At 41.3% G+C, this 279458-nt stretch overlaps 5 protein-coding genes and 2 long non-coding RNA genes across 19 annotated transcripts; 4 read left to right on the plus strand and 3 right to left on the minus strand.

Moving 5' to 3' along the window:
- Positions 1 to 21165: 21165 nt before the first annotated feature.
- Positions 21166 to 22937, minus strand: LOC130166636 (uncharacterized). Its single transcript, XR_008827179.1, has 2 exons — positions 22810 to 22937; positions 21166 to 22017 (listed from the first exon to the last, which is right to left on the minus strand). It is a non-coding gene; the product is annotated as an uncharacterized LOC130166636 (long non-coding RNA).
- A 12856-nt stretch (positions 22938 to 35793) lies between these two features.
- si:dkey-246e1.3 (uncharacterized) lies at positions 35794 to 38692 on the plus strand. Of its 2 annotated transcripts, none has more exons than XM_056371930.1 (3): positions 35794 to 36001; positions 36238 to 36334; positions 36783 to 38692. In XM_056371930.1, exons 1-3 carry the CDS (start codon positions 35869 to 35871, stop codon positions 37000 to 37002), a joined length of 450 nt encoding a protein of 149 aa, XP_056227905.1. In that variant the 5' UTR covers positions 35794 to 35868; the 3' UTR covers positions 37003 to 38692. The 2 variants fall into 2 exon arrangements, with proteins under 2 accessions (XP_056227905.1, XP_056227904.1); XM_056371929.1 differs by having other exon boundaries at positions 35822 to 36001; positions 36663 to 38692.
- Positions 38160 to 49030, minus strand: xpnpep1 (X-prolyl aminopeptidase (aminopeptidase P) 1, soluble). Of its 2 annotated transcripts, none has more exons than XM_056371928.1 (20): positions 48886 to 49030; positions 47582 to 47706; positions 47140 to 47203; positions 46430 to 46534; positions 45876 to 45968; positions 45295 to 45438; positions 44954 to 45049; positions 43939 to 44020; positions 42940 to 43150; positions 42241 to 42330; positions 42057 to 42107; positions 41578 to 41636; positions 41106 to 41183; positions 40937 to 41008; positions 40695 to 40755; positions 40464 to 40533; positions 39618 to 39791; positions 39118 to 39194; positions 38752 to 38850; positions 38160 to 38453 (listed from the first exon to the last, which is right to left on the minus strand). In XM_056371928.1, exons 2-20 carry the CDS (start codon positions 47696 to 47698, stop codon positions 38334 to 38336), a joined length of 1863 nt encoding a protein of 620 aa, XP_056227903.1. In that variant the 5' UTR covers positions 47699 to 47706; positions 48886 to 49030; the 3' UTR covers positions 38160 to 38333. The 2 variants fall into 2 exon arrangements, with proteins under 2 accessions (XP_056227903.1, XP_056227902.1); XM_056371927.1 differs by lacking the exon at positions 48886 to 49030 and adding an exon at positions 48020 to 48281.
- On the plus strand, positions 48940 to 50802 carry LOC130166367 (uncharacterized). Its single transcript, XR_008827137.1, has 3 exons — positions 48940 to 49072; positions 49278 to 49372; positions 50703 to 50802. It is a non-coding gene; the product is annotated as an uncharacterized LOC130166367 (long non-coding RNA).
- cusr (Copper-only SOD repeat protein) lies at positions 50416 to 62660 on the minus strand. The gene is made up of 10 exons (XM_056371925.1): positions 62441 to 62660; positions 58404 to 60483; positions 57759 to 57858; positions 56211 to 56288; positions 55384 to 55485; positions 54594 to 54723; positions 54306 to 54420; positions 52537 to 52661; positions 51502 to 51582; positions 50416 to 50866 (listed from the first exon to the last, which is right to left on the minus strand). Exons 1-10 carry the CDS (start codon positions 62478 to 62480, stop codon positions 50754 to 50756), a joined length of 2964 nt encoding a protein of 987 aa, XP_056227900.1. The 5' UTR covers positions 62481 to 62660; the 3' UTR covers positions 50416 to 50753.
- An 8075-nt stretch (positions 62661 to 70735) lies between these two features.
- add3a (adducin 3 (gamma) a) lies at positions 70736 to 179256 on the plus strand. Of its 10 annotated transcripts, XM_056370077.1 has the most exons (17): positions 70736 to 70842; positions 90996 to 91033; positions 139805 to 140057; positions 151534 to 151672; positions 152416 to 152567; positions 152842 to 152922; positions 158513 to 158662; positions 159174 to 159317; positions 160391 to 160489; positions 161865 to 162041; positions 163863 to 164120; positions 164871 to 164975; positions 165183 to 165269; positions 166980 to 167003; positions 167887 to 168010; positions 171072 to 171164; positions 173732 to 179256. In XM_056370077.1, the coding sequence occupies exons 3-17, from the start codon at positions 139863 to 139865 to the stop codon at positions 173980 to 173982; spliced, it is 2079 nt and encodes a 692-aa protein (XP_056226052.1). In that variant the 5' UTR covers positions 70736 to 70842; positions 90996 to 91033; positions 139805 to 139862; the 3' UTR covers positions 173983 to 179256. The 10 variants fall into 10 exon arrangements, with proteins under 10 accessions (XP_056226052.1, XP_056226025.1, XP_056226079.1 ...); XM_056370050.1 differs by lacking the exons at positions 70736 to 70842; positions 90996 to 91033 and adding an exon at positions 104261 to 104552; XM_056370090.1 differs by lacking the exons at positions 70736 to 70842; positions 90996 to 91033 and adding an exon at positions 104741 to 104757.
- A 25558-nt stretch (positions 179257 to 204814) lies between these two features.
- mxi1 (max interactor 1, dimerization protein) lies at positions 204815 to 236072 on the plus strand. Of its 2 annotated transcripts, none has more exons than XM_056371937.1 (6): positions 204815 to 205174; positions 207634 to 207736; positions 212270 to 212299; positions 229545 to 229659; positions 231186 to 231384; positions 231828 to 236072. In XM_056371937.1, the coding sequence occupies exons 1-6, from the start codon at positions 204946 to 204948 to the stop codon at positions 231989 to 231991; spliced, it is 840 nt and encodes a 279-aa protein (XP_056227912.1). In that variant the 5' UTR covers positions 204815 to 204945; the 3' UTR covers positions 231992 to 236072. The 2 variants fall into 2 exon arrangements, with proteins under 2 accessions (XP_056227912.1, XP_056227913.1); XM_056371938.1 differs by lacking the exon at positions 204815 to 205174 and adding an exon at positions 206897 to 207414.
- Positions 236073 to 279458: the final 43386 nt, after the last annotated feature.

Genomic DNA, 279458 nt, shown 5'->3' on the forward strand with positions numbered 1-279458 from the left:
GGAAGCTGCCATTGAGGGGGTAAGAAAAATCGCAAAGAGGGAGAGTTTTCATGTGTCTAAGTCCATGGTCAACCTTTGAGCGCTGGACTGTGAATGAACCTTTGGTGATGTTCAGGCTTTTGATGAATGTCATTAACATCATCTTGAGCTGCACCAAGGTCCAAAGGCCAGGGAAGACCACCTCTATTCAATCTTTAATGATAAAGCTTTTTGGTTGCCCTCCCCTTGTTTCTAGATCACCAACCTCCCTTTTTTGCACCTTAGAAATGCCAATTGGAATCAAAGTAACTCACCCGCACAGTCCGTCCATCTGCAAAACATGCTTTGGCTTTGGAGTAACACTCAAACAACTGTGTCTTCGACGCACAGATGTCATTTTGTGACTGCTTTCCCGTAAAAGGTAAACATGAAAGATTACGGTGCGCTTTGCGCTGCAGTAAAAATCCACAAAGTGTGGATTCTGTTAAGGAAATGAGCTCTGTAACACATCTGCTGCAGCGTTTTAGGACAGTCTCCTTCATACCTCTGGATCTGGGCAGCAAAGAGGCAAAGAGCATCTCAGTAAAAACCTTTAAGAGGCATGAAACACTGCTGTTTTTGAAAAGCAGAGGGATTTCACTGGGAGTATCTCTCCTTCTAGTCTTTCATTTACCTTGTGACTTTGGAAACCAGTATTTGGCTGGATTCATACTGAACCTGAGAGTTGATGCTTTTGCACTCCAGGCACATTACATTTATACACCGGGAATAGCTTGTGTTTGCCAAGCTAAAAAAAAAGAGAAAACTTTCAGCTAGTTTCCAATGAAATGAAAGCAGTCTGATATTTTAGCTGTGTTTTGTAGAGATTAAACAAACATGATAATAATGTGTTGATCAGTGAGCTTCAGAGGTGTTGGCAGATTTTATTTTACTTTTGGACAGAAACATGCTGGCTGTTAACCACTGTTTTTGGTGTTTACTCTAAGCTGAGCTAACTGGCTGCTAGCACTAGCTACATATACAGATATATAGGCTGCCAACATATTTCCCCAAATTCTCCAAGTTTTCTTTTTCCAATTAAGTTAACTAACTTGCTAATGTGGTTAGCTCTGCTGGTCAGGTGATTGACAGCAGCAGTTGCCAAGTGACAAGAAAAAGATGCGTCCAGTGTTTTTTTTTCCTGTTCAGACTTCTACAAATCACAGCAGAGCGGTGCATCACATGTCTTCAAGTCTGTAGTATGTCACAGGTAATCAGATACTTTCACAGAATGTAATGTTTAAAGACTGTGACTTACTAACATGGTCACTTTGGTTTGGGCAAATTAACCACAGATAGTTCTGTGTAGAGCTGCATCACTCAGCAGTCACAACAGGAAGTTTTCCATCAACATCTAATCACTATTGAGTCAAAGTCTTATGTACTGAGTTTGATTGTCTGAAGAAGAAGAAGAAATTATAGCATTATTTTTTTTACCTTTGTAAAAATATATAGACAATGAGACTAGACTGTCTGTTTATATCTTGAATTAGACTTAGAGCTGCAGCTGATTGCTCTGGTTTCGTTCTTGACTTGGTCTGACCCCCAGCCGTAAATGCATTGGACCCAAACTCACTGATGTAATTCAATACCGTCTTGTGAGAGAGATTTACAGATAGTTTAAAGAAACCATCACCTCAGCTCATCACCTCATGTACTTAACAGACCTCAACGGCTCCACAGCTTTGCTCTCATTTTCATAGACGTGTTTGTTTCACTCCCTCGTTCCCAGTCTGTCTTTCAATATCTTTTCATTCTCTCTTCCCAAACATATTATCGCTCCCCATCAGCTCTCCGTCATGTACAAGGATCCGTCTCACTCTCAGTTCAACAGCTCTGTCTTATCCTATCAGCAAGAGCATCTGAGTGCCGCCTCAGATCGCTGTTACATCGCTGACAGACTATGATTACCATTGCCTGCTTGGATCCCCTTTCATGTCTCTTTCCCTTCGTATGGTCCCTGAAGTTAAAATTGTACCAGAAAGGCATCTTAAGGATTGAAAATGTCTTCTCCAGTTGCAGTTGGATTTTTATTGATATTTGACACATATTAGAGATATTCCTTTTTTTTTTTTTAAAGATTAAAGCTTAATTATCATTAGAGAATGTCTCTCTTCTCTTGTTTTATTCCTGTCTCTATTCTCCCCTTCCCCCATCTTATCTGTTTTTTCTGTCTGACTTGCTTTGTCTCTCACTTTGTGTGACACTCGTCTCTTCTCATCACTGATCCACATGACTGAATGACAACCCTGATTGGTGTAGATAGCGATAGAGTTAACAGTGCTCCATCTCCCGACCCCCTACAGGCTGTAAACCAGACCAGATGACTTCTAGATGAGAGTTATCGTCCACTTAGAGGGAGCGAAGGGTCAGGCTCTGGGATACACACAAGCATTTAGGAAAGTGTTATTAGGGGCTTGGCATGTGTTTATCATGGATTTAGTTAATGGATGACTGGATTATGTTCTGACAGCTGAGGTGCTGTGGTACCAGAGGCAGCTGTGTCTCCAGATCACCACATGCAGGGTAAAAATGTTGTTATTTCATTAGCAGGGCGTATAGTATATGTATTATTTAAAATATATTTAATGTTGATAAAAAAAATTTAAAGATATTTAAATGTGTTGAAACATTTTAAGGTGCAGGCAGACTTTTCCAGTTCTACTCCTCCGAGATATGAATTTATAAGTCAGTTATTTTGTGAGCTTTCGTCATAAACGTGGGAATAAAAGTGTATAAAATACTATACTGGTGTCCTTTCAATACAATAAGTGAAAATGTTTTTAATGCATGGCTGGCATTGAGATAGCATAAAATACATAATGGTGGTGCTGAATGCTGATTTTACCCATGAAAAATAACAGATATGATTTGACACCAATAGGATGTATGTTCCTCCTGTTGTAATCTCAACTGTATTGATATGTTGATGTGCATTTTACTACTCAGTTTTCAGCATTTTTAAGACAAAGACACTTTGACACAAATGTGGCACAAAACAACATGGTTGAGAGGCGCTACATCATCCAAAAACCTTATGCTGCATTTTAGGGCTTTGCACAGAAAGTTGAATGAGGCGAGGCGGCCACCTTGGAGTTAGAGGTCATTTTTGATCATGACCTTCCTTGGCTTGGGAATTAAACCTGAGCCAAAAGTCTTTATGCTTTTGTAATGTAAAACTCACAGTAGGTGCATCTCCTTCACCTTTCTTTATTGGAGGGACGCTGTGTTGCTACTTTTTAATACACGGACATGAAGTAGTAAAGATATTTGTATGCAGACAGCATCTGGAAGTTTGGCTGCTGCACAGAGCTGGACATAATTCACTTCAATTCACTTTATGACTCACACAGGGACTGAGGGGTGGAACATCTTTGAGTCCCCCGGCATATTATCAGAGAGACAGTATGAAATACATGAGCAGGACGATACAAGCCTGTGCAGACAGTCAGAACCTTTGATGCTAACTTTACTTTGGATTTATTTGCACATGTGAGTTCATGTGAAACGAATCCAATCATTACTGCATGTCATAAATACACAATAAATAAAGACACAAGGTTGTTGCATAATTGTGTGCATGCCTCATGTCAACACACAGTGTGGGATCTCTCCACTTCCAAGATCATTCTCACCTCTGTTTCCAGGAGAGAATGAATATCATTTGAAAGAAACAGTCCCTCAGTGGAATCCAATACTTTGTTTTTACAGCTGTACAAAAGGGAAGAGTGAAGCAACTTCATTAAAACATTAAATCACTTCTCTGCTAAAAGCCCGGAACAAGATCTTTTGCTGTTCAGAGTAAGGAGAATGAACTTGCCCTGTAATACAAAGAAAAGAGGTGAAGGGACTTCCTGGGGGTTGTTCAGGCATTTCAGGCCTCACACAGACCCAGTGTACATTCTGTCATACTTGCATTTAGAGGTTTTGAGTCATGTTTCACCAGGACTGTGGGCAGCCCATTATCCTCACATTGTAATCCATTGGGACCATAAGCTCTTAATTAATAAATGTAATATTTACATCTCTCCTTTGATTGAAAAAAAAACATCTACAAGTCTGTTTAAAATCTTAAGATCACGACTTTCAAATGCCACTTTCGGATATTTGAATTTGTTTACATTAACAGAGGACAAAGCTTTTGAACCCTACCTTTTAGGCTTTAGCTCATTTTGGGCATTTTACTGCCTTATTTCCAGGATTTCATGATGCCTCTCCGCAGTTGAACATGCTTTAACAGAAAAACTGTCACTGCAACATTTAATTGTCTCATGAGACAAAATGTAAGTCAACAAAGTAGAAACTGTGATGAAAACAGCCACATGAAAGCACTAAGTATCAAACTTCATTTGAGAAGAAGACATGCTGCTAATAGGCATCCTGATATGATTCACCTGCATGGGAGTGGCTGTAAGTTACTTCAGGGTGCTAAACTGAACATTAAGTTAAAATACAACATTTGAGTTACACTGATTACACACACATATAATACATATAGGATCTTTTAAATATTTGGAACAGTTGTCAGATTTAGACACCTTTTGTTTTTACTGTGACTGAAAATGAGACAGAGACAAAATAGGATAAAAACTAAAGTAAAACAAAAACACATTTACAGACACACAACATGTTCAAGCAACCCGCTCCAAGAGAGATATAAAAGCCAACACAAAAATGCATGAGATGACAAATCCTCCCTGCCTTGATGTTGTATGTTGGAGACATGTTGATTTAGCTGTAACTCAACCATCTGTCATGTAAACCATCACCATCAATGTAAACCTGCGGCACTGACCCCAGCAGCTTGCTTTTATGGATGGCCCTGACCATGTTTAGCTGTCCCGGCTAAAACTGTCACCTCCAATTTGTGGGCGAGCAGGTAAGAAAACAGTGGAGTGTGCTTGCTTTGATGGACATTATGAGCGAGGAAAGGTCAACCACCATAAAGTTTGACCACCGAAAAACATAAAATAGACGGTGAAAATGCATAAAATACCATGTCGCCATGTGGGAAGATGCTGTTAGTGAATGTTTATGGAGGTTGTATGTTTAGAAAAGACAGAGAACGAGGGAAAGATAAAAAAAAAAAAAACCTGAAAGAGACAGAAAGCCTGAGAGAAAAAGTCAAATCCAATCAAATCCCTGAATCCCAAGCTGAACAACCTTCTTTTTTTGTTGAACAAACTTCACAAGGATTCAACAAGACTATGATGGATGTTCATTTGAGATTGAAGCATCAGTTTTAAATGACGTGCATTATCTCAGCTGTCTCTACTGGTTCGATACAACAGACAAGACATTGTTTAGATGTCAAGTGACGTTCGCACTGTGAATGTTTGGAGCTTCTGAGCTTCTCATCAGCCAAAACAACCATCTGATAAAACAGATCATCAGCTGTTGAAGTGAACTTCTGGGAATGGATTCTTTCTCACCATTCTTCCATTTTCGTATATCATATCAGTGAGAGCTCTGAGAGAAAAATAAACAGATAGAAATAGACACAGAGACAGAATATTAAGAGCAAAACAGATGTAAATAAGAGGGAATGGTTTCACATTTTTGGGAAATAAATGCATTTGCTTTCTTGCAGAGAGAGAAAATTATGATACAATGAATTTGAAGCTACAGCCAACAGCCGATTAGCTTAGCTTAGCTTAGCATGAAGACTGGAGGAAACTGCTAGTTTGGCTGCAGATAAATGACAGATAACAAAATCTGCCTACCAGCACAAAGTAGAAGTATGTTGTTTTTCTTTTTGGGCAAAATTTGTGCAAAAACTTTTTGAGAAAAAAAGTTTGAGTACTTTTTGCCTGGCATCCTCCATGGTGATGATAAGACTGAAGATAAGCTCCTGTAAAATAACAGTGTGGTCTTTACTTTTCTTTTCTTTGTTGTTGTTGTTGCACAGATACTGTGTCAAGTTGTGAGCTTCAGAGGTGCTAATTTAGTTACCCTTAGTCTGAACCAGGCTATCTGTATGGGCAGAGATATGTGTCACTAGAAACTGAATGTGAATCATTTATATTTGAGTTTCTATTGTATAACTTGAATAACTGTATTGAAAAACTGAACATGAATAACATAATTTAAAATTTTATCTATTGGTTTGGAACTGAATTCTAATAAACTTGAAACTGTGAATGAAAATTAGTTTCATTATTTCAAAATTAATTACCTCCTACTATGTTTTTTATATGGTATTTTTTTATTGCTTTACATCATGTCTTTAAATGTAACCTACTATTTATTATTATTATTTATTACTATTAATATTTCTGCAAATAGCTGCAGCTGTTTCACCCATTTTCTGGTGTTTATGCTACACTATGCTAACTGGCTGCAGGCTCCAGCTATATTTTTCCCAGACAGACATGAGAGTGGTCTCAATCTTCTCACCTAAATCTTGGTGAGAAAGTGAATGAGCATATTTTCCAAAATTAACTAAACTATTCCTTTAAAGACCCAATGTGATGAAATCAGGACTCATTAAAGTTCAGATGATTTAATCTGCAGTGTGTACCATGACAGCTTTGTGATGACAGAAAACATGGCCGTCGCTGAAAAACTGAAGCTGTCACGCTGTAAACTCTAACCTGGCCTTAGATAACATGGGAGATCAATGCAGGAGGCATATGTGGGAGTATTAAGGAGAGGGTGCTGAGTTTATTGGGGTAACCTCTTATCTTTGGAGAAGGAAGAGTGAACTGGGGGTTGAGTTTGAAGAGGGGAGATGAGTTAGGGAGCTTCCGAATCACAGCAGTGTTTTTATTGTGACTCGTAAACCTCTGATGATCCCTGGGCGCGCAGGTTAGCTATAAACCGCCATTTAAGAGCGTCCGGGAATGCTCCGAGCCTAGACTGAAGCTAGGTAGGTAAAGGGACACCGTCGGGTCCGACAGGTTTACGAGGCACCCCAACCCTCTTTTAAAACAGACAGGCTTTTAGCTGTCTCGGAGGACGGGGAGGATTCCTTTCCTGTTGATCTGAACAGGGAATTCCAGACATAAGTGAACCAGAACAAGTGGGATCAACGCTTTTTTTGCGTCGACCCAATGAGCTGGAGCCGAAGAGGTGAGGTGACAGAGGTGTCAGGATGGAGTCAGGAAGACAGAGGGGAAGAGGTTCTGTGTGTTTACCTCCACACATGGCTGCACGACATTGTCGGCTTGTCAGCTAGTGGAGAGGACGTCCTGCCAATTACACACAGCCCAGCTTTCCCATAGCGTGCTGTTTGTTTGTGTAAATAAACATGGCTAGAGAGATTTACATTGCTTTTTAATACAACAAAATTAATCTTTTCATTTTGATAGTAAATCATAAGTAAATGTAATCAGCCTGATGGGTCTCAGTGGACAAAGATTTAAAAATTCAGACTTGCTCTGACATTATTTTATTAGCTTTAAATCTACCCCTGAATGTTTGAGCATCTTCTGAGAAAATAAACTATATTCATCCCTTGTGTGTTTACATTTACTGGCCGTCATCCCCATCATCTCTCAGCACCCAGATGTCATGTCGACTGTTTTTCTCATGTTGCACTTGGACGCAGTGCACATTACGCTCCTCTCTTTACCACAACAATGACGGGAGGAAGTAATGTCATATCAAAGTGGCCTTAATGGACCTGTTATCTAGATGATCCACGTGTGATACTGTGTGTAGGCCATGACGAATGGTTTTTAAACATTCAACTCGGAGTCGTTTAGCGGACTAATCCACACAGAGCTCATTTATCAATCTCTCACTCAGGCCAAGGCCAAACGCACAGAAGATCCCAGGTTGCCCTTGGTGGGACAAACACTGAATCAGCAGCACCTGATTATATGAATCCTTCTCTGACGTTAGGTTATTAAATTATTATTATTATTTCCTGACAGTATGGTATACAGGTTAGCTGTCGTTTTGGTAATTGCCTGAATTAGTGTTAGATATTGGTGTTAGATTGTTGTTCTCTTCATGTGAGCGTAGCTAAGAAAAACTAACGCTGACATGGCATCAACACAGAAAAGCAACATTCACTTCATTATGAAAATTTCCCCCATGCAAAACCAAAGCTACCGCAGTGTTGGTGTGTGCAACAGGACAGTTTTGTTTTTCTTTCAGGCAAGGAAACCTGATCCACAAAATGAAACAAGCACTCTGGCCACAGCGCCTGCTGTTATTCAGAAACACTGCATTTATACCATTACATTCCTGTCTCATCGATAGGAATCAGAGGTCGCTCCTGAAAGTGGCTGAGTGCAGAACATTACAGGAAAAATGGAAACCAAATCTGGAAGCTCTCTGTACTGGACTATTTCCACACCCTGCTTTATTGAATGTTTAAAAAAAAAAAAAAAAAAAAGATCACAGTTTAGCTCTTGGGACTTAAAAGTTGGATTGGAGACATGTTGAACAAAGACAGAATTAAAAATGATCTTTAAGAAAAGAGACCAGAGGGCGTGTCCTGGTGTCCATAACCTTTTCTTTTTTTTAATGTTAGGAAAGTCATGCTCAGGTTGTTCATATGATGTGATGAGTGATGGAGGTTGACCAGGGAGGGTGACCTGTGTGTCAGACATATGTACTCATGTCAGCAAATGAGCATGTGTGTGTTTGCACGCACCCATATGTTTAAGTTTGGGGAGTAACAGATAAGATAATAGGATAACATGTTTCTACATACTAAAAAATGGCTAAAATAATCTGCTACTTTAATGTGTTACTGATCGTGGGGCCTGTTAACATTTTTCAAAAAATGGATGTGAATACTTTGAACCATGTTTCAGTTGAAGAAAGTGATTCATATTGTGAGAACATACGTGGTTATTAATCTGATTTTCATTACGTTCTCACCAAAGAGAACTTTTCTGAACCTACAGTGATCCTCCTGTTTCACATTTATTTAAACAGATACAGTGCGCAGTATTTACACCAAATGTACTGTGCACAGGTGTCTCCTATACTGGTAACAAATCAAATCCTTTTATCAAATCCAAAAGATAATAAAAGAATTCACATTGCAAATTGCTGAATTTCTGTTATTTACATCACTAATGAATTCCCTCACATAGAAACAGACCCCTGTCTGTCAAAGAACTGTCAAGAACTTTTACCATCTGTGTCATAATAAGGATTTACATCATTTAATGTTCTTCTGTTCTTTCTTGTATATAGTGATCAGAATATTTTATTGACCGCAGCAGGGAAATTCATTCCTTGCCGCCTCCAGGACTGACATGGAGCTGTGAGTGTGTCCTGCTCAGTAACAACCGAGCAGACCGGCTCCTTGCGGACATGAGACTTGATGCCATGCCCCCTCGGGCTGAAGGACATTGTCTCTAACACAAAGTTACCACCGCTAGGCTGCAAACTTGTAATAGGTTACAGCGCAATAGTAGGACGTTTTTATCACTTCTCATGTGGTGTTGATGAGAGATCACAGAGTGCTCTTTGGTGGAAATAGAGCCGCAGGCTGTTTATTGTTCTGTTAAATCCACATGAGCAAGTCAGCAGACGGCAGCGGGCTCCAGATGGAGCGCTGTGGAAACACACATCACAGCCTGCTCAAGGTGACTTGATCCCATTTTAGCTCATTCATGGAGATCGGACAGTTCTGTCAACACCAATAAAATACCTGGGTTGAATGTTCTAACAATGTGCATAAAAATAATATTATCTGAAACTGATTAGAGGATTACTTCTTCTTACAGAAAAAAAATATTGTTGTTTTATTGTTAAGAAAATGTGAAGTACAACATGCATACATGATCAGGTCTGGACTGGTCAGTGTAGCTAGTTTGTGTGTAAACCAGAAACATTTCTTATCATCTGTATAGTTATACAGTGAACATGTCAAAGAGATAGTTAGTTATTAAAGTAAAGAAAGAAAAAAAAAGGAAAAGCAATTTTATGGTGACATGTTTTGTACCTTGAATATCAGCATTTTATTTTTGTATGAGGTTACAATGAGGTTACACTCTCAGTTCCAGCTCTGTATGGTCATTGCTTCTCTGACAGGGTTTCTGCAAGTCTAACACTCATTCAAAAAAGTTAGAGATGAACATGTGGAAATCAAATAATCATCACGATACAAACAACCACCACAACTAATTAACATGGAAGCTAACAGCAACACTGACTTTTCTCTGGTGACGATGGTGATAATACCAGTGATAATGAAAATTACAATTGTGACAGAGGCCTTTCAAATTCACAACTCCACACGATCGGTCAGTTACACAACAAGCAGAGCACACACTGTGTGCAGTCCTTTAGGTCAGGGTCAATACCTCATATCCTCTTACTTCTGCTCCCCCTGACCCCCCACGGTTTGGCCATCACCCACAATTACTGACTGAGCTTTTAGCCCCACGGATAGTTGAGGCCAATGGGGATATTTGCATTTCCTATGAGGTCAAAGGTCAAGTTTAGTTCCCTTAATGGAAAGTTCTCCTGTGAGCTGCCGATCACAACTAAGTATGCCTGAGCCAAGTCTTTGTTTCCCCACTGGAACTCAAATTAATTTCAACCTAAAGTGCGTCTGGGAGCAGCGAGTGGAACAAAGCTGCTCTGGGTGATGATATAATGACTGAAGTGCTATCGCTGCGGAGAGAAGATGTACTCATGGGAATGTGTAGGATGTACTAGTGAGTTATTGCTGTAATGAAGACAAACCAGACAATGCACTTCAAGGTACATATTTGGTACACTAGCTCATATAAAGCGATCAAGGAGTGTTTAGCTTCTACATAAACCTGCATGTCTATATTGTTTTTTTATCCCATGTATTTACTATATGTTATATTAACATCACACTGTAGATTGAGCTGCAGACTCACTACATCCCTGTGTTGCCTCCACTTAAGCTTCTTATACAGAGAGCAATAAACATCTTATTGAAGCAATATTAAGTCTTTGTGGAAACTCAGAGGGGGGGGGTCTTCCTAAAAAAAGATTAGCCAACATGCATTCAGTGCCAGGCTAAAGCAAAGGATCAAGTTTCAATATAGTTAGAAACAACTGAACCAGCCAAATACCTGACACACTCCAGAGTATGAATCTGTGCGTCTGTGTTTTATAACACAGCAAATCTTTTGACTCGTTTTAAAAAGGAAAGCTGTCTATTATTCTCTGAGGATACAGATGGGAATTTATTAATTTCTTAGTTGATCAAGAAGCCTGCCAGAATATAACTCAATAAACTTCTTAGCCAAGTGTTTTTCCCCAAGCTGCAAGCTGCAGTGTGGATTCAATTTAAACATAGATGAGGAGAATGCCAAAAACTACTATTTTGAAGGTTAAAAAGTGAACGAATCATGGACATGTATCGCTCCCTTTTTCGATATTTGAATGAAATGAATAACACAATGAGAGATGTGAACAAAATGAGCACATGTCAGTTTCCCTTCAGACCGTACTGTGAGCTGATGAATGGAAAGCAGCTATATTTGATTCAAACAGAGACGCGGACAGTTTGATGAAGCACGTTTATCCAGTGACAAACGATCCATCATCTGACAAAATCAAACACCCCTAACATCTGAATACACACCACCAAGCATCCCTGTCTGCCATGTGTGTGGCTTTTACATGAAGGTGTGTGTGTGTGTGTGTGTGTGTGTGTGTGTGTGTGTGTGTGTGTGTGTGTGTGTGTGTGTGTGTGTGTGTGTGTGTGAGGGTGTATTCGGCCATGGTTTCGTTTAGACTGAAGCAAATGTGTAGTACGTTGGGCACCTATTCATGAATACACATCTTATGTGTGTGTGTGTGTGTGTGTGTGCGCACGTTACATATCTCATATGGAAGCAATTGAGCCAGGAGAACCTGTTTCTCTTTAGGAGGCAACAATTCCGTTCATCATGATTTATAGCCTCTGATGGATGTCAGATACCATTTCTTGGGTCTTTTCAAAGTGTAAAGTGTAAAAAACTAAGAGATTTGTAGTGGATATAATGGTAGAGATGAGATTAAAGTCTTTGAAAGTAAGTATAGTGCTGCCTGTAAATAATTCAGAGCTCAGATTATCCAAAAGGTTTAATTGGCTGCAATTTTCTAAAAGAATTGAAACACAATAAAAACAATTTATATTATTATAAATCTTTTGCCATTGCCCTTGACTGCAACATATGATATAATCAGGAGGTTATAAAATCCTTAAAAATGGACTCCATTGCATTTTTAAAGGTCCCATATTATATACAGTGATATTTCCATGTCTTTTTTCTTATTATAGAGCAGGTCTAGGTTTTATATTAATAATGTAAAAGTATCAGTCTACAAAGAAACACACACAGCCTGTATTCAGAAACTGGGCCTTAAAATAAGCCATGCCCAAAACCCATCTAGGGGCAGGCCCAGGATTTGGTTTCTCTATGTGTTTATTTGAAATCTATTATAATTTCATTCGACCAACCAAAACTGTCAGCCAATCAGGAGAGAGGCGCACCGACCTGTTGTTACTGGAGCTCCAGAGTGAAGCCTGAGAGAGGACATGCAAAACTACATTGAAATAGTTTTTGGTACTTAAAACAACATACTGTATATATGTTCTTATGGATCAACACTTCAACTAAAACACAGGCGAAAGTGTAAAATATGGGACGTTTAAAGAATCTGTCCCAATGAAATGAATCACATTTTGATCACAATGAGGAACTGAGGAAATGTTTTCTATTCAGTTCCTCAGGCTACATTGACTCACAAAACAGAGACACGTCATCATCGCCTCCAGCACAAAAATGCACTTCCTGAAGTGCAGGGCACTTAGAATAGTCCCTGCTCTTTGATAGAAAGGACAAATTGATGAATGATCTGTGGGATAGATACACATGAACCATTCACCAACATAAGATTGCAATCTGTGAGTTTCACATTAGCTGAAGCTGTGACTGTAAACCAAATAATTCAGAGCATTAAAAACCCACTCTGAAGTTCAGATTTGTCTATTTATTCTTGAGCAGATGGAGAGCTCCGCCTCGGCCGGTCTACGTCTGTTTTGTCTGATTTATGATTTAGATCTGATCTTGTCTGCCCAAGAGTTATGTGTTGTGGTGAAGTCTGCTCTGCTCTGTGATGCTTGTGGTCGACTGTTTATGGTTTTTGGCACTGAACTCTCTCATTCAACTGCAGATTTGATTCTGTTTGATTGGTCACAGTCAAGATGTTTTTGTCATTTTTGCTGTAAAGCAGGTGCAGACGCTGTCTGTAGTGCTAGATCAAACTTTTCAAACTTTTTATAACTTCCAATACTTGTTGTGTCCTTAACTGAGATTTAAGCAAATTAGGCCTGTGGTTGTATATTGTAATAATAGGAGCCTTACCCACTCAGGATGATGCTGTGAACAACCTTAAAAGACACCAATGATGGTCTTAACAGAGCATTAAAGTGACTGTGACCAGTTGTTCACTCTGTGCTCTTTTGAGACCATCATATTTTGTTTTCACACAATTTGATTAATGGTTAAAAAATAAAAGAATATGGAGGTTCAGGACAAATAAAAATGAAGAGAAACTTTCCACAGGAGTCACAGATGGGAAGCAACAGTTGGAAACCATTTGTATTTAAAAGAATCTGAACACAGACGACGAGCAGCACTATAGTGCCAGTTTCAGTCTGTAAGAGTCAGCATATGTTTGGATGCTGGAACAGAATTACAAAGGGAGTAATTCAGAGGGGGATGTCACTTGTGATATCACCATAAACCACAAATACAGACTGAGAGTGTGGAGGGCCGTCGTTTTCCCTCTTTCATCACTGCTCCTCTCTGCACCGCTACCAATGTTTCTGTATTTGGAAGGAAAGGGGACGAAGGAACTGTCCCTTCACAGAATGAAGTCTGGAATTTCATTTGAAAGCAAAGGGAAGAAATGGCACTCAAAGAGACTGGGGCACAGAGGAAAATAAGGTTGAGGGAAAGTGGGTGTGCAAAAAAAAAAAAAAAACACATCAAATCTCAACTAACTGTTCACATCTAAATGTTTAAACACACTTCCAGAGATGGTGGCTTTATTTTTCAACTTCTCTCGTTTCAAAATGAAGGCAGTGTTCTCTAACAGTCACACAAACGATCAGACTCAGCAAAGATTTTTCTGGTATCTTGTAACTGGTTCTGGTTCTTGTCTGGATGTTTATTGAGACATTATTTGTGAACAAGCAAAGATTTCTGCCAAACCTCTTTTTAGGAATGTAGAAGGGCTGAGCTGCTGAGATGAGAAGTATGCACATATTGATCATACTTTGGCCATAATTAATCTAAAGAAATTACATACAGGGGGCTCTCAGTAAAGCAGAGTTGTTGATAGCAAGCAGCCGAGCATTTGGGAGGTAATGGAGAGGACAGACTGCAGAGAAGGAACCTGCGCCAGACAGTCATTTATCAAAAGGCCAGGAACATCATGACACCATATCCCGTGGTTGAAGAGGAGGTTTCTGGGATATGTTGAACTTACAGAAGGACTGGTATTTGAAAGGAGCAACAGGAGAAAACTAAACCACCAACAAAAATGAATCTTTGCTCAGTAGGAGTTGGAAAATGTGGTAAATGTACATTGCATCCTGAAAAAGAGTGAGATGTAAACCAACTGGCCCTAAAGAGCAACCGTCCCCCCAAAGACGGGTCCTCTGGGTCCTCATTCAGAACCAAAAAATTGTTTATCAACTCAATCAAATTAATACCTCTGGACCGCTGTGATTCGCTGGATGTTTTATTTCGTTAGTGCAGTCATGCAGGCTCCTCTGGGCGTGTTTGCATTGGAATGTATGAGGGTCTGGGTTAGGATGTATGTGTATATGTTGATGTAAGTGACCCTGTGTGAGTTTGTGTGTTGGCATGATTGGATTTGTGTGTGTGCGTGTATGTGGCTGCGTGTTCGGTTGTGTGTGGCCTGTTTTCAGTAGAATGAGGTAGGCAGGACAAACACTGGGTCTAGTTTATCTAGTGTAGTTCACACTGCAGGAAATGTAACCCCGGCAATAAGAGAAGCCAAGTGGCTTATTTCAACGTCTCAACCAATTTTCTCACTTTTAACCTGGCATTATTTTTTATAATGTGTAATTCTGTGACGCAAATTAGAAAAGACAAAAAATATGTCATTGCAACTTTATATGTGAGCGTTAAATTTGAATGAGCTTAATTTAAGAAAATAAAAAACAAGAAGATAAAGAGAGAGATAGGGTGCAGAGCAAAACGATCTCCCATCTAAAGCCCCGCCCTGACCCCTTTACAGGCATCCTCAGAGGCCACCTAAATTTCCCATGGGGTCCTCCTTCTATCAATGCGTTCATTGTCTGTCTGTACTGGTATGACTGTTTTGCCATGCTAATGATCTACACACTGATATTAGTTAAATGGAAACTGATCTACCCTCACACCCTCATACTCCTGTCCCGCAGACTGCATGTCCAACCGATCTGCATCTTAGTGCTTGGACATTAGCCGTCTACACGCCTGTCAGTTTATTGTCAGATTTGTTATGCTGGTTCTGTAAGGTCAGCCTTTTTTCACTGCCAGCATGAAGTCTGTGTTTGATTTATCTCAGAGTTTTTGGTTGTATACATCATGATTCCCAAACATGGGCACTTGTGCCCGAGACGGTACATCTGCAATTATCAGGGCATATGTGGAAAGACTGTGGAGTAGCTCTGCTTGAAAGAGATATTTTAAAATCATCTGTGTCCAAATATTTGAGTTAAAGATGTGGAAAGTAAACAACCAAATAGGATTATAAACTGTTGTGATGCTGATCTTTAGTAAATTTAGTGTCACAGTGACCAAGAAGCTGCCAGACATCCAGCCAGTAACATGCTGGCACTGAGAGCGCATGAAACCTGGTAAGCAAGCAAGTAATATTAATTGACACAGTTAAAAAAAGTAATGGATAAATAGTTGCATTAGTTAGCAAATAATTTGTAAGTAAAATGGTTGAAATGTCTGCTATGACAGTAGTTTAAATGCAAACTGACCTTATCCATTGAATTTCAATATGAGAAAAAAAGACAAAATCTACTTTTAGACTATTATTAAATAACATCCACCTTGAAATGAATTTAGATTAACACATTTAGAACATGTCAGATGTTGAGCTTGATATCACCTGGTGCATCAGATGAAAAAGGTTGTGAATGACTGGTGTAAACCCTAATATTTAAATTCATCTGGAGCATCACCTCATTCACACATTTGAACATTTTGATGGCCCTTCAAGAAAGAACCTTGTCCTTATAAAAGGGAATTACGATTCTCTTGAGCTAACTCAACCCAGGCTTCAGGGTTGGAACCAGGTACCAGAACCGGCTGCTTGTTTAACTGTCTCCAAGAGCTCATTAACCAACAGTCAGGATGAGTTGCATTTTAATTAGCCCAAGTATTTATTCAGAGGCTAAAAAATTTTCTTGTGGTCTCATCAGTGAAATTTCAGCCTTATTCCCATCTTCTATCAAGGCCTCGGCTCCATTAATTGTTTTCTCTGAGGACTCACAGATCACAGTCACACCTCTCCAATAATCACTGCTGCTCAATTTATTAGCCGCACAAAAAGTTTATGTAAGCTTTAAAGTGCCAACTGTGCAGGGTGCTCAGCTGGTTTCCATTTTTCTGTCATCATGGTTTTGTGTTTAAATACAAAAAGGCTGTAGAGCGTGGCGAAATCAATACCTCACAACCAAATACCGTGATAATTAATGGTCGTGTTGCTTTCCTCCAGTGGTAAGTGCAAAATGTTAAAGGCCTTACGGGGACTGGGATATTGCACTTCTGGAGGGCTTCAAGATGTTCTCCACTTCCACAACATGTTGGAGATGATTTTTGATGTTGTGATTGTTACTATGGAGACAACATGTTTCTAAAGCAGCCCACCTAGTGGATGTATATTCCCAAACGAGAACTCGATAATAGCTTACCAAGCCAAGTGTCCCTCTAATGCCATCCTCAATTACTCTGATAAGGAAATAATTAATGAGCCTCTTTGCCTTCCCCTGAATTGAATACATTTTCGTATTTAGGTGAGGAGCTAAAAACGGGTCCTTTGGAGGATCAGGTTAAGCTCTAATTGAGTAGAAATAATAAACTCTCCCCAGGTTCATGACTTTGCCTGAGGGGGAGGTGTGGTAAAGATAACACAGCCTGGGGTCTCCACACTGACAAGCTGAGAGCAGCATTTAGCACGACACTGAAAAAATGTTTGGGGTAACACTTTGCATTTCTGAGGTGCACCGTGACCGGACTCTCAGAGAGTCCTTGTTTTTCCAGAGCGAGCGGGCTTTGAGCGGTGGGCTTGTGTCTGAAAGATGTGGTGGGAGTGAGGCCCTCAAACGCAGAGGGTCACTTCTGTTTTATGTTCACCCAAACCTGCTTGTGTAGGCCTCATTGTATTCAGGAGAGGTGAGGATCCATGTGATCGCTCACTTGTCCAGAATTAATCATGTTTCGTCATCCCTTGCTTCCATCCAGTGCCATGTGTGTGTAGCTGACACATTTTACAGATGCTCTCATCTCCTTTGACAATACAGTGACATGGATTCATGCATGATCTTGATTTTGAGATATGACGTTTGGCCATTCAGCTGTGAACTCATGGTGGAATTTAGCCTTTACAACCCGATGTTTGACCTTGTCTTTTCAAAACAAACCCCCTAAGTGGAGATAGTCATCCCGTGGGTCTGTGGCAGCTCTGCACTTGTTGTTTCAGTGAAGTGTGAGAGGAGAGTATATGGCCAAACCAAACCACTGCAACTGAGGCTGAAAATTTATGATTGCATCAACCTCTTATAAATCAGTTTAATGTGCAGAAACCATTTAGTAAAAACATAGGTCAAGTGGCCTTACATACTGTATACGGAGTATTTCTCCCACTTAAAGAGTGACAGTCATAAAGCATTTCTGTAGCTATGTTAAGCATGTTGTTTAACGCCTTGGCAAAATAAACTGGTTATAATCTTTGACTTCCACCAGTTTCCTCTCGGTGTCGGCATAAACACTGTTTACAATTGACAATTATGTGCAGAACTTTAACGTGGCTGTAGGCCAGATGGAGGACACAGTAGGAACCCGCACAGCTGGGTATATACCGTTGCTCCCAAGCCAGGGGCTATAAAAGTTCAGCTTTTCTTTTGTTGCTCAGACATGAAAAAGTACATTTGTCTAAGTGCTATCTTGAGGTACTTAAGTATTTTATGTGAATTCATACTTAACTTACTAGTTTAATAAACAAACGAACATATATAATGAACTCCACATTGACTGACTAAGTCATTAAAACGCTGCTTACAGTACATATTAACACATCAGTAATAAATGTCCAATAATAGGGGTGTTGTGAAGTAACGCTATTTATGATTTCGGTGATATTTGAGAAATTAAATACTGATATTGTGTTAATAATACACATGTGATAATATCATGATGGCAGATGTTTCAGTCTTGTGGATCTTTTGTTTACCAGTACCTCTGGTTGCCTTTTCACTCTCAATTGAGTATAATTGTTCTTTTGTACAGTCAAAGTTACAAACTCTTTCAATCTCCCATCACTCGTATTTGTGTCTAATTCATTCAAAAAGAGACAAAACACGCAATAAACAAATTAAAGATGAATTTGTCTAACAGCATTATTTTTTTCTTCAAATTCTCTATAGATATCGCGATAATATCGTTATTGTGAATTCTTTTTGCCATGATAATTGTGTAGTGAAAATCTGTTATAGTGACAGCCATAATAGGACATTTGATATAACAATGACAGCACAGTTTGCTGGTAATACTTCTGTACTTTTACTTGATGACTTAATGGAGTATTATTCCACTGAGATATCACTATAGTATTTTTACTTAAAATCAGGACCTGAGTACTTCTTCCACCACTGCTGCTGCTACATCACATATTTAGCAGTATCTCTTAAATCATCTGATGAGTCCGACCGTTTTTAAATATACATTCTCATACACACGTGATAATAGTAATGCTAGATGAGATGCCCAATAGATGTTTTTTGTACTACAGTATGAAAGCAATTATAATACCAGTGTTCTGCAAACACTGATTCATGTTTCAGCAACCATCATTATTCAGATTGATGTTAAATTCTCCATGAAGACAAATATGTACTCAGGCTGCAGTAATCCATCATCACTGATTGTGATCAGATGAAGCACTTAAAAAGCAGTATGATAACAATGGCATTAATTTAAAGGTGGGGATTTAAAGTGTTTACCATAGGTACCTTGTTAGAGCTCTGCCACAATTATAAACGTTCAGAATTAATGTCTCATTAAAGCTTTAGCCACCTTGCTAAAAGCCCGTAATGATGGAGAACAATACATAATAACTGAGTGAATGATTGTATATGGTTGTAACAGTGAAGCTGTTGAAGTGATATTTAGGTTCTCTGTGATCTATTTGTCTTGGAGAAAAATATCTATAAATCAATAAGAAATGATATGACTTCTTCACGTATACCTGTTGACAGTGTAATTCATCACCACTGGCAAAAATGTCACACACTGCGTCAATCTGGTCCTAAAGGAAGGATAATATGATTGTGCATTGTAACAAGTTAAATGTGGATAATTCAACTATGACCTACGCCAATGCTGTAATAATGGACACAACAATAGTCTAAGGCTGAGAATGAAAATACAGTACATACTAATACATAGGCCTAATATGATTTACATTTAATTATCTGTGGTTGTGAAAAGCAAAACATGAGAATTTGCTAATTACTTACAATGTTAACTCCGCTCCTTGCCAAAAATCAAAAGCGTTCTAGCATGTCACAGCTTTCACATGGGAAGTTTGATGGTTTGCTTCCACCAGTCTGTTTTTTCTAGACTTGCATGTGGCAGCTGCATGTTCAAGACATTTTTCTGTATATCAATTCTAAAAAATATTTAACATAAAACCGATTAGGAAAGGTATTTATAAGTATTGCCTGACTCATTTCAAGTGGTCTATTGGCAGCTTTCATAACACAGAACAAAAGCTGCGTGTTAGAGTACAACACCCATGATGTGATGACAATGGGACATATGAGATGCGACTTTCAACACAATACAAATGACAAAAACACATGGTTAATGAGGTCCAATTTACCTAATGTATTCAGTTGAGATGGTGCAAAAATATATACACAGAGTGCATCATAATATAATAATATATAATAGAATTATACAATATGGTACAACATATTGTTTTACTTAATCTGGCTCAATTTCTGTCTCAAAGGTGCTTGTGGTGGATATGTAATTTTTGAATTAGACTGATTAAATTACTAAATGAATATATTCAATCCTTTCAGTGAAAACTCATTTGAAAGCGGCTCCGCAGTGCTTCACTCATCAGCGGGGCCTGTGGAGCGGACGATCACCATCACACGGGCCCGTACAGCTGGTGGAGGCCTTACAAGCCTAGCGCCTCCGGTGTGTCTGATCTCTGGGGAAGAGAACCTAATACCTCCCTCCCTCCTCTTCCCTCCACGCTCGGACGAGTGCGCTCACTGTACCATGAGCCACAGAGTATGTGATTTCACTGTTTGGGTTGGCAGCCCTGACCGAAACTGTCCGCGTCTTTAAGAGCAGCCTGCTGGACTGTGAGGGAAAAGACAGGCGGCATAGAGGAGCTATTTGAAAAATGCCCTGTTTAGTAAGACGGAGCTGTGCATTGTATTCTGGTACAATAGATGCATAGTTCATGACAATCACTTCTGTGCAGAAGCATTTCAGTGGTGTTGTGTCATGTGTTGCTTATGTTTTTGATGTTCACAGCTGAATTCAGTCACTGAGGTCATATCTGTAAATGGGGATCAGAGACAGTCTTTGTTTATGAGATGTTTAGGTCAAACTCTCAGCAGTTATTGGTTTTTACCCGCTGACTACAAGTATACTTGACACTAATCCTGAACTTGGACAATTCATTTGTAGAGATATGAACACCATGACATAGCTTCTCTATTGTCACAAGTTATGTTTTCTTGTCTATATTTAGTTTTTATTTATGTATTGTATTGTAATACATGCACTTACTTACTTTAATGCAGTTTATCAAAGTCACCTGCCAAAAAAGAAAAAATACAGCGATCTTTTGATTCATAAACAGCCAAAATCACATCTTATTTCCTTTGTTTAATTATTTTGTAATACTTTATGCTTGTAATACTCCTTGAACAGGCACACCTTGATTGATCAATTTATTTTGGGAAACAGAGTTTTGTCAGTTTTATTATTATTTTATCATCCAGGGATGAGGCCTGAAGAAAATTCCCGAAATTTACAAAACTTATAATATGTATGATGAGATTGAATGTTGCTGGTGTTTCAGGAGGATCTTTGCCTTTTTCCTGTGTCAATCCTGTGAAAACAAGTCGATGGGGGGGCGCTGCATTCCTCTAACCATCTCCAAACAAGAGGTCTGTATCTATTTTTGGAACAGCTCCTGTGTCCCACACATGCATGATTCCCCTGGAGTGTCTGGTGACATCTTTTTCCCAGAGATCTATGTATACACGCGTCCTGGGTCATCTTTATTTGTCATGCAGGCACTCCCAGATCAAGTGTGTGGTTCCCAGGGACAAGGATTGCCTTGTGGAAGTGGGCAAGACGGTGAGAAAACCAACAGAGATATAGTAATGTTCTCAAATGCCAATATAAATCAGTAGAATTTTGCATCTGGCATCAAGAATTGGCCAGTTTCCTCACTCACAGATTAGAAATATATGGCATATTGAAACTATAATATGGCATATCCAAAAGATTTACGGTTTTAATTACTACACCAGAATCAGATCTTTAATTGTGGAAAAACATCAAATTCTCAGCTCGTTTTAAGTTTCCACCGTAGTTCCAAATAAACATGTCATGTTGAATCATGTAGCTTCATCAGACGGTTGGTCACTGTGCATCCTCTCCAGAGGACGCTGGTGGAAAGTCTCCCAGAGTGCAATAAGGTCTGGATCTTCTCTGACAAAATGTTCTGTTGCTTTCCAAACACACTGACAAAGTGTCAGATGCAGTAACTCCATGGTCTCTGCTGCAAAGTGAGAAGTATCAGTGATGTCCAAAGTTTATGAACAGTTCAATTTTTTGTTTTTTTTTGTTTTTTTGTTTTTGTGCATGTTTAGCATCAGTTGTTAGCACTGTATTTTCATACTTGTTGTAAGTCATCCAGATAGTTTCAGTTTAAGATCTGTGTTTCTGCAGAGATTCTGCTGCAGAGTCAGTGCAGTGATGGTGAATGGAATTTATTTTGTGAAGAGAAAAGAAAAGAAACGACCTTTGAAATTCGAGTTTGTCAGCCAAATCAGGAAACTATGCAATTCATCAACACAAAAGACACAGTTGTTCAAAAATTAATGTGATCTGAATATTTTTAGCCACAGTAGTATGTAACTGTAGGTCACTCTTTGGTCTAGACTGAAATATATCTCAAATAATTATTGGATGATTTGTCATCAAATTTGGTTTATAGCCACATACCTACAAAACATGCCCATCAGCCTCAGCTGTATGTTTTATTTAGTGTTAATTAGCAAATGTTTGCATGCCAACGCGCTAAACTCATGGTGAAAATGGTAAGCATCTTATCTGTTCAACATCAGCTTATAACACTATCAGCCTGTGTGAGTATGATGTGAGCATGTTAGCATGCTGATGTTAGCATTTTGCTCAAAGCACGCTGTGCCAAAGTACTGTTTGGGTGTAGACTCTTGGTCTTGTTAACAGTTGAGAAGTCGCTTTGAGTTGATCCTGACATATTGTTTTAGGAGTATTGCATACCAGTACAGATACAAAATCTGATTAAAAAAAAAAGAGCAATGCTTACATTTAACTTGGGCTTCGAGCCACCGTTATACTATGCCATCAAATACAAGACGAGATGAAGCTCCCTGCAGTGCTGAGAATAGCCATCCGACTTCTCCTGTGACAGTTGATGTTTTCATCTTCCTTGGTACTGCTGCCAAAATCTATTTTCTTGGCTGAATAAGAGAGGACATAACTCCATTTTAAGAGCTCTTAAAATAGACATGCACTCCTCCTTCTGCAGATGTAGAGATAACTAAACTATTGGACAGAATAAGTGAGTGACCCACATAAACAGTCTGAGACTTACCAAACAGACTGTCCACTTGCTTCCATTAAAATATAGGGTTACAGGTTAATGCTCACGACTGATTCTACGTTATCTCCGGTGCTTGGTTGACAGATTTCAGCATTATTTTCAACTTGGATGTTTCTGAGCCTGTCAGTGAGTCAGCAGTCATTTTCTTATCTGTATCTAAGCTCTTGGATGCTGAATTTAGTCTTCAGTCAAAGGAACTTGATGCCAACTTCCAGTAAGAAAAGAGAAGATTTTTGTCATGCTTTTCATGGTCAATTGGGAAAAAAAAGATCATGAATAAGATGTTCATTCAGTTCAGATAGGCATCAGTCACAGATGAATGTTTTTACTGAAAAATGAATTAGAGACCTACCAAAATTTAAAGAAACACATCTTTGTTGATAGATTAACGGTTTCTAGCACTATAGTTAACCTGCTGTCAGGTTTGATGATTCTCTGGCAGGGTTTTCCCTGCAGGGATGATTGATTGGGAATATGAGAAATAGTTTTCAGATGAGTAAGATGTTGCACAGGGAGGAATAATGACTCCACTGTGTAAAACAGAGACACAATCAGCTGAGTAAAATACGGCTTTAGCTTGCTTGTACACGCCCAGTCATTTATCAGCAAGATGTCAACAGTCAGGACAGGAAAGTCACTTTCTGATCCAAAAAACAATCAATCAGTTTGACCATTTACTGTAATAATATGATAATTTATATGTGTAATTGAATTGCAAAAACTCTTAGCAAGAGATATCGAGCTGAAGTGGCTGGTAGGGAAGACGGCTTGATGAAAAAAGAAAAATACATGCTGCTACATCTGTTTTTCTCGTCCTGATCATAGTTATCTAATAAGAAGCAGGAGGTGAGTGTGTGTAAACTACGTTACTCCCTGACGTCATTCACAAACCTTTAATCCTTCCATGCCATTAAATCTGATTGTAATAGCTTCTTTAGACAGTTTGAGTCTTTCTAGCCCTGACGAGGTTGGAGGTCCTGATCTTGAATCCTTGCAGCACTGAATGAGGCAAAATGGAAACGATTCGATTTGAGTAAATGATCCAGTTTCCCTTAATAGGTTATTTCACAGAGCTTTCTTTCCCTTGATCACTGCAGTCTTCACTAGCAGTACACTGAACCCAGAGGGTCCCTGTCTGGTCTGCTGTTTGCAGTGCCATGGTAGAGTGAGCAATTTAAACACAGCAGCTACAATGGAGGTTTGGTGCCAGTAGCAGTGAATTTTAAATCATCCGTTTCTTTCTCTTGATGGCACCCACACGGAGCTACGAAATCCACATTTGGTCTGCAAGTTGGAGCCCGAATGGAGCTTAGGTGGGTCAAGAGGAGTTGACCTCTGCAGAGTGCTGAATCTTGACAGACCTGTAGGTAAACACAAAGCTCAGACTCTGATGCACATTGTGAGACAATGGTCTCAAAGCGATCACACACCTGGTCTAACACTTGAGTTAACCTTATTCATATGTGCGTACAGATTTTTTTTGTTTTATTTTAATTTCCTCTTTGGTCTCAAAAAGCATTCAGTAATGTGGGAGTTTACCAAATGAAAGAAGAAGTTGGTTGAAGGTTGTATATCAACCCTGAATCATGACATAAGTCCTATAATGCACTGAACACTGCAGACCAAAGAATACTTTAGTAGTGAGTATAACGGTGAATTTTTACTAAAAGTCAAACTTAACAAAGGTGGTCTGGACAACAGTCCTGCCACTATTTCACTATGTATAACCCTGAACATAGCACAATGACAAACTACACATTATGTGCCTTACATCAATCATTTAAAAAGTACACAAATCCTTAAGCACCTTGATGAAATTTTATTATTATTGTAAGTAAGTAAAAGTAATTTTATCCATCTTATGCCTGCATTTGATACGCTGTTAACTTAAGAACAAAGCTATATTCTACCATTCGGTAAGATGGTGTAACTGTCATCTAATCTAAACTGAGGTAAAATAACTTGATAACTACATTATAGAAGGTAAAGGTGAAATTGAACTTCTATGAGGTTAAATTCTATTTAACTTAATGAGGCCACTTTTTCTTCCTTAGACATTTAACAGGTTGCTGAAAGGTCAACAGTAAAATTCAGCTAACAACATATTTCCTCACAAAGTGCACTACTCATTTATCTTTCTTCAGATTCATGATAAATGACTCGTTAATCTAAATACAATCTACCCTAATGTTATTTGGATTGTTACTTCATCGAGTGACACCATCACTGTACACTTTCCAGCACTGCTTTTCCAGAAGTTCCTTATCTCATCTGGGAGCTGTTAAAAAATGGATAACCTGGTTTGACTTGATGGACTGCAGATAGTAGTTGCGTTTGGATGTGGATGACAGAGGCTGCCCCAGCCTGGGCAGACTTGATTAACACACTGCTGCCAAATGCAATAGATGTGTAGCCTACTGTAGAGATGATAGGGTGAAGTGTAGAGATAAAAGACGAGAAAAAAGTAAAAAGTAAAGAGAGAACCATCCCAATCAGGAAATGTCGCTGTCCTTTGTCACACATACCACATCTATTTTTCTACATAATCAACATCTAAAAAATCTTACCGACATGAGCGTATCTCCAGTAGTTAAATATTTTCTTAATGTTGTCTTTTACTCCTCTCGTCTCCAGAGAAAGGCTCTTTGGCCTCAGTTCCCCTCTGCAGCCACTTCAGACATCTTCTGGCCAACAGCAGCTTTAGCAGGAGGAGATTGTTTTGAAGAAACTGTTTAACTAAGACTCCCCAGTCTGTTTTGACACACAAACTAAGATAAATAGATGTCTGATGGGTTTTGTTCAGATAACAGAATTGACTCATTGGGACCCTGCAAGGTCTACACACACACACACACACACACACACACACACACACACACACAAGTGTGTACAAGCGTTCAATACTAAACATGTGGACAAGTGCATCCACATAGTACATGCACATATTCAACATAGTGCTGGAGTATTTTCTTTTTTCTTTGAAATGACAGTTTACTGAGAACTTCAAACTTCTGCTTGTGTTTGTGTGTGTTGCAAAAGACCACACAAACACTTTGTCTGGATAAACGCATTAAACTGTCACCTCTTTCAGTTCAAAGCCTTGCCAATGTTTTGAAAATATGATGAATACAACATATTTTTTGACATTCATGACCTTTTCACTTTATAAACCAAGATTCTTTTCTCAGTTCACTTTTAAAGAACTGAATAATAAAAAAGCAAAAAACGTTTCTAATACCCTGATGAAGGATACAGGTAGCAGCATCTTCTCATGTGTATGGTATTACTGCAGACACAGCAGTGGTTGTGTCATAAATACATTTTAGTCAGACCAAACAGACCCCCCCCCCAACAATTACAATCATCAGTCACCTTAACACCTTTAACCCCAGTCTATTAGACTGACAGGATATTTATATTGTAATGTTGTTTTTGAGGCTGAAGTGAAGCAATGTTGCAATCCCCCCTCCCCCTCCCCTCGCTGTGTAGAGGAGAGACAGTAGGTCTGTGTTTATGGGAACTTTCTATGTTTTTACTAATTTTAACCTTGTGCAAATTAAAGCAAGTGGCATGATGTGATGAATGATGACCTTGCCAATTGATAAAATAATCTTCCAATAAACTCCTCCCTGCTCTCTTAGATTTGAACAGGCTGTTATTAAACCTCCCTCAGTAATTTGAAGTGGTGGATCATTGTTGACCTTTCGAAGAGCAGTTTCAGTCCTGTTTGAACCCGTTACTGTCAGGTCGTGTAGCCTTTTAACAACATTATGAATTAAGAAACCTGTATTACTCAGTGGTGACTTCTGTTGAGAACTTATTAGAGTGTGACCTTGAATCAAATTCTCCAGGGGTTTCAGATGCATGCACCCATGGGGAAATTATTTTGGGTGAAATCTATTTAACTGTCACCTCTAATGACTTTCTGAGAAAAGAATTTTGACAAACCTAGCGTTTTAGTGAAACAGTAGGAATTCTTTTTTGTCTGCTACTGCATGAAGGAGAAACATAAGTCGTTGTTATTGTCTTTCAGCTGCTCCTGTGAGGGGTCACCACAGCAGACCACCATCCACATATTTGATTTGGCATAGGTTTTACACCGGAAGCCACATCCGACACAACCAAGGATCGAGCCAAGGATCAAACTGCCAACCCAGGGATCAGCAGCCACCCTGCTCGACCACCTGAGCCATGGCCCCCTGAAGACTAAATATACACAAGCACAAGTTTATTGAATGACCTACAGTGTGCAAAATGAATCTGCTGCACAAGATTTTATGTTTTTTACTGCAAAAGGCAATTTCTGACCATTTTGAAAAAGATGTGTAGTCCCTTACGATTTTTTTTGACAGGTTATAGACAGGAGTCCACTGTGAGTCCACACAGATGAGGGTCCATGGACAGTTACAGTATTGCACCAGGATATCACTTTTGAGATCTCCAGTTTCGACTTATCTCAGTGAAAATGTCTCCAATTCCATCTCAGCTGTTATTGTTTTAGCTCACAGCAACAGTGCTCTGCAAATATTTGCTGACCTTTCCTTCCCCTTCAATTCACTTAAATTCATTCACTCCAAAAACAACTAATTGAGTGATGTCTCGTCATGGTTAGACCCTGAATTTCCTCCTTTTCCCGACAGTAACCCCTTGCAGATGACTGTCCCAGCCTAAAATAAACCCCAGACACAGAATCTGTGTGGAGATGTCAAAAACCTCCAGCAAGTGCGTTGCAGTTCCCACACACAACTTTCAAGGCCCATTTGCCAAACTGTATTTACTACTGGCAAGCGGAAGACTAGGCCTGGATATGCTCAGGGGTGCAGCAAGCTCTTGGTGTCCAGCCAACGGTGAACAGAGCCCGGCTGAAGCTGCGCAAGGAGCTGTGGGGGAAGAACCATCCTGCTCCTTAGCGTTAAGTTATAACAGCGTGGTTTGTTATGGTTCCTGATTTGAGTGACAGATGTGAAATTACAGGTGGTAGTTTAAGAAGATAAGACACTCCTGTGGGATTATAAGGATTTTTTTAAGGTATTGTTGCCAGCAAAGAAAATTATGTCAGCTTACTCTAGCTCACTAGATCATATTTACACACAAGATAAACAGAGTTCAGCGTTTTTTTTTTTTTTTTTAATTATTTAAAATTATGCTTGTTTGCTTCTCATACAGTCATCTCTGTGCATGTAGTACAGATCTGGGAAAGGCTATGAGGATGCAGCTAACGTGTCCTTCAACAGAAATATAGAAACATGACAGTTTTAATAGTTGCCACATTAAGGCTGTTTCTCAATTAACAATAGCTGGACACAGTGACTGCAAACAAAGTGAGCTTGACAGGTTTGTTGGAATTCTGCTATGAACAAAAAACAGGTGACTGTTGTGGAATCGGTGGCTACTGTATCTATTAAGATATAATGTGTCGATATGTTGATATGTTTAGCTAATAGCTAACTTTTTTTGACTTAAGTAGTTAGGCAGGTAGTATGCTGTGGGTTTATCAGAGCTTGTTTGGTTTTGATAGTAAAGAGAAAGACCCATACACAAGTCTGTATAAAACTAAAACAGTCAGTGACCAACACTACACACAGGTGTTTTCACTTATCTGCCTGATTAGAGCTCTTCATGTGTGTTCGGACAGAAAGTGAAGCAAATTAAAATTTTGCCATTCACGTGAATTTGACCGCTTCACCAAAAACAGCCAATGTACCAACTGTACAGATGTTAGCTTTAAGCAAGCTAGCATCAGACGCACTGAGTGTAGTGTAGCGTAGTGTGTTTGTGTTCAGCTCAGCCTCTGACTGAACTAAGAACTCACCAGAAACCCTGGTTCTTTCTGGTATTTCCCTCCCGTCTCTTTCATTGTCGCTCTCGTCTCTGTACATTTATGAAGCAGATTCATAAAGCCCCTGGGATTCATGCAAACTTGAAACTTTTTTCAAGTTGCGACCTCTAAAACTTACTTTGTTACACACACAGTTACACCTTATATCATTCTGTTGGAGCATTAACTGTGGTGACCTAATGTCCAGCATAGCAATGCCCAGCAGAGATCTAATCAGTCAGGGGTAATTGAAAACACCTGTGTGTGTGCGTGTGCCGTTACAGTAATATCAAAATTATTGATTAACACAGGTTTAAGACCTTCGAGAGAAACTAAAACCTGTTGTACAATTAAAACGTATTTTCAAACCACTGATAAATGTAATTTTCTTGATTGTTTTAATAATTCAGATTTTTAAAAAGCACATTTTTACATAATGAAAAACATATAGAAACATACAGTACTTTGTCATATCTGCCAGCAGGCCTTTGCTCATTCTCCCACTCACACTGACACAAGCTAAAGCCGAGCCGGAGGAGTTACTACATCTTTAGCAAACCTTTGGCTGCACCAGGAGCCATACAGGCTCAGGAGCAGTGAACCCCCGATTTGAAACAGAGATTTTTAAAACCCTTTAAATGATATTGTTAGTTTTTAAGGGATTACAGATGGGCTATACTGTTGATGATAAAAAAAGGAGAAAATACATGCTGGAGAGTAAATCTCTGCTGTAAATCTTCAGGTCAGTATGGGGAGACCATATAAGCTTAAATAGCGATGCTTTCTGCTACAGTACACACAAGACACATTTACACCAGGACATACACACACAGACACAGACTCTGGCCCAGTAATGTTTTTCTTCATGGTGTTGTTGCTTCTTGCCGTGAATTGTGTTTGTTAGCAGCGATTTTTAAATAAACCGAACTTAATCTGGCTCCGAGCACATTTCCTGTGTAGTACAGTATGGGGGTCCAGGGTCAGACAGAGAGGAGGAAGTAGCACATTAGCATGTTTTATGGGTCACACACCATGTACAAGCTTCTTTATGATGCTTCTTGGTAAAGTTTCACAGCTGTCCACTGAGGGCCACACTACCCTGTGTTCGAGTCTAATTGGACAGAGCGGTGATGACAGCAGGAATTGTTAGATCACACACATTTACGCGACGTCTGACTTCTCACAGCTTCTTGATGTCTCCTGTCTCTGACGCTATAACTCAACACACGTCGTTCTCTCTTCTCCTCATTGCCAAGATATCTTTTACCTTCAAGCTGCCAAGAGAGCAGATCATTCCAACATCCGTCAGGACGAATAATTTTCTCTCACATTCAGCCTTTTCACAGACTTCTGTAATTTCTCGTTTCAGGAATTTTCACCAGTGCATTTGATCAAGAGACTGTGAAGGCTACTGTGTGATATGTTGTGATTTGTCCTTTTATTGTTTTTATTTAATATATGTACCCAGGGTTCCCTGGAAAAGAGTATTCATACGGGATTATCTGGGTGAAATACAGGAAATAGAATGGAAATTGATACAGGTTGATGAACTGATGTGATGTGATGGTGTATTTCAAGACAAGTTATTCAAACTAGACGATATGGGCCCTTACAATAACAATCTTGCATTTTCCTGTATGTATTTGTCATATCTCCTATGTACTGTACTGTATGTATGAAACATCAACAGAGAGTATTTCATTGTGTACAGAAGTCACTCACTCAGTGGCAAAAACCGATCCATAAAATCAGAGAGAGACAAAAACAGAACCAACATACGGTACCCACTCTTTGTGTCTTAAAATGTACCTCCAGAAGTTTAACTGACAAGTGTAATAAATCAAGACTGAACCTTCCCGCTGAACCACATCAGAACAAATGGATCACGCCAGAACACTAATTCCCCACCAGCCTCTGTATAAACATAAAGAGGGGGAGGCAGAGGAGTAGAGTGGACCAGAGGGTGAGGCCGGGCGATGAGGGATGGTCTGGAATTCACTGGCCAGTCGGAGAGAGTGGGGAGGGTTTGGGGAAGATTATAGGAGAGTTGATTGATTCAGTTTACTGCATTTCTATGAGTCAAAGTAAATATGAAATAAAGGAATCTTTTGAAAAGCCCACAGCATAAAATGTTACCCTTGGTGGATCCTCTCTGTAAAAGCACTTATATGGTCGACCAAGGCCTTGTGAGACCATTACAGGAAGCCAAAATAGTGGGCGATGCCAACTTTTTTCAATAAATATCACATTTGCAACCAACAGAGGATAAGACAGAGGCCAAAACAGGGGAGAGGAAAGAGGAAGAGGGTGAGGAAATGAGTGAAGGAAATAATGACTTATCGTGAGTATGTTGGGAACTAGCCAAAGTGTCTAATAACTATTCACTGAGTAAGACATTACAATCTCACCTGCTTAGTCACTGTAAGCTGCTGTGGATAGAAAAACGATGAAATACGTAAAACCTAAATGTAAAACACAAAATGCCGATTCCGCCTGATAAGGGATCTTATGGGTGCATATGGGAGAGACTTAGTAAAAGTCATGAGACATCATATTAAGAGCGTGTTTCAGTGATGCATGAGGTGCCAGCTGTGGATAGGCTGTGAAAATGTGAGTAAGCATTAACACTGACATTAAATATTTTATTCACTGTGTTTCCTAAAGCTGACACACTCACAGATACACTTTTATTTAACGCGGCAGCACATCATGAAGGTTCACGTTATATAAACAGTATGAATGCTTTCCCGCCTCAATACTTAATTTCTGTCCGCCCCCCTAAATGCAAGCATTGCATTAGCAGCTGCTGGATGTGGCAAGGGCTAAGATTGTGCAAGGTAGCATCCTAACATAATATACAGCGGCCTACTCAAATGAAATAATACAAGGAATATGTTTCATTGCACAAACTGGAGACGAGTCGATCGAGTCAATGGTTGATTTTTTGGAATATAGGACATATTATTATCATCAGTGTCATCTGTTTGAGGATTTTGTTTATAATTTTATATATTTAATTTAAGGATTCTGTTTTATTAATATAATCCTTGTTAAGATATATTTTTTGCATTATGCTGTTTTTTGCCCCAATGATTAACTGTGCTTGCTTAAAAAAAAAAAAAAAAAAAAAAAGTTTAATAGCGTAAAACAAGCATTAAAATTATATCATCAGTTAGTATGGGGGTATTATTAGAAAATAATTGTTAAATCTTAACCAGTATCAAAACTGTAATATATAACAATAATGGTTCAAATTACTCTTGGTGAGTATGTTCAATAAAAACCTGAGTAAAAGGGAAAGTAAAGAAAAAAAAAACAAGATAAGGAGAAAATGCAATTATTATTGTTTCTCCCACCATAGCAACTGATTAACCATCATGATAAAAGCTGTAATTTTCTACACAGGGTTAATATTTTAGTTCTGGGTAAACCTGAAAAACACTCAGCTGGGAATATTCCCTGTCTCATTCCCATGATAGCGACCACAGACAGAGTCAGTTTATGCATACTAGTCTGCTCAAATAAACCATACCAACTTAATGCCACCCACATGCCCCTTAAATCAAAACAGCTTAACTCTGCAGAGATGCAGGGTGGATGTGAAAGTTAAACAGACTTTGAAGACATTCAGGAGGTTAATAAACAGATATTTCAGCCTTTGTGTCATGGCTTATTTCCTAATCAGTCAATCTCAGTGAAGGAGTCGTCCTTGACTGGGTCATGTTGATGAGAGACTGAGGTACAGTCACGCGGGTGAGGTCTGACACCTAGTGGAGGATATAGTTGTTGCAGACCAGACTTTTTCTGTTGAATAGCTGTTATAATGTATGAAAGGTGGAGGCAGCTTGGGACTGATTGTTCATTCAGTCATGGAAATAGCTAAAGAGCATCAACGGGAGCTGTTTAAAGTCTATATTTTCATTATTTTTCAATATTTTGTATAATTATGCAAGAAGTTTGTTTGTTTGCTGTCAAATAAAGAAAAGATATAATTTCTAGTTTTGTCTAATTTGATACAAAATACGGCTCGTTAGTGTACCTTAAAGTGTGAGACCACTTGCATACACCAGCTAACTATTCTCTAATCACATTGAATAGTACGGTGGCCCTGAAAGCTCAACTCACTGCAACTTAAAAAAAACACATGCAAATAAATAAACGCGCTGCAAATTCAGAAAACATCTTCATCAATTTGACAACACGCATGACATGACATCTCAGTAACACCTTGCAGGAAATTCTTTAAAGTTGGCACAAATGTCGACTTTGACTCAAGGGTGAACCGATTAGATATTGGTCAAAGGTCAAAGGTCAAGGTGACTTCACAAAACACGGTTTTGACCTTGTGAACACAATATCTCTGTAGTGGCTTGAGGGAATTTCTTCAAATTTGGTGAAAACTTTCACATGGACAAACCGATTCGATTTTGGTGGTCAAAGGTCAAGATCAGCAAAAATTTCACACAAATGGTTAATACTCTGTATGACTCCAGATAAACAGATGTAAATTGAAACTAGTCTGAGTGGTGGATGAGGACAAACGCAAGGCAGTAATTCTAGTTAATTTTTAGTATGGTTTTTATTTAAAGATCCCCTCCAGTAAAATCAAGTTTTTCTCTCGTCTTGTGTTCGGAGATGACAGAATCAGAAAGACATTTCTCAATTGAAACAGAGGGAATTTGATATATATGCTCTGCTGTGATTCATGTTGCTCCGGTGTTGACTCAGAGCATTCATATGAGTCAGATTGTATTTTTTTGGCCAGGCACTGGGATTTCATGTAGCATGAAAAACCATGTGTGTACAACATGAGCTGAAGAGGATATTAAAGCAGGTGAAGGAGGACTACAAAAGGAAAGCAGAGAGGAAGCTGCAGCACAACAACACCAGAGAGGTGTGGAAGGGGATGAGGACCATCACTGGCTATAAAGAGAAGAACAGCCAGGCAACATCAGGCGATGTGGACAAGGCCAATGAATTCAACCTGTTCTACAACAGGTTTGACACAGCCTCACATGTTCTCGCTCCCTGTTCTCTTTAAATACAACTCTGAGTCCTGCCACATTCAGAAATACTCGGATGACACAGCTACTGTGGCGCGTATCAGCAACGGGCAGGAAGAGGAGTACAGGGATCTGAGGATGGCCTTCAGTGAATGGAGAACTGCCTCCTTCTGAACACCTTCAAGACCAAGGTGATGGTCATGGACTTTCTGAGGTCTTAATATTATCAACAATGAGCTAATAGACACATGGATTTCCCCTAGGGGATAAATAAATAAAATATCTATCTATCTATCTATCTATCTATCTATCTATCTATCTATCTATCTATCTATCTATCTATCTATCTATCTATCTATCTATCTATCTATCTATCTATCTATCTGTGTTTGTAGCAGGTGCCAAATAAGAATGATAAAAACGTACTTTAATAGCTTGGTTTAGGAGGCCATCATGTTTGATGACCAGAAAACTCAACCAATTAACCTGCAGCTTACTCCAACAGCAATGTAAATAAGTACTGGAGAATGTACACTACATTGGTTCAAGTTAAACTGAATAAATAATTGAAAGTAGAAGATCACATGCATTGCATTGAAAAGCAGTACACTAAGTGGATTTATATACTCTCCTTGTGATAGGCTACCTATGGCTTACAGCACGCATTGTGAATCATGTGGGCTAACTCCAGCCAAAGGAAGGTCACTCTCTACTGCAGCCTCGACTTTTCAAACAGAAAAACAAAACCCCTTTAATTAGATGCTCAACTAATTGCATAATAACTCCCATGGTGCTGTGAGTGAAGTGAGGCATAAGGAGAAAGGAGAATGCTGTCTTTGTTGCCTTTTTGCTGGCTTTAGATCTGGTAGCTCTTTGGAAATATTGGCCAGTGGATCTGGTTCTGGCTTCCTGATTTGGGGCATTTGGTTCACTTTACTCCTGTCTTCAAATCACATAAAAACAAATATAAAACTAAATAAATAAATAATAAACTTAAAGACGACAGGTGTAAAAATACAGCAGCATGACCAGAAATTTGTGGCACATGATGTGATTGTTATTTGGATAAATTAAATTAGTGATTAATTAAATTAGTGCTTCCATTTATTTTCTGATGTTTTTTTTCTAATCTTGGCTATTTTCTATGATATTCTGGATAGTTAGATAGAAGATACTTCTAAAAACTACACATCTGAATATCTTTGGTTGAGCTGTTTGCAATGCAGATACAGTATATGCAAGAGGTCCCCAGTGGACATGCTTCCTTTTAAAGGTCATGACCACAAAGGTTGGGATGCTGGCTACAAAACAATGAAGAGTCTCACTGAAACTAAGTCTCTCTAAGTTTAGGCTTTGCAGTCCCAAGTCCTTGGTTAAGGATTTAAGGATTTACTCATTTACTATATTTTGTGAGATTTGATTTTCACTTCCATACATTACACAACAGTGATAACTAAAGGCAACAAACCTTCAGAAATGATCTTTCATCTGTCTCACAGAAAGCATCTGATGTAAGAGGATCGCATTTTACATCGCTTTAAGAGCAAATAGTTATGAAAACACTGTACAGTAACCCTAAAACTATTCCCATTTGTTTCCTCTCACACATTTTCACTGGTGGTCTTAGCAAGCTGAGAGCCTGCAAACTCTCTGTTTTGGGTCACCACTTAGAGTATAAAAGGCCCAACAACTCCTTCCCCTCAATGCCCTCCCCTCCCACCCCCCACAAAAAAAAGCTGCACAGAATAATGAGCAGTAAACAAGGGGAGTAGCAGAGGGGGGCAAGGGTTGGGGGGGGGGGGGGGTGTACTCGAACTGAGGGGTGACAAAAGAGCAAAAGAGGGGGTGTCTCCACAGCAACTGAGTCAAGCTGTTTGAGTCACATGGCCCCAGTTTCTTTTGAAACCAGTGAGAAGAGGCTTGAAGCTCAGCCTTCCGTCCATGTTTTTGGATGCCGATGGCAGCAACATGAGTGGAGCCCAAGAGGAGAGAGCAATGACAGCAGACAGCCTCCATCTGAACAGGACCGCAGCTTTAGGTCTGCATGACGAGGAGATGAACACAGCTCTGTTTGGTGCGTTATGTCAGTTAAGTTTCTTTCATTTCACAGAGACACTGCAATCAAAGGAGATGTTTCTTGTAAACTCAAGTCTTCATGCCAAACTGCTGAACTGTTGTTTTCTACTTAAGAGCAGCTCTTTGCTCACTAACTTTCATCATTGTTTAGCGTGTCATCATCCAATTTATCTGAATGAATGACGCTTCATTGGTTCTTCTAAGTGAAACATTTGTATTTTTTCTTCGACTCAGAGTTCAAGGTGTTCAACATTGTCATCATTGCTCTGGCTTTGTGTATCCTCACCATCACCGGCCTCTACTGCATCACCGTCTGCTACAACCGCACCAGGTGAAGATCAGATACCAGTTTCCTTGTTTTGATACTTAAAAGAATTAGTGCCGTAAATTCTCGTGTATGACCTGCTTTTCTCGCCTTTGTTAGGATCCATGGATGTATGTTTGTTTCTGTGTAGGTGAAGATTCTGGTTCAATATCATATGAGATAGCTTCATCATACCCTGTGTAATGATTTATATAACATTCAGAGAAAAACCTTTACTTTATCAATGTGTGATTGAGCTGCTGAGTCTTAAAAGCTACTGTGAATTCAGAAAGAGTGCAGCAATGTGAAATGACATTGAATTCATTAGTGCAATTAGTACCATCTTCTTCATCAGGCAGTCAAAGCGAGCCCATGTGTATGAGAGTGCAGTGACCCGAGGGGAGCCGACGGACCCTGTCGCAGTTAAAGCAGTGAAGAGGTCGACCAGCTTCATCAACCCTCTTGCCTTCTTCAGGAAACCGGAGGCAGCAAAGGACAACTCCAGGATCTATTACATCTACAGCAACCCGCTGCCTGTAGGGGTGAAGGAGGAGGAGGAGGAGGGGAGGATTAAAGTCCCACAGAGACCAGAGGAGCAAACTGCACTGTCGCTGCCCCTGTCGTTTCAAGAGTACGCCAGTGATCCAAACAGTGGCGTCATCCTGGACCCTCCGATATTTTACATGCAGCTTTAGAGGGAGTTGAAGAGTTAGGCTGTAGGGGTGGGAGGGGTGTAGCGCCACTTGTTTTCAGTCTGAATGTCTGAGGTTTAAACCCTGCAGCTGTTTCTATCAAAAAGTTAAACTACGTCACCATGTGTAGGGCCATTACAGGGGCGCTCCAGCGATTTTACACATCAAGTTCAGTTCACACGTCATTGGGAGTACGCCTAGTCGTATAATTTCTCTGGAGGAGCTTGTGAAGCCCAATAAGTTATGCCACAGCAATGCCATTAGGGTTACCAAGGCAGAGGGTTGGAGACTACAAATCTGTAACAGAAAGTCATGATGAAGTTTGAAAGATGTGGGAGTTTATCAGGCAAGGAGGTCAATATTGCAGTCAGGTTGCATGATAAGGAATGCAGAATCCACTGCTTTACAAGTATGACCCATACTAGGGACTAAAATTCAAGATATTTTGGCCATGACTCCGTTTCAATCAATCAGTGAGAGTAAAATCTTAAATCACTGGTGTACCCCTTTAAAACCCCGAAGTGCACTATATAACAAGGAAGTCCAGAGTTTCTCAGCATTTCTACTCCAGAGTAGTTTGAATAAAGTGTAAACAGTTTGAAGTTGCTGCTTTGATTCTGTTTCTGAGGACGAAAAAATGTGGGTGGGATCAAAAGCAAACAAGGATGTGTATCCGATAGAGGACGGTCCAGTGGAATTTGACGCTGTAAGGAAAATACCTGTCTTGATGTCACTGGACTAAGGTGCAGCACAGCTCTCAGGCCCAGCGCAGCATTTCACAACATTTTCAGGCAACAGAGGTGCATGCAGGACTTCATTTGAAAGATGCTAAAATCAAGCACAGGATTAATACTGTTGATTACAAAAGCCTGATAACTTAGTGTGTTTGGCAACATATTAGGAAAGTCACTTTTAGCCATCTCTTTCAATGCATAGTAGGATAGTATTTAAATACATACTTTTTTTGTCATATGCAAACTTCATAATTCCAATTTAATTTTGTTACTTCATATAAAAAGGACTTTGTACTTTTCACAGCATTTTAGTTTACAAAACCTCACAGGATAACCTCAGAAATGCAGGATTTACACACTGACATGAGAGTGTCATATGAAACTTTTCATTATTTTGAGACACAAAACATTAAAGCCATGCAAGTGTTTCTTGATTTTCATTGATCTTTAATAAAACTGCTGATACGATGTGCTTTACAAAAAGAAGCCGAGTGTGAGACACAGAGAAAGATGAGGAAAATACAAACGATTTTCACTGCAGAGCAATCGATCGTAAAGTACTCCTTTGAAAACATGATTGGACTGCAAAAGAGTCAGTCCTCAGACGATTGGCTGGCTCTCTCTGACCAGCCACTCCAGTGCCTCCTTCCTGCCCTGCCTCTCCAGCTCTGCTCCAACCACCTCCCGGCACTGCCTGTGGTACTCGTTCACCCAGTCACGCTGCAGGACAGTGAAGTGAGGGTCAAATCGTGAAAAGACTGTGTTTAAGTAGCAAATAATGTACTAGGAATATATGGAAATATCATCAAATATTCAGATGCATCGTTATGACTTTAATTTAGGTCATCTTAAGCTAAATGGTTCCTATTGTATGAACAGAATGTAAAGTAGGCTGCATTCAAGTGTTGTTGTATTTCAAGTGTTTATCACATTACCAATAAAAAATCTTTTGAGATGAATTTTAAATTTCATAAGAGTGAATTTTTCTTTGATTAATATCTTGGTGGATATTCCTCACCTCCTTCTGAGTGAGCAGCTCTGTGTTCATCATCTTGACTTGGATAGGGACCAGAGTGAGGGGCTCAAATGTCAGACTCCCTCTGTTTCTGTAGTTGTACTGCGCACACGCGCGCACACGCGCGCACACACACACACACACACACACACACACACACACACACACACACACACACACACACACACACACACACACACACACACACACACACACACACACACACACACACACACACACACGTTTCCTTATGTTGATTGTGAGTAAAATGTGTTATTTTTACAACTTGAGAAGCAGAGTAATCAAATTCTATAGCTTTACAGTGTGAGCACTCCTTCTGTCTAATTCCCCTCTGATTTAAAGACCTACTTTGGGCTTAGCTGGTACAACAAGGACCACATTTTCCAGGCGAATGCCGAAAGATCCATCTTCATAGTACCCAGGTTCTAGAAAAAAAAAAAAAAAAGACAAGAAATTAGATGAAGATTTAGAACTTGCACTAAGACTACCGCTTCCTGTCTTGGAGAGCTCCATCCACACTCACAAATGTCTAGTGCTCTGGTTCCAACATAACAGAAAACTGAAATGCTTAAGGGTTGCGTGTGACTTGGACAAAGGAAGGACAGTATCTTTAGCTGCCTCAACGTGTCTTATCTATGGGTTTGGCTGTTACATACTGAAGAAGAAAATCAACAGAAGCAGTTTGTTGTTCATTCCTGCACTGCAGCCAGAAGCCAATATGTGACACTACTGAGACATCTCTAAGGTATTTAATTACAACCTGCTTTTATGTCACTAACGCATTACTTTCACTGACCTGACTTTATTTTAAATTGCCGTTTATCAACCCCCGCCAAACCCTGTCGTACCATCACTGACGATCATGCCGGCCTCCAGAGGTTCATCGGCGAAGGTCTTGTAGCTGATGCCGCAGGGCCCCTCGTGGACGTTGAGGAAGCAGCCCACGCCGTGGCCTGTACCATGAAGGTAGTCCAGCCCCGACTCCCACAGGGCTGCACGGGCAAATGAATCCAACAGGTGGCCTAGGGAGAGCATGGGAGTTTAGAGCTAGCAATCACAATACAATACACAATAAAAACACAAGTCTGTGCCTAAATGTAAAACTGAGTTTTTGTATTTAGTATTTATCCAAGTTGTGAAAATGAATGCATGAATGTATAAATAAGTCATCTTTTGTTCACCATGCGATCAAGTGGGAGAGCTATGATTTACCCCGTTTCCCTCCATCAGATGTAATGCACAGAAACCATATCACAATTCTACTGAAACTTTCTGACATGCCGTATCTTGATGCTGCATTTCCAGTCTGACTGACCTCATGTAAAGGCCACAATTAAAATGTCAAGTTCACTGTAGGTGGAATTATATTTGCTTGAAGTTTAAAAATAGCCCACTGTGTCTCTCCAATTTCAGCAGAAATTCTCCAGTCCTCCTTGGGCGTGACAGCAAATTTCTGACTACACATGACTAAGTACTGATTCACCAAAATGAAGGCTTCATTAATCTTGAACAACATGTTTACGGATGAGTAGTTTTTTTTTTTGTCTGAGAGTGACAATAAAAGATTTATTGTCAACACAATATGGAAGGAAATACTCAAGAAACACATACACACAAACATATTGGGTGCATTGAACTGGTATGGTACGTGCAGTGTAAGATCACCCTTATGTCAAAGTAGAGGGGGGGGGCACCTTTTGTTCCATTGGGGAAAACAGCAGCACTGACAGCTATGTGGCCCTTCAGTACATAGGTAAAGCATTCCTAGAGCAAGAAACAGAGAGCAAACGATGTGATAAACTAAAGAAAATCAATGTTTGGGATGGATTCAGTCAATGTTTAATGACACTGCAGTGGTTCTAAGGTTTAGTTTGTACATGTTGACAATAAGAATAATTCAAACTCAGATTAAAATTAAAATGTACCTTCTCAAAAGCAGATGGTGTCCCAAAGTGCATGGTGCGTGTGACGTCTGTGGTTCCATCACTGCCAAAGACAGAATACAGATGCAGATGTATTTCTTTGTGCTGTGCAAAAGAACACAACCATTCCTATGTTGTCTGCGTTCTTGATGACTGTCTGAATTAAGACATATAAGTCTTACTAATACTAGACAGCACTGGTTGATCTACATGCATTTGCTGTGTATTAGAATGATCTTGTTTACACAAATTGAGCTCCAGAGTCGATCAGGTAAACTTCATTCATGGTGAGGGTTCTGTTGGTTTCAGGCAGTGGTCTAAAGGAAACAGAAAAAAGACATTATTAACTATTTTTAAAGAACAACAACAAAAAAAAAATACAGTTACATAAATTTGTTTCTTTCGCCAGCTGACCTGTAATGTATGATTGCTCCATTTGGACCAACGCTGGAGATTGTGGGGAAACTGAGGCCCACAAAATCTTTCTGTTGACTGAAAAAGAAACGAGATCCATAAGAAAAGCAGCACTCTCACACAGGATGTCTTAAAAAATAAATGTTAACATGTGAGGGAATTGTTAAAGATAAAAAATAAATAAATATTACACTTTAGAAGGATCGAAGGATACTCTAAAGGCAGCACACTGAGAGAATAATCTTAATTTTACGGCCTTCAGTAGACATTTTGTGTCACTTCCGTGTCCAGCAGGGGGAGCTAATACTCCAGAGTAGTCACTATGAAAGCATACAAACAGCATCTTCCAAACTCAACATGTCAAGCATGAAAGCTGACGCGAAGTAAAACTGGAAATGCTCGTCAGCCAAATGAGGACGACCAACGTGGTCTGTTCCACAGAAAAAAAAGAGAATAAGAAAGATAAACACACCTGCGTAGTTCTTCAGCCTTATCAGCAGCAGAGATCTCTGTCACAGTGCCTTTTGGAATCTATAAAACAACAACAACAATAACCGCAGCACCAAGTTGCACAAAGAGGGTTATAGTTCAAACTCAAGCCGAGCGACATTCGTCTGAAATCACGATTCCAGCACTGATTAAAGTTTTAGTGCATTCCAGTAACTGTTCAAATCAGACTTTTGACTAGTACTGTACATTCCTATAATATAAGAACAGAAAACTGAATTGGTCAATGATTAAAATAATATGGTGAATGAAAGTTATGATCAATTAATCATTTATGTAGGAAAATAGTCCATTGCTCTTACAATACAAATATCCACTTTCTCAAAGACTTGTTTAATTTTCCATTCAAACCCCTGTGAACACAGACTAAAAGAATCTGTTCTTTTCTCTAATGAACCTAATGTTTGGCCTCAGAAAAATAAATAAATAAGTAAAACAAAATACCTCCTTTTCCAACCAAGCAAAGAGTTCACACAGGGCAACCGCATCCTTGATCTGTTGGTAAACAGAAGAAGAAAGTGAATATTATTTATTTATTTTTTTTATGAGGTTAACAAGACAGTTTACAACAATGTCATAAACTGAATAAAAGCTAAGCACTGCAAATATCAGGCTCAAAGGTTCTTACGTGGGCCATTTTCATGCCTTGAATCTCAGTGGCATTCTTCACAGCCTTGGCGAGGCAGAGTGGAGTGTAGGGAATTGGAGTCCTGTGGGCCTGAAATCGATCAAGCGGAAACATTTGCAATCGTAGTTGATGTTACCTTGATATAAATTTGACAGTGAAATATGTTTACCATGACTTACTATTACTATGACAAATATTTGGTGCATTGTGCTTACTGTCAAAGCCAAGAGAATGAATACTGATCATCCAAATGTTTAAGAAATGCTGATAATTCAATGGTTCAGTAAATTAACTGGTGATTATTTTCATATGAGGAAAAATCAATATTCAACTGGATATCAAAATACAACAGAATGTGTCTGGTTCGAGGATGCATTTCATGTTTCTGTTTATGAAAAGGGGCATTCACACTATTATAAGGTTGTACAAAATATTATCCATAACACTGAGATGAAAATATCTGAAATTTTAAATCCTGCAAAACAGGTTTTTAGTGAGAACGTACGTAATTTGGGAAAGATACGGATAATGAGTTCTGATATGTAGCAGTTTTTCATACTTGGAGAGCACAGTCAAATTTATAAATGAGGAAAAACACAATCGAGACACAATAAAGCTATTTTTATGTCCACTGTCGTGACCACCATAAACAATTAACTGTCTTCTAAATGCTACTGCTTGGTGTGTCTGCTCTCTCACCTTGGGGATGACCTGTGTGAGAGCACAGCTGGCTTTGTCACAGATCCACACTTTGTCCTTGGGGCCGAGTGCAGCGCAGATGGCCTGGAGCTCAGTGTAGACCGACTCGTACGGGAAGGTCTGGATGCTCAGCTCAGGCTTGCTGGGAGAGTCCAGCTGCAGATGGTCTCTCAAAGCGGGATCAGAAAGGCGCTTTAGGTCCACAAAAAGCCTGCAGGGAGGAAGGAGCTGGTCAGTGAGGAGTGGCTTTAATGTATTACTAGGATTATATCTGCCTCAATGGATTTTGTAAACAATATCCTACTTAAAAATGTATGACTGCAAATTTGGTTTTTGCTTTATTTGTGCGAAGTTCATGTTTTGAAGATTAATATCAAATAACGATAACACGTGAATTATCGTGTAAACAGAGGTCATGGTATAGTAATGAATTTAAAAGGTGATCATGTAAACAAAATGCTCTTGAAAGTTCATAAACAGCTAGTGAAAATATAAATTTAATTTAAAACTATACTAATACTTTACTATATAGTTTTCATCCCTGCTATCTTCTTCTGCCTTTGTCAAATCTTTGCTCATTGATATCTGTGGTCTGTAATCAACTACTTCACATGACTGTTAGAAGCCTGTGATCAAGAGGTTTGGTGGTGTCTACAAATTTTGATAAATTCGATGTTTAAATGTTCTAAGGTCTCTTCAGTGTCATTAAGGATAAAATTAAATTTAAGAGTTTTAATTAACCCCTAAAACTAAATGTAAAAAAACCTCAAAAAGAATAATGTAAATATTACACTTTAGAGTTATAAGTATGTTACTTTTGGTCAAAAAGCAGCACACTTTTATTACTATTTTACTAGTAATTTCTACACTGTTATATTGTATTTACTGGACTGTGTGTATGACATTTAGAGCTGTGTTTGTGCCAAAACACTTTCTTGCATATTGAGATAAGATATTGAATAGCTTACTGATCAACTGTGTTGTGTTATATTCCATTACCTTAATGTGTTCATTCCCACAATGGTATACGCAAAGAAAACTGGGTTGTACTCGATGTCGGCACCGCGAAGGTTAAAAAGCCCTGAGAAAAAGGAAATAATAGAACATTACATTTTAATAACAGGTAATGATAATAAAGAAAAACAACTGTTTCATTCATGACAGTGACAACGTCAGCAGCCACTTCATCTGTCCTATTTTGAGCCATTTCAACATGATTTGACATTTCGAATAGTGTATTTCTGATCTCAAACCTCCGTGCATGTTGTTTGGTGTTAAATATCAGTGTTATTATTAGACTGTCACTCATCCTCTGTAGATGCCTCAGCAAATCCCCTTCAGTTTAATGCCCATTGAAACTCTCTCGTCTAAATGCTACTTGATGACAATCAAAATCAGCATTCCTCTAATTAACACAAGCTCTCAGACCAAACAATCAGAAACAAGAGCTCATTAGGCACGGTGAACAAGGTGCTCAAACAGGCATCTAGAGGGACACCCGTGTATCCCTGGGTCCTTGGATCGTGATCATGTATCGAAACGGACTTACGTAACAGAAGTGACGGAGGGTATGTCTGCTGCTTGTTTTACACTAATAACTAAAAACTGCTAAAACCTAATGCGGCAAACTCTAGCTACAATATTTGGCCCTCAGTTTATAACTCCACTCCACAGTCATAGTCCTGGGCTCAATAAACTGCACTCTTATCACAAGGTTAAGATTTCTCTTTTGGTTATAAAAAACAGATCAGAACAAAAACAATATCAAGTTTGTTGTCCAGTTCAATTAAAAAGATATGTCAGAGATTTTAAAGGGTGAATTGTTGAAAATTCATTTGGAAAGTGACAAAGTTAATTTACTGAAGTACTGCAGTTAGGTACAATTCTGAAGTTCCTAGTAAATGTACCTGACTTAAAAAATATTATCATTATATTATTATATCATTACTGTCTTCATTTGTAGAGTAAATAAATAAATAAATAAATAATAATTGATGATGAAAATGAACCGTACATGCAATCTCGTCCAATGCTGTGGCAACAAACCAGCTGATCTTCCTCTCGGTCATCTTGGCTCGCAATGTGGTGACCTTGTCCTGCCAGGACATACCTACAGGCAGACAGCACCAACATGTCATGACAGTGAATTCACACTCCTCAAAAAACGGTTTTTGAACTACAGAAAACAAAAGGTAAAGGAAAGCACTTCTCCTCACAATAAGATAATTCAAAAAAATAAGAATAAAATAATGGTGTTAATGTTCACATGGGATGATTTTAACATCTCTGTATCTCTCAAACAAACCCCTAATTAGCATGTATGTAATAATGCTGTCAGGGCAGTGGAGCACTGACCAGTGTAGTCTAATCCCAGGGTGCGGAGCTGTGTGCTGGGTCTTTTTGGGCGGTCTGTCCAAACCGCATCGATCAGGTTATCCTGCACCGCCACCAGAGAGTGGCCTGCACTGATCAGCGCCTTGGACATGTTCTTCCACTGATCTGAAACAAAACATCAGAGGATTGTATTAAGATGCACAAGCACTGGTTAAAAACACAAACATTATGTTGACAACAAGAGAACCGATGCGTCTGATGAGGAGATGCAACATCCAGCACCACACCATGAGAGCACTTGAGACAGCTTATGAATTTTACAGAATTTGCTCTATAGTCAGACTAGGTAGAAATGCACTGGAGCCATGTTGTATGCTATGTCCTCTTTTCATTTTTAATTAAATTTTTTCATTTTTTTTTTTATTTTACAATTTATATTTTCATACTGCACATTTTAAACTAACAAAATGTACTGAGCAAATTTCCTGCTGTATACTAGGGGCACAGTGTTCATGCTGCTCTTACTGTACTGTCACTGTGTGTGCTGCCTTTCTAATGATGCTGATCCACTGTGCTGAGAGGGAAATGTTACTGTAACCTACCGGCAGCGATGATCCAAGGATCGACTCCCACTTTAGAGTTCTCTGGCAGGACGCTGATCAGCCAGTCCTCCTGAGAGGGTGTCTCTTTCAGTCCTAAATATGATGATAAAAAACATGTTTATCACACAGAGATGTACTTTAAGCCTGACTCATACCACTGTGGAAAATACAGCACTAACAGTTCTTTTTGTCTTCAGGCAGCGTAGACATAAAAAGGTTAACCTTGCTTGACAAAACAAAACATTTGATTTTCCCTCTCAAATCACATCAAGAGTCTAGCTGTGATTCACGCCTCATATTCAGTAATCTGACAACAGTTTGATGCTGAGAGTACTTAACATTTGTGTTATCTATAAAGAGTGACTTCAATACAAAAGTGTGTAGTGTAAATCTGTGATAATATGAGCAAGCACTCAAAAGTATTACCAAAAATAACCACAACTTTTAAAAATGAAAAAAGGGGAGCTTAACAATACAATCAGCTTACACAACATTTCCGAGAGGCAGGTAGCACATTCATCTTGTACTAAAAGAGACAACAAGTAGGACATTACCCATCTTCATGAGGGTCCAGTTGTTGTCCATCTGCTGGCTGGCCTGGAGGAAGTATCGCCCGTCGGTCCACATTGCAGCATACTGCTCTGTGACGATGGCTGTACCTACACATCACAACACACAAAGCAAATTTGACATTTCCATTCACAGATGCTTTGCTGGATCCAGTTTGTACAATGGTAGATCATGAAAGCATGCAGGAAATTTGCATTGATCCTGGGAAGGTGATACACTAGTCTATTACTGCCTGTTAACTGTCTGATGTGTCAGCTGTGTTTGTACAGTAAAACAGTGCGTTCAAAGTTATTTATTTAGTTCTAAGAAGAAACATACTCAGTGTTATGCTTCTGAAATTACAGCATTGAATGGTCTGAGATTGAGTAAGATCCGCTTCTCTTAAACTGATGTTAGGGGTGTCAGTTTTCCCAGGGTTTTTTATTACAAAAGTAGGCCATCTCTGCAATAGAAACTATTGAGTAAGAGTTAAATTGAATCTGAGACGAGATGCGTCAGTATCTCGGTGGCTTGAATAGGACACAATAGAATAAAAGTTTGATTATCTCTGCAAGTTTGTTTATCACATTGTTGCAGGTTTTTTCCACAATGGAAATTAGATCTTGGCTTCTAGTCTGCCCAACTAAGATTTGAACCCGAGATGACTCATTTAACTTTAAAATATCATTTCCACTCACACACAAGCAAAACATACCTGCTGAGCCATTAAATCCACAGATAAATTCACGTCTGCAGTCACATGGCGCAATGTATTCGCTCTGAGAGACAAAGAGACGGAGAAAGAGAGACAGAGAGAAAGGCAGAGATCGGCCTCATTAACAATCAGTGTAAAGTGGCCATCAACTAGTCAGCCATTTTGAATGCCACCTTTGTTGCTCTTCTCACATCACGTCTTGTGCATGGAGAGGGAAAAGGGAGGAGCAGTGGGTAGAGGGCTACAATTAATTGTGAAGGTCAGACGAGGACCATCAGAAGTGAATCAACACACACGAAGTAAGACAGACAGGAGCAGCAAATCCGACACGTCGTATGCATGCATGCATGTCTTTGTTTACCGTTCAGTTTGTTTAATCATAGAAACATGTATTAATACAGGAAATGTATGTTATGTTTTTTTTTTGTCTGGTCTAACTTACCTGGTGGGCATCTCCAGAGGGGACGATGTAGGCCTGTATAGGCTCAGAGAAGTATTTGCAATTCCTCATCGCCTGGCGAAGCTGCCTGAGCAGCTCTCCAGTGATCTTTGGAGACATGGCTGTGTCTGAATCAGGACAAAGAATGATGACATAATTTAAAATTACCATAAAATTCAAGTAGGCTGATGTTATTTGATACCACGCTTTTTCTAATGCAATAAGATGCAAGATGTTGAATCTCAGAAGTTAATATAAAGGATGCTGAGCTAGAACAAGTGCAGACAGTGTTACAGACATTTTATGATATGAAAAGAATCTGTTTAATCTGCAAAAGCGGCAACGGCAATTAAAGGCAACCCAACCATTTAAGCAAAAAGCACCAAGACATTCCCACAGTCATTAATAGTTTCAAACCCACACTAATTATCCAGAGATTACCTGACTTTTGAGAAGCCATGTAGACTTCAGGTGCCTGGAGTTGGAAAGAGCCTGACTATCAACGTGGAGCTCAAAGTCACAGTGCACACCTGGATGTGTAACCTGCTGTAACATGCTGATTAAGCAACTGTCACAGGAGCCAGGGTTAAATATTAAAAGAATAATGCAATTGACCTATTTCAAATGCAATAACTTGACAAAGCTGAGACAACATCGCGCAGCGGTGAATTCACTGTCACTGTCCACAGCGTCTGAATGGCGTAAAATCGCCACATCAGCCACAAACCGACCAATCACATTGCAGTCTTCCTCATCGATGAGCTCTCCTATTGGCTAAACGCTCTGCATGCGATTGTTGTTTACAAGTTGTTCTTTAGAGCAATCGGGGGTATTTAAGGTTTGAGTAACTCGCTAGCTAAGTAGCGACAAAGAAATGTAACACTTGCTTCTGGTTTCTCTAAAAAAACAAACAAACTATAATACCACACAGCTTGTTGTTTCAATGGACGGGCTTTTTTATAAATCACAGATCATTGTTATCAACAGGCCAACCATTACACACAATAACTAATTGATTCAACGTGTGGCGTTGAATTTAGTAGTGGGTGTGGTAACACGACGGTGGGATGTTTGTAAAGTTGCTAGCCCTTTCCGCCAGTTTTACAGCTCTATGTAAACGCTTTTTGTCAGCTTTGTTAACGAACAACAGAGACAGGCATGGGGAGACCAGCCGTTTCCCCTCGGCTGAAAACAGTCAACATCCCTCTGTGTCGCTCCGTGCAGCCAGGAGACGTTAGCTCCCCAAACCGCCGATAGCTAACGTTCAAGTCCCCCCACATGCAGCCTGCGAAATGCTGAATACACACCCGGTGGTTTCGCCTTGGAAATGTGACTCTTGGGGTTAAAGAGAGAAAACGAAGCGCTCCTTTACCAGCTTGGACCTTGTGTTAATTTACAAAACAGGAGGCTGCCATTTCGTTGTTGACGTTTGCGGTCACGTGACTGCAGTTTCTTCCAGTAGACGCAGAGGGATCCAGACTCGCCTCTTTTTCTGTGAGTAATCATACACAAAGAAAACAATCTTACATAAAAGATAATCACTGCTACCGTATACAAAGAAAACAATCATACATAAAGATACATCACAATTTTAATGTCCCAGTGTATACAAAGAATAATTATACATAAACTGCATATCACTGCTTTTAATGTTCGACTTTATACAAAGAATAATCACACAAACTATTTAATATTCCAGGTGAAAAATCACAACACTGTCCTGTGTGCAGCAGCCCAACATTACTGTTAGGATATGGCCCCTTGAAACTGAGAAGAGGGTTTAAAAGGTATCAGGTAAGTCAAAAATATAACTGAATACACCAATAAATAATACAATTAGTTAAATAATTATAATGGAATGTAAAAGCAATTAACTTAACACTTTTGGCCATCAATCAGCCAACAACCCCAACAATCAGTTGACAAAAGTAATAAAAATTTGAATATTTTCGTCCTCTATTTGTCTTTTACCAGGCCGTTTCATTATTATTATTTAACTCATCGGTTTGCCTGTTTTTGAATATTCATTTATTTATGTCTTGGTTCACATTTAAGCATTAGTTTTTGTTTCCTACAATGTATGGACCATTAATATTTCCTGCACTTGCAATATAAAGCTTTACATGTATTTTTACACACCATTTTAAATATTTATCTGTTTTGTTTATTGACCAATTACATTTAACCAATTTGAGAACCTTTTACAGTCTTTCATTAGTTTTAGGGCTCCATAAGAACATTTAGTGGTGTCAGTGAGTTGATTTTTCTCTACCTAAATGTATCACTTTTCATTATAAAGGTTTATATGTTTTAATGAATAGTTTTATTAATATTAATATATATATATATGTAGATTAAGCCCTAAGTAGGATTAGGGTTTTCACAATAATTGTGTTATTTGTTACAAATCATAATAAATTGTAAATAAATGGGTTTTGGTCCAGCTGCTCTGTAGCACTTTTCCAAAACGTCAAAGGTCAATCAATTGGAGCCGCCTACCTAATAAACTAAGAGCTCAAGAGACCAAGTAAGGGTTCTGGAAGAGGATGAAAAACAGTAAACAAGATTTTGGCAGCCGAAAATGTAAGGGCTCACAACTGGCCTACACAGCATTAGAAAATGTTTTAAGAACCTTTAATAAAGTCATTAGTTACTACTTGCAAACCCTTTTTTAAAGAATGTCATATTAGATGTACAAAGTTTGATATGAATGTTCACAGTATTACTGTTCTGCTAAACCACTGTATACACTGTGTACACACATTTACTCATGTGCTGAGATGTTTTCACGGATTTAAACAGAAAGAAAAAAAATCACAGTGATTGTTGGCACGTCATACAAACATTATTGTCTTTTATTCACAGTTTTCCATATATTTACACAAAATTTGACATTGATTTATAGATAGTGCATACATGAATATTAAAAGTCTGGGAATCTGAAAAATGTAACACATTAACCCCCCTCTACCTTTTAACAGTCCAAATGAATAAAACATGAGCAGTATTTGTTGTGGGAAAAAAATGAAGCGATACAGTCATTATTTGTTTGCTAATTTATCAGATGACCATTGTACCACATGGTGCGCTTGATTTCATAAACATATTCACAATTTTACAACAGGAGGCTCCATGTATCCCTTCTGATGATGCATGGCACGGCTGAACCTCTGAGCTATAAGTAAGTTGTAGAAGGCAGCAGGCAGGCGGCAGCGAACATCAAGCCAAGAAGAAAACTTCCTGGCATCAGTGGCGAAACTGCACTTGGTGGAGGTGAAGGCGTCACATCTGAAAGGTGTCCACAGGTTATTCAAGCAGGGCCCGAGATATTAAAAGAGGCTGTAACTCAAGTGTATGTTATTCTTGTACTCTGACGTTGTGTTATTAAAAGCATATACACACCTCTCCTGAAGCAATTCAACAATAATAAAAAAATTTTTTTTAAATAGTTTACAATGAATGTTTCAGTTGGATTTAGTATTTTATCAGTGCTTGGCATGGCTTTCATGTTCTCCGGTTATGAAATATATGTTATTATTTTATTTTATATTTTACTTGTTATTGTTACATTCACTCTAGTTCAACTGTGCCATGTGTTTACTGGAATTTATTTTTATTTTTTTTTTATAAATCTGAAAGAATAATCTGGAGTATGTTAACTGGATCATCTTGGTATGTGGGAAATTGTTAAAAAAGAGATAGAGCTCTTGCACAGGATGGATGGATATTGTGCCCTATTTCCATCAAATATTTGTTGAACAGGAAATATTAGTTTCAGAGAGCTGGTTGTGTTCATAAATACAAGTTAAACTATCCAATAGTTCTGTTGTTTTTCTTAGAGTACATTAACAAATTCTCGTTCTCATCATGGAGATAAAGTGCGGTTTAAGCGACTGTGTGATTACATTATGGAGCAATCTTACCTGTACATGAATCAGACTCTCTGAACATGCCCATCAGCTCACTGGTTTTGACAGACCTCAGAAGTTCTGTGCTGACACTCCCTATAAGATACAGAAAATGCTGGGTCACACTTACACTAAGGCAGTCCAAGACACTTGGGCACTTGCAGTTCTTACACTTGATAGTAACTGTAGTTGAGACCAAAAGCAGTTATGGGCTTGTTTTTTCGCATCATTAAGTCAGATGATGAATGAATTGTGCAGTGCGTGTCAAATGCGCCAGAAAGAACAAATAGTTGCTCTTACGCCACATAGAAAGCTTTGTTTTCATTTCAATTGGTTGTCAAGTGCTGAATGTATGAGTGCTTATCAGGTACTTTTGCGACAAATCATTCCCTTAAAACAATGCAGTGCTGGAGCTGTTAATTGTTTTAGTTTTCTAGTCTGTGACGCAAATAAAACTCTTATTCTCATCAAACTCTCAGCTATATGCTCTCTGAAAACGTTTGTCTGTGCATCTTTCTGCTGTATTACTATCATAAACATAGTCACAGTAGAGGAGGCCTTCTCAGGAGTTATTACAGTAGTAAACTCTTCACCTTGTGGGAGATTTCTGAGGGCATAAATACCTGTCCTGTGCTATACTGTGTGAAACCTCTGTACAGATACTTCTCTGTTCCCCTCACTGGGACAGAGGAAGGGACAGAAAATGAGACAGACAGACACTCAACACCAGCATCAGGTTACTGAGAAATGTTTCAGGTTTTCTAAAGATTTTCAATGCCCATAATAGTTCATTGTCCTGATGAACACAGCCATTCTGGACACACCGCTTGCCCAGATAACTCCTGGAGGCCTGAAGTATCTAAAGCGTTGTCATGACATACATGTTGTACATTCAGTCCGATAGATTCATGTTATAACAGATAAAATGAATAGATCCTGTTTTAAGAGCTATGTTATTCAAAAAGGTCATACCATTGCCTCTTCAATGCAAATTAGACACGTTGTGTTGATAGGGGAACATCCTTTTTTTTTAGGGGGTTCCTGCCTTACCAGACACCATGAAGTTGACTTGCTGGCACCTTCCACCTGCTGCAGGGAGGGGAGAGCTGGGGAGGATGGTGACTCTTGCCATTTCCAACTGCAGGACATTTGCAACCCTCCTACGGAAGTCATATCTGGGCAAAAAGAAATGAAACAATAACTTTGTAGTTACATAATGCAACGCTTACCAGGGGATACCAGGAAATACATTGTTTTCATTGCATTCACTCTAATCAGATCCAGGCGCGCTCAACCTGGGGTATTCAGAGCACTGCAGGAATGATAATAACATCTTAGCAGCATGCAAGATGCAAGATGCATTTTTACGATATGAATTACTAACACGTGAGTCATGTTTTAAATCAAAGCTAGAGTAAGCGATCTTAATCTAATAAAAATTCAGCTAATATCTCCTTATGGTCTACTAGCTGTCTGCTATGTGTTTGTGCTGAAAACAAATCTGGTGTTCCTACACAGCCCTGGTTCAGTAAATGCGAAATCAACAATTGGCTTGCACAGAGCCGTTTCAGCCAATCAGAAACGGGGTGTTTGTGCTCCTGCACAGGACAAGGGAAAGAAACAGATGCCCTCCTCAGACCTGGCATTAACGTGTGTCTCAGGTGATCAGATCACAAGTGGACAGATCTAAGTAAGTCAGTTAACACCTGGCATTAATGTGTCTTGAGTGACCACTTGTGATCGGATCTCACATCCCAACCCTGTATGCAAATAACCACGTATGTGTTGTTGTTTTTAGCCAATCCGACAGTGACAGATGGGTCTGTTGTCAATTTGTTTGTGTGATAGAGAGAGCAAGAGAGAGAGAGACAGGGGTAAGGTGGGGCTTAGCAAATAAAAGCGCTGCACAGAGCTCTACTGTGAAATACAGTTTTAGCCATTTGAAATGGTAAAATATTTTTGGTTCATTCATAAACTGCAGGGGGACTAATCATTTGATGGCAGGGAGTGGTGTGTCCTGGGCCACACATTCACATTTCATGAGAAGCCTTGATGGAAAAATGTCTTGATTGCCATGTCCTTAAATGACCTTGTCTGACCTTCTCTTGTGCTTACCAAACTTCTCTATTGTATTTCTAGAGAAATACAATAGATCTCTCTATTTCCATTTTATTTCTTCAGAAATACAATAGAGAAGTTCTATTATTAAACACTCACCAAGCACTTCTGAAGATTTGTGGTTTACAGAACTCAAAATAAACTGCACAATGTGGTACAAACACATATTTGCACTGTATATTTAAACATAAACTTATGTTTTAAGGTTCTGTAATACACTTATTAGGGATACGTTGTGTTAAGCTACATGGTGTTACACTGATCATTTTATTCTGTATGCAATAAGGATTAATTGCCCAACATTTGAAAAAATGCTGTCCTGATTGCATTTTTCCTACTTCTTTATTCATAAGTAACATTTGTACACAGTGCCAAAGTGTTGTTCACCTAAAAATGAACACATATAGAAGTTACTTTACGCCATTCAGTGTAGGAGTCACTGCGGTAGGTACAGTATGATTCATGCCAGTAGAAACCACCGTACATGTCTACAAACTACTGTAGAGACCCACCCACTAATTTATGAAGTCAAAAATAGTCACACAGTATTTACAGGAACAAGAATCTGTAATTAAATAAATACTCTGATTACAAACATACAAGACAAATAAAGCATGTTCTGCTCAGGGAAACATGGAAAGTCTCCAAAGAGATTAAAGATCAATTATTAATCACACAGTATGACTTTTTATTACACGCACCTGCTGAAGTTAGTCACTCTGAGAAAGGTCTGCTCTGCTGAAGGGGATTCTGGGAGGATGTCGGCACATGCGATGATTCTGCTTCCGTTCTTCAGCACCAGAGACCTGTGGACCACTAAAAACACAAAGAAACATGAACCACATTTCTTCTTTGCACATTATGATATTCACTAAACATGAGAAACTTCCTTTCCTGAATTAGCATTGCTAATAAAGAAGAGCTTTTTCACCACTGCAATACACACATTCATTATCATTTCACTAGAAATAGCTCTGTCAGTGTGGTACCTGTGTTGTCTCCAGAGAGCTGGATGATTCTGTCAGTGTAGAGCTGACCCTCTGTCAGCCTGAAAGGGCCTTGCCTTGTGGATATCTCCCCCACCACACAGCTCAGAGGATACTGTAATGAACAGCTGTTCTAAAGGGGGAAGAGAGAGAAGGAACCAGATCTCACAGTTACCTCAATAAAGATATTTGGCACGATAACTGTGACTGGTGATGTCACAATGACATTTAATTGCAGTGTGACTTCTTTCTCTGCGCTGCTTGACTTTTCTTTAACTGGGGCATATACAAATATCCTTGTAATATCTTAATTAATTATTTACAGAAATATGTGTTGATTTAATTTGTGTATTTCACAAATTACACCATCACAAGTGTGTAACAAGAAAGTATCTCTATCATCTATGAAGCAGTTTATTCATCAGGCTGTTGGATTATACAACCAAACTGGTCTCAGTTAGTTGCTTTGATGATGGATTTGTTAATGGTGTCTTCATATAACAGTCAGTATTGTAATCCAGATTTTCTCTGAGCTACTATCAAGTTTTAGCACTTTGCATGTAGAAAATTTAGTTTAAGTCAACCAAAACAAATATATGGTTTTACAGAAACTAAATCCTTATAATACTTAAATAACAGCTCTGCATAAATTCTCACAGCATAAAACAAAAATGCCCTAAAATGTCAATAATAATAAGACGCAGATTAGATTTACACTGCTGATTTAGCAGCTTCAGCAGTAAAGTATCACTGAGGAAGCACAGAAGTAAAATAAAAAACAGTGTGGACTCACCGGTGATGTCATGTTGAAGGGATTGTATGTGCTGCCCACATTCTTGCACTGGCTGTCAGCGCCCATGCGGTTGTTGGTGATGAACAAGGACACCACAGTTGGCTGCACAAAGGGGTAAAATACAAGTGTGAGTATGTGTACATACTGTTTTTTTTTGTTTTTTTGTTAGTTAGTTTGTTTGCCGTGCACACACATCAAACAAATCTATACTATATCTATACTCTATATCTATACTCTACATCTATACTCCCATCTAAACCCTGCTACAGTCAAAAGCAAGGAACTTAACTTGCTGGAGGACAGTAAATATCTGAGAACTTCAATCACCCTGCACCATATTATTAATCCACCCTCACTGCACTGCAGCAATGCACAACCTCTTCTCAGATTATAGGCCACTGGTAGATTCTTCTGAGAATCAAGAAAACTGGCAGCAAAATTCTGTCTTGTGAGTGAGTGCCTCTTGTCACTGGATTCAGCTCCATTCTTAAGAAGGAAATTAAACTCAACACCTTCCTTTTGTCACAATCATAAAACCAATCCTGGTACTATCAACATGGATCTCTGTGTTGCGAGTGTTTCCACCTTCACATTGGGATTTACTTGGCCATTTATATTATTCTACTTGGCGCGGCTTTGGTGCCGTACCTATCTCATAACTTTTCCTTTCCATGCTTTTCTGTTTTAAAGAGTTTAAAACTTGCTGCTACATGGAAATGCATTTGGTTTTGTATTTTCAGTTGCATTTAGTTTACAGTATATGACTCTGCACTACTAGTTTTGTATCTTAGTTGCATTTAGTGTACAGGATATGACTCTGTACTTACATTTTCTCTTTCTACTGATTGAAGGGACACGTCCAGTGTGATATCACCGGTACTCCCATCAGGAAACATCTGCTGGCGCTGGGAGTGAGAAAAATCAATGAAACAATTAGACGGACTGAACTGAAAGTGTACTTTCATATTCTCATAGTAACTGGTTCAACCAGAACTGGGTACGTGCTTATGCTAAAATATAAAGGCAGTTAAAATGGACACCAGTGGTGATTTATGGATATTCCATACTTTCAGCATTCTTATACTCACTCACTTTTTGCTGAATCTGATTGAGCAAAAAAAAAAATCAGATTAAGCTTGAGAAAACAGATTTTTTCTGAAGACTATAATTTCGTGCTCAATAATATGGTCTTTTTGTAGATATTATGAGCTCTTATCCATAGATGTTGCGCAAAGCTCAGTATGGGGCCTCTGGAGGGCGGCTGACAGAGACAGCTGTTCCCTTGGTGAGCTTCCTAGTTCGGGGGGCCTGTAGGTTCCACTAGCCATAGCAGACGCACATTAGGCTAAGCTAATGATCTCTCCCCTGCTTCCCATAGCTCTCTATTGCAAATCTCCACAGGCATAATGAATTCACTGTCTGCCCAGCACAGCAGAAATACTCTGTCATGTTTTTGTGGCAGCTTGGCTCCTAATAAGTTAGCAAGAAGGAAAACCTTGTATATCTTCTATGAAATCTTGTAATTTAGCTGCTGGTGAAGGGCTGGGCTGGGTGATTTTTCACTTGAATTGACGATGGCCATGGTTTCTTAACAATTTCTAATGTTTTGAACTGAGGAATTGCTTTCAAAATAAAAAATGGACTGTCAGGCAGACGAAGGAAGATAATCTTATGGAGGGTGATATATTACAGGGCTAAATATCAGTGCCAGCAGTCTGTCCATTTTCAGTGCCAAGAACAATAGGTATTATATCCTCTTTCACTCCAGGCCGTACAGAAATACACCCACATCAATAGAATTTGAACGCTTGCCACCTGTTCACAAAGCCTCTGAAGAGGCGGGGAAAACATCCTTTTTTTCTCATTTTGTGAAATATGTCTTTACATTTTGTACTGTTGCAAACTGTGGCAATCTGTTATGAAATAAAAGTTGGGTTGAGTTAAGGTTACTAATATCTTTGGTGTTAGCCAACCACAGAAAATGCAATCTTTCAAATTTGGTGTAGGAGATGAGATCTGCTTTCTGTCTTAATAAAGAGGAACTCCACCGATTTTACACATCAAACTGTTTGCAGGTGTTGGACTACAAGTTTGAAGATGAAAAAGATCTGGGGGATGGGAGTGCAAACTGTTTGCACTTGATCAGTAATACTTAAAAAGTAACATTTTCAACATTTGATATTTGTATATAACTTGTAGATTATTTTAGTTAGTGTTTATCAGTCACAGGTGAATGGAGAACTGAATAAAACATGGTGTGTGCTGGTTAAAACAGAAGGATTATGACAAACACTGATGCAGCATATTTTGTAATTTAACTGTGAATCTATACATTGCCGTTAATGGAAAAGACATTTGCTGTTGTTGGTTCTTACCAGCCGGACTGTCCCTGTCACTGTACCGTTGAAAACAGCCTTGGCAATAATGAATTGTCCATCTGTATCTCTGTCAGCCAAGATGTTAGCACACCTCAGTCTGCAGAGGAAATGCAGGTGCACACACACACACACACACACACGCACACAAAGACACAAAAAGACAAACAAGATTAGCAAAGCATCCAAATCCTTCAGGCTTAACCCTGAGGACACAATATTTTTGTTGAGTTATTCTTAATGAATGAGGGAGATTAACTGACATGAATGGAGTGTGACTCACTGCCTGTGAATCCTATACCTATAATTGCCCTCTGCTCAGTAAACTGGGTAAGTCTGCTACTTTGCCAGAGGGCTGTTGCGGGTGCCGGAGGGTGGGGAAGCTTAAATGTTGGCTAGAATTGATGCAATTTTCTGTATGCGGTTCCTTATCTTATATGAATTAGAATGACAAATACTTTTTTGCAACAAACATGTTCCAGCAAAGGTCTACTCAGTGACCACAGCGCAGTAGTTAACCATTTCTTCTTGAGTTATAGGAACTTGTGGTCATTTTATATGTGAAATATTTTCCCAAACCTTCTTCTCTCTTTCACTTTGTCATTGTTGCTTATATCTCTCTAATGAGAACAAACAGCTTCTCACCTCGATGTGTTGGCGTGGTGAACCACCACTGACCTTCCCACGATGCTGTAGGGTCCAGTTAATGGCATGTTAGGGTCCATGTACAGAGCCTCAAGCTGGTTTAGGTCATTCAGCATCCCAAACTTCCCACTGATGTCTCCGATCTCATACTGGTCCACAGTGCCATTTCCTGGTGATGGAGAGTTTGATACGTTCCAGGCTAATGGGTTGAAGTGGCCCATGATGTTTGCATTGGAGCAAGGCTCTTCGCTGCCAGGTTTGATGGGCAGTATATGAACATGGTAACCCCCAGCTATGGTGTTCAGGTTCATCAGGGATACATTTATAGTTGTGGGGCCTTGTGGGACAGCCTGGGAGAACAGCACTTGGCCGTTGGACATCCCAGGGCCAAACCAGTTACCTAAGCTAGCTTTGGGGACCCGCACCATTGTAACATTGGCACAAGCGATTCTTGGCCCTCCTCTTTCTGCTTGATGGATGACCACGGAACGACCAATAATGCCTGACCCAGGCAACCAGGAAGTGACATCAGTGAAGAAGTTTTTTGCTTCCACTCCACCCACTTCGATGCCAAGGTTGATGGTACTGTGTTTGCCTGACATGTCTCCCACCTCACAGGATAAGGATCTGGATGGGGCACAGTGGAGGGCATAGCTGCTGTCTCCTGTGCTGATGTTAAAGGGGTTCCAGTGTCCACCTGTTGTGCTGCAGCGCCTTTCATCATCATCCCTCTCTGAGCTAATGGGATAGGTGTGAACATGCCAGTTGTGGTTTCTGGTTGCTGTCATTGTGGAATTTCCATACAACAGATCCGTGAAGATGGATACGTCAGACAGAGGATTGTTCTTCAGCTGGGTGAACCAGATCTCGCCAATCACAGGGCTCTGAAACCTAGCTCTGGCAACGATCACTTCACCAGGGTAGCTGATGCTGGCGCAAGCATACCTGTCGCCGTTTGTTTGGTGAATCACAACTGAGCGACCTACGATACTGTTCTGTCCAAACAGAGGGAGGTTGAAGTCTGTGAACACCTCATCCACCTCGTTTCTATTGGCAAGGGACATATGCTTGGCGCTTAGGTCACCAATCTCATACCTGTCATGTGTTGACCCAGTAACCCTCGGGTATGATGGGTCAGCAGTGTTGACTTGGAATGGGTTCAAGTGGCCACCCACACTAGCATTCGAGCATTGGCCTGATTGAGGAGACCTGACTGAAGGGACAGGAAATTGGTGGACATGGTAGGGGCCAACTTTGTTCTGTAAGTTAGTCAGGTTCACCCTCAACTCTGTCGTATCAAATGGGGAAGCTTGACGGAAGCTGAAGTATCCTTTGATCCCTCTCATATTCACAGCAGCAGTCACCCATTTCTCTGACACATTATAGATCTGAGCACACTTGTGACCTGACTCTATGCGGAAGAACAGAAAGCGAGTAGTGCTGATGTTGAAACTGATCTGGTCTAGACGTGTCTTCTCAGATTGCAAAGGGGTTCCGACCTTCACCACACCCAAAGAGGTCAAAGCGGAGGTGTTTAAGCTTCCTAGTAAAACATTACAGCTTGCGGCCGTGCTCGTAGATCCAAAGAGAGTGATATTGGTTTGTGAGGCATTAACCTGACCGATTGTAACAAGGTCTACAAGAAGCCTTGGGTTCATCTCTCCTGTGTTGAGGCGGATATAAATATTACCAGCGATTGGTCCTGTGAACCTGGCCTGACGAGTTAAGTGAGTTTGTCCCTGACTTACAACTGTGCAAACTTTAGTGCTGTTACATGTCTGCAAAGTCAGCGAGAAGTCGTCTAGGTTTGGTCTTTGATCAAAGAGGCCTGACACATTGATATTGGAGTTTGGATCAGCTGTGAAGTTAAAAACGCTGGAGCCGATATTTGCTCTTGAGCAAGGTTGAGCAAAATGGCCATACATGACGGGGAACTCGCTGAGGGAAAAGTTAAGTGGACCACAGGATCCAGCTCCAGACACATTGACAGTGGCTGTCTGGGCCATGGAGTCAAACTGCACGTACCCTACGACTCCTCCCATGTTCAGCGGCGCCACAAACTGAACACAGGAAATGGAATCTGAAAAGGACAACAAGGAGGAGGTGATGGAGGTGAGAAGGTTGATACTGGATGACCATGCAAATCCCTGAATTACATTTTTAAATTTTCAACTAAAAATTTTATTTATAATTTTTATAATTTTTATTTATTTGCACATTACCATATGGTTAATGTTACACAATTAAAGCAGTTGGTTAAGGCATGTTTCAAGACTTACAAAAATTATTCTGCTTCTTGGTACAATCATTTGTGTCCATATACTGTATATTGTTCATGTCAAATATTTGATACTAGACACAACTCCAACCTACTTCCACATCACACATACACAGCAAATTGTTTTTTATGGGACCAGTTCAGGAAAAAGTCTTAAAACCAGATGTAAACTAATGGATAAACTTACAGTATAGCTAAAACACAGTGCCTAATAAACAAAATGTGAAAAGCAGAAAATGTCTGAAATGAACATAAGACTCAAATAGTAATTACTGAAGAACTTTAAGAACTATAACTGTAAGAACTAGGTAAAAAGCTTAACTGATATAACAAAGCACAAAAGGTGGAAACTGGTTTAAAGTTTGAATGATGTTTCTATGTGAAACTTTGAATGAGTATGAAAGGGTTCAAAGATGGATAGAATTTTTGAATTAAGTTTCCATATGAGGAAGTAAAAGCCCTTTTGAAAAGCGTCCATGAGATGAAGTGGAAGAATCTTAACAAAGATATAAAAACTATTTGAAGAGTGTGAACTTCTGAAGCAAACATACTTATCAAACCACTTTCAAAATGCATATGATTGTTCATTTGCCTGGTGCAACTGTTTTTTTTATGCATGCTTAGGTACCAAGTCAGTGGCAGCACACAAAGACAAGCCGTGACATTTCATGAACTTTTAGGGAAAAATTGTCACTAACATACAGACTAATTAATCACTAAGTCACATATAACTTAAACTACCTATAAATAGCAACTTTACTCAATTTTTTTGTTTGACAAGACTTTATATAGTGCACTAACAGTTAATGATAACTAAAGTATTTTTCCATAAAAGCTCTCAATCACTTAGAATATGCCGCTTGTGGGCGACACAGTAGCCCCCATATGGTTTTTATACTGGCAATTCAGTTGCATGTACCTCTTACTTTCTATTCTCGGTACACTGTTAATAGCCACTTTCACTTCTTTAGTGTTAGCCCAGCAATTGAATTGACAGTTCACAGTGGAATTGCTACTTTCACAATGTGACCACAGCCCATGTCTAACATTATCTTCACTGACTTTATTTTGATTGCAATTTGATTTATTTCAAATACATAAAAAAATTTATTTTTGTAGTGTTTTTAAAAGCTTTGACAAATGCAAATTGCAAAACCTCAGTGCTCTATGTTTAAGCTGGCAAACCTAACCTTGTTTATAGTAAACTCTCAATCAAATTGGTATAGAAAAAAAAAATGCAATGTTTGGTTATTGTCCATTACCACATGCTACACCAGCAAACTGTGCATATTTGGGATTCTCTTTGGTTGTAGCTAGTGACTACCCTAAAATCACATTTCTAATTTTATAGTTTTAAACCTTTTCACAACACAGTGTGGTTAGGGAGATGCAACCCTCATCAATAAAGCTGATCTGCTGCGGTTAAGACTACAGTCAGTCTCAAAACAAGTTCAACATTATAAAGAAAGATGATCAGTTTTAACCAAACCCAGCAGTCATTTAGGTTTTCCCTCCAACAGAGAAAAAGAGCAGCTGATGATGATAACAAACACAACACTAACCAAAAAAACAAACAAAAAAAACTACTCAGTGAAATGATCCGCTATAAGAAAAAAAACTTGCAGACTCTTTGTACTGCACGGCACATTGTTTAAAAACCCTGGTGTAAACATTACATTGCTCAGTAGATGAATCATCCATTAACTCCATGTGCGACTTTATGCTGGATCAAATGTTGCAAAATGCTCAAAATACTCACCAAGTAAATAAAACAGCAGGGCAGCTGTCAGAAAGCACATGTTGCAGATGTGTGAAAGACGCAGCAAAGAAAAGGTGTTCTTAGAGTGGTTTGAGTAGGTGAGTGAAAAAAAAACAACAGCTCGGTTTCAGCACAAGAAGTTCAATGAGAGCAAAAAGATGGCATCTATTTGTGTGTTTCTAAGTGTGTTCTACAGCAACATGTCATGTGGGATATGTGCAGCCTCTCTTGTACTTCTGTTTTCAGCTGCAGTCTGTCTGTGTCAGCCTGTGATTGGTCAGCCAGACAAGTCTTTCATGTATGGAGGCAGGGGAGGGAGGGAGAATATTAGGCAGGCTGGATGGGTGGAGGTGCCTGTCATTGGTGTGGCCATGCAAATCAGTAACATATTTAATACAGCAATACAAGCAATAAGGAAGTGTTAACCACACGGGTAACACCCAGGTGGTTTTGTGTGACCCCTTGAAGATGATTCTGGTTCCAAGATTTGTTCTTTTCTTTCTCCGTTTAGGCCCTATTTCTGCGTCTTCCTCTTTCTTCTCATACAATATGCCTCAGCTGCCCTTGTGACAGGGCTGAGGGAGAAAAGAGGTGAAAATAGTAACGTGTTCCGAGAATAGCAGCCCAATGGCCCATCATTGTGAGCTGTTTGGGGTAGGCCACGCAGCTATTTACACATATTGGAGGGCCGGTGAAGTGGGTCAGGTCCTTCACTCGGCTTGTTTAGATCACTGATTGCGGCGGGAGCTGGAATCATGATGTGACCGTGTCTCTGTCGCTGCACGTACACAGGAGTTTACCCATATGTGCATGCACACACACACACACACACACACATGCAGAAATAGGCAGTGACTGCTAAAGACTGGCACAAATAGAAACAGAGCAGAGACGTAACGTTGGTGGTTGACTGTTTTTTCTCAATGAGGCGATCCCCTTCCACTGCATGATACAGGGTGGCTCCCAGGAAAGCTTTTTCACTTTGTAAAGTAACTTTGAAAATGTCAGTAAACATAGGGAGAAAAAAATAAAGAATCTTCTATAGAGTATATAGTGTATTAATTGACACCAGTTACTGTATTTCCATGCATTTTAAGTGCACAAAAATGTTGAAAACTTTGTATTGTAAGATGGCACGAATTGCATTAACGTCACAATTGATGCTGTCATTTTGTGAAATATATGAACCGATCTATAACACGACAGTTTTGAGAAATTTTACATGCAAACATAGGTGGTGAGCAGAATCTGAACCTGAATTTCATTATTACCTTGTAAATACAATAATCTATTAATGATCATTTATTATTGAAAAAACTTCACCTAATGTTGTAATAATTCAGTTGCAGGCCCTTCCTTAGTCTTTTAATACAATACTGAGAATTGATTTCAAACAATCGACTTCATTGTCAAGTCGTGGGAGTTATGCTGAGGTTGGAACAAAAAGCAGGGCTCAGAAGAAGATTGCAAGAGATTTGCAAGACAAATACTGTTTTATTAGAGATTTGGTGTAACAAAGATTTGGGGAGCTGAGCTAAAGTTGACGGTGGAGCAGAGCAGGCAGGGGGAACAGGAAGGCAAGCTGAATCTTAGTGTCAGACTGGATAACTAAAGCCGCTGCAGAAGCTGGATGAGTGGATGGGTAACAGGAGGGAATAGAATGCCGCACAGAGAGAAGAGGAGAAAAATAGGAAACACAAGGAATGAGGAAGAGGCATAACTGGTATCATGACAGCACATGGAAAAATGCCAAAGACGTCAAGAGGTTTGCCAAGAATGCTGATAGAAAAAGAAACATTCTGATGGATGATTGTAACATTTGTAACCTTGAAGGAACTCCTTCAAATTTGGCATAATCATTCATTTGGATTTAAGGATGAACTGGTTAGATTTTGGTGGCCAAAGATCAAAGGTCAAAGGTCAAGGTCACAGTCACATACAACTGCAAGGTGGTAATTTTAATTTCCCTCTAAAATTGTGGAATGAGGACTAAACTGAGCATGTATTTAGTGAATCAGGTGATTCATAACTTGTTCTTGATTGGAGAACTGACCAGTGTCACATCCCCGGTCTCTCCTATGACAGAAATGCCACCCCATGGTTTGTATGCCCACTCAGACTAATTTAAGGTTACATCTCTTTATCCAAAATCATATAAAATATGAACGATTTGTGTGAAATTTAGTCATAATTGCTGTGTGAAGTCTTGACTAATGGCTAAAAAGTGTTTTGTGCAGTCACGCTGACCTTGCACTTTGACCACCAAAGTATAATCAGTTCATCCTTGAGTCCCAGTGGACATTTGTGCCATATGTTAAGAAATTCCCATAAAGTATTTTTGAGGTATCACGTTCACAAGAATGGGTCGCATCTATTGAGATGTCATGCGGTGTGCCGTAAAACTGTCGTAACGGCACTCACGTTCACGTTCACGTTCACGTTCACGTTCACGTTCACGTTCACGTTCACGTTCACGTTCACGTTCAAACTGATTCATTCAGTTCAGTGTAAAATATGAACGTGTTCAATGAACGGCGTTTATGCACAACACTGATCCTGAATGTTGCTGAGTGAGTGACTGAGTGAATGTCCCTGAGTGACCGAGTGATAATATTTCCACCACTGGTCAGCGGAGTTCCAAACCGCAGTCTGCAGAAGCTGGTTTCCTGGCTGCTCGGGAACTGCAGGGAAGTGGAGGAGCGCTTCCATTACAGCAAATAATCTACTTTCATTACATGTATCATTATTACTAAAGGAGGCACAGGAATAACAAAACATAAGACATACCGAGCAGAAAGAGCAAGAGAGAGGGAGGGAGAGAGAAGTCATCAGTAATTAGGCTTTGTACTAACCGCTATGACAAATTCTACATATCAAACCAGTTAGACAAGACCTTCCTCTAATAAAAGTGTGTTACGTTCTGGAGTTGGAAATAGTTAAAAGCTAAACTATTGTAGATGTGAGAGACAAAACAAAAAATACAGTCTATCTCAGGGCGGGTGCCCTGGTGGGCTCATGTTTGAGTCCAGCCTTTGGCCTCTCCCTCTCTCCCCAATTTTCCTGTCTTTCTCTCGCTATGACTGAAATAAAAGGCAAAAGCCCAAAAACATAACTTTACATTTTCAAAAAAGAATGAGCAGGCCACGCAGAAGTAGTCTGTCTCTTCTAACTTTCTCTCTGAGTGATCATTTTATAAGTGAATACAGCTGAAATCACAGCTTACTCTTTGTCTTTAATTTATGTGTTTGGTGAGTTTTTCAGATGACGTCGCAGTTACAAAATCTGAATTTGACCAAAGGTGGTCCAGCCATATTCTAGGTTTTGACCTAGTCTTGTTTTACATTGAGTTATATAGAGTTTTACCTCTTTAGTCCTCTTTGGTTACTTAAATTAAATGATTTCAGAAGGCAGCAGGAGGAAACAGATTGCCTGAAAACACAAGGGAGGGGAAAAATAACATATTCTCCAGGGAGAGGCTCAACCAGGGCAGTATGAGGAAACAAGTCAAAGATGTCAATAAGGTTGTTAAGAACACTGATAGAAAAAGAAACACACACACACACACACACACACACACACACACACCCCCCCCCACACACACACACACACACACACACACACACACCTACAAAGTGACTGTAAGTGGCATACTGGATATGGTTTAATGAAAAATAACAAAATGAACTAGCAGACAATGCATTCTCTATAATCAAGTTGTTTTGATGTGAACTGGAGCGAGGATGAGATCTCACTCTAAGCTGGTGCATCTGTCAGCATGTCTACTCCAGGTATGATGCAGGATGATGTTGTTGTAAGCAACAATCACCCCCATTGTTGATAATGAAAAAGGAAGCCTAATAAATGTCAAGAGGACTGCCAGCTGCTGTGCAGTCCAGCCACACCGGTCTCTGAGAATTTGTGCGTTATCTCCAGGTAGAACAATTGTTGAAAACACCAACATACAATAAACAAATAATAACATTCCAACAAATATCAGGGGCCTGCCGCCACAAAATGTACATAGAGGAAACACTGTCTGTTCTGATTGCTTCTAAAGCACATTTCTTCTGAAAGTGACAGTGCATACAGTACGTAATATAAAGTGCATTCAGAACGTATTCTGACCCCTTCACTTTTTTCACATTTTGTTATGTTGCAGCCTTAAGCTTAAATCATTTAAATACCTCATAATGACCAAGTGAAAACAGAATTCTAAAATTTTTTTGCTATTTTATTAAAAAGCAAAACCTGAAATATCATATTGACATATGTATTCAGACTGCTATGACACTTGAAATTTAGCTCAGGTGCCTCCTATTTATCTAGGTCATCTTTGAGATGATTCTACAACTTAATCAGAGTCCAACTGTGGTAAGTGGATATGATTCAGAAAGGCACACACCTGTCTATAAGGTCTCATAGCTGACAATGTATATCAGAGCAAAAACCAAGTCATGAAGAGGAAGGAGCTGCCTGCAGAGCTCAGAGACAAGATTGTGTGGCTCAGATCTGGGGAAGGCTACAATCTGCATTAATCCTTAAATGGAAGAAGTTTAGAACAACCAGGATTATTCCTAGATCTGGCCGCCCAGCCAAACTGAACAATCAGGGGAGAAGGGCCTCGGTAAGAAAGGAGACCAAGAACCTGATGGTCACTCTGGCTGAGCTCCAGAGATCTTGTATGGAGACGGAGAAACTTCCAGAAGGACAACATCACTGCAGCACTCCAGCGATCTGGGCTTTATGGCAGAGTGGCCAGACAGAAGCCTCACCTCAGCGAAAGACACATGAAAGGGGAAAGAAACCGCAGCTTGCATAAAGCACCTAAAGGACTCTCAGACTGTGAGAAAGAAGATTCTCTTGTGAAACCAAGGCGGAACTGTTTGGCCTCATTTTTAAGGGTCACCAATAGTTATTACTACATTATTAATATGAGTAGTAATGGCTCACACCACACCCACATTCAAAAATAACTTAGTACATAGTGTTCACACACAAAACACACCTGTAAAAGTCCTCAAAACCGCCTCTGTAGAAATTCCTGCTACAGTAGGTGTCACATCTTGCCATGATGACACGTAGACTCACAAGGTGAAAACTAGACCAACGTCTGTGTGTGGCTGGTATAATGAAAGTATCATTTACACAGAAATGTGACTGACAAGCTTACATGATATCACAAGACAAATAAGTCCTGCTGGACAAATCCGTTTTGTTTTTTTCTCTGGTCATTTTTCATATTGGAAAGTTTTCCCTCCTTGGTCCTCTTAGGTTACTGAAATGAAACGATCTCAGAAGTTTAAAGGGGAAATTTCTTCAGTGGAACTGCTAACCACTCATAGAAACGTGACAAGTGGCCCCAACCAGACTTTTTTTTGTAATAATTCACAAATTAAAACAATTTGAAATCATTGGTTTAGTCTTTCTTTTTTTCTAGTATAATTATGTTTAATGTGAAACCTTAATATGAAAACTGACCAGAACAGAAGACGGATATATGCCATGCAGTAAAAGTATAAAGTAGCATAAAATGGAGATACAGTACAGTACAAATACCAGAAAATTGTACTTGAATGTAGAACCTCAGTACATGTACATAGTTACCTCCCACCACTGGATGAGACATGACACTATAAATCTGTAGGTAGAATACATGCAACCACTTGCACAAACACACACTTACACACTGAGCTGGTGCTTCTACATGTGGATAGTTTACCCACATCCTGCACTCAGGACAAGTCTATGTTTTGTGCAGAATCACAAGAAGGAAGGGTAGCACCAGTTATTTCAGGCCTGGCTAATTTCATTTACATTGTCACCAAGTGTTCTCAACCACTCAGACTCTTTCTACAGTGAGCATCAACACTGAGCTCTGTTGAATATTTTCTTGTCAGATGTACGTTATATTGCAGTGAACATTCTGATGAGTGATTTTTGTTGGCCTGAAACTGTTTGTCCTACCAGCTGGGTGGTGTTGGGTGTTGCCTAAAACAATAAAAGCCACAGAAAGCAAATCAATTGATATGCCCGGCAGCTGCTCTATTATATGCTCACTCATCTGGTACTCCTTCTTTTGTTTCAGTTTGGTTTTTACTTTTACCCGAATTATGAAGCAGTGGAAATAATTCAGTTGCTTGATTCAGATGAGCGACAAGAACACAGTGCATATCTTTCCCTGCAAGTTAAAATAAAAAACATATACAAGTGATGATGAGTCTGATGTTCTTGCAGAGCAGGTTGGGTTCTCGAAGATGCGGACTGTATTGCGTCTGTTAACAATAACAAACCTCTTTATTTGAATCTGAATGCAATCTGCATGTGAAAGTGAAAAAAACAGAGAAATTCCATTTGTGAACCAAAATATCTGTGAATGACCATCCATACAGATTTCCTGGTCACCTATGTCAAGTACGTATCAAGTCTTTGCCAGTTCATCACCTGTGTGCAATGAAATGAATGCAAAATCTACAAACATAACATCATAAAATATAAAGCATGCATACTTTACATTTCATACATACACACAGTATATACTGTATATACATACTTTATGGGCTAAAACATGAAAAATCTCCAGTATGATGTGATTTAATTCCCTTAGTGGATATTATATCAGTGTGCAAAATGTGCACTTTGTCATACATTAACATGAATTAATTAATTATCCTTATCCTTTTAGGGGCTGGAGCCAATCCCAGCTGACATTGGGTGAGGGCGGGGTACACCCTGGACAGGTCACCAGTCTGTCACAGGGCTGACATATAGAGACAGGATATGTATTTATAAATTTTACGTTATTATATTGAGACATTACAAATCATATAGTTTTCCAAACAATACAGGCTTTTGATATAAAAGTTGCCCTTAGATTTGTTCATAAAAGACAATAATTGTAATTTTTTTTATCTCTGGTGTCCTTATGATACATTGAGGACATGGAAACATTTATTGCATTTCAGTGTAATGCTCTAAAACTCATACTTCTATCTCTGTGAGGACACTCGTTTATATAATGCATAACACATTCCTTAGCCCCATATCCTAACCCTAACCCTAACCATCACAACTAAATGCCTAATCGTAAACCTTGCCCTAATCCCAACCTAAACCTAATTTTATCCTAACCCTAAAACCAAGTCTTAACCCTCAAACAGCCCTTTGAACGTGTGTCGGAAAGTGAGGACCGGCCGAAATGTCCTCACTTTCCCAAAATGTCCTCACACTATTCGGAAAATTTTTTTTTGGTCCTTACAATGTAGCATTTACAAATACATGCACACACACTTTGTATGTAAAAAGTGGCTTGGCCTGCACTGAAAATGCCAAGTCATCTGAGTGTGTGGTTTCTTATTTTTAACAGAGTGTATTTCAGTCAGAGACACTGGCTCAGCTATTACCCCAGAATCACAGCCTTGCACAATCAAGCTCACACAAATCCACTTTAGACACATGAACCATGGCATTACCATAATTCAGCAAAGAAAAAAAAATAATTAAGCAGAACATAATTAGGAATCCTGAATCTGTGTATTCTTGATTCATTTTGCACCAGCACCTTTCAAGGCCACTAGATGGAGACAGTGCAGCAGATATGGACAGGTCATTTTTGACATTTCTATACATGCTACACTTAGGCTCAGCTGATTCTGTCTTTGCACAAATACACATTATCACACTTGACATAACATAATGAGATGACGGACAAAAACGACCTATAGCTTAAAATATACAGTAGGCCTATAGAAAGTACAGCAGCATGTGTGGTTGTAGCCTGTATGGACGTGGCAGTTATTCACACAAGTTATATTTTTGATATTTTTGCATATCCTGTGAATAATATGCAGAAAGCATAAAAAAGTTTAGCCAATTTAAGTGTCCATAAGGGCTACAGCCTACTTTATTTTACATGCCCATATTATTGGTTCGATTTAAAATCTTTATTGTGAAACATAATCCCAACTAGGTCTGGTGAACCAGCGCCAAGGAGGATCACATATACACTCCTTTTATACGAATTAGGACAAACATAAATAAAACACACCAACAACAGCCAGCCGGAATCACGTGTGCGCAGTTTAAGGCAAGGGATTTGCGAAAAACTGCGCCTCCAGTTTAAGTGAGTGGGACCTCACTTCCTGCCACAAAGTGAGCCAGTGTTTCCGCCTCAGCCGGTGTAGTAGATCTCCACAGCATGTGTGCTGCTGCTGGCCCAGGCCTCGGGGAGCGAGTACACACCATCGCACTGCCTGAACATCAGTGAAAGTGCTCGGACACATCGAGCACATTGAACGGAACCATTGAATTCAAACAGTGAATCAGGAGTCAGAAGAAGTGTCCGGGGACACTTGTGTGTCTGCAGGTCGACTGTCGGCTCCTAAGCTGGGACCTCCTCACAGCAGGTATCTGGATTACTTTCTTCATATATCTGCACCGTATAACATGATACCTCGTTTGCGTGTTGCTTTGTGATTGTTGCACACCTGCGCCTGCTTGCTTGTTAGAGGCTGTAATTACTGCTGTTTCAGTGACAATCGTGTGGTTATATAAGTTCATAAGACAGATGCTGCCACCGTGACCACAAATGCACTTTATAAGCATTAACAACGTTTTGTCCAGCAGCTTGTGAAAATGTGCAGCCCTGTGCATAATTTACAAAGTTATCTAAGACATCCACACAACAGCAAATATTGTTTACGTGTATCAGTCATCTGCACCATGTCACAGAAATACTGTTGCTACTGTATTTGAACATGTAAGGTCATTGTACCTCTCATTTTGATTTAATAGCAGCCATATTTCTTATTAGGCCTATATATGTTGGATGTGTAATGTCAGGGTGAAGCAGCGTTCCTTTACAGTTCTCTTTTTATTGAAGGAGGTCAAAGGTGAGGTCATAACCATAAGTCATGTAATGAAAGGAAAAAGAACAGTTTTAGCAGAGTATGTAAGAGCTTCATCTGCTTTACTGTCTTGTGGTGTGGAAGGTAAGGAAGCATACATATATTGCATATTTCAATGAGATGTAAAGTGATAAGGCTGAAAACAAGCCTGCTAAAGGGTCTACATGGAGATCTTCTTTGTGTGAGTATAGCATCTTTCAGATTGTTCAGATTATATCTGTTTTTGTCTGTTGAAACATGAGACAATGCTGGTGGAAACTGTTGTGTGTTGTTGCTTTTAATCAGTTCATCCTCAGTGCCCCTGCGCGTGAATCTGTTCTATTGTGTATCTCCAGTAAGAGATCCTCATGTCTTACACTTAAGGGCTTTAAAAATAAGCATCATGCTGATCTGCTGTTTGAACATGTGTTGACATTTAGTGTAGTTAAGCTTTTTACTGTATTGACTGGAACCTGACATTGTACAGTTAGAAAGCAGGGAGCAGAGTTATTTTTACTTGGGCTAAATGATCCATAAGACAAACTATACATAAGTAATTTGAATTATTTGTATCGCACAGTTATTGACAGTTATTCATAAATCAAGAAGCAGCACCAGGCTTTGGTGTGCCACCGCACGGAAATCACCTCTAGTGATCAGTGTAATCTGAGCCTTGTTACACGTTGCTGTCAACATAAATCAGTACAGCAAGCGATGATTAATATTATTATGACTGTGATTAAAGAGGCGAGATGGTGGGATGGTGGGAATTCATCCTTTCTGCTGGATGACTCGTTCACCTGCAGATAAGCAGGTGAACGCCCCCCCTGCCCCCCCACATTGCATGTTACCTGCGAGCACCTCCTCAGCACCTCTGGCTCTTGGATAGTTCACAGCCAGTAATGACTCTCTTAGGATATACATTTCAACACCAAAGCCTGGCCCAGACAAATATGATAATTGTCTCCAAAAGGCCCCCACTCTGGCATACTTATTTTTCATCTCTCTTTCTGTTTTTTTCCTTCCTTTATTTTGTTCTGCAAAGCTCTCTGAAAAACTGTGAATGTTCACCATATGGACCTGAAATCCAAAACGGTATTCCCCTCATTCTCTGATTTACTCGGAGAGAAGGGGCCCTAATCCACAATCCCTCGGGGACTTTCTATAATGTGAGACATTTAACCCAGAGCTAATGACGGAATAGATAGAAAAATGCAAACATACTCTATATTTACTTTTCTTCCACCTCCGCACATCCTCTTTGATGAGAACTCCATTTTCTTTCTTGTTTTGCTCCGAGTGTTTCATATGGCCTTCATGAATATTGCAGTTGCTTAGGACTCAGGGGAGGCATGACAGAGAGGTTTCTAGTTCTTGTAGCCTGTCTTACTGAGTGAAGAGGAGGATTATTGCCTTCTTCTCAAGCTTACAATGAAAGCTAACTTAAAAGAAAAGTTTTTTTTCCAGTTTTGAAAACTTAGTATCTTTCAGTCAAACAACTGATGTCAACGTGTTTTATTGAAGTATGTGTGAAAACCAATCACACCAGTCTCTGTAATCTGAAGTTAGTATTTTACCCAGTGATTGTTGATAATGCTGTCTTTATACAGCTTCAAAATACACATTACAGGCCCATGAGACTCCCCTGAACAGGCTCTGCGGATTAGTACAACTGTTTTCCATTTGATTTGGGTTTAAAGGGCCAAACTCTAACTTGTTATCTCCATTTTCTGCATCACGTTGCTTCCTTTAAGGCCACTCTCTAAATCAACACTGCCACTAAATGTCATGCAGTTTAGTTGCCCCTACTCACATGGGCTTACAACACCCTCAGCATCTACAAATCTGCTCCACGCAACTGCTTTTGATGAGGAGGCATGACAAAGTCTCCAGACGCTGACCACTAGCTCGCTGAAGAATGTGTTTGAGGCACTGGTGATTAAAATACACTGTTTTGTTTTTTTGTTATGCGTGTTACTTGGACATTTGCATTTTATGTCAGAGCCATACAGCTGTCTCAAAATAATGCACCAGACAATCTGCATGTAGTATTCTCCTTGGCCATATTACATTTGTAACAGGCTTATAGTTTTGACCTTTGGATTGCTCACAGCATAACATTTAGATAGGGCTGAGCAGAAGGAAGTCTTTTGTTCCAGCACATCTGCAGAGGTCTTTCTCTCTGAGAAGTTGTCTCCTGTTTATTTTCCCTCCCCTAATGAACGGTGTTATAATAACCCAAGGCACGATTGAGCTCAGTAAAAGTTAAGATCCATGCCGAGACACAGGAAGTACAGTGTCCTCTACGGTGGGTGAATGGCCTGAGAGTCTCATGAACCTCTTTCACACAGCCTGTTCAAGGTGGGAATGTTGTGCCTTCAATCCACCTCGCCATGCTGTGTAAAAGGAATAAACACGGAATTGGTGGGCATTGTTGTACTGCCTTTATGCCGGCAGCAGGTAGCCACAGAGCTGAATCGACGTCTGTGTAAAAGGGAGACATGGCGGGACACATGCCGACTCTGTTGTGTTAACACGTCACGCCTCTGATCGTGGGCTTAACATAAACAAGCCAAGGAGGCATAATGAAGGGTCTTCTTAGTGGCAATGTAGCGGCATGTGTTTGTGAAAGGGGCTATAGATGAAGTGACACTAATAACTAAGTGGCAGTGACCAGTTGAGTGGGTGCAGTCTGCACTGACTGTTAATGACCCATGTCCATAGTAAGACTTGATTGCCTGGGAATGTTTTAGGGAGCTGAAAAAGGAGGAATATATCAAGGAGGAAAATATTTGAGGTTTTGAGACTTGAGAATTTGAGTTTTTCTTTCATGAAAGAGGAGCTCTGTGAGTTACAGGTGGGTAGAAGATGAGGTAGCTTGCTCACAAGTTGCGGCTCCTTCACTTATTGTCTGGTCTTGATACCAAAAGTTAGGATGTTTCTTTGTTTTTTTTAACAGTAAAATTTTGTTTTACTGCATAACACACCAAAAAGCATGAAAATGCATGTGTGTGTTGGTGAACCTGAAGCCATTTAAAATGCACACGGCCCAGTGAAGTTGAACCTGTCCAGAGGACAGAGATGACTTCATCATTACCTCACCCTGCTCTGCTAGAGGACTTATCAAAAACATGTGGCTCCACTCTCCCTGCATACTGCAAATTGATTGAGTCTTGGATTCCAATGTTTTTCCTTTGTTAGAGGACGTGTGTGTGTTTGCGCGCAACCAGGCTTCATTTTATTATGTTGGATTTTTCTTGTCTCTCTCTGGGTCTTGACTTCATCTGTCATTCATTTGGCTTGTTTCAGCGTGTAGCTCTGGGTTTGGTCAGACAGGGCCTCAGCCTGCTGAGTTGGACAGGATTATACTCCATGCCTGAGCGTTTGAGCTTGTGTGTTCGTGTCTGTTACACCCAATGAAACCAAATGAAAAATATGGGATATAGGGATAACATTTTATTTACCGTGTTATTACACAACTATACAGTACGGTTGGACGTACTTTCCTGCTGAGAGCTTGAATGAAGAATGATACACTCTCAAGTCTACAGTAAATATGACTGTGCCACTGTCAGCGTTAAGATTTTATTACCTTTGAAAAGAGTCAGGCTAGCAGTTTCCAGTTTTTCTGCAAAGCTAAGCTAACTAGCTTCTAGCTGTAGCTTCATATTAACAGACGTGAGTGTGGTATCCTCTCATCCCAACTCATGGCAAATAAAGTGAAAAAGCATATTTCCCAAAATGTCAACGTTTTCATTTAAACTAAACTTGAAATTGGAGGTTTAAAGGCTTGCCTTGAACTTCATAAGATTAACCTGTTAAAAAGCTGTTAACATTAGATGTTTTTTGAAGTGAAGGTAATAAAATCTTGGTTTTGCTTTTTGAGACTTTGTCTGAGAAAAAAAAAACAAAAACCTTCTGACACTACACTTTAGAGGTTTGGGGTGGATCAAAACATTTTGCTGGGAGTTAAGGCATGGTTACACCAGGAAGGAGGAGTAAAATTAAACAGCCTGTCAAAAAAATATTTAGTTTTAGCTGCTTGGTGACGTAGAAACTCTTGAAGGGCTAGCTGGTGAGCTAAATGCTAACATGCTACCCAGCTGGGAACAGGCTAGTGCAAGTCAGTTACAAATGTTGTCTGAGCTTCTGACCTTTGTCCTGTCTCACAACTGCCAAAAAAACCATTCCTCTTTTATGGAACAGTTTATACTCCAACAGACGAGGCTAAATTAAAGTGCGACACAGTACAACAAAGCTAAATCAGCTACAAGACTCACCGCTCCGTCAAAGGTCAACACTGTCAGGATGGCTTGCTTTTGGTCAACACCTAATTAAGATTACTTTTAGATGGCTGCTATTTAACTGTTGCTTGTCTCGTTCTGGATTTTGATCAAGTGCTGTTGAGCCGCACTGCTGAGATGCATCCTTAGAGATTTATTTTTTTTCATGCTCTGATTCCTCTGACTGAAGGAGTCAGACGAAGCTGAACAGTCTCTCATTTCATGCTATTGTGCATCCACAGTCAGGCTGCTGTTTGATGTGATACATGTGTGGGCTGAGTGTTTAGATTCCAGGATTGTTTGGTTGCCAGAGCCAGACGTCCCAGCGGGGTGGGGTTAGAATAACCTTATTATACACTTGTGGGTGGATGTATTACAGAAAGCATCCGGCCTGACGTGGAGCACAGCTGACTTGTCCAGCTTGGAGAAAGTGTGTATGTCCATATGTGCATCCATATGCCACCACTTTGTGCATGTGTGTTGATGTGTACATGTGTGTTTGTTTTGCTCTGGGTTCATAAAATGTTTGTGTTTACACAGGCCTTTCTCTGTTTATGTGTGACGGGGCAGTCCCTGGCAGAGCATCAGCCCCGGCCGGCAGTGGGTCTTCCCATGCAGTGAGAAGGCGTTTGCATAGATATTAGAGTGGGGTAACCATGGCAACGGGGTCAGCCTCTGACCATGGGAGAAGGAGAGATGCCAAGTTTGAGGCCAAATGAGCTTTTGAGGCAGACAGCGTTTCTTTTGATCCCCTCGGTTGTCACCTTATTAAAGTGTCTCTCTGAGGCTCAAACGTTTGAGATCATGAAAGTTCGGAGCTGACATGGGAATGTCGAGACAGACTTTTAATCCTCTGGAGCGCTCATGAATGATGAGAATGAACATGTTGTATCCCATCCGAAATTACACCGTCACCCTTCAGTCACTCGGCTAATGAACTTGTGTAGCTGTGAGCTGAAAGTCATGGAAATGCAAATGATCTGGTCATCAACATCACATAGTCATGATTATAAGAAGCAGGACAATCTATGAATTCTGTCCTTGCGAGGTTGGATCCATGAACACTTCAATCCTTATTCAACCATCAATCTTAATTGTTGATTTTACTGTGGATGACCGATGAAATGCTGCCATTGTGAGCAGAGAATGGCACTGACTTGGTATGCTGCTTTGCCTGGGCTACGTGCCAGTCATGAGAGTGAGTGTGCAGCCACTGTTTGTTGATGAAGGGGGTGGGTGGAGTGTTGCCTTCCCATTACTGTGCCCCAAGGGTCTGTGTTAATATGGAGATTAGATTAGAAATCTTCCAGGTCACCTAATATTCTCAATTAACAGACTGTCATTTCGCATATTTACTGGCAGAGGAAAAATACAGTCCTGTACAGTGAGCCATCGGAGTTTGTATTCATTAGCCCATGTGAATCCATTCTCCACAGTGTGTTCATGTGAGGTTCATTTATAGCCGAGGCTGTGTGTGTGTGTGTGTGTGTGTGTGTGTGTGTGTGTGTGTGTGTGTGTGTGTGTGTGTGTGTGTGTGTGTGTGTGTGTGTGTGTGTGTGTGTGTGCGTGTGTGCGTGTGTGAATGTGTGCATGTGTGTGTGTCTGGCCACGTGAGTAGCATCTATGGATGCATTCAAATTGGGTGTTGATCCCTTTGCTGTTTGGGGATCTGGAAAGGATGCACTGTCACTATTTCTGAGTGTGATGGAATGCTCAACTTGCATGTGTGTGTTTGTGTGTCTCTCCTCTCCTCTCCTCTCCTCTCCTCTCTATTGAGCCATGTTGCTCTGCTGTTTTATTACCCTGCTATAAAAGTCCTACAGAGCAACTTAACTCTCCTATACATGCACACACATAAAAACACACACACACACTCATACAGTTCATCCCTGAATCCTGCAGTGACATTCAGCTCAGATGTTGTGCTTTGTTCACCTAGTGCGCCCTTTGTTTCGTCATCATTGTATAGAAAGATGTATCGCCCTGTACCTGACCTTTTGTTAAATCATCATGCTGGTTTGTGTTGTGCATTTTCTAAAGGGACACCAACTGCAGTTTAAAGTCTTAAGGACCATGGACACAACATGCTGATGTTAGTGCTGGGCAGGTGAAAAGCATTCTGGGTGATAAAAATGAAATGTGGAAGAACTTGTTGCACCAATTACTTTCTCAGTTGGTTCACCACCAGCGGGGCAATTTTGGCCTGTCTCAACACGGCATTAGTTTACATCACTTTTAACCACTGAATTTGAATGTGGCCGCTTTTATTGGTTGCTATTTGAATGAGGTATGTGAGGTGCGAGAATGTGCAGCAGAGAAGGGCTGAATAATATGACCCACGCTCTACATCAGATGTAACCTCAGTAACAGCAATCGTCACAATAATTATTGGCTTATACATCAGTGCATTTCCTTTCCATTGTGTGCTCTCTATCGTATTTCGTTACAATATGACCAGTCACAGACATGTAGCTGTTGGCTGATTACTTGGTCAGAGTTCTTGAGAGATATCATTGATTGTTGCAACAGTTATTGGACTGTGATTAACTGCAATATGAGATCATTTATATCCAGTCAGTATCAGTAGTAATGAATGATTAATTTAGTATGGTTTATTGTCCAGCTCTATTGACAGAGTGTTGTGGATGCACTGGAGAGGCAAAATAGCCAAACATCGAGTACATTTGTATTGGGCTGAAACTAATGAACAACTATTTTTAATATTGATGATTCATCTGCAGATGATTTTCTTGTTAGGTCCATAAAACACAAAAAATAGTGAACAATCCCTACCACAGGAGGAGTCATTAAATGTCTTGTTTTATTTATATGTTCAATCTATTGTATAAGCAGTCCATGGTAATCAAAATAGTTGCAGATTCATCTACTTTTGATTGAATCGCTGCAGCTCTAATTTTCAGAGCTGGGAATACAATGATATGTGTATGTTTGTGTGTGTGCATATATGAACTGTTGTTGGCCTCCTGTGTCCAGGAAACACGCTTTACTGCCTCTCTGACCAAACATCTAGATTTACCACATCATCTGCCACTGTTCTAGCAGGCACACCCATGCCTCTGTTCCTGTTTGTGGATACACACATACCACAAACGCATACACACACACACACACACACACACACACACACACAACACACACACACACACACACACACACACTCACACACACACTCTCACACACACACACACACACCGTGGTATTGTCACATCACACACTCAGTGACAAATCACAGTTGACAGCACTGAGCTTAGTTGGCTGCAGAGTCCTGGTGTTGGTGTGGGTATGTACTGTGCTCTGCTCCTCTGTTGTGCTGTGTCTAACTGGGTCAGCTTGTGTACTAAACAACGATTCTCATCCTCGGAGCTATAACGCTGTGTCAGCACTGCAGAGTGTGGCCCTGTGTTGTTGTGTTTTGGCAGTTATTTGTTGTCCTTAGTCACGGTTTTCAATTGGTTTAGTGAACTTCATTTGGATGTGCGGTGTGATAGGGCGTGGCAAGGCGTGGCATATCCCAGAGCGACGTCTTACAAAACAGTGTTTACATCAGACGGTCATGTGTCAATTGTGTGTGTGTTTGTTTTTAGCATGTTGACAGAACTGGTCGTAGTGATAGGGTGTATTTAAAGGTACAGAACACGGCTTAATGGCGTTGGTGGTGGCGTGTGAGCTGGTGACATTAGATCCATGGGACCACCATCGTGCTAATCCACAGTTTGTTTATTTTTTTCTCCTGCTTGATCGAAAATAGTCGTGTTGACCTTGTGTATTGATTTACATTTGCTCCCGTGACCTCCCATCCTCGCATACCACTCAGGACACAATGCATCCAAGAATGCACCATTAGCCACCATTAGTCTTCATTAGTTTTCTGGATCCTAGGGCTGCAACTAACAATTATTTTCACTCCATCAATCGCCACTTATTTTCTTGATTAATTGATTAATCATTTTGTCTGTGAAGAGTCAGAAAAATAGATCTATCATTTTCAATGTCTTATCAGTCCAAAGGCCAAAGATTTTCAGTTTAATATTATATGACAAAGAAAAGCATCAAATCGAACATTTGAGAGGCTGGAAATAGCAAATTACTAAAATAATGATGTTGCAGATTAATTTCCCGTCGATCAATTAACCGATTAATCAACTAATCACTGCAGCTGTACTGGATACATTAGAAAACATGTTGGCATTGCATTTCAGAATAAGTTAATTGAGTTACAACAATGTACATAGTCATTTTTAAAGAGCAACTTAACACCAACTGAAAATCTTGTTTTTGCTGACCTACGGCAAACATTGCTGAAGTGATGTACGGAGGACTCCAGGGCACGTACGCACACAGTCACAGCACTGCTGGGTGTGGTCAGAGGTGAAGCAAACTCCAAACTGTCAACGAGAGAAAGTAAAGCTGTGCTTTTCACCGTGGTAATCTTAAATGTGCTCCATATGTGCCCTGTGGCTGGATGGCTTCCACACAGTATGAATAAAACTGATTACAATGGTATGGATTGATTATTAGACTGGACAAGCGTGAGCACAGCCTAGTATTTGTGAATCTGGGCCTGTCAGCTCATCAATCCTGATGTGATGTGATGTAATAAAAATTACAAGAACAAGATGATGTAGCTAATAAACTTTGACTCTACCTGCAGGCGAACACGTAGCTGAATGTTTCCCTCCCGAGTGTGCGGCTCCTGAGGATACCATTTACACCATTAACAAAATGGAAGACCATTAAAACGCTAAATTAACAGAGACTTCAGCGGACTCCTGCCAGCTCAGGGCTGTTCTGAATCATTATCACCTTTTTTCTCGCCCTCAAAATCATGGGCATATAATACTACGGCATAAGAAGTACACCTGTTCCACTTTCTAATTAATCTGACCCTTACTGTGAATGATGTAAAACCGTACACTGTGTTTAACATGTACAGTATCCCCCGTACTTTGAGGTGATATCTGGACCTCAGACGTGTATTCAGGTCAATGTTTCTGCAAGACAGATCTCTCCACGGTGCGTATAGTGTGTCTTTACACTCTGCTGTGGTTTGACGTAGCTGTGCTTCTCCTCCGCTGCAGGGCCGATGCGTGTCATTAGTGACGCATGTTGCGTTGTGTTCAGGAGGCCCCTGGGCATCGCAGAGCAGCATGTGAGTCTTGCTGTATATGCAGTGAGTTGGTTTGTGTCTGTGTGTTTGGAGTCCTAACATGTTGATGTGCAAACCAAGCGAGTGCCCTTTGGATTTGTTTGAATTCACTGCCAATTTTTATGTACAGTGTAAATGTTTCTCTTCTTACAGTGAGAGGATCTGTTGGTGCTTTTGTGTGTTTGCATACTGACACAAGGGTTTAGAGTTTATTTTTAAGCCCTAGTTTGACTTCATCATTGCCCCACAATCTATTTTCAAAATTATGAAAACACCCTTGAAACAGCATTCAGATTATTCTTTGCCTCTAAGCTGCTTCACCGATGAAATTCCTTAAACAGCGGACTAATGTATGTGTCCTGTCTGTTCTGTTGTGTTGCACCACCGAGCATCTCCATCTGTCTCCGCCTCCACCGGCTGTCACTCATCCTCTCCTGCTCTGTCCTCGTATTAGCATCTCAGTCATTATAAAGGAGAATCTGCTGAGGCTGAGCAGAAATAAACAAGCTGATCGTTAGACAGCAGATTGTAATCTCAGTTACTTAAGGGGCGATGTTGCATTACATCCTGTGCTTTCATACCGCAACACAACCCTTTCTTTAAAGGAAAGACCCGCCCTAAAAAGTACTGTGAGAAGACAGCTCTTTGTGACGTGTGGTTTTGTAGATGTGCAAATAGAAAAATTGATAACATTGATACAATTTTCATCTTTCTGAAGTAATATAATATTAATATTGAATTTATCTTTGTTTACTCAGTCATATCCAGTTACTCTGGTAGAAAAAGTAGATGTGAGTCTGGATATCAGATTGATTTGACAGACATTCATTAATTTAAACTGTTTTTACCTATTACTCCATAGAAAACTTAAATTCCATCACAGTGGAAATTGTACATCTTACAAATGTAGAGAGAAACAAACAAAAAAAGTTTTTAATCTTTATTTTAGTTTTATCTTGAAATGGAGCATCCATTGTAAACCCCTGACAGTGACTGCTTCTGTAATTCAATCAGTTTTTCCTTCAAGCCAACAAACAGATTCTCATGACAAATACACTTTCCGCGTTATCAGTTCCCCCTCCGGATGGATGGACGCACACACACACACACGCACACATACACACTCGCAGAGTTTCCACTGAGGAAGTATCTGGTCAGAGTCAGGGAGAGATACCCTGTCTGATGTGTGTGTTGTGGTGTCACATGTCTCGGGCTCACGTCGCAGGATGGGAAGTATGGGAAGGCAGCATTTCCTTTACCTCAGCAAAGGAAATCACTGGAGAGGACCCATCTTTTGTTTTGTCCGTCCAGGACGGTCACTGATTCACTTTGAGTGGGAAGTTAGACAAACACAGCATGTAGCACAAGGTCATGTGATATCCCCACATAGCATGTTTCTGTGGCCTTTGTGGGCCAGTGAGACAGTGTGGTGTTTCAAGAACAATTGTTTACAACTTGGACGAGTGATGTCATTGTTTCTGTGGGTAAAGGGAGTGCGGTGGCGTGTCCTAGAGATGATGTCATTAGTGTGAGCCTACAACTCTGATGTTGTTTTGTTCTGGAAAAATGTGTTTCATGGCCTCTGGGATGTGACAACAGAGGGAAATAGCAGTGCGTGTGTGTGTGTGTGTGTGTGAGTGTGTGTGTGTGTGTGTCAGGGGTTTTTCAAATCCAAAATCGTCTCATTACGGGCTAAAGATAAAGAGCTTAAGATGGTTTAGTACTTGTGGTAACACTTTTACAGCCCATGAGTCACATGCAGATATCATTTGTTATGTCTTTCTTTCGTTGATTTTGAACATGGCTTGTCTGTATTGAAACACACACACAGCTGTGTGAGTGCTGCTGCCATGAAAAGCCTTGAGTTATATCAGTGCTGTTTTCACTGGCACAGCTAGAACTGTAGCATAACAGCAGTGGGAGTCTAAGCTGGGCTAGACTAATAGATGTGCATCATAGTGATAAATGTTGGGACGGATGGATTTTACAACCAGCCGCAAAGTGGAATCACAACTACATCTGAATTTCACAGGCCTGTGTGTGTGTGTGTGTGTGTGTGTGTGTGTGTGTGTGTGTGTGTGTGTGTGTGTGTGTGTGTGTGTGTAGATTGACACTAATCCCTGCCAGGGTTATCATTAAAAAGGGTAGTTGGAAGTTTTGGAAATACACTTATTCACTCTCTTCCTGGGGGTTAGATGAGAAGGCTGATATGTCTGTCATGTCTGTCTGTTAAATATGAAGCTGGAGGGAGACATGAAATTGTTATCAATCATCTCATCTGAATTTCTGCAAGAATGCACATAAGCGTATTTTGTCAAATTATTGACTGTTCTTTTCTAGAGGACATAGAATGAAATGAAATTGATCCTTTTGTTGACAAGTTTAATTCTAAGTAATTTTATAGGCTAGAGCTTCGGTTTAGTGCTACGGTTACAATTGTGGTTGTGATTGTTAGGTTTGAATATGGTTCATGTTTGGGCGAACTCTCAGGGATGATGTCAGGGTTAGGGAAATAGGATCTGACCCAAATCTTTGGAAGAAAAAGAAAAAGAAAAAAAAGCCATGGGTGTGCGTCTACAGATATGCCTGACTTTTGTAGCCGCAGCTCTACATGAGGGTGACTTATCGTGGCTTGAATCTAGTCTTGTGAATTGCTTACTGTGATTTTCAGTCACATTGATCTTCGTTGATATGATGGTTTTTCATTTCATGATTCCTGGGACTGGCACAGGTTTCTCTCTGAGAAGCCCGTTCAAGTTTACAGGCACCAGACGCTGCTTAGACCTGCCAGTTTGTGGGTTGGATACCAATGGTCCATGTTTAAAGAAACATTAGTCCGGCTAAAACTAACATTGGCCTTATTCAGCTGCTTGGATTGACCGAAAGCCATTCAGACAGTTACAATATGATCTAAAGTAATTTCTTTTCTTTGCTTGCTGAGACTTTACATGAATGTAAAAGATTAAAAAGTAGTTGCTGTAACGGTTACAGCGCTTTTGTATGTTAGCAGTCATTTTTGTTTTCTTTCCAACCATTTTTGGCCGCGGGGTTGGTCGTTGTATCCTTCAACTACACGGCTAATGCTGCATCATTAAACACTGACCAAGCTGAGGGGTCTGACTCTGCATCAGCACAAGAGGCGTTGCTGTCCGGCTGAGCCTGACCACTGACCTCCCTGAAGAGGAGTTTTTGCCTGCAGGGATTAATGGCGTATCACATTTTCGACTTGTTGTTATTATTAATAAAAATAAACGAAAACAAAACTGAGTGCTTAATGGGGCTGTACCCAGTGCTAGTGGTGTCATGTACTCTGCCTGAACTCATCCTTCAGTGAGGCTCTCTTCCTGTTAATACAGCTGTCTGTGTGAGCTGTTCAGAAAGGCTTTGTAGAGAGTGGCGTGCTGCCAGAAGTGAACACAGATCAACCTGAGAGAGAGAGCAACAGAAGACTGTGTCATCTCACAAGAACAGTAGACAATGGACAGTTAACATCTTACGCACAACTGTTGAACGCTTGTCTTCCATTATGAATCTGAACAAATAGATTAGATATGATCAATAGAAGCTGTAATGCGTTTCCTTTGTCTCACAAAAGTGTGTATTCATAGTTACAAATTACTGATGAAAAACATCTCACAACTCATGACCCTTTGGTTACAGTATCATCTCTCTACCCACGATGACCCCAGTGTTTCTCCGCAGCCGATGTGGTGAAGTTTTTCTCTAAACAGTTGTTTCTCAGTTAATCATCCAAATTTGATTATCATGTTGGTCTGGGATGGAGATGTTCCTGCTAGGCAGGGGCCTGCATGGGTTTGTGGGTGTGTGTTGGTGGGTGTGTGTTGGTGCATGTGTGTATTGTCAGAACGGGTTCCCTACTGCCAAATTAAGCAAAATCTGCTTTAGAAATGTTCGATCATATTCAAATTAATGGGAAAAGGGAACTATAGGTGTCTGATGAGGATCTCTTTCGTTAAAGGTTTCTGCGTTTGGTTTGTTTGTGATTATGTGACCACAAGTTTCCATCCATTAATCAAACTCTCTAAAACTGTATATGAGTATACTCAACTGTTATACTGTGGAAAAATAACTGGTTTGGGGCTGCAGTGGTGTGTGTGTGTGTGTGTGTGTGTGTGTGTGTGTGTGTGTGTGTGTGTGTGTGTGTGTGTGTGTGTGTGTGTGTGTGTGTGTGTTGTGTGTGTGTGTGTGTGTGTGTGTGTGTGTGTGTGTGTGGTGTGTGTGTGTGTGTGTGTGTGTGTGTGTGTGTGTGTGTGTGTGTGTGTGTGTGTGTGTGTGTGTGTGTGTGTGTGTGTGTGTGTGTGTGTGTGTGTGTGTGTGTGTGTGTGTGTGTGTGTGTGTGTGTGTGTGTGTGTGTGTGTGTGTGTGTGTGTGTGTGTGTGTGTGTGTGTGTGTGTGTGTGTGTGTGTGTGTGTGATTCCCCTTGTAAAGTGAGATTGTTAGTAGTATGAAATGTACATTGTTCATTTTTTGTGTTAGGGGTTAGGTACAAAGGGACATTTTATGGTTGGGTTTAAGGCATTAATTGCAACATAATGTAAGAACTAAGCACAGGAAGAAGGAAGGGGAGACATTACCACAGTAAGAAGTGGAAAGTCTACAGGGAGTTTGTAGGGTAAGGTGGGGGAGAAAAGAAATAATGAAACAGTTAAAAAGCCAGAGAAGGGACATGGAAATGCAGATTTCACAGATACTATTTTGTTTGACAGTGCTTTGGGGTATGTATTTGTTTTAAACCCTCGAAGTGGGCTGGGAGATGAGCTCATGTTTAAACGGCTCCAAATAAACACAGACAATAGCAAACACTTGTAATATTCTTAAATCTTTTAGTATCTTTCTATTCACAGAGGCTCTGAACTTTCAGTAAGAGAAAGAAAATTTCAGTAAGAGAAAAAAAAGGTTTGTGGCATATATGGAGTTTTTGTCATTTTGTTCACTTTAGGAGAGGTGGGGACTGTAACTGTTACATCTTACATACACTGTAAGGTGTAACAGTTACAGTGCAATGCAGTTAAATTCAACAATGGCCTCACAACTTTCTCAGTTTTGTATCACAATTGTTCCACAAAGATACAGTTGTGTTAATTGTTGAGAAATTATATTGAACTGGATTATATTGTACTCATGTCCACCCCTGTGTGTGTGTGTGTGTGTGTGTGTGTGTGTGTGTGTGTGTGTGTGTTAGCTAAAATATCTGCGATGATGATGATGTGATTAATGATGAGTAGCCTTACTGCTGTTCTCTCCTGTAGATTGCCACACACCTGAGGTTTTATCAGCTGTGCAGTCATTTTGCAGATTTGACAACAGGCCATTTTCTGCAGCCACACACGAAGAGTTGTGTTGGTGATGAATCACAGTCAGCTTTCCATATATTCGTATTAAGTTATCATTTTGGTTTCCATTCTAGTCATGTTTGGTAATTGCTTATTTATTGAAAGTGGGACAAGTGACTCATCTATTTAGGCAGCATGTTATCTCATACAACCTGTAGTGTATGGACAGTAGTAGCATAGTGGTGGACACAACACACACACACACACACACACCACACACACACACACACACACACACACACACACACACACACACACACATCCCCGTAAAGCAGAGTCAACAGTAGTAAGATTAGGGGGCTTTTACTGTACAGTGGACTGCGGCACAGACAGAATCACACCATCCGAAAAACTGCTGCTACCAGGTAGAAAATTCAGCTTTTTGTTGCCAACTGCTTTTTCCAGGGAACATCCAATTCAATTTTTAATATTAGAAATATCCACTATTATCTCTTAACTCAATAAGGGATCATAAAGAGTGAATGCTTAGCAAATTAAACATAGTATCTGATCCAATTTGAACAAATTGAATTATAGAATAGATTGACTGGAGTCCACTTCAGTTCAGTTTTTCCATTTACATACTGTTATTACATCAAACTGAAGCCAGTTCAGTGTATTAGGGAAAAATTAAAAGCAGGCTTCAATCAACCCTGTGCAGATATTATTTTAACCTATCATGGTGGGATGCTGCCGTGCCCATGTGGGATTATTTGGATAATTGGGTTGATTTTCACACCCGAGCAACATTTTACAAAATGTCAACTGCTGATGTTTCCAGCCGAATGAGCAAAGTCCTGACAGACTGTCTTATCTGCCATCTGCTCTGAGGCTGTGATGTAATGCTAAACAAATTCTAGCACAGTTCTGCTTTTGCTTTGGGCTCAACTTAATTGTTTTGCTTCTCAGCTCACAGTTTGACCTCTGCACTGATGTTAGCTTTGCCTCCCTATGTTTGCCTTTCCCTGTGTCTCAACCGTCTCATCTCACTTACTTATCCTCATTCAATTTTGAAGTCACAAGGTAGACAAATCAGCTCAGCAGCATTGAAAGGATCATCTATCACCCGCTTCATACCTCTGAATTAAGTGAATCTCCAGCCGCCACACCATCAGAGAATGACGGGGCTAAACGGACTGGACACTGCAGCTCTTACACCGTCTCTCTAAACCCGTCTGACAGAATCAGATTCATGAGATGTTGGGATTGTTGTGTAACTGTGACGGAACAAGAAAAGTCGACTCTTATCTCGTCCCTGGATTTTTATTTTTTATTTTTTTAAATAATACAGTGGTGTCTCTTAAAACTTATGTAGGTAATACCTCAAGCCAAATGTTGAAGTTTGAATTGACCGTAAAGTAATAAGTATTTTAAAATAACACTTAAAATTTTCTGGATTTTATATAAGGAGGCCAAATGGGGTCAAGCTGTGCGGCTGGAAAAGTCACATCCACCAAATCCCTTGAGGCCACCACTGCGGTCAGCAGAAAAGGTTGTTATGTAACTGTGCTGGTTTTCCTTGTCTCTCTGCACCTTGCCCAAAGAGAAAAATGATTAGTGTCAAGTGCAGTGCTCGACTCAGTGAATGATTTGAAGCGCAGTTCATTCTGCTTGTTCCACTTGCTCTGGATGGAGGAATTATTGCTGCTGACAGTAAGTCTGGTCATGAGACTAATATCCAGGTTAAAGGTAATAACACTGCCCTTCCTGCGGTTCCCTGTTCCCCTTGAGTTTGAAGCATAGATGTTACTTTAAAGTGGCAGGTTGACAAGATGTGTTGATGATTGGGGAGCTTCAAACTGCTTTGAATTCCCAAGATGACACCAATCTGGCAGACTCCCTATTCTACATAGACTGGCTGTATAAATAGAGGTACAGCAGAGTCCATTTCATGCTTAGACGTGCCTTTTTCACATATGTGTTTCATGTATATACCTTTTATACCATAACACATACAGTATGTGACCCTCATGAGAGTCACTTGAGGTGTCAGACTGATTGGTGGGTCCAGATGGTGCAGGGCAAAAAGCTCTCACTTGCTGCTGCCAAGACACAGACTGAATCCGTGGCATCAGTGTCTTTTTCTCAAGGTGAAGGCAATACCCACTGAATGTGGGATTGTAAAGATGGGGTGGTGATGTCCACCATTTATATGACAACACCAATCTATACTGCTATTACAGCAGCATAGATTGCAGTGGTACATCAAGGCATTGCGTATCTTGACTTTTGTTGGTGGCGGGTATTTGGCCAAACTAAAATGCAGCTCTTTGCCTCTTTGTTTCAAACTGAGAAGGAAATAACCTCCTGAAGACTAAGACCAACTTTTAAACTTGATTTATAGGTATAATTTGACGCTTTCTTTGACTACTTAAACATTGAGTATTTGGGTTTTTTTTTCTTGCTCAAGGACTCTTCAACATGTGGACAGGAGGAGCCAGGGATCGAACCATCAAACCCTGTGATCCGACTGATGTCTTTTCATCTCAACTTGATCAAGGCACAGTCTGTATCTGGTTACAGGAAACTAGGAACCCTTTGTGGGTGCACAGATATCCAAGCTGAGATCTGAGCAGAATCTTTAGTCTACCTTTGTGTTGACACTAGATTTCATTGCTGGATTTCTCTGTCAGGCCTTCACCAATGAGCTGAGTGATCTGTTGGCTTCTTCCTGCTTTGTATATATGGCCAGATAGGTCTGAGCTGTGAAAGACTGCAGACTGCAGACACACCTGAGGACGGAAGGAAAATCCATTTCTCCATCTCCACTAACAAAACATTCCTGCCAGATTTGGCAGGTGGTTTCAATTCCTTTTTATTCTGCCAACCTGGACTGAAGTGTGTTTCCACAACTGCAGTGTCATCTGGGGCTTTTCACATTTCAGGTGTTCTACAACCTCTCGCACAACTCCCAGATGTGGACGGCCGAGCGCGCCCACTCGACAGTTAGGCTACACAATTGTGACTTGAACGAACTCATGCAAGCATCAACTTTGTGTGTGTGTGTGTGTGTGTGTGTGTGTGGGGGGGGGGGGGGGCTGTGTCCAACCATTTGTTTAACTTTTCAAAAGTGACAATTTCACTTCACACAGTGATCAGCTCTGTGTGGAGAGGTGAGAAAAGAGCTGGTGTTTGAACTTCTTTCTCTCTCTCTCTTTTTAAATCATTACTGAAACAATTTTTCTCAATTTTCACATAAACAATCACGTGCAACACTATGAATGTCTTCCAGGAAAGACTGTATCCCCACATTTGAGCAATATCATGTCTCCCCGCTGATGTCCAGCTTTTCGTCCCACCTTCCAGTGTGGCTGTCAACACTTTTGATTTCTGACGTGATTGCACAACATCTCGTACAAACTAGTTCTGACTGAGCGTAATCCTAATCTTCATGGTTGCGCAGGTTGTTCTCTGAACACATTGTTCCATAATTCTTTCAGACATACATTTGGAATATTTTGACGTGTTATTTTGAGCCAGTCCCAAAACTCCCAGTAGCCAATTATCATTATAATGGAATGCAGGCGTAGCACCCTCAGCAATAACACATTTCATATGCTATCAATAGCCCTCGTGTTCGCCCGTGGTGAGCCGTGGTTCCTGGTGTTGACACAGTTGGTGTTTGTGCAGATGACATAGATGGCTATCAAGGGCAGACCGCCTGCCACTCGGTGTAGTTCCCAGTACAGTACAGGACACAGCTCACCCTCCGGAGTGGAAACTGCTGACCGCTGTGACCAAGAACACAAATGTAGAAGCTTACATACACACACACACACACACACACACACACACACATAGGTAGTAATTGAACCACATCCAGAGATGGAAGGGATTCCTGTAGTATGTGGACCTTTAGGGACATAAATAAATACAACACTTCAACAATGTGTCGATTTGTCTGTCCAGCGTCTGTCCTCCTGGAAAAGGTTCATAAGAGACGTAGAAGGGCATTTCCTTTGTAAGGAAGTTGGTGAGTTATGAGGTCTGCTGTCTCTCAAAATAGGGCAGCTGGTTTGTAATTTGGTCTCTGCACATTAAACGACACTTCAGGCATGTGATGTAAAAGTAATATAATTCCATGTCAGTCACTTGATAGAAAAGAAGAGACTGTCCTCCTGTAAAAAAAAAAAAAAAAAACAAAAAAAAACGACCCCATCGGTTGTTTGTGTAAGCAGCGTATTAGGACCCATTGTAATATATCACGTAGTGATTATGACGGGAACAAAGCAGGAAGTCAAGTGACATAGTATACAGAGTATACTCCGCATTATGTTTATTATTGTTATCATGACAATGAAGGAACTGTATGACTGCCACTGGTACACTTTTAGCAGTTGTATTGTTATTACCATGATGATGAAGCTCTGGTACGCTCCTACGGGTCGTATCCGAGGGTTGGGACAAAGGACCTACAGTGTCTGGTTGTTTAAGTTGGAGGACTTGTTGGAACAGAAAGATTACAGGTGTTGAGTAACATTGAGTATCTTCTATTTGATTAGATTTTTTCAGTATGCCAGATATGTTGAATTACAGAGCGTACAGAGTTTTCAAGGATAATGAAAAGGCTTCATTCTTCAGGATATAGTAGACTTTTTTGTGGGAGCTGTCTTCTTTCATTTCAGGTTTTACTTGACTCATTCCTGCCTAATTTGTGTTTTCGTACCCTGGTATTACAGACTTCAAAAAACACACAATGAGTAAATAATATTTAAAGCAAATATATGTCTGCTTTTAATTGTTTTATTTAACAGATTTCTTCACCTCAGACACATAATATGGCTCAGAGTTTTACTGGTGAGCTGTGGCAGGCCTCAGAAGACTTGGATGCAGAAAGTAATAATGTGTCTGTGTCTGTTTTTGTCCTAGTTGGCGAGACGTCATTAACTCAAGCAGTCCCCTGTGAGGTAAGACTTTCTACATCAACACACACCGTTTCAGCTCCTGCTCCAGCTTTTAAAACACCTGTTGATCCCATCAATACCACAACACTGTTTGGAGTATTATTTTATGCCGTAACACTCATAGTTGATGGGAAATAAAGTGGAAAAAGAAAATCTGAAATGTAGTGTTGACTGAAGTGGAAAGTTTTTTTTTTTTCTGTCAACCAAACGCCTCCACCCTTGTCTTTGGTTTTTATTTCAAGGACTCAGTAGGTACATGGAGTGTAATAGTGAGCACTTTTTGGAGAGCCTTGAATAAATGACACGGCTTTGGTCAGTGGTAAGCCTGCAAACTGCTTCTGGCCAGACTTTTTACTGTGCTGGAAGTTATCCTGTAAAGGAAAGAGTGACAGGACTTTCTCCCTCCCTCTCTTTCTCTCTCTCTCATTTATATATATATTTATATATATATATATATATATATATATATATATATATATATATATATAAAACCAGATTCTCGTCACAAGACAGCTGTATATGAACATTATTAGTCTGTGCATTTGCTAATTTATAATGCTGCAAATTGAAGGCAAAGCAAGTCAAGCACCACAACACATCAAGACGTCCTGATGACCACTGTGTCTACTGCAAAGGTGCCTTTCTCCAAATACCTTCAGCTTTTCGTTTATCAGTCTTTCATACCTACATCTTTCAAGTCTTTGCACTTACACCTTTGCCTATTCAGCCTTGCTTTAAGTCAGTCATCCCGGCTGTATAGTGGGAGAACACCTGTTTATTTCACTGTCTGCCTTTCAGGATTTTAGAACTGAAGAGCATTTGGTGCACAGGCCACAGCTGCCATGCTTCATTTCCACTTTCTGATAAATGGTGCTCTCCTCTTTTATACAAATTCACTTGAAGCCTACACAAACGCAACTGAGATAATCCCATTTGTTGCAGCAGCTCCTGCTCTATGTAATGTAACTTCAGCAGGCATAATGCACAGGGGCGTAACAGAAGTACTGTGTGGTACAGATATTTCATGCCGAAGGCCAAGGGCACATTTGAATCGTTGGGTTGTTGTGGAATGAATTAAACCATTTAACCAAACAGTGAATTAAACCAATGTTTATACAGAAGTGCATGCTGAAGTATAGTTCTTATTCGACTCTCTAATTCAAAACAATGTATTTAAAGATACTTCTTCCTCCTCTTCCTTTATGATAATCATAACCAAAAGAAATGTTGGGTTGTTTGGATGTTTTTGACCTTCGTTCCCATGTTATCTTGAAGAGAATGAGCTTCTCAAGAAAGCAGGGTTCAACACTGTTCTGCAAAAACACTTCTGGCCATTATTCACAATAACTGTAACCTGGGAACAGAAGGGGAGACTGAACATATTTAGTTTTTGTTTTGGATCTGTGATTTGGGCCATTAAATATATGTAAAAATGCGTTTTGAGGACAACAAGAGAGCATTTTGAGGATGGCCATCCTCTCTCTATCCATCCTTTTTTTTACCACCTGCCCTGTCTCTGTCTTATTTTACCCTCCCACTCTATCTATCTCTTTCAAACACTTTTTGAGCATCTCTCTCATCCTCTCAGTCCCAGTTTGGTAGATCTCCCAGATCTAGAGCTTCTGAGGTTAATGGACAAAAAAAACTTTGCAGCTGTGCTTGCTGACGTGTCTCATAATGTGTCAAATACCTCTCAGAGTGCTGCTGCAGTCTGACCTAGGCGACAGGCGTTCTCATATCAGGGTACTTTATCCCTGTATGGGACCATTTGAACCCTCACCAGGTGTAGCTGCTTTATCTTGTGCTGGTTGATAATACTGTGTTTTTTATTTAGATCAGTATGTTGAACAGTGAGACGCATGCATGTATACATTTTTCAGAGAATAGAGAATGAAGTAGCTAATACGGGGCGGTAAGGATATCGTAAAATGTAAACTTTGACTTATCAGCTGCCTCTTTCTATTGGACATAGAGTACCAAGTTCAGATTTTCTCATTTAATCTAATCTCATTTAAAAAAAAAAAACAAAGAAACAAACAAAGAACTTCACAAGTAGACCACAAGTTGCAATCAGTGCAATCGTCGACTCTGCCCCCAGGATTCCCACTGGCGCTGACAGCTTTGTGATTTGGACACGTTTGCCATTTAGAGTGCAAACGACAACTAAGCCATCTGGCTAAGCTCCTAATGCTCCATTTATAAATTACACCACAATAGAAAGTGGATTAACAGCTGTTGATGTAATCCCTTAATGAGTTTCATAGTGCTTCCTGTGATTTTGTTTATCCTGCACTGATAGCAGGAGTAATACACAATATTGAACTGAATTAGCGTGTAGACATTTTATAATAATCTTGAAATGTAGTGGTAGCCATATTCTTCCTCCTGTTCTTTACAGCTGCTCTTTTGTTTCTTTGGTTTTTTTTTTTCACCTTACAAAGTTAGCCAACATGTTTGCAAATATTTGCAACCAACTCCTCGCTCTGTTCAGCAGGTAGGAAGGTAACTCGTTAAATTTGATGGAGGGAAAAATCTGGGAATGACTTTTGTCAGCCGAATGGGATTTGGCTGTTTGCCATGAAGATTTGACTTTTTGTCCCTTTTTTCACACAGACATTAAGTGGGTGTCTTGGTCATTGCTCAGTTATGAAATCCTACCACGACAAGGAGCGTCTCTTCTGCAGAGCTGCTGACAACATTGTCAGCTGGTGTTAACTCGACACAACACTGGTAGTCTCCGCTCTAGCTGTGCACATTCCCGCGACCGGCAGGCAGATCTCGACAAACACCTGACATCAGAGCTGAGAGTAGCGGAGCGGCCAACAGAAACAAGTCGCACTCCCTAATGATGTAATAGAAACAGTTTGCACCAAATCATATTGAAAGGGTAACGACCAGTGGTGTAACTTCATCACTCACTAACGTCATCAGTCAGTCAGTCAGTCGGTCAGTCGGTCAGTCGGTCAATCATGCATCTTTATAGGACCGGCCGTGCTGTTGTGGACCGGCCAAAGATATTGATTATAGCAGCTTTGAATAATGTGTCTTTCTTTCTCTTTTATCTCTCCAGTCAGCTAACTGTTCCTGTAAGCCAGTCTAATGCGACTAACATCAGGGCGCGATGTTGAAAGTGAAAGAGCAAAACACTTGGCATCCCATACGGTATAGTCAAGGTGTCCATGTAACCAGATAACAAAGTCAGTACCAGGGGTAGGAAAGAAGAGAGGAGCGAGCGTTCCTGAGGGTTTCGAGGGCGTCTGCACAACAAGGAAAGCTGAAAAGACAAGTTGAGAACCAGCCAAAAATACAAAGGAGCGGAACAGAGATATAAAACACTCATGACTGCTAAACCATTTACTGGAGTAGGAAAGCAAAGGTCAAAACTTTCCATTGGTCATTTTCTTTTTCTGGAAGTCCTTGCTTTGTCTTTTTCTCTTCTTTTTTTTCACCCTTGTACTTCAAGTATATACCCCTCTCAGTTTCTCTTTTTGCGACTGTTTGTCATCTCTTCTCCTCCTGTTTCCCTCTCCCCATCTTTTTCCTTCTTAATTTCCTTCGGTAAGACAAGCTGTCCTTTACTCAGCAGGGCAGCGAAGAGACGTCAGCGTCTCCCTCTGCCCTCATTTAAAGTCTCCTCGTCCTCTGACTTTGTGAAATGCCTCAGCGTGCAGCCCGGTCCTGACTTTCTCGCCCTGATAATGTCATGTACCACGTTCTAATGTCATTATTTTTGTTTTTACAGAAGGAATATGAACTTTGTGGAGTATAAAGGCAGTGACATAAATTTAGATTTGGGGAATTTGGCTTGTGATTTCGTGAAGCAAAATTAAAATGAATGCCATTTGTTATTGCCTACCTCAGTCTGGCAGGATTAGTAACTTAATAATAGCAGCATAAGAAAAATAGATTTTCTTCGGTGTATCTTGTTCAGCTTTTTATTTTCTTGAACATGACAACAAAGGCTTGATGATGAATAATTTTAAAATGTTGACAAAATAAATTGGAGCATCAAACTGGCCACCAGTCTCCCAGTGAGTAGGCAGCTTTTCCGACCTCCAGGCTGCCATCACCACAGATAGCTTTCCCGTGTTGGATACGTGGTGCAGTTAATCAGCTCTGGGACCTGAGACACTGGTTTGACTTGGCACTGACTCTGACTGGCTGGCGTCTCCTCTCCAGTCATCTGGATGGCATCACAGCTGCTCTTATCTCACTGGGTCCAAACCACACAAGCCGGCTGCCCACATAACTGCCTCTGTGTAAACACACGTACACCAACTGTGTCTCTTTAAAAGTTACGTTCATATACTACTACACTGTTTTTCCAATTACGTTGTGGGTGCAGTGTAATCGCTGGCTGGGTTACGTTCGGAGGCAGTTGGGGGGTTTTTTCGTGCGTCAAAGTTGAAAAATTTAGGAGCACATTAAGAACTTCACAGGCGTATTGAAAATATATCAAATAAGATGTTTTTCCTAAATAAAGGGATGTGAGGAGAAATTACCAAGCAACCTTATTTAATTAATTTGAATACAAAAAGTACACAGTTTATTTGTTTCCGTATTTATTGGATAATTATGTAATTATGACTGTCATCACCATGTTCATACTGAACAAATACTAAAGGTTATGGTTCAAAAATATAAAGCGTACAAGCTTCAATTGCTGATATGATATGGAAGAAACAAAGTACAAAGTGCACAACCGCCTCAGAGACTGAGGTTCACATCCACAGTCCTATCTTACCCCTTTCCCACCAAGGCAGTTCTGGTGCTGGTTCGGAGCCAGTGCCAGAGGTGGAACCAGTTTTTCTTGTTTATTTGCTTGGCCCGAGTGTTGCTGGGAAAATGGAGACGTATGAACTGACGTCATGACGTGACTCTATTATGGCTCTGTAGCCCGTGGAAAAAGCAAACTGGTTCTTAGAAGGTTCGTAAGTTGAACCAATTGCGAACCAGCTCTGTGGTTAGATTTAAGCAACAAAAGCACTTTGTTAAGGTCCGTGAAAGATCTTGGTGTTGGATAAATGTGAGTAAACACATTGGTTCTGATGTCACTGAACTCTTTCTGTATTAAACCAGATCACGATCTTTCCCTAACATTAATATTAAAGTGCTGTGAGTGCGTAAACATAAACATAAAAGAAGTTTCATTCGGTGACATTAGATACATCGGTGGAAAACAGATACATTGTCTGATTTTACTCTTCAGTATTGGCGTAATTGCAACTTGCCATTACATTTCCTACAAAATACATTTGCAGTTGCAAAGTGGTTGAATACAAACGTAATTTCTAGGAGACAGGGCTGTTTACACTGTGGGGTTTATGAAATCAATCAGGAAGCATTGATGGGGGGAGCTTACCCTGAGTTTTGCAGTGTGGTCTGTGTGAAGATACTTGGTCACACACTCTATAACAAGAGAAGCAAAATTACAAATTCCACATCTGCACAAAACTGATACCTCAGTGTATCAACAGCCTGTTTATTTCCAGACAGAGTAGCCTGAACAAACCTGATCCTCAATGAGCCGCTCTCAGGTCTCAGGTCAGTTTACTGGCTTTTCATCTGCATGCGCCACCTCGCCATTTCAACCTTTTCTTCCTTTTTCATTTGCAATACAGTGCAGCTTGGTTCTTCTTCATCAGTTTGTTTTTTTGGCCCAGTAACAGTAACAGTCATTCCTTTTTCATACAGATACTAATTGAGTTGAGACAAGTCTTTGTTGACTCTCGCTGACTTAATCAGAAAAAGACAAGTCAACACACATGAGCTGGCTCCACTTTACAGACTACTGCGGTTAATCTGCAGGACAAAGAAGGTTTGGAATTGTATGAATTTTTACTGCAAAGATGGGCAGCGGTCGGTGGGTACAGGCAGTGATACCAAAACATAAAAAGGCATCCAGCCCGTGGGAGAGATTTTATAGAGGGTGGAAACAGGCCGGCAGTTCTGCAGAGAGTGTTTGGTTAAATCATAAAAGGCCGGGCACATCTGACATGGATAATGGTGTAATGATGTTCAGCCCAGCCCTCTAGCCTAACGGGGGTTGAGTTTATTACAAGTTTATTCTTGTTAATCTTGTCTGTTGTGTTAGATTTATTGATTTTAAGTGTTCGCATCTGAAAAGAATAAAACTAACTAGCCGTTTTAATTTAGATACTATTAATAGATAATTTAGTTTGCTTCAAGAAAGACAACAGTGTTTTGAGACAGAGATGGAAATGCTCTCTCTGTAGGCCTGGACACGCACACACACACACACACACACACACACACACACACACACACACACACACACACACACACTGATTTGTGGTGACCATTTGTATCGATATGAATCAAAGGAGATCTGACACATTAGTTATTTGTAGTTATAAGCTGTTTTAGTTTCTAATCAGAGGGAGTTTCCCTGATGATATATAACAGCTGTCTCATCAGTGACTCATCAGTCCTTAGAACAGAGGTTTGGTTTATGTGCGTTTGTGTCCAAGCCCCGATTGCGCTTGTAGTGAGTTTTGGTGTTTCACTTCCATATTTGGTGTGATTTGTTGCCCTCTTGTTTATAGATGTGTCAAGATGGAAGGAAGAGTTCTGGTCTTGTTGCAGTGGTCGTATATCTTTACAGCTTTATGGCCGTCTGTCTGGGTGCCATGGTTTTGTGGTTGAGTTTGTGTTGGACTCTGGTTGTGTTGGACATGATGTGTCTGGTAATCATTTGGCGCATCCCAGCTAAATGCTGACTGGGTGATGTGGCCACAGCTTGACCACATATGTAACATGCACATATACTCATATATATGAAGACATATGAAAAGACTGCACACATGCAGATGTTCTTTTTGATTTCTTTGCTCATAAACATACACACGCTCATACACATTTATGGCACATATGGCATAAGGATATAGACACATACAGTCAAAGACACACCAACTCACACACTTTCACTTACGGCTCTGGTGGCCTGTAGGGCTTTTGTAGTGCTGAGAGGCCACAAACGACAGCTTTGTGTTCTGGGAGGCTGGGAAAGTTGGACCGCAACACACACACACACACACACACACACACACACACACACACACAGTCTCACACACACTGACACACACACTGACACACACACAGACACTCTGGCGGTGTCAAAGCCAGTGCACAGTTCTGCCAGGCTCAATAGGCTGATTCATTAGAGCCTCCTCATGACACCACAAGAGAAAATGGACTTGCAGTGAAGGGAGGATGAGGAGACAGGAGTGTTACAGCTCAGCGCTCTGCGGCTGAAGTCTGACATGACCTGACAGTGGTCAGGTCAGCCTTAAAGTAAAAATCCACCCGAAAATATATATATTTTTTCATTTTTTTCTTGTATTAAGCCTTGCATTTTCATGTTTATTTAGTTGTTGCATGGTGCATCTGTTTTTGAAAGCCTTTTTGAGCAGAAAGATTAGCATTAGCAACGTTTGATCAGCAGATAACATATAAATACATTTGTATTGTGAGTACGATGTGTTCCCTCTTCCCTGCCTTTCTTAACGTGGTGTTTAGTAACACTTTCACTTGTAGTACTGCCTTAGGAAATCTTAAGAAAAACATGCAAATCATGCAGTTTCCAGTGCTGTATTCACTTCTCTTACTTCAGGTTTGTTTTGAAGTTGTGTGTTTTACAGATATTTGCTAGAAAAGTAAACTTGTTCCAATGACACAGGCTGTTGCTGATTGTCTCAAGAGTTGCTAGTGCCCTGCATCAGGAAAAGAAAAGCTCTTTCACTTCAGTTGCATTTACGTTTGATCTCCTCTTCTAATCATTTTAGATGTTTATTTTATTCTTTGTCCTAAATGAGAAGCTTCACACGCCTGGAGCTCCAAGCAGGTAATCGCAAACCCTGCAAATTATCATTATCATTGCGGTCCAGTTCTGCCCAGAGGCTTCAGTTATATTGTTGAGAATTTCATTAGTATTCTCATCATGCTGTAGCTGTTATAAAAGTGCACCATACAAACGTCATTATTCTTTAATTTACTCGCCGGGTCGTCCAAAATCCGATAAATTTAGAGGGTACTGACAGCCTCCATTACACGTTATTATTCACAATGGAGCCACACAGTGATTCAAAAATACTTACACTCTTCAGTCATTCTGTCCTATTGCATAAAAACACTCCGAAAATGTCCAAACCCTTTTGTTTCCAATAGCACATCCCAAATTAATTTTATTTTCTCTGCTGGAGAGAGTGAGGCTGTTTTTATCTAATATCATCATTACTGAATCTGGCAGCCGGTAGTGGAAATGTGCTGTGGAGAGGAGTGGGTGTTGTAAGTAACGATGCTTGGCAGCGAGTCGTGTTTGTCTGGATCTCTCTCTCGCTGTCTCCACTGGAGTCAGGCAGGCTTAGAGCCCGGGCCTCCTGTCGATGAAGGGCTTACACAGCCCAAACCACCCCCACCACCCCCACCTCCACCCCCCTCAGATATGTATGAGATTTACTTCACGTTTTAACTGCTCCCTCTGGACTGCACTGGGAGATTTGGTAGAATTTTCATATTTTTATGAACAGTTTGTAGGTGGGTGACTTTTATGTTCTCGCTAAAGCTGACATCGTATTAATGAAGCTGCCAAACCGTGCGTTGTTTTTCCGCGTTACGCCGATCTAAAGTCACTTTTAAACAACATCTCCTTGTCACCGTTTTTAAAAAGTTTGGATTATTAAATTGAAGTTAGCGCTGCGAACGGTGTCACAGTGTGCGTTTTGACCATAATGAGCACCTCATGACCTTGTGCCAGACATGGACTCATTATCTGAAACACTATGTTTACCTCTGTCACACGGTGTTACAGTCAACATGGGGAATTAAAGAACCCTCACCCACCCATCTCCCTACATAGGCTATGAGTGTCCACACCCCACACTGGGGTGGGGGGGGGGGTCGCCTCAGGACACGTGTTGACCGAATTCTCTGAATAATCAAGAAAAAATGAATCTGCATGATTTACGACGCTGAGCACTTGGGGCCATTTTGTCAGGTTTATTTATTACAAAATGTGACACTTACTCATGCTTTATTCATGAAATGTAATTTCTTGTCAACATGTAGAGCTATGAAATAAGAAACCTTACACTCTCTTGATACATACAGTTCCACTATTTTTCTTTTTTCTTTTTTTTTTTTTCAAAACAATTATAGCTGTCATGCTCTTTGGGACACACACTGCACTCACTCTCCGCTGAAGCTGCCACCACTCATTTTTACATTATCGGTTCAGTTTGACAAAAGATTGCTCATATTTATACAGTATAAAAGCACTGTCAGTCACTGTGACGTACGTCTTCCTGCATCAGCTTCACTCCACGCCACATAGTTTATTCTCAGTGCTGGGCGCAGGCCAATAGGCCATTGCAGGCTACTGCAGGTGAATCCTTGCACTTCCTCTGGGTTTTTCCAGGGGATTTGAGCTTGCGTCAGCAGCTACGTTGCTTTGCTATCCTCTCGTGTTTGCAGGGTGTGAAATGGGTTTATTCTCTCTGCATGCACAGAGTTGGATTCTGAGCGGGGAAATTATGTTTTATTTTTTTTTTTGTACCCACTTGATCTGTTTTTTAAGCAGATCACGTTCTTTTTCAAAAGAAATACGTGTGAGCAATTAAAAAATAACTGTTGTGTTGTTTAATTCTCGTTGATGCTGCAGTTGTGTTGATATGGCCTCTTTTTTTTTGTACTGCTCCTGGATGTGTACTGAGTTGTTTCTGATTAGAGAAAGCTGCATATTTGTCACATGTAACAGTGGAAAGAACTGCTGGTCATATCCAAGAATCATTTATTGCGGCTCGTGACGGGACAAATGGCAGATTAAAATGGATACAGTGTCAGCATGAAGATGGTTGAATGCAAAACAGCGGTCCAAAATGTCAGCAACAAAAACACTCCGCAGAGTACATACTTAAAAAAAACCCCGCTGGTTTTGCATCTCTCTGAATTTGGTGTTGACAGGGGAAAATGATGAATGTCTGTTTAGACTCTGTCGGCTGTTCTGAAGCAATAATGTTAAGAAGTCGCCTCCAACTCATTTTAAATGCCAGTTAAGTCTATCACACAATACAGCTGTTGCTGTTGTTGATCTTTATGTTTTCATGTCACAATGGATGTTTAACCCTCCTCGCCAGATGTTAGCTGTGCTGCTTTGTTTTTTGCCAAACGACAGAGAAGAAACGTCTGCTGTTGTTTTGTCATTTTTCGTGCGGATGGGACGGAGGACTAAGTCTTAAAATGTAAAAGTCAGATCTGTGGCTGCTGTGATGTTGAGCTGCAGGTTGTGCTGGTGAGATACACCATCGGATCATACACGTACATGTACACACACAAATACATACGCAAACACATTTTGCTGTCCAGTTGCTGAGTCTGCAGTTTTGAGATGATGTCAGGAGCTGTTAATGGAGGGATACTGACAAACAAGCACTGTATGTTTTGTTGTTGTTTTTTTTTTTTTTGATTGTGGGGGGGGGTTTGCCTTTTATTGTGATAGTCACAGTAAGACAGACAGGAAAGTCAGGGAGAGAGAGGGGATGACATGCACAAAGGGCCGGGGGTTAGGACTAAGCCTATGTGGTACGCGGATTTATAACGCATTGATATTACTACAGCACAACCAGTGTGGATTTACATCTTTACACAGACTTTAAACAGACTCTGCCCTACTTGAACCATATAATTACCAACCAGCATGAGCGCTTATTAACGTACACCATGCATAGACCATCTGCCATTTGCAAAGTGCACTGCTCCATCTTCCTCCTTCGTCCCCTTAAAGGAGGTATTGTAGAAAGTTACAACTAGCAATCTCACTCATAAATAATCTAGTCCTGCATCCCTTTTTAACCCGTGGAGAGTGCCGGGCCTCGCACAGTTCACTCAAATATGTGCTAATGTTAGACAAGGCATCCAGCTCCGGCTATGCTGCGGGAGGCCAGAGGGCGAGGTTTATTCTGGGACAGGTATGCACAGTGCGAGGGAGCAGGAGGGATGTGCTCCCGGTTTCTAGTGTGGAATATGCTGCTTAATAAATGCATGTGTGAGGTGTTTGCATCTGAAGTGTCCATGAAGGACTGTGCAAGGTTGAAATTGTTCTGCATGAGCCTTTAGCTGTCAGCTACAAATGATTCCCGCCAACACAGAAGATGCCGTTTCTTCCAGCGCAACTTGAACACGCCACAACTAAATAGTTTCCAGTGTGGGAGATTCGTTGCTTTCAGCCCTGACGAGGGATTGATCCTCTTGTCGAAGACGTACTTTGATAAACCTAAAACCACCGTCACTGCAAAGGCAAGCGGAGTAAGAAGGGAATCCCTTCCACTTAGAGATTGACAGCTGGGTATACAGTAGCTTGGCTGCACTACGTCTCCCCACAACCCCCCTCTCTGAGCTTGAATAATTGATTCTGAATTGATTTAGGCTCATCTGGCTCACTTGCTTCTGGAGACTAGCTTGTATTTTTTGCTGCCTGTAATTATTGTTTGCCTTGTTTCTGTGCTGGTCAGCAATAAAGCTGAGCTTTTACCTTCCAAGTGGAAGCGTTTTTGAGGAAGCAGCAATTAAAAATTCATTTGAGATGTGTTTGTTGCTCTGCTGACCATAAATTACACACACCAACAATTTAAAGTGAATTTAACTGTCAGTCAATGCCCTTTTCATTCTTGGAAATCTGAGGCCACATGGAAAATGTTTCAATCTCCCTACAAGCTGTTGAAAACCCACTAATGAAATGATCTCCATAAAAGCGTGTAATGTGCAGCAGGGCCTTCGTTTCTCTCAAGTGAAAATGCACAGGTCCAATGCAGAAAAGTGTTTGAAGACATGAAAGAAAGGAGGGAAGGACTGAGGCGATGCCTCCTCAGTTGAACTTTGCATGGACAGCCTAGTCAGTGCGTGAGCCTTTCACATGCTAATGTAATGTCATTCCCCTGGCCTCTTTTTATATCACCCCAGTTAACAAATTGACCTTATCACAATGATGTGACAGCACCACCACATCTCTAAACTAAATCAAGCTGTACAGAATATAGTGCCCAGAATGTCCACCAACCATTTTCCCATTTATGTCACTGACATATGGGAGAACACATTTTAACAAGAGTTAAATGAGAACCTTGATGTCTGTATGCTACTTATGTAGCTAGAGTTAGCTTAGCTTAGCTTAGCATATAAACAGGAAAAAAGGAGGAAACAGCTAGCATAGATAACTCCAAAAGTAACAAAAACCCACCTAGCAGCACCTCTAATGCTCACTATTTCACTTATATCTTGTTTGTGGGGCTTTATATTAATTAATCTGTTCTGCTTCGTTTTCGCTTATTCTGAAACTTTAGAAGCACACAAAAAAGCTCACAAAATATTCAGCGTCATCATGTTTTGGGGCGAATTCCCCAATTTTTAAACACCATCACCTCCTTCCTTCCTTTGTTTTTGTCAAATCCTCCTGCACACTCTTTTGTGTGCGGGGAGATTCCTCACATGAGGAGGTTGTTAAGCTGCTATCAGGGAAAGTGCTGGATGTCTTTAGGGGGAGTAATGGGGAGGGAAGGAGGGAGGGTCCCTTTAGTGGAGGGAAAGAAGGGGAAGGTTCTCTTGTCAGACCGAGTTGAAAGAAGCTGTGGCATTTTCTGAGCCTGGCCAAGGACTTTGGAAAATTCAGCAACAATGATTAGAAGTAGGAAAAGAGAGGAGAGATTTGAATTAAAAGTTTGGTCTCAAAAGAAAGGACAGGGTGGGTGAAAGGTTTTGGGGAGGCTAAGAGAGAGTGGGAGGATGAAAAGAAATGGAAATAGAGAGATAGATAGAGGGAGTCATTCCAGGAAGTATTTAATATTTCAGAGGACTTTTACTTTTCATTTCATCCTGATGAGTCACTTTGGCCTGAAGTCTGAGCCAATCAATAAACGTTTGAGGCTGTTTCACAAAAGATGTGAAGCCCCCCCGGGGGCAAAAGAGCCTGTGTGTGTGTGTGTGTGTGTGTGTGTGTGTGTGTGTGTGTGTGTGTGTGTGTGTGTGTTTGTGTGAATGTAAATCAGGTTTACCCCTCCCCCCTTTCCCCTCTTCAACCCCTCCACCACCATCAGCACCCACTGCATTCACGGTGTACCCCCCCCCCATCCCCGCCCCTCCCGCTCTCTGCATGCTGGCTGGTCCTCTGTAGCCTCTGCAGCAGATAAGTTGTGTTTTCTATCAGTGCTGCTCTCAGTCTGCACAGATAAAGCAGAGCGGCTCCTGCTTCAGTTGGGAGAGAAGAGCACTAAAGAAGAAAAAAAAAAGGGAGATACTGTAGGAGGAGCGTGAAGGAAAGAGGGCAGCAGCAGTTTTACACTGCTACAATGGGAGAGGCGTGTTAGAGAGAGAGAGAGAGAGAGAGAGAGAGAGAGAGAGAGAGAGAGAGAGAGAGAGAGAGCAGCACAGGCAGAGGACTCGCTGCAGTGCAGGTGGATCACTGCCGTCTGGTGAGGAGGAAGCAGTTCAACTCTAATCGGCGGTCCGGCAGGTTTGTACTGCAGCGTCTTTACAATGCTAGCTGCTTGTTGCGTGGTTTGTGCCTCTGTGTGTGTACTCTGTGACTGATATAATGGATGCTGTGTTCCCCACCATCAGGGCTGGTACCTCACAGCTGCAGTTGTTCCATTACCCACAGCTGACAGCACCCAGGAAAAGAGCACGGAGCAGTGATAATCTCATACATGTTTGCAAAGGTTGACGCATGGATTGTGTTTTTTTTTTTTTTTCCTTCTCTCTCTTATTTCTGCTGGCGTCACACACACAAAAGTTCAGGCTGCATGAGAAACTTTTACTCTGCGTAGAGAATAGAAGACTCTGTGTGGTGCATTGCTTCGTGCTAAATGAAATAGCAGAGGCCCTCTTCCCTCCTTTCAGATCAAGGGTTCTTTTACTCTGGAGAAGAATAGAGCAGGGAGCTGTGAATGGGCCTGAGATGGCTTTCTGTGTGCAGAGGAGAGGTGCCGCCCTCTCAAGTGTCAGCATGCTTGGTGGGTAGGTAGTGGGGGGTGGGGGGGGTAGGTTTATGTGCTTGTAGTTTGCAGTGGGGGCTGGGTTTTATGCCACATTGATATGTGACAAGTTATTACCTGTGTTTAGTTCTCTACGTGTTTATAAAATTTGAATTTCCTCCTGCCCTGTGACTCCTGTCCCGCTCTTTACCCCCTGAGGGAGAGGAGCAGTGATGCAGTCAAGAGCTTTAGTCCGTCCGTCTTTTCATAGGTGTCTGTTTACTATTGACTGAGCAGCGATAGGGAGCCATTAGGAGTTGTTGGTTTTTTTATTTCTGGCTGCCGATTTCTGTGTCTTCCTATTAAACGCCCAATTTCATGCTTGACTGATGGGAAAGTCTGTGGTTTGGTTGCTCTTTGCTCGTATTGTTATTTGTTTGCCAGCTCTGAATTTGCTGCTGACAGTTGCTGCAGTCTATTTGATTTTTATGTTTTGCATGATCAAAGCTTTGCTCTCCATGTCTCAAGTTTATGGAGCATTTCTGCTCGTTGTTTTCTTCTTCTTTAACATCAACCCGAGGACGAGAACAGAAATCTGTGCACTATTTCAGCCCAGTCGTCTCTGATTTCGCCTTAACAGATTTTATGAAGGAGATTTGAGTCCAAGTTGAATCTTGTTTGTGCTGCAATTGCTCTGGACCAGAATTTGGTGCTGCAAGACCGTCCAACAGTGTTGTAAAAAGCCAACAAAGCTTCAAGTCCATATAGAAATAAAAGTATATATCCACATTTCATGGCCAAAGGGAAACTTTTGAGGTTGTCTTACTCCCTGTGATCTGACTGTTCCTCCTGACAAGTGCAGCTGAAGTATTTTCCCAGCCACTGGCAAATAAATCCTGACTTGCTGTCAAGTTTGTTTTCTCTGTGCTGAAATGATGAAGTCTGATGGATTCACCTCAGTGATGCAGACACCTGATGCTGCCTGATGCATGATGGCGCCCTCTGAAGACAGTGACCTCCTCATATCTTTGTTTCACCACTTTTTCTGTTGGTACATCTCTTTTTTTTTGTTTTGTTTTTTTCACTTTGGCTGTATATGGGAGGATATTGGATCTTGTCACAGTCATATTGTGATATTGCGATATTGTATATTGGCTGCTGGCAAACCCTCTGACGTGCATACTTTCTACATGTCATGCTCAAAATGCCTCAGAATTGCGATTTCATTTGATGTTTCTCCTGCTTCGGAGATGTTTAACCAAAGTGCAGAATATTCTGCTTTGAGATTCAACTCTGTCTGTAGAGGATAGTTACAATCTGCGTACGCATGCTGCTTCCATGGTGCTCGTTGCCACGGTGATGGCCTTGGTCCCATAGAAAATCCTGAAACGTCTAATCAAATATTTGTCCAGAGCTCTTTTTGCAGAGAAGCAATAAAACAGGACCCTTGCAACGGGCTTTGTTTGGTCTTTATCTTTTGGCCATTCTCTGAGGTTTTCTCATTGTTTGAGGAATGACTCCGTGCGCCGAGCCCTTGAAGAAAATATTGCTGCTTCAGGCCGGTTGATTTGTAGTCCTGCTGGCCTTGATTTCCTTTCCCAAGGACATTTTTGTATCCGTCTGAATTCAACACGGCGCGCCTGCTCTCGGGTCAAGGTTTTGGAGATACATCTTCGAGACAAATGAAGACAGATTTCTCTGTGTTACGTGTGACTTTTTTGCACTTTGACAGGTAATTCAATATCATTTTAAAAGTAGCTGAAGGAAGTTAGTATTCGGCCCACGCTGAGTCTGAGGAGGTGAACACTGAGTGCTGCAGTGGTGAAGTATCGTTCCGGTGTCTCAATCAACCCCGGTGACCCGAGCACCTCTCCAGCTCCTCTCCTTATGTTTCCACTTAGGAGGGATGATAGACTACGTAGCCTCTTTTAAACAGAGGTCCTACAACAAGAGAAGACCCTTCATTATGCCAGCTCTGCTTGTTTACACTGAACCAAACAAAGGCGGCGTATGGCTGCCCCAGAATCAGGTGTGACGTGTAACACGACAGCGTGGGTCCCACCATGCTGACTCTCTCTTTTCGCAGAGACGTCGATCCAGCTCTGTGACTGGCTCCCCAAATTCGGTGTTCATAGCTTTTTACACTGAGCGACAAGGTGAAATAAAGGCACAACAAGGCTGTATACAGTAGACGTGTGTGTGTGGGTGTGGATGTGTGTATGTATTTGGGTGTGTAGGTGTCAGTGAATAAGTGTGAAAGGAGGGTGCCTTATCATCCAAGAAATGGGTGTTGTTCTTCTTTCTAACTTGTGTTGTAAATCACTGGTTTATGTAATGGGGTTCTGTGCGTGTGCGTGCATGCGTGCGTGTGTGCATGCATGTGTGTATGTGTGTGTGTTAAATAGCTTGGCTAGCTTGCCCATGATTATGTCATACAGCATGGTTTCCAGCTGTCCAAGTCAGCTGCATTCAATTTTGCTTTCAAGAAAGTCATCCCCAACCACAATCTGTGTGTACGTGTCGTTCGTGTGTGTGTGTGTGTGTGTGTGTGTGTGTACTGTATATATTTGTAACTTTTAAATTTGTTTAAATTGTTTGTATAAAAATGCACACTCAATAAACTCTTTGGGGTGACATTAGCTGGCCCACAGAGTGAAGAAATCATTGCTGTCAGTTTCTGGCTAATGAAAACTCTTTTTTTTTTTTTTTTTTTTCTCTTTCATGATTGTGATTTGGGTCTGATAAAACACTGCGGTCCAGCCCGTAAGTTAAACCAAATGTGTTTGGGCTGGGTCCCACCGAGGGGCTTGAATGTGAGTTTTGACAAAGGGACAGCACAGATTACAGCTTTAATGCAGGTGCACACGCAGGGCCTCAGACTCACTGTGATCGGCGACTAACATCACTGAACCAGCAACGTGAAAACGGATGATTCTTGGCAGTCGCAATACTTTTGTTTACTAAGCGCTGAGGTCTTTTAAAGGTTGATACTCACATGGACAAGGCAAGCTGATCCTCAGTTTCCTTTGGACTTCCTTGTTGACATAGGCTGATTGACTCATTGTTGTCCTCTCCCACAGATGTGTCAGTCCTGTTATTTTATCCGATTCTTGGAAAAACCTCCAGAAAAGAGGGAGGGGATAGACGGATGCCGGGAGGTTGAATTGTTGTTTGATTCACTGACGATTTCTCACATCTGAGAGGGTTGTGAGATAGGATCTGTGCTAAAGGGAGAATCTCACTACCTCCATTGTATAATCATGTGGTTAATGATGTTAACGATATCAGGTAATTAGCTAAATGCCAAATGAAATGCCTGGATTGCTCTGCTCTTTGCCCAGCAGTGGTTAGACCCTTCTAACCCCCGGTTAGCTTCGACCTCAGTGTGAGTTGAGGCTTGTAGGGGGAAGTCGATAATGTTTTGAACTTCCCCCAACACTTTTTATAGATGGCTCTGGCCAGGTCAGAGTTCATGGGAAAGCTTTGCTAAACTTGTCTTCACCGAGTGGCTGGATCTGCTGACTTGTTTCTCATGACTTGTCACTAAAATTGGATCTCACGGTTATGTGTTCAAGAAGAGAGCACCTGTTAGACTCACTGAGGGATCTCAATAAACGGTTAATATAGTTACAGGTTGGTTCTCAAATTGAGTGCCTTGAGGACAGGCGAGGGTTCATTGCGGGATCAAAGAAATGTTGATACATCTCAGCCCTCAACACAGTCTGAGACTGAATGTGAGCCGACCGACCGAACTAAAATCAGGCTGAGGCTGACAGCTGGTTTCGGCTGCTTTTGGAGGACGGATATGCATCTTTGTCCGATATCGCGTTCACTGTAGTATTGCACATTTCTGTCATCATATCTGTGATCTGGCTCTCTTATCCTCAGTTCACTTGAAACCAAGACAAGAAACAGCTCGTCACACTCCAAAGTGTCAGGGCTTTGGTATCCGTTCAGAAGACAAACACTGAGACTGCTCCCATCGACTGAATGCTGCAAAACATTAGGAGTTAAAGTTTCCCCAAATGGAATATTTGGCAAAATTCACCAAAACCACCAGATGACTCAGGCCTCGGGGACACGATGCAACAGGACATTTCTCCCCAGCAGTTATGACCAATCTTTACTTTCCATTATGCTAAAGTTCCCTTTGGGCTCATGCCATTCACTTTCCCCATCTCTAAATATGACTCCTTTACTGTACATTCCTTTACTGTACTCGGTCATAAGACCTAAATTTGTACCTCGCCTTTGATCTGAGATGCCTATAATGAAATTTTCAATCTGCAGATGTAGCATGTTGCTAGCCTCTGATAAGTACAGTTTCTATTCAGTCTCCTTTTTGTCATGCACAGCCTCCCTCCCTGTCTTGGCAGTATACTAGCAGATTAGTGCTGAGTCACAGGCGTTATCATGTGTCTTACACCCGATCAGCTGTTTGAAAGAGGGGATTTCAGGGTTTTTGTTTGTATAAAACTGGTAGCAGGCTTTTTTTTAAAACTAGATAATAATGCTGATGAAGCCTGATGAAAAAGAAACCACTTGGCACCAAACTGAAGCCATTTTTAGTTTTCAGGTAGCCATGGTAAGTGGGGGGAAAAAAAGGTGTTTTATAGGTTTTTTTTTATTGGAATGGTTAATGCCCCATTGACTTTTACAATTGCTAACAAATTCCAGGTAATACAGTGCGTGCTAAATTCTCAACCCCCTGGAATAAAATCTTCAGTAGTAGAAACTTGTATAGTCCTAAAGGAAAAGAAAAGAGGGAGTTAACAGATCGAGATCTGAGGGGAAAGTGAGAATTTCAGGGAAAAGGGAGAATGTTTTTGATGAATTGTCGGTTTGTTCCAGATGTGATATTTGTCTGTAGGGATTTGCAGCTCTGTGTGATGTGATGTGTGGCAGGTTGAAGAATTGTAAAAAAAGAAGAAGAAAGAAAGAAAAAAAGGGGAGTGGATCATAGCGGAAGGAGGATATTGCTTTACTTGTCCTACAAATCTAAGAATCATGCAAACCAACCGCTACAAGCACACAGGTGCAAACTTACAATATATCCACGGGCTACACTGCAAAACCCTTCCCGCCCTTGTTTATTAAAATCCAAAAACAATGACTTCATCGTTCAGTGGGAAGCTTCTCTGTCCTGGCAAATAATGACTCCGGTGGCGAGGAGGCAGAACACACGGCCTCCCAATTTCCTCTTGAATCTCTCTCTTCTCCTTTATTTTTTTTCCTATAATTTCTTTCCTCTGTTCCTCCCTCTTTCTTAACTAAAACCTGGAAGTCATTTATGAAGTCAGGATGGGGTTTCTCCCCCGTCCAGAAGTGGATATGCGAGTAGACCTCAGTGAGTAGGGACTCCAGTTTGACGTCCCACACCTCCCATCAAGGGAATTGCATCAGAGTGGAGTTGAAGATCTCAGTGCTGGAACCAGCTGTGGTTTTAATGTTTTGCTATAACCAAACCTAGATACTAAAGCAGAGGTTGTGTTTACCACAGCCACAGTCCCCTACATCAGCAAAGCAAAACAGGTGCAATTTACATCATTGGCTTTGGCGTAAAGACGCTGTACATGGTGCTGCAAGAAATAGGGGGGTGGGGGGTGGATTGGTAAATGTACCAACTTACTTCACGACTAACTTTAATTTTCAGGCTGTACTGTATTATATTATATTTTATTATAGGTTTAACTATAGCAGACCAATCGAAGCAAGAAGTTGAAAGTCTACGCTCAGGATGTTTAGCAGTGGTAAGAAGAAGAGGAGGAATGCTTTTATGTCATTTGAAATGTCAAATTGTTTGTGTTACGTGATATGGCAAGACACGATATTCCAGTGGGCAGCTCCAGTTGTTTTAAGTCTGGGTGAAGCTCAAAGGAACAGATCATTGAGTCACTATTGAGGGAATCAAATCCAGATCTATCATTCAAAAAAAGAACCAAAAGAGAATTTCTCAGAGAACATCCAAGTTTCAGTTCCAACCTTTATCCTCTCTCAGTTTATGTTGGTTCCCATCCTCTTGTGAATCCTGTTATTCTTGAACTTGTGTCTCAGCTGTGAGAATTTGCCTCCTCTCTTCCTGTCTCTTGCATTTGCTGCACAAACTGGATTAGAGCTCAAAGATGACCAGTTGGTACTGTCATTGTACTCTTTCATCTTGGCCTTTGTAATCAGGTTTTCTAGAAACAATGCTATTTTCATATTTCCTTTCTCTTTGTGGTTTGTCTGTGTCTTTGTGCGTATTGTCTCAGCTCTGTTAAGGAGCGTTTTAAAGACGTCATAAAAAACAAAGAAAGAAACAAAATAACAGAATGAATGTATATGGATAAAAGGGAAGTAGATTAAAAAAAAAAACTGCCAGGGGCTTATTTATGAAAAAGATATGGTGCTTTGAACCATTAAGATATACATATAGTGCTTTTACACATGCAAAACAAAGAGGACATCATGCGTTCAGCTAGAATGATCTAACATCACAAGTTTGGGGGAAGTTCTGTGGGTCCACACCCGAAGGCACACCAATCACTGTGGGCTTGAAGTTGGAGAACACGTCACAGATTCCTTGGGCATGAGAGAGGATGGGGTCCAAAGAGGGAAAGGAGGAGAGAAAGCAAAATCTATGAGTGTATGAGCTTCCTTAGTTTGTGCAAGACAGAGTGACGTATCAATTTCACGGGTTAAGGGTCGCAGCCCTGCAGATGAAATGAGTAGAAGTGCAGATTGAGAAGTGGGGCGGGAGGCGGAACAAGCCGCATGGACAGGAACAGAGATCAGTTTGGGGATACATGAAGGGAGAAGTGAGCGAGTGAGTCAGGGGTGTGGGTAGGTGGGGGGAGATGTTATTAATCTCTGTTGTTTTCAATTCGTATTGTCATTTCCTCTGCAGCTGGTCCCGGGTTTAGAGGGAAAGAAAAACATAACTGAGGAGATCAGAAATCTAAACACCGGTCCTGCCAGTGGGCTCGGTCGTCCCCACCGCTGACATGTGTAATAAAACACATTGTCTGATTTTTAATGTGTTGCTAATGAAGGTGAAGAGAAGGCCAAGCAGGAGAAAAATGCACAGTTGTCACACAGACCTAATGTTTAAAATAAAAAAGAAGAAAGATGAACATGTACAACTAAAAATCTGGGATTTGATTACCGTAGTTTAAAGTTAACCTGGGCTGTTTACTGAGCTACTACAGGCATGAATTGGTTCTCCTTTTGTTTCTCGTTCTCTTAAATAGGTTCTCAATATTTAGTCTGACAGGAGTAATTCCACAGATTTATTGCCGTGCCTTGCCCCCTTCGACAGAGACCTCCATCAACCCCTCGTCTCCTCTCAGGTCAGGTCACGAGAGTTCGACCTAACAGCCTGTGGGTCATGGCCCCCATTAAAACACTCTCCCAGCAAGAGTTTCCCCACCTGACAGTCAATCAGCTTCTCCTGGTCCTCAGTCACTGCAGATAGGAGGTGTCTCTCACTCACACACAAACACACACTCTGTATACTGTATACACACCACCTGTCCATGATCCTAACCCATCCTGCAATGGGTAAGAATCACTTATGCTAAATTTCCATATGGTTGGGACACCCACAGCACGTCGTACTCTACACAACTATGATTAGAGCTTCTGTGGCTTCACAATAAAAGCCCTTCCAGTGGTTTGCCAGTGGAAACTTTTTTAATGAGAAATAGCAGAAGCTCAAAATGTTTGCTGTGTGTGTGTAAAGGTGTGTGCTTTTTCTATGCCTTGGAGAAGAAATGCGAAAGACACATAATTGGAGTCTGGAGAGAGAAGGATGCAGTCTTTTCACCCGACCTTTGAGTGTGGCCTTTCTGATCAGCTATAAACGCTTTTTCTTTTAGAAGTGGTTGGACGTCATGTCGTCATACAACCTCGGTTGTTTCAGGCAAACTGAACCTTTGGCAGTGTGTTTTACAGCCCTGATAGTAGCCGTGTAAAAGAAAATAGCTCAATCAAAAAAAAAAAAAAAAAGACCAGTAACTTGAGAGTGAGGCAAAAAAAGAAGTACAACAAGTTGAGCATTGGAAAACTTTTATAAATGTTTCCTGTCAAATGCCAAACCAGTTGAGTGCAGTGACAAAGCTCAGCTGAGGACAGACACAGTCTTGGTTTGGCCCTGCTCCCAAGTAGCACCATAATATCACGGGTCAGTGCAGTTATCCTCTTCTGAGAGGCTGAACCAATCACGATGCAACACGCCACTATGCATCTCATGTGTGCTAAACCAGGCTAATGCAGTGGGGCATTTAAGGTCCCACTTTTCCCCCGGTCATTATTGATGCAAACGTAGTGTGTGCCTGTGTGTGTTATCTGCACATTACAGTTGATTTGTCATACTGCTGCCATCCTCTATTCTACTTTAATAACATGGTGAGAGACACTATGCGTTGTATGTGAAACTTTCAGATCATAGCTATGGCTTGTCATTGGAGTAAACTCCAGTCTATTTTGATGCTGCTTATCGCTTCAAAGGATACTTCTTGGCTCAGGCTCACAAAGCTTGTCATCCATGCTGCTAAACTGGCTTGTCCAGAGTCCGCTGCTTCCCTCACACTGCCTGGGGTTTGGCAGGTAAAGAAGCAAGAGTTATGGAAGTCATTAAAATTCCTCGGGAACATGTGGACGCTTGTTTATTTTTCCGCCCAGGCTGGGAGGGTGGAGAGCTGCCAGGACGCTGCACTGTCCTCTCAGCAAGGAAAGAGAGTGGACAGAGTGTGAGCGCGAAGGAGGACCTGATGGAGGACGAAGGAGATGAAAGACAGATGAGGGGAGAGGGTAGGAATGAGTGAAGCAGAGGACAGACGGGTGGAGGGAGAGCAGGAAGTGGTTGGGAGAGGGAAATGGAGGATGGAGGGATGAATGTAGAGTATGAGAGAGAGGAGGAGGGAGGGGCAGACACCCTCTACTGGATGCCAAACAAAGAGTCGCACAAATGAACGTTGAGATTTCAGTGAGCCGTACAGGAAGAGGATTAGAGACGGATGGATTCACACTCAGGCTGGAGGCGAGAGAAGAGTGGAGCGAGGGCGGGATGCACAGATCGCTACATTTTGTCCAACTGAAAAGTGAAGTTTCTACAAACTTTTAAAATATCACAAAAAAGTTGCGTGTTTATTGCTTTAAAAAGAAATCTAGAAGTGAAATAGACATAAATATGACAAATAAGACAACAATATGAAATACATTTGTCGCATTTCAAATAAGGCATTTTTTTGTATTCAGGAAAGTGTTGCCTTCTTCATGCTCTTCTAATTTTGTCCAAAATTACTTTGCGTCCGTTCCTTTTACACTAAACAAAGAGGAGAAATTATTTTTCAAGAGCTTGTAAGAAAATGAGACTCACAGCAGCTACTAACCGAACCATCAGGTCATTTCCCTCTGCACTGTGAAAGCCATTCAGCATCGGCTGTTAATAAGAGACCTCAGATGGCGTCCCATTTTCTGTGACGGTCCTCCATGTGCACTATACGGTCACGCTTTACATCGTCCACCAACCCGGCCATAAATCTTTCTTGCCTTCATTTTAAATGTGGAAAGATCCCTTCACGCTTGTTTTTGAACATCAGATCCAAGTACGGCCTGCTGCGATGGTGGGCGTTTTCTCTGATTGGTTAGACAGAGGGGAGGACTTGAAAGGGATGCTGGTGCAGAGTGTTAACCCGGGGGAATTGACACTGTAATATACTGCTGTGTATCTGTGAGTATGTGTGGGAGACAAAGACAGAAATGACGGGTCTGTATGTTCCATCTGGCACCTTGTAAACGGAGTCAAGTCACCGCCTCGACTTTAAAGAACTTCACAGCTCTTCTTTTTCTTGTCCAGTGACGATGCTTCCATATACCATCTCGATGTTACGGTAGCTGGATGATTTGGAAAACCCACAGAGAGGCCAACTGCTGTTTTGTGCTTCCCATCCAGCCCTCCCTTCATCTTTCTGTCATTCTTTATCTAATAACCAACGATAACGGATGAGGAGATTGTGAGGACACCACAGGGGGAGGGATTGAGGGATGAGGATGGTGCCGTCGGCCGGGGAGGATGAAGAGGGAGAGAGAGAGTCGTGGAATTTCTTGGTGCATAGCTGTGGTATCGTCTTGCGCAGCTGAAAAATGTATCAAAGTGATTTTTTCTCGCTGCTGATACTCCCCTAATCGCAGGCCAGGAGACAGCGATTGCAGCACCAGGCCTTCGGTGAGGTCAATCCCCATCTCTTTTTCTTTTTCTTTCTCTTTCTCTCTATATTTCCCTGTGTTTGATCTTTTCTAATTGAAAGTGACACTGCAATGTGGACCCTGGGGGTGATCCTGGTATGGACCTACCTCGCCAACAAATCGGTGGCTAATTGAGACGTAACATGAGAAACCTGCATTTTTCTCCCGCCTAAAAGTTAACTGCCAGAAGGCGGTGGCCTTTGACATACATCCAAGTATCAGATTACATGTCTGTGATGCCAATTTAAGTTATGACAATGCATGTCTGCAAAGCTGACATGACATCAGGGCCTTGGGTGAGCTGCATTCCTTAATACCAAAGACGTGAAGCGGCTCATGTTTGGAAACAACAGCAGGGTAAGTTAAGAGTACTACTTTGAGACAGCTTCTATTTTTTCTTCATCTTCAAAAATATGAACAAATTTCCACTTCAAAGTTCATCTTGGGTTTGTATAACCAAACTGTTGGAAATATCATGTGCTGAAGTTTCTAAATAAATTTTAATCATGAATCAAAGAGCCTGGTAATGTGTCGTCCAAGAGATAAGTCATTCCCGTCAAGGTTTTTCCTCAATTTCCTGTGTTTTTAAAATTTACGATTTCAAAGAAAAAGCTTATGCCCATTTTGAATCATAAGTTTCAGTTTGAATTATAAAGGCTGCTTTTTGCTTCCCTTTTGGGAACATCTAACAGTGTCTGCAACGTCTTATCCAATGGTGAAATTGTCCAAAACAAAAAATGGGACTATCATGCCCACTTCATGCAGTCTAGACTAGATAGGGGAGGCAGTGGGATCCAGCCAAGAAGAAGCAACGACCCCACTTTGGGGTGTGGCCATTCAGAAGAGGTATAAATACTTTTACGTTGAGAGGCAGTCAGATAAGACTTTAAATAGTACATTTGAAGCACTCTGAGGCCTTGAACTGTAGAAGTGATTGCTTACCTGTCAGTGAGATTTTCTTGACACTGCAACACTAACAACAGGTTACTTGTGTTATTGGTATTGTAGACATTTAAGCCTCTCCTTCAGTGGTATTCATTGTAATCCACTGTTTATCAAAGTGTAAGCCTAACAGGTGTAAATGGTTTGCTTTTAAGTTTGACCCTCAATGACCTTTGTCTCAATAAAATGCTATTGTCACAACAAATGAAGAATCTCAGTTTTAGAAATGTAAAATTCCCAGACAAGTGAGCCGAGCCAATTTGCGTTGATGCTGATGCGTACTGACAAGCTGTAGTTCCTAACCATTAGTCTGCAGGAGTTTTTCTTGAATTAACATCTGAGTGATCTTTCTCCCAACGGGAAAAAGATCAGACTTCTAAAGACTGAGGGTTGAAAAGATAATCCCTCGTGCTTTTTCATCCGCCATTGGTTGTGTAATCCTTCCTTTGCCTGCTTTGCTCTTATTTTGGCTTTTGAGAGGCTTCCCTGTCTACAGACACTTTCAGATACATACATTCAGTAGATCCTTTGGTCTGTTCCCCGTCTGTCTCAAGTTGACAGTGACACATGTGATGATCAACTATGGAAAATCTATAGATCCTCCTGTCAACATGCCAGGTAGATAAAAGAGCAAGAATGTGTTTGAGACAAAACAAGTACACCATGAGTAAGCACAGCTGACGTGCTTTCTACAAGTTCAGAGCTGGACCACATCCATTGGCTTAAAAATGGAAATAAACTGTAGTATTTTTCGTCCATGAAAAATGTAGTGCTAAGCTCCCGGATGCCACACCAAAGCCCCAGTGTTGGTGTGTGTCATTAGACATTTGGTGCCTGTGTTTAAGTTCTGACGCTAGAGAGATGACACTAAAGACAAAGAGCGATGACATGCAATGAAGGTCCATGCCCGGACTGGAACCAGGGTTGCTCCTTGTTTCATGATTGGCACCTTGAACCCCCAGGCCACAGTGGTGAAGGGAAGTTTTTAAACCTGGATTTAAGTTTAGCCTCTGTTGCCGTTGGGGGAAAAAATGGGCAGCCTGTAACGGAGCTTAAGATGGGACAAAAAAGCAGACGACATAACAATTGAGTCTGACGAGTGGACATTCCTTTAATTCAAGCAAACTTGCCCCAAAATGTAAAAAAATCTTCCAAAACCAATTGTTTTAAACCATCATTGCACATACAACAAAAGAGGAGCCATTATCCCATTAACCCCTGACAGAATTTGTTGCTTCCCAAGTGTTTTCAGCGCAGTCTTATGGAAACAGCAGTTTCAGGCACGTTCACTTTGGCACTCAGCTGTGGCGGTTGTCACTTGGTTAACCCATGCTTCAAAGTTTTCCTTCCTGATTGCATCACTAGGTCTTGGTCTCCGTGGTGACTGTGAGTCATAAAACACACTGGTTGTCAGGAACAATAAGCTGCCACAATAATACGCTGCTTCTCTTTGGATATCCTTTAAGCTCTTCCTGACCGGGAAGGAGGGTTGTTTGTGTGTGCGCTGGTGTGTGTGAATGGGAATGTGAAAGGTGTGTGAGGGAACAGCTGGACCTACTCGTACAAACATACACGATTACACAGAAAACACTCCAGCACTTCTGTACAGTTGGTAATGAATGTGAAGTCATTTGTACAATTTATGAAGAAAGATGTTTGGTCCCTTGTAGCCATTTATAGCACCTTAGTTCTCAGCTGTTTCTAAAGAAAGACGACAGGTATGATCAGACAAGGTCGTCCACATGCCCAATTCAATTGCTTGAAAATGTTCAGTACTGGAGCCACTGTAAGATGACCTGGCCATGGCCAATTAAAAGTATGATTGTGCCAATGAACGTCATAGGAATCTGCTTGGGACAACATGTGATATTGGGAAGATTACCCATACATCCGACAGCCACAGACACAGACTTTCTCTGAGTAAATTGTGATGTCACTGTATTTGACACAGTGTCGCTTAAGTCCCTGGTGTGTCCTGATGTAAATGGTTACCATTACATTATATTTCTTGGTCTATAAAGCATCATTCTTGTTCAGAGCATTAGGAACTGTGCACCATTTTGTTTTGCTCTGAATGATTTCTATATATTTAGACACGTAGGAAGAGAAAGAGGGAGGTACAGGCATGAAGAACGGTGAAAGGAAGAGAGAATGCAGAGTTTGGTTAGAAGGCAAATGAGATGAAAGTAGCTCGTAGAAAGGAGGAAGAAAGCGCATCTCTGAGGCACAGGCTCTGGAGTATTTTTCCTCCACCTTGGTGGTCTAATTATCGAGAGTCCGTATAGACCAGTGAAGCCTTCCACTATGATTGTGGTGCAGGAGAGACGCAGATAAATTGGCCCTGTTCGGGTTCATCTGCGGCTCTGCTGTTTAGGAGTTCATGAATGAAAACTCAGATGCAGTGTGATGTCTTTGATGTTGGCGAAGAGTTTCCGACAGTTGATGAAATGGCTCTCTGAAATGAAGTATGCTCGGTCCGTGGTCAGAGCAATCAGGACGCGGACAATTGCACATGAATGCATGCCACACACACACTCAAGGACACACAAACGCACACACTCAACTCCGACACACTTGGTTTCAGCAGAAAGTTGTGACTTCTGGCTACATGCCGATGTCCCCCTGCTGGACCCCACATCCTGACAGGAAGCTTGTCCTTCCTTCACACACATTTGGGCAGCCACAAAATAACAGTGATAAGGAGACGAAAAAAGGATGAATAGAATTAATTACACGGACCACAAATGGGGAAATGGTGCCCAAATAACACCAGGATGTCTGACCACATGTTGAGGTCCTGGCATCCCAAAAGTGTGCACAATAATCGTTATATACAGGCTTCAAGCAGACCCCATGTGCTCCTTAATGACTTTGGGAAACAGACTTACAAAGCTAGAGGTCAATTTAAATCACATTTACTTATCCCACAAAAAGACTTTCATAGAGTAACTAAAGACTCTCCAGTCATGGAAGTTGTCATCTTGTTGTTGTGATGGCTGTGGTAACAAATACAATACAACAAGTGCAACAGATTTGGCACTTTAAGAAGAGGTCAGTGGATTTTGAGTGCCATGACCCCTCACCACTGTTTCCATCTTAGCACAGACACCCTTGTACTTTTCACAGCTACTATAAGCACCAGCTAAATGGACTTCTTTCCTCCTCAAAGCTTACATTCTTTTATCTTCAGCCATGTTTGTTGGACTCTCCATGACAGCGATGCTCAGGGAATGAATTGTCGGCGAGGCGAAGGACCCCAGGGGCCATGCAGCAAGATGACTGACCTTCTGGTTGTCATCAGCATCAGTCGCTGCCACTTGCCTTTCCGTGATGGATGCTTTGTATGGATTTGTGTCGCAACCCCCGAGGCTTGAGCCTGGTAGTCCCGGAAACACACCCACACACACACACACACACATACACACAGACACACACACACACACACATTCTGAAGGCTCTCTTTTCCCTCTGTTCTGACAGTGTGTCATTGAGCGGTCAGATGTGATAGAAAGGGTCAAAGCACAGCACAGTGACAGTGACTCACTGAGAAGAACTCTGCTTCTTTCCTTTCCTGTTGTGGTAGAGACGTGCTGAGATTTCCTTTCAAATAAAACAAGAACTCATCAAAGCACCCCTGGCCGAGCTCCAGTCTGTGGAGACCACACATTTGATTCACAATCCACATGAGTCCACGCTGCAGTACAGAAAGTCTTGCCCAGTGAATAGCTTTTAGACTTGGAACACAGCTGTCAGTGTTTTACTTTTGTACTTTTTTCTATTATCCTTAATGTTTAAGCTTCTTGAACTGATCTTGAAGGTGTATTGTATATACCAGCATCTAATGGCATAGGCAGTTTAGATAGATAGATAGATAGATAGATAGATAGATAGATAGATAGATAGATAGATAGATAGATCCCACACACACCATCCTAGTACCATTAATACCATCGACTCCCAAATGTGTAATGCACGGCTGAAAATAGTCCCCAACAAATGCACCGTTTACCCCTGTTTAAGCTTTAGTGTACATCTTCAGCAGGGCATGAGCAAGGTATATGGAGGTCTGAACTTATTATGAGGAAGTTTTAGAAACATGGTTGGTTTTGGTCTTTTTGTTGGATTTATTCAGTAGTTAATCTATGTTTGAAAGGTAAAACATAGAGTAACACCAGTTTCATCCTTTAAATGTGCAGCAACGAAAGCCCTCCTTAAAAAAACGATACGGATCACTTGTAATACTTGAATACTTGCTTGTGATAGGCCTATGCGATCTCAAGGTAGATGACTCATCAATTTAAGTGACAGTTTTATGGCAGGAACTTGGGAAGATGGGAATGGGAAGATGGAAGCATAATCAAAATAATTTCATAAATACCTATTTGACAGAGGTAGCAAATTGACTGTACTGAAACATTTCTTTAAATGTAGACTGTCTGCTGGTGGACCAGTGATTTTTATCAGTATCCTGGTATCTACCCTTCTTAATGTCTGGCTTAATCATACACACATAACACAGTGAAATGCATATAAGTACTGTCATGCTTCCAGTTCTTACTGCCTGGGTGGAATCTAACCTATAACCTTTCTCCAGCAACAGTCCCGTTTCTTATAGGCAGGATGAACTTTGCAAAACACAGAGGAAAATGCCAAAAGGCCTAAGCGGTGACTTTTGTTCAGCCAACACAACATCTGAATGCCAGGGTCCTTTTAATGTGCGGATGTGGGCGTCTTCAACCTTGATTGACCTTGGAAGTTGCAAAGCCTCAATAATCGGCCCTCACTTTGATGCAAGCTGCATGCCTATTGTTGGTTTGTTCCCTTTTCTCTTTCTGGTCCTCCAAGGTGATTGAACAGGCCTTTTGTGGAGGCCGGTTGATGTGTGGTCTCTGTGTATTCAGGCTCTGACCTGTGTGGTGAAACAACATAAGAGGCCCATGGGATCCTGGTGGGATGAGGTTGTTTCACAATTCCTCTGCCTTCTTGTGAAATCAAGTCTTTGCAAGTAACTAAGCCAGAGACTCTGGGCCATGGAGCTATTATGTTTGTTTCCAAACTCGAGAACGAATCTAAGAATATGAACGCATGGTTAAGCTTCAGTTCAACACATTTTAGGACCTTTTTGCGGAGGGGTAAATGCTATCATATGGTGAAGGGTTTTTTTGATGCTTGTGATCCTTTTCAAATGTCTCAGCTATGAATGAGACATAGAGCATGCATAAAGTGAAGCACATGTTGCTGCAGAATCCCATGTCATGTCGTCCACTGCTGTCTTCATCTTCGCTCTTGCTTTCTGTCTTGCTCTCTTTGCCTCGCTGTCTTGGTTTCTCCCTTTTTTTCCTGCTGGGGTGGGGTCACCACATGCACGAACTGTTTGTTTGGAGTTGCTATGGAAACTCATGAGCGTGTGTGACTGTTTGTGTGCTTATGCCCCTCTGTGTATATGTGTGTGTGTGTGTGTGTGTGTGGTGTGTGTGTGTGTGTGTGTGTGTGTGTGTGTGTGTGTGTGTGTGTGTGTGTGTGTGTGTGTGTGTGTGTGATTATAGTTGGTGTGATGGGGCTGCAGTTCTGCTTTATGCGTAATGACCTCATCCAGACACAGACCCCGACATATCAAATCCGTCTGCTTCCTCGGATTGTGTAATGGATAGTTCCCCAAACACACACCAGTTCTCGGGCCGACGCCCCCTCAGCGTTGTGCCTCGTCGCTGGAGCACAGACCAGTCATTGAGCCCACTTGCTCACCAACAATAGTACAACTCCAATTTGACAACAGGAACAATGCATTATTGCTTGATAATTTGATTTCATACAGTGAGTAAGTGCGGAATTAGATTTACTTGAATGGAATTCTGACGTGCCTTTTGGAAAGGGGAAGGAAAGTTCATGAACTGACAACGAACTCTTGAACTCCACTGCTTCTCATATATAATATGCGCTGTATTTCAGTATTTCATGTTTTTACAAAACTGTTCCTACTCCCACCTTATCACCTGGGGTCGAAAGGCTTGACGTTCCTCAGCCGCTAATCTCGCATAGTGTGAAAATGTGGAACTCAGCCCAACTGTTGATGCGCATTTATTACAGCTGAGAGTTCAAGTCAGCGCAAAGAAATCTTCTCTTTGTGGAAAAGAATGCTGCTTTTTTCTGAGGGGAACAGTTCTGCTTCATTTCACAAAGGTTTCTGGAAGATCTCTTTTCCCCCCAAAGCATAAACGTACACAGTTATTAAAGGCCCAATTATCGATCTGCCATGTGACTGTGGCCTTCCACGAAAAGGCTGTATTCACTGTAAAAAGGACACAGTCAGAAACACTGCCTGAGTGCATGCTTGTGGTGATAGATCACTGCTGCGGCATTCAATTTGTCTTATTGGTTGTTGTCACTTCTCAGTTTTACCACTTTTGCATAACTGTGTTTAATAAAGCAAAGAAAAAGAAATCAGGGACATGTGGATACACATGACCACTGATCCTATGCAGCTTTACAAGCCTGACTCCAATGTTCGACATTTCATGTTGGAACGAACAAATAAACGACAGACTTGACTTGATTATTTCTCAACCTGATGAAAGGCTGCTGCAGGGAGTCGGGGATTACAACCAACATGCATCAGCTCAAGCAGTGTTAAACAGAAATTCCCCACTGTGCCGGATGGGTAATTTGCCTATCTGTTCCCACACGTCAGTTCAGGCGTCAAGTGTGTGTTCACCTGGTGCAGACACAGGCTCAGATTGGTGCGGAGGGATTGGCATAGAAAACATTTGCCTTGGAAATGAAGAGCTAAGCTTTACGGCGCCACAAGCTTGCTTCAAACTGTTGCTGTTTGTTGTCGGTTGTTCAACATGGGCCATCAAAGACAAATCCCCTTTTATTATTCCGTGGATCCCACATATTAATTTATTCCCTGACATACAAAATTTTCTTTTCGTTCCAACATGAAGTATTTGCTGTTACTGGAATAGTGACACAGTCCTTCTCAGTGCTTCACTCTGTAGCTTTTGCCCCTCGAGACTGCCACTTCAAAAAATAACTCAATTATCTGTCAGAAATCCAGGACAGGAGTGTATTCTTGTCCTCTACTGCAAGGAGCCTGCATCAGCCACTGCAGCACAGAAATCTCTCCAGGGCTTTTATACATATAAAAAGTTTTAGGTCATAAAAGGTTTCTCGCCACAGCCTTTGTGCTTACAACCAAAGAGAAACTGCAATATTGGTTCATTAAAAAAGTATCTTAATTTCTAATCAGTCATACATGACTGTCTGAAAATGGGCATCATGTTCCCATATTTAAACAATATCACATCTCCCCTCTCTATGACAGTGTGGCTGTTCAGGACAACATCTCCAATGCGGTCGACACAACTAACTCTGATCGAGCGTAACACGATCCTAATGCAGGCCTGCATGGTAGAAGACGGACCTGCATTAAAAACTTTATTAACAAGAGTTAACACGTGCTGCAGTGGTCAGTAGTGCAGTGGTGGAGCTGAGGCTTTGTGTGTAGAGAGACTTACTGAGCTCTAGCCTGTGATTTGAATCCCAAACAGGTACCATGAAAACCTTTCCCAAGTGATTTGTTTTGTAGAAACCATCAGGTGGTAATTAAAGACAGTGGCATCAACCTGAAAGAATCCACACAGTTTTCGCAGTCTCCCTCAATTATGCATGGTGTCCTGTAAAACTATATTTTGTTGTGCGGCCACGCAGCAGCTCTGTTTGGCCTCAGCGGCACAGCGTCTGGCGGTGAGGACATACGGTAGCAGTTTGCAGCTACAACTCGGAAATGGATTGTTTTTGTTTGTGTGGTTGAAGCAACAGGGGTCTGTTAAACTGTGTCCATGGCTCTGTCATTACCAGCTATAATTACAGGGTGATTAGCAGCAGACAGTGTGTGTGTATGTGTGTGAGAAAGAATCAGAATTTATTCCTGTGTTTCACTTGGGTTTTCGGGCATGTAATCCTTTTTAATTCCTCGAACATCAATGTCATAATTACTTTACTAAGCAGGCCCAATTAATTTAAATGTAACAACAGTAAATGACCTTGTCGTGGTGACATTTTTGCCAAATATCAGTCACAATATTGCGATAAAATGTAGTGCCAAGCTAATCTAACCAATCGCTAGCTATAGCTTTATATCCAGCGCATATAGCATTGAGAGTGCTATCAATCTTCTCATCTAACTCTCAACAAAAACATGAGTAAGTGTATTTCCCAAAATGTTAATCTACTCTAAATATTTGTATAACAGCTATACAGTAGCTGTAGGCAGTAATTCTAGGCAATAATTCATCATCATATATTGACTTTCAGTAAATTGAATTTTTTGATTTTCACCCTAGTTTGTGATTGCTAATTAAGACCCCTTACTGAGGGTCACATACTGCTAAATGATATTGTGTGGTCAGTGTTGGCACGCACAGACAAAGGACATACATACATTCAGAGACATGAAAGCACACACATTCTCCAGTTTTGAAGGTCACTGGCTTCTGTCATGCTACAGGCACAGCGGCTCTCAGTACCAAAGATTAAAGTGGGATGTCTCCTCCCTTCACGGCTTTGATTCAGAAGAATCAGCCTTTGCGATGTGACGCTACAAAGCACTTTTTTGTCTCCTGAAGGTTTGTGTGAGTCGCAGAACTTTGGCTTTCATGCCACTGCTTCACTGAATAGTCATGCAACTGACTGCCGAGCGGGGAACTTGCGATAGACTTGGTTCTCATTAGCTTAAAAAACACATCTGCTTTGAAAGTGAGATCAAATGACTGCCAACTGTACAGCACTCATTTACAGTTTTAGCTCTTGCTCCACTATGTATCCAGCTGTTTTGGGCTAAAACCTGACAGGAAATTTCTTTTGACATTTTGTCGTGTTATATTTGGTCCCAGTGGCTCCGTCAAAATCTGAGCAATGCAGGTTAACCTGGACTAAAGAACGTGTGGATCTTTATAGCGTTAAAAGTTACCCTTTTTAATACTAAGTTTACATTTAGAAATAAAAAGGAGTTAAGAATAAACTCCTTAATGGATCAAGTGGCAACATGAAAACCCACTGAACATAAACATATGAAAACCTGTTGTACACTTTTGTCCTCTTGTTGTGTTGACTTAAGGTGTGTATGGTATTCTGTAGTCAGTGGGGAGTGGAAAAGGTGCATGCATGTGTGCATGAGGTTACCTGATATTCCGTGATTGCTATGGGAGTGACGGCAATGCACAGGTATGGTAGACGCTCTTCAGGATGGGTCTGGGCCTCCACATGAGATATACAGCATAGATAAAGTTCATAGAGAACCTGAATGAACCTGTGCTTCATACCAGGCTTTGTCAACGAACCTCAAACATAAATGCAACATAAATCACATGGATATCCAGACCTATAAATACTTCAAGAGATAATTAATGTTTTAGTTTCAGTGCAAACTCCCCCGTGTTTTTTTTTTTTTTTTTCAGTTATGCTGAGACAATTGAAACGTGATGCGACATTGTTTATTGGAAGCTGCGTTTTGCCAAAGCATTCACTGAATCCCTCCACTGTCCAGCTTTGACAGCAAACAAACAGAAGCTTGTGTCAGTCCCTTTAGCAACCATCTATTCACAAGAAAGATAAGAAAATTTAAGCACTATTGGTTAGATGAGGAAGTGTGAAAGCAGTGCTGCACCTACACACCCGCAGCACTCGAAATGTCACAAAGTGTTGGTCACGGCTGGCTGTCTGATGCGTCAAGAGTAAACTGTAGATTTTCGTAGAAAACCGTGTGCAGGGTGGTGTGTCATGGGTTTAATTCCTCGAGTTGCCACGGCCTCCGTCTTGGTGGAAAACCTGTATTATTTTGTAGTGAGAGCTAAAATATCAGTGTCAGGCGCCAAAGTAAAATTCAGTTAAGTAGCAGTTGAAAATTCATGTTGTTCCTTTCATGTGTCACATTGGTCACGTGCGACCAAGACAAGAATAGAAGTCAAAGGGTAATTATTATTAGCTGTTTCTTCTTTCTTAGTTTTATTTATGAGCACTTGGCAGGTGAGTAAAAGGTTCATTTTGGCTCCTAAATGAGGATTTTTAAGCAGAGGAAATTTCCTGTTTATGCTCTTAATAACAAACACTGTATTTCCTTAGCAAACTGTCAACGAAGTGCTTCTCAGTCATTGTTCAGCTTGACCGAGAATAACACATTTGACCCAGGTGAAGACTGGGTGGTGACTTCCCATTGTCATTACCAGGCCCCGTTTCATCTGCATCAACGGAAGCAATTAAGTAATAACAACGACTCTTAAAACACACACACACACACACACACACACACACACACACAACACACACACACACACACACACACACACAAACACACTGTTTTCTCTCCACCTCAACCTTGAGGCAGAGGCAGACCTCCCTGGTCACACTTGAGTACATCCTTATTATGGTGTTTGTGTGTGTGTGTGTATGTGTTTGTGTGTGTGTGTATGTGTGTGTGTGTGTGTGTATGTGTATGTGTGTGTGTGTTTTTCTTCTCCTTGCTAAGTAACTCACAGCTGCACAGACAGTGACAGAATTGTTCCCATGAGCGCTTCAGGAAGTGAATCTGAACGCGTCTCAAATGTGCGTTAAACATTAGCTGCTCTCTGAATGCCTCTTTACCCGTCAAACATGGATTAGTAGCTACTTAGCATCACTCCCATACAAGCGAAAAACTAGACAGGCCGTTAAGAGCCGGATAAACAGTGGAGTGACAGTTTTACAGTGAGTGGGTATTGCACGTCTGTGTATGTTTGCATCTGTACACCAGGTGAAGTAACACTTTTTTCAGCCCTGCAGGGTTTTAAAAAAAAAATGGGACATTGGAGCCTAAGCTTGGTACACTGCAACACAGAACACCTGTGAACCTGTTTGCTTGCTTCACCTCTATTTCTCTGTTATTCACAAACATTAAAAAAACACAGGTTTCTTCCACCTTCTGTTCTTCCACCTGCTGTTGTTGCACTTGGTTGCTGATCAAGAAAGTCATCGTACTCTGCTTTTGAACCCATGTAACACACCTAGATAAGAAGCTGAATGCTAGTATATAGCATACAAGGCTCCAGGAGACTGCAAACAGCAGAACAGAACTACTGTGACCAGCTGCAGTCCAAGATGGTGGAGCTGCAGTCTGTCCACACAGGAGGTGCTCAGGCACAGCATTGAGTAACTGTCTCTTTTAGTGAGGTAAGAATATGCTTCAGGTTGTGGGTACGCACATATGACGGGAGCTCTGACACGGCCTGTGTAGACAGCCGGATTGAAAAAAAATTAAAATAGGAGTGTATCTGTTTTGTCGGACGTGGCTTTCAGTGCAGACATGCATAGCCAGAGCTTTGTATGTGGGTACGGTCATGCCTTTATTGGTTCGATAATAAAATGCAAACATGTTTAAGTACTCATCTTCTTTATTACTTTGAAGATTAAAAGTAATTAGAGTAGTTTTGGGGTCCTGATATCGTACATGGTGGCTCATTTTCCTGGCTTACTGGTACATTTAATGTAGCTGTGAATGTGGTGACATGGGTGAAATACTTCAGCGACAGAGGAAACGTTTCTATCTCTGCTCGGTTTTTCTAAATTTCTCCTGCAGGTTGGCTCATGATGCAAAGATGATGTTACATATAAAGTGAATGAAGCTGTTAGCCAGAGATATTTTGGAGGCGGCCGTGCGGCTTTATACTGTCCTCCAGGGATCAACTTGACCTCCGTGTCATGTGGGAAAATGGTGTTTGAAGTAAAAGTAGTCAAAACATCTTTGTCAAGAAAAAATACTTCTCTAATGTCAGTGGGGTTGCCTCACAACCATTAACTGAATGAGTTTTATTTTCTTAAGAATTTCCACATCTGTTAATTTCCCCTCTGTGGCATCACCACACCAATCTGCAATTTTTTCTTGGAAAAAAGCTCCAAATTCCCAATAATGAGTTAGAGTGTTTGTACATTCCTGAACAGTTAGCATCAGTGAACGTGCCCCCTCGCTCTTCTCCTGTTACTGCTGGTGGGAAACGCTGATAGCAGGGCTTTGGCAGTAAATGGATACAGCGTGGGTTTAGCCCAGCAGACGCTCAGGTCCTCCTTCTCTGTTGCGTTTTTGTTTTTTTGTCCACAGCTTATCACAGGGGTCAAGGAGGGGATGACTTCAACAGAAACATGGGATTACTTAAGAGCACTGCGGTGTGCAGAGGACTCATTAATCATCAGACTTGATAACAGTTGGAGACAGTAGAGTATTCAAGCATGTATTCACCCGCTTGGGTTTAGTCTAACCTTGTCTGTAATGTGTCACATGAGTCAACCTAAAGCAATAACAGTAATTTAGGTTTCTACAGATGATTGGCTGTTGCTAAGAGACAAGCCTGCTGTTATCAACCAGTGAGACATAGCTGCTTGGACACCGTCCTGAGGCTGTCCCAGTTTGATGGGTGCGCTTTGTTTTTTTTGTTGTTTTTTTTTGACAGTTCTGTAAATTCCATGCTGAAAAAAGGAGGGTTTTGTATTTACAGATTGTGTTGAAGATTTACACACCAGATGTTGTATTTTACATTGGTTGTGTAAAACAATCTGGATGGAGTAAAAGGATTGGTCATCAGAATGATTTCGTTGTTTATGTGTCTTCATACAGTGTTTGTTTGGAGTGTTTGTTTAGAAGTGGTGTGTGTGTGTGTGTGTGTGTGTGTGTGTGTGTGTGTGTGTGTGTGTGTGTGTGTGTGTGTGTGTGTGTGTGTGTGTGTGTGTGTGTGTGTGTGTGTGTGTGTGTGTGTGTGTGTGTGTGTGTAGCTCTGTTTTCCTTAGTCAGGCTTGGCAGTGACAGCTGGGGCTAGTGTGTGTGTGTGTGTGTGTGTGTGTAGATTGGAGTTTGGTGTAAAGTGCTGAGATATGCACCAACATCCAGGAGGAGGAGAGGTGGTGGTGGTGGAGGGAGATGCCAGTCTGTACTTGGCATATTCACTGCACTGCAGATGAGAATACTGTGTGCAGACATGGGGTAGGGCAATACAAAACTTCATTTTAGCATTACTTGTGAAAACAGATTTGTGTTTAATGCTAACAGAAACAACTTAGTATTCCAACAGTAAAGAATTGCTCAACCCTTTGCAAGAATGAGAAATACTTTAAAATATACAGAAAGAACTGTAGCATTTAAACATATCTGAGAGTCCCCTGTTCCATGTTACTTGTTAAGTACTGATAATGTCATTTATTACCAGTGTAAATGTCTAATACCATTATTTGGGTATGTTGTGTAGCGATGCACAGATATGGATTGCAGTCAATTTACTGATCAGTTTATCCGCACCTTGATTGGTGAAACTAATCAGAGAGATCTGCTCTGTCAGCATCTGGGTATTTATCTCTGCTCCTCAGTGTTTCTCCACTTTTGTCACCACCATCGCTGCACATAAAGAATAATCACTGTCTCTTTGAGACAGTGCTGCAGAAGATGATTCGCCATCTGAAATAAACAGCCCCCTCAAGCAACTTCAAACACATACCGGTGTGTTCTATATGCATTTGCTTATTATGTAATTTCATATACCAGCAGTGCAAGTAGTTCTCATTACTGTAATTTGTGCTGAGGGCAGAGTTTGTGGGAAAAGACAGTAAGTCATGTGGCGACAGCAGGATGATAGTTCTTGTTTGTTGGTACAAACCAGCTGCAGCCCCCCGGAGTAATCACTCCACTTATTTCCCCCATATGCATGTGATGCCATTTAGAGGAATCAGCCTGTTTTACATTGCCAGCAGCAACGAGACCGTGTCTGTGGAATGCATATTAGTGTGTGTGTTAGGGATGAGAACCGGTTCCAAATTGTCTAAACCATGTATGCCCCCAAGCTTATCACTTTCTTTTATCAATGTCGGTGTGTTTTTTCAAAAGGTTGCATATTGAAAACAATGACGCCAAACTCCAGCATCTATGCTGGAAAACTGCTGGAAACTTGCAGCAAGATGGAGTCGTGAGGGAGAGGAAGAAAGGGTCCAAAGTGTTGCTTCATTTTACAAAGAAAGGTGACAGCAGTGCTCACTGTAACATCTGTAAAATGGTCATTTCAAGTAACTGTGGAAACACCAGCAGTATGCTGAAACATCTTTCGCTGCAACATGGGCTTAAATTGCAGGAATGCCATGTATTTGACAATCTAGTGCCACTGCTTCCCAACTGAGTAGCACGTCCATTACCATGAGTAAATATCCTGTTATAATAACTGCAGGCAGGCCTTTATCTTTGACTCAGAAAACCTAAATAAAAACAGCGAAACAGTGGAACTTTTACACACGAGTCACATGTCACGTTCTCAGTTTCTACACTGTTGCGTTGACGCTGAAAGCCTGTGTGGGCGCGCGTGTGTGTACGCGACTGTTCCTAGGAAAAGGTCTTTTCAGTGCCAGGCAAATGCCAAGCAACAATAAAATGGGTATATTGACTCCGTTCAAATCATGTAAACCATTTGTAATTCTTTTAGCATTACAGGTGTCACCTGTGGTTTAAAACGTAACAGTATTAAGATCAGAGGCTTGCATTGTTGTTCAGCCTCACCTCTGAGCTGTTAACTGTCTCCTGTGTCAAGCTGTCTGTCACACAGTCCCTCTCATTTGAACTGTTGGCTGAGAGAGACATACCACACACACGTCAACACTGACAGTCATCCCACGTATGGGACATTAATCTTCACTAGGACATCCACTCGCCAACATTATTGCTTCATCCTCCCGACATTCATTGGAAACATTTATCTTTACTTCTTGCCTGAACACATGCAGTGTTACACTTTGTTCCACGTCGACTCGAACAAGCACAAAACCTTCACCACTTTGTATTTTTTGCATGTCAAAAATGAGCCCTAGCAGCTGCAGAGGGAAATTCAGATTCACGAATGTGTACAGTTTCATTTTGGCCGACTTTCAGCTTCAGTGCATATCATCAAATGGGTTTGGCTCGGCGCCTGTCGCTGCAGTGTTGTTATAGTTCCTCTCGCAGGAGTCTAAATAAAAACTCCTTATCATCTCCCCATCATCAGGTGATAGCAGTCAACATGTACAGCTTTGATACCCAGGAGCTCTCATCCAAAACCCTTTGGCACTAAAACTTACAGATCTTCCCACATAAACTAGAAGTCATAATGTATGATAAGGTTTCCTGCCAAAGTGAGATTGTGAAGTATTTTTACAAGACAGTTCAAAGTTCAAAATCAACCTCACTAAGAGAGACAGTTAGTCACATACTAGGACACATCTTTGCACTAATCCAGGGAAGAGAGTACTTTATTTTAGATATTAGCTGTTAGTAAAGTATTTTCATTAAAGTAGACGTACCTGACTTTAAACCTAAAAGGATCACACCTGTAAGTAAATGCTTCTCCTTAGTGTTATAACTTGTGTAATATGAATGAGTATGACATGAGCGTGTGTATGACATCCACATGTAAATTTGCAGAACGGTCGAGGTGAAGGTCGTTGCAGTAAAAGTCAAACAGCATTACTCATGACTTGACGCTGACTGGTTCGTTTGTTTTTCTTCTACATGTGTGACCTGTGAGTTGGACCACATCCAAGTATTACAAGAGAAAGTGTGTGTCATGGGCCCTGTTCAGACCTGGCATTAACGTGCGTCTTCAGTGATGTGATCACAAATGGAAAGCTCTAAGCACTTCAGTTCACACCCGGCATTAAAATGCATCTACACATGCGTCTCCAGCGACCACTTGTGACCGGATCTCACTTCCCTGCTCTATCTACAAATAAACATGTATGTGTTGTCGTTTTTAACCAATCAGACTGAGACAGACGGGCCTGTTGTATATGTGTCTGTGAGAGAGAGATAGACCAGTGCAAGGAGCGAATCAATGCTCTGCAAACAGCTGTACAATGAAATAAGTTTTTTTTTTTTTCTCCATTTGAAATAGTAAAATATTTTCAGTTCATTATGGAACTGCAGCTGGACTAATTAAGACTGGGGCAGAGGACGTCAGTAGTAGAGTAAGCAATTCCTTCATGTGGCCAAATGTGGCACAGACCACCTCCCCAATGCATCTTGGGTGCGCTCACACCTGAACTTACAGCTGTCCACTGGTGAACAGGGACACAGTGAGGTTTTTCTCTGGTTGTTCATTCTGTCTGCGGCTCAGCGTCTACTCCACTGGGTGGGTTCAGATCCTGAGCTTTGTTTTGCAGTCGGCGGATCAACAGATGGAGGAACTTCCCTGTCCTCATTCTACATCCTGCAGTGTCCTGAAAGGCCAAAGTTGACTGCCCCCACCCCTTCACTCGTCACTATTATTGTTAATTGTCAGTGGTATCATATCATGACAGTATAATACCATACACAGAATTTTGTCATCCACAATAATGATTTTTAGCAAAATGTAATCAAAAAACTATTAGTCAGTTATTTAAGATTTAGTTTCATTCATTCATTTTTTTCATTGTTCATTGGATCAACCATCCATTTGATTCTTTTGCACATATTTTCTGTATGATCATAAATATCTCTAATATAAAAATATTAGTACAGTAGCATTGATTTAACTTCATCACCCAGCCTTAGTCATCAGCCATATGGTTTTCAACTGGCATCATTAATCTGCCGACAGGCAAAGAGTAAAATAAGCGATAATGGACAGAAAATCATCTGACAAAAATGTGTGGAAAAAATGGTATTTGATCATTTTGTTCACGTGTTTGCGTCATGTTTCAGTAAAGAGTGAGCAAGACGCAAGAAAGAACGAGCACCACTCATCTCAAGCAAGATGAAAGTCTGTCAGTAGTAGTTGTGGCTTTGGTGAGACACAGTCAGCAGTAATACATATCAACAGAAAAAAATGGATGTGAGAGAAGAGGTCAGATTTAAAACAGAGTTTTGCTTCAGGCAAGACACAACAGCTGAATCACAAACAGCCTTTATGTGGCTCACCCTGACCTCTGACCTGGGATCATTAAATTGTTTCCATTCTAAAAGCGTTTTGACAGTGTCCTCCGACTTTCAAGGTGTTTGGTATTTCAGTTCATCACAGAGCCAGATTACTTTGATTCTGAGGGGCAGTGTCGGCCATGAGGTTTGTGCTGCAGCAGGTTGTGGAGCTGCAGTTTCACTGCTGCCAGCCAAACTCATAAACACTGACCTTTAGTACAGTCGCCCGGAGGGGGTGGCGGGCTAGCAGGGGGTGTGAATGAGAGACATAAAGAGAGAGAAGAAGAGAGAGGATTGTGGAATGTGGGAGAGAGAGACCAGAAAGTGAATGGATCAGAGCAAAAAGATGAGAAAAAAAAAAGACGAGACTAGAGAGAGGGAGAGAGAGAGAGAGATAGAGAGAGAGAGAGGGAGGGAAAGTGGGAGAGTGAGCAGGCAGGGAGGAGGAGGGGTGATTAGTGTGTGTGAGCCTGAGCTCTGATTGGTCTAGCACCCTGTATGTGTGCGTTTGCCTGAATCTGTCTGTGTGTGTGCATGTGTGTTTGTGCCAGTGGGCGGAGGATTAAGCCTGCATCACGTGGTCCCTTTAGCTTCTTTTCCACACAAACACACATCCTCATTCGTGGATGGAGCACACACACACACACACACACACACACACACATACAGTCACATATCCTCTCACATATACACTCACAGCTGTTCATACTTCTCTCTCTGGTGAACGCCGGGGCAGCAGAGGAGCGGAGCCCGCAGGAGTGTGAGAGAATCCGCTGTCTGCTGGCAGCTCGACCACAGAGCATCTTTATGGAAAATCTGGACAGACGAGTGGACAGACTGGTTCACTGATCGCTAGCTTGCCTCTCACTTTCTGTCTTCCACCTCCCGCTCTTTCTCTCTGTCCGTCTCGTCTCTCCCGGCTTCTCTCTGGGACTCAGTGTTGGAATTTTGAGTGCAGACCGCGAGCAACAGAGAAAAATAGAGACATGTGTTTTGCCTCTGCCGCCTACTACTACTGCCTGTTCTCTCCCATTCACTGACCAAAGAGGAAACACAAGGTTGGTTGTGCTTGGCTTATTTGTTTATGTACCGGTTTCTTGTGTCATTACCTGGTTGGACACTTGGAATATTGTTTGGGAATTGGATTCCTCTGTATAAACACTTTGAGATATTCCTTTTTTTTTTTTTAGGAAACCTATAGTCCCATTCATTTTCTGTTAATAAGAATCTAGTTTGTCTTCTTTTTTTGTGTTCCCACCACATTACCATCCCTGAAACTGATGTGTAGTTTTAGGGGAATTCCATGTTGTGTGTGGCTCCCCGGGCACTCACGCATGCCAACACACACCCGTGCACTATAAACACGCTTGGCATTAACAGTGAAGTGAGTGTGAGCACCAGAGAAGATCCGTTTTGGGCATTATCTCTAATGTGTACAACACCAGAGACTGTATGTAAAGGAAGATACAACTGAGTGATTCCAGAGTCACTGCAGCAACAAGAATTAGTCTTCAGCATACTTTTCTTGAATATATAAATAAGTTGTTTTGAAGGAATTCCAGCAAAAAAAAAATAAAAAATCTAAATAGGATTTTTCTGTGTTGCAACCGGCACAAGAAGCAATTGCTCCATCGAACACTAGGTTGCACAATGAGCAAACACCAGAAACTGAGATCAGATGCTTCCATGCGGCACGTTGGTGGGCTCTTCCACGTCTCATAGTAAAGCTGCTGGTGGATCTGTAAGCGGCTGAGCATTTGGCTTCAGCTCCACGGCTGGATGTGTCAAGCAGTCATGTTAAGACACGTACACACCTACTCCTCAGCTTGTGTGTGCAGGAGTTGCGCTCACAGGGTTTACACTGCAGGTCACAGTGTGCGGATTTGTATACGTGTGTGTGTGTGTGTGTGTGTGTGTGTGTTTGTGTGTGTGTGTACTCGCTCTGCCACTTACAGTGTGTGTGGATATAATTAGCCTACGTACAGATTCTTTCCTGGTATTGTTGCCATTGGGGTTGAAACACAACCCAAAAGGCTGTTTGTCTATTTTTAGGGGCGGCAGCTTGTAGAAACTCAAGCAGCCACGCTTTGAAGCTTCCCCCAGGCAAGATATAGATATGAGGCGTAAGTGAGTGAGTGGGTGGGTGGGTGGTGTTGGGCGTTTTGTGTTCACTGCCTGCAATATTAATCAGCATTATTCTGACTTTTTTTGTTTGCTTGTTGTGTCTTTCTACAAAGTTTGCAAATGCCAGGCATCTCTTATGTTATTTTAAGGACAGAAAATAAAAGGTGAGGACAGAGATAAAGTCAGAGAGTGCATAATGGACACTGATGGAGAGACATGTAGCAAACCTGAGAGACAGGACTGGACAGAGAGATGCAGCAACAGATACATGAGTAGACATAGGTCTCCAGATTAGCTGACATGTCATCAGATGAAGATGGATAGTTGTGTTTTGTCTGAGCAGCTGGCTCTTATCCAGCTCCAAATATCAGAGGACTACTGAGGCATTATGGGTGAACACTCTGTCTCAGAGATATACTGTAAGCTCCCATAATGGAGATGAAGGAGGGAAAGTAATTCTATCAGAGGGAAATGACAAAGACTGGAATGCCTCACATGATTTTGAAGTCGGTTATTATGCCATTTATGCCCTGACTTGTATCTGTCCACTGACACATGTAAACATTTTCAGCCTAAAACTAATTTAAAACACACGATTGGTTACGTCATCACATAATTGCAAGCATGTGTTTGTACTAAGTTGATTCATCACTTAGTTGATTGACAGAAATTAAATTGGCAAATATTTTAATTATCACTTCCAAAAGATTTTCTAGCTTCTTAATTGTGAGCATTTGCTGCTTTTCCTTGCCTGAAGCGACTGTAAAATAAATATATTTGGGGGTTGGACTGTTGGCCACTTGCTTGAAGACTTCATCTTGGACTTAAGAAATTGGAATCAGCATTTTTTGTTGTTGCTATTTTCTGACATTTTATAGACCAAATAATTAAAATAATAATATTTGTACTCTGCGTACCTTACAAAATACTAAAGAATCCTGCAGAGTATGTGATGAATCTGTGTCTCTTTAACAGCCTATTGTTGTCTGGAGGTTAAGGCCAGGCTAGATGGAGGTTATGTGGCCATGACTCACACTATTCATCGGTAACTACTAGTAACCAAAAACACGTTGAGCAGTCTGCGGTTTATAGCAGTGATTGGTTCCATGGCGCTCTTTAAGTAACCGTTTATAAATGAGCAAGTTTTCATGGACAGCTTCCCCACAGATGAAGACAACTTAGGCCTGCAGCACTGCTGAACACGGGTGAGAAAGAGAGGGAGGGAGGGTCACTAAAGGTCATGGGGTGAGAGGTTGCGCTCACCTTGCCTCGGGCTGCGGACGCAGTCTAGCGCCCCTCAGTAAACACAGCCTGCCTCGTCTATCTGCCGTGTTTAATGGAGCTTAAATCAATCACAGTGCAGCACTGTCCTCTAATGCCATTTCTTTAAAGGGCAGTCGTGTCTCAAATTTCCGGCCGGTCACTCAACTCGGTCTAAACTTCTGGCATTGTTGTGGAATTTGAATGTGTTTCATTCAAGAAGAGTTTAAACCAATCACAAGCGAGCATCTGCCGTGAGCCATGAAATCTGAATTATAAACATTGATGCTGTAATACAAGGATCAAGTTTCATTCTTACTCAGATTAATTGTGCACACACACACACACACACACACACACACACACACACACACACACACACACACACACGCCACCATAACTCCCCCCTCACCCTTCCAAACCTCCCAACCGTCGATCTCTCTAGATGTGACCAGACCAAGAGGGTTCGGGACGGGGACAATGATCTATTGAAAGAGACAGAGGAATGGGGAAGGGGGGTGGTAGTGGTGGTGGTTGGTGGGGGTCGGGGGACTCATGCGTCTTGTGATAGAGCAGGGACGGGATGGTGTGCTGAGAGGGAGGGTTTAGAGCTCGGAGGGGGGTGTGTAACTTTATTTTGGTGAGGCTACAGCTGTTGCACATGGCCACGCTGAATTCCACTCATTCAGCAAATTTCAGGCATGAGCTCTAACTGTCAATCACACCTTGTTAGATGTATTTTCAACTTCATGCTCGGCATTTCATTTACTTTTGAAGAGTTTGGCACTGGAGCATCTTTAAATACACGTGCACACACGCCACAGGTCTGCCTTCTTTTAATTTCTCCCGAACCTTCAGTTTTACGGCACACATCACACAATACCGCTTCCTATTACCAACCCAGCATTTTGCGGTTTGTCTCAGTCTTTGCTTTATCCCTATACCTGTTCTGTGTACAACGTCGCAGTAAGCAGAAGAGTGCAGGCAGGCAGGAGGATGAATTTAATATCAGGTTACATAACTCTGCACTGCCCAGCTGCCTTGAATTAAAGAGGATTTTCATGCGGCTTTTATCGGTTTCCATAGTATAAATCACAGCTTTAGTAGGAGGATCAGGTAGAGAGGAAGAAGTTTCCTATGTTCCTAGAGGATTCTCTGGTTTACAGATAACGCCATATAGGAAATGATGGTTGTTTGAATTGATTTGGCATTTAAAGATGTTTTAATATTGCCATGTTATAAGTGTAAGTTTGTTTTTCTTCCTTCTACTTCCTTAAAAAAGAAACTAAATGTCCGTCTTGCCACATCTAATAAAACATGGAGAACATCTACAAAGAGGGACTGGTTCAAATTCCCAGTGGGGAAAACTTAGTGGGAAAAAGTAAGTGATAAACACACTGAGATACCAGTGAACTGTGAGCAAGACTTTGAACACCGGGCTGCTCTGTGTCCAATAGAAGAGGAAGCAGCAGTGGTTGTGCTGGAATAAATCAAAGGTCTGAATACTGGATAACTCGTCATCTGTCGAGATATTTCCTTTGGAAAACATTAAATAAATTCCAACAGTGATACGTGTCTGCTGTAACGATACTGTACATGTCAAATCTCAGCTAAGAGGGAAAAGTGGCGAGAAAAACCCAGTGAACGCGCCACATGCCAGGGTCCTCGTTCATCCACTTGGGAGGATTTCTTTTAACTCGCTGTTTGTTTGGTCTGAGGATGTCTCCTCCATACACTGAGCTGCGTCTCTCTCCACTAATCTCAACCATCTTTTTAAGTGGCATTTGACCTGAATGAGTAGCTTAGCAGCGTGTGTCAGACCAAATCACTTCTCCAACGCTCTGTTTCCCACCACATCAAGCTAACAGCAGAAAAGGCTAAAAGGGGAGAAGGAGATGGTTCTGGCAGAGTAACCTCTAAATTTTCGGCCCGCCTGCTGTCAGGTGACCACTGGGCTTTTGAAAACGGAAAGCAGCGGGATCCCTTTCTTACACTCTTTCTCTTTCTCTCTCTCTCTCTCATTCCTCTGCTCTTCAAGCCAAGACACCATCTGGTAGAGATCCCATAAGCCCCGCCTCTCCCTAATACACTACCAGCTTATGGATCCTGGAAAATGCAGTTTTATATGTCCCGTCTTTCGCCTCTCTGCCTCTTCCTGTGAATTGATCTTTTTGCCCCCACCAATGACATTCTGCGTCTCATGTTTGTTGGCCAGTTCTTTTTTTTTTTTTAAGTATATTTTTTTGGGCTTTTTTTTTTATGCCTTTATTGGACAGTATAGTGGAGAGAGACAGGAAACGGGGAGGCAGAGAGGGGGAATGACATGCAGCGAAAGGCCGTCCGATGCGGGATTCGAACCGGGGCCAACTGCAGCGAGGACTGTAGCCTCTACACATGGGGCGCCTGCTTAGACCACTACGCCACACGATGCCCCGCGGCCAGTTCTTTTAGGGATATTTTAAAATAAAATCTGAGGAAAGGTTCAAGACAAGCGAATAATTGTAGGGCGTCTTCACTTCATCTTTGGTCAAGTGAAGGTCCATGATTTTTTGAAAGTTGCTGTCACTAACTGCTGCAGTTAAAATCTGTCTTCTCTAGTTTGTCTTGCATTGTGCTTTATCACGAAGTCACAAACATAATAAACTTTGGCCTTTTTTCAAATGTATTTCCTACTGCTTTTATTGGCTGTGTTCCTTGGCCAGGCAACAAGGCATTTAGAGGGTCAGTCACACTTGTTGATTTTACTTTAACAATTCCTGTATCCTGAAAAAATGTTTGTTGTTGTGCCAGCTGACCTGAGAATGAACGGTGGGAGTGGACCACGTCACCAGTCAAGGCCTGGATGTTAAAAACAAAGCTGCTCCTGTCCTCCTCGTTCGCTTTGTAGGGTTGGCGGGTCACTGTGACCTGGCTAATGCCTACGTGCTGTTGTGTCCACATGAGTGTCTACAGTGAAGGCTTTGTTGTTTGCATGGAAGTGGTTTTAAGTAGAAAGAAGGCAGCCTCATAATTAAAGTTAGCTCTTTCACATATTTGTCCCTTTGCATTTCACCTTCTACAGCAAATCTGTTTTGCATCTTGATGACTGCTTTATCTGCATACCGCAGTGTTGTAAGTGCTTTGGTTTGAATCCTGGTGCGTTTTGTTCTGTTCTCCCCCGCTCCACTTCTTGTGCTATGAAATATTGCAAAACACCTATGTGCATATGTTTTTTTCATTATGGTAGATATTAAGCTTTTCCCACTCGCCTTTTCAAATGACACGATTTGTCTTCTAACATATCCACCTCCATTGTTCTCTTCCTCTCAGGTGAGAGCCAGAGCGGGAGCCATAGAGCGAGCGAGCGAGCGAGTGAGGTGAAGCAGGCATGAGTGCGGACAGCCATCAGGGGGTGGTGACCACCCCTCCCCCATCCGGAGGAGGGACCAAGGAGCGCTACTTCGACCGGGTCAACGTCAATGATCCGGAGTACATCAGGGCCAGAAACATGTCACCTGACCTCCGGCAGGACTTCAACGTCCTGGAGCAGAAGAAACGTGTCACACAGATACTACAGAGCCCCGTAAGTTAAAAAGCAGAAAATGTGTGAATATTCATTTATACCCATTTAGGGAGTTTAAACCATATAAACAAGGCAACACAACACATTTTGTTTTTCTTCTTAACTTGAACGGATTAAATTAGTGGATGTGTCACAATTTTTGGTTTCAAAGTTGGAGTAATGTATGGAATTACTTACTGGGAGGACACAGTCTAGAGGAGAGGTCAGGTGGGTCTTGTCTGCAGGTCCAGGTGCATATTCTCTCCACAAGTAGTACAGAGTCCTGTTAGGGAAATGAAAGAGGTTGGAAAGATACTTTCTCGTTGTTCATTGGATAGAGCTTCGACAGTCCGGACAGGTTGATGGGACTGATCACAGAGCGTGTTCAGAACAGATCTATAGCTCTAGGCTGCATGGGGGAGTGGTGCTGAGTTTGAGTCCATGGACCGGCTCAGGCCTTTCTGTGTGGGGTTTGCATATTCTGCCTCTGTCTGTGTTGGTTTTCTCTGGGTGCGCCTAAGTCTTTAGGTGAACTGGCTACTTACTTGTAGGTGTAAACAGGAGTATATGCGTTAGTCTATATTTCTTTGTTCCTGTGATAGACTGTTAATAAATGTGTGCTGGAATAGGCTGTAGCTTCCCACCTCTCTGAAACATGGATGGATGATAACTACCAGTTTGCCAAAGAGGAGATGTGTAATGCTTATTAAGGCCACAGCTGAGTTATCAAGATTACAGAAGACACAATGGGGAACTTGCTGCAAGAAACAAACTTTTCACCCCACTGACTAATCGTTTGGGTAATCAGTTCCCGTTTTCCCTTTTCTGTCCGTTATCATCAGTCTCAAGTGATTTCTAAATAAGCCACAGCAGTGAGTGCATCACATGTGCTTCTGTTAATGTTGTGACACTGGCCACAGTATCTCAGCAGTCAGCAGCCCGCTAAAACCCTAATATAACCACCAGCTACCACACCCTCGCTCAGGCTTACTGCACGAGCTCTCCAAGTGCCCTCCAGGCCAGCGGCTCTCACGCTGGGTCAGGTTTTGCTGAAGTAAACAACTCAGCGAGAACGGGGCAAATTTCAGCCAACACAAGTAACGCTGCTGATTCTCATGCTGAATTCTGACTGTCGCTCTACTGGTCGAACGTGATGTGATAGATGCTTTGGAGGTGCAGTTAGAGGGGTTGAGCCACATCGGGATCACACACACTAATTATTTAGCCACTTGAGTTACTGTAAAGGCAAATTATGGGGGTATTGTGCCTTTGCTGTAGGGTTTTTTTTTGTTTGTGAGGGTCTGAACGCAGTGCAAAGATTGTGATCATAACAGGGAGGAATTCAATGATTTATCCACAGTTACTTATGCGACACAATGTCAGACTTCACACAGAAACACATCACCATACCCTCGATTTGAAGCTTTATTGAATACTTTCCATACTTCTGGATCGGTTTGTTTCCTTTTTGGCCCTGAATACACCTGCAGCCCTGTCGGGAACCCCTTCACCTAACTCTCATAATAATAGTCAGAGACAAAGTCAAGCTCATGTGAAGACAACACAGTGTTACTCTTTGTATTTCGGCCTTTGAACAGTTGCGTCACCTCGTGTGGAGATTTTACAACAAGCCCGCAGCCTTTCAGTTCAGCCTGCACAGTATTAGGAATATTTACTCTGCACTATTGACACAAGGCTGGTTTCTGACTGAAGTGCTTCTCGCTGTTTACAGTCCAATCTTACCTGTGGCGCTGCAAGGTGTGTGTGTGTACATGTCTGTACGCATTTGTAGTTTGAACTACTTTGAAGTGACAAATACACTTTGACGGGTTTAAAGTCAGCAGTGACAGATTTTTGGCAAAAGTTAGGTAAAGCAAAAAGGTTAGATGTTGCTGATGCAATGAATATCCTGAATGCACGTTCCTCACAAGAAGAGTAACACAAGCCTGGAAGTGTGTGTGTGTGTGTGTGTGTGTGTGTGTGTGAGATTGATATTGGGTAGTGGCTGCTCTGAGGTTTGGCCTGTTCTTTTTTTTTTTTTAGCTTTTTAAATGTGATCCACATTCTGCACATGCCCAGTGTGGTTTTCTTGGCATGCTGCGTTTTATGCCAGATGTCTGGAAGGGCAGGAGCATGGTGCTGCTGATGCAGGTTTCTACTTGATACTCTGTGTGTGTCTGTCCCCGTGTATGTGTGTGTGTGAGATTAAGTACCACAAGTACAGTTAGGGTTGAATAAATGAGTGAGTACATTTAAGGCCCCTGCTCTATGCAGACCTTTGGGCCCCCATCAAGTGTCACTGACATGTTTTGTGGTGAGTCTGGCTCTCAAGGGTGGATACAGAAATTTAGAAATGATGTTTGGGTACGAGTCGGGTTCAGTCACGTCTGCCTTTTGACGGGCGACCACATGTGTAATCAGGGCAAACAGGCGAGCTGTGACCATGGTAACAACTGCGTGATGGGCTAACACAAATTCAGTGCTTCAGATTACACTCACTGCGTCGGGCTCGGGTCAGGTTCGGACAGATAGGTGGCCTGAGCCGCGCTCTATCTGGCACAGCTGGCTACAGTTTATCCTTATCAGCGGCAGCTCCGCATGTTGAAAAGAAGCAGAGGCTGTCGGTGAGAGAGAGCAGTCGTACTGGCTGCTGAGCAAATGACCTGAGCCTGACAACGCCAGTGCAAGGCAGCGGCAGAGTTCTATCAGACATATCTCAGTTTGGATTGAGGTCACACATATTTATTGCATGCCACTGTCACACTGCTTTTAGATGGTTGGTGAGTTTGTTTTGTAGAGCCAGCTGACCACTGGTCCTGGTCTTTGGGTTGTGTTCAAGCGCAACTTTAAAGCCATGTTCTGTTTCTAGCCAGTTCTAGCAGTGGTTGACTCTTGGCGGGTGTCATAGTAAATTACAATATTTTAAACTGAAGCCATGTTCCGGTTAAAAAAAAAAAACACATGAATCATTGTCATTTTATTACATTTTATTATAGCCACTCTGATTAATAATTTATTGATTTTAACAGTGGATTAAACTACCTGTGTACTGTGAAAAGTGTTGCTCATACAGACATCTCAGTGTCACTGGTCTCATCGGCTTCTTTATCCAGACACAACAGGCAGCTGTTTTCTGCAAAAAAAAAAAAAACCCCACTGTACGCCACCTGCCCCGCAACTAATCAGTGATGGACAGAGTTAGCAGGTAGCCTGTGAACACCGTGGTGCATTTAGCCACTACACAGACCAGATACTTCCCTCGGACCAAAAACCAAAAACAGAGCTGAGAACTGAGACTCCCATTCATCAGGTGGCTAGAAACACAGCTACACACGAAGGCAACTGTTTGCTAACGTTAGCTATACAAATTTTATGAGGTGATAATACGTTGATGTCGTGTGTACAGCTTATTCTGCTGCACCCAAAAATGCCCCAAAAAAAAAAAGAAAGAAAGAAAAACAGTTAATACCACTTTAAGTATAATTTATTGCTGTAAATTCTTCTCTTTTATACAGTAAATATCTTTGGTTTCAACTCAGTAAGGCTGTTTGTTATGACCTGTAGTAACTGTTATATCACCGACTGGATGCTATAAATTACCCAGCATCATTATTTACCACCACACCACACTGTGAGTGTCTGCTTGTTGCTCTGCATGTGTGTTATACTTGCGGTCATGCAGTGTCATGGGTTTTTTTTTTTTCCCGCTTGATGTGGTTTTGAACGCGGGCCAACCAGCTCTCAGTCAGCAGTAACAGGTGGCTCCCAGTGGGCCGCAGAGTGTTTGCAGCCCTCACATCAGGACAGTTGGCCTCACAGCGCAGATTTACTCATATTCAGCTACAACAACAACAATAACAAGTGTGTGTCACCAGCTGGACGGGGACACGTGTGCTCGTCCCCCACGGTGTCTCTCTCTCTCTCTCTCCTGCCATTTCTATTTCTTCTCCATCCTTCTCAGGCCGTTGCTCTCTCGTGTTCAGCTACAACAAAAACAACAATATGCGTGTCACCAGCTGGAGTCTCTCTCTCTCTCTCTCTCTCTCTCCTCCCTCCCCCCCCCTTCTCTCTCTGTTTGTTTTGATTCCAGTGTTATGGGACTCGTGGTGGCTCCAGATTACATGTTTTCTAGCGCTCAGATGGCAGGTTGTATTTAAGGTCGGACCAATATGGACCAGGCGGGACTGCATCAACCCAGCTGACTTCATCCGCTCGCCTCATTCATGCAGCCGTGTTTACCTTTTTAGCAGTCAAAGGCTACAACTGAACCTTGAACCCTTTCAGTGTCTTTTTTCATCATGTAGTCACTTCCATTGCCCTTGTGCCACGACAATATGCTCAGAGGCAGTGGAGGACAACAAATGGAAAAAGACTGAAGGTAGAGTGAGAGGAGAAGGAGAGTAGGTAAAAATTAAAGGGAGTCTCTCGGATCACATAATACATGTAACAAATGCATGTTCTGCACAGTCCCTTGATGTATTCATTGGAGGAACACAGGCAGAAATATTGATCACATTGTTCTACTGAAAGCAGGTCAGGTTTTCATCTCTTTCATAGGAAATAGAGCAACAAATCCTCAAGATTTTGGATGCAGTTAATGCCATTTAAAACACTTATTGCAGTTTTTTAGTATCAGTTTTTTCTCTCACTGAACACTGAGCTTAATATTACATTTTTTTTTTCTTTCATTATTTAAACTCACACAGAGGAGGAAGAAAGAGGAGGGAGCGAGGAGAGGGGTTTTTTAGCAGACGGTTTTTGATGGTTGTGTCAGCTATGTTTTATAAGACATGCATGGATTGAAATTTGCCTTGAGGTGGTTTGTGAGACACACTGAGGCAGTTTTCTGTTGCATTTCATGAGCAACAAGGCGCTTGGATACAGATTTTGGCTGCAAATCCAAGTCTCATGATGTCACAGTTGGTAAATCATGATATTAATTTGTTAGTGTTAAATTCTGCAGTTAAGCCCCCCCCCCTCTCTCTCTCTTGTGTATTTCTCTATAACTGATGGTAACTGGGTTGCTGTGTCTGTATTTGCAACTCAAAACTTCAGAAGGTCAGAAGCCCTAAGAAGCTTGAGATTAAATCAGATGAAATTGAATTTGAGTTGTGCTTCCACATGCTGCTTCTATTTTCTGCATCTCCGCTCATCTCGGTCTCTCCCCCGCTATTAGGTTTTCCTCTCCTTCTCCAGCGTGGGGCACAGTTGGTTCATCATCCATAGAAATGATTTACTTAGTGGTAAATTTACTGAGCCTCATTTGCACTAGACATGTGGTTTTCAGGGGAAGTGCACATTTTCTCCTCTTCCCTCCCACTTGCCAGAGAACACAAGTGGATAATTTATGGTGCATTGGCAGGTTCTGTTGAGAACCCCCTCGTGCGAGGCAAATGTCATGGCTGCTCTCTATTATGTTTTCCCTTTTTCTCTAAGTCCTAAGGGCTAATTTGATAGAACATTAGTGGTTGAACTCACTCCAGAGACTTTTTAATTCCGCCGTCTTTCCTCTCAGAGCCCGTGTTTAACTTTGGCATTTCACGACATCTCCTCCAGCAGTGGAGCAGTGCCCTCAGGATTAGAGGGCAACAGACTGAAATGTTACTAAGTCCACTTTAGCTCATGTGCACCCCAAAAGGATAGGACGAAAGTCAAAAGAATACCCTTGGTGCTTAGGATACAAGCTTTACACTAGATTCTCCATCTGGCGACCGACATCAACCAGAGATAGAAATGTTTTAGTCACTAAGAAAAAAAAATGTAAAGAAAGATTTCTTGGTGAAACTGGTGCATGAACATATTTGCAACTGGAGATGTGCCAATCCAATACGCCAGATCGGTATCAGTGACAGTACTGACCCTATTAATTGGATTGGGTATCGACCATGACGTGACCAATCCACATTAAACACAGTTTCGGTGTCACTATAAAACTCTCAGTTACATTTGTTCAGTCATGACCAGCCTGACCTCATGTTGCCTTATATAAACATGATTCCAATGAGTTCCACACCGTGCGGCTGCTTTACACATGAGGTAAAATTTAGCACCAAATAACAGCTTGTATCGACACACAGTATATATGCATCCACACATATAACACTGATGCACTTTCTTGTCAGTTTTATTGAATGCTCTCAGTGTACACGATCTCCTGTGCTCAGCTTCTCCTGCACTTTCTGTCGGGGTGAACAAGTGCATCCCTCAAGAAAAAGGGCAGAGAGTTTATGCAGAGTAGGGAGACGCTGCAGTCGGAATCGGGGACCAATTTCACTGACGCACACTCTGAGGTTAGGTGGGGGAGATCAATAGCATTGGCAAGCTTGCAGGCAAGCACTCTCCTACTCTGTAACACTATCGCGTTGGCAGCGTGAAAGAGCAGCATTGTGCTGACGTAACTGTGGTGTGACTGAAATTGCAGCACTCACCTGGCTTGTGTGCGCTTTTGTCCTTTATTTATCATTCTTTGTATGTAACTTTTAATTTATTGTGTCAGTTGAGATGAATGAAATTAATCACCAAGACACCTAAAAATGCAGGTCGCTGTGTTCCTCCAGGTGAACTTTGATGCAGTTTTGTAGGACTGGAAATGGAAAACACAGTGTTCATGGGTATAAGACAGTATGTTATATTTAGAAGGTAAAGCCTAGTTTAGACTTTATACACTAACAAACTACTTGACTATATGTGACTGTTGTTTTCAAGCCTTTCTTTGTTGTGTGAGCCAAAACAATAACTACATTTTTAAAATGTTCTTAATTAAACTCGCTGAGTAATCTCACATGAGGACACACAAGTGTGTTTGTGACATAACACTGAAACCGTCAGGAGCGACACACGCTTCTGTGATCAGGCCAAAACAACAGACGTGTATGATCGGCCTTGCTCTGACAAAGTCGTAAAAGGTCCTGTCTTCCTTTCCCACAGGATAACGTGCAGCAGTTTAAGTGTCACCTGAATCTGCAACAATGAGTGCAGCAGAAACAAGAGAATTAAAACAAAAGGAAACTCCTCTGGATGTCCGATGACACAAGCTCTTGGAAGGCTAGAAACTTCCTGTTATAGTAAGAGGGCAAAGAAAAGTTTCTATTGTCCCTGAGAGGACATGAATCAGATGACCTTAAATATGCATGTGAAAAAGTATTTTTGTTCACCATCCGCCCAGCAGTGAAGTGGTGATGAAGTATTCTTGTCAGGACGCACTGGCCCTGATCTAATGTTTCCAAATAATCCTGACAGTGGAGCTTGTCTGCAGGACACCCAGACTGCCCAGTGGAAGCAACCAAAAGGCAATATTCCCTCTAAGAAAGAATAAAGTAACGTAATAACTTTGTTTTAAGATGAAGAATGTCCCGAACACTTCTTGTGTCAGATTGTGTTGTTCCCTCAGATGGACCAGTGTTTGCTCTCAGATCACCTTTTTGTTACTCTGCGTAAGTGACCATGTTTTACTACTCTCTCCACTCTCAGGCGTTGTCCCCTCCACTGAGGAATTGGACAAGCTCCAGTCTGCATGTCGACTTAATACTCTGAAGACCGCCACAGTTCCACTTTGAAAGATTAGCTTCTGCCATTTTGGAGCAGTCACAGAAACACTTCCTCATTTCTCTGATTGGATCACATTTTTTCTGTGGGGATGACATGGGAAGATTTGTGTTCTTTTTCACTCCAGGGGTGAATGTGCTGTAACTGTAACGTTGTAGTGTCACCTGATTTCCTGTCTTTGGGTAGAAGTGGGGGGTGTGGTAAAAAGGCAAGAAGGCACGCCACAGCAGCTAAAAAAACACACTTGACGTGTGATATTATTTTCATTGCTGCAGATGTGGGGTTTTGCCTAAATATTAATGATACAATCCACTTTAGGCCCCAGGATTAATCTGTTTAGATGATGGGAATCAAATCCCTGCTGTCATAATCTTCTTGGGAAGCAGCAGATGCCTGTTAGTGTGTGTGTGCGTGTATGTCTGTGTGTGTGCGCGCGCGCGTGTGTGTGAAAGGGGTGAAAGGGGTCGCTCTAAGGGATAACCTTGCCAAAGAATTATCAAATGACTCTATAGCTCTACTGAGCTTTTTAGCGTCTTTCAGCTGATTGTTTTGGTTTACAGCCCCATAACTTTACTGTTTCAGAATATTCAAAGCGTTATTTTCAGTGAAAAAGCTATAGTAAACTGGCTGTACACTGTCTACCCAGCACCAAATGACAAAAAGAGAAGGTTAGCAACTAGCTGGTGAACACAGTAGCAGATATCGCCCTAAGCAGTTAATGAAGACCAATAAACTGAGCTAAAACAGAGTAAATATTGGACTTACATTCAACACTTGGCTAGAAACATGACTTCAAATGAATGCTAATGTTGCTTTGCGTCCGCTGGTTGTGTAAATAGGCAACTGTTAGCTAACAAGGTTGCTTTATTTACTTAATAGGTGATAATATGTCAGTGAGGTATTTACAGTGCGTACCACTGACCCCAGGTGGCCGAAAACAAAAAGAAAAAAGGATGCAGGTTTAGTAGCACCAGCTGATGGGAGTAGTAGATCATGTTAGCTGTGTTTTGTAAGAGCAACGAGTGTCAAGCCTGCTGACCGTGTCAAGCTCACGAGAATCCTCCAGCACAGACCCAAAACAAAGACCTTTCTACTGGACTCACACAGAATCTGCCTGAGCGTCAAGCGTCTGGCTCCATTAAACTGCGTCTTCAGCACTGTGGCTCCAGTGTGATGGCACAACAGTCTCTGAGGCACAAATATCCAGAACAACAACACCAACAAATGAAAAACAAAAAAACCCTGACCCACCACTGTCAGACATCCGCAACAGGCCGGTCGCCAGGGTAACCTCGCCATTAGCGGTGGAGGAATGTCTGGCTGGGGTTCAGAACCAGCGGTGCTCCGGGGCTGTATGTGTCCTGACACGGAGGGTGGGGGGGGGGGGGGGGGGTGGGGGGTTGGTTGGTTGGGGTTGCTCCAATTTGAACAAAACGCCCCCACATGGGCATAAAACCAAAGGACCCAACTCCATTCGCGTAACACTAATGGACCGTCCCATGGGGTGACTCGAGGGGAAGTTAAGTGTCAGAGATGTTTTTCGTGCAGAGACACAGCTCTATTGGGAATATGTTGACTGTTGCATAAGCACTGAAATTAAGTAAAGGCATGAATATTCAATGCTGCTCTGCTAGAGTCATCGCATGGAAACAGTGTCATGGCCTATTTTCTCTCTCACACTGTACTGATTTTACAATGACTGGTTTAAGTTTCCACCAGGAAGTTGAAGTGGACTACCAGCCCAATCAGAACTAGACAGTTAACTCTGGCAGATGATGGAGTGAAGCTGAGTTACAAGCAAATACAAGATTTTGCTTCCTTTTGTAGTCCATGATAAATATATATATATATAAAAAAGGTGGACCAGACGGTGAAAACATCATTAAAATGTTCAGGAAAAATTGAGTCAACATTCAACAGAGGTTGAAACAAAAGAAAGTCTGAGTCAGATTATGCATACAAACCAAAAGCAAAAAAAAAAAAAAAAAAAAAAACTAAATGTGCTCTCAATAGCTGACTCAAAACCAGCCTGTACTTGAGCAATCCTGGAAATCATTTATATTATCTAGCTCAGTGAGCCAGGGTTCTCCTACAGATAGTAAGATTTAAAATGTTTGTTCACTTGTTTTGCAGTGAAGGTTTCATTTCATGGGCAGGTAAAAACACAAATGTGTAAGTGGTTGGAAGGTGTTTGTTAAAATTCGATTAACAGGATATCTTAGATGGTTTTAACACTGTTATAAATCAAGTTAACCATTGCAGAAATACTTCTGCTTCATGCTGTGTTGACATTTAACTTTCACCATGGATAAAAACAGACTTAGCCATGGGTAAAACTGGCTTTGCAAAGAGAGATGATATGAATTTAAACACATATATTGTGAGGTTGGGATAACCATACAGCTGGATGCAGCAGAGGAAACTCCAGCTTTACATTGTGACCTTATATCACAACGTCATGTGCTGTCGCTCACTTAGCTGAAGCAAATGTGACAAATTTATTAACAGGGCTCTTTCGATGATCTGATTTTCCACAAGCTGCAAAATGCAAAGAAGAAAACAAAAAATACAGATCAGAGTGTGACAGCTGGGGTGCTCCTGTGGCTCAGGGCTTAAGAGGTTGTGGACATTTCTTGCATCTTTCTTTCCTTCATTTCCTGTCCCCATCACTATCGAATAAAGGCATGATATGACCCCAAAATAATCATTTTTAAATGCTTGATGGTTAACAATGCATTTTCTTGCTGAAGCGACATCCTCTCAAACTTTCAAAAAGTCGAACTTTAACTTAGTTACGTACTTGCACAGTACGTTTGTCTGTTTGGGTCTGCGACTGGAAAATCCTTTGTACTGGTCACAGCTTTAATTACTTTAGCCGGTAGGGAAAGGTGAGTGTGCCCCCTGAGAGGTTAACAACCTTATTAAGATTATCAGGAGCTATCCATACAGTATTACCTCGTCTGCTGTTACCTGCTGCAGCCTGCGGCTTTGGCCGGAGCTCTATGAATATAACACGTCTGCAGTAGTTACACGGCCTGCAGCCCCACCACAGTTCTGTGCTGACAGTCCTTGATACTTTAAGTAAAGTGAGAAGTCTTGTGATTTAGGTTTGAACATTTGATTTATTAACTGCTGCACGACAAGGAACATTTACTTAGAAGGAAAGTGAAAACATTAAATCATACATAATTTGATATGATGTAATGCATCCAACTGTGTGTATATCTGGCCTTGCATAAGAGCATATTAGCATGTACTGTATTGTGTCTGTGGATTCAGCTGATGACTGTAGTCTGGACGCGAGGATTAGCCACACACTCTCTCTCCCAGTCACTTCAAGTAGCCAATCATAATGCAGGCTGCAAGCTAGTCAGACAACCAGTCCTGACTCAGCTTCTTGTGCAGCCAGCCTATCGTGATCCAGCTTCATAGAGCCTTTTAAGGACGATTCAGATTGACACCCGAGGAGCATGTCTAATCTGTGATTAATGCATCTCCCTCGTTCTTCCCTTCTTCATTCCCACTCGTCCTGTCTCTCTAAATGTTCCCACATCTTTTTACTCTGTCATCTCTCTGTCACCATTAATCCTCTGCCCTCTCCACTCCCTACTCTTATCTGTCTCACCATCATCTCTCATCCTTGTCTTTTCTTTTTTTTTTTAAAAAAACATTTGAGTTCAAGGAAGTTGCAGCTCCATCTTTAAAGTTAAATAGATTTTTTTTTTCACTGTTTAAGCAGTACAATGCCTGATCGAAGCATCCCAGTTCTCGAAGGCTTGATTTTCATGTATGGCACATATATTGAGAACTTGCTTTAAAAATCATAAATTGAATAATTTTTCGGTGTTGACAGAATTGCTTTCACACAGGCATTTCGTTTTTGACACATTGTCGTCTCAGTGTCATGTTATTTTCTCTCTCTCAACTCTTTCTCTCTTCTCTTTTCCCCCAGGCCTTCAAGGAGGAGTTGGAGAGTCTGATCCAGGAGCAGCAGCGGAAGGGAAACAACCCCACCGGCCTGCTTGCCCTCAGACAGATCGCTGACTTCTTCATGGCCAGCTCAGTGGCTGGCTTCAACACCTCCCCCCTCAGTGAGTACACACAGTGCTACGGCCCGTTACCCCGGGCAACCAGACACTAACATTTAGCAGAACATGCCACCCTTGCCCAGGGTGTAGCTACTCTGAACTGTGCTGAAAAACAAAAAGAGAGGAGATTCATATGCAGACCTGAGCTTTGCGTGCTCAAGGGCATAAATACCCTAAGACGACCCAACCCCAGACTCCGGAAGAGCCGTGCATTTTTCTCTAGATTTTGATCCTTTGTGAATTCTGTCCAGGAGTCCATATGTGAAATCTGCTTCCAATCAGAGCACTGGAATGCACAACTAATACTGAATTACATGTCACAGGCAATATAGCAGTTCAGTCCAGCTCCTCCTTAAAAGACCCCCATAATGAGCAAGTCTAATGAGGTGTGGCAGTAAACAAATTTTCAAAGGATGAAGTGTTGTTAAAAACATCTCCATGTGTAAATAAGTAATCTGTTTGATATGGAGCCAGATGTGTCATAAAGTACATCATTAAATAGAAATCCAGATGTTGCACCCGAGGTCCTGTGTGGCAGTCACTGTCGCTATTAGAAGTCCCAGCGTAACTTAAAAGATTACTAGTGAAAAATGTCAACATAGTAGAGTTGTTGTCATTGTTGACTTTAATACACAGGAGATAAAAATAGTTTTAATACCATCCAATCAGAAAAAAACTGCAAACTTTTTGTGTATTATTAGCTTTTGCTTCTCATCTGAACTCTACTCCTTCTTACTCTTTCGCAGGTCTGGGGATGGTCACTCCCATCAACGACATGTACGGAGTGGAATCCACCACGATGGTGAAAGGCGAGAAGCTCACGCGTTGTAAACTGGCCAGCCTCTACAGACTGGTGGACCTGTTCAGCTGGGCGCACTTCGCCAACTCTTACATCACAGTAAGTCACCACTTAAGACTGTCGACAGTTGAGCTTTATGAAAACAATAAGATTAGATAGAGGATATCCTGATTGCTTTATTGAAATTTATATTTAGTTTCAATAATGTTTTATGTTCTGAGTAGACAGGGTTGGGTCTGTTTTCAGAGAAGACATTGTCCAATTTGGGATTCTTCAAAAACAGCTGATCCTCACTTAGATCAGTTGACATTTCCCTTGAATCAGTTTAATTCCATGACAAAAAAAAAAGTGATTTGACTTTTTCTTTTCTTAGGGCCGGGTCAGTAAAGAGCAAGACCACATCCTTATCATCCCCAGGGGATTATCATTCGCTGAGGCATCTGCATCAAACCTGGTAAGAAAAATGAGACTGACATTTTCATTTTATTTAAGTGTTGGTGTAGCTTCAGAATTGAAACACAAAGAATCACATGGACCATTTAGAAAAGGATTTTAAAGCTTAAGTTTAACTTCAGTGATTGCTTGGTTAGACTGAAACAAATAAAATGGCTTTCAATGACTGTCTGTGTCAATGTCCTTGTCTGTGCTTGTTTGCCAACAACAGCACTCAGTGTATTAAGGTTTTGGCCTTCAGAGGACGGGGCTAATGCTTTTCCACTTTGCTTAATCAGCCATTTACTTCCTTCAATTTACTTCCTTCAATTGAATAAAGGCTAGATGAAGCACATTTCAGTGTTTTGGTATTCTATAGGCACAAATGACAACGTCCCTCCCTCTGTCTCTTTCTCTCTCTGTACATGTGTTTGCCGTGTTCATTGTCACTGATTCTACATCGTATTGACTTTAGTCTGAACCACCCCACACCTCCTCTCTGCCTGCTGCTTTCCTGAAACAAGCTAGCAAATATCACGGGTGGTTCAGGTTGTTTGTCACTCTAGTTTCGGCTCAGATAGTGCACATGTTGTCATAGCACTGGGCTTGCCGTGCCAATAGATGTGTAATTATCTGTTGCCAACCCCGTTTCTTCCTGATTTACATTTTAGCTCCCTTCAATTCTGTTTCCCTCTTCTCTTGGTTTCGCTCTACTCTGTCTCTCTGGTTTTCACCCAAATTTTTATTTCTGCTTTGTCCAATGTATGAAAAAAAAGAAATTTAACACCCTTAGAATTTGTGCCATAATAGTTTTGATAAACATACTGAATAACCTGAATACAATTATGACATATGCTTGGTTTGACCAGCCATGTGAATGGTTTAGTTTCAATGAACAAAAGGGCATTAATATTAATCTGAAAAACATTGTATTTGTCAACCACATACAGTGGTATCTGTAACTTTGAAGTATCAGGCATGTGTGTGTGTTTTAGGATACAGTCTTTTACACATATAGACTTTGGTACAATCCATGAAATCAAAAATGGACAAATGAAAAACATGAAATGACAGTATAAAATTATATCAAATTGCCCTGTAGTAGTAAATTCTGTCAATGTTCTTCATGTTTGTTATTGATGCAGTTTGATATTTAAGAAGCATTTTTATTTTCACCTACCATACTAAGCCACTTAACTCCCACATAATTCACCTTTTATGTTTTGTGATATTACAAAAGTTTACATGAAAGTCACTTCACACTTTAATCATATCTTCTGTCTTATTCCTCATTTCTGTTCTGTTTGCTTTGTTGTACTTCTCTGCTTCTTTATCTTCTGCACCTGTGCAAACATACACACACGACACGCCTGTGCAGTGTTGCTGCAAGTGTGGGTTTGACAGTGGATGTATTGGCCATACTGCTGACAGACAGATTTCTGCTGGCGCAGGCAGAGATGTCGAATGTAACTCAGCTGAAGTACAGCTGGTAACCTGCTCTCTGCAGGTGCCTGATACTGAAGCTTCTGTATGAGAGAAGCTAACTCATTGCTAACTTGTGCTTCTTCAGTTCTTTATTTTCTCTGTGTAATATAATCACCCTTTCTAATATGAAAATAATAATATAAAATAAAAATAATTACCTTTTTTAATATACAATAATTTGATAAAATACAATTACCTTCTTTTTTTCTTGCTACCCCTTATTAGCAATCCTGATTGGTTTTTGTTTCTGCTAAGCACAAACAGTTATTTATGAAAACTACCTTTTTAACCCCCTAGGACCTGGCGTCCACATATGTGGACCTCACATTTTGGGTTCTCTAGACCACAATACTAACTTTTTCTCAACAAGGGCCTGGTGACCACATATGAGGATATTATACTGCCACTCAGTAATCGAAATTTAAAACTAATGTCCTCATATGTGGACATCATTTTTCTCAGGTCCCAATCAGCCTAAATAGCAAAGAGAAATTAAAAATGCACGCCATGCAAGAGTTCGGGTCTTAGGAGGTTAAAGGCTATTATCACAGGAAATATAGGTTACAATAGAAACAGAAAATGTTCCCCTAAAAGTGAAATGAAGAGCAGAAACCTAATATCTGGCTAAAGAGCACAAAATAACTGAGCCTGTCTGAGACTGTCACAGTATAAAACGATAAATCCATGTGGGTGCAATAAAGATAAATGTCAGGTTTCTATCCTTTAAATAAAGTTATTATTTGTACAACAATTTCTCTCACGTGTACAGCCTTAAAAACCATACTTGCAGTAGTTAGCTACATTTTATTCATTATTTTATTATTAATTATTTTATACAAGCAGTTCCTCTGTCTTAAAATAACAGTTAGCCAAAACTAAAACATTTCACCACTGTAACACACAACTGCTGTCTATATTAGCTGTAACTAAAATGGTTAACAGTTTAAGTTGTCATGCATAGACTATTCACAATTGTGAGAAAATTTAAAGACTGGTGAGTGATAATACAAGGGAGGACACTTTTGTCTCAGGAGTTCAAAGACTGCAGCAGTGTGTTGAGATATTTGTCATTTGTCATCTTAACGTTAGCATTTATGTTGCAACACTGACAAAATCCTCATTGTACAACATAAAGATTTTACCAATCCAGAGTTGGTGCTGTTGCTCTGTTTCCAACCAAGACTTATTTCAAATGAACCATAAACTGACAAGTATAAAAATGCAATTTTCACTGAACTCTTTGAAATCTTTTAGGCATCTTAGTGACACATCTTGTGCCACTGGGAAAAGTGTACAAACACTGTTCAGCCGTGTTAACTTAAGTACTGTTTACACTAGTATTTAAAACATAGTCAAACATAGCCCAAGGCTAACAGTAACTTAAAGTACAAATTAGGCAGTAGAGGATGGCAAGATGTTGACTCAGGATAAGAAAGATAAGGCAACATTATTTAAAATTGAGTATTTATAGTTTGTGCATCTGGACCACGTCTATCTTTGCTGTGGTTTTCTGTGTGAGAGCGATGACCACAACGCTGCAGCTGTCGGGAGACAGTAGTAGTTCTTCATCTTTCAGATCTCTCTGACTGTTTTGGTCTTTCTGTGTTTTAATGTCACTGCTGTGTGTCGCTGTTTCTCCCCTCTTCTTCTCTCTTCGTCTCTGTAGTTACTATACATGGCTGCGTTCCAGTGTTTAGAGAAGCAAATAGATTGATTAAGAGTCATCCAGAATAAAGAGTGTCAGAGGTTGTGCATGGGTCAGCTGGGTGGAGGCTTGAGCATCAGAGAAAGGCTGGAGTGCAGTTGGCTTTGGTCAGCTTCCATCTGCCTCTCCCTCTCTGTGTCTCTGTTGGAGCTCTGAGACGAAGGTGGGGTCGTTTGAGTTCACGGCTCAGTCCATCTTTGTGCTCGTGGTACTTTTAATTTGGTTTTAGTTTAGTTTGATGTCAAGGCAGATTGTCGTGAAATTCATGGCTCTTAACATAATCTGAGCAATGATAGAGAGAGACTTTGTGTCTGAAGTTCAGATGTCAAGCTGTTCGATCTGAATTATCCTTGAAGGAATTTAGGGATTTCACTTTCCAAGTTTCAGCTGCCAAGCACGTCTGCTTCAGGCCCCACTCGCCTCTACGAATTTACGGTGGGCCTTTTTTTTAATTTTTCTTATCACCTACTTGACATCCAACTGAGTCACATTTCAGATTCTTCCTGACACGTCCTTTGGCTTCTTTTTATAATTAGAAGTGCTATGTTCTCCAGCGGGGCCTCTCAGCTGTAGGGCTGTTTGACCGGCAGGCTGCTGCAGAGGGAGGGAGCAGCATTTTGAAGGACATGACGGGGTGAACTGACACTGTACTGGACATGTAATGTAACCTAATCGATGTTTGATCGTCTGACAGCTGGCTGTGGCAAAGATGGCGGCAGTTAGTTACGCTCGGCCGGTGCCATTCACTTTGCTCTGCTGGGTGAACGATCAATAGACAGTCATTCATCCAAACACCCACATGGCTGTTAAAAGGCCGAGCCCCACTCAAGGACATGTCTCGGGATCGTCAGCCTGAGCTGACCCAGAGATCATCAACAAGCTGGGAGCTCCACCCTGGTGTTTGATTCAATCGATATTTTTTCTTTATCAGTGCCGGTTTTTACTCTGACACCAAAACATGTTACTTTCCATGAAATAGTCCCACACTTTTTATATGTAAAGCTCACAAACACATTAGTTGTAATGTTGTTCATTTAAACCTGTGAGAGCTACAAGAATACAAAAAACTTAACAAATGCCGTGTTTGAAATAAGTTAAAAAGGAACTACTACATTTACAAAGTTTTTACAATACTCTATGGAAACAATTGGTACTCAGGACGAAAGTGTATCAGTAGTCAGCGCTAATTACGAAGTGTCAAGAATGAATAACTTTGTGGTGTTTTAGGAAGGAAACTTGTTTTGAACATTAATTCGAAAGGTGAAAATCTGACGGAAAATCATAATGAAAACCATAATAAAAACTGGGGATGGGAAGGGAGTAAGTAACTACGTGACATTAATTGTATTATTTATTTACCATCTAATTATCTTCTCAGAATTTTATTTTCTCCACTGTCTCCATTTCTCCTGAACACAGTTTCTCTAAAGGGGCAGAGTGCAGCAGAAATGCAGCAAGTAAAAAACATATTTCGCAGGCTCCAACTGAACTGGGTGTATTTCATTAGCCTCCGACTACATGATGGATGCCCTTTTCCTGTTGTGATAGCACACACTTGGACTTAGTGTAGTGAAAGAGAAATGTGAGCTTGTAGGTTTCTGGTTTGAATCACAGAACAACATGTGCTTACAGTGATGGCAATTTTGTACAAGGTCTGAGGTAAAGCTCGGTTTTCTGTTTGTTATTAGGTTTTACCGCGAGGGCTGACATCTGCACTCGGTTTCGTTGTTGCTCTTCCCTCAGGTTTTATGCCTCTGTCTCTCTGTCCAGTTATCTGTCTTTATTCTCTCTTTTTCTCTGGTTATCCACCTCTCTTCCCTCCAGATCTCTGCCTCTATCTCTGCGGCTTTTCTATCCTCTCATGTAATCTAATAACTGCTAACTGGCTGGTAATGAAGTTGTCATAGTAAAGGACGTCATGTCCACTCTATGACTGTATTATGTTTCCTGGTAATGTTCCAATTCATTTCCTGGAGAGGAGCAGACTTAGAGGAGGAATCGTTGATAATGTGATTTCTGTCATCATGTGCATTGGTTTTGACTTATACTCTTAAGTAATGTTGGAGGGTTATCAGCTCTGTGTTTGTGTTTGAGGGAGTGGATCTGGTTATGTGTCAATCTCTGGATGTGCTTTAGTGCCTGGGTATATTTAATTACACTGATCTGGGCATGGTTAGTTTTACAGTCTGCCTCCCTGTTCGCTCTTCCAGCCTCTTTATATTCCTCCCCTCTCAGGAGAGCCCTCTGAATGATGCTGCTGTCAAACTTTCAATAAGCTTGTACAGCTTGTGTTTGAGTGTCTTTGCGCCATTTCATAAAAAAAGAAAAAGGTAAGGTAAGGTGTTGCAGCCACCAGCTTCAGATTCAAAGGAGAAATCCCTGAAGCGTCCACTGACTTTGTCTCCTCTCCTCGTTTCCCCAGGTGAAGGTCAACATCATCGGGGATGTGATCGAGCAGGGCTCCACCAACCTGAGGATCGACCCTGCTGGTTTCAGCCCCCATGCTGCCATCTACTCCATGCGTCCAGACATACGCTGCATCATTCACGTGCACACTCCTGCCACGGCTGCTGTAAGTTCACTTTACACCAGGCGGGTTTTCAGAGCTGCCCTGCAAGCAGATGACTGTGGAAACCCTCCCAGCCCTGATTAATCTGAGGCTTGTTTTTTTTTTTTTTATACAGGGAATCTGATATTGCAGATCCTCACATCAGATATTGCATTTTGAGATGAGTTCTTTCAGGGAGATGTTGAAATTTCAATGGTGCAATTATATCACTTAAAATAGAATAATAATTTGGCATCACTACTGAAAGGGAATACTCATCTGTAAATAGCCACCGTTATGGGAAGTGTTTGTAATCTGTGCTCTGCAGTGCAGGAATTCAATTACATTTCTTATGACAACAAAGAGGCTTGTCTTTGCGGTCATCAGAGAAGTACAGCTTCAAAATATTCTTCACACAGACGCGTCTAAGTGAAATGTCAGCTGCAGACTCAGCTGAATGAAACAGCTGCAATATACCTGTCAAAGCTTCTTATCTCTCACGGCCTTCGTTCGTCTCACCTCTCCGATGCTTCAGGTGTCGTCTATGAAGTGCGGCATCCTGCCCATTTCCCAGGAGGCGCTGATCCTGGGTGACATCGCCTACTACAACTACCAGGGCAGCCTAGATGACCAGGAGGAGCGCCGCGAGCTGCAGAAAGCTCTGGGGCCAACAGCAAAGGTAAGAAAACCAAGAAAACACAGTGCTGAGAGAGGTCTTCCTGATTATCGTTCTTGAAGGAACAGCTCAACATATGGTTTGTTCACTTTCTTATCGACCGTTTGATAAGAAGTTTGATACATTTCTCACGTCTGCATGCTAAATATGAAGCTACAGCCAGCAGCCGGTTAGCTTAACCTAGCGTAAAGACTGGAAACAGGAGGAAACAATACTTAGGCTCTGTCCTAAGGTAATAAAATCTGCGTATTAGTACCTCTAAAGCTGACTTGTTAACACATTACATGTTTGTTTAATCTATGCAAAAGCCAAAGTGTACAAACAACACATCATAGTTTTACAAGGAGTTATGTGCTGGATTTTTTTCTTGGGGGTGCAGTGATTTCCTATAGTCTTTTTTTAATCACAGATGGGTTGTTAATCAAAGAGTACTGACAATAACAAGACACTCCTTGATCCAAAAACTCTACACCCACTGACTGCAGGCAAACATATGAAAAGAAGTCAACATTTCAGAAAGCTTAGAACAATCGACTCAATATTTGGAAGACGTTTTGAAAATAATCAAGGTAAGGGTCTTTTGACATCTTGTCCTTGCAGCCGCGGAAGAAAAATGATCTAATTATCAGGGTGTGGTGTATTTTGAACAGGAAACAGTAGCAAGACAGTCAAACCAGCACATCCTGTTGAAATGTCTGCTGTGTTTGAGTTACTTTCTCACATCATTTTTATCCCTGCATGTGCTTCGCCATGTGAGTGTCTTGTCAGCGATCAACACAATTTAAATGGGCAAAACTTCAGGGAATTTAAGGGAACTTCCACGGCCTGTTCTGTTGCCAGGTCCTGCTGCTGTAGTCAAGTGGCCCAGCCTTTGTTGATACAAGGAATCAGAAATGTTTTGGTGGTTACTTATTAATTAACAGGCTCATCGCAAAATTGTCCAGTCATATAGTTATGGACAAATGGACCTGTCTGATCAGTATTTGTGTGTTTGTGTTTGTGTTTGTGTTTGTGTGTGTGTGTGTGTGTGTGTGTGTGTGTGTGTGTGTGTGTGTGTGTGTGTGTGTGTGTTGCAGGTTTTGGTGCTGAGGAATCATGGCGTCGTTGCTCTTGGGGAGACCATTGAAGAGGCCTTTCACTACATCTACAATGCCCAGTATGCCTGTGAAATCCAGGTACACACACACACACACACACACACACACACACACACTAGCCAACTGCTGCTGTTTTGGGCACCCAGCACATTCCAGCACCACTCATTCACATGAATTAGACCTGCAGGGCGGCAGCTTGCCCTCTAAATCTAATCTCTCTGCAGCCGCTGTCAAATTTCCCCACTCTGACTTTTTTAACAATGCTCCATAAGGCATAATCTCTTAACATGTGGACAATGTTGGATAAACACAGTCTTATAACCAGGCTTTTAGGAGGTTGATGAAGGGAGTAAGAAGCCAATGTGTTGTCGTTGACGTCGGTCCAAAGTAACATTTAGCGAAGGGTGTTGTTCTTCCTTTTTTTGCTGACTCAGTTAAAGAGCTCAAAGTGGAAAATGGTTGAGAGGTTTTCAGCAGGTCTGGATCAGGAGGGAGAAATAAGCGCTACACTGGTTATTTATTCAGCATTAATTATTAGCTGATATTAATATTTCACATTCATATTTCATGTATTGTATCTGAAAAATCTCAGCCAAGGAGACTGTGACAAAGTCTGTCATCTGCAGCCCAGGGAGGACTTGTGCAGTCGTCAGGGGAGACGTGGAAAGAGGAAGTTCAACTAATTTGAAAACAGAAATTGCAGTTTGTCTAAAATAGTATTTCCATATTGCGTCAGCTTCACCTGACGTGCTACAAATGAGATAAATGGTTGAAATAGTTTAAAATTAATTCATTTTAACACATTTGGGACATGACAGGCGATGCTGATGAAGGGACTGACATTGACAGAGTTTCTATCAGCAGATATTGTCTTCAGACGTTTAACCATGACACATGTAGCCTCTTGTGTTGTACAGTAGCAGAGCTGTGAGAGATGTTGTGATGTATGAACTCGTATGAAGTTGGTGTTATATGTGAGTTTTCTCTGATGTCTCACTGTTGAGGATGATTGTTGCGCGTCTTTGTGTTTGACTTGTCAATATGGTGGATTTTAGACATGTTGTTGTGTCCCCCGCTGTAATGGGCATACCAAATCTCCTGATTGACTCTCCCCGGTCAGGCAAAAGAAAACATTAATCCATCCTGCAAAGCCCAGCTTAATTTCTATAAATAAATCCCCCAACCATGTTTGTGTATGCCATGTACTATATATTCCTTGGTGCTGTGGTAGCTTTAGATTGAGGGGTGTTTCATTTTGGTTTTACAAAATAACATCTTTCCTGTTTCCTGGATAATGGTTCCTTCCTACATGTTGTCATTTAAGGTGAATGTCCTAATGCCGCAGATGTTTGGTGAATCAAAAGGCCTGTCTGTCTCTTTCGTGTTGCATAAGCCGTCATTCTTCATCAGGGGTTCACATGCTTGTCCCACCGTCCTTACTTTGCGGGTTTAGGTGAACGCCATCTCATGTGCTGGCAGTGTGGACAACCTGATCGTGCTGGACCAGGAGAAGTACAAATCACGAGTGTTCGCCGTGGCCACAGCGGCTGCTGTCAACATGGCTGGCCAGTACAAGTGGAAGGTTGGAGAGCTGGAGTTTGAGTCTCTGATGAGGATGCTGGATAACCTGGTGAGTCTAGAGACATCAACGCACAAATGCACCGATACGTAAAGAACGCATACACTGTAGGTCACAATGCCTCAGGCCAATTAAATGACCGGATATTATATAAACACATAATCTGGTGTTATCATTGTACAAATAAATTACATGAAGATAAGGGTATTCAAAAGATTTCTTTCCTTTCTTGAATCTTAGCACGTTGTGGCCCATTGAGGTGCAGATTTTCGATGAAAACCAGTTTCCTTTAAGTGATAATATGAGTCATTTTCACTGATTACTTACTTACTGATTGATAAAAAAAAAAAAAGATAATAGTGACACAATCTGTAGGCATTTAACTAAGGTGTTTTCTGAAATCCCCTATGGTCAGTTTTATATTTCTGACTGTTTCCTTTTCTTTGTGAATGAACAGAGTTAGAAAAGAGCGCCCCCTACTCAAATCTACAATGTATTCACAGAAAATCCAAGCAAAACAACAACAAACTGACGAATGTTATTTAGGAGGCACATTACAATAAACATATTGAGGATGGAGAGATTCATTTTGAAAGACACAATTAGTAATTTGGGGACGAAGGAAGGAAAAAGCAGCGTGATGGAGGAGTGATGATGACGCAGAGAGCAGCTGTGTCAGTCTTTGTAGGCTTGTTTTCAGTGAGGGGGATTTGGTGAATGTAGAAGTGTTCCTCTCTTCTCTCTCTGTCTAGAGCTTCTGTTATCGTCTGCCCACCTTGCATCACTGTTTCTGTCTCCTTCTCTCACCTCTCTCACCCCACACTTTTCATCTTTCCCCCTGTTTCCCTCTCTTCCCTCTCTCTTATCCTGCTCTCTCCCCTTCACCATGAATCATCGCCTCTCATCCGGTCGAGACTCTGAACAGCTTGTCTCCGTGGCTCCCGTCCTCTCTTCTCTCACACTTCATAAACATAGCATTTGTATCAGATAAGCTCCGGGTTTCAGTACGAGACCCAGACACAGTGATGAGAATGAAAACTCTGTCTCCTTTAACAACCAGTACAGATATGCAGCAAACTTCCTGCCGTGAAATGTGCAGAAATGTGTGAATATAAAGCAGGATTTTGCAGGAAAAGCGTAGGCCAGCTCAGCCGAAGTCAAGTTGAAAGGTCAGCTTTGACCATGCAGCTGATATGAAAAAGGAAAAGGACAAAACAGAAAAGAACGGAACTTCGCTGCCACACAGAGTGTGAGGGAAAGTGTGTGAAAAACAAGTCTGACCATGCGAGAGGACAGCGACAGAGACAGGGAGAAGAGAAAAGGAATGATGAGGATAAAGAGGAGAGAGGACGGGGGAAGAGGGGGATGGAGTGAGAGGGGCAACAAAGAGAGAGAGAGAGAGAGAGAGAGAGAGAGAGAGAGGGTCAGACAGGAAATGACTCTCTCAGTCCTCTGAGCTGCCAGAAACCATGCGGTCACAGCTCTGTTTCTGTCTTTCTTTTCCATTTTGTAACTGTGGGACTGGCAGCTCAACCAGCATCACAGGAAGGAAAAGTCACAGAATAGAAAAGATTTCATTTGCTGTTCAGTTTAAAAATGAAAAATAGGATTGAAAATCATGCGAGCTATAATGAGCTATGATCTAAGTCCATTTAATGATCCCGCTGGGGTGAACAGGATGCCACAGCAGTATGTAGAAGTTGGAATAGAGCCGGGGTTAAATAAACATACAACCCGTACAAATGAATTAATTAGCTTCCTGTGAGGCAATGTGGTTTTGTTTCCATGTCTTTGCTCATTGTGAACCTACACTGACCAAATCACTGCAGGTCAAAGAAGACAAACTGTATGTGATCTCGTTTCCTGCCGCAGGGCTACAGGACAGGCTACGCCTACAGGCACCCCATCATCCGGGAGAAGCCAAGGCACAAGAGCGACGTGGAGATCCCCGCCACCGTCACGGCTTTTATGTTCGAGGAGGACGGGGACGCCGGTGCCACGCGGCTGCCCTTCAAGTTCTTGCAGCAGCGACAGCAGAGGGAGAAGACGCGCTGGCTCAACTCTCCCAACAGCTACACCAAGGTCAGCGTGGAGGGCGGAGAGGAGCGCTACAACAGCCGGACCACCACGGTGAGCTGTGTGTGTGTGTGTGTGTATGTGTGTGTGTGTGTGTGTGTGTGTCACATTTCTAAACACATGAAGCTTTATATTGTTTTAAAGGTATCTCTTTAGTCTTTAGCAGACTGTGTGTGTATTTGTGCGTTAACATATGAATATGGATTAATATAGTAAACCTAAATATGTGTATAAAGTTTACATCAAGGCCTGAAATGTCATTCAGTTAACATTCAGTCTGTGCACAGTGCTGAGTTTTGACGCTTATTGATACCCAGTGTTTTAAACTTGATACTAGATCGCCATCTAGTGGCTGAACAGAGGACTACATTGATTCAGTTGCACTGATTGGTGTTATATATCCTGCTGGGGCATTCAGCTTGGTGATTAACAGTGAATCAAACTTTAACAGAACTCTCTATAGTGATGTAGTGATGTAGGTTGCGTTTTTCATCCCTGGTAATGGTGACTCCTACAATGTCCATAATGCAACTCAGTGCCATGTTTCATTTGAGAAACTGCCTCTGTTTGTAACTCAGAGATTATAATGAAAATATGAGGACTAGATAGCTTCAAGAATAGATATGTTGATATCTATAACAGTGAAATTATATTGTATCTGTTTGTAATAGTACTGTTTCAAAGTGCTATAGAAATGTGATAACATACAATAGTTACAGTAAAGTTCTTACATATTTTTAAAGTGCTTGGCTGTTGTTCATATGAGCAGACGGTTTTGATCTCACCTGTTTTCCCCTTTTACAGTGGATGAAGGCAGAGGAGACGGGAACCCCGATCCGGATCGAGGACCCAAATCAGTTTGTCCCTCTCAACACAGATCCCACTGAGGTGCTGCAGAAGAGGAACAAAGTGAGTCTAACTGTTTCCTCTCAATCAGCATGACATCTTACATGTACAGTTGTAACCTCTGGTCAGAGTGATCACCATGTAGAAAAGCTTGATCATCAAAATGATGAGAATCTGAAAGTGTAAATATTTAGTGACTCCAGTCATCAGAGACACTGCTAGTGCCTCCCACCTCCTGATAAAATCATTGTCTGTTTTGTCCTGCTACAGATCAGAGAGCAGAACCGGTTTGATGTGATGTCATCAGGGCCACGCTCTCAGCACCTTGCAGGCATCCCTGTCGATGAGCCACGACGGGTGAGAATGAGCTCTCTGTGATGTTCAGACTTCACAGAAAAATTCTATTTTCTTTGATTTTCCAGCCACATAACCTAATTTCTTTCTGTTCAAACACTTTTGTGAAATGTGAGGTCAGAGAAGAGTGACTGTCTGACTAGTTTGCCTTTCAACGTCAAAGTAGCTATGCCACAAATCATCTTATGTCTACAGTTGGCCATTTGCATGAATAAAAAAGTCAAATACATACAGTACATTAATGACAATTTTCACAAAGAAATAACTACAATAAGTAGGAAATTGGCAATTGCAAGAGGCAACTATTTAACCTATGTTTTACCTGGTTTACAGTAACCAGGATTCGATGGCAGACGTTTGAAGAAAACACAAAATAGCCCCTGATCATAATGCAGATCAGCCAGATGTGATCCTAGAGTTAAAACTTAAATAAAACAGTCAACTGCAGCCAGATTTTTATCAAGAGTTTTGCTGCTTTTTTTTTAGTTTCTAAATTTCATAATACGTAACTGAGACAACATAAAGCTGCAATTCAGAAGTCAGAGACATTTACTTCATATTTAGGGTTGAGTATGTGTCTGTTTATGGACGTGCAGTGGGTCATACAGGAGAGACAGTCTACCCTCCTGCTGCACTGAATAGCAACAACACAGATTTCCTTAATCACCTGTTTATTGACTCAGATGTTTTTTCCATTATCACGGCTGATTAAACATCTGCTCAGGTTGCAGTTTTAGTAGAGTTGTGCTGGAAATGACCTGAGGTGACTAAACGTAGTGAAGCAGAAGAAGCGGAAAGCAACAAAACACAGGGCTAGAGCAAAAGAGATGTTATACAAGTGCTGCCTATAAATGCCCAGAGTCATGAGAAGAGATCTGAGGCCTGAACTTCAAAGCAGGATTTGGGGTTAGCGAGGTAACTTCAGGTTTAAGCCTGTGTTTTCAGGGTTACGATGGTGGTTCAGTTCTTACCGGGGGAAAATCACAATGTTGACTTATGCTGAACTCCTGCTCCAGCGCAGGTTCACTTCACAGGATCAGATCAAAACCTGTCAACAGCCCAACTACCAACCAATCAGATCAAGTCAAGTCATTGTCAATGCTCTCTCAGTAAGAAACTTAATAATAATAATTAAGTTTAAAATTAAGTAAGAAACTTTAATGAACGGAAATTACTTCTAGTGATTCTTTTTAATTCTATTAATGTGGTCACATTGTTTACATCTCACCTTGTTGGATATCACTTTTCAATGTCCCTATAATTTGCCGGCAGGTATCAGCGTTTCTTGTCATATCATATTACGTACTTTATTCATGGTTCTGATGACGTTGCTTATAATTAACAACTCGTACGGCCAGCGTTAGGTTCAGTTAAGCCAGATAAAGAAAAGATATCTGGGGTATGTTGAACTTGCTTCCTAGGACAGGCCTCTGATCAGTCAAACAAGTGTAAACACCTGAGTGTGGGTCCATCATTGTGTTCACCAGGCAGCACTGCCAGTTTAATGACAGTTCTTGACCACTAGGGGGAGGCAAGTGAGAACATTATGCAGTTGCATAATAGCATCCATTAAGTCAGAACGGACTGTATGCTGATAGCTGCAATTAACAGACGAATAAAAAAAGAAAATAATAAACAAATGAGAAAGATCAACTTCACCTAGTTTAGACATTTTGATGCTGATGTTTTTGTGGTTGGTGTCTTGTCTTGAAGGATCTGGTGCAGATAAACGTTCTGGTAAATATCCTCAAGTGTTTTGCACTTGTTCCTGTTTGCGCTGGTATTTTCATTCCAATCTCTTGTATTTTTTGGATTTTATTTGACACCTTTTTGCCTGCTCAGAACAGAAAACACTGCATGTGTTTATTAGAGTTGTGTTTTAAGATAGACACAAGTGTTGTTTGTACTTCAGACAAATTTGCACTTCTCTGTTGTTCTCATGTGTGAGTCGGTGAAGTGTGATGATGTGTGGGACCGTGACGGTCCTTTGGACATATTGATACACACGAATAAGCAGACATGTTAAAAATGTGTTTTGTTTGCATGTGTGTGACTTGTTTTGTGGGTATGATGCACCTCTTGTGTAATGTTAATTGCGTTAGTTTGTGTGTCATGTATTTGCTGCGTTTATTTTATCCAGTCCGCTGTAAAGATGTTTGGGTTTACAGACTAATTGGATGAGAGACCCACTGTAGAGTTGTTGATTAAATGAGTTCTTTGTGATGTGGTCAATACTCTTGTTTTATCTTTATATGAGCTTCCTTTATTTCTACTGTAATGAATGATTGCTCCTCTCAGATGCACCGGGTGTGTCTGCTCGTGTATATGATTGTGTGTGTGTGTGTGTGTGTGTGTGTGTGTGTGTGTGTGTGTGTGTGTGTATGTGTTTTTTAATTTCTGTGTTTATGTCAGTCTGAGTGTGTAAGTATGTAAAAGAGAAGAGCTGTTTTTGTGTGTGCATGCATTTATGCACTATAGCATACATCTGTTTGTGTGTGTGCTTTGTTTTTTGCATGCGTGTGCATGTGCCTCCAGACTGTTTCTGTGTGTACGTGTGTGTGTGTGTTGTGTGTGTGTGTGTGTGCTCCCATGCTCACCCCTCTCCCTGTCTCCTCCCCAGCCATACGTGCCCACAGAGGAGGAGCAGATGGCTCCCCTGCCTCCCAACCCCTTCAGTGAGCTGTCAGAGAAGGAACTGGAGGAGTACCGCAAGAACGTAGAGAAGAGGCAACTGGGCCTCAGTGGTACGACACACACATACACACACTTAAACAAACATGCAAATTCATGCATAACACTCATAGGTGTGTGGATTTACTGAACTCATTGATGCAAATACTGCACGAGCCCAGTCACACTGAGAGACATACGGACACACGCACGTACACACACACACACACACACACACACACACACACACACACATACACACACACACAGTCAAATGTGCTTTAAGCCAAAGACTTGTCCTTCGTTGTCAGCAGCGAACAATCCCACCAGTCTGAATGTTCATTTCTCAACAAATTATTGACCAGGCTTGAAACAAATCTGATCAATAATCAATCTGTAAGACAGAATTTGAACGCACACAAGACGAGATAAGACAAGAAGACGTGTCTCACTAAATTTGAGTGAGCAGATCTTTGCTATCTTCAAACGTGTGCTTTCAGTTTGTATTAGAGCACAACTGATCACCAGGGCCAATATTATTAGCCAGTATGTGCTTGATATCGGTGAATATGTTGGCAGAAAGCAATTTGAACTAATTGTTTCATGGTCAGTATTTTTAGATATTATTATATAGTAATATATTATATTGTGTTTAGATTTATAGTTATTTATAATGGTTGACTTTGTAGTTTACTGTTTAAAAAATACTGTCATGTTATGAAGATGATTGTTACTGTCATCTTTTAGATTCAAACATATTGTTCAACTGTAGGATATCCTGCTCCTGACATACAGCATCTTTATCACAATTCTTTCATAACTTTCACTTGTGTGTGTCACTGAAAAGACTTTGAAATGTAAAACAGACACCACTCTAACAGCCAGATACTGGCAATGTCCCATTCAAGCCTGTTAACGTTGTTAACAAGCGCCATCTGACATTCTGAAGTGCTCGAAATCGGCTGAAACAGCTGGAGCAGATTTCAAGCTGAGCTTCAGCTAAATCAGGATTTCTAAAAACTTGTTTTACGTTCACAAATCTGTGCCACCTCCTCCTCCTCAAACCTCGATTTGCAGATTTATTTACTGCACATCTTGAGTTTGTTCTGTTCGCTCTCTCAACAGTTTTGTTGTTAAGAAAACATCCATATAATCCAGGGTCTATACCGCTGTCGCCTTAGCAGCAGTCCCAGTGGGCACTCCCATATTCTAACACACTGCCAGGGGTATCACACACAAACACACACAAACACACACACATACACACGTATATACCTTTTAACATGACAGTTTGTCCCCACGGGCTCCACTGATGCCTTCATCTGCGTTAACCTTGTGTACACGCACACAGACATGCACACACACACACATACACACACACACACATACACAGGATAGTCAATGCTAATCATATTAGTCCTCTGCCCCACTGCCTTTCAGACAGGCAGGGGAAAAATCAATAGTGAACAGATAGTGAAGGGGGTTATCCACTAGTCCTCATTCTGCAGAGCTCCTGCCACGCTGGACCAGATTAGTGTGTGTGTGTGTGTGTGTCTGTGTGTGTGTGTGTGTGTGTGTGTGTGTGTGTGTGTGTGTGTGTGTGTGTGTGTGTGTGTGTGTGTGTGTGTGTGTGTGTGTTTGTACATCAGCGTGCACATGGAAGTTTGCAAATGGTGCATATGAGACACGGTATGACTGTGTGTCAGTGAGAGGCCGGTATGACTTAGATGGCAGACCGAACAGACAGCAGGGTTTCACACCCGCCGCATGAGCGGAGCCCGTTGCTATGACACTGTTGCCCCCACAGCCCCATGAATCCCCGGTGACCAATCTGGATGCAAGCTGGAGACCGTCTGGAATGGCCTGATACATGCCTGGGCCACACACACATACACACTCACACACACTCACACTCACACACAGCTTTAACCTGTGATTGGTAGTGTCCAGTCCAGTCTCTATATGAGCAACGTAAACTGTACAGTATATGTGTATGCTGTAGCTGTCACTTCAAAACTTCCTACTCTAAGTCAATATATTGTATATTGGGTTGAGTAATCTTTAAAATGACAAGGCTCATGAAACCAACTCTACACTTTCTACACAAAAAAATAAAAGCACCACTGTAAATTGAATTGAAGTCTCAACGTTTTGCATGCAACCCTTTTTTTTTAATCTGCACCCTGCACACACACAACATATGAACACTCTCACTGCACAGACCCGACTGTTGTTAAACCACGTTCTATATGCTGTGCATGAAGGAGTTGTGAATGATTGTAACATCTCAGCCAACTGAATGTGTAAACCTGAATGTGCTAATGAACGTGTTAATGTGATATGGGAATGTCATTCATTTACACCATTTACTGTTTAAAACTAATGAAGCTACTAATGACGAGCTGGATTGTAACATTTAAGGCATTTTACAAAAGTCGTACAAAAGCTCTTGTAAACTTTTTTTATCATGTAAGAACGACGATTAACCAAGTGCTCAATTTCTCCTGCATTAAGAGCCAGAAACCATAATGTGTGCTCCTGGAGATTAAAAAAAAAACCTTCTCTTAAGTAGAGAAAGGAAATGAAGGGCATTAAAATTCTTTATTTTTAGGCACGATTATGGTTGAAAATGTCACTCAGTGTTGACCTCATGAGGCAAAGATAACATCTGGGTGATATTGTTGATATCAATATTATGAAAGGAGCAGTGGCCGCAGACTTTTGGACACCCACACTATTTAGAAATCTGTTGCTAAAAGTTAATAAATGATCTTATTTTGAGCAGATTGTGATAGCATGTTGCACAAGGCCAGGGGATCAAACCTGCAGAAATTTAGTTTGGGGGGGGGGGGGGGGGGGGGGTTAAAAAAATCAGCAAACAGGGATTTGGGAAATTTTGTGGAAAAGCAGCTGTGCATGGCCTGATTCTAACATGTGTGTTACCACTAATCTCTCGAACCCCACCCCCTCCCACTCCCTCACCCACGCCCACTCCCTCACCCGTTTCTGACCCATACTCCCAAATCCTTCCATCACCTCCTCTCATCCTACTCACCCCTGCTGTCATCCCACTACTTCAATCCCACCATCCCGCAATCCTCTCATCCACCCCACCCCACCCCACCCCCCCTGCAGATGGCGAGCACGAGCTAACCTCCGATGACGGCTCCACTCTCTCTCAGTCTCTGTCTCTCACCCAGTCCCCGCAAAGCACTCCAGCTAAAGAAGGTATCACTCACTCACAGAGAGACGGAGACACTTTTCAGACTGATCTTCACTGCCATGCTGTGTGTGTCTTTAAGATTTGATGTGTGTGCATGTGTTTAAATTTAACTGAAATTTAATGAACTAAGAGCTCAGTGTGCAATGCCCAATCCAAACTACTGATCTGTGCTTTAAGTTTGTACCGCACTAATGATTTTTCATGCAAAAACTCACCGGTTAAATCAGTCAAACTTCAACAGCGTCCCGTCCCCAATACTAAAGACCTAATTTGTCCTTTTTTCACAAATAGTAGTATAACGGAGTATATGATGTATCAAATATGAACCTGTGCTTCATACTTGATATATCATATACAAGGATAAAGGCAGATTCATATTTTATCTTCCAGTGAGCCACTGGTTTCTTTTCATTTCAGAACAATATCAAGTTGTAAGGGCTTCTCTGAGACAGGTAATCCTTCAAAGGAGCAGGTCTCTTACCTTGGCTGGATTGTTTTCAAACTCTCCTTGTTGCTGCGTTTCTCACTTGTAGGGGGCAAGTCAGATTTCAGAGTTGAATGTCGAACAGCAAAAGTTCAAAGCAAAATTTACATTATTCTTTTTCTAAATGTACGTTTGCTTAATGCGCATGGTCTTCTCGGTTTGACTTTAAAGGTATAGTTTAACATTTTGGGTAACAAACTTATTTCGGTTTCAGAAACGTAAAAACAAAAAGTTTTTTGTTATAGGGTAAGTTAACAATTTCATGACAACAACAGCAGTTTTTTTCTGTCTTTATGCTAAGCTAAACTAAGCTAGTACCCTCCTGGTTCCAGTTCCACACTTAATTCCCAGACACGATCTTCTCGTTCAGCTTTCAGCAAGAAAACAAATAAATGTTTGTCTGAAAATGTCAAACTATGACTTTAAAAGCAAACTGATTACAAAAGTTTTTTTCCAGGTAACTCTCAGTCTTCGATTTTGGAGCACCATTCAGTAGAATTGTCAAAACAAGCTCACAATAAACAAGAGATCTTTTGCCTCTCTCTTGCCTTTGGTGTGGACACACAAGCCACGCTGGTAATATGAGTGGCTACAATGTCACATGACAGGATTTCTTGGTGTTAAAGTATTGCCTCTTGCTGCCATTGGGATCAATTTGTCCAGCGCAGCTAGATTTTTCTTTAAATCTATTTACACAAAGATTCTCGCGTCTGACATTTGAACCCAGTTGGTGTACCTCCCAAGAACGACAAAGATCATAGCGGTAATCTTTACAAGTTGTAAATAATGACACTATGAGATTGACTTCCTGTCAGCTTCCCTCCAGCACAAACACGCAAAACCACACAATGAGCAACAATTAACCCATGACAGCACACTGGCTCAGGGGACCTATTTTTGTGTGACGCCACCACTGTGAAGTCAGTGGGTCGTTGTGTTGAAATCAATTGTTGTGCAGACTTTTTTTTTTTTTTTTTTTAATGTGGCCCTATGTGTTTTTGTTTAATAGTTTTTTTTTTTACACTAAGATGAAAATAACCTGAGAGGTCATCACTGTCTCTGTGTTTTAGTGCAGTAACATAACGCCGCTGCCCTGCATTCCCTTTGCAACCTCCATTTGCAGCCCAGAGAAAGGGATGTGATACTAGCAGGCCTGTTTTGTGAACAGTCATTAAGGAAGTGGGTTTAGTCCGCTGTTCAAAGCCCCCTTTTTTTTTTCTTCTTTTTTTTTTTTAGGTTAAAGGAGGACAGACTCTCTGGGCTATCAGGTCACTGGGGTTTTAGGTGGAGATGTTATGAAATATGTAGAGCACGGGGACAGCGTGTCTCTGTTTGAGCAGAAGTTCAACACGCAGTTCAAATGGAATTAGTGTGTCGGGGACAGCAGAGTCTCGCATCAGGAGATTCAACCAAAACACTTATGATTTAATGTGGCCAGATGCAGTATTCCTGCAGTAAATGCAATTTTAGTGAAGCCTTTAATGCTTTGTGTTTGTTGAGTCTGTGTTTTAACTTTGTTGCTCTGATTTCAGCCACTGATTAAATAAACCAAGAAATTCTGCGAAATTCATTTTATTTCCTGGTTTAGGTGACTTTCTTTTATTTTATTTTTGCGTAAATTTGCCTACCGTACACCATGTACACTTCCATCGTCCTCGTCCGCATCCCTTTAGTCTATCGGTACATCCTTCCCTTAACTGCTCAAATTTAGACTATTCCTGTAATAAGATTGTACTGTGTTTGTGACATTGAAAACAAAGGGAAATTCTGTTAAATCCTAACTTTCCGCAGCGTCGCTCTTTCATGCAAACATCTGATGAGAAAAGATCATTGATTTGTTTGTTTTAAGATCAACACTACAGACTATAGTGTCAATATTTCCCACATTATTCACTGTTCCACAAAGTAATAATTGAGTACACTCCTTACTACCTGCTAGTGTTGAGCAATATGAATCATAAGACGTATAATTATTTATTGCGGTCGCTGTCTGTTAATAGGGTGATTTGCCCTTCCTGGGTTTCTTGCTCCCTGTCCTCACCTAACCTGCATCTTACTCCTCCCTCCCTCCCTCCCTCCCTCCCTCAGAGAACCACACGGGCCTGATGAACGGCAAAGACGACCACAGCCATGTGGACGAGGAGCTGTCCAAGCGCGTCAGTCAGCTGACCACCAGCATTGAGAGCGTGGAGATCACGGTGCGCTCCGGCGAGAAGATCGAGGAGGCCCTGTCCCCCGAGAGCTCGCCCTCCAAGTCCCCCAACACCAAGAAGAAGAAGAAGTTCCGCACCCCGTCCTTCCTGAAGAAGAACAAAAAGAAAGAGAAGACGGAGGCCTGAGATTAAAGGAGTGGCAGAGGCGAGGCAGGCAGGAAGACCGTCTGGCATAGAGGAAGAAAGAGGGACGGCAGCCACCTTTTCTGTTTAATGTCTGTGTTTTTATTTTGTCTCCGTTTTCAATGTCCTTTTACGTTTTTAATTTTATTTGAATTTTTTTAACAAAAGGTTTTTATGTACAAAAGGCAGACGAAAGGATTACAGAAAAAATGATTTGGTTTGTAACAAAAAAAAAAGGAAAAAAGAGGTGGGTATGTGGGTCCACAAATTCATACTGCAGCAGATGTGGGGTGACTAATTAAATTTTGGGTGTCTACACACCTGATCACCTATGCAGTACTCTAACAGGGCTCCTTGAGTCATCAAGTGTCATTTGAGGTCATTTCGATCCTGAATAACTGGCTCCCCCTGTGTCGTTTCCCAGGCTGAGAACAGAACTTGAAACCACAAATCGTATTTCCTGCTTCAAAATCCAATTTTATGAAATGATTGGATTGCAACCTGAGTGTTGTAAAACTGCACAAGTTGAAACTAAACCTCTCTTTTTTCTGTCAAGGCTTCCTGGTCTTTTAAAGTTTTGTTTTTACATTCTGGTCACCTGACTCTGCATCAGGAACCGAGCGGCCACATGAAATTTGAAGTCACACTGGAAAGGGTTTGTGTTGATTTATTTACTGTGAGAGAAGTTTTTCTCTCCGCCTCGCTCACTCTCACTCTTCAAGCTTCTTTAGGCGCAGGCTTCTGATACAAACCTTCTCTTCAGCTGATTGTGGTTGAACTGCAGATGAGTTAAAGGTTTGCCAGACTGGACTAGATAGTGAGGATGAAGGCTGGGCGGCCTATCAGAGCTTAGTTGACATTATCTCAAAGAGCTGTCGACCCATTCAAAATATTTATGTAGCATTTTCTCATCTTCTCTTCATCTCAGTGTTTTTGCCAAACTAAATGGAAGAATGGAAAAAACAATCTCAATATAGTAAAGCGTCACTGTTTGTGTCCGGTTTGTCATCTCATGAAATTTGATCTTTTTTTTTTTTTTTTTTTTATTGAACACAAATTTGGTATTAGTCGCCTCCGTTTTGTACTCATTTCTAAGCTTTTACAGAGAATACAGATGTTACGCATGTTTTCTCTTTTTGCAAGAAGTGAATTTATATGGCTGACTGTTCTGTAGTGATGCCTGATTGCTCAAATTATATTCTAATCCTCAGAGTACGCAAAATTATTATATAACACATGAAAACTGGATATGTTGGCTATAGATTTTTAACTATATATTTTTTATTTTATTGTGCTGCACTTTTCTTGTGGTATATAACACCTTTTAGTTGCCGGTGGTTTCACCAGTGAAGGAGATTGTGAAGTATTTTGGTAAAAGTTGTGCAAGTAGCAAGCAAGGCATGGTGTCGGAGAACGGTCAGGACCCAGAAAGTGAGTCGTATGAAGACAGAAAGAAAAGTCTTTCATTGGTGTCAGGCGTGAGAAATGATCTCTACTGCTCAACTCAACAAAAAAACAAAACAAAACAACAAAAAAAATTTAAAAAAACAGCATGTGTAGTGCTGAATACTGCGTCAAACTATCTGCAGTCGCCAGCTGAAATGAGAATCATGGGTCGTGGAGAGTGGAACTATGACGTCTTTTTTTATGGTGTGTTTGTGTGTGTTTTTAAAGCCATATTGTAATTTTTCTTCCATTTTTATTTTTTTTATTTTATTTTTTTCAAATGATGAGACAAGGGTTGCGATTCTCGTCTGCCTGCTTGGCCATCAAGGACCCTAACAAGACTTCTGTTAAATCACCCCAGTGACTGCACATCAACACCCCTCAGGCTCCCAAAAACTTCTATTTTCTGTAGCTACAGTCACAGCAGCTACGCTTCCTCGCTTAATTTGCCATTTACTTCCTCCTGGAACTGGAACATTATAAGGAGGTCACATGGACATTTTATGTTTAATTGATCACTCTGCGAGCCCGGCTGTCATTTCAGTTTCTAAAGTCTCCCCTCGTGTAATTTCTCTAGTAAACACGATGGTGTTGTAACTGTCAGATGACCCACAGTTGAACTCTGCAAAGCCAAAGTGTGATGGGTTGCCGCATATCCTCCCCCCGCAGTTTAACCAGATGTACCAATATCCCAGCTAGCAATGTGAAGTATTGGATTTGGAGGGAGGGAGGGAGGGTTTCGGGGCACATCTTTAGCTGTGTCAAACGATAGCTTCTGGCTCTGGGCGAAGAGCTGAGGTCACACAACTGAGAGATGGAGAAGGGAGGTGTGAGTTTGGAAATGGAAGTGCATATGTGTGTGTGTGTGTGTGTGTTTAGTAGAGATGGGGCAGGGGGTAAGGACAACCTGACACTAACACACCATGTTTTTATCACTCAGACTGTCTTTTTTTTCTTTTTCATACCATCTCTCCACCTGGAAAGTTTATTTTTCATCCTCCATTTGTATCGCAGTACACTCTCTTTTTTCTTTTAGTTTGCAGAGAGCACTAGACTTTTTTTTAATAACCATTTTATGAGCATTCGTTGCTCCCAGATGAACTGAATGTGCATTGCATCCTTTTTATTTTCTCCTCTTCTGTTTCCGACTGTTTGCACCTTGCTTTACTAATGCCTCTCTATCCACCTTTTTTTTCCGTTTTTAAAAAAAGAACGAGTTTTGCTTTGGCATGCCAGAATGAGCCAAGCTACTTTGTGACCTGTGAAAATCCTATATAAATGGTTATCTAATGGAGTTGCTTTTAGATGTATTGCTAATCAGTGTAAATTCACAAATAAAACTGTATTTTAAGAAACGGAAGCTCATTTTTCATGTTTGTGCATCACAATTCACATCATTCTTCAACTTGTTTTTCAGTTCAACATAATCCATGCACACTCATTTTACTTTATACCATTATTGTGACTCGAGCATTTAAGTGACAAACTGTACATAGTCAGAGGATGACAAGTTTAATGCTGCATTTTTCGTAATAATTTCACGGTATTGTAGAACAGCTTCATATAGAAGGACCTATGCTGAAATACAGTGTTAAATGAGCAGGAAAAAACAGTAAATGGTGCCTTTTTGTCGTTATTCCTGATGTTAAAAGATGAGAATGAATATACTGTCTGTGTGAATAGTTCAATCAGGAAGCTACTGCACATGTGTGGCAATGACAGCATGAATGCAAACGAGGCGGTGACAATGATCATAGCAGGCACAGGAAATGCGGAAGCACTTGACAGAAATGGTGTCAAGTGAAAAGTGAGCACACTGACACTTCTGAAGTCGTGCATTCCTCTGTCAAGCAAATTGTATCCATGGCCATAAAAAGGGGGCGGGTTGTGTCTTTGGGATATAGAGAGACGCACATGAGCTGCAGAAAATACCCTGCACATTACCACAGATTAACCCTTCTACATCTTAATAAAGAGGTATTTTGTTATTGACATACTATAGATACTATTTGTAATTTTTTTTTACCTGTGAACTCATGGTTAAATCAGTGGTTTTGAAACTTGGGCCCAGGACCTTTACAAGGGACTTTGAGATGAAGAAATAAGAAAAAAATCTAAATTCTGCTACCCCAAATAATTTTTTATCTCTCAGACTTCTCTAATTGTTGGTTTTTGTTAAGTAATATAAAAAAATATATTTAAATCAAATAATTTGACAAGGAAAAATGTCTCTGTTCATAGATATGCACGTTATGAATATCTTAAAATAATCCACCAGTTTAGCATTGCACTCCTATTATCAGGCTCATGGTGGACAGTTTTTAACTGATGCAAAAGAACCTGAAATATTGTCATTTTTTAATCTTCCTTGTCAAATCTTGGCACTGATAGTCCATTACCCACAATGCAACTCAGCTGCAGATAGTTAAATCAGAAATTTGGGCACGCTATGCTTGTAGCAGCTAATGTGGCCTGTAGCTTCAAGCAGAGATGAGGAGAAAACTGGTAAGCTCATTTCTATCTGACGCCACACCACCACATTTTTATACACCCAAGTGACGTCCCTTGAGGACATTTATCAGGTTTCACACACAGCCTTTTTTTTTTTTTTTTTTGGGCGATTGTAAAACCTGTAAACAGACTTTAATGTGTAAAATTGATGGAGGTCCCTTTTAAGGAGTCAAAATCAAAACAGGCTGGGAACCACTGGTTTAAACAACAGTTGTGAGTTCTAGTTTTTACTTTCTGTTTTCACTTTGTTTAGTTGTGTCTACAGCTACAGTCTTCTTCGCTGTTAATATCCAAATCAACTGGACTATTTGCCGCCACAGCAGAGACGCCTGTCTCATGTTGGTACTAAGTAGACGCAGCTTGACACAACATTGCGTCTGTGTTGCACAGTGAGCGTGGACTGTCCTATACAGTATCCAGGCAAATGGGGGACTTTGTGTGCATGAGAGCAGCCAATGTGCCTTGACTGCATTTATATCCTCAGATGCAAAGCAAAATATGCAAAACCCACATCATGATAATGTGTGCTAACTTCCCTGTAAGATGTCTCTCTCTTGGGTCTTTCAGTATCAGCCAGTTGACTGAATATTAGAATTAAAAGAGTTTTTATATTATATTTTATTTGCCCCCTTTCTTGCCCTTTTACTGTGGCCTCGAGTAATAAGAAAATTGTTTAAAATGTTATCTTTATGATGCTTAGCTTCTGTAGATTTTATTGGTGAAGATGTCCACTTTCTATCACTTCTTATCATGTCTCCTTTTAGATAAGATTAGATATTTAAACAAAGTGATGATGCCTTTTCTCACCTTGGCCTATTTGCTAAGTTGCTATCAGCAACATGAACTCAATCTAACAATCCAATGTAGCCACTTACAAAATTGTCGTTTTGTTTAGGAAAGTTAAAGACCAGATGATTGAGTTTGAAATTTTCATGAATGCATGAATAGTTCTAGAGAAAATTATCTTAATGTCATTTTAGTGAAAGGCATCAACATGGACAACACAAACATAAACAACCACCAAATGTCATTTGACTGGATCTTCATCTTCTCTGAGGCCCAGTAAGAGACACCTCAGGGGTTATGTTGGTGAATGGCGAGAATGAGATGAGAGAAAACTGGACTGGCCCCATTTTATTCCTCCTCACTCCCCATGTCTTTATCTAGGATCATTTAAGTTTTACACATTGGTAGATTTAGCTTCCATATATAGTATTTACAACACTGTAATCCTGTCCTGGCGTCAGTGAATGTGATATCAATATACAGCACTTTATTTGGCAACGTTCCTGATACAAACAATAAAAGCCCATGAGCGATCCTGTGACTCAGTGCATTTTGTGTTTGTAATGACTGTGGAGGGATGAAGGCTCAGTGTTAAGTGTTGTGTAAATGCTTATAGACGAAGTCCTGATACTGAGGTAATTTGATTTGTTTGTTGTTTGTTTTTTAACTCTGGTACATATGGAAACAATATGAGAAATGAAAAAATTGTTCCTTTTCAGGGAACTTGTGTTGGGGATCAATAAAGGTTGATCTCTCATCATGTATTAATCTGCCCTTATAGCAAAAAGTAGTGATACAAGATAAGTGAAAAATGTATATTCATCACTATGTTGGGGGGTAACACTGTCAATTCCATTGATTCAGCTAAACAAATGAAGTTAATGATTGTGTCTTAAGTCAAAAACACAGGATTTATTGCAGCTGATTGATTGAAGCGCTTCAAATTGACCAACATAGATACACACACTCATATCTTACACACAGATCCGTCCTATTGCATCATGTTCAGCACAATTAAGGAGGTGAAGAAGGGTTTCTCCTCTCCTCTCCTCTAGTCTCCTCTCCTCTCCAGACAGCACCACGCTGTGAGTGTCAAAACAATGAGTCTACTTGCGTCCAGATGGATGCTCTGCTAGGGGAGTGTGGAAACCATGATAGGCCTTTTTTTCGGGGCAACCCCCACGCCCCTCCAAGGACACACACACACATACAGAAGCACCCCACCCCAACGCACCCGGCTAGACACCCCACTACTCACAGCTACCAGAGACTGTGGTGATGCCCAGATGCCACTGGGATGAATTAGTGACTGATAAACAACATAAGGGGTCAGTTAGGCCTGAGCCGAAATGCACACCCCATGGGACCACCCACACACAGTCGTACAACTAACTGGTGGTACATTTTGCTCATCCAAAATGCCTCCTGTGTGATGAGCGAAGACAGGAATAAAGGCCTGGCCTCAAAATGCTGACAGGCCATGAACTTAAAGTCCACAGTTGGTCATCACCAAAAAGACTGTTCATCTGTGATTCTTTATCATGTTTGTTTTTCCTGATAAAAGCTGTTAAAGTGAACACTTTTTTTTCCAACATGCAGCACGAGTCCATGTGTCTTTATTAAGGTGGACTCACATAAACACATTTCCTTTTTTGTACAGATTAAACACTCATTAGTTAATTATTTTGCTACCCTCTGACAGAGCCAGACTAACTTACCTCTGTTTCCAGTCATTATGCTAAGCTAGGCTTAGCTCTAGCTGGCTCCAGCTTCGAAGGCCTGTCACAGTGCTAAATTAACAAAATATTAAATAATCTATGACTTTAAATGACTTCTTTTGGCAAGCACAGACTCATGCAATATTAAAGGTCTAGGTGACCTGTAACCAACTGAGCTGATAAAGTCACATTTCCACAGCACAGATAGGTTTGCTAACTAATTAAAGCTCAAGCAAAAGCATCTTGTGATGAGGTTCTAGATACTTGAATGCATTACGCTGTGATTATAATGTTGCTGCTACTGGTTTTGTTGGCTTGAGTACATAATGGAGCCCTTATAAAACTGTCCTCCATCACTGAGCGGGTGAAAAATGCAAGTCAGTGATTGTGTGTGTGTGTGTGTGCGTGTGTTTGTGTGTGTGTGTGTGTGTGTGTGTGTGTGTGTGTGTGTGTGTGTGTGTGTGTGTGTGTGTGTGTGTGTGTTTGTGTGTGTGTTTGTGTGTGTGTGTGTGTTTGCGAGTTGGTTGGGGTCGATTATTTTGTGGAGTCGCTGTTATTGATCAACTGCTCTATCAAATCCTCGAAGATGTATTATGTTCATTTTGTGCTATGGGGGCAGTAAGGATCTCACTTATTGCCCCTTAATCTTTAATTCATTGAAGGCTGTTGGACAGAGATTATAGATGTTGTTTGGGAAACCAAGACAAGGAAATCTGCTGAGCAGCATTATCTCAGTGTTTTCTCATTCCTCCCCCAATAGGTAACCCAGTGCCATTTTTTAGAACCGATATTCAAGGGCAGGGGACACAATGGAGTCCTCAACAATGGCCTGAGGGTTAAAGGCAAGTTTTGTGATTGATATGTCAGTGCTCTGAATACGTAAATTGGCTGGGAAAGTCAGCATGAGCAACAATTATGGGAAAAAAAAGAACTTTAGCTTGTTTACAGCATGTACAAGCATGTAAAGTCATGTAGCTTCAGCACTGAAGAGTGGTTGTCAAAAAGATGTGTTATTAATTCCCTGAAAAAAAACAAACAATGTAATGTTATGAACCAGCTTAAAAACTACAGAATGCATAAAGACCAATCTCTCAAGCTGCTTGCAGATGCATATAAAATGAATGAAAACAAGACACTTATCAGTCCCCCAACCATATAGATCACATTTTTTTAAGTAGCACAAATGTAAAAGTTTGCTGTCAGAAACTGTCAGAATACTACAGCATACAACACCCTGTATCCTTAGACTTCTGATTTATTGATGAACAACTTAGGGGAAAATGATAGAAACCTCTGGAAGGACAAAAGGACAGAGTGACATGAAATAGGTGCTGCTTGTAAAGAGTCAACAGATTTTCAATGTAGAAAGATAGAAATATGGCACACAGCAAAGAACTGCAATATAAGAAAGCAACAATGCATTGGGAATACAAAATGACTTTATTGTATTATACAGTTAACCCACAAAAAGGAACTGTAGCTAACCAGCAGTGATTGACATGACCTGCCTTTAAACAAAAACCATGCAGGTGCTCCCACTGATTTCACCTGTGGAAACAGATGGAAACCTGCTTTATACTCTTTTACAGTTAAGAGATCTGGATAAAAGCGTCCACAAATGAGTAAATATAAAAAGATCCATGTGACAAATGCAGCAACTGCTGAGAGGAATTAGTAGAATAGATTGCCTTTGGCCACAGTATTAGTTCTCCTAGCTATTGACTCCCTGCTATGGGTTATATATAGGGCACTCTGTCATATGCTCCTCCCATTGTACAACGAGACATGTATCGTTTTGCTATTGGAAATCTAATCCTCCATTGGAGATCAATAGCATCCTATTTCCTCTTCACTTGTCAAGGATTCAACCTAGTAGTAGCGTGGACTGGACTTCTGCTCTATATTTAAAAAATGCAGGATTTATCTGATACCAAACCGTACTGGTTAAAAGCATTTTTACGACAGATGTCATTTGGTAGATGTGTGTTAGCCTTGCCTGTGTAATGTGTTTGAGTGCCACATGCTCTTATGTACACAGCACCAAATCACCTAAATCAACCTGACCTGATCATCTGTTAATATTGCTATAAATAAATCTATATTATGGATCTGTGTTGTTTCACATAGCAGGTGATAGAGGGGTGTGTTTTTGCATCTTCAGCAGAAAAAGGAAAAACTATGGCTACTCACTGTGATCTATTGTGTCTTGTCAACCACAGCCACACACCGCCCTTTAACCTCCTTATCACCAGAAACCAGGGATCCAGGAAGGAAGAGACAGAGAAGGGCCTGAAGTGTTGCTGATCTAAGCTGGGTTTGGCACAGCGCTACACTGTTTTGTCATGAAGGTTAAGTTGACAGGATGAACTGGCAAGAATATTCTAGGCTAAACTGGGCCAGATTGCTGGGTTGGGCTGAAATGGGATAAAGTAGGCTAAATTGTGCAGGATTTGATTGCCCTGGGGATGACTCCACGCAGTCGAATTGAACTGAGGAAGACCGGATTGGACTGGTTGACTAAATTTTGTTGACAAAGTTGGTCTAAAATGAGTGTGATTTGGCTGAAATGCAAAGAAAATTAAACAAAATAAACAGAAAAAAAGTTAAAATAAGTTAAAATCCTTAAGATTTTCATTAAACCAGAACCTGGTTTGAATTCATGGTCTGCATTTTTTCAGCAATTACATTCAGTAATTACCTCTCTATATTTCTGGGACCTGCAATATTAAAACACACTTGACTCCACTGAGTTTTCTTTTTATGTGACTACTGGTAAATTATTCTTTTCAAAATCATGGGGCCTTTTGGAATCTAGTTTTATTTCACAACAGCATAAAAACATTACTTTGAAAATTAAAAGAATAGAATACAAACACAAATACAGGTGAGGAGGGCAAGATGATTTGTATTTAAGGTTCAGTCAAAGGCAGAACATAAAAGTTTTTAACTTGAACTAAAAGGTGGGTTAGTCTATAGAAACGACAGAAAGTGAAATTGAGCCACAAGCGGTCACTCGAAATGTGTTTACTGTATAGTAGAGTGTGATGCCAGTAGTTGATGTAAGCCATCCAGACTAGATCTAGACACAACCTCAATGTATCTGGATATAATATACCAACCCTGATGCCCTGATGCCTCTAATACCACCTCCTAAATTTTGAAGTTAAGTAAGATGTAACTTAAGGAAAAGTCTTAACAAAAGCTGAAAGCTTCAGTTAGACACATCATTTAAAGCAAGAGGTCCCGTAATTGATTGTTTTCATACTAACTAGGCTCACAGGATTTATTGAGATTAATTGGATGTTGTGTTCTGTTCCAGATGTGTGACACTGAGATGAGTGATACACCCTTCTTCCCTGACCACCAGGAATTTCAGCAACTGTCCGACTCCTGCTGGACAAATACTGCGCACATGTGTGGTGTGTGTGTGTATGTGTCGCGTTGGGTATATATCACCACTGTGCTAAATACTAAGGTCACAAGGCATCCTGAAAAGAGGGTGATGTACATGTTTACTGACAATGACTTAATAGAGACACTGTATCATTTTCTTTTCTCTCCTGTCCTTCCTTTTTTCCTTCCTTTCTCTGTCAGCCACACCCCATTAAAGAAAGGGGGGTGGGGGAGGAGAGGAAGACAACAAGGAAGGACGCCTAACTTCATTACGAAAGGGGTGCATCTGCCATAAAGGGGGTCAATAAGGTACAACCAGACTACTGTGAGTTGTGTCTTGTGGGCTGATCTTCCTCTTTTGTGTCAGCCACTATCTCTACAATGGAACGCTAATGGGAGGCTTAGATTTCCCTAAGTGACACTGATTAATGGCTGAGAATGAGGCAGATCCTTCTCCCCCTTATCAGTACAAGCTCATGCTTATCTAGCCTTGAAGTATAAAGAGAATTGTGCCTTTGAAGGAATGTTTTGACTTTTTGGAAGTTGAATGAAATTTCTTTGAAGTGCAGAGAAAAAATGTCTTGACAGTTTAAAGCAACTTCAGTTTTTTTCCGACACTTTGTGGAAGCACAACAAGCTGTAAACACAACATTTTTTTATTTTTGAAATGTTTTTTCTTTTTAATTTTTAAATGTAATCTTTATTCAATCAGGCAGTCTCATTGAGAATGAGATCTCTTCTTCAAGAGAGACCTGAGAACAATAAAACTTAACCTAAGGTAAAGTAGTTAGTGGAATGAATATCATGAGAAGATCGGGGATGATTGGGCAGTTGTAGCATTATAAAACGCAGAGAGAACAAGGTCACCAACGCAAATGATTCGTTATCCATGTTGCTTTCAGCACTGGTTGTCATGACCATCAGGGAGCCAACATGGGTGTCTACATCATTGTTTCCTGAAGAGTCCGTTTGTGACCGTCAAGACTAAAATGCAACCCCAGAGTTTTAAAACTACAATGTGGTCTGCAGCGTTAAGAAGTGATATTTGGAAAAGTTGAAAGGCAGACTGAATATGAGTCAGAGCCTAGGCAGGAGTGGCGCCTGGGGCATATAAAATCATGTCATCTACAAAAAAAAAAAAGAATATTGAAGTGCTGAGTTGGGAAATTATTTAATTTATTTATAATGTGCTGTAAATAGTAGTGGACCAAGATAGACCCTGTAGCACCTAGTCTTTGATGGTAAGTCAGCAATAACACTGACATAATTTATAAAGTTATTTTGGCAAATGTGTTAGCAAATAGCTCCCTGTTGTTTGCACATCCAACAGACTTGGAGCAACAAATCAAACATTAATTAGCTCTAGCTTGGTCTCCTGAGTAGCTAAAATATGGTCAGATCTTCATCCAAGTTACAATTATGAAAAAAACACAATCAGTTTGAACTAATAACACACATATCATCGTATTGTTCTTGTCCATATTGTAAACATCATTCAAACATTCACAGTGTAGGTGGAAAAAGTATGTGAACCCATCAGCTGGAGTCCTGTTAATGAAACTAGAATGTAGGTGTGCATTAGAGCTATTTTGACTTTTGAAACATGTCTCACACAAGAGATCTCAGAAGCCTCTGGGGCAGCTCAACATCACTGAGGGGGAGATGAGTTCCCATGTCTATCAAGGTATTTTACAGGATAATGTCAGAGTGGCTGTCCACCTGCTGAAGCTCAGTAGAAGTTTGGTGATGCAGTTGGACAATGCCTCTAAATATCAGAGTAGATCTACTACAGAATGACTTCATACAAAGAAAATCCATATTTTGACAGTCAGAGCCTATATAGATCTTAACCCAGTAGAGATGCCGTTGAATGACCTGAAGAGAGCCGTTCACAGCAGACATCCCAAGAACATGGATGAGCTGAAGCAGTTCTGTAAGGAAGAATCGTCCAAACTTCCTCCTGAACATTGTGTGGGTCTGATAAGCAGCTACTGGAAGTGCTTGTTGATATTATTGGTGTCAAAGGAGGCCTGTCATTAAATCCAAGGGTTCACTTACTTTTTCCACCAGCACTGACTTAACGACTGGGTTCAATAAAGACACAAAGCCTTATAATAGTTAGTGATATTAGCTTAGGGACACTAGTAGGTGTTTGTCTACATTTGTGATTTAGACAAAGATCAAATCACATTTTATGGCCATTCAATGTAGAAAACCAGATTATTCCAAATGGTGTTGGCTACCATATCTATAAATAAATGTCATATCATGATGACATTGAATGCAAAAAAAACCCCCAGCTTCCGGGAGGGCCCCTGCCAACCACTTTTATGTCACCAAAAAAGGAAAAAAAAAAAAATCTTTCCAAATAGAAAAACTTATAAGCTCATTCATGTTATTCATTACAGTGGTATTACAGAGCAGCAAAGGCATACTGTGTGAGTCTCATAATGCTATTCATTTCCAGCACTTGAGATGTGTGTTATGTACACAAAGACACCATATCGTCCCCCTGGGAGCCGCCAATCGTTTTGTCTGGCCTGGATCCCTCTTTTGTCTCTCTCCTTCTCTCTCTCTCCCCACTCCTGCCTTCTTATCCTCTCCCACCCCCGTGGTCCCAAAACCTGATATTAAAAAAGGATTACTGAAAAACAACATGGGTAATTTCCTGCCGTCCCGAGAACTATACCCCTGTTGCGAAGACTCCCAAACCTCTCTCTCCCTCCACGTTCCCTCTCTATCTCTCTATATCTTTCTATAGCTTGCCAGCAGAGATTTGGAGGGGTGACAACAGCAACAATAGTGCAATAGTGGGGGATGGTGAGGTGAGGAGGGTTTGGTGGATGGGGGGTGGCAGAAGTCTATATGTCTTTCTGTCTGCCTCTCTCGCTCTCTCCATAGTCTGCCAGCCAAGATTTGGAAGGCAACAACAACAACAGTGGGGGATTCTGAAGGGAGGAGGGAGGAGAAACAGAAGTGTGACTCCCCAGTGACCATCTCTCTGCCAAGTCGAGAAAGAGAAAAAAAGAGAGAGAGAGAGAGGTGGATGGAGGGGATAAAGGGCATAGGGGAGGAAAGGTAGCAGACAGAGGAGAGACATGAGATGTGGAGAAGACCTGGAGGACTGCAGAGAGGGGAGAATGTGGATCAGGATAAACTTTCTGCTAAGCAACATCTTCATGCTATCGAGGAATTTGAGCTCCTACTTGCAGTGAGAGAGACATTGTGACAGAGTATGGTGTAGAAATAAAAGAGATGACTCAGAGGAGAGATGGCACACTGAAAAATGGTTTGCTTTTTTCTGGAGAAAAAAAAGTAGGCTGATTAATTTTCAATGAATCAGCCAGAAGATGCAGTCCTCCAGAGAAAATAATAACCTGAGTGGTTAACCAAAATGAGTTTTGTGATGATCACTTTTCAAAAAATGAATATTTCTTTTGACAGCCGAACACTTAAAAATGAATAAAATGCATCAGAATCAATTTTCCTCCCCACAACATTTGCATGAATATTACCCTGATGTTGAGCTGATGTGGACTCGTGATGCAAGAGAGAAATATACAATATGAATTATGTAGGCCCTGTTTTTTTTAGTTATTATAGACAACAGAAAATAAATATAATTCAAAAAATGTGAGCATAAGGCAATATTAAATATTATTCTCCAAAATTATATTATAAGTATAAAATATGTAACATTTGTTGTGGATCATGTAAAAACGGGGGGAAAAAAATTATGGTAATCACATTTGCTGGCAGAATTTGCCCAATTTCATGCTTCCCACAGGGGAAATCATCTTCATTTGCTGATGAGACCATCACCACTTTCACACAAAAACGCTGTGTTGTTTGATGTGGGATCATGCGCAAGCTTCCATCCCACATCAGACCAGTCCCCGTTTCATACCAGAGCTGAGCAGTCTGTGACCCACATTAAACACAGGTGTGGAACTGGGTCATGGGTCAGTTTGGATGTTGACCCATTCACACCAATGTCAAACATCCAGGGCCGCTGCTGTGGCCTGAGAGGGGGCATAAAGACTCTGCCAGATTTTCTCTGTATTGACTGACTTGAAAGTTTTAGTTAAGAAAGTTAAGAGTTGTTGAATATCTGAATTAAGCTAATAAGTATGCTGATTCTGTAGTTGCTAATTTTAAGTTTGCATTTCCATTGAAAGGTTCCTCTTTTATCTCTGCAACTCTGGAACAGCCTTCCTGCTTGTAAACCATTAGGGTAAAGTTCTCTTGTTTCCTGCATAATAATTCATGATATTTTACAATAATTGGTCATTTTCATTCATTTCCTTTGTTTGTCTGAATACTGGTTGGTCCTGAGAGATTTTACTATTATATCGGCAGCAGTGACTTTTGTTTTTACGTTAAGTTGTTGTGTTACAATAATGCACTGCAGTGACTTTTCACTGTCAGATTGTTGTACTTTATAGCTAGAGGGCAATTTTCCGCATTGTCCTCATGTACAGTCATGAAGTTACACACATTCATATGCAACAGTTACACAGTAATTTAACTACTACTGGTTACAACACAGGTCCCCTGCTTTAAAACATGGTTGTGGCTCGGGATGGAGGCAGTAGAGAGTCAAAAGGGGGGAAGGGAGGAGAGGAGTGGAGGCGAGGAGTAGTTGTTGATTCATCCTCTATCTGTCATGTTGTCCTCTCTCTTCCACGCTATTCACAGTCACACTGACCTCCATTCACCAGCAACTAACAAGGGCTCCACCCCTACGCACTGTAACGCTACACTCTGGGACTCTACACTCACATTCTCACACACACACACACACACACACACACACACACACACACACACACACACACACACACACACACACTCACTGTACAACTGCAACACAAAACCTTTTCTTACACACAACTCCCTCATTCCAATTACACACAGTGTTTTCATGCTCACAGCCTTGACAACAATCTGTCCTTTATCCCTCTCACTCTACAGCACGCACACACACATACTCACACCAATGCACACACACTGTATAGTGCATACTCAGAATTGCAAACAATCTTCACCTAGGTCTACATATGCATAAATGTTTAATATGTGTGTGCATGTCCTCCTCCCGCCTCGGCAGGAATTGGTTTAAACAAGACACACACACACACACACACACACACACACACCACACACACACACACTGACTTGAACACTTAAGCTTTCAGACATGTTCTCAGAAAGCACACGATGCACATGTGCACACTTAAGGCTTTTCTCTTTTTTCTATACATTCCACACACACTCATGTACACACACACTCACACTTACATAGATGCTTACAGGCACAAGCTTACACAATATATGCTACACAATGCATGCCCCCTTTGACTAGCAAACAATATTCTCCCGCCTTTTCAGTCTTTATTACACACACACTTAGACTTGCAAACAGCCCTCCCTCCTGCCCTTTCTTCCTCCATTAACACACACACAACTACTATACTTTCTGTACAGTGTATGGGACAGCTGCTAGAGCGCCTACATACATCCCACTACCCATTATAATGCACACATTGTGGGCAAATCCCCCTGGATGAGGAGTGGGCTGACAAGCGCCTCACTGTGCCTCAGGTCCCTCCAGATAAGCCATTGTAAGCCTTTCAGTATCACAATATAGGCTCCCCCTTCTACAAGACAGGATATAGGTCATTGGGGCAAAGGGACTAAGTGCTGTGTATTACATAGGAATTATGAATGTGCATCGCCTCTCTTCTTCACTGTCTACCACAGATAATCACCTGCAGATTATCCCTCAACGAATGCTGCCCTTAATCAAACTCTGCTTAGAGAAAGTAGACAATGTATGTTGACATGTTTTGGTGTAGCCTAAACATGAGCTGGATGGGCTCACTGCTAATCAGGCAAGTTGAAACAGTTTGACCGTGTTTTCCCAGGTGACGTGAGAGATCTTCTGAAGCAAGAACAAACTATCTGAAGTAGGTCAAATTAACAAAACAAGGCGGACAACTTCTATGAGTTAAGGAGGGATGGTTGTGACATGAACATGAGCACATATGTAAACAACATCCTCCTCAAAAGATGAAGTTTTTGAGATAAGTGGAAGGGAATGATAATTCTGTCTCAATGTCTTTGCTTTTAAATCTATTTTCATCTTCACCATCTTCATGTCTTTTATTACTGTCTTTTTGTCTCTGTCAACTTATGTTGTCCTTTGTTAATGCTGTTTGTTTTTACCCATGACCCGTGTAACTGGAGACGGCTCTTGGAGAGTAAAAAATGCTGATGCTGAACTTACAGCATTTCCTTTCTTTCCATTTAGACTGGTAAGTAAAGCTGTTAATGCTAACATTGGCTACGTAGCAATAGCAAAACTTCTGAATTATATAAGTCCTTTTCCATTAGGGGTTTATGTAACATGTCTACCACTATTCTTTAAATACACTGAAGTAAAACTTACAGTATGTTTTACAAATTTTGTCTTAGCGCTCATATTTCTCTTACAATACAATAAATAGTTTCTGTTTCTCCTTAAACCATCTTCTTTTTATGGCACGGTTGTGGTCTATGTCTGTCTCTCTTGTTCCCTCTCTCCCTCTTCTGCTTTGGCATTCCTCCCACCTTTGTAACTGTGCATGTGACCTGGTGAGGAGCAAGGGTCATGGGCCAGTGGTGAGGGGGCGTTGGGGTGTTGAAGGGGGTCTCTAAGCCCTTCTTGTTATAAGCAGGGCCCCCCTGTCTGCCGTCTCTTTCAGTGGGGAACTGAAATGAACTCCATGGGAGGGCACGGCGCTCCGTTGCAGGCGTCTGCTCGCACCACCCCACCCCAAAGCTGAGGAGGGCCAGCCATCTGCGCCCTTTGTCTAAGGAGGGGGATAGCCATCCCATTTCTTTTCTACACACCCCTATACACACACATACACAACCACAAGTAGGAAAGCCTGTAAACGAGGGACAGAATTAAAGATTTTCCTCAAAGTTGAAGACATCCCACCCCCTTTCTGCCTATCTATCTGTTTTTACCCCATCCTTCACCATCTCGAGATAGAAAGAAAGAAAGAAAGAAAGAAAGAAAGAAAGAAAGAAAGAAAGAAAGAAAGAAAGAAAGAAAGAAAGAAAGAAAGAAAGTAATTTATTTTCCTCTGCAGCTGGCTCAGTTCAGCTCAGCCCCTCCTCTCACTCACTCAGTATAAAATATCAACTTTTCCCTCTTCTTTCTTCTCCTCAGTCTCTCCCATCTCACTGGCACACAATGACCGGCTGTGTTTGCCTGGGAGTTGCCGATTGACTCGCCGAAATTGTTCACATAGCTCATTGTTTCTGCCCAGACTTTTTTGGGGAAAAAAAGACCAGACACCCCCTGAAAAGATAATGTTTGAATTATTCAGCAGAGCAATAACTTCTCACCAAAGTCAGTTTCACCAAACAGCGGAGTAAGATTTGTACATTTGAATATCAAACATGATGCAAAGGAAAAAAAGAGAAGTCTCCCCGGTGACAGCCATAGCTTAACTCATAACTCATTTTAATGTCCGGTGAGAATCAGAATGGATGAAAGAAGAAAAAAAGTGACATCTGACATGTAATCAGCCATGGAAATGGAATACTAAAGGCCCAGTCCACTTTTTTTTTTGAAAACCTCCCTGGGAGTAAAATATCACAGACCGGGGTTCATGACCAGAGGGCTGAACAATACACATCAAATCACCATTCACGAGCTATAAGAGTGCAAGATGAATAGAGGAGAGCCCGTTGCATTTGATAAAGCACAGATGTTCAATAGGGAGACATATTTGAACTGCAGAGAACCCATAACCGGATTGCAAGTCTCAGCTGCAGGGGCTCCTTCTGCCTGTGTTTGTGGGAATGTGTGTGTGCTTATGTGTAAAGCTTATGTAGATCAGTTCCTCTGAAAAAAAAGCAAAGCACACATGTGCACACACGTCTTAAAATTTTATGCATGTGTTTGCCTGGTACCGGCACTCTCAACATGCCCGTTAAGTCCTCACTAACTCGCTCACTCATTCACTCATTCACTCACTTACTCACCCTCTTCCAGCCCCATTGTCTGTGGAGAACAGCTCAGTGAATGGAAGACCTAGTTTTGGCTGTAGAGGTTGGAGGACCCTCTCCACCACTCTTTCTATATGCTTCCTATTGTTTCCCTCACTGGAGGCCCAGCCACAGTATTTTTGTCATAAAGTAAATTTTATATAATGTGGAAAAAAATGGAGTCAACTTAAGTTGAGTCAAGTTGAGTTGAGATAATTTTATTGCTGTTAGAACAAATGTAAGGAGCGTGTCATGGTGAGCTCAGTGCATTGCCATTACAGCTAAATGTTTTAGACAAGTTAACTTTATGCAGTTAATTTAATTTACACCAGCACACTTTAGAAAAATAACTGTGAAAACTAACATGAAGTATTACTTACAACTGGCCCATCAAGGCTTGCACCTGTATCGCACCTTCTGGCAGCCATATTGGAGGCCAGTTCATTAGCACCATTAGCTGTAGCTTTTTAACACATATGATTTGCTAGTCTAGTAAGTGGGAGAAAGTATTTGAATACATGAATGCTAATATTTAAGTGGCTTATTTTGACAGTTAGTCTGTTAGGATTACAGTTGTCTCTGTTTGGCAATATGACCTCACTCTTTAAGAAGGGAGCTCTTACGTTTTGTTGCTCATCTCACAGATTAAACAACTGATCAGTCTTCATCTTGTTATGGTGACCAGACGTCCCTGTTTTTCCACGACTGTCCCAGTTTAAAGCTCGGTGTCCCGAGTCCTGACAAATATCTGTAAAACACTAAAATGTCCATTCATTACCAAATTTCCTCGGTTTTCACCACAATTAAAATATTAATACTGGTTTTCAACGCTTATATAGATTTTGATCATATTTTGTCCCACTCATTATTAAATAACCCAATATAAAAACAAACAATGCTCCAGAGATAGTCCGTCTTTTCTAAAGAGCTCCAGGAGGCTTACTTTTTCCAACGAAAATGTTGGTGTCCTAAGGTGCGAGTTTTTAGATGCAACAGAACAAGCAGTAAACATTTATACATATCACCTTATAATGTTGCTCTTGTGAGCGTCTAAGCAACCAGCTGCCATTTAACACCTGTTTGAGTAAATCCAGTATTCGCTCTCTTTTTAGTTCTGTTTTGGTTTCCAGCAACTCGTAAGAGAAATATTTGTCTCTTTAGCAGTTAAATGCTCCACTATGTTCACCATCTAATTTTGTCTGTAAGCCATTTGGTGCTCAGCACGTAGCATACAGTGTGTTTATCAGAGCTCAGAACAGCTTCATCACTGAAAACAGTGCCGTGCTCCAAGACATAGAACCAAAACAATAAGAAAAATGCCTCATGGAGCTGAAGGGAGCTGCTGAGTTGGGTGAAAATCCCCTGTGGGTCCATCACTCTGAGTGACTCTCCGACATTACATTCCAGTTATTTGATGTTGTTCACATGTTGGATTGATTAGAACAGCTTTACTAAACCAAATCCCATGATTGTTTTAGCAACCTCAGACAGTGTTTTTTTCGTGAGTCACATCCAGCCGCTAAAAGCAAGCCATGACTGCACCGAAGACTTTGAATTGTTCACTTATTTTGGAAAAAGATGAGTCACCTAGTGATGGGCAGCATTTATTTGTTTCTTTATGTTTTTGTCCTTCCACTTTTGCGATGATCTGTTGAGAATTTAAATCTTCACATTCAATTTTGTGTGAAAAGAGTCGCTATTCTGGTTATTGCTGTGGCTCACTTCTTCAGTAGTTTCTCTAGTTAGAGGTTGGGCTTTTTATTAAGTTAAGAGTTCAGATTAAGCCAGGATTTGAGTAAGGATTCAGATTTCACATGCAGCACTGATGATTGAGGTTTAGGAAATATAGTGAATGTTGCCAGAGGAAGATCCTCAAGAAGATAGCCTACAAGGATGTCTGTGTGTGTGTGTGTGTGTGTGTGTGTGTGTGTGTGTGTGTGTGTGTGTGTGTGTGTGTGTGTGTGTGTGTGTGTGTGTGTGTGTGTGTGTGTGTGTGTGTGTGTGTAGTGGTGACACTTGATCTTAATCTCCATGGTTACCAAGAGGATAACAAACAGCATGTTGCAGTCTCAACCCTAATTTCATTATTGAGCTTTTATCTGGGTGCAACCCCTCCAGTCTTTTCTCCCCTATTCGTAAGTTTTGTCTGACTTTGCCAGATATCAGATTGGAGATTGGGCACCACAGCAAACACTGTACATACATTTTCTCTGATCATCACTTGTGTGACCCAGGCATCCCGTAATACCAAATTTGTGGCATGAAGGTCATTTGTTTTGCTGACAGCAACATCAAAGTATTAGAGTCATAAGGATTTAGCAGCTGCGGTCATCTGTTTGGGGGCATGGGTGTGTTTGTGTCAAAGACCATTAAAGGGGCCAGGAGGCTACGTGTGTATATGTTTGTGAACATGTATGTGTATCTGTGTATCTGCAGCAGTGTGGCCGTTTAGTGTGTGAATGTGTCTGGTATATGCATATAGAGTAAAGAACATATGTGTCCACGTTCCCTTAGGTTGAAATGAGGCCCCTCAATCCTTCATCCACCCCTGCTCCTTTCCTACGCTCACACACACCAACACACACATGCACACTCATCCCACAGAAAGGGCACTAAACGGGGCGTTGAAGCTGTCAGGGTGATGAGTGCAAGGCGGGAGTATGGCTCCAGATGATGATGTTGTAAGGAGGCCACTGAGGTTCACACCCCCTCACTCTCATGATGATTCATTGGCTATTACGCTCCTCTGCTCCCTCTGAGCCTCATCAGAGACGCAAGTGAGCTAAGGGATGTGGCTGTAAACGATAGCTTAGTGAGGAATTAGCATTGTTTCCCGAAAAACAAAAATAAACATTGCTCCTAGATTCATTTAGAGGGCTACAGTTATTATTTAAAACACGGCTCTGAGAAATATGCTGTTTCTCAGTGTAAGATTACACAAGGAATATGGGCCAAGAGGAGCTCATCATCAGATGACAGAAAACGCACAAACGCTGTGTCTCAATGCGTGTAGTTCCATACTTACACTTGCTGTTTTTAGTGCATAAGTGCGTTCACCCTCATAAGTGTGGCAAAGTGCACTATAAGTACCTGGTCAAAAAAGTTGAGTGTGAATTGCTGGACACTTCTCACCCTCAACAGTAGCCATCTCGGGGCGCCTCGGTGGCTCACCTGGTAGAGCGCATACCACATGGGTTTAGTCCTAGCTGCAGGGACCATGGGTTTGAGTCTGATCCACGGCCCTTTGCTGCATGTCATCCTCTCTCTCTCTCTCTCTCCCTGACTTCCCTGTCTCTCACTGTCCTATCAGAATAAAAGCAAAAATGCCCAAAAAAATAACTTAAATTAAAAAAAAAAAAAAAAAACAATAGCCATCTTGGCTATGGCTAGCAGAAGGGGAGGGGCTTCCAGCGTATTTTCAAACTGCAGAGGAAGGAGGATGTGTCGATGACGGCCTAATTTCCATGTCACATGTAACTGAGGGTACACACTGTAAAGTGAAAAGTTTATTTTTAAGTCATGTGTGCAAAGACGCCAGTGGAAATTCTGCCGGTTGACAGTCACAATTAAATGTTGCGATCATCATTTCCAGTGAGTGCACAACAGCAGTGTTTGATTTGAGACAACACTACCCTGTCGAATTTCATGCGCTACGCCAGTGAGTATATAATGTACATCGTGTGCTATATGTCAGTGCTTTGAGAAACAGGTATGCAAATTGAGACACAGCATAACACTTTATTCTGTGTCTCCAGGTGAAAGTTCATTTCTGTTAATTGGATTAGACTGACGCCTGGTCACATACATCAAGACCAGTCTTATCCACTTAACCTAAAGGCCTTTCACCTAGATCTACACTATATGAAGTGTCTGTGCATGTTTCTGGTATCTCAGGTTTTTTTGTGTAAACCATAGAGAGGTGTTGGCAGAGATCAGCTCTTGTAGAGATTGTGCCAGTCTCTTTGCAGTAATCACAGCCTCTGTAAACATCAAGTTACACTCCAACCACTAAACCAGCCTGCAGTGATTCATGGGCAGTCACTAAAGGAAAGAAAACCTGATCCTCGCCAGCTCTTAACGGGTTTCTTCAGAGGCACAGGGTAGATGAGAGGTGGCAGGAGGTATTTGCACGCTGTTGTGGTATTTCCTTTAAAGGTCCCACACAACCATACAAATGTTTTCAATTACTCTGGCTGATTAGACCTCTGGCCCGTTTGTAGATAGCACTTTATATGTTACAATGCTGCAAAGGAGAATTCAAAACTTGCATCTGATGTTTTCCGTCTTTTCAGAGCAATGACATTGTTGCTCAGGTTATAACTAGATTTTAAATCCAATACTTCCGCAAGCACTATTGCAGACCTACACGTGAAGTCTTTTGCACTACCCATAACTGATCAGAAAAGAAACACGCCCACTTCAGTAGCACATGGGGCTGAAGCAGACACAGAAGGAGCAGAAAGACGAGTATGCAAATGTCAGAGATGCACTGGTTGCAATTTCATTTGCAGTGTAAGAATGCATGAGGTTGAAGCCACAGGATGCAAAGATAGCATTTGTTTTATTTTCTAACATATCAGCTGGAAATGTAGTTCATCTGAAACTAGCAGTGGCTTCATGTTTAATGCTTGTGTGTAATATAGATTTGTTTTTTTGGGATCGTTGCATCTATTAGGGTTGATTGAAGGATAGCACACATGCAAAATTGATCACCTGTCACCTTTATTATATGGTGGCTGCCAACCCGATTGAATGTCATATCTGATCAGTTTGGAAACGCTGGCATCGCTGGCAACGTCACCAAGCAACAGTGAACATTACTGTGATGCTCATTTTAGTTTATGGAAAATCTTTGAATTGTCAGCAAACTGTATCAGGCTGTGGTGTTCGACTGAACTCAGAAATGTTAAGTCTGTCTAGGTTATGACATATTCAGGTTGATCATTTTGATGAATAATATAAACAGCTATTAAAGTTGAACAGGCAAATATCACAACTGAGACATTTATAATTCAGACCCCCTGACAATTCGGGTAAACTCAGCCATGCTTAAGTTTAGTCTCTTATCCTGCTGGACACCAACACCATAAACTCACATACACACATACACCCGACCCCCCCAGGCAGCACGCCCTCTCCTACTGGGCCCCGTCTTATCCTAATGGGATTGCCACGGTGGAAGTCACCCAATAATGAAAATAATGAAATCAGCCCCCCCCCCGTCTCAGAAGATAGACAGAAAACCACAGAGGGGAGAAGGAGGGGAAGGAGAGGGGGAGATTGGCAGACAGAGCCGGGAGGAGTGGAGGTGGGTGCAAAAGGAAGAAGTAACTGGGAAACTAAAAAACAATAGAAAACAAACAAAAAAAAAACAGAAAGACAGGAGAAGAGACAGAGGTTGGCAGGTGAAGGGAAGATACGATAGAGGGGGGATGTGTGTGACTCAGTCATCTGCATGGCAAGGGCATTTGATTGGTAAACATGAGAGGGATTTTAACAAGAGAAAGATCATATTAACCTATGTGTCTAGTGATCAGTGTTTAGCTCCTCCAAGACACAGTTTCCTGACAAGAAACAAACAAATGATTTTTCTATTTTTTACTCATGAATTCAGACAGAAATACCACAGACCCCCCCAAAATAAAAAAAATGTGTTTAGCAGACCAGGCTGGGAGATAAACACAAACAAAGAGGAGAATTATAGGATGTGCGTGCTGAAGACTACAGGAGTTCCTCTGGGACAGGAAGTGGGAGCAGTGACAACAGGAAGCCGGCGTGAAAACGACAGAGGGAGGATTCCAACAGCATCTCTTCTGCTTGTTTCTTTCTTCCTCCCCTCTAGCTCCTCTTCACACCCCCCATCAGCTTCTCTGAGCGCACACAGTCACCACACCATGGTGTCTCTTGGGTCTAAAGCTACTTGTCTACAGCTACAAGAAAGATGAGCAGGTGTGTGCGTAATTGTGACTGCATTTGTGTGTGTGTGTGTATGTGCGGGAGACCAAAGTCATACTTGCCCAAATGCAACTCCAACGATGTTTATGGCGTAATGTCTTCATCAACAAGAAAGAAATCAGTTTCAAATTCAGATTTTGAACTTTTGCAACACTTTAAGGATACGTCTAGTCATAATGTTTACTGTCAACAACTCCCTCGATGAACTGATCCTATCCCACATACACCAACTGTTGATATAAATACTCACTGGAGTACAATTATATTAATTTAGTATAGTATTAAACCACAGATCAAATCACCCCCAACAAATGCACTATTGGCTCCTGTTTGAGTAACATTTGCCATAAACTATTGTTTCTCACTGTTTTAGTCAATTATTTGGTGTTTTTAAAACCAAATTAAAGTTCATATTGGTGACCTGTTTTTAAAGATTTCCATCTTCAGTGCACAGGGCAGGGATGTCAGGATAAAGTATTGACATAGAAAATAACTCACTGTTGGATTTTGTCCTTCACGACATTTTATTATTTGATACATCATAAAGATACTGAATTGGCTTTAGGGCCCAATTAGAGCAGCATTTTTAGCAGCACAGAATTCTTCTCATTGGAATTGCAGTTGCTCTCTGAGGCGAACCCAATCCACACAGAGTGGAGTTCAACTTTAGTAAAGTTTAACACTCAAAAGCTATTGACCAAATGCACAAATTATCTTGTGACCTTTGGGCGAAGAGAGAGAACCAGAGTGTCCAAAATGGAGGAAAGTATGATATTTGCTGTGTCACATAATCCAATTTCATATGGCCTTGCTCTGCTGAAGTATGAACTGCTCCACGAAAGAGACGCAGCATGGTTTGGAGTCAGTTGTGAGACAGGAGTGGATGATGCAAGTGCATTCCCTTGAATACACTATGTAAACACAGCATCTAGTGAGCGGGAGATTGTTGTCACAACATCATTGAGTTTCGAGTACCACCTATTTTGTGAGAACGCGCAACTGTCATTGTGCCACTTTCTGGTCTGATCAGGCTTAACAAGCAAGGGGGATGAGGTCATGTCTCTTTCTTGTCCTATTTCTCCACCGACTCCCTCTACACAACTCCCAGTACTGCTCCCCTCCTATGCAGGTCATTAGTCCTTTGAACCTGCAAGCATCTCTCTCTCTCTCTCGCTCTCTTTCTCTCTCTCTCTACCCCCCTGCCCCATACCCTCTTTCTCTGGTCTGCCTGTGCTCTCCTCTCTAATTTTCAGAGGAGACACACCGCCCCAAGCCCCCAACCCCCAACCCCCAACCCCTTGCTAATTTGGCAGCATCCCACATCAGAGACACAGGGTAGAAGTGGATGGCCGCAAGGGATGTTGTGTTAATGTTTTAGGGGAGTGTGGTGCCACACCTCCGGTGGAGCTGCAGAGACACAGAGACAGCAGTCTGAGGCCCCCGTTGATAAATGACAGGTTAGCACGGCACCTGAAGCAAACAATATTGTGACTGGTGTGTCATTGCTGGTGCCACTGGCAGCAGAGGAAGGACGTGCTAGATGTGTGTGTTTGGCACATTCTGCTCTGAACTGAGACTAAAGTTGCATGACAGTGTATTTGTGTGTACTGATTTTATGTGAACTCTTAATAAGCATTTAAACATCTGACTTGTGTATACATTATCTTGTATTGTTCTGCATGTACCCCTATGTGTGCGTGCCTGTGTGTGTGTGTGTGCGCGTGTGTGTGTGTGTGTGTGCGTGTGTGTGTGTGCGTGTGTGTGTGTGTGTGTGTGTGTGTGTGTGTGTGTGTGTCACTATTAGTCACTCTGTATCCCGCCACTCCCATGCCTTGGGGAGTGTGTGTCTGTGTGTGTGTAATGGCCTGCAAATGTGAGTGTATTTATTTGTGTTATCATTCATTTTTTGGTTGAGCTCTTGCCTTCAAGTTCTGTGCAGAGTTGTTCCTGTTCCGTCTGCACGCAAGTTTGTTTGGTTCTATAATGCCTGTAAATGTGTGTGTGTTTGTATGTGTTGATCTGTGCATGTGTGCACTCGCTTTCCTCTTTCCCGCTATGGCCATTGTCTCCAGATGTCAGTGCCTGGGAACAAACAATGGTCACCAAGAGTCAAAGAGCAATCGCCTTGAGAGGGGTGACACCAGTCTGTCATCTAACAGGTTTATGTTTCACCCACCCTGTCGTTTCATCAGCATGTTTGCGAGCAAGTGGGTGCTGTGAGTGTTTCGGGAGTCTCCTCTCACCCTAGGACACTGAAATTAAATTTTAAAAAATGGTGGAAATATGCACCAGGGAGAGTGTTGAGACAGGAAGTGAGAATTGAGATTGAGAGGTACAGTAGTAGTCGCATCAGCAATACTGATTTGAGGAAGAGGGTGTGGTGCAGCTGTATTATGTCTTGTTTTGATACCGTATCACAGGGAAAGGCTGAGAATATCCTGGAATGGAGATAATACCCAGGAAGCCTTCCCCAGTGGCCACATGGTTCGAGCCAAACAAAAGAAAAGCCTGACTGCAATCTTGATGGAAGACAGATTAGTATCTTGGCTAGAAAGCCCTGACAAAGCAGAGAGCCACACAGCTCGGGACCCTTGAGAAAATAAGCACACTGACAGTACTATAGCCGGTGGTGTCAACATGAGGTCAGTTGAAGAGGCTCCCACGTAAAAAAAAACGCTTTGTCACCACCACCACCCCCACACACACAAGCACACACGCACACACACCCATTCATTTTCCCTGAACATGTATTTCCTCTATCTGATGGATGATGTTTTGAGCATGCAGCAGTTACGCACAGACACCTGTGCTAGCTTGCTGTCAGTTGACAAAGTGAGTTTTGTAAATAAGATGTAACTGAAACACGGTGGTACCTATTTGTTGTGTAGCTGGGTCAATTCAACCTGGGATTTGCAGATTTGTGTGTGTGTGTGTGTGTGTGTGTGTGTGTGTGTGTGTGTGTGTCTTTTGTGTGTGTCTTTTGTGTGTGCGTAAATGTAAAGAGCCATGGCTGGTTCACATGTAAGCCAACAATTACAGTAATTGATATGTGGGGGGAAAAAACAGCAGGCAGGTCATGTATGCAGTGTTTGTGTGATCAGGCTTGACCTCCCATGGAGAACAAATACCTTTTGTGCCTGATGAGGAGAGGACATAAAGGTTAAGGATGAGGGTCTCATTCAGAGGCCTAGTTAACCACACCGGTTGACAGAGGCCAAAACAAAAGAGAAAGGTTGATTTAGGGGGGTGCTATCCTGCAGCTGACACTCACATTCTCCATCTTCAAACTTGGGGGAAAAAATGTTTATTATGTCCCTTAATATGCATCTTTAAATTTGACATGGTTACAGTATTTAGCAATTTCGGTATGCTGCTGATCTTGTGTTTTAACTGTAAGAAAATAATGTAAATAAAGTCCATACTTTTCTCATTCACCTTGTGGAAACGGTGTAGGCTGGGGTCAAAAGGCCGATTGGGTGAATGGGAAGCAGAAGGGTGCTTCTGGTGTTTTGGAAAGCTAAACAGACAGGAATACAAGGCTGTAAAAAGGTCAGCAGTATGAATGGCCACTCTTCAAATCTCTACGCCCCGCTGCCAGGACAAAGGTTTCACTCTGGAGGGCCATGTGTGTTTATTGTATTGATATTCAATGATATTCTCTAAACTATCACTCCATGTCTTTAAACCCTTTACCCCTCTTTCCCTCCTCTTTATATCACTCAGTTCCACTTTGTTTCTATCCCTTCCACCCGCTCTTCCTTCCTGAGTGCGGAGGTGCACATGGTGGATGTTGCCTAATTACCCATGAACACCACCAGCTGAAGTGGTCCTCCGAGAATGATGTAAATCTGTGACATTTACGAAAATGTCAGTGAGTTTTCAGAGGAAGCAATAACGGACAAGAGAGACCCATTATAGCAGAGCATTTTTATTGTGTCAATGCGTCTCCCACCCCTACATTACCGCCTTCAGAAAATTTGAATTTCATTGTGCCAGGTACTTTAATATGGCTTCAATCCACAGAGGCTGAATAGATGATGTTGACTCAGGAATGATGCAAAACGGCTACTGTAAAACAAACTCTGCAGTCTCTCCCAGGCGAAATGCATTTAGAGTATTCAATGTCCCTTTAAGTATTTTATATCATAGTTGCTTATGATTAATTGTGGGCAAACATTGTCGTCATCATCATCGTCAGCATCAGCTTTTTACCATCCTCTTCTTTTCAACTCTCCAGAATAACTTTAAGTTAAGTACTGAAATGATCAGTTGATTAACAAAAGTCATCAGTTTTAATGCAGTTTTCCATAAGTTATATATAAAATGACAATACAAAGCATCAACAACCATCCTAACAGCCCTATAGCAGAGCTTTGAGCTAATTTTGGCATGCTAACATCGGCCTGCTAACATGCTAAAATTGGTATGGTGTACAAACCTTCCACAACAAAGCAATAGTTGTTGAAATATTCAATGAAAACCAAACATGTCAAGCTCACGGTGACATTAGAAAAAGGGTCTGGGGATCACCACACTGTTCAGGATTCATCATCTTGGGACCATGAATGTGCAAAATTTCATGGCAGTCATGGACAGACCAACAGTTCCTTCCATATAGCCATGCCTCTTACAAGGCTAAAAATCCCAAACTGGTTTGAGCTTCTCCAAGGTGAGGATTCACTGCTTTTCTCTACTTTACATCAGTTAAAACTGAATACTTTTGAGCTTTAGACAACTGGTTGGAGACACTTTGAAGATGTCACCTTTATAGACAAAATGATTCACATTTCACGGACTAAATGAATGATCTGAAAATGATCAACTGATTAAACAATTATTAAATTATTTGCTGGCCAAATTTGTATTGATTATCAAATGGCTTTACAGTTAATGGACAATCCCTTTTGTGCCACTATTTCATACCTATTTAGCAGACATTAGCATTCCTTTTGCAGTTTAGCTGCCCCCCCCCCCCCCCCCCCCCTTAACTCAGATGAGCTGGTGGTTGTTGTGGTTTGCCCCCTAGGCTTGGAAAAATGAGCTTGTCTTATTGAAAATGTTTGACCTCTGTCTCTGTCTCTCCTCTGGAAGTCTGAGCTGTTTTTCTGTGGCTTTATGACTAAGCCCGACTCCTTGTCTTGACATGGGTGTTGCCTTTTAATTAAAAGAGCATGGGTCTGCCTTTAATTGGAATGATAGCGTGAAGAAGAATGATTTGACCTGTCTGTGTAGGGGGAAGCTACAAACAATGTGTCTGTAGGATATCCATAGCTATTGTCTCTCTTAAGTCTTTACCTTAACACTATGACCACAGCTGCCTACTGGGACACATGACTCCTTCCTACTTTGCAGCATTCCTCTATTCTATTCTCCCTCTCTGCAGCATGTGACCTGACCAGTTCAACCGTGGTTTGTGAATTGTTGGGCTTGTAACCCCCTGTGAAGTTTCAGGAAGATGAAAATGTTATGATCAGGCCTTAACAGCTTCTCATGGTATTCTTTTCATCTCTGCTGGTACATAAAGTTTGTGTGCATTGAGGGAAAGTTGTCCAGAAGACAATCACTGCAGGAAGAAGACGCAACCTAAAAAGCAAAGCCCACAAAGCACCCAGTAACCCAAAATGGGGAAGCTGGCCTAAAATCCTTCAGAGGATGTGGCTGAGTGCTTTTTAAAATCCACTTGTTTTGTCAATGTGCTTGCAGTGGCACCTTTCAAATTCCAAACAGGGCTGCTCATAAATGGGTTTCCTTCCTCTACAGCTACCCCTGACTGGGGGTAGAGAGGTGCATCAGGGGCGGGAGGGACCTTCAGAGATTCCCCCGCGTGTTGGACTTGAAAGTTTCTGTCTCTGTGAACTTTACATCAAACGGCCATGGGCTGCTGTTGGCTCTTTGAAGTGGCAGAGGGGAGGTTCAGAGCTGAATACAGGCCTCTGCCTCGACATGTTCTGGTTCAAAATGGACTCTGTCGCGGTGTAAAAACAGCTCAGCTAAAGGTCTGCTGAGAATGGCACAAGATCAAGGCTAAGGACTTATCTCTCAGTTACCATTCCTGTCACATATATAAGGATCTATAGACACACTATAGCGTTATACTACACAGTTATTTCGTTTTCTCTCTCTCAGATTAGTGTTTTTTTACAGGCCCAAAACGTACCAAAAGTAAATAGACACTCAACTGTTAATGTTATTGCTACTGCTACTTCAACAACTAAACTAAAGTTCATTTTTGGTGAGATACCATGTGTCATAAGCACTGAAAACAGGAGATATGTGTAGCTATTTGCAGTAAATGCTCAATATTGTCGCTTCACAACGAAATGTAATTTTTTAGTTTTCCCACAAATCTAATTTGAATTCTGTCCACTCATCCTTCTGACATCACAGAGATGGCACCCTTTATTGCTATTTCATTACATTTTACTTTCCTTTTCTATTGCTGTGTCACTGCATCACTCCGAATCCTAATATATCATAATACATATTGTATATATCCAACAAGATCTTTTTTTAAAGTAATGTCTTTACATTTACCAATTTTTACATTTTAATACAACATCTGTGTAACTTTTGGTTATATTTCAAAGCAACCTTTGAGCACATTTAAGAATGAAAAACTAATATTCAAGTATAATAACAGTAGGCTCATAATACTAATACTATGATGCTGCTGTAACTGCTAGTGCCATCTTCACTACATCTATGCTATTGCAACTTTTACTCCCACTATATTACCTCTACATTGCATTCACTAATAAAGAGACAGAAATTGAGGTTATGTATAAAATAGCCTATTAAACTATCAATTTTAATGTAATGTTTACATGTAAATGTGGATATTGGTGTTTTATTCTGTAGAGATTTACAAGTTTTCCAGACGGGCACAGGGACCATGAGGACTCCTCAGACAGAGGGGGGCCGGGCTCTCGTTTTCCCATGCACCACCATCTACTGACATTGGCCACTGCTCCACATTAAACACCCCGCATTCATAAAACAGAAAAAAGAAAAGAGGGACCATCTGACAAGAGCAGCGTCCACTGGTATAGCTGCCTCACTGTTTATTGCGCTCAGCACGTCGCCAGGACACAAGCCGCACAAACTTAGAGGAAAAATGGCCAAAAGTGAGAGGCAAAGAAGAAGTTTGAAGAGTGAGGAGTTCTTTTTTGACTCCGAGGCGTCTCTCTTGGATCAGCAAGATTTCGAGATGTCTAGTTGCCCTTTCAATGACGTCTTCAACTCCAAAGACTCCCACATGGAGCAGATCAACACTTTTCTGAAAAATGTACAAGTTTTGCTGGAGGCTGCTCGGTTTCTTGAGAGCGCCGAGAGGAAGGACGGAAGTGAGTTTATTTTGTGCTGCGTTTGATCCTTTTCATTTGCCTCTAAATTTCAGGAAAACAAGACTTCATTGTCAACAGACTCAGACAACAAAGGGCTGAGTTCATTCAACTAAACACCACTGCCTGCTATAAGCACAGCCTATGCCTGGGCACCAGACTAATATGAGTAATGCACTGATGCAGTTACAGGAGCGTGTAAACGTAGATGCTTTCATTATTTTCGGGACTATTTTATCTGCATTGTCTGCATGATGGGCACTGTGCATCGCTTTGCGTCTGCACAACTCTCAACCCAGGAATCTGTAATTTCCCCCCGCAGCATAGATAGAGCAATATGACATAATGATGAGGTGTGTGGGTGTGTATGTTGGCTACCACTCCGATGTGATAAATCTGACCACATTGCAGCGCCCTCCAACTCAGTTTAGGATGATGTCATTGTGTGTCCCTGCAGACTCAGTCGAAAAACAGAAAACTTTATAGATAAAACGCTCAGGACACAATTGAATAGTGAATCAGACATTTAGAAGATGTTTAATCTGCTTGTTTATCATTTCAAGCCTATAAGGAATTAAGCAACTCGATATAGCGTAGAATGTAGATGACATGATCTCTCAAATTGCAAGCAGACCCTGGCCTACATCTAATTAAATGAAAGATCATTTTAGAGAAATGCAATATTAAAGACGATTTTAAACTAATTAGTAACGATGTCCCCGTTTCCTTTTTAACAAGTCATGCTTTAAAGACACTTGAAAATAGGCTGTTTTTCCATCGCTTCCGTATGCGTCTGTCCATGCAGGGCTCTTTTCGTGCAAAGAGTCGGGCATAGGAGGTAATGCGTGCTGCAAAAGTAACAGTAATATCATCTATTATAATGTAACGTTGGAGTTTTGCAGCAGCACATTGCAGCGGCTACTCAGCTTCTCCTTCTCTCGATTGTTTGCTTCCTGCTATGTGTGGGCGTGCCGCACTGGTTTCCACATGGCGCAAAGCTCCTCTGCAGTTGGTCAGACGAGAGCTCAACCCTCGACGCCTGTCAAAGCCACCCGCCAATCAGACGCCCGCTCAGTAGCGACGTCACGTGTTGCTGGGCCTGGCTTCAGCCGGCAAGTACACCCCCTAGGTCCCGGTGAATCACGGGATTTGTAGGGTTGCAGGGGAGAGTGGCGATTGCTCGTGAGGGGAATAAAAGACACACAATGAATACGTGTGTTTAGTCCGTTACTTATCAACAGCCTCGATCGAGTAATTCATTATCGGTGGCCTAAATAAGATAAGACTGGCTTTTTTTGTTATTGCAAAACACACAAAAACAAACAGTTCTCATACAATAGCCTATTACTAGTCTGACACCTGAAAATAATGTTGAGTATTTAAGTATTGTCATTCATTTAAATATTTCTTATTTATTGTCATTTGTTGACGCAATGGACTATATTGAAGTATAATCACCACATTATTTATAAATAAATTCTGCAGACCTTTCGACTTGCAATTACCCATTAAACTGACCTGCTGTGATAACTATTGAATTATTAAGAAAACACGGACGATGTTTCAGCTGGTAAATGACGGTGAAGTCAGGCTAAGTCATGAAAGTATGGAATCTTGTGCGTGTTTGACTTTGATTTTACAAAATCACCGAAAGACTTGGTATCCCAGAATGCATCGCAGTTAGACCGGCCTCTCCTCCGCTAGATCCCCGCCTCTCAGCTGTGCAGCTAGGTAAACAAACAGGAGAGGAGAGGAAACGAGCAGCGGCAGGCACTTCGCTGGCTCTGGGTTCCCTCGGGGAAGTTTTATATTGTTTATATCCATTTTTGTAAACATTTAATATCGTGTTTCCTAGAAACTTTTAATACTTTGATACACTGGTTTTGACATTTTCTAACAACGAAACCTGGCAAGAATTGGCTATAGCTTGCTAGCTTGGAAACACTGGATTTTTCCCTCTCTTCTTTTGACAAAGGCTGCTGATGAGCCAGCGAAGATACTGAACAAGATAATAAAACGGCGTTTATAAAGCACCATTTGGTGTAGTAATAACTGATGCACTGTCTTCCCTGTATTTAAAAGCGACTGGTTGTTGCTGCTGTTTGCGAAGCTAACGTTAAACGCTGAAGGGAACATAGCTAACGTTAACGGCAGCCAGCCTCAGGAGAGAATGACGGCTGTTCAGCTGATAAATATCCAACGGTTACTGGAAGCTGCGGAATATCTAGAGAGGAGAGAAAGAGGTAATTATATATTCAAATGTGTGTAAAAGCTGAAAAAAGTTATTGTCAATAAACAGCAGTGGCATCCTCCATGCTCCGTTGGCTGCTTGAAAATACGTAACGTTGTTGCTGTTTTACAAAAGAAGTGTCCACATAAGCCTAAGGGACTGTAGCATACGGTCGAGTAAAAAGTGTCCAATCTCGCCCAAGGCTGACTGTTAACCACTTTTGTTTCAACAGAGTGTGAACACGGATATGCTTCGACATTTCCGTCGAATCAGAACACAAACTACCAGAGGCAAAGAAAATTCCGAAATAAGAAGTTCAGCAGTAACCACAATAGGTAAGAAACTGATCTTTTTCATGGTGTCATCCCTGGTATATTGTGTGGGTTCTTTTATCAATGCTATTTGTAAAAATGCTGTCAATGATAGATGTCATTCAGTTAAACTGTCTTCTTACTTGATGTGATGTACCGGGATGACGGGTGTGTTGCAGGCAGCATGTGATTACATACATACACTCGCTGTCTATACTTTATTGCAATGTTTGGTAAACAAGCGAGCTGTCACCAAAGGGTGAATACAGTCGCTGTCTCTATTTACAGGATCCAGAAAACACACTTTCTTTGTAAAAAGAAAGTTGTCAAATTTAAAATAAGATGTTTTCTCAAACCTGTAGGGGTGTGTTTAATTGTTAGGTGCACATATGATCATCTACACCGCTGTGTTGCTGGCTTGGGGGGAGGGGGCAGCAGCAACGGCTCTGCTAGCTTTTCATCAGCTGATTGTCAAACGGACTGCAGTGGCTGAGGTTAGGGATCGTGGTAAAAGTGACGGCTTCAAAACGAAAAAAGTAGAATCTAACGTTGAGTGGTCCGCTCATCCTTGACTAAATAAAACCATAACACATTGCTTTATTTAAAAGTGAGTTATTGTTTTAGGTTTTGGTGGTACTTGTGCTCATTTTTTCGCATGCCACGTGTATTCTACACTGTGGGAGAGAGGGATAGTTTTGTCTTTTTCCCTGAAGGGGAAAGGCTGCTATTTATGGCTGGTGTTGTTTGCAGACATCCAAAGGTGAATACATAGAGCCTTTTTTCAGGACTAATGATGTTTAGGGTTATCAGTAATTTGCAGTTTTACATCTATATACAGATATATCCTATAAAGGAAAGCATGGATACCCTTTTTATATGCATCAATTGAAAGCTGTTGATGTTGTGGAACATACGTTTGATAATCTATTCTGTTGTGTTTCTTTATGTAACACTGTCTGATAATCACATCATTAGCTGCCACAAAGATTAAGGCCCTTGTCCAGCACAGAGCTTTCACCGATGACAGAAACTTGCATTTAGTAGTCAGAGAAGTAGGCGAGAATCTCCCAAGTTAGGAGCCATTGGTATTGTGTTTTCTCTTGGTACTAGGCTGCTTACATTAATCTGTCCATTGACAGTCATACATCAAATGCAAGCCCCTCTCTCTCTCTCTCTCTCTCTCTCTCTCTCTCTCTCTCTCTCTCTCTTTCTCTCTTTCTGAACCTTTTAATATTAATGTAAGAGCGGGCCGCAAACAGGAACTGCGTATTACTCATCACGAGTGCATAACGCTGCCTAGTTCTGCATAGCAACAGTCATGATCAGATATAGGTCTGAGGCCATATTCATAATGCTTCCTAAGGTTTTGTCCTAATGGGGAAACTCTACAAGAAAGCATCAATTATTATTATTTTTTTAAAGATAGCTAAATTAAATGGTAGCAGTAAGCTGCCGGTAAAACAGCTTTTATGGTGAGCAACTTTTAGAGTGGAGAGGGGCACTTTTGAAGGATTTTCATATGCAGGAGAGAAATGACTGGAACAAGCACAGACTGTTCAGCAGTGATGTTTGTTGTTGGTCGTGATCTCCACAGAGACACGTTCACAGCTCACTTAGTGAGGTAACACCATTTAGCATCTAACACAATTTCTCAGCCTCATATTGCGATGCAGTTTCTTTTATACCCACTGGAATAGCACACTTTGCAAACCAACAAAACAGCATTATTTGTATATACCCAGGCTGTCAGGGTCACTGGGGCACATGTGTGTGTCACTAGTGGTCTACTTTTTTTCAACATGCCTATTCGTGGTTTGCCAGCATAGGTGAGAAATCTTGCTAATTATTCCAAGCTATGAGCCATTTTCACCACTTCACAATGTCAGATTACAGTGTCCACAGAAATAAATGCATTACTAATCAGTTAGAGAGGTCTGAATGACAAAATCAGATGAAGATTTCATTATTGACCAATGATGGCGTCCAAATGAGAGCATCGTACCGTCCTGTTCATTCCCCATTTACAGCGTTAATGTTAATCTGAGTTTTTAGAGATTATGATAATACATTAATTTTAATAATTACATTTACATTTTGTTTAAACACATTTTGCTTTCTGGCACTAGCTTGCTCCAGCTTTAGCTACGTTCTCAGTAGCGTGTTGAGGCTTAAAGTGATGAGCTTATCTGACTCTGTCCTCTCTTGCCTACCGTTTATAGCAGAGTTGCTTTATCTCATTGACCCACTCTGTGTGTGCATATACATTCACATACAGACACACTGTATGCATGCATGCCTACATAAGGAAACATACTGCGGTTGCATGTGGCTTCAAGCCAGTTTATAATCTGTATTGCATTGTTGGTTAGGTCCAGACATGCAGATATCTGATTCAGGAGGCAGGGAGAGGGGTTTGTGATGATAAAAGCCTTTGGGAAAGCAAGCTGACTTAGATTGATCTCTCCGAATAAGAGGCCATACTAAGATGTAGTGTTTGTGTGTGTGTGGAGTGGCTTGGACCAGGGCGGAACCAAGGGCTGTTTCATTTTCAGTTTAATAAACAGTGTAAGTGACATCAGCCTTTCTCTAAAATGGACTTCCAGTTCTATATATAATACATGGATAACAATGGAGCTTTCACACTTTCTTCCTCACTCTCTGCATTATCACCACCTTTTCAAACTTGGATGTTTTTACCTACCAACATGTCTATCGCTGATGACACACTGTCGTTTGAGATCATGCTGTCATTTCTAAGATGAAGCAGTCATTTTGCAACATACTTGGTGCACTGCTTGACATTGCCACAATCGTAATAGTTCATTATTCAAAAAAGGGACAAAAAAGCCAACATTATTACACACCGCACTGAATCACATTGTAGTAAAATGCTCAGAGTTTGGAAAAGATCACAAATTTGGATGCAGGTTACCAAGCAACACAAAACTACAGTGACAGCTGATGACGCAAATTATGCACTCCACAGTACTCATCTTCTGTTAGCAATACTATTTCTGTGACTCATAGTCATTTACAGAAATCAGTGGATCCACTGCCGTTTGAGAGTATACTGTATAATCTATGTAAAAGCCTGCATTCAACACAAGACTGTAACTGCTCATTTTCCCACTAAAGGAGTAATTTTGGAACTAACATCAAGTTTTTGAGGGAAGTAGCTGAGCAGAAAAGATCAAACTGGTTTAAATGCATCATCTTTCTGATTTTTTTAATGTGTATGGTTGGTGTGATGCAGAGCACACTCATGCATGACTATTACATTGATGTAGAATATGTAAGTAGAAACCTGTCAAGAGCATGCGTGTGAGCACTTAGGCTCTCGCAGGTCTTCAGGAAATGGCCCATGTGATCCATGTGTTTTGCTGTGATAGCAGCTACTCAACATGGCCTGAACCATGTCATGTTAAATCAAATATACTGCCACATTTAACTTAACAGTCTTGCATACCCAACTACATGAACAGTAATGTATTCTAATGGGGCCATATGGTGTTTTTATCGGTGTAAATAATTAAACTTGAAAGAATAATTTCCTCTGAGGCAGGGTCAATTTTTACAGACTGAACCGCAGCCTTGGACAGTCTGTAGTCCCTGTCTGTTATCCCTCTCTACCTCCTTCCCTTCCCATTCTTATCTCCTGTTTTCTCTATATTTCCTGCTTCCATATCAAAAAGATGGCAGCTCAGCTCAGTATTAAAAGAAAAAATAGATGAGGAAAGTGTATCACAGTATTGATAACCCATAATATAGAGAAATGCTGTGTGCATGACTCAGGAAAGCTGCACACACACATACCCCCTGAAAACCTGTGCCCCCTGAGGCGAAGTGGAGTGCAGTTTGTGTAGATGGGAACTCGGTCATTTAAGTATCAGGAGGAGGGCTTGTCTCCCTTCAGTATGTTGCTACACAAAGACACTCTTAGGGACCAGCTGATTCAATTTACATTATTAACAGAGCACTGAACCTTGGCCGCTGCATGTAGAGGAAATATGTGTGTCTGCGTGTGTGTGTGTGTGTGTGTGTGTGTGTGTGTGTGTGTGTGTGTGTGTGTGTGTGTGTGTGTGTGTGTGTGCACACGTGTGTGCCTTTGTGCAGCAACACACAGGCACACACACATGCACATTGTGAACTTTAGTGAGCGTAAGTGGCTGCAGTGTCTCACACACACACACACACATGCGCACGCATGCATCCTCCCAGAGTTGTGCTGTACATTATTGAGGACGAGGCTGTATAATGCTACAGTGCATGCCTGCCTGTCACATTTGTTAGTGTGAAGGCTCCAGTGCACTGGGTCTGGAGTTGGTCTCATTTGGGATTAATTAATAAATTCATAAATCAAATTGGACAAGCAACTTCACTGTGTCTCTCCCAGCCACTGTCTACCACATGTAGTTATTATCCTAATATTAAACCCTATTTCCCCAGAATTCGTTCCCTTTACAGGAGGAACAGATACTGTAGGTCTGTACTTTGCTTGTTAAACGTGCGAAAGAAATTGGCTCTTTATTTGATAACTTCTGTTTTCTGTCTTTGCAGGTCCACACATAATGAGCTGGAGAAGAACAGGTGAGTTGGCATTAAAATTTCAAAACACTTCACCTTTGAATCATAGAACACAGCCTACAGGCACATGCGTGTCCTGCCCTGACATGTGAATGAGTCCAGCATGTCCTACTTTCATTTCGCCCCACATCATTTTTTGCTCTTCTTCAAATAAGCACTTCCTCTTCAACAGGTCCTTAAAAACAAAAGTAAGAGGTGACCCTGTTGTGCCCAGTTAAGGACATTCCCTCTTCACTTTTCACCTTGTTTCCCCCTCTCGTGCACACAGGCCTTGCACCTAGAGTTATGCAACAGTTTGGCTGCTTGGGGCTCTTGAGTTATATGGGCAGGCGAGGGTGCATGTAGTCAGAGCTGAAACTACATTCAAAGGCTCAATGCTTGTTTTGATACAAAGATGTTTTTTGATTGGTATGTATTAGTGGCACCAAAGTAAGCCCTACATCAGGAAAAAATTTCCTTTCAGTTGCTTTCACGCCTGAGCATAGTTCTATGCTGAGTTATATCTCTGCATTCAAGATAGTATCTACAGTGGAAGAAATGTGGGGTATTCAGGGACACCTTGGCTTGTGATGGTTTTCCACATCTTATTCTGAAGTGAGTGAACACTGGTTTCTTAGAAGCCCTTATCAGATTGAGTCAACCACCCACATAGGTGGCTTGTTCATGTTCTGTGACTTTGCAGGCTTCAAGAGTCAAGCTGTAAAGGGTTCTCTTCAACACCATAAATAAGTGTGGCTAGACTTGCAGGATTTATGGTAAATAGAAAAAAAGCTTGCCTTCCATTTCATTATCTCTGAGGGTGTGGGTACAATGAAAGGATGTGGGAGGCTGGATCCATTCAGTGTAATTACATATCACCTCGGCCTGTTTTTCTCACCATTCTCCCTGGCAGCCTCTTCTAAAAGGATGGGAACATTGGAAGGAGAGGCGTCCAGTGAGTTAAATATAGACAAGAGTTGATGTGTCATCTTGGTGCTCATATGCGATGCCACACAAGGCCAGCCGGTCGGCTGACTGGCCTCGGCAGATTGCAGCACCCATGCGGGGTTGCATTTTTTTTCCAGTGTTCCACCCACACAAATACATTTCAAAAAAAGGTGCCAGGGCAGTTGTTTGTTCCTACAACACAGTGTGAAGGGTGTTTTCGTCACTCCTTCCACATTCTTGCAGCCATTCTTTGTAGTATGGCCTGTTTCTATGGCCATTTATGGCCTATAATCATCTCTGCCAATCAGAGCAGACTAGTGTAAAGCCTGTAGATGGCAGAAGGAATAGGTGCTTGCTTGGTTGTAAATGGTGGCATAGCACTGAAGATTGCTGTAGAGTTATCAACCATTAGAGAGATCATTAATTCAGCAGTGGAATGAAACTCTAGGCATAATAAAACTGATGGAGCCAATGTAATGCAAAAAGAGACTACCATACTTATTTGTGTGTTTGACTGCATTTTTCATTCCTATCATGCAACATCCTTTGAAACTTGCATCCCCCGTCTCCCTTTTCCTGGCTGCACTTTGCTGGTCCATGCAGCTGTGCAGACTCAGAGAGAACTGCAGAAGAATAGAGTGGTCTGGGAACAGGCCGTCCTGTACCACACTGTACCTCATCCAGATACTGACACCCTGCCCCCCACTCCCACCCCTCACTTTTGTCTTCGTTTTCAGCTCGACATAGTGCACGTGGTGTTGTTGCTTAGAAGTTGAACAGTACAAAACTAATTCGAATTTCCATTAGCAAAGAAAGACGGTAAAAATTGAAATGGTAATCCATCTTTTTAGAAGCACACTTAAAGTCAGAATCGTTTATAATCCCCCCCCTTTTTTGCCAACAGTTAATCCAATTCCCTTTAAGCACATGCCCCACTGTAAGCTATATGTATCAGGCATAGTTGCTCACCCAAGTGTGTCAGGCTTATACTATGATTCTACAACAGCAGCAGCAGCAGCTTTCGTTCCATCTCAGCAGACTTCCAAGTCTTGTAAATTGGAGGCAGCTCCTTTATGGCCCAGCCTGACTGAGGCCTTTTTTAAACACTTATCAACCCTGTATATCTGCTGCTGGCGCGACGATTTGCCTTGCATGGCTGCTACAGGTCTTGATAACCTCTGTGACGAGAAGACTCGTCGTGACAGCGGAGACCACAGGACACGGATAAAAGGCACAGAGGAGGAGGAAAAAAAAAAAAAAAAAAACACACATTCCAGATGCTCATACTCTGTGGTGGGACCAGATAACGTGGTGGCTCTGCTGCTTTGATCAAGAACCTTGTAACAGCCCTATTTCACTTCCACATGTCACTACTAAATTACAGTGCCTTAGTGGGGCTTAACAGTAAAAAGCTTGTATGTCTGCATGTTGCAGTTCCACAACTTTAATTTCACAGTCTTCCGCCCATTAGTCCTTTTTCTTTTAAACATGTTGATAACAAATTCCTCAGCTCAGGTTAGTTGGTTGATCCTTGTTTTTTTATGTGGAGGATGTGTTTTACAGTAAATGACTAAGGTATTCCATGGCTCAGAGTGGAATATGTTGTTTTCTTCCTTTTTGGCTGATGACTCTGTTTATGGATAATCAATACAATAAGCTTTTACTTGCTACAATAAATCCACAAGAACGGTCACTTATCATTTACCTGCCTCCTCCAACACAACCTATTCATTTTAATATTGTTTATTGAGGCCAGGCTTATAATACACATGGCAAATAATTTTCCCCCACTGCACAGACATGAGGAGCAATATTAGCTTTTCTGCTTGATTTTTTTTTTTTAATGAGGGGAGTTGGGTAAACAATGCGTGTTAAACACCTTTCAGCGTGTGCCTGTGGAATATTAAAAAGGCTCACTGTTGCCCATCAGAGTCATGAGTCTGATGTCCTTGGGTGCCACGTAAGGAGCATCCATGAGGTTTGCCCTTTCGGGATTTTTTTGGCTCTGTTGTTTGTGAAATGGTAAATGAAGGTAGTCACGCCTCATTTGCAATTAACTTTGAGTTGACGTGGGTGTGCTCAAATGTCATTTTTATTTTTGTACACATGCGTGAGAAGGTGTCTCTCTCGTTGCAAAGTATATGAGTTTATCGGGATTTAGTGTATGGTCAGATTTTTATGTAACTTAAAAATAGCCAACTAAAAGTAACTGTTACAGGCTGGTGTTATGCAGTGGTTTTTAAAAACATACACTCCAGGCAAGATAGCAAAACTCACCACTGAATATCACTAGAATAGGTGTCACACTTTCCAAATGGTACATACCTCTGTTGGGATTTAAGCCCTTTATGCTTTTCTATTCTTTCTAACCAGTGGGATATAAACTCACTACTGTTGTTCCAGCCTTGGGGTTGAATGAGCAGTCAAACATGAATAAGCCTGGGCTACATTTTCTCTGGCTGTGCTGATGCTCCATGAAGAAAGCCAAACTGCTTCACCAGTCTTTCTGTTGTCTGCCCAGTGAGTGCAGCCTATTCTCAGGCTCTGCTGCAGGGCCTAAAACTGGGACCATTTGTTCTGACCAACGTGACGACTTGTAAGCTTTTCTTGGATCAGAAAAGCAGCTTAAGGGACTTGATCTTTGGTCTGGTGAGCCCAGCTAGAGCACGCACACGTGCTGGGGCATACCCCTCACCCAGGCCACCCGATGCTAGTCCTTAACACCCTAGCTTGGCTTTGGCTTTGGCTTAGCCAACGATGGTGTCAGAGGACAAGGAAGTAATTGACAGGCTGATGGGATGAGCAGAGGGATAGGTCAAACACACCTGACTAAGGGATGCCTTGAGCAGCACGCAAGCCTGATCCACACTCCCACTGTGTCAGTGTGTGCACAGTGAGCATTTCCGACCTGTAATTAACACAGTGAGACATGTTCCCGTATCGGGGTGGGTAAATTCACACCAGCCACCACAAACATTCAGATGGTGACAAATTGTGGCTGTGGCTAAAAGTCTGCCTCCTCTACCAACTAGTGTGGCAGGTGCCCAGTTGTAATGAGGAGGACATGTTCTGTTTTTCAAAGTTTAGTTAACTCATAAAACAGTGAAAGTACCGTTCTCAAGCTGTGTTTAAGTTGTGTAGGGCTACGGCCAACATGTAAGTACTGGTGCAAAACAGGAATGTACATATTCTCTTCAGCCAAGACGGCTACAGTACATAAGACAAGATATTTGCATTTTCTCTTGTGCCATGTGTTGTGTGCAGCTCTGAGTTGTGGTGGAGGAGGAGTAAATTACACTTCACTGATGTACCTTACCCACTGGGTTGCCAGGTCTCTATAACACCAACACCTCCTTTAGCTGCTTCTTACAGTAAAAGCCTCTGAGATTGGCATACGGCAGTTTTCTTTATGAATTAGCATGTTATATGGAGTAGCATCATTTTTTATTATCCACAATCAACTCATTTATTTTCCTTGTGCTGTACTTTCAATATCAAATGCCATCAACGGAGATTGAGAAGTGCCCACCGAGAACTCTGATGCAAGGACTCCAGACTTCTACAATTCTGTGAATACTGTATATCGTGACATTCCCACTGGCTTTCTGTCAGATGGTTGAAGATGGTGTAAAACCAGAGGTCATCATTGTTTTGCCTCACATCCTCAGAATCCATTTCCACACAGATGTTCTGTAGACAGGTGTAAAGAAGGGCCCACACGGGGGACTGGATGTCAGCACTTGAAGGCTCACCCATCACTCACATCTCATCTCACTCCTCTGACCCTTGACTCATCTTATCTCGGCGCCGTCTTGTTGTGCCCTTATCCTGCAGGAGTGCATCCATACAGGATTCTGTGGAAGGACAGTGTAACCAAACGGAATAAGGCCTGACGGGCATGCAGGCTTAGTCAGCAGGTTTAAGCCAGGGCTGTCTGACTCCGCTTGTGTTAATTCTAGCTAACTGAAATAGGAATATTTTCAGTCAAATCAATTTGTTTGTAGGTGTTCAAATTAATAAGCTTGTTCAGGCTGTACTACAATATTCTGCAAAGTGCTCAGTCTCTCCCACACAGTGTGTTGTTCAACCTGTGCCATTAATGACATCGTGTTGGGCTTGTTGATAAGCCCACTTTGGGACAAATGGATGAGGCTGCAGTTACATACTGTTCCAGGAAGAAATGCTCCTGTTTTCCTTCCTCCTTCCTGGAGCAGCTTGTCATGTTAGCAGCCAAGCTAACTTAATCTGTACCTTAAGGAGAGAGAGAGAGAGAGAGAGAGAAACGGGGGAAAATATGATGCTTGTTGAAGACACAAGACAGACTCAATTAGGCTAAAACTGACTATGGCTTCTATTTTTAGCCGTACAGCTGGGGAAAAAGGGGGAAACACCACTGCCTTCTGACCAATCATAGAGGTTAGCTTTTCACCAATGACAGCACTAAGATGAAGAAGCAGTAGCAGAAGTCCCCACCCCTTTTCTCCCACAACATCTATCTCACATACTTACTCATCATCGAAGCATACACTGAATGTCATTGTTTGCCATTTCCGTGTTAAGAACTGAACGAACCCCAGTGGAACAACCTGCGTGCCAACTGGGCTAAGTGACTTAACAAGATATGTGACATTCAACCAGGATGAGTGAGAAAGTGAGTGTGTGCCTCTGTGTTTTTGTACACATGAATGTGTATCTGTGCATTAAAGGTTGATGTACAATATTTGGATTACATGCCCACCCCCACCCACTATTGGATGTATTAAAACACATCCACAGCTGTAAAGAGGATGTGATCTGACAAGGCAACCCCCTCCCTCTCTCACACACACACACACACACACAAACATACACATGCCCCACCCGACCCTGCCCCCAGAGTCAACATCTGGCTTCATCTCCCTGGCTTTACACCAGGCCCATTTTAGGAGCTATGCCATATTGGAGTTTTAATCCAAAGCTTCTGCCCTCACCCTTCGAGTCACACAGGGCTAAAGAGGAAAGTGAGGGTGGGGGGGCATCCTGTTCATATAGGGGTGTCCCCAGTTTGAGACGGTTGTTGCATGTCACCCATCCACTATCAAAAATAAAGCCAGAATGTCCTAAAAAGGAGTTTGGTAGGTGGATGGAAATGTGTGTATTTTGTGTATAATCTATATGTGAGTTTGTGTTAAAGGAATCTGGGTCATTTGCCAAAGACAAGTGTATTGATGTCATCGCTTGTTTGACTTTTAGGTGACGTGATTCTTGTACAGTGCATCTAAACTAATGTCCCCGTCCTCCATCTCTTGCTCTGTTTCTATGGTCATCCATTTCTATAACTCCATCTCTTTGTCTCATGCCTTCTTTCTTTTCTCTCTCCCTTTCTCTCTCTCTCTCTTCCAACCTTTGTCAGTGGAGCAGATTAAAAGGCAGTGTGCACGTGTGAACTAATCCATGTGTTAGTGATGGGTTTCAGCCCCAGAGTCTCTTGGCCTTGCCATACAGTGAGCGTCCCCCCCCCCCACACACATACACACACTCTACTCCAGTGATCTCTGCACGTGTGTGTATGTGTATGTGAGCATGTGTTCATGCCTGTGGCTGATGAAGAGGGCAAATTGCTGCACTGTTCTTTCATCTCTTTCCTCTCGGACTTGCCCATCTTGTGCATCATCTTTGTTTCCTCTCTTTCCATTTTATCCCAATCTGTCCTTCATCCCTCTTCTGCACTGTTGCTATGCATCATGACGGATGCTGTTTGTGGCTTGGAGCAGCTTCAGTGGGCTTAGCGTGACAACAGCATTGGCCTGCCTTGTAATCAACTGTGTTTCACTTTATTTACCATTTGCAGCCTTGGGATTGGTTTAGCAGAGGTGTGTGGTGGGTTTCCGCAAGTCCACATTGATTTTTGAAATGCCATTTGCATTTTATTGGCCCCAGTTCCCAGTGCGGTTTCAGCCCTGAATCCATATGCGTTTTTACACTGCGCTTTACTGCCAATCAGAAAGATGCTCTCTCGCTTCCACTCACTGAATCTCTTTTTTGGGATTGAGGTCACAACTGCCTGAATGCTCAGAAATATCAAAGTCCGATTCCCACTCACCCACCCACATGCGCCAATACATTTTACCCCCTTTACATTCCTTTCATGTTCCCTGCCATCTAACCAGAATACAGCATAGTTCCCATGGAATGCCAAGTCTTGTTAATAATCGTTTAATTACTTGACAAGAAAGCAGTTGCTGTGTGTAGGAGGGAAATGAGCATTCTCCTCATTCCTCAGCCCTGTTTGTCAAATTTAACAATTGGCCGTCAGTTTGGACAGCGTAGTAAAACCCTCAGTGGATGATTGAACTGGTGAGGACATGGGCAACAGGCCTTTATACAGAAGGTGAGAGAGAGTGGTTTTTTTTTTGTTTGTTTTTTTTTAAGAGCATCAGAAGTGGAGCTGCTGGTGTTAAAGTAACTATCAGTAGATACAAAGTTGTGTTTTTTCCACATTCACAGTAACAAAAATAACTTTTCTTCCATTTACAGTTGAAGCAGCTTCATGAGCACTTACCTGCTGTCACTGTCAAAACAAACAGAGCAGAATATTACTAGCTTAGTCCTCTGTCGTAGAGGTTTGTAGCTCCATGAGTAGAGTGTGGCTCTAAATCTTTCAGGGTCAGGGGCTAAATTTCCACTGGTGCCACCCATGCGTAAAATACATGCACTCGTGACATTTTGAATGAATGCTCAACACAAAGCATGCATGTCTTTCATATGGTAGTTCACAATATTTGGATAAACATGTTGCATTTAAGTGGGTATGAACTGAGTAGATTTTAGTCGTTTTTGTCGCTAAACCCAGTGGAACTCCTGACAGACTGGCGCTGGTTTGTGCCCGTGGCTAGTTTCTGGGCAGATTACACAGACAGAACACTCCCCTTCCTCCCCCACTCTCTATATCTCTCGCCCTCTCTATGTTGCTCTGACTCTATCTGCATCTATCCCATCTGCCTGTGTTTCATAAAGGAGAGGAGGGAATCATCGGTCTGTCAGAGAAAGAAAGTGCCTACAGTTGCTGTAGGGCAAAGATTGCTCTAATCTTGTGTGTGCTATGCTCAAAACGTGACAGACCAACTGACTCATCATCAGTGGCGCAATAGAACAACAGAGTAGCCTCAATGTACACCTCTCAAATTTGTTTGCCGTTGCCCCAGCAACAAGGGCGTCATTTCAAATCTTAAACTCCCATAGGTTTCAAGAGTTAGTGGCGTGTTCCAGTGCATTATCCAGTGGGTATAAAGGACTTTATAACAAAAGTTATAAGTCATGTGCCATCCATGGGCTGATGCTTGAACATCTGTCAAATCATAAATCCCCAACACAAAGTCTTCCACTGGAAGGAAAAGCTAGAATAATGATTTCACCATCCAAATCGAGACCTAATGAACATATAAGCTTATCTCCATGTGCGTTTGTCATTTCCTCAATCTGCCATTTATAGCTCAGATAATAACGCTGTAGTTGGCTAAGCACATCAAGCGGGCTCCAGTTTTGCATGCAGGCTGCAGGCTCTTTGATGACTGTTCCAGCAGTCAACCTAGTGAGTGGTGGTTTCCTCTATTAAAAAAAAACCTATTCAGTCAGGTGCCACTGTCTGTATGGGTAAACATGTGACCTTGGCTGCAGCCCGACAGCAGTCATGTGAGAGAGAGAGGGAGAGAGAGAGAGAGAGAGAGAGAGAGAGAGGAGGGAGGGAGGGAGAGCGAGGAGGACCCCCACCCTCCCCCTACCTCCATTAAAAAGAGAATGAGAGAAAGACATAGGAGGCATAAAAAGAAGAGAATCCTAGAAGGGGCATCTTTAGCAGAAAATACAACTCTGCTCTTTGTGTTAACCCAGAGAACCAGTGAACAAAGGTGGTGAGCAAACACAGAGGGCTGTTCTGTTTCCCTTAGTTGTACTGTAATGTATAGGGTACAGTTGTTTTTGTTGAGTTTTTTTAAGTTTATTTACACTCTTCATTCACTTGGAAATGAAGTCAAATGGAGCCACTTTATTTTATTATATCGGAATTAGCTGGAAATGGACCAGAGTATTTGAATGCATTCTGGCTTCAACAGTGGTTTCTACAGTCACAGCAAAGCATCATGGGGAACAAATGCACGGTCTGCCATGTAGATTGAATCCTGCCCCTCGCCATGTATATTACATGTCACCATCTGCAGAGTATGGATCAGTGTACCACATGTTCACATGTTCCACTATGTATGATGTGGGAGAAGGACCCCTCCATGTGATTTGGCTGTGCGACTGGTCTGGACCATTTAAGCAGCCAGCATCTCACGCTTGCTATTTTTAACCATGGATAATAATGGATTTGGAATGTTTTGGAAAATAATGCTCAAAGCACAGAAAGAAAAAAACAACATGTGCCCACATTTTCTGTGTTTGATTTAATTGCCCTCCTCCACATAGTGAGTTAATTTACCATTGAGCTGATGTAGCGCTCAATGGACATGGCTTAGTCTACACTAAATGAGGCTTTGCATTACAAAATACTCTAATCACGCCAATAATCTTTGACATCACTGTTAATCATGATTTGCGACTGCCTTAAATGAGCCTCGACACTAGAGAAGGAGTAATGCGGAAGAACAATAGAACTTGCCCATAAAGTCAAGTTCTTTTTTTTTCTCTCCCTAAGAGGCCCTGTGTAATGATGTCTTAATTTCCTTTTGCATGTCAGTTTAGGAGATTTACCACTGAGACGGTCATTGGTGATGTGTAATTAGTGTAATAACTGGGTGTAGGGTCAGATTTCCTCTCCCTCCACACATATTAGAAGTAGGTCAAATTGGGAGGATGTGTGTGTGTGTGCGTGTGTGTGTGTGTGTGTGTTAAATGGGTTTGAGAGAGTGGAGGATTTGCCAAAGAGAAGTGTATCGACTGGTATCTGGGCTGGAAATCTGACCCTCCCCTTTAAGAGCACGTCCAGTAATTATGTCAGACATCTTGGATGGCCTGAGAAGTTATCCATTATTTACGTATTCACAAGTTCAGAATCTAGGGCAGCCATTTTTTTTCCCTCCATCGCTCAAGCTTGGACTAACGGTGTTGGTTCCAGGGGACTTTGAATGAAAAATAAGCCCAAACTAGGATTTCTTTGTCAGTGCTGTTTTCAGCTGCGTTTGTTTCCTGAAAAGAAGAAAAAAATAGCATTCTGCCTGTGCCACTGTTCAGGCCCAGGTGTTCTTTTATTGCCATTTATTTTATTCACACAAATAGAACAGTTACATGAATATGCATTTTCCCTTTTTTCTGCTCACCACACTCTCCTTTCAATACTCACTGCCCACTTGAAATGTCAGGACTCAGATTTGCACAAATTTATGCCTGTTGTTCAGACACAAGATAATCAAGCTCGGCTTTGAATTTGTTTAAGTAGCAGATCAAAGACAGGATTGTATACACAGCCATCAAGTAATGTAAAAGTAAGTAAATAATAACCACTGCTCAACAAAAGGGAGTTTTAGGTGATGTGTGCCCTATAAAAAAGGAAGGATGATTAGATGTTCTTAGCGTCAGATAATTTAGAGATTCACAAACCAAACCATCTCAGGAACTGACTCATGGATTGTAAGGTTCTTATTTGTACTTATGTGCAACTAAATACATTTGGGAAAATGCTGATAATGGATTTCAAACATGTGACCTGTTTTCTAACAATTAGTATCAAACAAACTAAAAGTTTTAATTTGGAGACAGCTGGGTCTTCTTACAGGCTGACTGAATCACTCTGGAGTCTTGTGTTTGACCAGAAAAATCCTTGGCCTTTTAGAAAGTTTTGTTTCCCAGGAGCAGGAGACATCAACAGTGGCCCAGCTGAAAAACTGGAACAAGGTTCCTGCGGTCGAAAATACAGGTGAAGTTCCTGAGTTTCATAAAAAAAGATTCTTGTGACCGTGGAAAAGTCCCTGTGCTTGAAAAGGCCCAGTGCACATTTTATCACACAGTCATGTGTTGGTAATCTAACAAGACTGAGGATGTGTTCAAATGAAAATACAAAAGCTGCCTGTTGCTGTGTCTGCACACATCTGGGCTTTACTTTCAGCTTGCTGTTGACAGTATACCCATACTTCTGTCTCATTATCCCTCCAAGAGCATTGGGATATTTTCAAGACACTACAGCGATGACTGCTCTTCTCATGTTGTTAATGTTGGCATTACAGTTTGTTGCAAATTTAAAGGGCTATTTGTCTGTCAGTGTGTGTCTGACACTAGTTATTGACTGCAGATCTGTCATATATCAGATCGTGTGTACGTATGTATGTATTTATATGTTGCAGTGTGTTTGCCCTTCAGTGTGTCCAAAGGCACATGCACTCCGTGTGTGTGTGTGTGTCTGTTTGCTTGGCTGTTACAAGGACAAAGAAGGAGATTGCAGAGCTGTTCGCTGTGCTGACGAGAGATGTATGATGTGTGTAGGTTCTGTAAGAGCTGTGGTGGGCAGCTCTCTCATACCAACAGGGAGAGCTTCAAAGTGCTTCTTTAAAAAGGACTCCGCTTCAGTCACTTTGGAGGCAGTTTGACGCATTTCAGCAACAGCTGAGATGCAGAGCAGTGCAGAAACTACAGCAGATTTTAAAAAATATATAAATCTATCACCAATCCTGATTTTAATCGGTTAATCATGTCTCAGTGTTGCAGTGTTACTTCACCTTACATGCACTTGAACTGAAGCAAAATAACTGAAAGTTGTTGAATTTGGGAGAAAAAGGCAGTGTGTGCACATGGTTGTGGGGAGTCGGGATGAGGAGGAAAGGTGTGGTGCAGTGACCCGGGGCCGACTGGCTGCTCGCTCACATGTCAAAGCCAAAAGGCAGAGCTGCCTGCCTGAGTACCCATCTGGGGCCCATCAGGAACACAAGCCACAGGAACACACACACACACACACACACACACACACACACACAACACACACACACAAGCATGAAAGAGACACATATGCATGCACACACACTGGTAGCGTGGAAGTGCCCCACTGTCTCAGGAGGACAGGGAAGGCTGGCTGTGTCAGTGGTGAGCCTGCAAGTCCTGCCTTTGGGATACAACATACAACTAAAGTGTGTATATGGGTGTGTTGGGGGATTTTACACACCTGAATCCTCACTCTTTTTGTCAGTTATGTAATATGAATGAAATTAACATCATAAAGAGACTGCATGTTGATTGTTTTGCTGTCGATGAGTGCTAAGTCTCCAGAAAGAATCTCTTATATATGCTTCCATGAATCACCTGCAGAGGCCTACGAGGGGCAGTAGTCACGATGAAGTACAGGAAGAGGAAGATATGGGATATGACATGCAATAAACAAACAAATTTAGCTTTTCATGATGGTATAATTTCTGTACGTTTAGCAATAGCGCAGCATTTGGTACGCCTAACTCACAAGAGCATTCATTTCCCCCTCATGAAATAGTATTATGATGCTTTAAGGTCATTTCTGAACCAAGCCATCATTTATTGAGACTTCACTGTATAGCAGATGCATGAATATAAGCTGACCATCTTCAGGAGAGAAAACTTAATGTTGCTGCCTGTAAAGCTTTTCTATAAACATGTTTACGAGCTGTGAATGTTTACTCTGTGAGTTCCAGGTAACTCCCATGAACCTGTGGGGGATCAGCAACAACAGCTTTAGATGTGGTTTCCTTTGAATAGCCAGTTGCATTATAAATCGATCCGTATTTAGGCTCAGGTTCACAGAAGCTCGCTGCCTCACGGCCAGAGAGAGCGTGGGATTTCAAAAGCAGCTGTTTGCAAAGGTATACCCGGAAGGCAGCAAAACAAACAAAAACAAAATGAAAAATGCTATTATGTTCACTCCTATACCCAGGAATCTCCCTCTGCTGAATACAAGGAAAACGAGGCTGTTTTGCCTGTGTTTTCTTATTGTCAGTGAGGGATTTGATATCCCTGCTGTGCGTGACAGTTTGGAGCACAGGTCCTGGTAGCAACTGGCCACGTGTTATGTAATCCGCCACAGATGGAGAGTTCCCCATTCAGGCAACATACAGCTTGTCGTGCCATTCATTAAACTCTGCAAATATAAAACGAAGACCAACAGCACTCAGTAAACAGAGAAATCTTAATTTACGTATCATTCTTTATCCCTTGTCTTTCAACTGCTTTCCACCATGTCTGTAGTCATTCTCAGTAGGTCTTGTTGTTCATTCAAGTTTTTTCTGATGTTGTGGTTTGGCTTTTTGTTGATTGTAGAGCTGCAGCAATTAGTCGAAAAAAGAAAATTGCCAACTATTTTGACTATCAGTTTTTTTTCTTTCACTCAGTCAGACTTTTAATGGTGTCACCAGGTACTGTAGGTTGTTGTCCTTTGTATTTGCCTTTATCGCTGTTTTTTGATGTTTTATCGGCTAAACAAGAGGAGTGCTGCATCAAGATTAATCAATTCATCGAGATTAATCGATAATGAAGATGAGTTGTAGCCCTAATTACATTTGTTTGTTATTTCATTGAATTTCTTTATATCTCAGCTTGATGAGAGCAAGTAACAAAAATATACTTCTGTGTGCTGATATCTCAGCTTGACATTTTTATAACCCACAGTTTGGTTAATGTTGCCATATCTTCTGAAGAACCTTTGGCTCTTACGCAAGCCTCTGCTAGGAGAGCAGTCGAACCCTTGGTGATAGGGATGCCACATCAGCCACAGTAACAGCAACCTACTGACTCTGCCTGTTATCCTGTGATGTCAGATCCTTTAACCAAGTTTACTTAACCAGTCTTTAGCCTCAGCAGCTGAGGATATGGAAGTTATGGGGCTGCACAGTAAATCCATAGCTGTTTATGTAACTAGCACCAGTCTTTTCTAAGAACTCGGGGAAAGAGTAGGCTCTGTTGCTGGTTGCTGTGTTACGTGGCTGCAAGAGGGCGGAGGCAAAGAGAGATTCTGGCTGCAGCATGCAGGTATTTATGGTCACAAGCTGCCACTCATATTGTAAGCTGCAAATGGACTAAGCTCTTTGGCTGTAGGTCTACATGATAAACAAGCCTTTTCAGGGATTAGGTATTTGTCTTGGGGTCATCACCAGTAGCTCTTAGCCTCTGACCTGTAACCCCTTAGTGGGATAGCAGTGCTGGTGGTACAGACTTGCATGATAAATGTGTCTCCGCCACCATCTAAAGTTGCCTGTGGCTCCAGGTAAATAATCAGCAGGATTTTCGTCCCAGAATTATTTATTTGAAACACTTGCCTGCTAAGAATGAGAGTTTCCGTTTTGCTTTCCATCACCGGACAGTCCAGTGAGATGGCCATGAATTGCACCAATAGCACAAACTGTTCCTCACTCACTCCCTCGAATGCTTTTTGGGGCTTCTTTGCCCTCTGTAGTTATCAGTGTTCCGCAGTGGAGCACGTCATGCACCCAGAGATTAGGGCAAATGCCATGCAGGCGTCTCACATGTCTGTCTATCAATAAGAGGCACAGTGAGGGTGTTTCAATGCTGCCAACCAAAACCTTGTGTTGCTATAAGAGGAGAACACACAGTACATAAGGCAGCCGTGAAAAGGACAGAAACAGGACTCAAAGTGCTGCGAGAGGTGACAGCGTGGCAGACTACTTCTCCTCGTCCTCCCCCTCATCATCATCATCATCACATGAGTGTGGAATTGTGTTTGTGGTTTCACACTGACTCTGCAAAAAGTGGCGATTCAGCAGACCGACAAGTGACACCTCACACCGCACTCACTAATAGAAGTCTTAGCACTAAGAACCATAACGGGATATTTTGGTCGTAGGCACTGCTAGAAATGTTGTGATACTCTGCGGTGCACCCTGCGCAGTCAGCGTACCGATGCTTCCTCCGTACATTTGTCATGTCAGTGGGTCAGGAATAAGGGAGGGTGGAAGAAGAACAGGAATGGTTGAAAGTGGAGGTTATCTGAGGTTGTCTGCTGAGGTGGGTGTTTTAATCTGGATGGGAGTGGAGGAGAAGATCGTCTCCGGTGTCTGGAGTTTGTTAACTCGACGCCTGGCAGGCCAGACAGACAGACAGACACACACACACACACACACACACACACACACACACACACACACACACACACACACACACACACACACACACACACACACACACACACACACACGTGCACACACACACACAGGCCAATACATGACCAATGTGTCCTGCACTGCCCTCACAGCATTCCTCATGAGGCAGTCCATGCCAATCTGTGGAGAAAAAATGTTTGTATTTGTGACAAAAGAGAAAAGTAAGAGCAAACAGGACGTCCTTATGTGTGTACAAGTTTTAAAAGTAAAAATGGGACATTCATGAGTTAGTGAGCGTTTGTTCTTCCATCTAATGTGAAATTATATTTGTGTCAGCTCTTCAGCTACAGCTGCACAATAAATAATTTATTGGCATATCGGCACTGTTGAAAAAATTCCTTGTACATAGCCAACTTAATGTGGAAATTGTTGCACAGCAAACATGGCAAACTGCTGTAAAATACACTTAATGCCATGTTTCCTCGTAACCAGGTAATAATCTTAATTACAGTGTCGAACAAAACGGGCAGAATTGTAATCACTCAGACAAATATTCAGACATGTTGTCCTCACTGTCTCCCAGGTGGAGCTGCGTGTTTTCCCCCAGGCTGCTGTGAAAGAGTACAATGTGATTAATTGCCAGCTGATATCTGCTTGTGTGTGTACGTGTGTGTGTACGTGTGTGTGGTGTTGAGATGAGACAAACACAGAAAGACCTTTCACAGATAAGGAGCAAAGGTGGGCTCTGCTCTCTGCCATGAATAGAACTGATTACACAGACAGATGACCTGAGCCAGACTGATAGTCATCATGCAAACTCCTAAACTGAAAACGTGTGTGTGTGTGTGTGTATGTGTGTGTGTGTGTCTTGTGACTTGCAAACTTTTAGCACTACAGACTGAATCAGGGCACCTCCTCCTTCACTTGCCAGACATGCAACACTCGTCTTGTTCACATAGTTTAAGCACACACTCACGCATACTGTACTGGTGTAATGGCTTGCTCTCCTCTCATGCTCTTATCAGCACCATCCATGCATAGCTTAACCTCCCCTCCACATACACAGACAGACAGATATACTCTAGCCAGCGCTCACATGTCTCCACCAGTCTTAAAGCAGCAGAGCGTAGCAAAGAGAGCAGTCTAGCCCCGTGAAGTTTGTGTGGTGAATTCCTGCTCTGGTCCCCTGGGTTTGTCTCCTTGGGGCTACCACAGAGATAGTTCCTGAGCCTGGGTCGCTCCATTGAGTTCACTGACTCTTAATGTCTCTCCACCGTTCCCTTCAGGCCTAGCTGAAAGGGCAGGTCCTGCTAATGGAGCGCTGATTGTGTTATAGCCACAATTATCTCTCTTTACCTCTCGACTCGCGGCCATTAGCAGGATAGATAGTACACGGGGCCTGTGTCCAGTCACAGAATAAGGGACTGTCAGGATGATGGAGCGTATGAGCCGAGCGGGGTCCAGGAAATACCGTTACAGCTTTCCTCCCTGGCCCTCCCCGCTCAGCTGAAACTTGTTGTTTGTAATGTAGGTGAGAAGGGTAACTAAAGCTGGGTGCAAGAAATACCAGCAGAGGATAATGTATCGTCTCGAGGCTTACACGAGACATGAATCATATGTAACCTGCTGTGTTGTTAAACTATAAGCTGGGGGATTTACAATACATGAGCAGGGTCTGTGGCTTGTGGATTCTCAGAAAGAAATAACAGTTTGACTTAATGAGCCTACATCCCAATATTGACAGACTACTGCTCACATTTGGTGAACTGGTGATGTCTTTAAATGAAAAATCTACAAATAGATGCTCTTACCATGTTAAAAAAAAATCATCCGAGCCCACAGCTGTAAATTTGTAGCTTTTGCTCGAGGTGGGTATATTTTTATAAATAGCTCGACGTCTGTGTTTAGCCAGTTAAATGTGTACAGGATAATAGAGAAACCACAGAATAGTGTGAGGGGGAGAGAAAAGAGTTTATCACTGATAGCTGGTTTCAACTGTGTCCTAGCCTGAACTATTCCTTTAAGAACCTTCTGGCCTTTGATATAAGGCTGCAATGGAGTTCAAATGAGAGAAACTGGTTTTGGTTTTGGTTTTTAACTGGTTAAAATCACCACACAAGCTGGACAGGTCTCTCAAGTCTCTGACTCACCCAGGTCTGCCTGAACAACCATGATGTAATGGAATTCACATTTTACTACCCAGGCCCTTCCCTGTTGTCCACAGTGATTTATCTAATCATCATGTTCCTCTTTCTGTTTCTGTCTTTCCTTTGCAGACGAGCTCACCTGCGGCTGTGTCTGGAGCGGTTGAAGGCCCTCATACCTTTGGGACCTGACTGCAATCGCCACACCACCCTGGGCCTGCTCAACAAAGCCAAAGCACACATAAAGGTAAACGATACCTAGAGCCACAGCGGGTCCTGGTCACATATTTTAGACACAAATAGTGCAGTGATTTCAGCCAAGAAAACAGTAAGACCAGTGGTGGCATGTCAAATACATGTGGACCCCCCCAAACTAAACTGAGCAAAGAAAAAGAGACAAGTAAAGGTGATAACATATTGATACAAATGCAACAAGATACACAACAATGCATTAAAATAAATCTCTGCTTGGATTTATTTTGTTCTGATCTTTGCTGTCAGATTCAACTTCCTACCACTGGGATCACTGTTAATACGTAGTTTATTTCTGTTGCTGCAGAGGAATTACATGAGGTTACTGACTGCAGTGTGGATTTTTAATGCAGCTTTGATTGACTAGCTGTTTTCATCACAACACCAGTAAGAATCGTTTTACCTTATGAACATGTAAGTGAAATAGAATAAATTTAATGACATCTGCAGCTGCTTATGCCACTGTAATAGAAGGATTTGGCTGTGATTTGTTTAGTTGAAGTTAAAAAGAAAAACTTAGTTACATGATACGGTGAATGTGTTCTTAATTTAAACCCAAGTGCATCCATAAATAAATCCGTCCAAATGTTTTGACAAAATGTGTTATGGATGTGTAATTATAATACATTATGGATACAAAGTTTAGCCAAGTTTCAACCAGTGTTCAGCTGGTCACAGTGTTGAGGAGTGTATAACACGTTAAGACAACCTATTTCACGCCTTCCTATCCACTTTAAAAACAGACATGTGAATGCCTGAGATTGAGCAGTCTGCATGTGAAAAGTCCTGGGTAGCGTGCGTTCACGTAACAGAGAGGGGAAGCATAAAGCCGATATTGTTGTCGTGCCCCTCCCCCCTTACTATCGCCACCACTCTGCACTTCTGCTGCTGTCAACTTGAGTCTCTTCAACGCTTATTGATGGCCTATTGTTTTGGTCCGTCGCCGGGAGTCACGCTCGTCACTGTCGGCGACCGTGACATAAGGCTACAAGGTTAGAGCACAACATGGCTGTATCAGTCCCTGCCACGGCCCTCACTCACATTGTAATGGCACAAGAAGTAAACAGTAAACAGTAAAGAAGTCAACACAGTGTAAACAAGGCAGGTGAGGAAAATCATTTAGGGCTTTCAAGGCTGGCAGAAGAAAGACCCGAGGGGACACAAGTTTTGTGGTTGAATGTTAGAATGGGTGCTGGGGAGTGTTTGTGTCTTGACAGCCGTTTGATATGAAAGGAATTTCCTTACAGACAAACAACATATATCTATTCAGTATCTCTGCATTCTTTCTGAAGATGTTCTCCCAGCTCTGCTTCTCTCACTCTTAGTGTTTCTGCCCTCAGTATGTCCTTATATCTCTGCCCCCACCCACTATTCTTTTGTCTCTACTTTTTTTTTCATTTTTGTGTGGCGCTCCTCCCGTCTGACATGCTTACATTTATCTACAGATTCTAGTCTCTCCCTGGTCCCTGGGACATGTGAATTAACCTTTTCGCTGTCTCCGCCTTCCCTCTCCCCCGTCAGAAACTTGAAGAGGTGGACAGGAAGAGCCAGTACCAGCTGGAGTCTCTGGAGCGTGAGCAGAGGCACCTCCAGCGCCAGCTGGAGCTGCTGAGGGGAGGCAGCGGTGCTGCAACCCAGAGCAGCCCAGGAGAGGGGGAGAGGATACGCATGGACAGTGTAGGCTCCACCCTCTGCTCCGACCGCTCCGACTCTGACCAAGGTGAGAAAGGCCAGGTCTTTAAACGGGATCTTTAATTTGGTGACTACAGGGCCATTAAAACGCTCTAGCTGCTCTCGGGCTAATTTTACAACCTCGAGGTTGTACTGGTCAGAGTCCCTCTGGGACTCTATGTGAAGTGAGGTTTTGCTGAAAATAATTGATGCAGATTTCCTGGATAGAGGTTTAAAATGCAAGTTAACTTTGGAATCAGAAAATACACAGACACGGACTAAAGCATTAGTTGGCATTGGTTTTGGTCTATTCACGGGATTCATTGACTAAGAAAAATATTTAATATTGATTATCCTTAAAGCCGCCCAAGTATCCTGACACTAATACATATATCATTGCTACAAATGTACTGCGCACACTCTGTTTCTTAGTAGTCACAGTTTGTTTTTTCCCTTCTTCTCTGTTTTCCATATCTTCGTTCTCGGCTGCAGAGGAGATCGAGGTGGACGTGGAAAGCACGGAGTTCTCCCATGGAGAGCTGGACAGTGTGAGCACGGCCAGCACCAGCGACCTGGACGACCACAGCAGCCTGCAGAGCATGGCCAGCGACGAGGGCTACTCCTCCTGCAGTGTCAAACTTGCCTTCTCCTCCTAGAGCCCCACATCTCCACCACCACCACCACCACCACCTCCCCGCCAAACCCACCTGCGCTCCCATCTGTTTATCCATCCAGCCATGCCTACATACATACACCCAGTCACCTTAGACGACGGCCAGGCCCCCAGCTAAAGGCGTTCCCGTCGCTCTGAGAAGCGCTGCCCTCCTACTCCTGGCCTTTTTAGTTGCTTTTAGTCCCCCACACCCCCCCTTACTGACACCAGGGACCCAAACACCCATTGACACAGTGATATGAGACTGCCAATTGGTTTTTGTCTTCTTTTAAAGGGAGATCACAGACTCGGTTGATAAGAAACATTATAAATCATCTTAATTTTAAAATTAATTGATTTTACTTTTTTTATTTCCTTGAACCGTCAATTGTCTGAATTTTTTTTAAGGATTCACAATCCCAAATTTGATCCAAAATGCACTTAAATTCATATAATATTGAAATAATTCAGAGTTTCTGTTCGGTTCTCTCTCCTGTAGGTGCGTGTGTGTGTGTGTTGAGCTGATCCTGTGTATCCCAACTTAATGTTCTAGTGTTGGGCCTGGATAAACGGGAGCACATCTAATCTGGACTTTAATGAACACTGTGGGTGAACTTTGAATATCAACACAGCTTGGTTCCTGATAAACATCCCTCCAGCCCTGAATTTAAACCTTGTCTTATTGTTTTTTTCATTACTTCTGCTCAACACCGCAGACGTTCGGACACTCGAATTGGTGCTATTGTGAAACAAACCATCGGGAAGCAGATCAGATCACCACTAAGCTTTTAAAGCAAACAGAGCGTGTCTGCCGTGATTGTTTCCAAACAAGCGTGGAGGAAAACAACCACAAAAAAATGGAGGAAAAAAAAAAAAAACATTCCTGTCGAATGTGGGTGCTCAGTGCATTTTCAAAGAGTGGAAATTGTAACTTTGTGTGTGTGTTTTCGTTTGGTTTCTTTCCCCTCGACAAGCAGCTACAACAAGCCATCCTGCACTTGCCTACTTTAGAGCTGTCCATAGAAACAGCACAAACCAAGAAGTAAAAAAAGAAAAAAAGAAGATAACACACACAAAAAAAAACAGCAACAAGGAAAAAGTCCAAATGGCAACAACAAACTTTGGAATAGATGTCCATCCTTTTTCCAGCAGTAACAAGCAATAACTCTTTTAGTTGTTTTTGTCTCGTCAGTTTGAACTCCTTCCCCTTTTTTTTTTTCTTTTCTCCCTAAAGACAAGTGTGTGACCGTCCAAAAAAGCAAATTTGTTGTTTGTTTTTTTTTGTACATACAAATAGCTTAATAAATTAAACTTTAAAAAGGAGTTTTAAAAAAGGTAGAGCTCATGGATAGAACTATTGCCTCTGTTGCTGTTTGACCTGTGTTTATTGTGCATTTTAAATTCAATTTTTGGTTTTGTCCACTTCAGAGTGGCAGTGGACGTGGCATGGACACTATTTTATTTTGTTCAGTTTTGTTGATAGAAACATTCGAAAGTTACCCATTCTATTGCTGCCCTGAGAAGAAAAGAAAAGTTACTCAGTTCAACGTGATAAAAACAACAGAACAACTTCCTGAAAAAAGCGACGCAGTAGGACTTCTGTTGGAGGATGCTGAGTTTGTGTGACACTCCTTTTATTTATTAGACTTTTTTTTCTCTCTCTATTTTATAATGTTAATGAATGGCTATGGCATTCCACTGGTGGTCAGGTGATCTGTGGAGGAAACGTGTGAAGTGTGGGGAGAAGAAAACGGGTTGTATGATGTCACTGTTCGCCATCCCATCTCCACTGGTGTTAAGGATTGCACTTCAACCACAGTTCTCTTTATTATTATTTTATTTCTCTTTCCCACTGTCATCAGCTCTCATGAATCCTTTTGTGTGTGACAGAAAAAAAACACCACCCTTTTGAATATTTATTTCTCAATCCCTCAAAGAACACAAGCAGTGGGGAAAAAGAAGTTAACTTATTTTGGTTCTGTCTTATTTTACTCCTCTTCTCGATGCTTATTCTTCATTCCTTATTTTAAGAATTGTATATTTTATGGGTTATTGTTATTATTATTTTTGATTTTATTTTTTTGAGGGGGGGGGGGGGGGGGTGGGGCGGGTGGGAAGGGATAAGAAGAAAATGTAGCCGTTTTGTTTTCGTTTTTCTGATGTTTTATTCAATGGACACTTGAAATGTAATTGGCCCCTAAGCTGCTCCTAGTGCTGAGCCTCGCCTGTTTAGAGTCACCAGCCTTGTCCGGAGCTCACCCCCCACCCCCCACCCCCCACCCCCCACCCCCCCACCTCTTACACTATGCCTGTGATGATGCATTTGAATCTAAAACAACAGGACAGGCTGATTGACAAAACAGCTGAAGCTTGATGCCCAGCCTGCTGATAGAAGCCTGTCCGGTTGTTTTTGGGTCTGAGCTGAGGGGGATTTTCTCTGCACAAGGCTTATTGATAGCCAAGACTTTACTGGCAAATATTGAGCCGGCTACTACACAATAAAAGGGGTCTAAAACTCCACTTTCCTCCTTTGGAGGATTGTAGTCTCTATTAGACTTGTGTTTTAGTTGACAAAATGTGTCTTACATTTACAAAGCCTCTGACTGAGGACTTAAAGAAAAAAATAAACAAAGAAGAACAAATCCTTTGGTTTCTCTGAAGGACATCATTAAGGTGTATATTTTGACATGTAAGCTCTCTGCGGAGCTCTGTTGAGGTTGTTGGACTTGGCACTGAATCAGAAAGTCACCACTTTTGGTGCTTGATTATAAAACAAAAAAAAAACAAAAAAAAAAAAACAAATGCCAAAACCACCTCAGAACACCTCAGTGTCCTCTCTCTCTCTCTCTCTCTCTCTCTCTCTCTCTCTCTCTCTCTCTCTCTCTCTCTCTCTCTCTCTCTGAGGGACAGTTTACATTTATTCTGCCCTCGTTTAAGTTATTAACCTTCATCTTCTCTTTGTTTCTGTTTTCTTCTTCATATGTTGGTTTTATGAACCTGCACTGCTGACAGGAAAAAGGTCCCATGTCTGACAAATGAATTTCACTCCTTATGCAGAGCTGGATCAGACACCTGTGTTTTAACCTGCTCGGAGTACAAAAATATTTTTACTACATTGGGACAAATCTGACAGTGTTGGGTCTGTCGTTTATCACAAAAATGTGAGAAAACTCTCTGGCACACATTGTATTGTCTCTTGGGGCAAACTATTCTGATGTTGTATTCCAAAATGGGATAAAACAAATTACAAGAACTGATTTGACCGAAGCCAGGTCTGTCCTCTCTGTGTGAGTGTACTGTGTGTGCGCGTGTGTGCGCGTGTGTGTGTGTGTGTGTGTGTGTGTGTGCGCGTGTGCGTGCGCGCTCCGTGTTCTTACTAAGGCTGAGCTTTGGAAAGGCACCTGGTCCGTGACCACTCTGCACTGATCTCAGTTTCCCACCTGCTACTCGGTACATATCAAACCTCTGGAGAGTCTGTCATAAGAGACAAGTCTATCCAGTGTGAGATATAATAACTGGGCGTGAAGGCTCTGTCACATAAACTGCAGGTATAATTTTGCATTGAAAGTTAAAAGACATGTTAACTTCAGTGCAGACTGGTCTAGGATCAGCCCAGGTTATTTGGGAGGTGTAATAAGTAGTTTCTGGCTATGCTGCAAATTCAAAACAATAGCATATCTTCATAAGCTGGTGATCACAAAGCTATATTTTTACCTCTGTGTTTAAGGTTGGGTGTAGACATGCAGTCCTGACTGTGGTTCAGGTTGGGGTTAACTCTCCAGGAGTGTAGAGTTCCAGTTTTGCAGCTTGGCCAGAAGTGTACCAGCCCGGCAAAGTGGAAGTCGCAGTGTCTTTTGTAAACCACTCTCCATTCTGGTGTCGGTCTCTCAGGAGGTTAACTTTGAGCAAACGGGTCCATGAGGTCAAGATAGCCCAACCAAACAAGCAGTCCCACGTAGGGAGTCCTCCTGTTGTTCTGAACCTGTGGCCATCCTTTGTAAAACATGCACTCTGATGATGATTCAAGCCGTGTAAGTTGAAGATGCAATACTTACAATAAAAACACTGAGATTTTCAAACCTGAATGACTAAACTGGACTGTTTATCCCTCGGAACATTTCAATGCTGAATGTACTGTAAGATGAAGACGATTATAGTGACATTGGAAAGGATCTAGTCATAATGGTGTTTCTGTTTTTTGAGTTTTCTCAGACCTGTTCATACTAAAAGTGTTTGACACAAACATTGTCCACTTAAAATCCAACCCTAACCCTCAAATGGTCATGAGAAGCTTCATAAATCCACATTGAATGTGTTGGTAAATGATAGCGTAACATTTGTGGGTGGGGTTAACTGATTATTATGTGCGGTGCATATAACATTAAGATAATGAAAAAACGCTGTCAGGTGTGATGTCAGAGTTCACAACTCTCAGAATTGTCACTTGCAACAGGAAGTTGTGTGCAGCCATGATCACTTCTTATTTTGAAAAAGGCATCTTATTTTGAAAGTAGACAAACCACAGCTGTCTTTCTAATATTCTTCACGCAGTGGCACCTCACTACAGAGTACGCAGTTACACTTTCATCATGTCACCAAGCTCTTTATCAAACTGAACTGAAGTCACATTTGTCAAATAGTGTTTAGTGCACGTTGGACTGACACCAGCACTCTACATGTGCTGTTAATCTGTCGAAGATCACATGATGTCTGTATGATCAAAGGAGACCTCTTTTTTTTTTTTTTTCCTCTAACAGACCACATGAGCATCCACCACATCTAATATTCCTCTCAAGTGGTCACAGCTTGTGAAAGAGGCTCAATCTCCCAAGTTGTAGAAAAACCACCATGTTACACCGCAGCGAGAGACACCGTGATAATGATGTTACTCTCACGCTGTAACTACAGATAATCTGGGTTAAATTAAAACTCTGCATCAACTGTCACTGACATCTCAGCACTAACAAGCACTGACTTTGTCTGGTGCAAACACAGACGGTACAACACAGTGTATATTTGCAGATTCACACTCTCCAACTGAGCTGTTTAAACGGTTTAAAGAAATGAATTCTGAAACGAATGACCAGTATCAGATCACTTCAACTGAACCAAGCTTTGATCTCAGTTACTCTCAGTTGTTCAAGGAACAACTATATATATTTTTTAACATGATTTTTATAGCGTCTAATGTAGGTTATGAGTTAAAATACAAACATATTCCTATTTCTATTTTTCTTATTTTCTTTTTTTTTTTTGAGAGGCAGTAGGTCTTTTTTTCTAGTCCTCTCCAATGCTTCAACCTTTAGCTCAGCAGAAACACTATGATAGAGCCACATGTTGACATACAGTCTCTCATGCTCCATGCAGGCTGGTGTATGTGTCATATTCAGTGAAATGCTGCCGCCTAGAGGACAAAAACAGTGGTTTCTGTTGAGCAGCTAAACTCACATTTCTGACCCTTTACTTACGCCACAAAAAATAAATAAATAAATAATGCAGCTTCTAGGTGTACTTTTACTGTGTATGACTATTAATGGTACATATTAATGAGGACATGATATTCTATCACACATGAAGGTAGTGATAGAAGCAAAATCGTATTTAATGATAAAAAAGTGACACTCTTATTAACATGTTCAGAAGCCTTCTCCCTCTTATTAAAGAAAAGGACGTAATTCTTCTGCTGTTTTAATGTGGAAAAACACAGATTCTTTACAATCTGTAGTTAAAACAGAACCAATAAAACCCAGCATTTACTTTAGACCAATTCAACTGTTTTTAATTCCCCAAATCACCACTGGAAAATAAACACCTCTCCAGGGTGACATCACTGCATCCAAACAGTATTAGTGTAATGCAACAGAAAACAAACCACTAGGAGGCACAAGAGCCCAGGAAATGCTCAATATCACACAGTCCGCCTGTTTGTAGCTGTCATTATTATTATGTGTTGTGTGTCTCTGCACTGTGATGGTGCTGGACTCAGCCAATGTGGCTTAGCAGGTAGTCCCAAAGATTTTTACTCAGTCAATCTTCACATACAGTTTTTCAACAAGAACATCTGTGGTGTTTTTGTTTGTTTTTCTTGTTTTTTTTATGCAATTAGGTGTGATGTCACAGAATATGTTCACGCTGCAGAGGCCAGGACGACAGTGGCACAGACTTTCTTTCAAATGTAACCACATTATTTTGCTTAATAAACAGTGTGAAACAGAAACTCATCACATTCAGTCTCTGATTTCCAAGTCATGTTTCAGTCTATTTCTTCGCTGTGGCTATGTTACTCTGAATGTACAGAAGCATATTGAGCACATACACAACAAAGGGTAACGTGGCTGCAAGACCAAACTCAGATAAGAGCCATTTCATCCTGTGTGCATCTTTGGTTTTGTTGGTCAGTTCAGAGAACTGAAAAACAAAGGACTAAAAAAAAAAAAAAATCACGTCTGAGCTTTAATGTTTTCGATGTGAAAGTGAAATGAAACATTGGAGAATCGACCGTTGTGAAGGCTGGTTTGAAACCTGCAGCACTGACTCAGACTGTCTGAACCTTATGAGGAGCTGGTCTCCGGCCACATTTTCTTGCACCACTAGGCTGCACAAAAGCACTGCAAATCTCATGGTGCCTATGACTCCCACATCAAAGAGCCTGTGTGAGTGACAACATGCAAAAACAGCAAGGTTACAAGTATCTTTTTATGATTTTCTCTGAAAATCAGACATTAGAGGATGACTGAAGGACAGAAAACCATCAGTCCATTCAACAGAGAACGAGACATCAATGCATTAAACTCATTAATATGTTAATCAGTGGAAGTTATACGTATCTATAAATTGGAGTTTGAGAAGGCATTGATTGTCACAGAAATTGTACCCAGTCATGAATTAATTGTGTTTCCTTCATTTAAAAGGAAACCCAGTGTTTTTTCTCTCATACAATTCAGCCTCCTGCACATCAGAGGAATCCCAGAGAGCGCAGTCATTTCAAAACCCACGCAAACCTTTCAGAGAAGATACTGATCACTACTGCCGCAGTGATTCTTGTTTCCTCAGAAAGAAAGTGACACGTCACTTGGAAAGTGAGTTAACTGTATAAAAAAAACTTTTATTACTTGGCTTCTGGGATCCGAAAGTTAGAGAAATGTGGCAAAAGCTGGAAACTGCAACAACTAAAAAATACATCCTTCTAGGCTCACAATCATGAATTTTTAACTCATTACATTTTAGTTATTTTCCCTGCATGCAGAATCAACTAGAGTTAAATGTCTCAAGTTTCTTCCATGTGTAGTTATTTGTATGAAATGTTGTGTTTTTCACACAGGACTCTCAGGAGTGTTGAAAGACCCTCACAACTCTTGAATGTAGATGTTGTCAGCTTTCACCAGTTCCATCATCTGACACACGAGGGTGTTTCAGTGGCACTTTGTGGGGGAAATCAGACGTCCAATCAGGGAGGGATTACACCTGAGACTCCAGCTGAAAGCAATGAGCCAGTAGTTAAACTAGACACTTTAAAAGGGGCTGAGAATTAGAAAAACTTTGTTAGAAAATGTCTGTAAACATCTATACTACAATAGCTGAGACTATAAACACTGGATTGTCAGTCGTCTGTATCGTGCATTTGTAAGTCAAAAATAGAAGTGTGATTTTTGGAAGGCATGGTTTTATTTCCCAGTGGGTAGCACCTTCATTCAGGTCACCTCTAGCTCCTTCAGCACCAGAAGTCCTTGAGTCCTTTGGATAACCTTAAAAGTTAGTTTTTTTTACCCCTTTGGACAAACTTCTAACAAATCGCTGATTTTCTTAGGATTAGCTGTGCTTAAATTAGAAGACCCAGATCCACGTGCAGGTGAAGGTCCTTGGGGTCACATGGGTCAGGTGTGCATGGGAATTACACACAGTCCCTGCTCTTCATTGACAAATGAATTGCAAATAGAGAGAGGAGGCTACACCGCCCAATTAAAATGTTTCTGGCATGCTTTTGGTTTCCTGGACTGAGATTAGAGAGAGTGACTGTTGGCTGGCTCTGCCGCTTGTGAGGAATGTCACAGGAGGAGCTCTGCTTCGCTTTCACTCGCTTCATGACTCATACTCTGGACCTCATCTCGATGTTGTTGTTTATCAACCCCCCTCTACTTCCCTTGTAGAGAAGCAAACCCATGCAACCAATTGCTGCACTGATGTGCAGCAGTGGGAGTCCACGGGGGAATATGAGGAGGTAAAATGAAGCAGGGCACTGGCGCTGACTGCGTGAGGATATGCTAGGGGTAGGAGGGTGGGCTCCTCCGGTGATGAGTCATCATCCCCACGGCGACTGGGCCTCTGACATCACAGCAGCTTTATCAGAGGAGGAAAGCAATTCCTCACAAATGTCCTTCACTGCTGATGGATGAGGGAGGAAGGGGGCTCATAGCAAAACAAATTATGCTTCACGTCTCTCAGGAGACCGGCGGCATGTAGTCAAGACCTGAGGTGTGTTGTAACTCTGAAATGAGGAGGCAGGTGTGTGTGTGTGGCGGTGTGTCTGTGTGTATCAGTGTGACAGACACTGAGGGTAATTGTAGTTGCAGGGAGAAGGGCTGGTTTGGAGGCTGGTCAACATCGTGCCATGACCAGGCTCCAGGGCACCCAATCATGACAAGCCCCCTCTCTTCTGTCTCTGTCTCTCTCGCTCGCTCTGCTCTGGGGTTAGTCACGCTGTCAGGATGAGGAGACCCGGCGGGCACGAAGGTCCCTCCCTCGCCCCACGTATAGTCCAGCCTTTTCAGTCCTTGGTAAATACAATGTGAAAAGCCTGGATGGAAATTTTGCACATTGTGACCTGTGAGTCATCCAGACAAGCAGAAGTCATCAAGAGGGTTTCATGCGAGCTTCTCTTTAGCAGCTTGTTTGCTGCTGTTGCCTTCAAGTAGCTCATCCAGCAGGAAGAGAAGAGGCTTTGACACATGGACATGGTCAAATTTTTCCACTGTGGCTTGGGAGTCAAAAAAAAAGGCAATTTACACCATTCTCTCCAGCTTGGGAGAAAATTGCATACATTTGAAGTCGCTGTGGGCTCTGGCTGCCAGAAACTCATTTTGAGACCAATTTCAGTCTGTGTAGCAGACAGTCAGTCACTTTATGATATTTTTTCTGTCTTGTGTTGCATCGACAAGCATCTTGCACAGAAAGAGCTAAATGTATTACTTGAATAAAAGTGATTTCTGTCATTTGAGCATCCATTAAAGTGTTTAGAGAGGCAGTGAGCAGCTTAATAACACAACAACTGGTTCCTGTTTCCCATTTAAATTCCCACAAATCCACTTCCTGTTTAGCAGGTGGAGAAGCCCGAGGGGACAGGTGGACTGTTTGTGAGGCAAGCTGTTGTTACTTTTTGTAGAGTATACTACATATACAAATGAAATAGATGCAAATTATTTTTCCTGTCTCCTTCAGGGAGATTTACTGGCATCTCAAGTTTATTTGCGCCTTCATTAACAAAACTGTAGATGAGTATTTTTCTTTATTACAAGCACAGAGGCACCAGGCGTAGGAACATTAACCCTGCAAGTCATCTATTACTCTGCTGACGAATTCTGATTGAGGATAAAATGTATATGTCTGTGTCATGGACTACAGATTGTTAAATTAGTTTTGTGAAATGAATTGTTTATGGTTTTGTATGTTGAGTTTCATCCAATCGTTGGTAAGCACCTATTTTGTAAAAGTAAATGCTCAGTAAAATGCATTGCAATAAATAAAAAGTGGTGAAGTTTGACATGTATTGGTGCCACATTGAAACTTTACTGCTTTGTAATTGTCTGAAAACTATATATTCGTTGTCTTTAGGGTTACAGCAGCATGCCTTCCCATTGTTTTTTGTCCTTTCCCTGTCCTGTCTCCCCTATAGCTCCGCCCAGGCCCACCCTGATTACTTCATGAGATGCACCTGGCCTGGAGAGGAAGGCTTGAAAGCTCTGGTCCCAGCAGCAGAAGGCTGGAGGCTTTCAGCATGGGGCTGCTGGGTTTACTGCAGCGCAGCATGAGAGGTTTGTTGTGTTGTCTTTATTTAGCTTCCTCATCCTTTTGCACATGTTATATTAAGTAAACCCTTTTATTATTTTAGAGGAGTCTTATGAGTTTGTTGGGTCACTGGTGGAGCTTTGTGCGCCCCTTAGGGCCACTTAAAGGTGGGATGTAACAATTAGGGGCTAGTCCGGGAGAGGACGTCCATGAGGTGAGGTAAATGTGAGTGTTTGTGGACTTAAAGGCTTTAAAGTCACTCCACAGATGATTGGATCTTAGTGCGGTGGGGTTGGCTTCCCAGTTCATCAGGTCAGTGTGTGTTTTGCTGGTTGTCTACATTCACCTCAGTAGCTTGTGGATGTGGTTGAAGACCACCTGTTGTCCATTTTGTGTCGTGGTAGTTTACTTTTGTTGGGTCTTTGTGATGCTGTTGGGATATGGCAGCAACTTTGTAGTTGATTTACTTGGTGTAACCCTTTTGGTATGTGGCTGTTGCACTCCACTTTTGTGTTTGTCACCTGTACCGATTGTTGTGGGTAAATGCCGTGATGTTTACTCTGTATTTGTTCACCTCATGGTGGTATCTAATGGGAGTGGTACCCACTTAGAGCTGCTTGTGTTGGCTGCTCATCTATAAATCCAGTGGCAGCATCTTAGTTGGCCTTTTTGTGTGTGACCTTGTTGGAGCCACCTTTTTTGACGCAGCGTCTGTAAACAGCAGTCCCACAATTTTCCAGTTCTGTAAATGTGCGTGAGGATGAGGATTAGTCTTGTGTAGTGCTGGTTGCCCTTAGTAAGGATAGACTTCAGCACAATCAGCATTGCTTTTTAAATTAGTTTTGTGAAATTAGTAGTTTATGGTTTTGTAAGTTGAATTTCGTCCAGTCGTTGGTAAGCACCTATTTTATAAAAGTAAATGCTCAGTAAAATGCATTGCAATGAATAAATAGTATGGTGAAGTTTTCAATGTATTGGTGCCACATTGAAACTTTACTGTTTTGTAATTGTCTGAAAACTATTTATTCTTTGTCTTTAGGGTTACAGCAGATGCCTTCCCAGTGTTTTTAGTCCTTTCCCTGTCCTGTCTCCCCTGTAGCTCTGCCCAGGCCCACCCTGATTACTTCATGAGAGGAAGGCTTTAAAAACTCTGGTCCCAGCAGCAGAAGGGTGGAGGCTTTTGGTGTGGGGCCACTGGTTTTGCTGCTCAGCCTCAGTTGTTCTCTTGTGTCTTTATTTCGTGTCCTGGCCCTTTGGCACATTCATGTTTAAATAAACCCTTTATTATTTTAGAGGAGTCTTATGCGTTTGTTGGGTCACTGGCGCTCTGAGGCTCCTTAAGGCCACTTAAAGGGGTGTGTAACACAGACATGGGGTGTGTAACACAGACATATAGTGTGTGTGTGTGTGTGTGTGTGTCCCAAATGGTGGTCATGGTAGTTTGAAGTCCATCTCTACAGCGGTTCAGCAGGTAATTCAAAAACTGTCAGGCAGACCTTTCAAGCACACTTAGAAAAACAGAAGTGACAGCTGCTTCCACATTATCGGTGAAACTCATCTGAACCTCATTTAAACTGGGATTGTGGCTGCACAAGATAATTAGATCACTCACCAATTTAATACCCCTGCAGAAATGATCATACATCACTTTCTGACAGCCTTTCTTCATCAGCACTGAGACTTGTACAAGAATGCTTGTATTCAACTTTATTAGAGAACAGCCGTCACTAGACTTCAACGCTGAAGAATGAAGATGCCTTGAAGATGCTTTCAACTGTGTGATCACACATTATTAACATGTTTCCAACTCACTCAAACAGTGTGAAGATACTTTAATTATGTTAGCTGCCAGACGCTCTGGAAATTACAGGGTTTTTATATGAAAAAAAGGGAAATGGAAAGGAGGGTGTTGGTAGTGACGGTGATGCTGTGAGTATCATTTGGTTTGTAGGAATTTGATGCTCACTGTGCATTCCCTGAAATGGAAAACATGTTTGTGACTCTCTTACAGATCACAGTGGAGACTGACAGGAAATGTAGGTAGCGTGAAGCGGATGCCACACACCAAAGGTCTCTGCCCCTAAACAAGACATGGCAAATGCATAAAGGCCACACACAGAGGGACACCCCATAACGCTCTATTGCAACTGTTTCTACATGTGCTGCTTCTGACAGGAAGCCACAAGTTTATGTAAAGTGGCCTTGTACGTCAGGCGTTGTCTTTTTGTTGCTATCTCTGTTCTCCCCTTTCTTTAATTCATGCAGTCACATTAAGCTTTTTTTTATGTTAAACTGTATTAATAAATCAGAGCTATCGCCCTGTGTCTGTAACTGAGTTTATAGCCACCGGACACTTCCAGACTTTCTGGACATTTGCTGGAGAAGAAGCCGTACTGTTGGAAACGGATTAGCAGCTGGGCAGATTGGACAATTGTTCTGAATCATCAGGGAGGCATTAGGTCCCAGATCTTTTTTTTTTTTTTTTTTTTTCTTTTTTCTTTAAATGACAAAATACAGTGTTTGTCCAAAGTCTGATGTTTTGAAATTAAACGGATAGCATTTTGGGCTGATGGCTGTTAGGAAGACGGTCTCAAAATCTAGTTTTTAAAGCCTTTAATATTTCAGTTTATCTTGTGCTTATATGGTGTGTATTTCTGAACATTTTTAATCAAGTTATCACAAACTATTTACTAATGACTACATAAACAATGTGCAGAGTATGGGAGAAACACTGAGCTCACAGCTCATTTTGCCCTGACGTCTACTAGAGAATGAATCAAGGAAAATGATAAAAATCACCTCCTCAGCCTCAGAATAGATTCTTAGGTCAAGTGACGCATCGTGTGGGAGGGAGGGGACTCGAGGAGAAAAGCTGCACATTGCAGCTTTAAAGGGATACAGGTTTGTTTTTTGTTTTTTTTTTACACGTCAGTCATCATGTCAGAGCCAGTCTTTCACCAGTTGAGTCCTGGTGTGTGTGTTCTACGTGAATTGTGGGTTGGCTTCTAATACAAGGAAATGAACAGCAGCATGTCAAGGTCCTTTAGGTTACAGGCGGAGGCAATCAAGAGGTTCATATATGACTAGTAAGCAGCACGCTCTACCTTCCTGTCTGCCTCACAGCTTGACAGATAGGCAGCCATGACGAATCTTGTCCCTGTGTGGTGAAATAGCAAGGTCTTTGTCTGGTTGATGGGTGCTGTGTCTTCAGATTCACACAGCGAGGAGGAGAAAGAGGAACAGAGGAGGGTGTAAGTGATGTGATTGTTGCAAAATAGGAAGTTGCGCTTTGCTGATGGAGTTAAGTGTCTTTCCCACTGTCCAGCTCTACGCAAACACACACACATCTACATAGACGGATAACAGCCACTGACACATGTAGGTGACACACGCTTCCGTCGCGCTGACTCGGGCACGATTTCACTTGCCACACAAACAAGCTGCCCTTGCTGTCAAGGTTAGCTGTGGTATTTTTTTTTTGTCATTAGTCACGTAAAGACTGACTGTTACTCTTTTATTATTCATCTCTCTTACACCCTCCTCCTTCTTCTTTTTTCTATCCATTCCGACACTCTCTTCCCTCCATCTCTCTCTCTGTTTGGCATGATTTCCTCCTCCTGTTTTTATCTTTCACATCTCTCTCCGTCTCTGTGTCATGCAGTGTGACTTGCACAGTTTGCAGCCTCTAGAGAGGTGACGGCCGCACAGCTTTTGGAAGAAGGCCGCAGGGATCCATCCTCCTTGCTTCATTTATCCTTGAATGGATGAATCCTCTCCTCATTGCCCCATGACTCTTCATGCGCTCCGAATGAATCGGTGACAATGAAGCATTGCAGCGAGCGGGGGCGTGAATGGGAAGGCCAGGAAACTCTTTTATTATATATATTTGGGTCAAACAAATCAAAAGGATTTAGGGGGGAGTCCTGGCATTTCTTGTTTTATGAATTAGGCTATTAGTCTGGAAGCCAGAACTGACGGATTCAGCTTATCATTGTCTTTTTTAGATGCATGGCAGAAACAAAAGGTTTAACTAATCGCATTAATAATGGCTGCATGCAGAGTCCTGGTATTGTGCATATTGTCTCACTATCGTGGCTTATTTAAATGGCATCATTAAGGTTATTAGTAACACGTTAATACATTTCATCCTATGACAAGTCATAATGTTGTGGGAAAAGGTACATTGCAAAGAGAGGGGCTGTGTCCAAGATCTCTCCCTCAGTGAAAGAGCAGTTAAATGGGATATCAGGTACTTAAATACAATGGAAGTAAATGAATATGTTGGATTCAAATATCTAAATTATCACCCAGTTCTGCAGTTTTCATCAGTTCTGCAAAGCATTTTAACAAAGGGCAGACAGACACAGAGGAGCATTCAGTAGCGAAATCATTGGTGGAGACCAAAACAGAGCAGAATTGGAGAGTGAATACTGAACTTGCATTCACCAGGCGGGCACAAGCCTGTCCTCAAATGTCGCTCTGTGACTATTGAATGTATAAATAGGGACCTGTTATGATAGTACTAGTTAACTTTGCAGAAAGATGAACCGCTGCTTTGACCTACAATTACATTATGTTTGTACTGAACAACATTTTGTAATTTCTATTTTGTATGTGCTCAGCCACTAACATGCCTCACTATTGGCGTGTCATGGATGTCCACATAGATCTGTCTCAACGAAGAGAAGTTAGAAATCTAACTTGCTATCTGTGTGTCTCTCTGTCTCTGTACTTGTGTAGGCCTATACTTTTAGCATGTAGGAGTTGGATTACTGAGGCAGCGGAAGGTCCTGTAGTTTTAAAGGGCACGGCAGACAGAGAGGACCGAGCCAGTTGCAAGCAGCTGCCCCTGGAGATGTCTCAGATGATAATCATCCACACTCATGTTGTTGACTCAGAATTTCAGGGCTTGGCAGGTGATGTGTGCAACCACAAGCCCATTTAAGAGAGTGAACAGCACTCTGTCAAGTACATCATGTCAAAAAGTTTCTATTTCCTCACGAAAAAAGAGAGGACATAGGCCTACTGTTTATGTATATGTGCTTTGTTTTCCAAAGCAAGATTTAAATCATTTGGATAAAGCGGCATTACAAACAAAGACACAATAAAAATAAATGAACATATTCATTTTGGTTAGAAACAAACTGTCCAGTGTTGTGAAGTCTTTCTTTATGGATTTAAAAAAAAGTCTGTGTAATCCTGTTTGTTTGTTTGTTTGTTTGTTTTTTTGTTTTTTTTAATGACCTATGTTCATTCAAATCCCCCCCCAAAAAAACTGACTTGCTGGACATGCAAATCTTTTTTTTTTTTTTTTTTTTCCTAGGCCAGCGTGAGTGCTGCTGCCTCACACCTGGTTATTCTGAGGTTGATTCACCAGTAGTGCACCTGGTTTGTTTTTATGAAAGCTGATTTATGAATGCAGCTCTGTGTTTGCGGTACAGGGAGTGAGTGCCCTGCTGTCTGATTACAACAGCAAATATGTCAGCGCTGAGACAGTAACTCATCATGGAGAGAGTCAGCAGCACATCGTCCACAGGAATATGAGTGTGTGAAGGGAGTGAAAGATTGTTGAAGGGCAATAGAAAGAGCCACATGATGGAGATAAAACGGTTTAATAAATAAATAAAAAAAGGCAAACAGCTGAGACAATGTGGTAGCGTAGAGGAAATAAAAGAGAAAGAGAAGGCTGATGAGTCACCAGTGTTGTTGGTATGTATGACAAGACACAGCATCAGCCCAGTCATGTCTCCATCAGCCTGTCTCATTCTCCGTCAGTATTTCTCTGTCTCTCTGAAACGTATTGATCTGGGCTCCCAGGGCCACCCCATGACAGGGCCCCGAGCCCCAGGCTGTGTGACGGAGCGAGGGTGGGATCTGTTTGTCTGCACTGTTTCCACAGCAGAGCCAAGTAGTCACTCCCTGTATGGTGTCCATACACTACTGTACTTCAAAATTACTAAAATATACTGGCTGCAGGTTGTATTATTTTCTCAACCAAGACCTGAGTGTTCAAATCAATGGACATCTGTGAAACCCACAGTTCCAGGCTGGAGCCTTATTAAGCATCGTCGCCCCGACTACTGCTGGCTTCCTATGAAATGTAATTTTTGAGGGTTTTTTATCAAGTCTTTTTTTTTTTTTTTATTAAAAGGTCAAAACTTGTGCAGCAAAGGCCCATTAGTCCGGTCCTTACATAGCATCATTTCATGAGACTCGGGTAAATTCCCAGTTTTTTTTTTTGTTTTTTTTAGAGCAGGGTTTCTGTCACCAAACCTAAGCTGAGACAACCCTGATGATAGACCTGAGGACACCATCTCTAGAGAAAAACAAATACTATATATCAGTCTTTACTGGCTCAGTGGTCCTTCACATTGTGAGTAAACGGACGTGGATGTGTAAATTTGCTGAAGATCCCCTTTAAACAACTGGACGTAACTGGATTTCTAATACAGCTTTAATATTATTATGAACACCTGTTGTTTGATGCAACTTTGAGCCATTATTTGTATTTTGGTTGGGTGTGCTTATTAGATTGAAGTAGGAAATGTAAGACATGGTTTGTGTATGAGTTTGAAAAAAATGTTTCATGGGAAACTTAATGACCTTGTGAAATTTGAATTGTGTGTATGGAAATCATTGTCATGTTGAAAGTACATCGGTACTGAAACCTGAGACAGTCAAATTACAAATAATCACATTTTCTCACTTATCTGTGTGGTTTGAGATATGTAGAAGCTCCCTTGCATGGCAGGATACCATGAAGGGATGGTGAGAAAATGTGTTTCTTTTCTTTATTATTAGTGCCACGGGTGCTCAGCTGCGAGTTACTCCTCTACAGCTAGAATAGCTGAGAGGAGTAACTCGTCCCGCAGCTTTGAGAAAACCCCGGTAATATATACATCAAAACGTGCGTCTTGATCCCGAAAGAGGTGCTATGACTTTTGGTGTTAAAATTCCAATTTTTCCCAAAGTTATTCTCAAAATACTGGGAATAAATAATGCATTAGAAATGCATTGGAATTTTCTTTAAAAACCCACAAAATTTCACCTTTTTTCTACAAAATGTCACCTTCTTTCTGAGTCACCCAGCTCTCTCATACCTGTTTGTAGAAATGTGATTCAAACTATAAAACGGAGGAAAACTTCTGCTCTCTCCAAAACACAACTGTTTTTACATAACATCTAAACTTTTCAAACTGTGAGCACTCAAAGGAGGAGTGCAAATCACTTTTTCTTCAAAGTTAGAGTGAAAGCATCAGTTGGCTAGAGTGCGTGAAGCAGTAAAAAATAACCTTTATTTTTATTTTTAACTCGAGCTCACGGCCAAACCGTAAAAAGGAGACAAATAATTCTCTTTCAAAATGTAGACATAGTTGTTGGGATTCATAAAATGTACCTTTGACAGGCAGGGTCTGCACAAAATTTAAACGGGGGTGCCGAGTCCGGCAGCAATACCTGTCTCACTCTCATTGACACCTAATGTAATCGTCTTTTTTTTTTCAAAAGAATCTCACTCAGTCTTCGCACTGAGCTTACTCAATATCTGAATAAAATAGAGACTGTAAGAAACTTCTGGCTTCAGTGTCTCTCACTGTGTTTTCGGTTTTTGAAAAGAAGTAACGGTTTTCTCATAATTTGCACTTGTTTGAAGCCATGTAGAAGCCAAATTCTGGGCAGATTTTAATATTGCCATGGCAACAGCAGCTCCTGACCTGACCTCTGACAGCCAAGGGCCGCGTGATGTCATCGCTACAGTGACACAGAGAAGATTTTTTACCCTAACCCTATCCCGGCAGTAGCCCCCGTGGCACTCAAAATTTCCCTGGAATTTTCTAGTTATTATTATTTAACTTTGGACTACATGCACTTCCATACATCGTTAGATATAGAGGCTGCTATGTGGTGTTGCAGGTCTTATTCTTCACCTAACCACTTTGTCATCTGCTTCTTGCTTTACATAGAGGATGGAGGAAGCTCCAGGAAGCATTTAAAAAGTTTTCATCCTTTGTAGTCCCCCACAGCCCATTAGTGAAGGTGCCTGCCTTTATCAGCTTTATCGCAGCTCCAACCCCTCAATTAACATATCTGCACAGCAGATGACTGGTATGATGATAGAGATGACGCTCATACGAAGATAATGACTAACTCTTCTTCCTCTGTGCCCTTAATCCTCAAGGATTGGCTATAATACTGGAGCACGCATAATGATAATTGCTACGTCAACACCACCAGCAGCACCCCCACCCCCCTCCTTGTTCCTCCTCTTACAGTAGAAGAAAAACTGTAAGTGGAATTCAAATTCAGTGTGTCGTCTCTGCGCTGCAGGCACAGAGCACACAAAGCAAGAATCTGTGCGAGTGTGCATGAATATGTTGTGTTTGTATGTACAATATTTGTGTGTGTATATATAAAATGGCTAGTGTGCAACTGTTTTCTAAAGCTGGAGCTCTCATGCTGGATTGTATTTTTGTGCCTACGCTTGTGTGTGTGTAAGACAATGAGTGCATACACATATTGGAGTGTGCTTGTTTCTGTGTGTGTGTGTGTGTGTGTGTGTGTGTGTGTGTGGGTTTGCATTTGTGTGAGTATCACAGACACTCCTTTATTATTTCATGCTTGCTTGTCTCCAAACATCCTGCAACCAGCCATGTCTCTCTCATCAACAACAACAACAACAACAACATGAGTAAAGCTGCCTCTAGTCCAATTAGACGTGAGACTGTGACAATGTAAGATCTTGTATGCCTGACATCCGGCGTCATTCACACCTTATCATATCATACACTGCCACTAATGAGAACTGTCCTGGACGACAGCGTCCGTGATAATGAAGGAGTCACGTGTTTGCTCGCTCTGATCTCTGACCGCCTCGATCCATGCGGCGCTTTGTGGCTCCCTGACTGTGGTCAACAGGAAATGAGGAGGGATGAGTCACACTGGGAACGCTGCATTGTCATCACCACGTCTTAATGAAGCCTTTGTGACAGGACTTGATAAGTTTTTTAAGAAGTCTCCACTACTTAATATAAAACACCATGAGTGAACCATGAGTCACTTGTCTTTGTCTGATGGAGCACTTTCAAATAATATAACAGTATAACACACTCACGTATAACAGTAATATGTCACAATCCTGTGAAGACTCGTTTAGCATCACTCATTAATGAGACTCCAGCAGGATTTCTTTAGACGTTGTCGTGGCTCATTGGAAGTGAGCTCTAAAGGTGTGTTTAAGATAGAAAGTGAACTAAACTTTTGCCTCTCGTCAGCCATGGGTATTTTGATTTCTGGATATTTTGTACAGTCAATGTTGATTTGCCCCAAAAAGCTGATGTGCCATCTGTACAGACATTAGCTATTAGCTAATGTGCTTGTGTATTTCCATCAGTTTTTCTTTCAGAGCTCTCATCTCTGTGAGGCAGATTCATAAAGTCCTGGAATTTGCAGAAATTTTTCACTCACTTCTTGAACTCGCACAGCTGCACCTTTGCGTCAATTCACACCACCCAGAGCGAATTTCCATCTGTTTGTGTCTCTCCATTCAGCCCATATGCACTCGCACTGCCTCTAAAATTCACTTCTGTTGATCTGTCTGTACATTTGTGCATCCAAAGAACGTTTCAGAGGAAGTTCTCTCTTCAAATACTTCTAACATTTTCATGAAATGTGTAGACATTCATACCCTCTTTACGACAGAATTACACATAATTATTATACACCTGAACTAATATAACTTTAACCTCACAGACAACAGACCACACACATAACATAGTCAGCTACTGTGTTCTTCAGCTGAAGTGAAGCTAGCTAACACTAGCGGAACACAGCAGATAAGCTCCTACTGGGATTGCAAAACAATGATTTTGTTTTCCACTATTATTAATATTTAAATAAAATAAACTTGTTACATTCACTTTCTGGTCAGTCACTTCAAATTTGTCTTTACAAAGAAGCATTTCAGAAGTTACTTGTTCGAAGAGCCGGCCTTTCCCAGCCCTCCAGAATTATTAAAACCCATCCAAACCATTCTGATGAACTAGTTCTGTAATACACTTTTCGGTGCTACTTGGACACGTCTTCAGTGATGAACTACGGGTCATAGGGTGTTTCGGGTCTTTAATCATTAGACACCTTCGCCTGGGCAGCTGAGCCGGGGGGGATCAGTCCCCGACTTGTGTCCAAGTGGCACGCTGCTCCGCGGACCCCCCCCCTTCGAATCCACAGGCACCGTGAGGCTTCTTCAGCAGCCTGCAGGATGTTATTGGTGGCTCCTCTATGCTGCAGGCCTTTTACTCCAAGGAGTTTCAGCGTTCGCACCAATGACCGGCCAGCGAATCCCAGGTAACCGACTTCAACTGGCTCACAGCGAGCCCTCCAGCCATTGCTGCTGCATCCGGAGACCAATTCTGAGTATTTGGACCTTTTGCACTTGTTGGCTTCTTCAAGTCAGTCCTCCCATGTGACAGTCAGTTCCAGCAGGACCACATGCTTTGTTGACTCCAATGTTAACACCATGTCTGGGCGGAGCGAAGTGGTCGGGATGTTCCCTGGAAACTTGAGCTTCCTTCCTAGGTCGACTTGAAGCTGCCTGTCTCGTGTATTGGCAGGAAGCCCTCCTTTGGAGTCAGCCTGATGCTGCTTCTCCCCAGCTCAGTTGAAGCTGATGGAACGTTTGGGGGCGTGCTGATACTTGCTGTTCAGAATCGCTTGCCACATATTTCATCATGTTTCCAATTTGAAACAAAATGCTGTATGAATATTAAAACTGCCACATTTACAACACAACTTACAGCTTTCGCAAGTGTTTAACAAACCCATTTTCTTGGCTACAACGAGTAATTAAGTTACAGTAGAGAGAGGGATGTCAGACCAAACAAGATAATTAGGAGTCACTGTGTTTCTCCCCAGGCAGCCAATCAGAAGATGCTCTGGCACACAGCAGGATCAAGCTTGACTTTTGGGGGCAGTGTTTGTCACAGGCGAGGGGGCAAAAAAACACACACCCATGTTGTGAGGAGAGAGAAAGAAGTGAAGTGAGGTTTGTAGGCCAGTGGATGACACTCGGAGGCAGGTTGTGATTTTGGCGGGTCAGCTGAGTGGGTCACATCTTGTTACATCAAGCCAATTAGGGGTGGTGGGTCACCCTGCCATCTCAGTCTCCAGCGGCCTGCCTCCTTCATCTTCTGTTTGCAAAGAACTGGGGGGAGAAACACAGTCAAAGATGTGTGTGTGTGAGTGTGTGTGAGTGTGAGTGAGTGACTGTGAATATCTTTCTATGGTTGTGTGGACAAATCAAAACCAGTGTTGTGAGGACATTAGGCTGCTTGAGGGTTTAAGTTTGGTTTTAGTGTTAAGGTTAGAAATAGCTCTAAGTTAGGGTACGGGGCTAGGAAATGCATTATGCCAGCGATTGTCCTCACAACTGTAGAAAGGTCAGTGTGTGTGTGTGTGTGTGTGTGTGTGTGTGTGTGTGTGTGTGTGTGTGTGTGTGTTAGTGCACTTGCATGTGAGCGTTTAGACAAAAGAGTATGAGTCACCACTTGATTATATATTAAAGCTTTGTGTGTACTGCTTCTCTTTTTTCTCCTGCTTCATTTCCACTGTGTTCTATCTATCTATCTATCTATCTATCTATCTATCTATCTATCTATCTATCCATCTATCGTTAGTGCCTAGAGGCTTGTCACATTTCCTCACCCATCTGTCCATTTCTCTTTGTTTATGCCCGTCGGTCTCTCTCTCTCTCTCTCTCTCTCTCTCTCTCTCTCTGTGTGTTTCAGTGTGTCATGACTGTGAGCACAACCCCTTATATTTTTTTTCGTCACCAGATACACCCTTAAACACAGTAATTGGTATGACATATACCATATGGTTTAAGTTTTACAAGGTCTGTTTTATTCTGTTAAAATACTGACATGCTGTAAGATGATGCATACAAAAATCCATGTATTTAAAGCATTTATTTTCTCATTCAATTTGGTCCTGAGCAGGAACAATATGTTTTTATGAAAATTGATCTCTTGAGTGTGCTAAGCAGCCCACTACCATCCTTGCACACACACACACACATAATCATCATGCTGTGTGACATCGATACTCAGCCGCTACATGTTTTGAGGCAACCAGTCGCAGACAAAATGCCTCTGGAATGATATGAAGAGGCGGGGAGTTGACGCCTCACTGGACTTCCCATTACGCTTATTGTGACGCCGACAGGCAGGTGTCCTACGGTGATGTCACTGATGACTTTGCGTCAAGCAAAGTGAAGCAGACAAAGGAGGAGGTTGTGCTGTCTGATGCTGGATGGTGCTGTCTGAGGCTGCAGCCGCTTGTGGTTTGAGCCAGAGTTTGACAGCTTTGAAGTGTTCACCATGTTTACTCCAAAGAGAAATCATGAGTCGCGACCTTTGACCTGTAATAATTAAAACAGTTGCAGCTCTTTGCTTCTTTGGGGACGATTAATTTCTGAAATTTCCTCTTTAGAATTTTGAATGATGAATTAGGGGATGTGTTGTCAGACCTCTAAAACTGCCAGCCACAATCCTGATTTGTTTAGCAATTCAAATAGGTTTGGTGTTGTGCTCACTGGCGACTTTTTGCCAGGTTTTTAAAATGACCAATCATTTTTAAGGTTAATAATGGGAACGCCATTTTCCTGCTTAATTAACTAGTCACCTGGATACCAAAAAGTGACAAGCTTGTTTGAGCTCGATGCAGCTGTGCAAGTGTCGTAAGTCAACATCCATAAACACTTAACTGACATAATTCTTCAGTTATTGTGAGAAATGTTAACTGGTCCTAGCAACGAGAAACACAACTTCTGTGCTGACTGAAAATGATAGATGCAGATATGTCACTGGCTGTACTGAGTGTGTAGAGCAAAATAAATCAAAAATGAAAACTCAATCACAAACACCAAGTTGGCTAACATGTAAACGCTAATCAATTCAAGAGAAACGCATGGCATTTCAGTCTGATTATTGAGTAGGAACATATCACTGGGTGTCAGGGATCTAATGTTCTACATGTATGTTTCCAGCATTCCCTGATGTTTTGACACAGGGTGTCGTCTGTTTGTTTACAGCACATTCCTGTGAAATTACTGTACCAGCCATCTACTACGGTATGTAACTGCAAAACCAGTGTGTTATTGTTTTTGTGTGTGCATGTGTTACATATCTTGTGCAATGCAATTTACATAACAGCAATACTGTACTTGAGCAATGACAAGTACAACAAAACGTCTGATGTATCTGTTTACGGCGCAGCCAAACAACCTTGCATTATTTTGATAAAAAAAGTCATAATTATGACTGAACTCTGATTTAATGCTGCATACAACTAATGTAGTTTTCCATGCAACAGTAATACACTGTAAATTTGCTTAGTTTGTTGAGCAGTCTGTCACTGCAGGTCTTCATTTAACAGCTCCTTCTTGTACTATTACTCTTACAATATTTAAAATTGATCCACTGTTTATTGTAACTGCTTAAAAACCACCCCGTGTTTCACCCGATGAATGCTTTTAATGTGAAAGAGCAGCGGCAGGAAATGTTTGCTTTAACAGCAACAGTGAGGCTGATATCAATGTGATAAAATTGTGCTGCATTACATGCATGAATCAATTGTGTTTAGGCGGGCAATCTGAATCAAGACTAGCGAGGTTGGACTCCGCCACCATCAGTAGAAGCTACTATTTAGAGATGTAATAACTGAATGTAAACACACTGGCTACTGCTAGGAAATGCAGACCACATCTATTATCCAAAGTTTTGTTAAATTTCATGAAAATCTTAAAGATTGTAGCTTTAAACACAGAAACACTGACACTTGCCTAGACTAAAGAAACCACTTCAAACATGAGTTTCCATGTTATGTTTCATAAAGACAAGAAAAGAAAAAGAAAAGAACGCAGAATACAGTATATTGGTTTAACAGTTTGTAAGTTATCGTATCCTGAGAGGTTACCAAGGCTTCTCCCTGAACCAAGCGGTGCCTGTTGTGACGTGCGTCATCCAAGAAACCTATTGAAGTGTCAAGCAGTTCATGTATTGACACAGTGGCAGGAATGACACCCACATACGCGTTGACGCTCACACAGAAACACACACGCACCCTCCTCAGCCCCATCTCTTTCGCACATATCTTCATGCGTATGCACACACATGCCATCTCTCTCTCTCATCCTGCTCTTAAAGTGTCATACACACAGACACTTAAACACACATATATGCATGCAGAATAGGGTTATAACCACAGCCAGAGCTGGGACTGTGCTTAGTGGTTTTCTGATTCATCCATTTGTACTAAATAGCGCTGCGCTATGTGAATACGACCACTTCCCTTTTGTCTTTGTCCAACTCACACTGCCAACCTAGCGAAGCCTTACGCGATGACACACCTCCATACGCAAGCTAGGAGCTCAAAATAACACCCCACCCTTTATCTCCCCCGTTGGTGCAGTGGTGGTGATGCTTGTGGCCTTAACCAAGCTGCTCCCAGGAGAGGCAGAGATAACAAAACTGTTTCTCCAGCTGGAGACAACTGTATCTGGGTTTGAGTCATTGAAACGCCAGAGGGAGAGAGCTGGTGCCACGGGGTTGTCAAGGCAGGTAGTCAGTGTTGCCAAGGACGGCACTGAACAGGAGAGGCATTGGAATCTGAGGGTGTGTATCTGACGCATGATGACAAGCTGCTTTGGTAGGATGTTGTTGTTGGAGCAGTCATTTTTATGACTTATTATAGAGATCAAAACATCAAAAGGTGTTTGTTCAACTGTCATGGCGTTTCGGTTTTCCGGATCTGGGTAGGAAGAGGTTTATGTAAGAAGTTTTGGGGAAAAAATTGATTATATTCTTTGAATCTTTTAGATTATTTTGGGGCATTTTTGCCTCAAATTGATGGTGTGTGGTCAGGAGGCAGACAGAAAATGTGGGGAGAGAAAGGATACCAAAAAGGTCACAGTATGCGTCTTAGACCACCATGACGTCCCCAGGTACTTTTAGTGGATTTGCTTGCTCAAAATACCCAAATCTAGTTTGGACTTGAGATGATTTTCCATTTCAACATATAGTATAGTATTCATGGGAGGTTTACCTAATAAAGTAACATGAAATTAGTAGTACATACAGTAACGCTCAAATGTTATATAGCCTATATAAGAAAAGTAATTGATAAAAGCAGTAAAAGAAGAGAGAATAAAAAAAGACTAAATTTAATCAATCACAATATTTTATTGTAGCGTTGATGATAATTTAAACAAGGTTGCTGACCGATTGATTGACCAGAAAGAACATTACACTTCTGTTTAGCAGCTGTAGGCTATCACAACGTACATACATCTACTTCAATGTTGACACTTGGTCCCATGATCGTATGCAAAACAACAACTCTGCAGGGTATCATGTGACGCGTGACAAATCAAGTGAAAAAAACACAAATGTAGGTGACTCACCAGGAACGAATGTGTGTGCACACACACAGCTCAGTGGGTGTGATCAGATGAATATTTTGATGGACACACACCTCTTTGATTGGTTTGTATGCAAACAAGGGGCGTGTCCAGCAATAGTTGTTTGATGATCACGCCCCTGCTGCTTCCTTTGTATGAAGGCAAACGTGATTCATTACATGTGTCGCATCACGTATCACTTATCCACCCTGCCTGTGACAGAGATGTTTACTCTGCGATCTGAGAAAAGTCATGTTAATGAAATGTCAAAAACGAAGAAGTCAGATGTGAATCTTTTCTTTAAATGTAGGCTACATCTAACATTAATAAATATCATAAAACACAGAATATAAGTATGATTACAGTGTTACTTTAAAAGCAGAACTATGACAATTTGAAAGCAAAAGACTGATAAATAAATTAAAACAGATGAATAAGTCATTAGGAAAGTCATGGGAAAGTAAAGTAATTAGTGGGAGCCCTGTTAATGGCACAGAGCTGTCACGGCTGAGTCACAGATCTCAGCCTCGCCTCTGAGCAGCACTCCCTGCCTTGTTAATGAAGGTGTCATCATCCCTGCCTGCTGGGTATGAAAGTACATGCTTCATGCGAAACTAAACGCATCACTTCCCAATCCTGATCTAACCATGGATGTTTGCCAAGAACACACTCTTTTTCATTTTTGGAAAAACACTTATTCTATATCGTAGATATGAAGCTGGAGCCAATAGCCAGTTAGCTTAGCTTAGCACAAAACAACAGTTTGTCATTTTAGGGTTATAATGTCAGACTATTACTTAGGTAGCAGTGCTAAGCTAAGCTAACCATACACTGTGGTATCAGTATAACTCTCAACATGAAAGCCAATAAGTGCCTTTCCCAAAATGTCAAACTATTGCTTTTAAGGTTGGAGTGAGTTTTATGGTCATGGTTAAATAAGAAAAACTTGGCTCATGAAAAAAAAAAAACCTCAATCACAGAATGAAGTTACTTTGCATTACTGGAATCCACCAGACTTGAAGACAGGGTTGGAAACTTTCTGCTTCAACAGCAAAGCAAACCTGAAAAAGTAGGAGAAACTAGATGGAGGAAAAAGGAGTTGAAGGTGATTTCCACTGGGTGTTTCACTTTCTAACTTGTGTGTCTTAATACTTAACCTCTTCATGTATGTCTCTCACTTTCCTGTGCAGGGAACACATGATTTATATTTTAAGACACCAATCTTATTTCAACTGAAAGTGACACTGATCACACCTGTTAGTCACCACAGCATGACCACATCCTCTGTTATTGTTGGCCAATCTGCTGTTCAATACACGTTTGTGTTTCAACTGTAATCACAAACCCAGAGCAAACAGTTCATATGTCAAGATGAATTACATTAAAACCTGTTCTCTGTGAAACTGGAGCTCCACTGGAGCATCATCCAGCCAGCTGCTCCCCAGATGGGATCCCATTAGCTACTGTATATCAGCCTCGTCATCGTCATCCTCACTGACACTAGGCCCCGTTATCATCATCCTCTGAGCTCACACCTAGTTTAACAGCCGGGTTGGCTGCGTGCGCACACAGTGCACCATCCTCCCGCCCGGCGGCTATGCGTGACGCGATTTGAGCTTTTGGCTCAGGGCTGAGGCCTGCTGGGAGGAAGCAGAAGCCAGAGGAGTGGTGGAACAGACTGGGTGAGATTACTCACTGTTGTCTGTATCTGAGGCCTGTTTGTGCAGGATGTTGGTGGGTAAACAGGGGGGAATCAGGGGCCTAGACTGTTAGGCCCAGATACCCCCCCCACCCCCACCCTGTCTGTTTCCTTCCCCCCAGGATCTAGACAGTTTGACAGGGAGTGTTCACCAAGTGATAGGAGATACGAATCAGGTCAGTAACGGCAAGAAATACAACTAAGCAACACTAAAGGAAATGAAAAGGACACTTGCTTGCATACACTATTTGAACATCACTCTGTTACCTAGAGCACTTTACAGTAACTCAACTAAACAGGTCAAGATTTCTAGATTTCTAGCTAAATGTCTTGTGAAGCAATAATCGCCACCACCTGCTCCTGAAAAGAAACCACATTCAGCGACAGAGAAAACTTACAAATAGCCCCTTTACAGAAGGCAGAACCCAAAATTAGTATTTAGGTGGACTGATGCCATTCATTTTTGAAATCTATGAATCTTTGCTTATGACTACAAGCAACCAAAGGACAAAAGAAGACAATATATTTCATATAAATGCACCTAGACCCTGGTCCTTTCTTCATTTTGCCTTAATTTTCTAAACTGTTGAGGATGTAAAATATTCAACTGTTATTATCTTGATAGACAGAACATAAACATTCAGAGCACACTATTCTTGACATAGTCGTCACACACATTTCAAGATGATGATGAGAAAATCAGTACCACTTTCATGTGTGTACTAAAGTTGAATTTAACACAGAGATGAATTACATGTTAAATATAACGGAGCATGCACCATGAGACAGAACATTTCACGATACCCACATACAGTTGTTGATGATTTATCGATGGAAATATTCAGCAAAATAACTGATTATTTCCAAGAACACACACCGTGTGATATTTGTTCAAAGCTGCACCACTCTTTACAGAAACACTTGCCCAGATCCATGTGACTGCTCCAGTGACTCTCTGCTCCCCACCTTTAGAATTTGCATATTAAAATGATTTTAACAGACTATTTTGACTGAGCAAGCTTATGATAGGGAGTGACGTTTCATCAAAGGAAACAGGATCTGCCTGAGGAAACTCCAGTCCTTTCTGATCATGTATGTTTGTGTTTCACTACAAAAGAGCTGCCGTAAATGTGGGTGTGATTGATGCAAAGGAACACAGACTGACACACTTGCTGGACACATAGAGCGACAAGCTGACATAAATTATACATACAGTAATGTGCAAAGGCTTTCTTACTTATTTCCTAATCACATTTGTTTCTTTGGCACACACCCCAGTCTCTCTCTCCCTCCCTCCCTCACGCACACACACATACATACACACATTCAAATGTATGTGAACTTGTTGACAGCACCGAGTTTTGTTGCCACAGTTTCGGTCATGTTGTGAATGAAGCATTCCCCTTTAAAAACACCATTCATGCTGACAGGCACTGAGCTTGACATGATGACTCAAATACACCCTGTGGTGGTGAGATACATCTCTTGATCGCTGTTTAGTTACGCCTGACCACATCCACTCAAACATGCACTGTGTCATCTGTATCTCTCGCCATTTGACTTTCTTTCTGGAGAAAAATACTTAATTTACCTTTGACTAAATCTCCTATGACACGAGGGATTTCTCTTTAAACAACTGTCATGTACAAAGTGCATCTGATGGTCTGCCAGAAATTTTAAGTCTTGCAAGATAAGTAGAGTTTAGACTTTAGCCCTCATGAGCAGTAAAGCTGAAATGTTGGAGAGGCTGAAAAGTAGGACACTGGACGGTCATGGTTGGCCTCTCAGGGCAGGAAAAGGTAAAAAGACAGGATGACTATATTGCATCCATGCTGCTTTTTCAACAGCAACATTTTGCCACTGAGTCAGAGATTCAACCTCCAGGATAAAAGGAGATGGCTGTTTGGACTTCCTTTTGTCAATTCAAAGTCAAATCTTTACCCTGGATAAATAAAAGTTACTATTACATTTCAGTTACCCAAGCAAGTGATTGTGTATCTACAAAGTTCACTCCACAAAGCCTCTAACCTCCTGACAAAAGTGGGTCAATTTCCTGTTGTAGAGGAAGTACATATGGCTGGCTCTGTGTCACTTGCCAGAACAGGGACAGGAAGATTACGCTGGGCAACAGGAAGCTGTTCCCTTCAACATGCCAAACATTGTCCACAGCAATGTTTGGATGACCTTTCTAATCAGGGTTGTTAGTGCTGCATCCACAGTTTTGTTTCATGCTAAGTCCTGTACTTGTTGATCCTGTAAATCCACAGTGAGAATGTTGAGACATTCACGAGCCATAAATATTGTCGAAACTCTTTCTGGGGTCAAAATTGTGCGGACGAAACGAAGCAAGCACTGAGAACATCTCAGCAAGCTGTAGATGCATTGGTTTCTATTGTGACATTCTGAAATTTGTACAAAAGTTTCCGTGTAATAACATGTTGTGAAATATTCTGAGATTTTTTTTTTTTTTTTTTTTTTTGGATGACATTTACTAAGCTACAGTACACATTCATGTTTTCTCTTCTGGGGAAATCACTGTAAAAACAAGAACCACCACCTCATTGCAAAGGGGAAGTACAGCAAACTACAGCACGGTACAGCATAGAAACTGAAGAATACACAGTGCGTGACCCCATTAAAATTAATAAAATAATGTACCACAATAAAGGTATTAAAACATGTACACCCAATAGTCACTTTATTATGTACACAGACTGCAGACTGTTGGGCAACTTCTTCTTCTTCACTTCTTTCAACATGAAAACTAAATTTTACAGGTTCTGGCTGGGGGGGGCCTTTGGGCATCCTTGTTTTTGTCATCACTATCACTATCACTTTGCCATTCAGGCCTTGAAGTCCTAACCTATGAGTTAGCCAACTAACCTTTTCTCCGCCTAGAGTCAACAAAAAAGAAAATTACAATTGGATAAATATATTTTCATGGTTTTAGGACAGTAATAAGAGAATGATTATTAAATGAAAGAGATTAAATATAACATTTAAAATGCTCATATGCTCATATGCCTAGAAGGCCCTGAAGGTTCTCCACTGCTAGAAAAAAAGGCTATTTTGTCGTATAATTGTAGGATCCAGTGTTTTTGGTGCTTGACCCATATTAGGGTCTAAAGGTCAGATTATTTTAAGCTCAGCTGCATCGATTTTGACCATTCTTTTCCTGATCCCTTTTTCACAAAACCCTCCACTTTCTGGAACTGCATAATTCTATGAAAAACTCAACATGAAACCCAATAAGAGAACTTGAATTTCCTAAAAAAGTCTTATCTTGAAAAAGAGAACATGAACAGAGTCACTGACAAGAGAAACCACAGACGGACCAAACACTCAAACCTTTCAGACATTGCAAGGTCATCTGCAAATTGTCCAGAGAACCACAAGCAAACTATGATCATATCTTTTATTTTCAGTTTTCCTCAGGAAGTCCATGCAGGGAAGACAGCCTTACTCTCAGTTTACAACAAAGTTCTCATGTCAGGTTTAATTTTAGTTCATGATCGTATCAGTTGTCTTGGTTACAGAAAACAGAAAACAAAAGATAGGGTCAAATTAAAAATTAACCACTTTACCCTTCCCCATTTCACATACTTGCTCACTGTCACGGTGTCACCACACTATGGCAGCTGCTAGTAAGAGTGTGAATGCACTCGGGCGGCAGCATGGCAGTGATTCATCGGGTGATGCCTGGCACCAAAACTTGATGTGAGTAGACAGGGGGAGAGAGAGGGTTGCTTGCATTGGTTGCAAGAGATAGCCAATTAACTCTAGCGTTTTGACGTCAGGTGGAGGTGGCAAGCTCTTTGAGGATTGGGGGGTGAGAAGGGTCACATGTGAAGAGTGAAGGCTATTTGAGTTGACATTTATCAGGTTTGGCGTTGGAGCGAAACAAAGTGCAAGTTGGGAGGATGAGTCAAGAGGCAAGGTAATTGCCATCAAATGGGATAAAATAAGCTTTTAAAGCATCAGCTGTCACTGAGCAAAAGTGTTGGTGGGGTGGGGGTGGTCATTCCTCTGACTCATTCGTTTAGTTCATAAAGGTTTTTCAGCCATGCACTGCACTTTGTAAGTGGAGGCTCTTTCTTCTAACCACCTCCTTTACATATTAGTCAACCAGAAACTGACATTAGTGTCTTTAGGTGTGTGTGGGGGTATTTGTGAATGGGTATGATTGTGTGTTTCAATCTTGTCTCCTCCAAAATACATTCATATGAAACTATTATGTATTAGCGGTTTATATTCAGTGGCAACATTCAGGTACCAAAACAGGAAGTAGTGTCATGTTGTAGACATTGCACTGAACAGACAGGGTGGAGGTGGTTATTTCCCATCAAGTCATTATAGGTTGTTTGTCATTGCTTTCCAAAATGACAATATGACCCAAAACAGTTAATAAGATTAATATCACATCTCTGTACGTTTTTGCTATCATAGCCAATGTTAGCATTAAAGGCTTTTTACTTACAAGTCTAGAAACATCAAATCTGATTCTGTCCAACAAATATAGTTCGGTTCAATTGATTGGCGTAAGGCTTCATGATATCCTTCACACAGATTTGAATATGCAGAAATTTCTAAAATGTAATATTTCAGATATTTCTATGTAAGAGATTAAATATCACTCGTATGTCATATGTCTCTAAATTCAAAGACATACAAGGGCCAGGACCAAACTCTACAACCCACACGGACAAGAGAGATAAAAGGAAGACGTGCACACTCTCTGCACCGAGGGATGTAAAAATGAGCATCACGTGCCAAAAATGCAACACACATATTCACAAGGAACCACAGATGCTATTGTGTAGCACTGTTTAAAACTTAGAAAATAAAAATAACCTACACTTTAAGGCTTAGCGGCGTGTGATAGAATAATCCATTGTACAATTGTATATTAAGCAGTACAATTTGTGTTACAGGGTTATTGAATGGGGATTGTTTTCTTACATCTCGTGTCTAATTTAACTGTTTGAGTAAATGCAGATAAATGTAATTGTGTATGAACTTAATTCATTGGAGATATTTGCTCATGTGAATGTGGTCCTGCTCTGAGAACACCAAACACTACAGCTCATCTCTCCAAGGAGCAGTAACCATTGTGGGCTGAAACATGATCATTATACAGTTGCTTTGGTGGTGCGCTCTGTGGGAAGTGCAGGAGATTACCTGATCACCACAAGGAATTCGTGTCAGCGGTGGTCAAATAAAATGTCAAACTGGCTGTCTTTAGTGGCCACCAACCAAATACCTGGATAAAGTTTGTTTATACTACTTGCACAGAGGGTTATGTTACAATAAGTATGCTATGTATCAAATAATGTATTCTTAAATTGGCTGTAAAGTATTTTTGGATTACCTCGGAGAGCATACTTGTGGGAAACTTGTGTGTGACAAACCGTTCAAATAGTGACAGGTTGTACGTTATGTTTAACACCTGGAGCAATATAAAGTTTGTTTGTATTCTAAGCTGAGGTGCTGACGAGCTGTCCTGGTTTTTGCTTTCAGATGTGGTAAAATAATCTGAAGAGCACATTGCTAAATTTGTTTTTTTGACCAATTCACATTAGACATATACTCTAGATTACAGATGCAAATATCAACTGCATACTATAGATTATTTTTGGTATTACATTTTTCTTCAGGAGGTTTTCTGCAGCACTGGCCTCGTGTTCACAAAGCATTGTGAAACACCATTGACCACCTTCACGCTCCTTTCTAGGAATTCCACTCAGAGGGGAAATGCCTCGCTAGCATCCAGCCCTGCCCGGCTCCTCTCAATGGGGAGACGTCTGCTTGCCTCGTCCCCTTTCATCAGTGCCAGAGGCACTTCATGATAACAGGCTTTAGCTCCATCACTGATTGAATTCGGGTAGAAGGACTCATTTCCAGGGCATTGATCTCTTCCTTAATGAACAGACATCACGGAGCCTTCCGTATCAAGCCTCCTGGCTTTACATTAATAGTGGTGAAACTCAAACAAACAAAGAACAGAGATAACCTGGTTTGAGTATATCTGCTTCCACTTGTATCACGGCAGGAATCATAACAAGATGCTCCATCAGTAGCAGCGGTAGATTAAATGGCCATTAGTGTGCGTCAGAGACTTGACTTTCAGGAGACAGGAAATTACCTTCTGATCTTTCCTTTTACCTTTTTACCAAGCAAATTGGATTTTTACAACATGAAAACAAATGCAAGATGATGATTTGCTTGCTGCCCAAGTGGCTGGTAGAGCAGAAAAACAAATTATCCCAAACAATTTTCCAGCAATTCTGACTATTCATCACTGTGTTCATGCTGCAGTTGCCATTTAGATGCTATTCTCTGGTACAACAACTGACAATAGACCATATGACTCACAATGAGATGCTTAAGCGCATTTCTCATTTAAACCTTCATGTGTTGCCTTTATAATGTGCGTCAAAGGGAGATGAGAAGAGGAAAAAGGAAGAAAATAGATGAATGAGAAAGGAGTTAAACTAACATGACTGGACATTACTGGGAAAAGGAAGCAATGTTCCCAGTAATAATCAGGGGAAAAATATATGTTTTTCTATGTCTCTCACACCATTAGTTGTCATTTTCACCCTCGCCATGTTCCATGTTGTTTTGTAATAAAGAATTTCCAGTCCATCTTTTTTGCATTAACCTGCCTCATCTTTTTCAATCCTGGTCAACGGAGGCTTCAAAACGGTTTTGTAAAAGTAGTGTTTCTTCCTTTTTGTCGTCTTTTTTGGGGTTTTAGAGTTGGATGTTGCTGTAAAATTGTGACTCTAAGCCAAGTCAGTCCCAGTCTTGCTTTTTTTAATTCTGCCAGAATCTGGGCCAAGAATTCAGCGGTAGATCACCAAGAGCAGGTTTTAAGCAGTGTTGAGATGGATTTTTCCTCTCATGTCTGAACTCTTTGTGCTGCTGGTCCCTTCAGTCTGCCTCAGTATCAAAGGGAGCTGCGTGCACGCTGTCCTTTTGTAGAAACAGAGATGATGGTGTGAGGGTATTCCCTGAAGATATTTCTGACTGATTCTCTACTGCTTTGTATGTGTTTGTGTGTCTGTGTGTGTGGAGGGTCCTGTCTGTAGCCTGTGATGGTCTTTTGTTGCTCATCATTTCCTCCTGAGTGACTAAGGAATGAGGTTTATTTTTCACCAGGATGACTCATCCACAGCATTTTGATCACCATCTCAATAACTGTCACAAACTATTGGTTGAGAGAAAAGGTCATTGTTACTGACAATGAAACTCTATGTTCTGCTCTTACTGGTCATTTTTACAGCCTCCTATTGAAGTTGTGGCTGTAATCTTCTCATTAAAAGAGTGATGTGTGAGTTTGGAGGCAACATCATTCCACAACAGATTTTTAAAAGTCAGTGTATATCATGACATACTCTATTTATATTGCCTGAAATCACTAATCTGCCTTAAAGCGCCCAATAGTCTGTACAGAATACACCCTGTGTTCCTTTACCTCTCAGTATTATTAAATCACATGCACTCACACATCCCAGTCTGGTGGATCAGTGGATTTACTGATTGTTTCTTAAATGTGAGTGTCAGGTGAACTTGACTTTAAGCCTGAATGAATATAACTGGATGTTACTAGTCAGCTGTCAGTCAAGCAGCTGATGAATAAGCCAGATATTGTGCAGCATGAATGAAGCAGTTGTTGCCAATAATCTAGGCAAATGTGACAGCAGTACTCTGCCCGACCACTATTCACCATTACATTAATTTCTTGAACAGTAACCAACAACATGTTAGACTTACTATGATTATTATGCTGTAGGATTTGCATGCATACTGTAAACAACCTCTAATAATCAATTAAAGGCTTTTGAGCTGCTGAAAACATTTTTCTCATGAGAGAAAGACTCACATCTGTTATCAGTCTATTGATAGAGACGGCCCGTCTGCAGCACCGGGACATTTCGGGTTGGTGTGGGCCATTTTGGCCTGAGCCGTGAACAGTCAATTTGACCAGCGATTATATAGCAAGTAGAAATGACTGCATGATTTTTGTTTACCTTTTGTTCAGAACAAGAGGGAGGAAGGAAGAGAGAGAGAGAGCGTGGGAGAGAGGGAGAGCGAGAGCACCGGAGAACTACTGCCCTTAACCTGTTCTGTTTACTCATTGATAAGCTTACATGGAGTTTTTGCTATGATCATATAGTACACCTGTAGTCTACACTTTTACCTTTCATAACATACAACTGCTAAAATGGTTAAAATAATAGAATTCTTTTTTTTCATATTTATTGTCAGTCCCAAACTTTTGTATTTTGTAATCTGGATAATTTTCCTCCCAGATTATCATAGTGGGCAAATTTATAACTAGTCTTGTAGCCATTACATCAACAAATAAGGTTAGCCTACAAAATTTGCAGTCTGGTGGTTGGCATGAAAAGGGTGGCCTAGGATGGAGTCAAATTCCCAGCCTAAATTATTGTTTCAGTCCACACACACAAACACACACAAACACACACACACACACACACACACACACACACAGCCATTCTCTCCTTCAGCTCCAGCATCTCTGACCCACATATCTGTCCACTTCTGCCCCTGCAGGAATTTGGTGGATTAATGTTGTTTTTTCATTGATGACAGAAGTGAGTCCATCTCTGCACTCACAAACACATCCTCACACAACCCCACCACACCGCACCACCAAACACACATATTCACTGCTTTTGTGATTACAGATGGCAACAGTAGCCAACAGTCATTTTGAGGTTTGTTTATATCACAATGCTTCAAAAAAAAAAAAAAATGTACTTCCTGGTGGTGCAAAAATAAGCTTCATATGTAAATATAATGAAACTACTTCTATTATTTGCATGTTGGTCAATACGTGTGGCTCATTTCCTTTTACCACAAGCCAAGATCTCTTCAAAACTCACTTTCTGGAACATGCTGGAACAAAACAACTTTCCTCCTGCTGACATTTAAAAACACTCCCAACACTAATTGATCATCAAGATGAGCAGGTACAAACTTCTCACCACTGTCTCACTGCATTAGCCCGACACCTCCAGTATGTGTTGGGGCAAGCACTATTGCCTCAGTATCAAGGTTGCGAGAGATCGGCTCATATCTGGTTTGGTTTGGACAATGTCCACTTCCCACATAGCCCGCTCCTCATCTGTGACTCAGTCATTCATTACTGAAGTGTTCATCATTTCAGACTATTCCATGTTAGCATGGTTCATGGGGTTATATACAGCAAAGGTCAACGTGTCCCTTTGTCAATTTTTAACAAAAATGTAGGTTAATTGTTTCACTACTTTTGGGCAGTGGAACAGCATTGTCACCTTATGGTTCAACATGTGAGCAAACAGCTGCATATTTATGCATCCAGCAGATATGAGCAGCATTGTCATACATTTGGAGTTTTTTCTGGCCACCTGACAATATAACTTAAATATTCTATCTCCTTTTAACTCTGCTTTGTTCTGCACCAACTCTTGGTAGATTTGTTTACATTTTTAACAACTAAAAGCTCCACTATGTTCACCAGCTGGTCACTTACTTTGTCTTTCATGCTGGATAGTTAGTGCACAGCCGGTTCTTTTTTTATTGCTGAAGCCAGCTGCCTGCTGCTTCTAGAAACAAAGTTGATGTGAGTGAACCACAACAGTTAAGTTGTGGACTATTAAACCAGTAAACAAAAAGATAAAATAGGTATGAGGGCAAAGTCAGAGTTGGGAGATAATTCTCTATCGGTCATTTGATCAATTGTTAATGTAAAAATATTGGTTAGTGCAGCTTTAAGATGCATATGGTACATGTGAATGGCCTTTTTACAAACTTTGTAAACAATCATTTACTGCAATGTAAGCAGCAGTAGTTGCATGTCAACTACCTGTATACTGGTACCATGCCCACGTCACAGGTTAGCAAACTGGCCACTCTTAAGTTTGCAGTAGGTGTGAATGTGAGCGTCCGTCAGCCCTGTGATCGACTGGTAGTTCAGGGTGTATCCCGCCTCTTGTCCAACATAAGTTGAGACTTGTAACTTTGCACAAACGTTCACTTGGACTCATGGACTAACTGATTTGGTTTTGGTAGGCAAAGGTCAAAGGTCACTGTGACTGCACAAAACAGATTCTTTGCCATAACTGATGAATTCACAAAGCAATTATGACAAAATTTCACACAAAGGGTTGCTACTTTATATGATTCTGGCTAAACAGGAATGTAATCTGAAACTAGTCTGAGTGCCGGTAACTCTAGTTTCAGCAATGCACCTGACATTTTGTCATGGATGATTTGGCCTCTTAACTCTCTTGCAAACTTGCTAGTAAAATTCTTAGATCCAAGTGCTATCTATTATATCCATTGTAACATGGCCTGTAAAGGTGATAAAATTGCTTTCCAATACATGTGTACATGATTTTGTGCAGCCTCTGTGTTTTACTTTAAAGAACATGACAATGACCATGGTCAGTGAAATGTATTTCCAGTAAAGTACATCAGCTGTAATGTATGAATGGTAAATAAATAAATAAAATGTTCTCCCGAGAAAAAGTTACCATCAGTCATTAGAGAACATGAACCAATGATGTGTTTTGTGATTAATTTGGACGACCTGTTGAAATAAATACACAAATGTAGATAAGAACTCAAATCGCATGAAACAACATGTTGTGTTTATCAGTGTCTCACCCGACCTGATCAGGACTTACAATCTTGGACTCGATCTAAGTTGGAATTCGTGTGTTATTTATTACCCCTTACGTGTCTTTCCACTTCAACCGTCCGTACACCGCTCCAACCTCCCACCCCACCCACAGACCAGCCTTATCAAGAACCAGTGGTTCCTACTAATCAACGCAGTGGGTTATCCAGATAAAATTAGTCCCTCATTCTATCTGTTAGCTCTGTGGGAAGGAAGGAAGGGGGGGGGGATTCTTCCAGCAATAAGGGATGTGTAACCTTCATGTTTTCTCAAACAACCAAACTCATCTGGTTGAGGTGGCAAGCCTGGGGAGTTAAAGCCAATATGGAATAGGAAAAACACAAGAAATTGAGAGTCAAACCTCCCACATCCTTCCCTCCCTCTGTCACTGATTGGGGGAAGTTAGATGGAGACAGACAACGTATGAGTCACCGGCCTCAACCTCAGCTCCTCTGAGAGGTTGGTTGATATAGAAAGCGGAAATGCCAAAACCCAGCTGACTCTCTGCATAAACCCATGACCATCTTCAGTGAACTGAATCACATCAGTTTAAACTCAGCCATCATGATTACAAGCCAATGATCTGCATAATAAACACACAGTGTATGCATGTGAATGCAGGGGCATGGTCCACAGTGAGGATGAAATTATAATCAAATGATAATCTGTAACTGCGTATCATGTGTGAATGGTTTATTTCATGATTTCTTGCAGCAGGCTGTATGAGTTGTAATCAGCTCATAGTGTGTTTTATCAGTGGTGGCTATCGTAACCTGCAGCGAGCGAGAACCAGAGATGAGGAGCCTAAAGACCTGTCAACAGACTCTGACGTGTAAAACCGACTTCCCCTTCAACATCAGGAAGGAACACTGAGAAAAAATGTTGCCTGGGAACATACTCCATGCAGTGATTATGTTTAATTAGTATTATATAATAATGTAATTTTTTTTTAGGGCAGGGTTGCATTTTAACACTGATTAGCAATAATTGTACCGGGAGACGTTCATCATACAGAGGTTCACTGTGGCCAATTTATTTGACTCAACCTCAGTATGCAAATGTGACCACAACACCTGTCACATAATCCTAAACACTACTTAGTGACTGTAAACTGTCCAGCTTTCTGCATTTTTGTCTATGGCTTCCCCACTGGCATTCTGGGAAATTGAGGAAATCACAAACTCATGTCTGTATGTGTGTGTGTTACAAAGCTCATCATCTCTGCATATCGACAAGCACTTACAACCCTCACTACAAATGTCTTCCTCCATTTCTGCGACACACTGGCACCTGCTCCCAATGATAACAGTTTTTGTGTGTGTGTGTCCTAAAGCTTTATATCCTGTGTGTGTGTGTGTATATACGCCATGTGTGTGTGACAGTAATGCCTGCACCTACTTCCAATGACGTGGGCACTCCCCAGTCGCCAGCCGCTCCCAGCGCTCCTATCTATTACATCTTTCCATCCCTGCCTCTGTCTTTCCATTCGCTGTGTGGGAGAGCATCTGTGTCTGTGTGTGTGTGTGTTGATGTGCTGATTTGCAGGTGTGTGTGTGTGTGTGTGTGTGTGTTGTATGTGATTAAAGCATAGCTGTGCAATCTGTAAGGTCCCAGTGAGTTTAATTCCAGCTGAGTGGATTTGGCTTTGTGCCTCCCACACAGGTGATGAGAGGGGAGGATAGAGAGCGGGGAAACAGGCTGGACAACAGGGGATGAGAGAAGAGGATGGAAGTAAAACAGAGAGCGGGGAGGGGGGTTGATACAGACAGACAGACAGTGGGAGGGGTGGTGGGTGCAGGAGTGACTGTTAAGTTCCGGTCTTTAATGAAAATTTTTTTTGAAAATCCCTTATCTCAGTGCATCTGCGCGGGGGAGGATTTCTGAAATGGCTTCCCATGAAGGTCACATACTGTTTGTTTCCATGATGAGCCACAGTCCTATTGCCAACTCTATTGTGTTTAGATTGTGAAGTAAAAGCCCAGCTGGTTTGCAGCCACTAACTTGTAATTTCCATGAGGATTTAAGTCGACATTTGCATGTCTGTACACTTATTTTTAAGATGTTGCTTTTTTATCAATTTGTTTTATATTAAAAATGTTTGTTGTGTTCTTCCTCTACATTGTGCTTTAGTCTTTAGTATGCGATTCCACACCACACCTGCCAGGATAATTTTTCAATTGTTTATTAAAAAATCCTGGACTGTTCAGATGATGAGTCATGTTAAAGTCTGAGATACAAAATCATCAGTCATGTTTACAGTAAACTGTCAGCAACTCGTGGTTCTGATGTGACCTTTATTCCACTGTCCTGTTCTGCGCTGAGTGAATCTGTTTCATTCACAGTGAACAGCGCAACATCCTTTTGTAATGTCAGATGATCACATGCCAAATGATTTAGAATTTAGACTGGATGTACGATGTTGTTTCATTGTTTTTTTACTGCAAGATTCTTCTTCGTCTGAGGGTTCAGCCATAGACTATAGGCCTCACTGTTTGCACACTTTCACCCTTAAAAAGCAACACAGCTGCAGGCACAGACATCCAATTGTCTGCAGGAATGTTTTTGAGCTTGCAAGAGATCCTACTTCCTTGAACAACAGGCTGGTTTGCCAGGATATCGGGAAATCCTCAGTAGATGCCGAAGGCTGTTTTGCCTATAAATCAGTTTGATTTTCCCTGAGTTGACAATGCCTACAAAGGCATAGAAGAAGGAAGTAATGCACCCAAAACACAGACTGGCACTATTTCTGACAACTTTGCAAAGCGTTTTGAAGCTAGCTCTCAAACCTTGCGGCTTAGTGAAAGTCCTGGGAGCATCGGCTATCTGAAACTCTTTCAGCCGTTTATGTTTTTCTTTTTTTCCCCCCTTTTTTTCATATTCTTATTTTTATATATTTCACATTTGTATATCTCAAAATTTTACACATGAGTAAGGGTGAACAGCCACTGTGACTGGAATGAGTTCTCCACAAAGGCCATGATATTAAAAGCTTTCATGTCCAGTCCTCCTGCATTCATACAACCCGGATTATTTTTTTCCATTCAAGCCTGATGTACATGATCATACATAGTGCATGTTAATAATCCATCGGCTGACTCATCGCCAAAGGCTTAAAGTGATATTTATTGCATCCACAAAGTAACATTAACACCCTCAGAGAGGCACCAGCTACATTTTCAGCGCTGCTGTGTTTATTTATCTTCTGGCTTCCTTCTCTCCTATGACCCACTGTGCCCAGCGGAAGTGAAGCCAGATAAAAATACAGTGACATATATGATTATTTATAGACTAGCTAAAATGAGTTAGAGAGTAAAGCCAGAGAGGAAGGCACAGCTTTGCAGAGGCATTATTATATATAATGCTGAGAAGAGCGTTAGAATAATGCAAAGCAGGAATACAGAGGGGTGACTGTTTCAAAACACTCTCAGCTTGAGTTCATACACTCAACTGAGGCCATGAGGCTTTTACACGTCCTGCTGAAACAGGAAGAGGCCAAGTGATCCAATTTAACAAAAAAACAAAACAAAAGATTACATCTGTAACACCATGACGACAGAGAGATATGACATATACAGCAATCATTATTTTCATTTGTTCTAAAATGTACTGGGCATATGCAAGAGGCCAGAATCTTTTTCTAATAATATCAATCTCACAGTCAAAAAGCGAAATTTTCTACTTTACACAAAAATGACTGATACCTATGACGGCCTCTGTCTTAAAGAATACAGTTTGTGTTATTAAATATTTTGTTAACATCAACAAATCCCATGAAAAAACAAAAACCAACAATGTGTTAGTCCATCTGTCAATACTTTCTGACTTCTACTGTCAGTGGCACTCAGCAGCAAGGCCATTTGTTCCTAAAAACCAGGTCCCAAATATATATTTTCAGCTGTGGATTAATACACTTTAAGTGCTCTATCGAATGTTTATTACAGCAAAATGGGACGGACTGTAAATAAACTACCATGCCCATTTTTTGGACAACAATGGAGCTGTGTGGCACAGAGGATGAAGTTATATAAGACTTTGTATAAACAGACATTATTTCTTCTCAGTATGAGTTTATTGTCGTTTTTTGTTCTTTTCATTTAATTTGTTAACAATAACAAAATATAAAATACCACTAACCTTGTCCTTGAACTCTCCTGGCTGCTTCTATTGTCTAGGAACACAAACTCCTCATCACTGGCATTTCAAGACACCTTCAGTTTCTGTAACGCTGCTCTCAACAAAACAGGAAATGACTACTCTATTATATGTGGTCATGTATTTCACCACATTTTAAATAACTTTAAATAACAAGTAAATAGGAAGGATAAAGGAGAGGTGAGACGATACACTGGGTTTTGATTGGAAACAGTTCACCAAGCTCACTTTTGAGATATGAGTGTGGGTACGTGTGAGTGTGAAGCAGGTGAAGAGCATGCACTCACTCAGCTTCACTGTCATCTGTAACGGCAGATTTCACAGATCTGCATTCACACTTGTGTTATTTTAAGAGATGTGATAAACGTGGGCTCTTCTATAAAACTCCCCTGCAATAACCAGGTCATGCTGTGATTCATAGTACAGTACAGTGCAGAATGTAACTATGCTTTCCTCTGAGACTGCAACATCCTGACAACCGGAAATGCTGTCTGTTTTGTGGAACATCTTTGACTCAAAATGACAACACGAGTTAAAAAAAAAAAAAAGTAATCAGGTGGATTTGTTTTTCTTTATATTTAAGACGTCATGGAGCAGCACGACAATGCCTCGAGCTCCACGGTGAATTCCCACAGCAATCTTACCTCGACAGCAGCAACAACAGAACAGGCCGCAACTCTTTTTACGCAATGGAAATATCACCTGAAGTGCGATCTGATTTTTTTTGGAAGCGATAACATGGAGCACGGAAAGGATGAAATACCTTCTGTTTAATCTGCCTATCACACACACACACACACACACAAACACACAAACACACACACTCTTCCTCCTTGTCTTGCCTAAGAGTTTTGCTTACCTCGAAGAGTCATGACATGACGAAGAGCGGTGGGTGGAAATAGGGGGTGAGGGTTGAGTCAAGCATTTGCATTTGTGTGTGTCTGAGTGTGTGTGTTCAGCATGTGTCATCTGGACCATCATATCATGACTTGAACCCAGGAATACCAAACATTCTTGTCTCATATTGAATTTGGCAGCCACAGGTCGACTGCAGTGTTGGATGTGAACTGACTGGTATGTGTGGTTACTCACAATGCTGACGTGTGTTGTCGCTGTCTCTGGTTATACTCTGTATAAACAAGAACCAACATGTGACAACATACCATCAACATTCCCCTATTTCCTATAACAGCACTATTGAGAAACCTAATTATGTATTTTTGCTAACAACATTTTTGAACTTTTTCAACACTGACCGATTTTTAAGTTATGACACTTATGGTATGCACTTGATACTGTACTCGAGATAGATGAGAATGATTTTTGATGTTTTGTTGTTATTCATTCTATAGCCCTGTGAAACTAATCTGTGGTTTTGGGCTAAAGAAATAAAATTTTCAGCTTGTCAGTACATTCACACTATACATTATATTCCTTAGCATTCTCACCAAATGACCACCATCATTTGACCAAACTACATAACTCTACAACTAGCGTCATCTCAGCCAACAACTGTAACATGCTGCTTACATACTGATGCATCACAATTAACAATGTAATGATGTCATATGTAATAATACATCAGTCACAGGGAACATTTTATGGCAGAACAAGTACTTATACTTTGATTACATTTTAGTGGTGATACTTTTGTAGTTTTACTTAAGTAGGATTTTGACAGCAGGTTATTCTTACTTAAGTAAAGGGTGTGAATACTATAACATCCAACACAGCATACTACTAAAACCATCATGTAAATAAAACATTCAAAAACACAAAATGCTACACACAAGATTAGATTTAAAAGCCAAATAGTCTCAGGGAATGTATTTCATTTGAAGATTTAAAGCAGATTTTAAACAGACTTGCCTATACCTGCTACCAGAAGACATTTCCTCAAAGGAGATGCTGGGAGAGAACAATCTCTAATGATGTCCAGAACTTTTTGTTCATGAGTTGATTGCAATGATAATAATAATACTTTCTATGGGAGAGATTACCAGAAATGACTGTTGTCATTCCAATGAAAGTACTACACACTATTAATTGTAATACTGCACTAAAACTGCTTCTCTGAGTCATTTTTGGTGCCTGAGTGGAATTCCAGCCTTCTGTACTCAGTGGTCAGCTGAGGTGAGATGAGTAATGTGAGCCTTATTGGGAAACAGCATCATCATCTGGAGGCTCCGTCAGCAAACCAGGAAGCACCTGTGCAGCTGAGTGGGGAGCAGTGGTGAGCGGGGGTACGTGTCCCAGCAAAGGTGGCCTATTGTGTTTGAGTGCTTTTTATAAATCACATGGAAAAAGGGACATTCTGGACAGGAAGTGACTTGACGCACTCACATACCGTACTAATAGAGTCCAGCCAACAGTTATTGTCTGGTGTAAATAAAAAGTCTTGTTATAGGAGCATGAAAATGGCTGCAGTTTGAAGTATCCTGTCAAAAAACAATGTAAACAAAACATATGCAGAGAGTGAGTCTGCCATGCTGCTAATTATAAGCCATACATCATGGCAAAATAATTCTCATAAACAATCTAACACCCCCAACAAAAACTGGAGCTGTAACTTGTAATCTTGGGCAAAATACATCCACATTTACCTTTGGGCATTTTGTTTTCTGATAACTTTTTTTTACCAAATAACTAGACAGTGGGGTTCAATAGTAGAAACATTATGATTCTGAAAATAGCACAAAATAACATTAAAATTCATGGCTCAGATTGAAAGACAAACGGATCTGTTTCAACAATGAAACAAAAACAGCAAGAAATCAATCATAGATGAGACAGAAATAGTGATTTTTCCACTGGAGCCAGTGGGTAATACTATTACTAACACAGTAAAACAAGAGGTTTGTGAGGAGGATGTGTTCCTCTATTTCCCAGTGGTTCTTTTATATTCTTGTGTATTTTTCATCTTTTATCTTGTGTGTTTTAATCAGAATTGGTGGACAAGATGGGAGCAGTGCAGTTCTTTTACTGTGTGAGAATTTTTTTTTTAAAACTGAAATTCAATCTGACACCTTGCACTACTGACCCAATGACATCACTACACGGATGACACACTTTGTGAAAATACTTCGTCAGACACAAGCACAGTCGACACAACGGTCTTAATAGCCGGGGCAGCTGAGTACAAGGTTCTGTGTGAGTAGGATTGTGGCTGGCTTAAAAACTGCCTACCTGCTTCCTAAATGCTAGCTGCACTACAGGGCCTATGATACACTGAAGCAATCCTGTTAGAGAGATATGTATAGGCTCAAACCACTGACGTGAGAGGGAAGGAACAGAGGAAAGAGACCAGAAGAGAGACAGACAGACAGACAGACAGACAGACAGACAGACAAAGAGGAGACATATACAGAGGAAACAGAGAGAAAAGCTTTGAGTGAGAACCCAGTTGACCACGCATCTTGTTTATCCGGCACGTCTGGGTCCACTGTTGTTATCTACAGCTGACACTAACAAACCCCATAATGAAATGAGCACTTGGAGACGGATGGTGGGCCTCCCTGCTCATGAGCCATGATGTCACAAGCCCAGATTAGACTGGACCATATGGCACACTGCCTGCTGTCCCTCTAATCCTCAGCCTCCATCCATCTACCTATCTACCTACCTATCTACCTACCTATCTATCTATCTATCTATCTATCTATCTATCTATCTATCTATCTATCTATCTATCTATCTATCTATCTATCTATCTATCTATCTATCTATCTATCTATCTACCTATCTATCTACCTATCTATCTATCTACCTATCTATCTACCTATCTATCTATCTATCTATCTATCTACCTACCTATCTATCTATCTATCTATCTATCTATCTATCTATCTATCTATCTATCTATCTATCTATCTATCTATCTATCTACCTATCTATCTATCTACCTATCTATCTATCTATCTATCTATCTATCTATCTATCTATCTATCTATCTATCTATCTATCTATCTATCTATCTATCTACCTACCTATCTATCTATCTATCTATCTATCTATCTATCTATCTATCTATCTATCTATCTATCTATCTATCTATCATTCTGCCATTCACCACTCATCCATCTATCCATTCAACTGCTTCTATTTTTTTTTTTTTCACAGACTGACCGGTGGCCAGGTACAACGCCCCATGCAGAGTCCTCTCTCCACTGCTGAATGAGACTGTCATGACCGAGAGGACTCTCTGTTGTTTTGTTTGTTAGTGTGTTATATTTCTTTTATGTTTGCTGTCTGTCTGTCTGTCTGTCTGTTTGTCTGTCCGTCTGTCTGTCTGTTACTGAAGCTGTCACTGCGCCTGTCTGTCCATTCTGTCCATTTCCTTTAGTCGTACACCACAGCCAGTGGCGGTTCAAGCTTCTATGGTGCCCTAGGCAAATACCCCCTTCAGCCCCCCCACCCCAGCTACAACTAAAGACACACTATTCTGCACAAACTATATACGTTAAACGATAATATTCCTGGTAATCTGCTTAAATATTACGTACATTTTCACACAGAATTTTTTTCTTGAACTTTATTCACGTTCTCTTGATTGAAATTAGTCAAAAAACATTTACAGTACTGTTGTGAGACTATGAGACTATCCAAATCTTTTCCAACTTAGAGTGACTACGAATTAGTTTTATTAATTACAGTTTTTCTCAGTCGCTTTGGTACATTTCTCGAATCATCCTCGACATTTGCAAAACAGTAAGTGAATTTCTCAAAACAATTCGTACAAATAGCAAAACACCATGGATTACCTGCAAAAGCCAGTCTCTTGCTCAAAATCCTTAGTTCATCTCTCAAAAGTAAATATCTGTGTCAATGAACATGTCACTGCCATCAGATGAAAAGTCCTTGTGTTATTGTGTACGGATAAGACAGTCAAATTGCTTAGTCGTGTTGTCAATATAACAGTTTACTCTGGAGGGATGTTCTGATGTAAACTATGGCTAAAGTTTTGATGACACTTATTGTAAATTGTAAGTTACACCTTAGTGTATTGATTGCAAGAGATTGGACAAGATTCACATTTACGCTTTTACTGTTTGTACTGTAATTTGTTGACAGACCATGTCATTGTGATACAGAAAGGCCTCTTCTGCCTCTTCCTCTGTTTTGCCTCCCAACTCCTCCGACACGCAGCCTCACTCCTCTTCCTCTTCTTCTTCTCTCTGGCTGTTGACCCCGTCCAATTCCTTGTTCTTCCATTGTCAGACATTGTAACATTGTGTTGTGCTCCGGCTATATATATATATATATATATATATATATATATATATATACTGTATATATATACTTGCCAGTTGGTTCATGAGATGCACCTTTGAGAATTTCAGAAAACTGGTTGATCATTTGTTGATCTAATGCTTCACACATTTCCCTTCGTTAGAGAAAGTCAAGATTCACCTGGGAGCAATTTACCAATTCAGGACAGATTTAGAAAAATAAGTCAAATGGAAATGTATAGAGATATG

This window comes from Seriola aureovittata, chromosome 3 (genome assembly GCF_021018895.1).
Source record: "Seriola aureovittata isolate HTS-2021-v1 ecotype China chromosome 3, ASM2101889v1, whole genome shotgun sequence".
NCBI lineage: Eukaryota > Metazoa > Chordata > Actinopteri > Carangiformes > Carangidae > Seriola > Seriola aureovittata.

Coding starts and splice junctions, on each gene's coding strand:
- si:dkey-246e1.3 (XM_056371929.1), top strand. CDS start 35,869: ATGTTTTTGGATGCCGATGGCAGCAACATGAGTGGAGCCCAAGAGGAG. Junction 36,002..36,237: donor GATGAACACAGCTCTGTTTG/GTGCGTTATGTC, acceptor TCTTCGACTCAG/AGTTCAAGGTGTTCAACATT. Junction 36,335..36,662: donor GTCTGCTACAACCGCACCAG/GTGAAGATCAGA, acceptor CTTCTTCATCAG/GCAGTCAAAGCGAGCCCATG.
- xpnpep1 (XM_056371927.1), bottom strand. Junction 46,535..47,139: donor TGGATTTAATGGCTCAGCAG/GTATGTTTTGCT, acceptor TGTGATGTGTAG/GTACAGCCATCGTCACAGAG. Junction 39,195..39,617: donor CGGCATGATCGTCAGTGATG/GTACGACAGGGT, acceptor TTTTTTTTCTAG/AACCTGGGTACTATGAAGAT.
- cusr (XM_056371925.1), bottom strand. CDS start 62,480: ATGTGCTTTCTGACAGCTGCCCTGCTGTTTTATTTACTTG. Junction 54,724..55,383: donor CCTTCAACATGACATCACCG/GTGAGTCCACAC, acceptor TTCCCCCTTTAG/AACAGCTGTTCATTACAGTA. Junction 52,662..54,305: donor AGAGTGACTAACTTCAGCAG/GTGCGTGTAATA, acceptor CTTTTTGCCCAG/ATATGACTTCCGTAGGAGGG.
- add3a (XM_056370077.1), top strand. CDS start 139,863: ATGAGTGCGGACAGCCATCAGGGGGTGGTGACCACCCCTCCCCCATCC. Junction 167,004..167,886: donor TGGTGCAGATAAACGTTCTG/GTAAATATCCTC, acceptor TCTCCTCCCCAG/CCATACGTGCCCACAGAGGA. Junction 171,165..173,731: donor AAGCACTCCAGCTAAAGAAG/GTATCACTCACT, acceptor TCCCTCCCTCAG/AGAACCACACGGGCCTGATG.
- mxi1 (XM_056371937.1), top strand. CDS start 204,946: ATGGCCAAAAGTGAGAGGCAAAGAAGAAGTTTGAAGAGTGAGGAGTTC. Junction 207,737..212,269: donor TTCAGCAGTAACCACAATAG/GTAAGAAACTGA, acceptor CTGTCTTTGCAG/GTCCACACATAATGAGCTGG. Junction 229,660..231,185: donor AAGCCAAAGCACACATAAAG/GTAAACGATACC, acceptor CTCCCCCGTCAG/AAACTTGAAGAGGTGGACAG.